Genomic DNA, 288,358 nt, shown 5'->3' on the forward strand with positions numbered 1-288,358 from the left:
ATGAAGAAGACGTTTTAAAGAATGTCCCGTCTGCTTTGATGTCGTTAATCTATAGCCTCTGGTGTATGAGAATCACCAACGAGTTTTTACAACAGTGTTGTCAAATATCTATTCCGAAGCTGTGGGGGGAGCTCTAGAGAGAAACCTGCGAGCAAAAAGCGAGAATACAGCGAAGAAATCCCGAAGCTACTGAGTGCTGCTTTAAACTGAAAATTTTACTTCTAATGAAAATGATTCAACCCTTTCATGGTGAGCATCTTCGGTACTTGGTAGAAAACCCTTTTGCTGTTATGACCTGCTGCAAATGAGATGTATAACCAGACACCAGCTTCTGCCAGCGTTTCTGAGGAATCTTAGCCCTTTCCTCAAGAGCAATGGCCTCCAGTTCAGTAATATTCTTGGGTTTGCGTGCTGCAACCGCCTTCTTCAAATCCCACCAAAGATTTTCTATGGGGTTCAAGACAAGTGACTGTAATGGCCACTGTAGAATATTCCAGGACTTCTTCTGAAACAAAGGTGGAATTTGAGGAATGCTTGGGATCATGCTTCAGCTTCCTTCTCCTAGGATTTCCTGATACTTCAATAAATCCATCTTGCCTTTCACACACTGCAGGTTCCCAGTGCCAGAGGATGCAAAGCAGCCGCAGAGCATTACCGAGCACCACAATGCGCAACTGTAGACAGTGTTCTTTTCAGAATATTCTTAATTCTTCTTCCTCCAGACATACCGCTGATCCATAAGGCTGAAAAGTTCTAGTTTTGTTTCATCACTCCACAGAACAGAATCCCAACACTTATGTGGCTTAATTATATGATTTTGAGCAAATTGGAGCCACATTTTCTTGTACTTTTGGGTCAGTAGTGGTGTAGTCTTGGAGTTCTATGCAGCTGAAACCTCAGTGCCTGTGGCCACCAAGTCTTGCTGCAGGTCTTTTGCAGTCACTAGGGTTTTTCTGAACCTGCCTTCTCAGAAATCTGGTTACAGCAATTGATAGCTGCCTTTTTCTGCCCGTCCAAGTAGTGTAACCACTGTTTCCTTTAACTCTGAACTTGCGAACTATGCTTCCAACTGTGTCTCTAGGAACATTTAGTGCCTTCGCTATATTTTTGTATCCTGTTCCTTGTTTGTGAAGGGCGATGAAATCTTCTCTTAACTTTTTGGACCATTCTTTTGACTTCTAACATGTAGTCAAACGTGACACTCAACAAACCTAGCCAGTTCAGATAGCCTATTTCATGTGTTCTAGCTCAAGCACACCTGGTGCAACTAATGAAGCCCTTGATTAGTTGCATCAGGTGTGCTTTAGACCAGTGGTTCCCAATCCTGGTCCTGGGGACCCACAGCTCTGCACAGTTTGCATGTCTCCCTCATTTAACACACCTGATTCAGATCATCATCTCGTTAGGAAAGAGCTCTGAACTGAACTGGGTGTGTCAGATAAAGGAGACATACAAACTGTGCAGAGCTGTGGGTCCCCAGGACCAGGATTGGGAACCACTGCTTTAGACAACACCTTTTTTGCAGATGTGCTGTTGTGAGGAATTATATGTAGGGGGTTGAATAATTTTGAAATGGCAGAAGTCATTAAAAGTTGCATTTTCAGTTAAATTTGGGGAAACCACTTGAAACATTTGTTGTGTTGAGCTATTTCAATTACTTTTGTTTGATTTGTTCATTGCAAACAGCTGAAAGTCTGTAAATTTTGCCAATAAACCTGATGTATTATGGATTATTTATATGGATTATTTAATTGTTCAAATTAGTTAAGTATGAAATTCAGAAATTCCACATATAATATGCAATTTCGACTTCTCACATTCTAATATCTCACTTGCAATTATGACTTTGTTTCCCAAAACTTCAACTGTATCATACAAAGTAACTTAAATACTGCCTTGAAGTGCACCTCTAAATTAGGCACTTGTTATCATGACATTTACCAGATTCAGATGGAAGCATCTTAAACAAAATTATATCCTGTAACATTTAATCTAGGATCTATGTCTGAAAATTATGACATAGATTTCTATCACTTATTTTTTTGCATATTTGCATAAAGCAAACTGTGAAAAGTGATCACTTATCATTTGTATAGAGCTACCTAATATAATTTAACTATCACATAGGAAATGAAAGTAAGTAACTTTGCAAAACATTCATTAGCCTACCATTAAACAGACATGTTTGCCACCATGTTTCACATCAACACACATTATAACATGCCTAAGACTTTTGCACAGTACTGTATATTTTCAGCCTTAAACTGTAGTGGGAAATATTGTTTTTGTGAGTTCCGAGCACATTAATTGCCAAGCGAAGTTGTATAGGCAACTTGTAAAATAGGACATTTCTGTACTGTAACACAGTACTGTATATAACTGTTGAATAAAACAGAGCCAATCCTTCCGTCATTACCCGAGCACCTTTGAGTTTCCTTGAGCTTAAGGATCATTAAAGCTGTGTTTTCAGTTTCTCTTCATGTCCTAGCTCACTTTCACCTCTCTGACAGCAGAGCCATTATCCAATCAATCCTCTAGTGCTCCAACCCCTAACATACACACACATTTAGGATCCAGACACGGGAGCAACCTAGAGAGCAGAGCTGTAGGCAAAAAAGGAGACCCCCTCCTGCTGAGTGCAATTGGGATTTGAGAAAGTTAAACACTTCCCAAGCACAAATTCCAGCCTGGGCAGCAGTGTGGAGATCCCATTCTCCTCACAGCACACTTCAGCCTATCAGAGGTCATCTCCATCACCAGCACTCCTCTCAAACACACACTAACATATACAGACCTCTCCTTCTCCTGCTGGTGTGGTGGTCCTGAGCCCTCAAACACTGCTGTCAACACTTTTACAGCCGCCCATGACTTTCACACGACTTGCAGATGCTGAAGGAGTTGAAGGACAGAGACGTCAAAAATGAAAAGGTGATATCAGACAGAACGAATGGCAGAAAAGGGATACATGGGGATCTAGTGTTATTACTTTGGGAATGACTATAACTAGAGGGTACAGGTGATTTTTATGGCAGAAGAACACATCAGAATAAGGGCTAGCCTATGTTACATCGATTGTGCATGTCAATCATCTCTTCATTTTAAAACAAAGTATAGAGAGACTGGTAGTCTGGAGAATCACAGTTTGTGAAATAAGGTAAATATATAGGATCAAAAGATGGATTAAAATCTCTGTTTCTAAAGGTCAGGCAGATGCTAGCAAGTTTTCAGTGGCTACCTTCACTGTAAAAATGTTAACCTAAAAATGTGCTTCATGTGGGAACATCTAAATCAATATTTTTGAAGTTAATTTAAGTAAAAAAAATATATCATTCCAGTTAAAACTTTTGTGGTCAGTAAGTAACAGAAAGTTACAATGATTTCTATTTAAAATTAATGCTGTCCTTTCAGACTTTCTATTCGTCAAACAATCTTAATTTATTCCTCAATTTACACAAAATTACATGTGAATGTGTATATGTGTACAGTGAAGACTGAAGTAATGCTGCAGAAAAGTAAACTTTTTCATCACAGCATTAAATTACATTTTAAAATATATTTAAATAGAAAACAGTTATTTTAAATTGTAATAATATTTCACAATATTACTGTTTTTACTGTAGGCTATTTTGATCAAATAAATGCAGCCTTGGTAAGCATAAACCTTTGAATGGAAGTGTGTTCACAGTCAGAGATTGACAATTTGACATCCATGTTTACTAAAAGGTGTGACTGGTCATTTGGGTAGGACAGTCTTAGGACAATTCAACATAGTCAAGCCCCATTTCTATTTTCTTTTCTTGCAATAGCTGTGAATAATAACTCCAGCAATAATAAAATAAATATCAAATATGGCAACTTCCATTACACTGGTATTATACACACGTATTATATCCAATCAAAGCACAAAGTTCATGCATCAAATCTTAATTAACCCGACAACACCTTAAATGCTTTTTAAAATTTTAAGCTTACAGGTCATGCACAGAGCTCAAACCTACTGGATCTAAAAGCTTTGGATATCACACAAATCTCCATCTGTGTGGGAAAACAAAAGTACAAATAGTAACACACAAGTTACAACAAAAATGACAAGTCCTTAATGTTTTCTATAATATATGTGTCAAGCAAGGCAGGGCCGAGAGCCATGAGAACAGAGCGAGAACGGTGGCGCGATTGTTAATGAGTGTCGCCTGCGCACCACAACGGTCTCGAGTCCCACAGAGGAGCTCCAGAAGGATAAAAGGAGGAGTGACGACAGTGAAGGAGTAGAGGGGACCAGGCCTGGACTTTATGTTGTTGTTTTGTTTTAGTTTATGCGGCAGTCATCTGTGAGGGACTGCCGCTTTACTTTTGTTTTGTTGTTTATTTTATTATTAAAGTTTACATTTACTGTTCACCGGTTCCATCTCCTTCTTCCTTGAACTTGAACTTTGTTACATTATATAAACTGGGCTCTCACAATCACTTATCTGTTATCTCTTCATACACACTCAACTCATCTGAAAGATAGCACTTTAATATAAGGGTCAATGACGTATAAGGATTTTCAACAGGCCAAATACCCAAAAAAAAAAATACCTGTTGCAATTGTTCAAACATTAAGGATGTTGTGTACACCTAAATTCATTTTAAAAATTAAATTTAAGTGATTTTAGTGTTTTTTCATCTAGATGAATTGTCCGTAGCCTTAAAAAATGTCATGTGGTGCGACCATGATTTATCTTAAAATTAATTAATTTCCTTAACATGCTTAACATTTTTTTTACAAGTTCTTGGTAATTAAAGTGTTTAGAAACCAAGTATTTGCATTTCTTTTGAGTTTTTGTAAATAATGATCTCATTTTTTGTTCTATAATTTCCGAGTTGCCTTCTTAAATCTAGTTAACAGACTTATTTTATTATTTAAATCTAGTTAACAGACTTATTCAGACTAAGATATTTTATTTTAAATTTAATACAGTGATTGCTTTTATTGGTCGCACCACATGATAAGTGGTCGCTCCAAATGACACGAAGACCTTATATAGTTAAAAATCTATTTAAAGAGATCAATGAACAATACATTGTATACCAAAAAATAGATTTAAACCAGATTTTATACAAATTTCACAGAATTTTCCTGAACATAAACATTTAATAAACTTTTTTTTAATAAAAATCACATCACAAACACAAGTGCACCATTTAATTTAACTTGACTTAGAATTTCTTTCTAACAAATAATAATGCTATAGATATAAATTATTTCATAAAAGTATTGTATACAGTTAACATTTGGGGTCAATAGTTTATAGTCAAATAGTTTTAAGTAATTAATACTTTTATACATTCAGGCGCAGGCTATAATGTTACGAAATATTCTATTTCAAATAAATGCTGTTCTTTTGAACTTTCTATTCATCAGATAATCCTGACATATAAAATGTATCACAGTTTCCACAAAATATGAACATTGATAATAATCAGAAATGTTTCTTGAGCAGCAAATCATTAGTGACTCTGGATCACAAATCCAGTCACAAGTCGCACAGGGTATTTGTGGCAATAGCCAACAATACATTGTATGGGTCAAAATTATCGATTTTTCTTTTATTCCAAAAATCATTAGGATATTAAATAAAGATGTTTTATATTTTGTAAATGTCCTACCATAAATTTATAAACATTTATTTTTGTGAGTGAATATAGCAATATCGCAAACATAAATGAACAACTTTAAAGGGGATTTTCTCAATGTTTCGATTTTGTAGCACCCTCAGATTCCAGATTTTCAGTTGTATCGGCCAAATATTGTTCTATCTGAACAAATCATACATCAATAGAAATCTTATTTATTCAGCTTTCATATGATGTATAAATGTCAATTTCAAAAAATTGACCCATATGACATTGACCCATTGAGTGGTTTTGTGGTCTAGGGTTACATATTGGAATGATTTCTGAAGGATCATGTGACACTGAAGACAGGAGTAATGATGCTGAAAATTCAGCTTTGATCACAGGAATAAATTACAGTTTACTATATATTCACATAGAAAACAGATATTTTAAACTGTAATAATATTTCACTCTTCTCCTATCAAGGTACTCTGCTCTTGCTGCAGGGTCAGAATTTTTTCGCTTGGCAGTGGCATCTGGTAAAATAGATTAAAATAGTTTTAAATAAATAAATAGGCAATAATAAATACACTACAAATAAATGCAGTATTACTAAACTGAAATTACATGCTCTAATTTTTTTTTTCATTTTTCTCATATTGTACAAAGAGTAAACATAAACTGTCTGAAATATATAAAAAAATATCCCAAATTGCATAAAAATCTATTCCAAATGATACTAGAGTAAAGTACTTTTTTTATATAAACCGTCAATTGAATATAAAAGCATAAAACTGCCAATCTAGGACATATATCTATCATTGAAAACAGTCTGCAGTGGTCGCACCACATGACATTTGGTCACACCACATGATATTTTCAAATTCAGTCATAATTTACATGCACAGAATTGGCCACCTAAACAAAACAAGCTAGCTTGCCAAAAAAGGTCACTATGAAATTTATAATAAAAATATATATTTGTAGAAATAACTTTAATATAAAAAAAATTTGAGGTCATACCACATGACATCCAAATTTGGCAACTACATACCAACCATTACAAAGGTTTATTTTTTTTCCAATTTGAGAGAATTACAAACCTGATTGCTGCTTCCATGGGTCCTTGGTAAATTGGTTTATAATGTAACTTCCTGTGTTTGAATAGTTTTCAACATATAAGTCCCAAAATGGTAGTTCCTTAATGGTCGCACCACATGATATTTCATAAAATGGACATCATCGGACAAAGTTTGTTTGTATATTATGATGGAAATATAAATACAAATGCTTTGAATTTTTTTAAAGGATTACAAAACATTTTGGAAATCATGCCAAATAGTGCAGAACATAAATTTGAATAAATTCAGAGTAATTTCAAAGATGTTTTCAAAACAGAAGTTATGGTCGGACGGTCGCACCACATGAAAAGTTAAAGTGAGTACATACATGGGAGAGGTACTACAAATATACAGTATCTTTTTAGGCATTTAAACCCATTTTTGCCTGAAAAAATGCAATCGGACAGAAAATGTAGGCGTCACGTCATTGACCCATAACCAATCAACAAACTGGTGATTTTTAATTATGAATGAAAAGCCCTTGAGAGGGCCACTGCTAAATTTTACAAAAGGCCCCAAATTTTATATTGAATAATCACCATATTCAAGTATCATGGTATTTTTATCAGGTAGTACAATGCTTCTAAAAATGAAAGTACCGTGGTATCACATGAAACAGAACATGTTAGTAGCATGACACTATATGTTATTAATGATATCATCAGTAGCCTCTCATTTAATGGAGGACAGAAGATTGCCTGATGCTCTACTTCGACTTCCATTGTCTGCTAGCCTTTAGGCTTTCCTCTCAGGCAATCTGATCAGGTCTTGATATAAAATATCACTGTTAGCCCATCACGCCTCCGTGTGTACAAACCTGTGCTGCTCCAGCAGAAAAATCTACACAGGAAGGGGGTGGCATTACTAAAACAAAGAGAAGCGTGTTTACAAGTACAAAAACAAGCACATTACATTCAAACAATGCCACATCAGCTCCAATCCCCCTGTCAAGCTCACTCTCCCCAGCACATGCCCCTGGGGGATCCCAGACCTTCCTTCATGTTCAAAGATTATCAGTTAATCCAAAATGTGCCTGAAACACACACAAAAAAAAAAAAGCAGGAACGGGCCAAGAATCGGAGGGGGGCTCATATGGAGGCACAGGGTGTTTGGACTTTATTTATTTGTTGGCTTTCATATTAATCCATTGGAACAACACACAATTTTTTCTTTTCTTCTTTTTTTGGGGGGGGGGGGGGGGGGGGGGGGGCATGTGTAAACGTTTCAGAGCCATTAAACGGGAGATGAAAGTTTCAATGGATAGCATGCGAGAGTATTAATTGTAAAGGCCATTATTTGGTGTCCATGAGGCTGAATCAGCTTACCCACTCCATTCCCCCATTTGCATACAAAATGCTTTATTTTGGCAATCAATGAAAGTGCTCCACTGTATGTGTGGCTTATCACATGCTTGCAGGGAATGGATTCCTTCGCCATCTCGTTAAATTCTGTTGATGCAGAACAATTTGAAACATGGCACAGGCTGCAATGACATTTAAAGATGCCTCGGCTTAATTATATTTTGCAAACATTTGGGTTGTTTGTCCTCGGGGATAAAGTGTCTCCACTACAAAGTTAACTTGTTAATAATTGCATGAAGAAGCACTCTCTCCTTCTTTCTCTCTCTCTTTTTTATCCGTTATTTCGTTCCCTCTTTTTTGTGAAGCACTAATCATTATCACCTATTAAAGCTGGTTAAGGCCATTAAAGGTTGCCTGCCGTACACAAGGTACACACCGATGATTTTCTGTTCTGTCACTTTCAAAATAAGGGCTCGGATGACTGAGATCCATCAGGTACTGAAGCAAATCAGCTCTCCTGAGACAACTGAACCACACCATACACTAGTGCTGCACGATTAATCGTTAAAAAGATCTTGATCTCGATTCAACCACCCACATGATCTTATTCCTAAATGACAATGATTCGGCTATGTCTATTAAACTTTTGACAAGTACGATCACAGCGAACATTCAAATCTGTATTGGTGCTGCCGCTGAGCAGTTTTAATGTATGAAACAGCTTCACAAACAGTATTTTCAACCACACAGTATCATTATTTCTCTATTACAACAATTCAAATTATCAGAGAAGTACTGGGATAAAAGTTTATAGTTTGGATATAAACACTGATATAGGGTAGCGAACAAAATAGAGAGAATCACCTTTTCAAAGAACTTGACACTGAAAATAAAGGTTGTATCACTACATCATTCCACCAGAAGGTGGCGACAATTTAATTAAATTGAATAAATTAGCCTCTTTTTTTCATTTTTTTCATTGTTTTTATTTTTTTCTTTAATTTATTTATTTTTGTTCAGATTTCTATTCAGATTTATGGGATAATTGTGACCTCTATTTTAAACAAAAACAAAATGTGATTCTTTTACTTTTATGGTTTTAATACATTTGCTTGTTCAGTATGTGTATCACACACTCATCTGATTCATGCAGAAATTCACTTTCTATGTACGTTGTAAACTTTTAATGCCAAAGCAATCATGTCCTGTTCTATTTATTAATTAAACATCAAACAGTATGCATGCAGGAAGCCATAAAGTGAGTATCTTATGTAAAGCCATATGTTCAAGACAGAGTGACTTACGTTCTGTATTTGATTTATATTGCACATTAAAACTGCCTTGAGTTGCTCAGTCAGAAAAGAAGGACATCCTCAGTACGGAGCTTGTGCAATAGGCTAAACACAGGCGCGGAGTTTGCGGGGGGGCAGGGGGAGCATTGCCCCCCCTGGTGAAACGGGTAATTGCATTTAAAAAAATAAAAATAAAAAAAATAAATAAAAAAAAATTGCATTGTTTTAAAAAAAAGATATATTATAAATATTTTAAATAACACAAAACAACTAAATGGTGGTAGGTAATACATCTGATTTCATATCGGCCTACTGCTTTAGTAAAAAAAAAAAAAGATTCGGGGCTCTGGGTCATGTGACTTCACATCGAAAGCGACATTACGGCCAAGCTCTCACCCCTATGCTCTCACCTGAGACCATTATCGACGCATATGCAGGACGCAAAAAACGAAAATTACTGTTGCACTAGTCTGGACAATGTCTAGGTCTGTAAGTTTTATTTCTCTGCCAAATAACTGCTTAAGCTGGAGAAACTCAACACACTGTTTTCAATATGCTGTTCAATATGTTTCAAAAGTGGAGAGTATTGTGTTCATTTTTCCCTCTCAAAATGTTTTAAATGTTTCATGAAGTACAACAAAATGCGAAATATAACTTGTTTTTTAATCACTCTCATTGCCACAATGTGTTTTGAAAAAAGGAAAGAAAAACCTTAAAAATCTTTTCGTTTTGGTTGAAGATAATATTTTAACAGTGCAAAAGTGGTCCACATTTCATTGATCCCAATTGTGTCCGAACGAAGATGCGATGCGAAGTCAAGTGGCGAAGTTCTACCTGTTTACAAATATGATTGTATTGTTGTACTGTTTTTTCTTGGGTTAAAAATAAATATGTGTTTATTTAGCATGTTTGTTTTGTCCATACAGTATGTGCTAGTGCTGAGTTCCCCAATTGATAGGCTATGCAGGTCCCTATGGAAGCTTGTTTCCGCCACAAAATAAAACATTTTAAAAGATAATTGCGACTTTTTATCTCACAATTGCGACATCTCGCAATTCTGACTTTATTTCTCAGAGATATAAAGTCAGAATTGCGTGAAATAAAGTCGCAATTGCGTGTTATAAAGTCAGAATTCTGATTTTTTTTTCTCGCAATTGCGACTTTATATCACGCAATTCTGACTTTATAACACGCAATTGCGACTTTATTTCACACAATTCTGACTTTATATCTCTGAGAAATAAAGTCAGAATTGCGAGATGTCGCAATTGTGAGATAAAAAGTCGATGAATTTTTTTTTTTTTTTTTTTTTTTACCTCAGAATAGTTTATATCTCACAATTCTGACTTTATAACACGCAATTGCGACTTTATATCACGCAGTTCTGACTTTATATCTCCCAATTGCGACTTTATATCACGCAATTCTAACTTTATATCTCCCATTTTGCAACTTTATAGGGGTCGCAATTATTATTATTTATTTATTATTCAGTGGCGGAAACAAGCTTCTATAGGTCCCAGCTGCTACAATGAATTTTTTTTTTTTTTTTTTTTTTTTTTTGCCCCCCCTGGCTCGAATGTCAAACTCCGCCTATGGCTAAACACTGTTCACTTTCCTATCATTTGTTTGGGATGTTGTGTTTACAGCAGAAATGATCTCTCACAAACATTCAGCCAAAAGTGAAATTGTCAACATACAATGACAATTCATACTGACCATCGAAGACTGAAGCCATATGATAGCTTTGTCAGAAGAGCAGACTAAAAAAGCAAATCTGTCTCAACTAATGCTGTAAAGTTAAACTATGGGAACACTGTCTGGTACTTTACAACAAAAATGAACAACTCGTTTGTATACAATTGCATATAAAGCCATTTTTATAATAATGTTATAATAATGACTTTTTAATGGTAAAAGTAAAAATAGAATGATTGTAATATTTTTTTTTTTTTTTTGCTAAATGCTCCCTACTACAGTAAATTTTTCTAAAATGCTACGGTCCTGACTGAGGTAAATAAATGTAACATTGTGACATAAGCTGTTTTATTGACGACTTTCCTCAGCTGAACATGAGCCATGATCAATTTCAGTAAGTTGTAACGTTACCGTTTCTTATAACATACCTTCAGATGTTCATTCGTGTTTATTTCGTGCTGTAACTAGAAGATGAAGATGAAGATGAAGATCCATTCATCTCGTGTGGCTTGAACTGAGGCACTAGAGATCTGTCATGGAGGCACTCAGGTCTGCTCTCTGCTGCAAAACAAAAGCGGTCCAATTGAAGCTAATCAAAACTAGCACATACAAAACTAGCCCACACAGGTCCTGGGAGGGTCGTGTCCCCCAGTGAAAGTCTCTTTCCGGTGGGTAAGGCTACACATTGCGTTCCGAGGGTACAAAAATCGCGACATTGACAACAGTGTAAAAGAAGCCCAATTCAACGGGAAAACTGGCACCAAACGGTATTGTTTGAATTTCGTAATAAAATGACCAATTTTGAAAACGGAGACTTTGTTTAATATCCAAAAGCCGCCTTTCCACCGTCGGGCTGAACGGTTCTCATTTTGTAACCGTTCCATTCCATTCTGTGCCGATCCAGGCCAGGCAGCTCTGGAATGTAATACAAAAGCGTCAGTCGTTGCCTTGGTAACGCAAGTGTTTACAGGCGAAATGAAATGAATTTCGGTATAAAAGTTAAAACTGACCAAATTTGAAAACGGAGACTTTGTTTAATATCCAAAGTAACCTGCTCTGTCTTGTCTGCCTGCACATTGTCAGTGTCCTTTTTGCTCCATGATGTGGTTTTTTGTTTAATCACCTTTTGGCGTTTTTATAGCAATTTAATTTCTGTCATTTTATTTAACATTGCTCCATTTAAGAGCAGGACGATCCAGCAAATATATTTGAAAAAAACGATCAGTAATACTTAGGCTACTGATGCTTGTGCTGTTATATTTCTATCAGAAATTATGTGATCAGGGACCAGAGCATACAGGGAAAACTATCAATAGCTTGCCTAAAATGGATATTTTATCCATTAGACCTATAATGGGAATCATGGATATGAAAAATACCATTCCATGCTAGATCATTTGGTTTGTTTAAGTTCCTGGATTCATACATGCACCTGGGGTTGGTCATTGTTACCTGTAGCCTAGATTAATATATTATGCTGATGTTATGATTGTCATTACAGTGGCAAACTAAATAAATATCCAATCTAAACTTTTTCCAAGTTTTCCAAATCTTCTGAATTCATGACCAGGCATCCACTCTGAGTGAGCCCATGTAAAAACAAACCGCTCTCTGTCACACTTGAAGGGTCCACATGTATTTGAAGCATTTACATTCCTCACAGTGAGGCATGTGTGCGCTTGTGATGCCGACTCGCCTGTGGCTGGCTTTTCTGCTAATATGCTTGTCTGTGTGTTTATGCACAAGTGTGTGTGTGTCCGGCATTTCAACCATGTGCAACTGAACCTGCAATTTCACAGAGCATCTCTCGCTGTGCTGCAGTGTCGTGCTGGTGAGGCACCTTAAATAATGTCATTTCCCCCCTGCTGTTTGAGATCAAAGCTTCTATCAGCTGAACCTCTGCACCTTCTCCACCCTCACAGTGGCCCTCTCCGCCTGCCCACACTGTCTCCACCACATACAGCGTTCACAACAAAGATGCAGCGCACTGGCAAACAACTCTAGGTGTCAAACAAAGCCAATCAATTGCTTGTTTCCTGTGTGAAAACACAATCGGTTATGGCTTACCTTTAAAACGATAGGCCGGGCACATAATTACCTTGCTGGGAGGAATTTGCACCACTGTTTTAATACACTGACATTTGTGCCATAGACTGTATGTAGTTTGTCACTAAGCAGTTTAATGAAAACTGACACTGGCTTCATAAACAGCAATTTCAATGCAAATGCAGCACTAGCTGTGGTAATTAGTATATTTCTTTTCCTCCTTGAATAATGTTTGTAGTGTATGCAGGCCTCGCAAATATCTGAATTCCACTGGGGCAATATAAGGGAGACCGTGGCTAGATCAATGCCATTTTTATTCCTATTTACACTACCTTTTTTTCTTTTTTCTTTATTTAAGAAATACATTTTTGTTCAGCATTAAATTAATCAAAAGTGACTGTAAATACATTTATAATCTTACAAATGTTTATATTTCAAAGGAATGTTGTTCTTTTGAAATTTCTATTCATGAAAGAATGTTTGGGGGGGGGGGGGATCACATTTCCACACAAATCTTAAGCAGAACATTAACATTTTGAACATTTTCATCTGTGATAATCATATAAAAATGTTTCTTGGGCACCAAATCTTGCATAAAAATGATTTTTGACGGGTCATGTGACACTAAAGACTGAGGTAATGATGCTGAGAATTCAGCTTTGCCATCACAAGAATAAATTTCATGCTAAAATCATTACCTCAGTCTTTGGTGTCACATGACCCTTCAGAAATCATTCTTATATATAATATATATTTATTAACAGTTATTTTAAATTATAATAATATTTCACAATATTGCTGTTTTTACTATATATTTTTTTATGTTTTTACTTACAACCCCAAATAAAAAACAACAACATTTAAGCACAAAACAATACAAATATTGTGATTAATGTATAAAATGACACAATTTTAAATAAAATCAATATTGTCATGAGAACACATTTCCACCTTCCATTAACATCATACCTAGTAATATAAATGAACCTGGACTGATCTCTTCTTTACTCGAGTGCTTTAAAAATATGTTATGATCATTGGAGGATACAATTCACAAAACATTATTCAAATACTGTACAAAACGCTTGCTAACAATCATTCATGCATTTTGACCTTTGACCCTTCACCCTCTGTCTGAGTCAGGGGTGCAGCAGCGAGTAATGTGACGTCTTGTGCTGGTAGGACATCAGTGCTCTCTGGCCGAAACCCAAGCTGCTTTCCCACAGGCACGACACTACAGATCAGATTACTATTTACACTGCGTTTCAGCCTTAATCAGAATCCCCATCTGCTTCCTCTACTCACCGCATAATACTGTACATCATCAGCACGTTCGCAGTACTGTCCAGTTATGTTTTACTCTTAAACACTCACACGCTTCCCCATTCCACAATAAGAAGACCGGTCGAAGGTCTGGCAAGCATTTTAACTCAGATTCTTAATCTTCTTTTGAGCATTCATCTGACAATATATCAGTTCCAGAACCGCTCCAGATTATTCAAAGCCTCATATTTGCGGCCCTGCTCTCCTCATGATAATAAATGAAGGATGACAACTGGCCAGCGTCTCAAGGCCTGGCCCACACCGCCAAGCTTCCTCAGGTCCGCATTAATCCAGCACATTCACTCACCATCACTGTCTCTCCTTCATGAATATAAAGGCCCCTGGATTTGCAACAGTATGTCCTTCATGACACTCAAAGCCAGCTTCATTCCCATCAATATTAAATAAAAAAATTAAAGCCCACTCGACATATGGGAGTGTGCATTGATTTAATATTTCACCCCAGCAGTGAAAGAAGCCCTTGCTCCCGCACTCAACTTGCAATTTGGAAATAAATTGACTGATTTAGACAAAGCCAGAAAGAGAGAGAGAGATCGAAAAGGGGTTCGATGCGAACCTGGTCCGCCACCACTGAGTAAGGTGACATTGCACAACAAATCACTTGCATGAATATAGAGAAAGAAAACGATTGCTATTTCTGAAAGCAATTTTGTTTGGTGAAGGTGTGTTGATTGCCATGTATGTGAATCTATTGCTCACACGACAGGAAGGGGCACAAGCATTTCATAAGAGTCAATGGCATATTTTCCTGTTAGCATAAACAATACGAGGACTAAGACTTTCATAGAAAAGCAGACAAAATCATTTTATTTATTTTGAAAAAATAACTATGCACAGGCCTTGTGTGAGGTGTCAGACACAGTGCAACTTATGTGGCAGTGCATCTGTGGTACTTAAATTGAGCCTAATGAAGAATAATTAGGTTGTTAAAACGTTGATAACAGAGCAGCTCAGTAAACAGATAAAAGATGAGCTGGCCTCGAGGAAGAGTTTGAGCTCTGCAGGAAATATCAGCACACACACACTCACACACAGACTCACATTACATCCCCATGCCAAACTTAAGGACCAATTCACTTTTCCAATTTCCTCTATTCCTTTGAAAACTGGAAATGCTTTTTCCACGAGCTCATTAAAGCTGCATGTGGTAAAACTCAAAACTTTAATTAGGAATTATTGAAAATGTAAATGAATTATGAATATTTATTTAGCTTAGCAACAAGGTATTTTCACATTAAGGTGTAGCATGTTATGCGCTCAAAGGTCTTAGAGAACGCCACGAACGGATTATTTTAAAAACACAGAACAGATTAACATAAAAATGGAAATGACTGTGTAGCCTTTTCATGACTGGTTCTACATAAATAGCAGGGAAAAAGAACTAGGATAGAATTAGATATTAATACATCTAATTAAATTAGATAAATATATATAAATGTATCTATCTATCTATACAGTGTATATATGAAGAGTTCAGATGCAAAAGCCTCTAAGTGCCATCTGAAATTTTCTTCTAGAATTATCATTTTTATCAAGCTTGTATATTTAAATTCAGTAATTTCACTTAAAAGGCAATGAAAATTACCTAATAATTGTCATTTAAGTGAAATTACTGAACTTAAATATACGAGCTTGATAAAAATGATCATTCTAGAAGAAAATTTCAAGTGGCACTTAGAGGCTTTTGCATCTGAACTCTTCATATACAGTGTGTATATATATATATATATATATATATATGGGGTAAGTCAGTAAAACTGTTGATATTACTGTATGCTGATATGGTCTGATTATCAGATTAGATCATGGTTATTATGATGTGGCAGAAATGCACCAGTAGATCATTGTTAGCACAATAATATGTGGTGACATTTAATGTTTTCTGTTACACTTTAGGAAATACATTTTAATTTGATACAAAATAAAATAAATTGTTTTATTATTAATTGAATTACAAACTAGAATGTATGTCATAGGGAGATAGTCCACAACCAAAAGGTTCTATGAATTCCCTCATGTGTAGGAGGCTTTTGATGAGTCCTCATGAGCGCTAAAATCATTACAGTACTGCCATCTACCGGACAAACAGGTGAATAACAACAAGAAGAACACGAACAACATTACATTTGTGAAATTCAGTTTGAAATATTTTTACGGACAGATCCCCAGTATTCATGTAAAGACAGCGAAAAAAAAATAGAAAATAAAAAGCGAAAGACTAAATCATCTAATAAAACAGGTTAATAACTGGTCACGAATGCGATTGATGATTCTGAGTGAGCTGATTTAATGAGTCGTCAGTCTAATCTCAACCGGATGTCGGATTAATGTTTTCAGTCATTTCCGCTTCAGCGAATCAACAGGAAATTTCGTAAAAGTGATGTCGTGATGTTGACGCTTGTCACCGTTTGATCTACATCATATTTTTCCTCTCGCGTATCGATATGGCTGTTTCAACATGTCAGAAGATCACCTTCGTCTCTTGCATCGTCCTCTGCATGTCTTTATTCCTACCCAAATTATTTTTGCCCAGAGTGAAGAAAGAAACAGTGCAGTCGAATGGTAAGATGATGATCATGAGACATAAATATAATCCTACACCCCTCATTGACTTTTTCAGTAATTTCAGCGCTGATTTGACCATCCCTGTGATCTCTGTGCTCAGGTCCCGTTAACCTCAACCTCCTCCCCGTGTGTGGATTCATAATGTGAGGATCACTTTCCCAATGTCATTTCCACAACAAATCTATCCTAATTTATTCCTTATGACATCTCTGACACTTTAGCACGGTAACCATAGTGACAATCATTAAATATTATAATATTTAATGTCTTTATGAGATCATTCATAAAAGCGTTAGCCAATAAGGAGCTTTCAGAATCTTTGTCAATTTGTTTAATTTCGGTTTATTTATTTATTTTTACTGAAGTTATAATAAATGTTTGTACTGGAAGGACATTGATTAATCATGGTTCCTACAATCATGTTTTTTTTGTGTGACTTTCCATGTCTGAAAAAATATATAAGTTATTATACGGCATGTAAAAATTTTAAATTATGTTTCACTGACTAGAAATTGCTCTTTTTGAGTGCAGTCTCTGTAAATGATTATATATATTTATTTTATTTTTGCTTTGAAGTTGGGCCAGGGCATTTTCCTCCCTCACGACACAGACATTCATTCCCTGAAGATCATGATCACTGGGACACTGACTCTCATTACATCGAGCATTACAATCCTGAGGCAATTGCCAGAGTCAAGGGTGTTCGCAAGCCGAATCTGCTGGGCCAGGTCATCCCTGTCTATGGCTTTGGAATTTTCCTTTATATCATCTATCTGTTCGTCAAGGTGAGTCTTATCAGAAGCTATTTGGACATCTGCTGTGTTCAGCAGCTATCCTGTAATAATAGTTCCCCTGGAATAAAGATCTAACAGGTGCTTTAATATACACAGTACACACTATCATACGTGCCACTCTGCTCTTTTGAATGGTAGTGTAATCAGAAATTTTAAATGTGTGTCAGACTGTCTGTTTTTGTTTTGGTCTGTGTGATCTCACCCATTGCCAATTTATCCAATAGTATTTTGACACCACGGGTTGCCAGTTGGTGGAAAACACAGCATTTTGCAGCCATGGAATCAGGCAAATTAACTGGGTCAGAGGTCGCAGATTGTATGACACCTAAAAAGCCTCGGCATCCATCTAAAAAGCTCTGTGACCAGAGGCATATAAAAAAACATGGATAAATCAACTCATCAACTTACAGTGTAAGGCTTGTTGCCTACCATTGTCGCATGCGCTCATTCCTGTTGCTTGTCCTCAATCTGGCAACCAGCGTGAGCATCGAGTCTGAAGAGTCGGGGGAAAAAACTCTCTCGAATACTGCACGTGTAATATATTTGAACATGTAATTTATTTCTGTGATGGCCACGCTGAATTTTCAGCAGCCATTACCCCAGTCTTCAGTGTAACATGATCCTTCAGAAATCATTCTTATCATCAGTGCTGAAAACTGTTGTGCTGATTAATATTTTTGTGGAAACCATGATACATTTTTTTGCCATTATTTTTAATGTGGTTATGAGTAGCAAAATCAATGTCATTTACCTTGATCTTTCAACAGCTGACCTCTAAGGACAAACCTCATCAACAAGAGTGCAGATTCCCTATGCTGCAGTCAGAATGCACGTTTGAAGAGATGCGTGAGTTTGCATATACATCAACTCTAGTTGGACAGCTTTATATACCTAACAAAGATGCTAGATCATCTTAATAGCAGCACTATATATTGTCAAGTTGTGACCCTTTTTAAACCACATGTCTGTTTATTCATTACATGCATTCTCAGCATATCAGTAGCTTAACGACATGCAACTCCAGATAAGGTAGATTAAGATCCTGTCTAAGCTTTGTTCTCTCCCTTTTATTCGACCCGGATTAGCAATCAGAAGTAATGTTTTATAAGCCTAGCAGCTCCTAACACCAATTAACTGCATGTCTTTTGGATCAGTAGTAAGAGGTTTAGCTCTATTCATAAAATGGATGCCAAAGGGTGGAGGGAGTAACCGATCAGCACAGCACTCACTCCCTGTACCAGCATGTGTATAAAATGATCAAACTACCGGTATTCTTACTAATTCTGTGGAGTCTAAAAAAAAAAGAAAAAGATTTTGCTTTTAAAGTTTGTGTAAAATATTTCTCATTCTCATGCATCTCAGTTTTTGGCACATGCCACAATGAGACTGCAGAAGTGTGGCGGCCACATTTGAGTGAATCTCTGTATCTAACATGATTCTAAACCTCATTCAATTGTCTCCCTGACAGCTACTTGTCAGCTGGTCCAGCTGCAGGCCAGAATGAGTGAAAAAGTCAGAGAAAAGAGAATATCTAAAGTTGTCCACCCATCTGCCAGGTATACAGAGCATATTTCTCTCCTTCCACAATCCATCATCTTTTTGATCAAAGAGCTGACAGTGCACTGACGTGATTTGCATGACACTCTGAAATGGAATCCTTTGAAAAGGAAAAGAGCAAATTCACAGCCTTATTCGTCTGATTATCCTTCAGCTACTGTTTTAGCTGTAGCTGATACCATCTTTTAAATTAAATGAAAATATTATATAATGTTTTTATACAAAAAAAAATTGTTGCTCAGTCAGTAGAGCTTGGTGCTAGCAACGCTAGCAGGAAATGCACATTATACCAGTTTAATAATTTAATAATAACTCTAATTTAACTTTAATAATACCAATTACAGCGTGAAATAAACAAGAATGAGCATCTGGAAGTGTGTTAAAAGATAGAGTACAACTTATCGAAATCCGTAACGTCACATGGAATCGCTCAATCAGTGTTTCAACCGTGGAAAGACGTCATTAAAACACCTTGTAAACAATGTCATGTAACTTCACATTTACCTCAAAAAACCATATCCAGTGACCATAAACTCATTAGTCAGCTAGAAAAATGATGAATTTTATTATGAAAATTATAAATATATGCACTATATTACATATTCATTATCATTTTTAATGTTCTTCAATATTTAATGCATGTTTGAATAAATCTGGCAAGTTTTTATGACAGCCACCATTTAAATGTTTATATTTCATATAACTTTATTATTATAAAAATAAATAAAAGTGTAATGTGTTTGTATACAAATCAGTTCATTTTTACCTTCAATATTATAGTAGAACTACAACTGACTCCCATAGTTTACAGCATTAGTTAAGAGATTTGTTTTCCTTGAGAAAATTTGCCATGTATTATACCTGATATCCAAAATAATCAATATTGAAATCGAAACGAATTGCAAGCTTCTGATTCGAAATCGAATCGAATTGTGAAATTTGTGTCAATACCCAGCCCTATTAAAAGCATCTACCAAATTGTATTTGTATATTCACAGAACATACTTCTTGCACATTTTAGATCCAATAAAGTACAATTTTGCTTCATGATTATTATTTGAAATGTGGGTATGTTTTAGTGGTGGTTGTGATTTTTATTAGTTGTTTTAATGTAGTCTCTGACTTGTTTTAATTTCAGGTCACGCCGGGGCACACGGAGGCGTGAGGAGAGAAAGCTCAAACAGTTGAAGGAGATCACTCAAATGATGAAGGAGAGACAGTTGCGAGAGGGAGCCACGCCAGAGGAGGAGGCTGAGGAGGCGCCCTATACTGCAGACTGGGAAGGTATACCTCAAGGTTTTATGTTGGGTCCGCTGCTGTTTCAATTGATCGTTCCTTGAATTTTGCATCTAATTTTAGTCACTGCTTCCCAAGGATATCCAGATGAGACCTACCCAGAGTTTAACATGACCTCCCGCAGGCGCAGATTTCCTAGTGTTATACTAGAAGAGCCAGACCAAGCCATACCCACAGCTGAGGAGCTTGCTGAAAGAATGGAGAAAGAAGAGGAGGATGAGCTTGCTGATGAGGCACGTAGTAACGAGGAGGTGAACATGGAGAGTAATGAAGGAGAAAAAGAAGAGGACGACAAAGATGATGAGGAAGATGAAGAGGAAGATGATGATGACGAGGAGGAGGAGGAGGAAGATGAGGAAGATGTTGGAGAGGACCAGCCCTGCCTTCCTAAAGGAATCGATGAGGATGATGACAGACTAGAGTGCCCAAGTGAAGGAGAAGAGAAACAGAAACCAAGCAGAAGACGACAAATCACTTTCAGTGATCACAGACACGTTTTCCATTATCCAAAGGGTGGTGCTGTTGGCTGCAAATATGAGAAAGAGGAGGAAGAAGAACATGAAAGAGAAGAAGAGGAGGGGAATGAAGAGGAAGAAACTAGTGAGGAAGACTGTGAAGAGGAAGAAAATGGTGATGAAGAGGAGGGAGATCAACATAATGAAGAAACGGAGGGTGAGACTGAAGAGAAGGAGGAGGACCCACTGATGGAAGCTGAGAGCCTGGGATTTAATGATGATGTGGAATGTGATCCCGAGGAACAGGAGGTAGACCTCCTTGACTTCCTACAATCATACCAACCTGAAGTAACCGTCATCTCCAATAGGTCAGAGTCTCCCAAAGATCAAGCTTCTGGGACTCTTAGAATGCGTCACAAGAAACAAAAGGTGAAGAAGTGACCCGCCAGTCAAAATAAAACACCTCTATATATACATACCTTACTGTGAATCTTTCTCACTTTGTTTAAGGAGGCTTAAAGGAATAGTTCATTTAAAAATGTAAATTCTGTCATTTACTCACCCTCAAGTTGTTTCAAACAACTTGACAAACAAGTTGTTTTCTTTCTTCTGCTAAACACAGGAATATATTTTAAAGAATGTCTGTAACCAGACAGTTGATGGATCCCATTGACTTCCATAGTAAGAAAAAAATATATACTATTAAAGTCAATGGGGTCCATCAACTGTTTGGTTACCGACATTCTTCAAAATATATTCTTTTGTGTTCAGCAGAAGAAAGAAATTCATAAAAGTTTGGAACAACTTGAGGGTGAGTAAATGATGACATAATTATTTTATTTTTAAGTGAACTATTACTTTGAGTTTCTCTGTAATCATTTAGGCTTGTCTAGTAAAATAACATTTAAAGTTTCTATAAAATGTTTCAAAGAACACCTAGAGAACATTTTTCAGAGTATGTTATGTTATAATAAACACTCAAGACCTTTTTTTCCCAAAGAAAATCTTTGCCAATAAAAAGTTTGAACAAAATGCTTGTATGGACATTATTTCATGAGCATTGAAGTACAGCAAATAAAATGATTTAATCTTAAATATTTGAGATGCGAAAATTCACGTTCAGATTTATTATTTTTTTCATATCTTGAGTACAAACACTGTATATTGACCAATGTACACATTTTACAAAACAGTGTGACATAACAGTTATACGTTATCACTTTAACACAAGAGTGGTGAGATTTTTTCAAACATATAAAAAATAGCAGAAAAACACATACATTTTCTGTGTTTTTAACCATTTAGACTTTAGAGCAAACCCAAAACTGTTAGAGCATTTACATAAAGTATAGAAAGTGCTGGAATGGTATCACGAGGCAGTTAAAAAACAAACTTTAATAACTTACACATATTTCTTTGCAATTTGGCCAAAGAATTGAATATACACTTTATATTCTTATCTAAAAAAGTAACAGTAAAAATACTTTTCTGGAGGGAATGATATATATTTCAAAATGTGATGTCTGAAGCCACAACATTATTTATGACCAAAGAGAATAGTAACAAAAAAGGTATGCCATTTGCAGCACATTTCTTGCCTTTATTTTGGATTGATAAGACATACAAACATTCTAAATATTAGTAGAGGATTTTTAACTTAAAATGCACTGCACTGTGAAATTAAGAAGCTTTATTCCCCCTGTTTGATAGACAACAAACTTGAAAGGGCACTCAACAGAATAAAATTATAGGATTATTTAATTTCTTGAAAACATTCATCCAACATTAATGTTATTATATTTTACTCAATGACCAACATTTTTTGATTTATCCAATTTCCAAGACCTTGTGACATTCAACTGGAATGAAAAATGGCATGATAAAAATCAACTACAAGGCATGCTAATGCGTAATGGAGCAGAGCTAGTAAATCAGTGTGGCCATCTGAAGACTTCAACAATGCTTTATAATTTGGCTTTAAGGGCAGTTGGTACAACTGGATTTTGTCAGTTAAATTGCCACACTGATAATACAACTTCACTTATTTCCCTTCTTCATTCATCATCATTGTTTAGCAAAGACACAGAAGTGTACAAGCTAATAGTACAATTAAGGATGATGATTTGAGTTGTGTTAATTCCACAGACACTTTGTTCAGCCACATATTTCACAACTACTGTATCTTCATGCAGCAGGAAATTTTATAGACGACTTGAACAAACTGTCTCTAAGCATGTTTACATGCACACTTATAATCCAGCTACAATCACGTTATCAAGGACTGTTAGTCTGACTTTGCAAAAATCCTAGTTACTAGTGTAATTTCAATTGGACTAAAGTGTTTACATGGCAAATCATCATTTTAGGCAGACAGAAATCGAACTTTTAAAGTGCATGTAAACATACTCGTCTCATTGTGTCAAATAAGTAGTTTCTCTGTTCTGGAAAATCATCTACTCCACAAGCAGGCAACTAAACCTGATCTATCTGGAAATGTACAGCCCAGTATACTGCAAATATACAGGTTGTTCTCAATAACAACGACAGAAGCTTATAAGTAGCTGCATGATAAACAACACTGTCTGAAGAAAACAGTGTATCATCTCACCAACTTCAAGCATCACAAGTGTCTTATCCAAAGGCACAATATTTACAGCTTTCCACCATTAATCTCTGAATAAAGTGCTCCATTCAGTACATTCCCCTACAGATGTAGTGGGTCAGTATGAGATGATAATGTACTTACCCTGATATTGACCCTCACATAAAAATACACATTTACTACACACTTCTGCCACTATGTGGGTCTTTCACACTCGAGCTACTGGTGAACCATTCATTTTGGTTGCTTCTAATGACATTACAGCTGTTTTAGGATCTCATGTCCACTCAAAAACTGTAGATAAACTGTTTTAAAGTGCCCCTATTATGCTTTTTCGTATATTTCCTTTCATGTAGTGTGTAATATAGCTGTTTGTAAATGTAATAGGTCTACTAAGTTCCAAATATTAAAATGCACGATAAATGGAGTTGTTGTCTCCCAAAAGAAAGAACCGATTCTGAACTGCCTGAAATGAGTCATCAGTAATTCCAATCTTACTTTCTGCACGAACCTTCATAGGTTTGAACCAAATTTGCATAATCAACATCTATCCAAGTCTAGGGTCTTCATTGGCTGCCTGCGAACACTGACGCCATCATTAGCCTACTATTCATATCACCATGTATACAAGTGCTGAAGAAGCCTCTGGAGCTGAAATTCAAATATGGTAATGAGCGTTTTGTTGGGCGAATTGAACCATTTCAGACACTGTGAGAAATGAGGTGATGCTGCAATGCATATTATGAGAAAATTAAAGTGTTTTTTTATTTATTTTTTACCCTGGATTTATGTAAACCTATTGCAGGAGACCTCCAAAACAAAATTAGGAATCTTTAAAATAGCATAATTGAGGCAGTTTAAGTGCAGAAGGACATGAACTGATAATGACAATGAACTATTTTGTGGAAGTGTCACACATTCATCAGTTGAATTGTAATGAATCCGCACCAAAAGCTCAGATGTGAAGGCGCCCTGGTCAAGTTTTGTGCTTGAAGCACAGTGAATTATGGGCATGGGGTAAGACATAAGAAGAAGATGGTATGGAAATCTATAAATACATAAATAGTGGATAAATATGTTAGTCTGTCATACTTCATACTGGCTTTGGAGTCCTTGTGAAGCATGAATCGATATATTAAATGACACAAGTGACATGTATAACTGAAGAAATGTCACATTGGAAAATCATTTGACAAAAGTTCATTAAATAAAATATCCAGAAATATGTTAGTGAACATAATAATTTTTTTTTTTTTTTTATTACGACCATGGCAAAATTATGTTTTTGATTTTAATCTTAGGGACAAAAGTACTACTGTAAAAGATCCTTATTTTAACATTAGCAAAATGTTAGTGTTACCTTGTCAGTTAAGTAAAGAAAGCGACTAGGAGATTTTTTGACTGTCGATTTAAATGAATGCACCATCTTCCGATAATCTCCACGCTCTTGAATTGTGAAGTCTTTGTGCTTTCCCCAAACTGTGATGCCCTTTTTAAAAAAAAAGAAAAAAGCAGAAACCTCGCACACACACACACACAAACCTTGCTCACACACATTCACACAAACACACAAACTCTATACGCATTCATGCCTCCAAAAGGAGGATCTTGAGAGAGGGACTCTGCTGCCTTGGAGTTCACCGCAGCCCTTGACTCAGTGATTCAGCTTGTAAAGCAGTCTGGCTGGGTTCTTTCGTGGTTGTGGCTGGCAGAGAGACACGGCTACTCACAGGCTAGCTTGCTGTCAAAGCTGGACAGAGCAATAGCAAACGCCTGCAGGGCACACATGGGGTAGTTGTAATCCATTGTGAAGACATCCTCTGCTACGCGACCAAACTGCATCACAATGTAATCCGCTGTATACAGAAAAGAGCGAGAATACGGAATAATTAACAAATAAAATCCATATCTAGAGTATGTGTATATATATCTACAGATATATAGTACAATTTATCTTTTTTTTTGCTTTGGTTTCACTCACGGTCATTGTCATGAATGATCTGAAAATTTTTGACAGATGCTTGTGTGACTCTGCCATGGAAGTTGAGCACATATGATTGAGTATCATCGTTCCACACAGGCGTCTTGTTGTGGAGCTCTATCACACTCTCAGTGCTTTTGTTCTGCCATCGAGCCAGTAGAGACTCATGGTCCTGCGACAGACAGATGTGTGGGAGGATAAGCTTTCCATTAGAGCATGTAACTTTGCTGCTAATACTAACATCTGTATGTAATATATAGGTCAACGACTCAACGTTTATTGGTTTCATCTGACTATTGTTCTGCACTGGCCCAAAACAGACATTACATAATATTTGACTGCTCATGTAACATAAATGATACATAAATACTGTAATTAAAGTAAAATGCAAATTAATAATAACGTCTTCAGTGATATTATCATGTGCACATTTAAACTGCCTCTCCTTCTTCCTCCAAAGGTTTTTGTATTTTTATAGTGCTAGTCATTTCACATTGATGACACCAGTAAAATATAATTTTTATGTTATTCATATTATAAAAAATATTTTTTTGCACTCATTAGATGTAGTACTAATGCTGAGGGAATGAATAAACAAATAAACAAACAAACAAACGCATGTCATACAAGTATTTTGCAGTATATTAAGCACCTGGCAAATTGAACAAAATATAGTGAATTTTTTTTCCATTTCTAGAATTAAGTGATTGTCACCATATTTTGAGAACTACCTTTACCCTTTTGAGATTCTGGCTCATTAAAGTCAAAATCAAAATTGACAGTTCCTATTTTTTTTATTAAATATTGCAGTATTTATTATAAATGATTTATCTGTAAACATCTTTTTTTATTATTATTCATGTGCCCTTATAATCAATTCCCGATGGACAAAATCAAGTCCTGCCCTAGATTTTTCTTGTCCGAGAAGCCGTTTCACTCAGATATCCATCACGGCAGGGACTAAAAGACTATCACAACTTCTGTTTCAAGTTTATTTTTCATATTTATACACACAAAGGCATTCTAAACAGCCCTGCACTCACATTTCGAGGCCTGATGGAGACTCTTTCATGGTCCATGTTCATTCCAGGAATAATGACACTCATCTTTCGAGGTCCCTTGAACCCTAAAACATTAGTTTCCTGTAGAACAGAAGACAAACAATCAATCACATCTAAATTAGCCACCGTGTTTACATACTTGTCATTTATCAAATTTAAATAATAATAATAAATTATTTTAACCCGTTTTCCCTTTATCGGTGGTATTGCTATGTACAAAACCAACCAGCAGAGGTCAGACTTGGCTCATCATTGCTCGTGGCTCTAAGATCTAGTGGCCACTGTGCCCTTAGGGCTGGGTGCTGGCTCTCTGCTGGCCACTGACCAACACCAAGCTCACAAACTCACATAGCAGATCGCTGCAAGCTCCTGTCGTAGATTCCCTGCTTCTAGGCTGGAGGTGGTCTTGACTGGGTTCAGACCGCTGTCATATACTGTAAACTTGGTACCCATAAGGTTTGATCTGTGGGGATGACATTGCGCTTATTAAGAAACTCTTACAATTAAGACTGCATCCTGTCAAAGAAAAAGGGTGAGTCTACCAAAGACTGCCAAGACTATGTCTATCCATATTTCACCCCCAAATCAAAAAATAAAAAAATAAATAAAAGCAATTTTTGTACTAATAAGAATTATGGCATTTTAACATATTTCATATTAAGTTTGTTTTTAAAAGTGCCGTATTGAGACTCAGACATCAACATGCATGCAGTTGCTCTCTCCTCATATGAATGAGGACACTCCACCACACCAGCAATGAACCCAATTACAGTTTTAAATAGGTTCAGCAGTGCACACATGCACATGAACTCATTAAAGCTCCCTCTCGAATGTTTAGAAAGAGACACGTTTCTCTTATCTCTACAAGAACAGCATAGATTTAGGTTACGCTACCTTATGAATCACACGACACGATGAATCATCTTTAACTTTACCTCAGTTTGCCAATAAAGCTCTCGCCACCTCGTGATAGGTCAGTTGGGTCGATGGAGATGAGGTAATTGGATGTTTTGCTCTTCTTTCTCTTCCTCCCAGCTAAAAGGAAAACCTAAAGTGTGACAGAATTTAATTGGGCACCGAACCGCAGCACAAAACTGACATCAAAAAGATCCATCAGAGAAAGAGACCTTATATAAACATTCTGAGAAAGCATTTCCATATTTTGAGGAATGGCATAAACAACTAATACACACACACACACACACACACATATATATATATATATATATATATATATATATATATATATATATATATATATACATATATATATTCTATTTGGTAAATAAGATGCATAGAACACATTGTTTTTATGTGATTTACAATTAGCCATGATATTTTTAAAGGGGTCATATAATGGTACATGCACTTTTGCAAGTTGATTGTACTGAAATGTGTGTTGGCAGTGCCTGTACACAACCATCATAAAATGATCAAAATCCATCCAGTGTTTTTTTTTTTTATCTTCTTATATGTTTTCCCCTCTCTCAAATCAAGCCGTTCGACCGTGTGACGTCACACGGTCGGACGCCCCTCCCACGATTGTTGATTGACAGCAGCGTTTCAAATCAGACCCGCCCTCGCTCGTGAGCGAGCTGTCAGTCATCATAGTCTGCACGGTCAATGTTGATATGCTGGAGCACTGTCTATGAGCAGAATGGCGTCTAAGTTATTGTGGTGTTCTGTTCTTCGGTGCAATAAGGAACACAGCAGTCATTTTTCCTAAATTCGAACCGCTGAAGACGCAGTGGCTGAGTTTTGTTTTCGAAGGGAATATTCCCCACGATCAACGTCAATGCTTTCATGTTTGCGCGAATCATTTCACACACCAGACTGCTTTACAAACGAGGGTCAGTAAAGCTGGTTTTGCTAAGAAGCTGCTCCTGAAAAAAGGATCGGTACCAACTATTCGTGTTCCTGCTGCACCTCCAGAAGAACTGAAGTGAGTGTAACGTTTTATTGACCTTTATATTAATCTTTGGAAATCGCTAGCACGCTTCATGATGAATGCGGCTATTTTTACACTCAGGGTACATTACGGCATGTTTTCTATGTACGACGTTCTCAATATAATTCATAATCCCATCAGGCCCGGCTCCACGGGGGGGCCAGGGTGGGCCTGGCCCACCCAATCAGAAGCTTGGCCCACCTTGGCCCCACACCACATAACAGCTAATCACAAACTTGTTCAATCTTCAATATTCAATCGCTTCTCTCACGCCACACACACACCATGTTCTTATGCAGTAAAACATACATCTGGAGCAGAGAGGACAACGACAACGCGCTGACAGACAGGACAGATCAGGTTACTTTTAATATGAAACAAAGTCTCAACTTTCAATTTTGGTCATTTTTTTACGCAATTTAAAAAATAAATACCGTTTTGTGGCTCTTTAATGTGTCTGACAGATCGCTGTAGAGCCTCAGTTAAAGCTGCTCGTGAACCGATCATCTCTTCCTTCTAGTTCATTTATAGCATCAAATAAACATACAGTAAATGAACATCAGAAGGAATGTTGTTTTAACCGTGGAAAGACGTCAGTACACGCCATTATTCAAGTTCAAATCCTCCAACGTTAATCTACTAATTCTCCTGACTGCTTTATCGGACGCAGATGGTGGATTATGATTGGTCAGATCACCTGTCAGTCAAACTTCCTGCAAAGTTTGAATCTTCATGATGACTTGTAATCGAGAGTTACCACACTCTGTAGCCTAATAAAACGCAACATGCACAGATTTCTTGTTCCAAAAGGAAAACCTTGTGTTTTTAGCTCATGAAAAAGCAATAACATGGGTGAGTTTGTAACAGAATTCTCTAAAATGAGTAGAAAGTTAATGATGTAAATTATAGTGATGTAAGTAGATCTTTTTCAAGACCTGCCCCATTTTCTTCAAATCTAAAGTTACTAAACTGATACACGATCTGTTGTGTGGTTAAAAAAAATAAATAAATAAAAAATAATTCTAAATATACATAAGAATGTAAAAATAAAAATGCACCAAATAACAATTGCCAAAAATCTGTAAAGTTATACTACATTAACAGACGTGAGAATAATTCTCAAGAAAAACAGCATTTCAGATAAAATTAACATTTTTAGTTTGTAACAGTTTTCTAAAATGAACATGTTGTAAATGGTATAGTGATGTAAATAGTTATTTTAAAAGACCTGTCCCTTTTGATCAAATCTAAAGTTACTTAATTGATACAGGATCTGTTAAGGGGTAAAAAAAAAAATAAAAAAAATTATATTACAAACGCAAAAAGAGAGAATGTAAAAATAAACCTGTTAAACATTTTTATCACTATATATATAGAGTTACTAAATAGTAGCAAAATATATACAAAAAACTATATACACCCGGCCCACCTGAAACATGACTTGGCCCACCTTTCATCTCATATCTGGAGCCGGGCCTGAATCCCATGTTTATAATGAACAACGCGTTATGGTTATTGTGTTATGGTTATAACAAACGGTGTACGCACAGAACAGAGGGGCGGGGTCAGCAAAGCGCATTATCATTTAAAGACACATGCACTTAAACGGCGTGCTGAAAACAGAGCTGTTTTTGACCAGGTAAAAGTAGTGTTTTCTTACAATACTAATGAGAATTTTTAATTAAAGTATATTACAAACTTTTAATTTAGAACCTAAAGAATCATATTAGCTTGTACAAAAATGGCATTATATGACCCCTTTAAGATAAACATTTGCCCAGGGAAGCAATATTATGATTAATTGTCATATATAGCTAAATATCCCTGTGGGCTAAATTTGGTTCCTTCCATCAGAATCAATCATTTCAAGCACTTCAGTAAACTGGAGGAATGGAGTATCACTGATAGGTCTTGATTGCTGGTGCATAACAATGATGAATTACAAATAAGCCAAAACTCTTTAGAAAAATTGGGAATAATCAGCGTTTCGGTGTGTCTGACCTTCTTGCCGTCCTCCCTCTCCAGATGGAGGTAGTAGGTGGGGTACATGCCCCTGTCCATGCCCTTCTTATCTCGTGTGATCCTGCATTTCACAGTCACCCCTTGGGGGGCGGGTCTGAGAATGAACTCCTCCAGGTCATCAACGTCGATGGATGGCTCATTGGCCAATGGGGTGGAAGCTGAGGTTGCCTCCTTTTGCATTGATCAAGCAGAAAGAAATCGTTCCCGGTTAATTAGAGTTGAAAGAAATGTACATTTGTTGATTATTACAAATACACAACCATATTTATTTATATACGTTTCTAAACAATAATAATAAAAAAAAATTTTTATATATATATATATATATATATATATATATATATAAAAAATAAATAAAAGTCTGAGATCTCACTGGAAATTGAGACCCCAATGAGAGACCTGCTTTATTTCTAATGAAATGTTTCAAAGTAAGTACGTGAACTCCAGATATGCTTGCTTTTAATAAATTATAAAAATGCATAACAGAGGTATTTTCATTAGTGCACTCAGATGTTTGGACCCCATTGTAAATGAATCAAATGTCCCTGTGGTCTGAAATGTAAGCAGTGCAGCTGGGATTAAAACTGAAATGTTAAAGAGCAACAAAGCAGCCCAATGACGTTAGCAAGGTCAGGCCCAGGAGACATGGATGAGCTACTACACTCAAATAAATAACAGACACATTTAGACTTGATGACTAAAGTTTACTGGAATATCTTGGAGAGCTGACAAATAACATCCTCAACATTAATACTGAAAGTTAAAATTTATATATGCTAAAGTAAAAAAATATATATATTAGTGATCACTATGTCTTTCAAGTTTACTGTTAATAATATTTGTTTTTATGCATTTCTCTTTATTTGTCACACCGCATGATTTTTTTTATAAATACTGTACATTTTTAAAAGTGCAAATAGTTTTTGTTTCTATTTTCACTATTTTGATTTTATTTTGTCTATGTTAAGTTCCTGTGTTTTTAGTTCCTGTTTCCCATGTCTCAATTGTTATGATTTGTTACCATGTTAACTAATCACCTACACCTGTCCTTCATTTAGCATCTTGTCATCATTCTAGTGTATTTAAACCCTCAGTCATCCTCTGTTCATTGTCTTGTGTTAACGTTTCGTGCTGGTGTTTCTCATAATTGTTCCTAAATGTTATTTCGAAAAGCAAGATAAAATACATAATGGCCTGGTTTCACATCCATGGCTTAGATTAAGCCAGGATTAGGCCTTATTCACAGTTCAATTAGGGCATTTAAGTAGCTTTTATAAATGTGCCTTAGAAAAAAAACAAAAACAAAAACATTACTGGTGTGCATCTTGAGATAAAACAATGGCACTGACATATTTAAGATATGTCAGTGCAAGTTGCTTTCAGTTAAAATGGCTCAAACATGCCTTTTCATCTGGGACTAAGCCTCATCTATGAAACCAGGGGGAAATTTGTTTAATTAATAAACTATATACAACTATAGCAATAATTATTATACATTTCTATAAAACACCGTACAGACTACAGAGAAATCAGCAATGAGACATTGGCAAGAAAAGGGGCTTCAAACAGGCACGGTTTCCATCAGGTTATTTTAAGAAAGTAATCATTTCACTGTTGCCATAGGAAACAACAGGACTATGACCCTCTATTTCCAGCATTGCAGGCTTTGTGCCAAGATAGACACAAGAGAATACATCCTAGTATGACAAAACACAGACTGCTTGTGTCAGCACTGTACATGTAACACAACTAAGGAGTTCACATTTGGAGCTAACGCACAGAGACTGACAGAGACAGAGCCAACCTTCAATTTAAATATCTCAGAAAAGACAGGAATGAACAAGCATTGACCTTCACCTTGTAAAAAAAAAAAAAAATTGAGAGTTGAATATTGAGCATGGCCTATCATGACTTGCTTATAGACCTTATGCGCCAGAGAAACAAACGCGCAGCCATTTTTAGAGTTTTGTCTTTAACCTTCCGTTTTCGCAGTAGCTCTGTATATTTTCGATGGCATCGCTGTCAAAGAGTAATTAGCTGTTGAAGTGGATTTACTTACTGTGGAGTTAACAGTATGGAGTACTGTGGAGTATTGAATTGGTCACATTCTGTGACCGTTGAGCAAGAAAAATAAAGATGGCGTCTGAAAGTTAAGGTTGGTGGTCAGTTTGTGTGTAAACGTTTTTCACTTTTGATGTCATTTCATGTGAGAAATTACTATTGTAGTAATTAAAAATTTGCTTCATTTTCACCAAAGCTCTCTCTATTTTGCTGTAGATCACTAAACCATTACGATGCCTCAGAAGTCTGTTCGAAATCAGTTTCGCAAGGTACCTTCATGCGCAAACGCTGCCTTCATTGCCTCATAATGCAACAAGTCAGCCGACTACGTTTTTGGACACTGCCCATGTCTTGTGCTTTCCTAGTCCAGAGATTGTCTTATTATAGGGAGATATGAGGGTCTGTGGCTCTTACCATTAGCGTAACGGCTAACTTGGATCACGTTATAGGCACCTCATCCTATCATATAATGATGTCAGTGGCCAGCGTTCAGAGTTTTATGATAGTCAGTTACAGTTTAAATTACACAGTTTCTTTGTGTATTAGCGCGTTTGTCTTGTGAATAATGTTCTATGTTTGGTATTATATCTCTAGTAAACATACAGTAGGATTGCAATGTTTGTGAAATGTGCTTTACTGCGGAAAAAAGAGAGCACAAATTGCTCTATTAGCTGCAGATTGCTGGTCACTACAGTGTGCATTAAACCACATTTAAGATTAAATTTGTATCTGTTCATTAAAAAACAGCTTTATTGGGCATACATAGCAGTGATACTAGTCACTAAACATGTAATTGTAATTTAATTGTGGAAATCTGAAAGCCATAGAAAGAATACTTTTAAAAAAAATTTAACTCTTTGCATTTTGTTACCTTCATTCATTATAAAGTGTTATGTCATTATTAGGCATACACAACAGTCATAAATCATCAAGTCTAATTCATTTGTTGAAACCTTTAAGCCATAAAGAGAACACATTATTTTATTTATTTTTTGTACAATATAATACAATATTTATAATTCAATTGTTAATTTTCTCTTTATTCATTAAAAAGTGAACAAAAAAAATTGTGCATGGCACTAATAGTCATTCAAGTCTTATAATTGAAAAAAATCTGAAAGCTAAAGAAAGAAAACATTGATATTGTTTTTGTTATTGTTTTGATATTGTCTTTAGAAAATATACAATATCACTAAACACTGTAAAAACATGTTTCAACTTAAAAATGTAAGTGTTCGTGCCGCCTTAAAATTAATAGTAATACGTTTAGTCAACTCAAATATCCGAGTTGTCACTTAGTACAACTTCACATTTCAAGTTGACTAAACGTAAAATTAAGGCAGCACGAAAACTTTTTAAGTTGAAAAGCTACTCTGCCTTCTCTTAAAAAAACAGCCTCTTGTCTCCTTCGCTGCGTGCCACCAAAGCTGCAGTGTTAACATTAGCCATTAAGCTTTTTAGGCTAAAGGTTGCAGGCTTGCCTTCCAGTGGTTTTGCCCAAGTCTCATGTGTAAATATGGAGATACGAAGTTTCTGCCTGACAGTGACGATATTTTAAATGTTTTATTTTACAAAGTAATTGTCTTACAGAGTTTTAGCATTAGAATGAAACAATAATAATAATAAAAAAAAAAAAAATGTTGTCCTCATTGTAATTGGGCCATCCTGGACGTGCGAGCATAGGCACATGCCTAGAATGCCAATGCATAAATCCACCGGCCCTGGGGTTCTTCAAATTTGCCTTCAGTGGACATAAATATTTCTCTTTATTCGCCTCAGAGCAATGAATTGGTAACTATGGCAACCATGATTTGTTTCCCTCCATGCCTCCTTGCTGTCTGCATCTATAGTTCACATTGTGTAAAACTGAAAAATCTACTTAATTTATTGAACTCATTAATGAACACTTCTAAATAAGCAGAGAAATACTACCTTGCTGGACTTTTTGCTGGTGGCAGAGCCAGGTCTTGTGTTGCTGTTGAGCTGAGATGAACTTGAGCTGACCAAATCATCTTCATCCTCCTCTTCATCGAAGTTCATGCTACTGGAGATTCCTTCGAGAACAAGAAACATTTTTTTGAGGTGCTAATCAAATAATGCGTTGATAACAGAACATGAGGAGAGAACAGCAGCAGGCATGAAGCAAACATGGAGGCATTATACACTGCAAACAACACTGTAAATAACTGCACTCTAATGCCAAAAGAGCATATGGCATGAAATTCAGTAGACGCAACAGAGAACATTTGGGTAAAAAAAACTATTCACTTTTAGTCAACAAATGTTCAACAAATTAGCAGAAAAAGAGATGCAAATGATTGTCCACGGTCCAGTTCGGCTCAAACCAGCTCTAAAAAGTCATGCAGACAGTAACGACATGATCTAATCTAAAAATGTCACAGAAGGAGGAGAGAGAGGCAGACACTGAATATAAATGCTATAGCATGTAAGTAGATCTTAAAGTGTTAGTCGCCATATGATGATATTACAAGAACATGTTTTTTTGCATGTTAGGAGATCAGTAATACTGAAGAACAATCATCGAATGTGCATGGCTTAGTCGTCATGATCATTGTGGCCTCTCCATCCGTCTCTCTCTCCACTCTCGTTTGTGTTACTCCGAGGACTATCGCTGGTGTACCTTTCTTCAGCATGGTGACCCGTAGGTCCTGTTTGCCCTGTGACTGTGTGTTGCCCACTGCCTCACCCTGGCCCTCTGCCTCGCTCTCCTGGGCAGGTGAGTGGCCCACTGTCAGGATCTGAATCTGGTTGCCCAGCTCCTGACCCTCATCCTGGAAGGCAGCGGGCCCATCAATTCCTTTGGGACCACCACAACACAGTAACACCGTTAACTCGACTATTTTGCTGTCACAAAATAATGGTGTTTATGGAAATATGGAGACAGACATTCAAATATGAATAAATTAATCAATCCCTCTGCATTTAGAATTACTTTGTGACACATACACTACCGGTCAAAAGTCAAATCTAATTAAGATTTTTTTAAACTACTTTTAAAAGAAGTCTCTAATGCTCGCCAAGGCTGCATTTATTTGGTCAAAAATACACTAATATTGTGAAATATTTGAGGCGCAATAAATATCTCGAGCTGTCGAGACATTTTTTTGCTCTTTAACGTGTCATGATAGATCGCTCTAGTGCCTCAGTTCAAGCACGAGTGAACGATCATCTCTTGCGCTTTACTAGTTATAGCACGAGACAAACATGTTTGAACATCAGTAAGTTTTTTGAAAGAAACAGTACAATTAAATGAATGTATATGTCTTATGTAATCACTCAATCAATGCTTCAACCAGAAAGACGTCAATAAAACATTTACCTCAGAAAAGCCATTCAATGCCCAAAAAACTCATTAGTCAGCTAGAAAAATTTACTTAGAGGAGCATTTTGCAAAAAATGTGCACTATATTGCATATTCATTGTATTTTTTTTTTTACTTAACCTGTTCTTCAATATTTAATATATGTTTGAATAAATCAATTTTATTACAGCCACCATTTAAATGTTTATATATAAAAAATGAATAGAAACATCATTATTATTACGTTATTATAAAACTTTCTTTTGTGTAATTTAAATGCAAGTAGCCTATAAATCAGTTAATTTGGTAACATTTTACAATAAGGTATCATTTGTTAACATTAGTTAATGTAATAACTAACATGAATTAACAATAAGAAATATATTTGTTACAGTAATTATTCATCTTTGTTAATGCTAGTTAATAAAAATAGTCGTTCATTGTTTGTTCATGTTAGTTCACCGTGCATTAACTAATGTTAACAAATACAACTTTTGATTTTAAAAATGTATTAGTAAATGTAGAAATTAACATTAACTAAGATTAATAAATGCTGTAGAAGTATTGTTCATTCTCAGTTCATGACAAGTTAAAAGTTAACTAATGAAACCTTATTGTAAAGTGGTATCGTTAATTTTAACCTTTCATATTATGATATCTGGGGTTCCCTGAATAGTTTACAGCATTAATTGAGAGAGATTTTTTCTTTGAGGAAATTTACCATGTACTGAACCTGTATCAAAAAAATAAAAAATAAAAATAAAATAAAAATGGAATCAAATTGCTTGTGAATCGAAATCAAATCTCAAATCAAATTGTAAAATATGTGTTAATATACCCAGCCCTAGTGTCAATGTTTTTTGGGGGTTTTTTTTGCTTTAAGCAAATGTTGTATTTTCCCTTTATTTTCTTGTCAGAGTGCACCAGAACGTTTTGTTTACATGTTAAAATCACAAAAATGAAAACGGATCATGTGACACTGAAGACTGAGTAATGACTGCTGAAAATTCTGCTTTGTCACCACAAGAATAAACTACACTCCAATAAAGGAATAGATTTTAAACTGTGAAAAATATTAAAAAATATTACTGTTTTTCTGTATTTTTTATCAAATACATGCAGCCTTGGTGAGCATAAGAGACTTCTTTCAAAAACATTACACAAATCTTCATTATTCCAAACTTTTGAACAATAGTGTATGCAATATAAAACCTTCTCAGTGAACATGTGCTGACGCTTTTAAGTGCCCTTGGGGTTTCAAGAATTTGCTATCATCTATTTATAGATGCTCTTATGTCAGTCTGGGTTTTAAATTTCATCCAATTAGTCACTATCAGAGGAAGAACATGTTGTCCTATGTCAAACACAGCAACATGCACCCATTCAACTATCCATCCATCCATGCATCCAACCAGGCCAAATCAAGCCATTACAGCAACAGAGACCCTTCACCCCCCTTCAGGGATTCGTCTGCTGAACAATGTCAGGGAATTATCTCTGACTAGATGGCCGAGAGGCATGAGTGCTCGTGGTTGCACAATAATAACTATTGCATTTAGACTGTGATTGTCACTGAGGTTAAAGTGTCCTGTGATGGGGCTTTTTAACAAGGTGAGTAATCATCAAAGAAAGAGACAGAGAGTATCTTAATCAATCAAGAATAGTCTTCATAGCATGAACAAGACATGTGTATCAGCTTATTCTTTCAAAGCTTTCTGGGGTCCAGAAATAGCATGTTTGATTTGAGATCATCATTTGCGAGTCACAGATCTGTTTGTGTTGGTTATGTCACGTATAAACCACCATGACCTGTGTCGAGGTTTGTTACATGAGTGCGGGGACATAATGATGGTTTAGCTGTCGCAGTCTCAGAAGACGACTAGCAGAATTGTAATAAAAGAGAAAAAGGTGAAGAAATGGCTGTGTTCAGACAAGAAGCAAAAGCACAACTTTTGTTTATAGCCTAACGTTAGCTTTTGTAGATTGTATTTGGTGTCAAAATTCATTAAAATTGTGTTCAGTTGTGAGGGTTATCTTGATGGACAAAATGTGTAAGAATACTAAACTTTGTCACAGAGCTTATTTTCTGAAGTAATCCAAAAGCCAATGGACAAATCCTATTGGCTTTTTTTGTCAAAAGAAGTGCTAACTTCTGGGTTGACCTACAAAAATAGTATTCCTGCAGCACTCTATTAAACTCGACTTTACTCATTTATCGAATTGTAGGCTTGTTTATAGCAATGACAGCTGCTCAAATAAAAGTCACACCTTCAGTGAATAAAAAGCAAAAAATACATTCGCCCCCAGAAAGAAATCCAAATGCCTTGTGTGAGTCATAATGGTGCTGACGTTGAGCTAAAAGCATCACTACTGCTGCTGCTTGATGGATCGAGCCCATGTGTCTAATATCCAGGGCATTATAGAGAGACAGCATTTGTCTGTTTCATGAATGTTTGTGTCTTGTAGTGGTGAAGGCTGCAGTAGGTCAATGCAGGCGGACAGCAGCTGCTCCTACAGTATAAACAGTATTAGAGGGGATTTTGTTATTCCTCGAGGAAGGATTGGCAGTAGAGCAGCGGTTTGGTCTATCTCCACGGGTACGTTCATTAACGTTGTGTGCCATGCTGTCATTGTCATTTGAGAAAGCAGTAAAAAAATAAATAAATCAACACCCTCACAAGGAGATGGACTTAGATGAGGAGGAATAGAAAAAATAACAGTATGGAGAACATAAAGACATGAGAAGATTGTATATAGCTGTGGTATAGTTTAAGCAAACACACCACATGAGAGATTGCAAATTACAGTATCTGCTGTTTGACTGGAATGATGTGCTTTTTAAATGTTTACTTTTTTCCAATTAGGAAGCAAATTAACACTGTTCCATCATTTCTTGGCTTTCTTTCTTCTGTGGAACAGAAGAAGAACTTATTTTGAAAGTCAATGGGGTACACTGTCAGCTATAGAAAATACAGACAAAAAGAAATTTTTCAATAAAATCTTCTTTTGTGTTTCACAGAAGGAAGAGTCATACAAGTTTGGAACAACATGAGAGTGAGAAAACGATGACCGAAAAAGCAGTACTGTTAAGGTCATTGAGGTCAAAGTCAAAGTGTAACATTTCAGCAGGAATGCTAACTGGCATTGCTGTTTTACATGTCAACAGACAAAGGGTAAGAAACACAACCTTTACGTGCATGGCAAAAGGACAATTGTTGAAATCGATGTGAAAACCACAAAAAAAGACAAATAAATGAATACAATAATACTGTTTAAGTGTTTGGGGTCAGTAAGAATTTTTCTATCTTTTTGAAAGAAATCTCTAATGCTCAACAAATCATTTATTTGATCACAAATACAGTAAAAACAGTAATATTATTACAATAATTTTCTTTTTCTCTTTTAATATATTTTAAATGTAATTTATTCTTGTGACGGCAAAGCTGAATTTTCAAGCAGTCATATCACTAGTCTTTAGTGTCACATGATTTCTTTCAGAAATCACTGTAATGTGCTGATTTGAAACTCAAGAAACATTTATGATGTCAATGTTGAAGTTGAAAAAAACTTGGCTCAAGCCAAACAGCAAGCCAAGTTAGTTTACTATTAACCTTTAAGTCCGAATGGGCAGGCGAACTAGTGAGTTGATAAAAAGTTCAAAAGAACAGCATTTATTTGAAACACATTATTTATTTATTTTTACATTATAAATGCCTTTACTGTCACTTTTGATCAATTTAATGCATCTTTGCTGAATAAAAGTATTTCAAAAAAAAAAAAAAAAAAAAATTATCTTACTGGCCTAAAACTTTTGAATGGTAGTGTACATTCATAAGGAGCAAACAATGCTGTCATGACGCATGTGATCGTCCTCAATCTTTTTTTAAAATTATTTCTGTACAGTGCAGGTAATGCTGATCATGACACAAAATGAATCACTGGATGACACAAATGTCCTTCACACACTCAGACACAAGCGCACACACAGATTTTCTCGCACATGCTGGGCCTGACGGTTAGTAGGCTGCTCAGCTGACCTTTGTGCTTGCCCTTTTTCTCCTTCTTGGCGCTGCCAGTCTGAGGAGTGGAGGTAGGCGGCTTGGTTTTTTTAGCCGAGCGAGGGGCCTGAACCTCTGCTATGGCTTTAACTTCTTCCTGTTCCGCTTCTTGTACTAAACGAGGAGGTGCAGGATGAGCCAGCAGGAGCAGAGAAGATAGTGTGAGAGAACACAAAAAAGAGAGGAAATAAAGAAAAGGGTTAAAATGAATGAGAGGAAAGAGAGTTAGCAAAGACACAAAGCAAAAACTAAGCTTACGTATTCAGGGCACACACAGGAGATGGCTGCAAGCACAAAAAAATACTACATCCCACTGCTCTCGTATATGGAGATAGGTCAGTCTCATTATTATTTCACGCAAAAAACATGAAGCACACATGCGTAGCCAGTTTCACACGCAGGAAACCATTTTTTTTTTCACAAAAAGCAATTCATGTGCGCAAAATAAAAATATACAGTGGTGTGAAAAAGTGTTTGCCCCCTTGGTAAATTTGATCAAATATGGATGTAAAAAATAAATCTGCATTTTTAATCCTTTTGATATTTAATTAAAAAAAATGGCAAAAATCTAACCTTTCATTGAAGTACAATAATTGAAAGTGGGGGGAAAATCACATTATGAAATAATTGTTTTTCTCCAAAACACGTTGGGAACAATTGTTTGCCCCCTTTTAAATACTTTTTGCAACCTCTTTTTTCCAAGATAACAGCTCTGAGTTTTCTCCTATAATGCCTGATGAGTTTGGAGAACACCTGACAAGAGATCAGAGACCATTCCTCCATACAGAATCTCTCCATCCTGTTCTCCATTATAAGATTTCTATAACAGGCTGTCAGGTTTAGATTTTTTATCTGTTGGTATTTGATCGAATCCATGATGCCGTGTATCTGAACAAGATGTCCAGGACCTCTGGCAGGAAAATTAGGCCCACAGCATTAAAGATACAGCAGAGTATTTCATTTTACACATGGGGTACTTTTTTATCCCTGTGTGCACCAAACCCATCTTAAGTGTTTGCTGCCAAAAAAGCTAATGTTTTTGTTTCATCTGACCATAGAACCCATCCCGTTTGAAGTTCCAGTAGTGTCAGTTACTTTTCAAATGTTCTATGGTCAGATGAAACAAAAACATTAGCTTTTTTGGCAGCAAACACTTAAGATGGGTTTGGTTGTTATCTTGGAAAAAAGAGGTTGCAAGTATTTAATAAAAGGGGGCAAACAATTGTTCCCAACGTGTTTTGGATAAAAAACATTTATTTCATAATGTGATTTTCCCCCCACTTTCAATTATTTTATGTGGAATGAAAGGTTTATGTGGAATGAAAGGTTTATAATAATGAAAAGTTAGATTTTTGCACATTTTAAAAATAAAATATCAAAAGGATTAAAAATGCAGATTTATTTTTTACAGCCATATTTGATCATATTTATCAAGGGGGCAAAGACTTTTTCACACCACTGTATATTCATAAAATACATTTCACAAATGCAAAACACAATTCATAGATACACAACTGTGCACAAAAAGTTTTAAATGATTAAAATGTATGAGTTCATCCTTGGATCTGAATGTGCAAATCATCATTTGCATGTGAATCGCCATGGATTTGTGTGTGTGTGTATTTTTGAGACTTTCCTGGCAGCGCTCTCCTCCCACCTGGGTCAGTCGTACTCTTTAGCCATTCAGATTTAAGCTTATCAATCGACCAATCATAATCATGTGAGGGCATGCCTACCTGGATGTTAAGTCATCAGCTTTTGACCACAGTTCAAGTCATGACAGCTCCCTCAAGTCATGAAAGCCCCTCTGACAGCTCCCTCACTTAAAATCACTCAAATGCTATAGGGTGAGCAAAACAATCATCTTGGTGGCCAATGCCCACCCTAGCTCTCTCTTAGTGCTGACCCTGGCCTAAATAGTGAATAGACCTATTTTTATGAGCACTCAATGTTTAGTGATGACGATATTTATACAAGCCATTTGTGCAACAGTATGCAGTGCTACATTATTATTGTTTCCTTGCATTTTTCAGGATTTAACACCTTTGGCGTGACATCTGGATAGCAGTCACAAACATCTTAATTCATGTTGTTTCTTTATTCTCTTTTATACTTTATCTTTATGTATTAATGTCTTAATATAGTTCAAATGAATTTACCAATGTTCTGTGCTGTATTGTCATCTCAGAATTTTTGATGTCACAGGACAATGTTGTGAAGCATTCATTTTACTTTGCCTGGTAAAAAAAGCAGTTTTTATGCTGATCAGACAAAAGCACATCATCGAGATGCAAATAAGATCATGCAACTAAAATTACTCTGTAAACTCCATTCAATGATTTTACCATCACTTAATCTCATGTTTCCTGCTCTTCCTCTGTCCGTACCTCTTATAGTAGGTGTTTACTGCTTTAAATATAATACCAAATCTGATATGTCCTGACAGAGAAAGAGAGAGGTCCATTGATGACTGGATTTAACACATTTCATCTTTCCACCTGATGTATCACTTATATTTATAATTTGGCCATAAACATGTTTCTACTTTGAAAGAAAAGAAGATGGAATAGAATGGAATTGTGGTTCCCCAGTAGAATGGCCTTTGACTGAAGAACTTGTAGCCCAGCTTCAAACTGTTAGTCAGCTGATCTCACAACTATGGAAAAGACATACTGTATATTTCTCTGTACTAAATGTTGTGCTCCTTCATATTTGAGAGTGTCAGTTCATGATCTTCGTATGTAACAGGAACAATACAATTAATCTTGGCCAAGTGATTTTTACATAGATTTTATTCACAAAGGATTCAGAAATGTTCAAATTAAAACGTATGTAACAAATGTATTTTTACAAAGGAACATTTTATAATTTAAGAGAACATTTAATAATGCAGGGCTTTATTCCTTGAGCGTGTACAGTACAGTACAGTACAGTACAGTGTGAATACAGTAACAATGCATGACTTTCAACCTCTTGTTAAAACAACTGTCAAAATGGATGGCTTGCAACATGACTATTAAATTACAGTAGGAATGGTAAGGTCACGGTACTGGTTGCCTGCAACTTATTTAGCGATACCAAACATTCTAGGTTTTGCCTTATGGTTAGCGCAATGTTGAAAATTAGCGCTTAAAAAATATTAACATAGGTCGTTGGCTACATGCTAATGGCCAAATGTAAAAATGTTGATAGTAAGTAGCAAAAAAATCCAATCAAAGTTGCTCATGGGTCATTTGTTATGCTCTCATACATATAAATGTCTATAACTCCAAAACAAAATGAGATATTTTCACCAAATTTGACACATATGGGCTCACTCCGAGGACACATACAAGAAACGGTGGAACTGCACCACTTGGTGGCGCTATAATAGAACAAAACAAGGACATTGCCATTATAATTTCATGATATTAAATGCAACACTTTACGAATGCATTGGTGTACCGTTACAAAACTCTGTTTGTGTCTTGATTACCCATTAAATCATATTTTTAGTTAATGTACATAGGCCTACTGTATGATTTTTCAGCCATTTTGTCTAAAATCATCTTTAAATGTCTTTAATTTCTCATTGTTGCAGTTGATCTGACACTCCCAGCCATGTTGGCATGTCTTATTGTCTTCTTTGCGCTTGGCCCCAGTAATTGCTGCTTGCAGCTATATAATATGATTTGTCATTCTGTTCAGCTGTGTTCACCTTATCATCATCAGTATATAAGTTCCTGTGTTTTCAGTGTTCTTTGTCCGGTCTCGTTAATGCCCGAGTTTGCCTGCCTGTATTAGAGTTGACTCTTGTGCAGAAAGTGATGCATAAGGATGTAGTGTAACGACGAATTATAATTTTTTTCCGAAGTGTTGACAACTTAGTGTTAACTAATAATTGTTGCAAACTCGTACTACCAACAAAACATTAGTGTATTCCTGAAACTGGGCGTCGTTACACTACATCCTTATGCATCGCTTTCTGCCAGGACTTTTATGTGCTTTTCCCAAATCACGGAAGTGACCTCGGTTAGCGGTAGCATGAGCCATCAGGCAAGTGTTATTTAAATAAACTCCTGATGTACTTACAAACTTTCCAATGCCTTGTTTTATGAGTACAGAACCTATTTGTACTACTGTAGAAGATTGGTACCATTCTGGACATTATTAGTGGGGTAATTTACAAGATACATCATTGGGGGGGTGTTTGGCTCGAGTTCATGGTGCAAAGGACCCTAGGTTGATTTTACTCCAAACCATCCCTTTAAGCAACGGATCAGGGAGGGTTCCTCTGAGTCTGTGCCCCCTTACAATACTCACGAAAGTGCATATCACTGTCAGTTTGAAGCTTGTCGATAGATGGAGTACATCACTAACACTGAAAGGCTTAAAAAGACAAGCCTGTCAGACAGAGTTAGATAAAAGTGATCAATGGTTTAGTTATTGGAAAGACACAACAGAGATGTTGCTATTTTTAAAAGAGGTAGTGACTCAGAAGGAAACAATGAAGCTGTTTTTTCTTACTCATGCTTTGAGAGTCAGAAGGCATCAATTCACAAGTGAGTAAAACTCTTCACTGCTCAAGCTTCACTTGACCCACCCTAGTCCCTAAATGGCTCTGATGCTGCTTTGCTTCTGTGACAACGAAACCCTCAAATGTTTTTGTTGTCATTTCAAAACATACATGTAACTGAATCATTATCAAAGCTTAATGGGTGAAATAAAATCATACAAATAAATATTAAAGCAAACACTGGTTGAGAGCAGGATTTTACACATGTAAGATTATAAAGTATCAGAAATTTGATAAATTAATACTAAAATAATGTTTTATCATTACATTATAAATTATCATATTGTGTTTGCATTTTCCATGAAATGAGTGTCATCCACACAAATTGCCAAACCTAATAATTACACAAAGGCCTGTTACTTAGCTTTTTTGGAACTGAATACAACAAAACTAAGCCTTCAATTGCGATTAAACATTTGAATGTTTCAAACTATTGCTATTGAATGATAATTAAAAACATATTTTTAGTTATCATTTTATGCAACAACATTACTTCTGCATTGATGCCCCTTTGTGCAGCAAAATTGTATCTTGTTGAGGTATGCCACAGATGCAGCATCTGTGTTGCCTTTACAGTGTAAAGATGGCATAATAAATTGAAAACATCCAAATAGGGCTGACAAACACAAATGTACAAAGAAGGAAATAATATGCACAGCATAATCGATTACAGTTTTACAATTCACTGAAGCTCAGGCTGGATGAGAGCCAAAGGTGCTCTCTCTTTGATGAGACAGCACAACACCGAGGGAAACACAGTAAATTATTCATAATACTGTAAACCGCTATCAACAGACATTCTTCTCTTTCATAACACAACACAAGCCTGTGAGGATTAGTATAGTCCCAGAGTACAGGTGATCAGTATCAACTGATTTACTGGAATGTCTTGGACTCAGTACAAGTTCAACTCTATCGACAGTATCTGTGGCATCATGTCAACTGAAAACAATCTCCCTGAGCTTGTAAAAAATAAATAAAGGGAAAACTCCTTCTGGTTCTTCATTAGACATGTCATAGGAGCAGTCACATGCAGGCATGTGTCCACAAACTTCTGACACGGTCAGAACTTCATCAGAGGCAATGGCATATCAAAACAAACATTTAAAGACTGCTTACAGAGTGCACAGAAGTGATGTTACTGTGAACTAAAATGAAAACTATTAAAAGTTTGTAGTAATAAAAAAAAATTAAAAAAAAGCTGAAATAAAATCAAATATAAACCTTAGATGAAAAAACAAAACTTAAAAACATACATGAAAATTAGAATGGAAATGTTGCCTTGGCAACTAACTGAAGAAAAAAAATTAAGTTGAAGTATTAAAAATAAAAATATAGTTTTAAAAATACAACTAAATAGAAATATTAATAAAATAGCAAAATCACATAATCAAATGATTTAAACCAAATAAATAGCTGAAAATATAAAAACAAATTGGTCACACTTTAGTTAAGGTCCAATTACTACTGTTAACTGTTAACTAGGGCTGTGACGGTATGGGATTTTTTCTTACCGCTGTAAACAAGCAACAAATCTCGCGGTTTGGCGGTTGACTATTTTTTGAATAATGTAATTCGGCTAGCGCCGTCAACTGTTATTGCCTTTACCACATAAGAGAGATCGCTACTTGCAATTAAAATCTAACTCCAACTGTTTACGTTATGCTTGTCTTTTATGCCTGTGTTTTTTTGTATTTAATTGAACATTATCTGTAAACATCACAAGTACTGAAACCTAGCAGTTAATTAATAATAATCAGACACACACAAAAAAATTAATCCCCCATATGTTTAACGGACTGTCCCTCCCTTGCGCAGGAAGCGGGTTTTTTTTTCTCCAGAAGCCCTTGAACATGGGACTCGCAGAATACAGTAAATTATAAGCAAATATGAATGTGTTTATAGTTCATATCACACACCATATGCACTCCTGTAACTTTCAGCAAAAAAAAAAAAAAGAAAAAAAAGTGCGGTGATGACCTCACACCGCGGTAGGCATCTCATTAACGCGATATTGCGGTGATGCGGTTATCGTCACACCCCTACTGTTAACTACAACTTTTGCCTCAATAAACTCCTGATTACTGCTTATTAATAGGTAGTAAGGTGGTTGTAAGATTAGGTATTGGGTAGGATTAAGGGATGTAGAATATGATCATGCAGAATAAGGCATTAATAAAAAGCCAATATCCTAGTAATATGCATGCTAATAAACAACTAGTTAATAGTGAGAATTGGACCCTAAGCTAAAGTGTTACCAACCAATTTTATTTCAAAATATTGTGAAATATATAAATAATTCTAAAATAGCACTGGGCTTTAAACAAACAAAATATATAAGATGTTGTAACATATATTGTTAAACTCTATAATGTAGATCCATAACACACATCACAGTTCTTTATTACTCGTGTTACTCTGCCATTTTCTCCAGAATAGGCTATTTCATTCTGTAGAGCTTAGCCATAATGCCAAACAGATGTTTTAATATAGATGATTGAGGTCTGCAGTGACATTGTAGGAAGGGTTTATCTAACACTGAGCAGTCTGGGACAGAGATCAATAGAGTAACTCAAGCCAGTACCGCTGGCAGTGCGAAGAATGGCAGCATTGTTTGCCGAACAATCAGCAAACAAGCATTTCCATTTTCAATCACCGGCCTTTGTGGGCCGCTCTGTTTGAGCAGCTTGGGTCGATATTGGCATGTCAGTGTAAAGACAGCTTGGAATAACGTCTCATGCCCTCGAGATTGAACCTGACCCTTGAGTCTCTGTGGCACTATGGTTATTTGATATTTTATGAAAGTGTTTTTTTGCTATGTGGCTATGTGTACCGTGGTAGATGGTGCTGCTGTTGCCGCTGAGGTAGCTCTCCACGAGGGGAGCCTGTTCCTCCGACTGTCGGGTCCTGCGCACCCGAGACCGCCCGTCCAGATTAGACTGCACCATCAGGGGCTCCTGACGTTTCTTTTTCTGCTTCTGTTCCAGTAAAGCTCGCTACAAACACACATTAACAGACACACAATACAGTACAATAGGTCAAAACAGTTTTGAGATTTTAGTTACAGTACTTGTGCTTTATGATACTCGATGCAATATATAATCAAAGAACATAATGATGTTCAAAAACTGTATGAACATTCAAAAGATGTACAGTCTGAAGAGAAAACCAATCAATGACTACATGTAATGTCTAGGGCTGCCCCCTAATAGTGAAAGTGACATGTGAAGGCCAAGTATGGTAACCCATACTCGGAATTTGTCCCCTGCATTAACACTAACAATAGTGAGTAGTGAACACACACAGCAAACCGTGAACACCTGGAGCAATGGGCAGCCATTTTTGCTGTGGCGCAAAGAGAGCAATTGGGGGTATTGGGGCATAAATATGAAGAAATATTGAAATGAAATGTGAGCACAAATAACTGGCACAAAATATATTTATTTTGGAGAGAACTGCCACTTAATTCTAATTTATCCGCCAAAAAACAAACATCCGCAAAGTTGCTTAAAATTACTGCAGTATTACAGCAAGTATTTGTATTATTAAAGGGGTTTCATAGTACATAGCACTGCTTCTGTACTTCTGCCAATTTTATTCAGCTTATTTCCATCTTCTGAAAAGTTTTTTTGTGTGTGTGTGGAAAAATAGAGCTGGAGATGAGGACCGGATCACGTTTTAACCTCAGGGATGATTTATCTGTTGTAATATTTCTACATAAATAATGCAGATCTTTCAATATCAAACGTTTTTTATAAAAATGTATAAGTTAAAAATCGTAATAATAATAATCGTAGTATTGACCGTTTGTGTAATTAATTATCATATTGTTCTGAATATAAGACGACCCTGATGATAATATGTCCCCCCCATAAGATGTACCTGTCAGGTTTGGCATAGACGAAGCAGACAGAATGGTAAGTTAAATGCTTTAATTTGCAGAATGGATCGGTACAGCGAAACAGGTGAGTAAACAGTAAGTTGCATTTCAGATGAATGCTTAACTGAAGTGTAACCAAGTCTCAGTCTCAGTCTCTCTCTCTCTCTCTCTCTCTCTCTCTCTCTCTCTCTCTGATCATTGGATTATGATGATGATGATGATGATGATGATGAAGGAGTTCCTTAGAAGACGGAATGATGACTGGCTGAGAAGATCGGGATCGAAGGTAGGTATACAGGTACGTATGGCAGAGAGTCTGTGTCATGTGTAGACGTGTATGGCATACCATAAAAATAATATGTAGGCCTAGTTCTCATTTCCAGTAGATTTCACAATGACTGATTTCTCACTTTTTTATGTACAGTGACAGATGTTGACATGTCAAAAAAATAAAAAATAATTGTTTGATCCTTCTCATCTCACTAATGCGCCAGTGGGCGGGGCCAAAGATGTAGGGGTGGTCTTTCGTCGCACTATTGCATCATAATGTGACCAAACTGAAAAAACGAATTGTTTTCAGAGCTTGGTTTCAGTAAAAGCTGTTTTTGGACTAACAAGGAACTTTTGAGTTCTGAAACTTAAGGCCCGTACACACCGGGACGAATTTCGCACGCGATATTCACCGACGTTTAACGCCTCGTGACTAAACAAAGGGCGCCAATGTGAGTGTGCACACCGACGCGAAAAACGCCACGCGTAAAAGCGTAATTTTTTTTTTAAACGCCTCGGGTTCGTTTTTTTGGTTTGACGCGCCGCATCAAAAACTATCCGACCAATGAGATTGGCGCTTTTGCTCACGTGTCTGGAGCTTCTGAAGTTACAGTAAAACACAACTTGGGGGCGCTCAAACACAAAACGGTCTTGCCGAGCACACATACGTAACAGCGAAGAAGATAGACAGACACTGCCGGGAAGAAATGACGAGGAAGATGCAAGGCAAGATGAATGTAGAGCTGCTGGTCTCGTTGGTGTCGGAATAAAGAACTATATGACAAACGCGACAGCGACTACAAAAATCTTGTTAAAAGAGAACTGTTATGGAGTGGTATTGCAGAGTATAGACTGTTATGGAGTGGTATTGCAGAGTATAGACTGTTATGGAGTGGTATTGTATTTCTGTTTTACATTAAGCACCATCTAATGTCAGGGAATGAATTTGCATGTTCACTCGGCTCATCGTCAGAGAAAAACGCTTGGGTGTGAACATAAAAAACGCGTTGAAAAACGCTGGCGAATAACGCGTGCCGATATTCGTCCCGGTGTGTACGGGCCTTTACAGGATGTTTTCATAGTACAATGACCTCTTACAAGTCAAAAGATCAAGGAAAATTTGATTTCTTAATTCATGATCCCTTTAATATTCTGCATTATAGCATCAATCTGAATCTACATAATATACAAAACTTATGAAGGAAAATATATTTATAGTAAACCTGACCAGAAATAGTATCAAGAGAAAAACAAAATTATTAAAACTTAAACTAAAATGAAAATAATATTATATACATTTAATTATAACTATATATCTAAAAAGGACCATGACTCACAGCACTGACATCACCATTCTGTTTAGTTTTTTCATGGACTTTCAGTTTGTTTTTATTTGTCACGTGTTTCCTTTTTCTGACTCCCACCACTCGTCTGTCTCCATAGTTACCGTCATTATTAGTTCATTGATTTCAGCTGTGTTCTATAAATTATCCTCGTTTGTGTTTGCTATATAAGTTGATCACTCACATTCATTCTCTGTTCATGAAATTTTTTACTTAATTTAAAAGAAAAGAAGTGCAACATAACACATCTTCAAATCTGGAAACTTTTGAGTTTTGACAACAATGGAACAGAGCCACACAAAGAATAACTTGGAGCGCAGGGAATGTGTCTCTTTAGTCCTAGAGCTAAAACCAGCCACTATAACACACCTTCTCTTCACACATGACCGCATGTTCAACTCAGCATGGGTTTCACCACACAACATTCTTCCCTTTCGCAGCAACCTGACATTATGTAAAGCTATAGTCAAGAGTTCTGGGGAGATCCCAGCGCTGGAGTCTATTAAACATTAAAGGAATCCGTTAGCAAATAGTGGGCTTGAGACCAGGTCTGTCCACTCAGGCAGAAAAGACACCCTGCACTGTGCTAGTGGGTGGTGTGCAAATGAGAAAGGAACCTATTATCACAGATTATGCAAGCAGAAAAATTCCATTAGCTGCTATATCCATAAATAAAAAAAAAAACATTTTCTAACATTTTATTAGAGCTAATGAATAAATCTTCATTTTGATGAACCAATATTGATTCTTAAATTCCCCAAAAACATTTTTAGTCTGTGCTGTTTTCTGTTGATGTGTGGGGAAAAAAAGCATTATACTTCACTAGCATTAGTTGTAGAGTGCCTACTGTCCTTTATTCACAATAAGCTTTGTGCTTTGTAGTTTTGTTCAGCTTTCTCATTCTTTCAATTTCAGCACAAAATGTGAACAATAAATGTGGTTTTGGCACTCTTTAATGTGGTGTGACAGATCACTGTTGCGCCTCAGTTCAAGCAGCAGCGTGGAGCGCGAGTGAACGATCATCTCTAGCTATTTACTAGTTATTTCATAAAATAAACATGAATGAGCATCAGAAGGTATTTTGAAAGAAACAGTACAACTAACAATGTCTCATGTCTCATGTAATCGCTCAATCAGTATATTCATTATATTTTTATTGTTGATGATGCTGTAACGTGTATGCTTTGCTTTGATTTAGTTTTGGTTCTGTTTTCCCTGTGCCTGCTTGCCTGTGTGACCCAGTTTCCTGGTGTGTGCCAGTGGTTCCTTTGATTAATGACTCAGTTTACCTGTTGTCCAATTAATTTTCTCATCAGTACCTCTGTGTATTTAAGTCCTGTGTTTATTCAGTTCTTTGTTTGGTGTCATCAGTGTTAAAGTGGTTGTGAAGTCTGTTTCCCTGAGTGTTTGTGTATTTTTGGATGAAAGACTGTTTACTTGGATTATTCCTGTGCGCTTCCTTGCTACAGCCAGTACGTGACAGATGTCTTATTTATTGTATCTATGTTTGAATAAATCTGACATGAAAATAAGTTGACACCTTTTAAATGTTGTACATTCTGGAATGTAGAAACGTAATTATATCATTAAGAAGTTAAAGGGTTAGTTCACCCAAAAATGTGAACTCTGTCATTAATTACTCCCCCTCATGTAGTTCCCAACCCATAAGACCTTTGTTCATCTTCAGAACACAAATGAAGATATTCTAGAAGAATCTGAAAGCTTTCTCGAATTTGAATTAATTGCAGTGTGTGATTTTTAGCGGCATCTAGTGGTGAGGTTACGAATTGCAACCATCAAAAGTTACGGTGGCCGACAGATGTTGTCGTCTGAGACCGCAGAGAGTAGCCAGTTAAGCAATGAGGTTTCTTTACAAAGATAAATTAAGAAATTATGTTTACTTTATTATTCAGTAAAACTATGGGCCCTATCTTGCACCCAGCGCAATTGACTTTGTACACCGACGCATGTATCATTCCTATTTTGCACCCGCGCAAAGCGGACTTATCCCTCCACAGAAGCACGTCGGTTAACTAAGAAATACACTTGCGCTCCCGGGGGCGGTTCAGCGCAAAGAGGAGGCGTGTTCCGGCGCAAACGTTCCCTCATGCTATTTTGCAGGTTTAGAAAACAATTGCGCCACTAACCAGAAAAAATTGTTAAAGTCATGTTATGCTATTTTAAGGGCGCATGCTTGGCCATAATCAATGTAGCGTGTGCACAACGCGTACTTTGATTCTCTCATCTACACAGAAGCAGCAGTTTTCATTTTTGCAAATCATACATTATTACGATATATATATATATACAGATAGACTAACTTACACATTTACCCAAATTATCATACGCCTGTTTAACCGAAGTTAATTTGGGTGGGTTTCTCCATCCCCAATGTCCCTGACGAGAACGTCGGTCTCCTCGGCTGTGAACCGCTGCCGGCGCGCGCCTGGCAAATCCGCCGTTATTAGGAATCCGCTTTAGAACAAGCGCGCCTGCTCTTAAAGGGAATGTGAGATGTCGCTCTGATTGGTTTATTTCACGTTACGCCCAAACCACACCTATGAATAATGAAGCTACTTCAGACCAACACATTTTAGATTTGCGCCGGGTGCAGAGGCATTTATCCCGCCGGGAAAATAGCAACAGCGCCGAGACCCGCCCACAAAGTTACTTGCACTTTGCGCTTGACACTTGCGTTTCAGATTGTTAAAATAGGGCCTTATATGTTATTGCGAATATTATTGTTACTTGTTTATCATTGTGTCAGTGTTTTATTTATTGACTTTAGCTAGCTTCTTTGCATGAAGAACAACATAGTGACGAAACGCGTTTGTCCGTTTAGGGCGACTGTAGAAACATGTTGGCGCAAAATGGCTATTTCAATGTAAGGGGACCCGCAGTGTATATAGATAGAAATGGCTCAATCTAAGGTAATAAAAACATAACAGTTCATTAAGAAAGGTCTTTATACACCACTGAAAACATAGTTATGTATACTACATTGCATTTCTGTCTACAGATCCTCCTAAATATTACACAATACACCTTTAAAGGGGTGGTTGATTATGATTTCACTTTTCTAACTTTAGTTAGTGTATAATGTTGCTGTTTGAGCATAAACAACATCTGCAAAGTCACGAAGCTCAAAGTTCAAAGCAAAGGGAGATATTTTCTTTTAAAGAAATTGCTTTTTAAGGACAACAACAAACGGCTATTAGGGACTACACAACATTCCTCCCGGGTTAGTGACATCACGAACCCTAACATTTACATAAACCCCACCCCCGGGAACGCCATTTGTAGATTATCATGACAGAAGCTAATCAACATCATTGATTAACATATGTTGTCACTTCTTCTTGAGTCTCTCCATCTTTGTCTGACTTCGGTTTGAATATAAAAGGCTAAAAGTTTTTTGTGTCTGTGTGAGGTAAAAGGACACGAGCTCTTGAAACTCCGCCCCTGTGCTGGGAGTAGCAGCTCATTTGCATTTAAAGGGACGGACACAAAAACGATGCGTTTTTGCTCACCCTCAAAAAGTGACAATTTTAACAAGCTATATAAAAATATCTGTGGGGTATTTTGAGCTAAAACTTCACATACACACTCTGGGGACATCACAGATTTATTTTACATCTTATGAAAAGGGCATTATACCATTCCTTCAATATTATAATAATGCACAGCATTTAATGAGAGATTGTTTTCCCAAAACAAATTTACATGCAGTTGACATGCACTGTACCTGATATATATATCCAAACAAATCGATATTGAATAGAATTAAAATCAAATCGAATCAAGAGCTTGTGAATCAGAAACAATGTTAATACCAAGCCCTACATGTCAATACCCTACTTTTCATTGTATCATATATAGCATTAAAACAAGAGATTTAGAATCATTTGATTTGACACACTCTGTGCTTTTGTTAAACTCTAAAATGTGTCATCTTCACAGAGACACAATGAATTCATGCATTTTTAATAATAATTCTTTGTGTTCCTCTAAGATTGCGTCTCCCTCAGAGGTTTACAAAGCTTGTTCTATTGGCGGTACCTTGTTGCTTGGGGAAACATGCCTTTGCACAGCGCGCACAGATCTCCATATTGATGTTCTAATAAAAAGTTGTTTATCTGCATACACATTGCCGAAACACGTTCACCGTCTGTGCTCTCCTTTGTTCTAAGAACTGATGCGGTGCCAAATAAGCATTTTCAGTATCATTGAAACAGATCGCTCGGAATATGTGCTCACACAGCACCTTAAAATTCATTGAAACGCAGTGGTCAAAGACTCCTGAGGCTATAGAGAGCACAAAGAGGCTGGCTAAGGTGATGCTCAACAATTTCAGGCTTGGCTCCTTCAAGGTTATTATGTAAAGCAGTCAGGCAATAAACATGGTAATTTGATCTCATGGTCTTGTGATGAGAGTAGGAGGTTTATTAAAGAGCAGCCGAGTGCTGTGGGCTAAACCTATTGGCTTGATTCGAAATTTGGAGCAAATTATGCTTGTCTCCCTATCCAGCTGCAGGAACCACTGATGTTTACAGCACAGTAGCAGACAAACCGATGCAAAGTACCCTTGAGGAAATAACCTCCAAACTCCCTCACTGCACGGAACATGGAGGCTTGCTTTCCTAATATTTGCGCCTCATTAAAATCCTATCTCCCATCTACAGTCCACCTCTAGATATTTTGGACAGCTGAAGAAAGCAAGGACTTAGACAGACTAAGAATTCTGAGCTGTCAGTTTTCTCTGGAAAAAAAGCCATTAAGGTTGAGGCGGATGCTCTTTCTGTCTCCTCTAACACCCTAAATCTGTCCCAGCTCTGTAGTTCTGATACTCTGGGAATGCTTCACTGAATCTTTCTATATCTGTCTGGATTTTAGAGTAAACCCACTAAATCTGTATGAATAACCCTGATTTCAATACTGCTAGTTGCAAGCATTTCACTGTAGGTCACTGTTGCGGGTGGTTGCAGGAAGGCAGATGAAGATGAAGATGTATGAGAGTTTAATGAGGGTAATACAAATAATAGAAGAGAATCAATGTGAGGGATCAACTTATATACTGTAGCAAACACAAACGAGGATAATTAATAGAACACAGCTGAAACCAAGAACACAAATGAGGAGCAGGAAAACTGAACAAAAGAACACATTATGAGAATGAAAACAAACTAAAAGTCCATGATAATGACACTAACAGAACATAATGGTAACAGTCACAAGTTTTTAAATTATGTTGAATTATGAACTAAATATCATGATAATTATGTTAAATTATGAAATTCAATTCCTATAAAAGGGGTCGCAACAGACTGTAGTAAAAATGGCCTTGAAGGATGTTCATATTAATTTTAATGTATGCTACCATTTAAAAATGTGGGGCCAGTAGCATTTAACAAGGACACATTAAATTGACCAAAAGTGAGAGTGAGACTTATATTATGACAAAACATTTTAAAATGAAATGCTGTTCTTTTGAATTTTGAACAACAACAACCATTTACAACAGTGATAATACCGGTAATAAGAAATGTTTTTATTTTATTTTTGAGCATCAAATCAGCATATTAGAATGAATATCTGAAGGATCATGTGACACTGAAGTTAAGACTTTAAAACACTTTCAACTTGAATAAAAAGTATGCCTTATGCCAAATTTTGTCTGAAAATCCTTTCTGAACAAATGTGTGGCAAATATGCTTGTGGCAAAGAATAACTAACAGTTATGATTAACTAACATGTACTGTCCAAAAACTTTGTGAAGCTTTCCAGGGAACCCACCTGTTCTCCTTAGAATCCAGAGTGTTTAATAACAAAGGATTATCAGATTATCACAATACAAACCACAAGGCTAATGAAGGAAAATGCTAACTGTAAGAATAACAATCTTGGCATAAGTTTTCAAAGTTATCTGGGGCAAGTCTACTGAAGTAACAGCACATAATGTAATATAAAGGGAGGGATGGCATATGGAATCTTATCAAAGGCATTTTCTTTAAACCGTCTTGAGAATATGTTTCTGTGATGTGATTCCTCAATGAATGGTTTCTCTCTCATTGTTCTACTTCTGCCTGTTTTTTCTTTTCATTCTTTTCAATTGATCTCATTTCCTTTGAGCAGAGCCTTCTGTCCACAGTGTTGAAAATAAACCAAAGGAAGACTCACCTGTCTGTCCAGCTTCTGTTGTCGCAGGGTCGTCCCCTCATCATCCAAGGTGCTGCAGAAGGACAAAAACAAGATTCAGTGGGGAAAGTTTACAAAAAAGATGTGCCACAGCAAGAGTAGCGCAGAGATACGATTCAAACAAGCTTTTGTGTACACAAAAATGCAGTCCACTATATACAATTCCCTACTGGTCATGTCCTTCACTAAAGTCTGCTGCATAAAACATGGCATCAGTATTCAGTATTTAACTTATCTCATAAAGCATCATTAAAAGAGCTGATGTCTAGCGACTCCAATATAATCATATAAATAAATCAGTGATTTGGTCTCCATTTACTGGCCATTAAACCTAGAATATGGGCAGAAGAACAGTATGTAAATGGTGTCTATGAACATTATTTTTTCAAAGGACACAGACAGTGCGCTGCTGTGTTGATCATGCCTCTTTGTCCTCTTTCAGGTCCTGTGAGGAGGGAGGTCTCTGGTGAGACCTTTGTGCTCTGCCTGTCCCTCCTCTCGTTCCCTTTAATCAGCTATGACACATTCACTCCAGATCCCCTTATGCATTTCTGCCGCCTGTTATTACTCAGCCAAAAGCTGTGTTAATTAAATGGCAATGGAGGGCTTCCTCTGTGGCTGTGGTGGGTCATGCGGAGAGAAGAAGTGTGACAGATCAAGGGTGGTGTGGAAAAGGATTTGTGTTCTGTAATCTGTAATGCACAACCAGGGTGTAGCTTTCAACATGTGGTAGGAACATATGTTACAGTCAGAATAGAGAGATGCACATGTACAAATACTGTTTAGAAATCAAGAATTCTGCTATCTTTTATATCTGTTTTGATTTGTCTTCCCTCTGGATGTCATCAGACAATACAAAATATTTATAAAAGATTTACAGCAGTTTGGGTTCAGAACACCACAGGAATTTTACTCATTTTCTTGCTGACATTATAAAACACACACAAACATGCTAATTAGATGACATGAAGAATATGAAAACTATAAGGTCTTTGACAGCTAGTTTATTTAATACAGATTTCCTTTTTTTTTCTTTTTTTTCTTGTATATTGGGGCAGTTGTTATTTTCACCCCAAGTAACATACAAGGTATAATAACAGTAGATAATAATAGTAGGAAATATATAGTACAAAAAACATATTATGTTGTGTTTTTGAGAGGACAACAGAATGACATTTAGAACAATAGATAGCTAGAATGACATACAGACAAACTAGACAGACAGAGTGAGCGACAGACAGGCAGACTTACAGAAAGATACAAAAATAGTTTGAACTATAGATATGATATATGATAGGTACAACAATAGACAGAAACATAGATAGAACAACAGAATGACAGAAGGAGATTGACAGGGCAGATAGATAGATAGATAGATGGATAGACAGACAGACAGACAGACAGACAGACAGACAGACAGACAGACAGACAGACAGACAGACAGATAGATAGATAGATAGATAGATAGATAGATAGATAGATAGATAGATAGATAGATAGATAGATAGATAGATAGATAGATAGAAATTTTGGAAAACAGTATGGCTACGTTGGCTACTTTCAAACCAGTAGCATAACAACCAGCATGGAAATTCATGTTGCTCTAAGCTTGTCTTTTCAAGAGGATTATCTCTTTCTCCCTCTCTCGCTCAAAAGGATCTTCCAGCGCCCAACTAAAAGTCTCTACTTTCCTATTTAAACCTGAGAAATTTCACTCTTTATAGACTGCCAACACTGACACCATTTCTATCACACATGCACATAGGCACGAAAATACATGCCCACGAGACACTCATTCAGAAATACAGACACCTATTATTCAGTGCACTCACAAACTGACACAAACCGCAGGATACAGAAATAGTAATGAGTACTTGCACACATTCATGATCCCCCTCCCAAAGCTAAAATACATGCACACATGCACAAAGCACAAAGCATAGTGCCTAATGTCAGCAGTCAAGGGTGTCAGTTCCCATCAGATTGGCAGATAATGACATAAACAGAGCGCTTCTAATGAGGGTCAACAAGGGATGAGAGATAAATTGATATGTGCTGACAGCTGCCTACAATGTGCGGGAGAATTTCTCTCCCTCACCATCAAGCTTCACTGATGACAGTGACAATTCACTTTGTGTGTCTTTGTGTGTGTATATGCATGTGGGAGTTTCACTGTATGTGTGTATTGGAATCAGAAAGTAATGTTTGCCGATTTGTATTCTTTACTTTTACCTGTTAATTCTCAAACCAAACAAAGTACAAATGCACTTCGGCAGGGTTTCCCGAAAGTGGTTCATTATAGTTGATAAAAAGCTAATTAAATTCAAATAAAAAAATGTGGCTGAACAATTAATCGAAATAAAACTAAATTAGTGATATAGCTTCGTGTGATTATCATACCAAAGGCTGCGATTTAATTAAGTATATAGTCTGTTGTGCTGCGTGTTTCAGAGTGAAGAGCAGCACTTACAAAACAGCGATGACCTGAAGGAATTAAAGTGCCCCTATAATGGTTTTTCGAATATTCCCTTCCATGCAGTGTGTAATATAGCTGTTTGTGAATGTAAACGTTCTGCAAAGTGGTAAAGTCGAAATTGCACGATAAAGTTATTGTCTCCCAAAAGAAAGAATCGACTCTGAACCGCCTATACGAGTCGTTTTTGTTTTGAATCCTACAGCATGACGGTTCTATGTCACAAGAAGATACATTTGCATAATGTCCACCTAATATGTTGTACGTTGTCCGCCCACGAACAACTTGGGATTCGCAAAACACTTGCTTGTGAAAGATGGGCCGTGCCGCAGTTTATTTGGACCAGCATGCTCCTCAGAATCACAACTTGTAAGTATGAATAATCATATATGTATATATTTTCTACCGGGTGTTCAAAATACGTCGTTTTGTGTTTTATATTGTGTAATGCTCCGGTTAACCGGATAACTCACATTATTACTGTCTTACTGAAATACTTCTGCTAAGCAGCTGTGGGCCACTATTACCTAAAATTGTGTCTATTAATGCAGATTGTCTGTTGTTTTTACAACTTTAAGTAAAGATAAAGGATGGAGCAAGATTTGTATTACAAACGTTTATGTTACATCAGTCATTCACGTTAGTGCAGGGCTAACGTATGCACCGTTATTAATACAGTTCCCGCGTGTGCACCGCAATAAATTAGAAATAATTTGTTTGCTGATGGACATACACTTGTTAATGCTGATGGTGAGGAATTACAGTTGCAACATCTCATAATGTACCTCAAACTGAGTAGTGTATCACTGAGAAACGTCCTGCTCAAGTCGTCCTTGCGATGGAGATTCGGGTTGAATAACTTGTTCTTCCAATGTTTCATCATCAGACTCGGATTGATATGGTAAAATCGACGTCATTGTTACTGTCTGTGTGTACAATCGCTGAGCTTTAGGAAGCCTCCTGACAGAGCTGAAGTTCAGTTATGGTAATGTGCGTTTAGCTTCCGAAATACGCACTGTACGCGGTAGACCAATCACAACAGACTGGGCCATCTGGCCAATCAGAGCAGAGTTAGCTTGCAGGAGGTTCATTGACCTTCTTCTAAAATATAAATATAAATTTAAGGAGTATGGATGCATTTACACAGCACTACTGCACAGTTCAAATATGAAGAAGGTCAATGAAACTTTTGAGGTAGTTTTAAAGACTTTCTTTTCTCAAGTTTTCTTTCTGCATCTTTTTCTCTCTCAGTGCTTTCCACCTGCAATGAGACTCTTATTTTGATCTTCTCTTTTCACTACTATTTGCTGTAATTTACTAAGTGCATCATAGAACATAAAGAAATGTAAAACTCTACATTGATCAATTTAAGGCTCTGGACAATTGCCTCTGACTGTTAATTTTTTCAGTCTATACAAGGACATTTTGAAAAACTTAAAACACCATCATCCATCTATGGGTATGTTTTAGCTTACCTCAAGGGCATCCAAGATGTTGGTGTCTTTTTTTCCGCAGTAGTTTCAATTTTGATATTTTTAGGTCAAACCGTTCTTGTCTGTCAGTCATATAATGCAGGTCTATGGTCACTGTCTCAAAGAGCATGCACAGAGTCCAAATTAAAACAATTCCCCATCGTCCAAATTAAACAATTCCCCATCGTAAGTGCACATTGATGGCCCAAGACACGAAACGAGCGGTTTGTGTGAGAAAACGAACAGTATTTATATCGTTTTTACCTCTTGAACACAGCTGCGTCCAAATGATCTGAGAGCGCGGGCGGGTATAGATACATACACTAGATGTCGCATTGGCTACGGTTTGCATGCTCTTTGAGACAGTGACCATCGACCTGCATTATATGACTGACAGACAAGAACGGTTTGACCTAAAAATATCAAAATTGAAACTACTGCGGAAAAAAAGACACCAACATCTTGGATGCCCTTGAGGTAAGCTAAAACATACCAACATTTAATTTCAAAGTGAACTATCCCTTTAACCTCCAGCGAGCTCTATGTATGTACAGTATGTGTGTGTGTCCATGTGTAGGGCCTGTGATCTAACAGAGCAGACTGGCCCTCAAATAAACTGGACAAGGCTGTGAAATTAGTGCGTGTGATGCAGAAGGTCCAGCTGAGGCAACCTCAGCTCTGCCAGCATGATCTTTAAGCTCCATACATTTTTCATCGCAAGCCCCATCTGCAGGGGAGGAGATGTTCTTCACACCAGGAAAAAAAATACCATGAAGGGCCCAACGGCCCTGCTGACTGAGGGAGAGATAAGAGGAGGACACATTTGCTGCCTGCGCTCACTGCTACCACAAAGACCAAGATCCAGATCTTGATGCATTACCAATCTGCCTGTAAGCAAGCCACTTAATATCAGATCGCCCTACTGCTGCTCCTCTATTGACCTACTTTCTTTTTTGGATGGAAATCATTGCCTGAAATTCACATATGATTAATTCAAATGTTACTTTGCAGCTAACCACAACTCTAATGTACAATATGGAAGACACACAGTATTTAATCTATGAGATCACCTCGTTATTCATTTGGCAAGAGGAGGACTGGACCACTGGCTGAGCTGCTTTGAAACAAAAAAAAATAAAGCACTATAATACATTTGAAATAAAGTGCTACAATAAATTAAGGTGACCTGACTTGCAAAGCTAATCTGTTCCTGATTCCTAACTGTTTAGCATAAATTCAAGTCACGAACCGCTCCGAGTATAACTTCACAGGTTTCCATTTCTTCTAAATTACAGTAGTTATGACGCGAATGCAGCATAAGCACGTTGTTTTGGTTCAGGAGGAATTGTTAAAGTTGGCTGCTGTTTCGGTTGTGGTGCTCGGTGACTGACATCTGTCTAACTCATAGCATGAAACGTGCCGATGACGTGTGATGTCTGCGTGAGCAGGGTGCGTGGCGGTAGGGAAATACATTCGCTGATAGGCAGCTAGGACATTGTATCATTGCATTCAGACTGTAATGCAATAATTGGACGAACATTTTATGGTCCTCCTACGCCTTCTACATACGACCACTTAACTTAGTGATTGTTATCAAGATGTGAAGAGACTCTCAACCAGCATAACAAAAAAAAAAAAAATCTGGAACAAATCACCTACCCTGCTTTAATGGAGTTGTCAGTTATGTTTCTATATTTAAAATAGATACAAATGAGACCAAAAAGTATATGTTGTCAATGGGGTCCAAACATCTTGTTCTGTGTTCCTTAGAAGAAAGAAAGTGTGGAGAGACATGAGAGTGAGTAAAGGACAGTATTTTCAAAAGGTTCAAATCACCCTCCTTTTAATCCCACTAATGCCTATGACAAATAAGTAAGAGCAACTGTATCATTTGAGTTTTTTTTTTCTTCTTTTTTTTCCGGGTTCAGATAAAACAAACGACTCATGTATGCATCTCTCAAAACAAGAATTTCCGTTACGGTTTCCTTGAGCTCATCCAGTGCCAAAGCTCGTTAGATTTCTCAAATCCATTCAGGTCACAATCACAGACCTCACACACAGGAAACTGGGGTGTGGGAGAGGGCAGATCTTCACAAACAAAACACACTCCCATAGAGACAGCCTAAGACCCTCCAGGGTAGGTTGAGCAGTACCTTTAGCTCCCTGCAACAAGCGGCAAGTGCTCCCTGATGTAATCTTTCAAAGAAAGAGTGGAGGAAAGTAGGCTTGTAACTTATAGCAACCAAGAGCCAATGAGAGAGCAGAGGAGGCAGTGCAGCCATGACAATGAGGCAGCAGCAAGACTGCCTCCAACAGCAAACATAAACCAAAAGCATGGCTATGTTCCTTTAAACAGTGATAATCACTGACCACCATACCAGATGGAAATAAAGACAGTCAGTAAAAATATAAAGCAAAATGTATGCAAAGCATGATATTAGCCATATTAGGGAAAATATGGAATTAAAATAATACATATTACATATTAAGATTTTTCTTTAAATATATTAATAATATTCAGCAAGTGTGCATTAAACGGATAAAAAGTAAAGAAGTTTACAGTGCTGTTAAATAAATGCTGTTCTTTTGAACTTTCTATTCATCAAACAATCCAGTTTTCACAAAAATATTAAGCAGCACAACTGTTTTCAACGTTAATGAAAATAAATATTTATTGAGCACCAAATCAGCATATTAGACTGATTTCTGAAGGATCATGTAACACTGAAGACTGAAGTGATGGATACATTTCATTTTAAAATATATTAAAATAGAGAACAGTTATATAGATTGTTACAATATTACTGTTTTAATGTATTTTTGATCAAATAAATGCAGCAGCTATATTTATTACAATTTATACATTCATAACCACTCCTTTTTGGAAAATATACCACAATATAGTACAAAACATAACTAAAACGTTACCCATTCTAACTTATACTTCAAATTCTCACAATCTCAACAGAATTTCATCTATGCTAGCCAGCTAAATAGCATTTTAGTCTCAAAATTGTTTCAAAAAGTTCTCAAAACATATACGAGATCAACATAAACAGTCATAAGATAATGTATAGTGATAACGCACCAGTGACAGTTACGTCAACTGGCTCCGGTAGCCATCGGCCCATCTTTATCGTTGATATTATATCAGACCAGCTGATATAAACAAAAACCTCAGAAGCAACTACACAAACCCAAGAGTACAAGGACGAGAGAATCACCTTTGTCACCTTTGCAGCCCTGCCAGCATTATCCATTCATCATCCTCGATCCCCTATCACATTTATCTTCTCCAACCAAACACATGCAAGCTCACCGATAAACAGATGTACCTGTAAGGGATCCAGTCCGATGAGTGTTTGGAGCTCATATCTGAGCGTGTTGAAAGGGTTTCGAGTGTAGCGGTGTAGGACAGCAGCAGTGATGCCAACAACAGAGCCCATGCAGCCCAACCATCCCCTGCACTTCTCTCTCCACTATCTACAGATCTAGTGTCTCTTCCATTCACACAACCCCTGCCTGCAGTCTGCAACGGATCCTTTTCATCATGAGCCGGACTCAGCTGCCTTGCTGTGAATCCAGTTCCCTCGTCATGCGCCGTTTTCTTTCTGCTTGTTCACAATCCCTCGTGTTTTATTCTTCCGTTCACCTTCACTGCGTGTCTCTCGTCATCATCTTTTATGCTGCTCTGTATACTGTGGCTCTCGCTCTCCTCAACTGCGCCTTGTACCGACTGCTTTATTCCCTCCCTTTTCTTTCTCTCTCTCTCTCACTCTTTCTCTCGCTCTCATTTGCGCTTTCTCTATCTCTCTTTCAGACCACTGTCATTATAACCTTACACACGGCCCTAAGAAGGGGAGAACATATAAGAGTGAATCCCTTTTGTCTAGCTGCTTTGATGTTTGTCGCGATGCTCTGCTGGTCTATCAACACACACACAGACACACACACACACACACACACACACACACACAGACTCTGGCTCTGAAAAGCGGGAGCCTCAAATGTGTTTTCTGAACCATGATTTATTCATCCCTTCATTCAGAGCTGGGCTCATTAACATGGGACAGAGCAGCGCAGTTGTAATTGTCTTTGATTTAACATGCTGAATCCAAACTCAGCACACCATTTTGTCTTTGTTTATTGGCTTTGCGCTTTGTTTTAGTCCCCTTGGTACTTCACTCAGCTAAATGAGGGTATGACTTCATATACATATTTTAATATCAGCATTATCACGCAATGGCCTTCATTAACTGCCGCCAAGAACAAAGGTAAATGAACTCATCACTATTGTGGATGCTGTATTTTAATGATAAAATGTTTAAATGATATTCAGAATTCAAGAACGCTACATGACTTCTGCTGCAATATTTATGCTGGATTTAAGCTAACATAATGCGGTGGTTCCTAAATGAAAAACTATTTTCTTCAGCTTTCTATGGTTATTTGTCCTTCCGTATTTGTCTCAAGCGCACTCCTGCGAGCCTTCGTGTTTCTCTGTAATATCCTCAAGCAGCCTGAAGCGTATTTCTGTTTTACTGTATATCAGCTTTCTCATCTTTCCTCTGGACTCCCTCATCTTCCTCAGTGTCACACTTAGTCATGTTGATTTAGCTCATGGCTCAGGCGTGCACTCTTCCTTGCTCATAAAATGCTCCTGGTGCTTTGTGTGCATGTTGTTTTTGCTGTTAATATGAATCAGAATATAAGTAAAATCAACAAGGAAACAAGTAAAACTGGAGCACATTATTTCAGGAAAGAACCACGCTTATACACAAGTCTCATGTAGCAGCACATTTGACTAAGAGGCAAAAGGTCTGGTCCATATCGTAACTTATTCTGGCCTGCTCAGACATGAAGAATGTAATGTATGACATGTAAAGCGATCAATCACAATTTGTTTAGGGTACATTTTATGCAATGCAAAGCACCTGCTGACAATGATAGACTGATGTGGACAAAAAAAATATTTAAAAAATAAAATAGCATGTCAGAAAACAGCCAAATTAAGTAGAGACATTGGAATGAAATGAAAATTCACTCTATCTATTTTTTTTTAAATGCATGCTAATGATTGTATTGTGAATATACGTTTCGTTGTCCACATTTTTGTGATGTTGTAATGTTTAATTAAAATGTCATAACTGGATTTTCAGCTGAAAAAGACAGACTTGCCTCTGATAAAATTATTGGTGATGAACATGAAGCAGAGCAACAACCCACTGCATGATGTAGCTTCTCAAATGCAGTTACAATGCCCTTAAAATTCAAGATATCAGGGCAAAAATGTCTCTTTATGAGTTTCTGTCTCATATTTATATCATGCAATATCACTCAAGTGAGGTTTTTGTCCTGAGTAGCAGTGCAAATGTGATATTGATTTATTACAATAGTTCAATAAATAAGAAGTTAATATTGTGTTATATTTTAGACACAATATTGTCTGCTTTTGCTCAGTTTTGCCAACGAAAATATTACCTCAAAAGCGAGAGCAGAACTGTTGCGTTTAATTTCTGAATGAATCCACGTTTTGAGCGAATCAATCGGGTGAACCAATGATTCAATTCAATGAAGCCCATTCACAAAGAGAGCCATTTACTTAGTTCCTGAATTGAGTATCATTCACAGTATTTTATTTACATTAGGTTTAGCCTACTTCTCAGAGGAGCTCTGACCGCTCTTAGAAACATACATTTCCCAAAGGCAGCTTGGTATTTCTTGTTATCGGAGTATGAGACCATCAACACTTATACAAATATATAAGATTTCAAACATTTACCTGAAAAAAGGTACTCAAATCAATGCAATTATTTTGATTTGGGCCACATTACACCATTTTATTATATCCCTCTGAAAGGAAGTCACTGCTATTTTGCTTTCAGACAAAATAACTGAAGCCAAAGACCAGCAGAATATCTGCCCTGTTCTCAACAGGTGCTCAAAAAAGAAACTGAGCCTATCACACCACATATTCTGTGGCCAAAGTTGTTCATAAGAGACCAGCAAACCATCCCTGCACGGGAACCGAGGTCAACACTCTTCCTAGCAGCGGTCAAAAACAGCGAACACGGTGGGATGTTGCTGGATCACAAGCACTCCGCTACGCTCCAGCAGAGGGAGAGCAGGTGGAAAAGCAGCATGGCTGGTAAATATTTGATGCTACTGCAAGCCGTTTGAAGTCACACTATACCGAGCTCATCGCTTGGGCAGATCCATTAGTGAAACCTACGGCCACCGTGCCTAAAATTATGTAGCCCCCCATCAAGCTGAGCTAACAGCACGCACCCGCCGCTAACTCGATTGGCCAAGTCCCAAAGATAGTCAATAAAGTGTGACACTGGCACAAATGCTAAGTAGTTATTGGCTTTTTTGATGCACTGTAGCGCTTCAGTGCTGAGAAGAGCTGTGACAGGGGGTCTCTGTGTAGCATGGGGCTAGCTAGCATTGCCAAGGCCGGCGTGCGGGCAGCTGCAGAGCCACAGTATGAAGAGCTTTGTTAATAATGCAGAGACTCCATTAGCCATGCAGGTCACGAGGTGCCAACGGTCGCCGATGAATGAACATAAATCTACACCGCTTTGTGTGTGGGCGAGTATGTGAATGTAAGATCTTTCTTTATTATTCTGATCAAATGACACTGTCATTGACAAGTGAGTATGTGTGTAGCAAAATGGTTTATTAATGCTTTTTTGACTGTCAAATTGCACACAAAAAATCACTTTCACATATTCTGGCCTCTCAGCATTTGCTACCAGTTAAATTTAGGATTTATATTAAGATTTTGCTCTCTTTTTCTATTCAAAATTGAAAAGAAAGTATAATGTAATAATAATAATAATAAACATTTGCAAATCATTATTATTTTGTATTATTATTATCAGTAGAATTGAATAATAAGTCATGGGGTTCTGTGGTTTTCTTGGATCTGCAGACCAAAGATTTGAAATAAGATGGTTACTGTGCAGAAGGACAGGAGATATATGGGGAGGTGAAGAGTCTTTCTCACTCTCATCTTGAGTGCTAGTGAAGTGATTTTGCAGGCAGCACATCTGACGACACATCCTGACGTTCCCTTTGATTACATTATATATTCCTGCTTTTGCACACTACTTTAAACCAATCCCAAGGATTTCCATTTTAATTGGGGGATCAATTGATGTTCCATTCGCTCCTAGGTTGTGTTTTTTTAATCAGTTTAGGGACAAAGATTCACAAAATTACATTAAAATTACAAGGAAACTAAAGTTTCCTTACAAAACAAAAATGTTGTAAAGTTAAACTAAACCTTCATGATACTCTTCAAGGCTTTCTCTCTCCTCGTTTTATGTCAATGGCTCCTAGATTTAAGCAGAAACTGGATCACTGAACCACAAGCGATTTCAAGCCCATCAGTTCTAATCTAAAACAATCTAATGACCTCTTCATTAAAAAACAGTCAGACGGCAGCGGTTCTCAATGACCTTTTGTCATTACTGCTACAATTGTGAGGATAAATATTTACTGACATCTAATTGAGATTGCATTAGCAGTGGCTGGAAATCCCAAATGGGCAGCTGGGCAGTTTGTAGAGGAGGGTCTATGCAAACAGAGGAGTCTTTATTCCAAACGGAGGAGTAAATCTTTATGTGGTGAAGAGCGGCGAGAGATGGGGAAGGGCAAAGAGGAAGTACGAGAAATGTTGGCTGATGGTCTGCAGTCTCGTCTATAGGGTGACATTTAGATCTCATTCACAGATTACTCATGAGCATGTGTAAGCATTGAAAAATACAAAACCAGAAAGTACTTCAGTATTTCCAATTCTTTCCGCAAGGTAACGGTTTGTTTAGCATGGCTGCATTAGCTTCTGCTGATAACTACATAGTCTGACAGCAAAAAGCATCTTTCTGCATTGACAAATATTCAAAAGTATCCATGTCTTCTGCTGAAATCAATCATTTTACAAGGAAATAGTTTGTTATATAGAAGATATTTTCGCCAGTACCTGATTTGTTTTAACAGGGCTCTTAAACTGTGTGGACTGTGTGCATTTTTCCCCGTCCCTGTCTCAGGATCAAAAAGTCACAAGAAAACATCTTCACATTTGAATCAAAAGAATTGTATCTGTAATACCATTTACTATTAAAATGAATAACAGCAATGCAGCTACCATTAAAAATGAATGAGAATGGCAACAAATACTTGATGATATACTAAAATCTAAGACTGAAATATTTCCCTTACAGACAGAAAAGATTCATCTTCTCTTTTAAAAGGCTTCACAGCTCTGGCATTACTTTCTTTACAACACACAATCAGATTTTTATAAGATACTTAAAAAAAAATCTATTTAATATTAAAGTCAGCCTTCATGCTTCCAGTTCAAGTTAGCAAATGCTCTGTGCGACTTATGGTTTTTTAATTTTTAGTTTTATAATTTTAAGTAACTGCCACTGTATTTAATGTGAGCATAATATGGTTATTTTGTCAACACTTTAAGATTTTCTGTCTGGATGGTGGCAATTCAACAAAGGGTCTACATTAGCTCTCTTAATGAGGCCAAGTCTTTATCCCAAATCGCATGCTCCCTCATTCATTTCATTTAGTGGAGCAGAGCTTCAGGTTAATATGCCCAGATTAGAAACATGTTTCAGCTCTGGAGAGCACTATGACATGGCTAATAAGCCAGAGATGTTCCTTAGGGAAGTGAGTATGAACAGACTATTCACTATTGCATTTTTTTTTTAATCACGTATGTTCTGTCACCATTCACTGACCGTCATGTGGTTCCAAATTCGTGTGACCAATAAACCTCCTTTCCACTGAAGCTCTCATATCTAATTCGCTTTTCTGCAAAGTACTCCGTACATTGTGATTGATCATGATTGACATGCGAAAGCAAAAGCCATTTGACATCAATTTGGGATAATTAAGATGAATGTTTTTGATAGCATAAGAGATCGAAATGGGACTCTTTGAATGGGATGCTTTGAATAGGATCAGCATTAGTGCCATTTGTTGTGAGCTAACTGATTTTCAGAGAAGGTCATGGAGTTTTCAGGTGATGTACAGGGGCTGAAGACGCAATGAAATTGAAATGAAAATGAAAACTAAAGCAGTGCTTGACACTCCCAGGCAAGTAAAATGAACGTTCACAAATACAAATACTTCAGTGCAGTAGTTCAGACAAGAGGAAGAGACACACAAGGATGTCTGGAACCTCAGGGTTAATGACTGTGCACAAGCACTCGTCCTAGTTCTGCAACAGAACTTATGTAATGTGTATGAATGAGTATTTACGCTTGAAGGCAAGTATGATGCCATGAACTCTTATGCTAACTTCGGGGTGAAGCAATCCTTCTAGTATACTGATTTAGTGCTCCAGAAACATTTCTTAATATTATTATTAATATATATTAATACTGAAATTGTGGTGTGCTGCTTAATACATCTTTTGTTTGCTTAATTACATGATCAATTTAATGCATCCTTGCCGATTAAAAGTATAATTTTTAGTATAAGTATAATTAATAATAAAGTATAATTTTTTAAGGTATATGACCTCAAACTTTTGAGGGGTATTGTATTTTCAAAGACCCATTATATATATATATATATATATATATATATATATATATATATTTAAGATAAGATTAAATATGAAATTAAATATGAAATATTTTCCAGATAATATTTTAAGTAAGAAAGTAAAGATCTGCACACCGAAGAGCTCCCATTTAGACAATCTATTAATGTGTAATGTTTCGGGCCTTTCGCAGCCCTTCCTCAGACAGTCCTTAGAATTAAATAGTAATAGTGTGAAAATTATATATATAAATACATATACATATACACACACACACACACACACACACACACACACACACATATATATATAAATATATATATATATATATATATATATAATTTTCTGCAGATTATCTAGTACCCTCTTCTCTTGCAGCCCCTTTGAAAACACCTGCTGTAGAGTTTCATAAGAATGCCACAAACCATGTTCAGCAAACCATGTTCAGCAAACCATGTTGCAATCAAAAGTCTGAGATTGAATTATAGAATACATTCTCATATTCATTCAATATAATTATTTCTCACCAGAATAGTCCAATAAAAATTATAAGTTCTGTGCTATACTCTTTCTGTATGATGTCAACAATTGTCTCATGATGAGTCTATTTTCATTTCTCCAAAGAAATTTCATGAGAAACATCTGAGACAAAGCTGATACTTACAGTAAAAGAAACATACAACCGAGATTCAATCAAGTCTCCTGAGGTATGAATGCAATAATAGTTTTCCGATTCAATTTATGTTTGTCACGCCTATCATACTATTTCTAGTAGCTCAAAAAATTAACAAGTCAACTGAAGCTGTAACAGTACTTGGCTTTCTTGTCTCATTCCAGTGTCCAGAATGCTCAGAATTTTAAATGAAAGTTAATTTCCATTTCATCAAAGGAGCAGCGTAACACACAGCAGCTGTGGCAGTCGTGTAAAGCGCAGGTGCATGAACCAGAAGGCACAAGGTGATGCAACACTACTCTCCACACTTTTAAGCAATTCAGCCTCACTGCAGTCTACAATTCCCCAGCTCCACTCCAGCACCATGCTGAAACATGCGCATACATTGAAAGTGATCTGAGGTTGAAAACGTCAGCATGGTCAAGTCACTGGTGCAGTAGACCTGGAGAGATCCCATATGTCATTCTGATAACTGTAGCAAAAGATGACTAAACAATGTGGATCCCAATGTGCTTTATATACAAGATTTTCATGAAGGATCTGCAGTGGCTAAATTACATACTGGTGGTTAAATAAAATAATAAACAGAAAACTAAAACATGTTCAGAATTACAATAATTCTGGGTTCTAGATACACAGCTAGTAAATGTGTTTGCAGGGGTGAGTGATGAGCACTGTGTCATCATGCATCATTCCTCTTTAGTGTAGAAAAACATCACAAAATGCTTTGAATCTGAATCTACCTCAGTGATATCATCTGACAACCACACAGCTCTCTGAAATGCCACAGCTAAAATCACCTTCATTTTTCACTGTCAGTGCAATCAATAAAGAGTCTTATAAGTGAACGATATAGTGACTAGTAGTGAGGTGACGACCAGTGACTTTAATAACCTATACTCAAAATGTCCAAGTCAAAATCCAAAGTAGGAAAAGGGACTACAGTTATTTGTCTCTGGTAGTGCTCAATCAATCAAACATCTTTGCTCAAAGCAATGGATGAATACCAAACTATCAAAAATATCAATATGTGATGCATGAAATGGTCTTCTTATCAATAATCCAGTATCCAATTATCATAGATAATGTGATTAATTCTGAAAATATATATGGAAACATACAAAGTTGCCCTTGCTTGTCTACCTTGTGAACCTAATCTTTTCTTTTTTTTTCTTTTTTTTTTTGACTTGGCAAGTACAAAGAGCCACTCCAAGGTGCAGCTAATTTTAGTTACCATGGTAACATCTATGTGTGCATGGTTGTCAAGGTAATGTCATTACGTCAAGCAGGTGATGAAGAACAAAAAGCACTCTAAGAAAATTCAATTTTCAATGTTCAAGATGTTACATTTTCACATTGATTCAAGATTCAATGTGACCCTGGACCACAAAATCAATTTTTTTTTATTGAGATTTATGCATAATAATCTGAAATCTGAATAAATAAGCTTTCCATGAATGTATGGTTTGTTAGGATAGGACAATATTTAGCCAAGATACAACTATTTGGAAATCTGGAATCAGAGGGTCCAAAAAAAGAAATAAATTTGAGTAAAAAAGAAAGAAAAAAAGTTGTCCATTTATGTTCACAATTATGCTGCATTCACTCACAAAAATAAATGTTTTATATATTTACAGTAGGAAATTTACAAAATATCTTCATGGAACATGATCTTTACTTAATATCCTAATGATTTTTGGCATAAAAGAAAAATATAATTTTGACCCATACAATGTTTTTGTTACAAACTGCTCTGAGACACGAAGGTTCAGGATTCAAATGCAGTATTTATTGAACAGGGTAATCCAAAGACATAATCCAAAGTACAGGCAAGGTCAAACACAGGCAGGCAGTCCATACAAACACAACAAGGCAGGGAACACAGGCAAAAGAGTAATCCACGGAACAGGCAAGAAATCCAAAAACCAGGACACATGAAACCAGGGAGAATGCTCGGAATTGCAGTGTAACACTTAACAAGACTTTGCAGATAATGAATGAGAAAACCAGGCTTATATGGGGTGAGCTAAACAAGATAATGAGACACAGGTGAATGTGATAATGGATGAAGAGTCCAGGCAGTGAGTTATGGGAAATATAGTTTGTGAGGGAATGGCAATAGTCTGATGTGGAGTGCCCTCTGGTGGCTCTCAAGGGCACTCCAGCTGGTGACAGCTATTGTTGGTTATTGCCACAAATATACCCGAGCTAATTGTGACTGGTTTTAAAAAGAATGACGATTCAGTGAAGCAGATTATTTGAGTATGAAGTATGAAGGTCATGTTAAAGATTAGTAATAATATTATTTTCTTTTTTACTATGATTACTTTATCACTATTAGTAGATACAGTTAAAGACGGTGTTTTAAAATTAAGTTAGTCATCTTCACAAACTCCTGTTTCTTATGTGAAAATATTTCTAGCACCCCATGGTGGACAGTAAAGTCTGTTACAGCCCAGCTTCACTGAAACAATACTGACATGCCACAGTTATTTTCATAGACTGTAAAAAATAGGTTATTTTAGTATTATCTTATATAATATAGTATGATTTATTATATTTTGAATATACACTCTCACATACAAGAAATAAATTATTGTATATTCAAATTTTCAGTTTTCATTTTATTAATTTTTTCAGTTTCAGTAATGTTAGCATTTCATCTCAAACTTAAAGTTAATTACCGAGGCAGCATTTTTCATTTAGTTTAAGTTTAAGTATATCATCTAATATTTCTATTTGATTGCATTTTTATTTCAGTTACCAAAAATTGTTCATAAATGAACATAAATGCCATTATAAATGAGCAGGACATGTCCACCCTCTGATTGAAGTCTTTGTTAAAGTCTGTTCGCCCGTCCCGTTTTGCGAGATAATTAATACATATGTCTAAATTAATTTTTCTCCCATAAACACGCTGCTTCTGGTGACACGTGTAATTACAGGACCAAAATACCACATCCAATCCTTATTAAATAGCACAGAATGAGGACCAAAGAATCCCAAGTATTACACCATTCCAATATTACAGGTCACTTTATGACATTTCTGTGATTACGCACGCACGAGTGTGTCTGCGTTTCACACTGTCGCGACTGCTACTAATGACATGACGTCTTTTCAACGTCGTCTGGCTGCTTCACCTAACACAAGCACTGCAACACTGTAGCCCACAACCATAGCAACAAGAGACTAATTACTGCCAAAAAAAGCCAGAACAAAATGGTACACAGTCTATGAAGTACATCATGTGCAGTGCAGCCCTCAGCTCTGCTTTTGTAGTCGTACTCGCATACGCCGATGAGCTATGAAAGGAGATGCCTTATCACTACACTGCAGAGAGGCAACACAACAACAGAGAGTAGAGCCATCCAGAGCAACATGAGTTTGTTTACTGCCCATGCTGATATAAATCTGTCTGCATTTACAATCTATGCATTATACTTCCATATAGAAAAAATACAACCAATCATAGATATAAAAACAGATACATTTTGGAAAGCATCCAGTTGGTATTCATTATTTCAACAAGCCACATGCTATGGAGTTCAATGAACAGATTTACACTGACATCTAGTGGAAACTAATATGAGATGACCTCCTGCATTATAATTTTTTGTCCTGTATTTTTCTAAATTAACATCATACCATGAAATTAAATTTCAGACATATAAATTCCAAGACACAGAAATGTATGTATAGCTAGGCTATATACATTACCGTTCAAAAGTTTGGGGTTGGTAATATTTTTTTATGTTTGCAAAATAAATTTCTTATGCTCACCAAGGCTACATTTATTGGATTAAAAGTACAGTAAAAAAACAACAAAAAAACATAATATTGTGAAATATTACTACAATTTAAAATAACAGTTTTCTATTTTAATCTATTTTAAAATGTAATTTATTCCTGTGATTGCAAAGCTGAATTTTCTGAATTATTGAATTAGAATGAGTCTTCTGTGTCACATGATCCTTCAGAAGTCATTCAATATGCTGATTTGCTGCTCATGAAACATTTCTTATTAATGTCACTGTAGATAGATAGATAGATAGATAGATAGATAGATAGATAGATAGATAGATAGATAGATAGATAGATAGATAGATAGATAATCAATATCAAATGTTTAAGTTCTATGGTGATGAACAGTAAAACAATAGAATGAATGAATGAATGAAGTATTTATATAGCGCTTTCATATGTACTACTGTACACCCAAAGCGCTTTACAATCATATCAGGGAATCTCTCCGAGTCCTCAACCACCACCAGTGTGCAGCATCCACTTGGATGATGCGACGGCAGCCACAGTACAACGGCGCCAGTGCGCTCACCACACACCAGCTATAGGTGGAGAGAGGAGAGAGAGTGATAGAGCCAATTCAATGTAAGGGGATTATTAGAATGAGAGTCTTCTTAATATACCAATTAAACTTACATTTAACCAGTAACCCATGTGTTTACGCCAAATTCCAATACCTAGCAATAGCAGTTAGCATTCCCATTCCCCTCAAAGGCTGTTGTCCATTACCCTGGACATGAGTAGGCTATAGTATGTCATTTTAATTCTGCCATTTTTGCTCATTGGATGCAGGAAAATGATTTCCTGACATTCTAACAATGCTGAATCATTGATCGCACGACAAGACTGCACACAATCCCAAGTGACAATGCTATGCTGTGAAGTGGCAGGCAGCAGATTGGCTAAGTCATTTTCGTGCTTTAAGAGCCGTCAAAAAACCGTCACTCACTAAAAAAAGGTTTACGACAATATAAAGAAATATTGGACATTTAAATGTTGCTTTAAAAAAAAAAAAAAGCTAACATGCTAACCAGCCAAACACTGGCCTATTGGTTTAAGCTACTGTATAAAGCCACAAGATGGAGCACTAGTCTTGAATAAAAGTCTCAGCAACACACTCATATAAAAACATCTGATGTATCCATCTTTTCATTCTGATGTACAGATGTATTGGCAACAACAACAGCATATATAATATTTATTTTAGTACAATCTTAGAACTCAAAGAATAAAAATAATTGAATCACCCACAATCTGAACAAAACACAATTTATATACATAATGTCAGAACAACTTGACAGATAGAAAAGGTTAGTTTTATAGTTTATAGTTCATATAAATTGTGTCCATTTATTTAATCAGCAAGCCTACTAACCCACTTACAGCCTACAGCTTTACTAAAACAACATTCATTAATCACTCTTTCATGCCTTCACACATATGCATAGCCTACACAAAGCTTTACACCATACAGCACCTGTGGTGTTCCTTCATTTATATTCATGGGGATGTGTGCCGGTCTATAAGCTGCTCTGCACTTAGTACAGAATGTACAAGTAATCTATGTGAAACTCTGTCCTCAGAGTCTCCATTTTCTGTGAACATATATGATGGGTTTCTTTGTTGCAAATCTACTCTTAAATCCTCTAAATGTGCATGTATTGTCATAATCAAAGCATATTCTCTTAACTCAGTATGGATCTCTAAATAAGAGACCACAGGGTCTGTTCAAAAACCAAGCAAATTACCTCAGCTTTCAATGGCCTTATTACATATTCAACTAACATATAGCTGAGTGCGTAAGAATAATAGAAAAAAATCTCTATGAATTATATCTTTTTTTTTTACATTTCGTTTCTTATTGGTGCACATGCGGAACATGGAATGAAAAGATAATATAACAAAACAACATCATAAAGATCGGTTTACCAGGTTTAAGCTAATGCAGTGTTTCCCGATCTTTTTTTGCCTTGTGTACCCCCAAATCCCCAGTCCCGGCCTGTGGGTTTGTGGGTCATGAAAATGGGATGGGACTTTTAACGGTAACTTTAAAAAGCACTGCTTATGTGTGTAGTTGACAAGTAACAAGAACTATTTTTCCCCATTTTCAGCATCTAACAGTATACTGAAATAGTAGTGTGACAAATTAATTCACATAGTGTCATAAAAACTGTATGATAATTACAGAATTAACAAAATCATGTTTAAAATGGTTTTAGCTTGAAATTTAAAACGTTAAAAAAAAAAACTACACAGAACTTTGAATGTTTCACGACTTCACACAAATAATCGGACAGAATAAAAGAGTATGCATATTGGGTGTGCTCTCTGAGGGGATGGCTAGAGGTCGGAATTTGGCCCGAACCCAGAGTACTCACCCATACCCCTGAGTGGGACATGGAACCAGCCGAGAGTGAGGAGTCGGGGTAAAATTGTCGAAGAACATAGGTGATATATATATGTCCCGTCTCATGCTGAGTGGGTAGATCATTTGAACGTGATCCTCACGAACTTTGTTAATAAAACATCATTCATACATGAATATATACTATAGTATTATACTATAATATATACACTATAGTATGAATCACGTAATCAGTGTAAACAAAACATGAAACAGAACTGTGCAAAGTGAATAAAAGCTTAAACATCAATGAAAATCCAGTATAGCAAAATATTATAAATGAAATTAAATCATTTTACAAATAAAAAACACATCTCAAAATAGATTTAAAATAAACAAATATTAATATAATAAGGGATGGCACATACCTACGAGACATCAGAGGAAGTTGTAGATACACTGGGTTAACTGGTGTGTGCAGGTTCATTGCTTATATTTTCACACCATGTGATTTTTTGCAGTTTGATTCTTTATTCTGATGGTGATTAAATTCACTGCGCAGATTAATTTGAGAAAACGTGATAAGATTAAACATTAGGAAGTGCTGCCATCCAACGTGCGTTAAACAGAGTAAGCGCCTTTGCTGTGACTTGTTTTCTGCGTTTCTGACGAACTTGAGAACAGAGGAAGTTGTTGAATTGTGGATAACAATACTGAGTTCCCAACAATGCACTGCAACATGAATACATTATTTTTATGTTCATAATTTCTATGTTATTGTTTTCATTTACATAGTTGTTGTATTTGCAGTCACCTTCAGTTCTTTTAGTGAATAACTGATGAAATAATTTGTTGACAACTAAGAGCGAAAGTTGTTTTCGGTTGTCACTATAGGGTTGCCACCTTCAGTGCTGCAAAATAAGGGACACCCATTCATAAAAAAAAGTACATTATCAATTTGTAATATGCCACATAAATTGCTATCTAAATTCTAACTTGGTTTGGCCCATAAAAACTAATACCAAGCACACACTGTTCGCTCCACGACTGTTTTACAACCAAAAATAAAAAGGGTATTTGTAAAAGAAAATAATTAGTTTTTCCAAAAGTACAAGTGGAACCTGCCTTGAACTCGGAACTCTCACAAAATAAATGAAACAGTGTCAGAAGCCTTACAGAAAGAATATTCGGGTAAAACAATTCTATTCAATTTAGAAACAAAGATGTTTGTAGCCAACACACTGAAGTATTCTCCACTGTAGATCTCCACATTTCTTAGGAATAGGAGGCTTATACAACAGCCTCCATCAGGGATTTACATGTACATTCAAATTAGTAAAATTAGCACAGAAAGGCAAGTCCTCCATTTAGTATCCACACTGAAAAAAATTATTCGTTGAATTTAATCATTTTTTTTATGGTAAGTGGTTGCACACAATTGATTTTAGCTACATTTAAACAAATGCATTACGTTGAACTAAAATTGATTAGGTTCAACTTCATGCATTTGTTTAAATGTAGCTAAAATCAATTGTGTGCAACCACTTACCATAATTTTTTTTATTAAATTCAACAAATATTTTTTTTTACTTCGACTGATTTAACACAAATATGATAAACCATATTTCTTCACCATACTTTGGAAATCCAAAAATTCAAACCCCTTTAACAAAAAATCTCAACAAAATGGGACAACTTTTAATGCAGGAAATGTCTTAGATATCAAGCCATTAATTAAAGAAGAATATATAAATGAAGTGAATTCAGGGGGAAACAAAGGTTCTGAACATCCATAATTTTCATCACCCACTTTTGAAATTTGAACAAACTATGATTGAAAAAAATCATGCATAAAATTTTAAAAGAGAACAATACACATTTTCAACATAAGGCTTCTCAATTAAAAATAACTCTTTGTAAAGATCTTGTTCCTCCAAGATCTTTAAAAATTTACAAACAATAATCAATCCATGGCATATAATCAAAGCAGTACATAGTTTTTGCAATATTTATAGTCTCATTGCTGCAATTTGTTTTTTCAACATGTATAAGGCCTTGACCTCGCTCTGCAAAGGGGAAGATAGAGCACCCCAGGAGGAAGCCAATGTTGGCCATTCCAAAACAACAACAACAACAACAAATGCTCTTTGAACCTTTAAAAGCACTGTAACCTTATGCCACATCATTGAAGCTGCCAGATTAATAATTACCAGGCATCGTCCTCTATATGAGAGCTGTGAGAGAATCCACTTCCACTTTTGAATTTGACCAATAACCCGGTCAACCATTCCTTCCCAGTTCTTTTCCATATACTGGTCCGTTCCAAAATAAATGCCAAGAACTTTTAAAACATCCTCGGACCATTTACACTGCTTTGGCAACTGATGAGGTCCTGTGCTATGCCAGTCTCCCATCAACAAAAAGCAATTTTTTCCCAATTTATAAATGCAGAGGTGCTTTCTGAAAAATATTAAAAACTATCAGTATCATTTGAATTCCTAATTATCAGATTTAGATCGTCTGATATGCTATAATTTTCTTGCTATAAAAGTCTTTTTCTCAGCAGACTTAAAAAAGTCTCAACAGAAATAGCATAGAGTGAACCTGAGAGAGGACACCCTTGTCTTATTCCTCTTGTCACTGAAAAGGGCATTGTTAATGTGCCATTTACTCTTAATATGTTATAAATATCACTATACATGAGCTTAATAAAGGACACAAAATGATGACCAAATCCAAAAGCCTCAAGAGTCTTAAATCAATAATGATAGTCCACTCTATCAAAGGCTTTTTCTTGGTCCAAAGAGAGAAGACCTTTTTTTTTTTTTTTACACTGTAATAATATCTCTAACCAAAAAAGGTTGTTAAATATAGTTCGGTAAGGGATATAGTAAAGACTGATTGTTATAAATTAAGTTTCTATACAGCCCTTCAATCTGTTGGTTAAGGCTTTTGAAAAGATTTTGAGATCAACAAGCAAGCAAGGAGAAGTGACGCCAGTTCTTCAAACAGCCAAGGTCTCCTTTTTGGGGGATTAGAGGAGTAGTCTCTCTTTAAATACTCTCCAACAAAGCAATTAACTTCCAAAAAGCCTTATTAAACTCAGCTGGAAGACCATCCAAACCAGGTGACGTTCCAGAATTCAACTCCTGGACAGCTCTCGAAAGTTCAGCCATTGTCAAAGGACTCTCAATATCCATCTTGTCCTTAGATAATTGTGCAATAGTCACTCAGAAGTACATCAGCTTCTGAACATCATCAGAAAGGTATAAATCTTCATAAAAAGAAATAGCAAAAGCATTAATTTCCGTTTGTGCTGTTGATTCTCTTCTATCTGGAAGTTACAGTTGATGCTCTCTTGGCTTTTTTTTTCAAGTCCAAAGAAAAAAGCAGTAGGAGAATCCATATCAAACTTTGTTTCGCCTTGTTCTTCCACTAAGCTGCATAGAATAAATATATTTCAGAAGGGTCAGTGGAAATAAATGAAACCTGTAGGCTGTAGTACTATGACTGTTTTGTCCAAAGATTTCTTGTTTAAGAGCTTTCTTTTCTTTTTTTTCTACTAGGGCACCCCTGCTATGTGCAGTAAACTGCTGACTTAAAGATGGGAAATTTAATCTCTCCTCTCTCCAAGAATTCTAAAAAAAAGTTCTAAAACCCCTCTCCACTGTTAGGTAAAGCAATGGTTTCATCTTACTGTACTTTATCAACATTTTCTGCATTATTATTATCCAGAGAAGTATTCACCTGTTCTGTTACGGAATTACACTGCTTCTCCTTTTTCAGCCTTCATATTCAAAGGACACGATTGTCTCACATGACCCTGTTTTCCGCAAGTGAAGCATTTCATTGAATCAACAGTGTTAAGGTCGTATAATCTTTCCAATTCAATATCAGTTTTACAGCAACTTCCAGGTTTTGAAATTCAGCATTTAAAATTACGAACGTGTGACGTCTGAATGACATGATATGCTTTAATTCTGGGGGGCTTAAACCAAGCAGAAGCATTTTGATCGGTCCAATTAGTTTGCCATAAAAGGATAAAGGGAAAGGATAACTTTTTTTTAGGGGTTAGACAGTGGCAAAACTGGATCAACCAAATCAAAACCATAGATGTTTCCCTCAGAAAAATAACTGCCTTGTTCATTCTCGATGGTGAATATACTGTATATATATTTCCATGACTGCCACAGCTGAACTCAATATGTTAAATTTGAATGATGCCGTTATGAAGACTTTCTTGGCTCTTGACATAATTAAAGCTCTTGACAACAGCGTTCTTGACTTTGCATATTTCCTTTACATTGTCTGCTCTTTACATGTATGCATCCTATCAAAAATGACATATCTACAAAGTATTGTAACGTCAAGCTCACATATAAAGCTGTCACTATCCATCCCTTTATACACCTGTGCTGAGAGTGGATTCTAATTACTAAGGCAGTCTTATTGCCCACAGCCGTGCTTCCTCCTGTCAACTCCTATCTCCACCATGATTGTTCACCATAGCAACAAGCCACATGGGTTCCTCATGTGGGCCAGAGCTGGTGAGACTCAAGAATGCAGTTCTCCTTTTAACTATTACAATTAGCAACCGCTCCTCAGTTCTCAAACCTCTCTGATTCATCATCAGAGCAGTGATGAAATGGCATTGCCACCTACACCACTCATTTCAGGAATCCTGTCAAGACATGAAGAGCAGTGAAGGGGGTGTTACTGCGGAGGTTTTGCATACAAAAGACATCTAATCAGTGCCAAGGGAGGCAGATCGGCCACGAAAATTGACCTTTGAAACGAGAGCTTTAGCGTTTAATTAGACCGACCCTTCATGTAATGTCAAGCTACGTGCTGGTGCAATGTGCTTAGTAAAATCCCAAATGTCAGAACCGCTTTGTACCTTGGCAAACAAATGGAGGGGAGCATGTTTTCTTTGAGTATTTTTAGAGTTCAGGTAGGGTTGCACCAGCCATTTATAAGTTCTTTCTTAAATTGGAATGTAAAGTCCACACTAGAGGCTTAGTAACTACTAGCTAGTTTGAAACTAACTCTGTACTTTGTTCCGTCGCACCATTTGTTCGTAAGGCAGAATGTTGCTAGTAGGTCGTAAGCTCTCCGTAAAGTAATGCGTGATCACATAATATGACGTTTAGCCTCGATGATCCAATAGCAGCCTTCAAATACGTGAGCAGAAGTTGTGTTGAAATGCCATGAATTTCAGTTTATCCTTCATTCTAATTTCTTTTGCCCCGCGTTACTAACGGTAAAAATAAGTTTCCATTAAATACGATAGCCTACTTGATCCTGAATAACATAAGTGTTTTTATATGTAAATAACATTCAGAAACTGTATTTGAAATGAAATTAATAAGGATCAATAAATAAATATTGATACAAAAAACATAAGTGCATCAATAAGCTCTTCTTTTACCTGACAGACTTCAATTCTTTAGACATATGATAATGCTGACATTTACACTCGCTTACATTTTAAGAGAAAGAACATTATATGAAAAGATTACTTTGTTAGCGGCTCTTTAACTCAAACCCGTCCTAAACAGTGCGCCGCTGTGTGCAACGGTCCATGTTGTGCATGTCAAATATCAGTCATAATCAATAAACGTAATTTCTTATATTTCATGCTTTTGCAGAGACAGTCGGCGGTAAAGAGAAGCATCTTACAAAATGTTTTCACATTTAAAATAAAATGTGAGATGTCAGTACGGGAAGCTCTTGTTTCAGTCTGAACAAAACAAAAACCAGAAAAAAACCTAAAACAAACAAACAACAAATTTTTTTTAATTTTTTTTTATAAAAAACAACAACAAAAAAAACCCGAAATAATAATAAAATAAATAATGTCACTTCAGGAAGTACACTCGATAGGCAGAATCCTACAGACACTGATGGTCTATGGTCATAAATTACCTGAGCTTCTATATTTGTCTAAGTGCCGTTTAGACTACATTGTGGTGAATGTCAGATGACGCAGAACATGAATAGCTCCATTGGAGATTATCGTGACAGAGCGCTTTAAGCAACTTCAAAGAGCTTGTCGCAGTGTACAAAATTATGATGTTGCATGCGGTGCATCAATGAGAAAATTAGGAAAAAGTTAATCACAGGACATTTTTAAACTAATTATGAGCATGTAATGTCTGGAAAAATCTTAATCTGTTATTTATAAGGCCAAGTTTGACACAGAAGTCATGTTTTTGTTTGAAAGTACCTCTGAATAACATGATCTAGAACAAAGTCAAGTGAAAATAGTTGGTGAAATATAAAAAAATAAAAAAAATAAAAAATTCTACATATGAGCATTTAAAGCTATTACCAAATTTCCAAACAGACTTTCTCAAGAGTAACCAATGTATATTTTCCAGTCTCATAAGATTTTCACATCAGAGAAAGCAGAGTAACACTATAACAGCAGGCTCACCACCCACCCTTCACTGACTGCTGCTGTGGCTAAAATATATGGTTAAGATGAATCACACATTTGTCATTGTGTTACAACACTTATTAGATGACTGCATGTTCAAGGCCTGTGGAAATATCATCAGAGAGACCTATCAGCACAGATGACTTTACACAGTGCTAAAATGTTTGACTTCATTTTGGATATTATTGAGGCGAGCTTGCATTTAATATTATAACAAATTAAATAGAGTAAAATACAGAAAATATTAAAGGAAATTATAGTTGAAAGTACATTCATCTCTACTTATTTGCATTCAGAAGAAAAGAAATAGGAATTAAAATAGGAATTAAATGATGCTAAAGTGGGATAAATAAAATAAAATAAAATAAAATAAAATAAAATAAAATAAAATAAAATAAAATAAAATAAAATAAAATAAAATAAAATAAAATAAAATAAAATAAAATAAAATAAGCCACAACACAATCATCAACTTTCCGTCCTTTACAACCCTTGAGACTTCTGGCAGTCGATTGCTTCTGACTGCCAGCTGGCACTGATTGAGAGGCTAAAATCAACCTTTTGAAGTAGTGAATAATACACTTGCCCCCGGTTTCACAGACAAGGCTTAAGCCTAGTCCCAGACTAAAAAGTATGTTTGAGCGGTTTTAACTGAAAGTAACTTGCACTGACATATCTTAAAATACCACAGTTCTCTTACGAGAGTACTCTCGTGTTGCGTAAGCTAGCTTACGCTACGGGAAAAACCCTTTTCTCGAGAATACTGAAGCCAAAAAATTATCCTTAATTTTGCATTAGTTTAAAACGCATTGCTGCATAAGCAGACCTAGGCAGAGCGGCTCGCGCGCCTATTGGTTGCTCAGCAGCAACTGCTGCAACCTATCCAGGACCTGCTCGTGACGCAGCACCAATGAGGGCGCGGGCGCCCGTCCACGTCACGTCCCGCCAGAATGGGCGTGGCTACAGGCTATAAAAGCAGGCCCGTGAGGTTGTTCTCTGATTTTTCAACTCTTCAGCGAAGTGGACACTCACCTCGCTGTTCTCCGGAGAAGCTGCGCCGTCGAAGAGCCTTCAGCGGGACGAGCTTCAAGCCGGCCATCTCGCCGCTTCCTCTGCCGTTCCTGCTGCGCTATCCGGCGCCGAATATCCTTTTTCATTACATTTACATTTATTCATTTAGCTGACGCTTTTTATCCAAAGCGACTTACAATTGCTATATATGTCAGAGGTCGCACGCCTCTGGAGCAACTAGGGGTTAAGTGTCTTGCTCAGGGACACATTGGTGTCTCACAGTGGATTCGAACCCGGGTCTCTCACACCAAAGGCATGTGTCTTATCCACAGCGCCACTACCACCCCATTTGCTACCACCTCATTACCGCGTGTTACGTTACACACGCTTGCATCTAAAAGAGCGAGGCGTTGTTGCAAATGCCTCCTTTCAAAAAGTGCGGCTCCTGCCGAGCCGATCTCAGCGACGGGGACCGCCACATCCTGTGCGTTTCCTGCCTGGGACAGACACACGCGGACCACGCGCTTTCCCTGGGCGGCTGCCCGGAATGTGAAGTGATGTCTATGGTGACCCTGCGGGCTCGCCTAGCATCTTTCAGCGTGAATCCCGCCCCTCCGCTTCTCTCTTCTGGGCCGCGCCGTAAAAAGCGCCGTTCACAGAGAACACCGGAGGCATCTGCCGCGAGCGCTTGCATGCCGGATCTCTCCCCGTGTGCATCGCTCTCTGCATCCCCCACCTCTATCACGGCCGGCCAGCCGCCCGCTGTGGATATCGAGTCGGGGGGAGATGACGCAGAAGGGGACAGCTGCTCTATCCTGGCTTCTGACTGCGAAGGCTGGTCGGGCTCCATTCCGGACCCCGCCCCTTCTCTTCAGGAATCGAGCGGTGTGCGGTCTACGTTCGACGCCGAGCTTCTTCGCCTGCTTACCAAGGCCGTGGAGGACCTCGGCCTCGATTGGTCGCTTCCTGACGAGCCTGCACCCAGCAGGCTGGACGGTTGCTTTCTGCCAGGCCGCCGCTCGACGCCTCACACGAGGCCTGTCCCCTTTCTTCCGGAGCTCCACGAGGAGCTCACTAAGAGCTGGAAGGCGCCATTTTCTGCCAGGCTGCGTTCTACTGTCTCTTCGACGCTCTCTCTAGTAGACGGCGCGAAAGACAAGGGCTACCTCTGCATTCCTCCGGTCGAGGAACCGGTAGCCACGCACCTCTGCCCGCCTTCCGCCGGATGGCAGTCTCATCCTTCACTGCCTTCCAAAGCCTGCAGGACTACTTCGGCTTTGATCGGTCGCGCCTACACCGCCGCCGGTCAAGCCGCGTCCGCACTTCACACGATGGCCGTGCTTCAGGTGTATCAGGCCGACCTTCTCCGTAAAATGGACGAGGCGGGCCCGAACCCTGAGAATTTTAATGACCTCAGGAGCGCGACCGACTTAGCGCTACGAGCTACTAAGTCCGCTGCTCAGGCCATCGGGAGGAATATGGCGTCTCTCACTGTCACCGAGAGACACTTGTGGTTAACGCTGTCCGACATGAAGGAGTCCGACAGAGCCACTTTCCTCGACGCGCCCATGGCGCCATCCGGTCTCTTCGGCCCGGCTGTCAAGGGGTTTTCGGAACGGTACTCCGAGGTTCAGAAAACCTCCCAGGCTATGCGGCATTTCTTGCCGAAGCGCTCCAGTTCCGCTACGGGTCGCTCTAAACAGCCGCCCAACCGGAAATCAGCGCCACAGCCTCCCCCGCCGTCAGCCTCACAGCGCCGTCAGCCGAGGGATTCCCAGCGCTCACGCTCTTCCAGCCGCCACAGACCGCCTCCCCCTCGGGGACCCCGGTCCAAGATTGTGCTGAAGGCAGAGCCCTCAAAGTCTTCATGACCGCGTTAGGAAGACGAAGATGGTCGAGTCCCGCTGCGGCCGGACCGCCATCAAAATCAGCGCGCCTCGCTCTCACAGTTCCCTCAGCAGAGGTGACTGGAGATGTGTATTTCACAGCCAACGAGCCCGTTACACAACTCGCTCGCCTGTACCCAAAGGCCGTTTTTACGGCCGCCCAAATAAATCACAGAAAGAGCATTCTGTCTGTTTATCCGGCTCACGCCGATGGTGTTATAAATGTAGGTCATGTGCCCACTCCACAGTGTTCGCGCCTACATACAAACACGGCCGACTCAGTGACTCACACTCATTCACGGCCCATATCCATAAACTCGGCTCACGCCGTGTGTGTTTTGGAAGTGGGAAAGGTGCCCGCTGTACAGCGCTCATCCCTACACTCAAACACGGGCTGCTCTGTGATAAGCACTCATTCAGAGCCCCCGTCAATAAACACAAAACGTGTCCCGTGTGTAAATCACCCTCTACCAGACACGAGCTGTGTTATGTGTGTGCGAAGCGCGCGCGCCTCCATGAGCGCGCGCTCTCTCTCAGGCGCTGTGAGATATGTGCCACACACACACAGCGACTACAGTCCGCGCGTTATTCTCCCTCTAGCTTTTCACATAAAGGCATGGAGGGAGCTGCCGGGCGTGTCAGAATGGGTACTGAACACGGTAGAACGAGGTTATTCACTACAGTTCGCTCGCAGACCCCCTCGCTTTCGAGCCAGGGTCGAAACCACGGTGAACAGCAAAGTAGCACACCTACTTCGCGCCGAGATTGCGAAACTGTTAGAGAAACGAGCCGTAGAAGCCGTCCCTCACACACTGAGCGAGGCAGGTTTTTACAGCAGATATTTCCTCGTTCCAAAGAAGGATGGCGGTCTCAGACCCATCCTAGATCTCAGACGGCTGAACAGAGCCCTTATGCAGAGATCGTTCAAAATGCTCACGACCAGTCAGATTCTCGCGCAAATTCGCCCGAGGGACTGGTTTATCTCTGTGGATCTGAAAGACGCATATTTTCAGATTCAAATAGCGCCCCATCACAGGCCTTTCTTGCGATTCGCCTTCGAGGGGCTGAGCTATCAGTACACCGTCCTGCCGTTCGGTCTGTCCTTAGCACCCCGTACATTCACGAAGTGCATGGATGCAGCGCTCGCTCCCCTGAGACAACGGGGGATGCGAATACTGAACTATCTGGACGTCTGGCTTATTCTAGCCCAGTCGGAGTCAGAGTTAATAGCGCACAGGGCTCTATTACTCGACCATTTACGGGATTTGGGTCTCCAAATCAACTGGACCAAGAGTTTACTGTCTCCCAGCCAGAGAATCTCTTTTCTGGGAACAGACTTAGACTCTGTGTCAATGACAGCGCGGCTGACGTCACAGCGTGCGCTGCAGATTCAGCGCTCAGCTGCAGCTTTCAGGACCGGCAGCATTTTTCCTCTCAAACGTTTTCAGAGGATGCTGGGTCTTATGGCTTCGGCCTCGGCAGTGCTTCAGCTGGGCTTGCTTTTCATGCGCCCGCTGCAGCACTGGCTGAAGACGCGGGTCCCGCTGCGAGCATGGTCCGCTGGCCGCGTTCGCCTCAGGGTAACTCAGAACTGTGTCACAGCACTGAATCCCTGGAAGGCGGCAGACTGGTATCAGTCAGGAGTGGATCTGGGCATGGCTTCGAGACGAAAAGTAATCTCAACAGACGCATCCAACTCAGGTTGGGGCGCCCTCTACGAGGGCAGACCAGTGTTTGGTCTGTGGGCAGCCTCAGAAAGGCGCTTACACATAAACTGTCTGGAGATGAAAGCGGTCGAAAATGCCTTGAGATACTTTCTCCCCCTCCTCAAAGACCACAACGTTTTGGTCCGCACGGACAACATGTCAGTGGTGTCATACATCAACCGCCAGGGCGGTCTCAGGTCACGGAGCCTTCACAAGCTGGCGGAACGCCTCCTCTTGTGGGCCCATCACAACCTGCGCTCACTGAGAGCATCACATGTCCCGGGCTCCCAAAATGTGGGCCCAGACATGCTGTCCAGGGACAACGTTCCCCCCGGGGAATGGTCTCTGCACCCTCAGATAGCCCAGTTACTATGGGACATCTTCGGCAGAGCGGATGTCGACCTCTTTGCGTCGACGGAGAACGCGCACTGCCCAGTATTCTTCACGAAACAGAGAGATGCGTTGGCCCACGACTGGCCCAGCCGTCCGCTCTATGCGTTTCCCCCGATCGCGATGTTACCACAGGTAATCAAGCGCATCAGGGAGAGCAAATGCTCTGTGCTCCTCGTGGCGCCGCTCTGGAGGAATCAAGTGTGGTTCTCAGAGCTGATGCAACTGACGAGCACGACCCCGTGGCCGATTCCGGTGAGGAAAGATCTCCTCTCCCAGGCCAGGGGCGCGATCTGGCACCCGCGCCCCGACTTATGGGCCCTGCATGCATGGGCCATCAACGGGTACCCGCTGACCTCCCAGCGGCAGTGTTGAACACAATTACTCAGGCTAGAGCACCCTCTACGAGAAGGCTCTACGCCTCTAAATGGTCAGTGTTTTCCGGCTGGTGCTCGGCCCGAAACTTAGACCCACAGCGCTGTAGCGTTGCAGAGGTTCTCTCCTTTCTGCAAGAGCTTTTGGACGAGGGCAGGTCCCCCTCCACTCTCAAAGTGTATGTGGCGGCCATTGCGGCGTTTACAAAACCTTTGCATGGCCGGTCACTGGGTAGAGACGACCTCATTGTTAGGTTCCTAAGAGGAGCTAGGAGGTTAAATCCTCCTCAGCCCCCTCTGGTTCCAGCCTGGGACCTCTCCTTGGTCCTGGAAGCCATGAAGGGCGAACCCTTTGAACCCCTTCAGTCCGTGGATTTGCGGTATCTTTCACTGAAGACCGCTTTTCTCATGGCTCTCGCTTCAGTTAAGCGAGTGGGTGACCTTCACGCGCTCTCTGTGAGTGCTTCGTGCTTGGAGTTTGGGCCTAATGACTCTAAAGTCATCCTTAAACCGAGGCACGGTTATGTCCCCAAAGTGCTTTCCACTCCGTTCAGATCACAGATCATTTCACTGTCAGCTCTTCCGAGATCTGAGGGTGAGGACGATGTGAATTTTCTCTGCCCCGTCAGGGCGCTGAGAATATATGTCGAACGGTCTGATGCTTTCAGGCAGTCAGAGCAGCTCTTCGTTTCGTTCGGTGGCCGCACTAAGGGCTTAGCCACATCGAAACAGAGCCTGTCCAGATGGATAGTTGACGCTATCGCTATGGCTTATAGGTCTAAGAACCTTCATTGCCCTCTGGGCGTCAGAGCGCACTCCACCAGAGGCATGGCCTCGTCGTGGGCGTGGTCTCGCTCCATGATATTTGTATGTCGGCGGGCTGGGCCTCTCCGTCTACATTTATCAGGTTTTATAACCTGGAGGTGCCTGCCCTACAGGCTAAACTGTTGTCAGTCTAACATACTAGCTCTGTTCGCTCTCGCTGCAGATCGACACAGACTGTGTGTGGTTTGTGTTATACACAGGCTCCAGATCGACAGACCAGGTCTTCCTGTCTGTGATCGTTTTTCATCTGTCCTTCGGGTTCAGGTGGCTGACAGGCAGTGTTATCTTTCTTAGTTCAGCCCACGTATGTACCTGGCTGCTCTATTGTACTAAGCACCCATTCCCACACTCTGGAATGGTTATCTCTCCCTGGGCCCAACCCTCATCGGCCCAGATATTACCACTTACGTTTGTCCCCGGGCACATGCCCTTGGGAACGTGCATGTGGACCTTCTCTAGCACGCACGGCGTTTTACATTGGGTTCCCGTAGCGTAAGCTAGCTTACGCAACATGAGAGTACTCTCGTAAGAGAACGCTCTCGGTTACTAACGTAACCTCGGTTCTCTCTAGATGAGGGAACGAGTGTTGCGTAACCCTGCCGTGCTTGTGCTACTTCTGGTTCGCTTCAGATTGAAAAACCAGAGAACAACCTCACGGGCCTGCTTTTATAGCCTGTAGCCACGCCCATTCTGGCGGGACGTGACGCGGACGGGCGCCCGCGCCCTCATTGGTGCTGCGTCACGAGCAGGTCCTGGATAGGTTGCAGCAGTTGCTGCTGAGCAACCAATAGGCGCGCGAGCCGCTCTGCCTAGGTCTGCTTATGCAGCAATGCGTTTTAAACTAATGCAAAATTAAGGATAATTTTTTGGCTTCAGTATTCTCGAGAAAAGGGTTTTTCCCGTAGCGTAAGCTAGCTTACGCAACACTCGTTCCCTCATCTAGAGAGAACCGAGGTTACGTTAGTAACCGAGAGCGTTTTTGTTTTGTCTCAAGATGCACACTAGTAATTTTTTTTCTTTTTTTTTATAAGGCACGTTTAAAAAAGCTACTTAAATGCCCTGAATGAACTAAGGCCTAATCCTGGCTTAATTCTAAGCCCTGTCTGTGAAACCGGGCATCAATTCGTCAAGCAACAAATCATTTCCGGATGCAAAAAAAAAAAAAAAAGTTACGATGTTTAGGGCAATGGCTCTTGTGCCAGAAATGGGACCTTAATTTATGCTGCAAGCTGTTTACATGGGTGGACCGCTGAGGTTTCTTTTATTTTTATGAATTCATAGACTCAATCTGATCAAGCAGATTTTTTTTTGCTTAGGAATGTACTAAACAATTGATTGTGATCTGCTTTCATCTGCTGTCAAAGAGTCCCAAAATTGTCACAGTGTCTGTCAAAAAGTTTAGGACTTTGCAAGTGATTCATTATACCTGCTGTATACAGTACCTGTCCTCAGGGAAGGACTGACAATCTGTGCGTTCTGGAAAAGTCCAGAACGGCCGTCCAACCGAGGGCCGTCGGCACAAGAAAAAGTCTAATAAAGCAATATGAACAGCCAACAGCAGGGGCACTAATACGATCACTAATATGCTATGTGTAAAAACTGAGAAAAAAAACTGAGGAAGAAGAGTCGGCCTACTAGCCCCTGACAGAAAGTTAGTTTTATAAGGCTTACCTATACTGCACTTCTAAATTTGCTTACATTATATTTGAATAGTTAAGTTATAGTATAGCAGTGGTCTCCAACGTGATGCCTGTGAGTTGCCCGCTAAACACATTCTATAAATAGCCCCAACTTGCCAATAGCGATCCACTGTAAATAGGGGCTCCAGACTTCGACTAAATGGTCTCATTTTGCAACCTTTTCAACTAAACTTTTCAATTTGCACTTTTGCCTCTACAAAATTACCCAACTCTCTTTGATTATACGCTGTCATTTGCGTTGCGTATGAGAAACATCAAATGGCAAATGCTAAAAAAGCGGAAGAAAACTCGTTTGATCTGAACAACGCAGAGCATTATCAGCTCGGCCTCGGCCCAAAAAACAGCGATCGCGGACAAAGCAGCTGTTGCGGGCTGATCTCGATCAAGCGAACATTATTACACAGAGCTGCGCGATCCACTGAGAAGCATTTAAATTCGGCGCAGAATTCTCTATCTCTATTATAAACCCACAGATGACATTGTGATTTAAGATTGTTAAAAGCCAGCTGAAACAGCGCTAATATTCTCAACATATTGACGCAAAAAAAAACAAAAAACAGGCGAGACATTGTTCCAAGAACAAACCAGTTAGAAGACATTTCACTCCACAACTTATGAATTAACAGTAGTAAAACAAACTTTTTTGGCAGAAATGTGCCTGTATATATTCATATTAAAAATGCTGTTATATTAATATAGTCATGTATTTATATGTATTAAATGTAATGCAGTAGGCTAATGTTTTTGTTAAGAAGTTATGGCAGTTTATTTATTCATTTTTGAATTTATATTTATTCTAAATGTTTGGGCTACTGTTTTTGATAACACATACAATAGGTTTATAGAAAATCAACAAAAAAATTAATAAATATTTTCATAATTTTTCAGGAATTGTTGATTTAAAAAAAAAATGCTTGTAAGTCTGAACCAGAATATCAAGATAGTTTATTATTTTGCATATGATGGTGAAAAGTAAAAAAGCACCACCATGTTATATGTATAATACATATTTGAGTATAACAAATAAAAATCCCTTCTAGATTATTTTATCCCTTGAGGTAGCCCTCGCACACAAAAAGGTTGGAGACCCCTGGTATATAACTATATGTTTAAATAATTACAAGTTTGTGTAATTTGGGTTTCTGTAGCCTGCAGTGACATTTCATTATTTGTATTTTATGGCATTGTACATTTTTTTGTCTTTATTTGAAGGCTGAGGCTTCATTAATAAACACAACCCCAATTAGCATAATTGTTTTGAGATGTTACTTGTTGTGAATACCTTGTCTGATAGGCTACAGTATTGTGGCATAGTATCAGGACATCCTGGCTAGTGTCTGTCACACACGGCTAGGGGCGAATGGGCGGATGATGGGCCTATTTGGGAGAAAGTCCAGGGCTGTTTTTTAGCCCCAGTCCGTCCCTGCCTGTCCTCACCAGCAGTCTTAATCTAATCCATAAAAATGATGTTTGTTGGTGTAAAGTCAAGTTGATCTGGTGAAATTAAATAATGTTTTTCAATTAAAATCAGTTGATTAGATTTTTTTTTTTTGCTCAAAAAAAAAAAAAGTACAATGAAAAATGTTGACATAAAATGGGCTTAATGTGGTAATGTAAATTAACTGGTTTGACTCAAGTTGACTACATTATCGTTAGCTCATTTTAAGGGTTCAGGACAGGTAACAAAATAGCTCCTTACAGTATAACACATACCACTTTTTACTGTGTAGAATACATACTGTAATTAAAAATACATTACAAGACCTGTAAACCATTAAAATGTTCTGTTTCAAGCCAATATCTGGGCTCCTTAAAACATATGGCCATGAACTACTATGGATACATAGATCATAAACCATTACTATAGTTTATTTTGGGACACTTTTGCCTCTGGTTAACTTGGAATGAGAATGCAAAAATGAGAAAGATTTGTGTACTGTATGTCGAATGTAATGGTCTAATTGTCTAAGTGGTCTCTAAGGCTCTGGTTAATTTACAAATGGTTCAATTGATCTTACTACTAAACAACGATGGTTTATTGCTGGATTGAGCTCATTTCAGAATTGATGAACTTTATTGAACGGATTTGAATAGACACTAAACAGACTTCAGCTGAACAATGAGACCATTATCTTTTCAGAGCTCTGTTGAAGCGTTGAACTGTTTGCATCACTGAATCATTATTTTACTGTTTATCACTGTAAAGCTGCTTTGAAATCTGTATTGTATAAATCACTATATAAGGTGTTACAGATTATTCCCCGCCTCCAGTTTACTCACACCACAAGCTTCACGAAGAAAAATGTAGTAAGTAATCCAGAAATTCCATGCATATCGAAAGTGCACATACTATTCACAGTATACACATTGCATACTCCAATATATAGTAGGAGTTGTATGGTAGTATGCCATTCCGAACACAGCTTCCATACTGATTTCTGTGTTCTTGAGTTGTATTTAGCAGATGCTGGCAAATATAGTAGGTCATCTGGGTATTCCATGCATACAGAAAATTAGCATACTACGCACAGTATACATACTGGATACTGCAGAAAAAGTAAGAGTAGTATGACAGTATGCTATTTCAAACACAGCCAGTGTTAGTGAGAAGCTAACTTCATGAAGATCTATCAAATACCCATTCTTCACTGTTAAGACTGTCAAAGGGACACCATGTATTTGTACATATTATAGTAAACAGTTTTCACAAAGAAAAAAAGCTTTAATGCAACTATAAGACGAAAGCCATTTATACTGTATTAGTGTCATCAATGTTACGTTTAAAATTTTTTTAGCATAAAACTTAAAAAAATTGTTTTAAAAGTATTTGCCAAATTAGCAGTCATCTCTCATGCCAACTGAAGGCATTTTATTAAAAAAAAAAATTTTTTTACATGAACATTGTTATTAAGTGTTACAATTATCCCTACTCTCCCTACTGCAAATAAAAAAAATATATATATTAAATACAAATAATCACTTCACAAATGTAATATAAATGCTGTCACCATGGGATAAATGGATACTGTGATGTATAATCCAATTTTCCTTTTTTTTTTTTTTTTCAAGAACATTTGCTATCCGCAGCTGTGCATCACCGTCACAGCAGCATGTGTCACCTTGAAAGTAATAAGCAGCAGTAGGTGCTAGGTTACTGTATCAGAGCGGTCCTAAGGTCAACTATGCTGTACTCTAATGCAGTCTAGTGTGACTTGTCACATTGATTTATAGCAGTCATGACCAATGAAAACAGCTTCTACATTATTCTCGACAGGCTTTTGTATAATTTGGTTTAAATGTGAAAAAATTACATTGTGGTGTGATTTTGTAAAGGTAGCCATGAAGTCTCACAAGGGTGACAATAAGGTCTCACAAGGGTTCTCCTGTGCCAGCAGAACACACACCGTTTAGATTAATATGAATGCTAACAAACATCTTTCTCTTAGTATTATAAACCAAAAAATCTCTTGACATGTTAAATGAGATACAGTGCAGAGCTGCATTTATTAGTTACACAGTTTTTTTTTTTATTGCCTCTTTTCGTCTATATATCTGAAAAAAATCTTATTTCATTCATACTGTTTAAGACAAAAATCAGACATCAATGTCACCAAGTAACCAGAGCAGCTTGTGTTATTTTATGTGGTTTGCTGCAAAAAAGCAGAGGAAAAGTATCTGTGTAAAAGCACTACATTTTGAAATACTCATTAAAATGAGTAAAACAAATGTTTTATATTTGAGTATAATAATGGAGTTTGCTGTTAGCAGGTTGCTAAGCCAACACAAATATAAATGTATTTAAAATGATCAGTTTTAAATATAAAAAAAATAGCTAAATCTGCTATTTCTCAGTATTTACTGAAATATATTATCACCATTTTTCTTGTCTGCGATTTTGGATTTTATTTCTTTTTTACACTTTGGCTTGCCACATTACATCATGGACTTGCCTTCTCCATTAAATAATAATTAAAACAATCATGAAACTATTATTACAGTCCAGGTCATTATTATCACATTATGAAATAAATGTTTCTCTAATACACGTTGGCCACAATTATTGGTACCCCTATAAATTCTTATGAGTAAAATATATCTGAAGTATATTCCCTTTCATATTTACAATTTGTAGCACACCAGGGTGACTAGGAACATGAAATTATCTAGCTATGACTTCCTGTTTCACGGGAGTATAAAAATGAGGAAACACAAAGGCCAAATTCCAACCCAATCTCCTGATTCTGCGTATCTGAGTTTATGCTTTCATTTGGCACACTCTTTATACGCAAAAGTCATCTACTACTACTGTACATAGGCTTCAGCAACGGTAGTCCTGACTCACACTGTGCAGCTAGGTGAGCTCCTCAAATCCGATACAAAGCTGCTCGGATCAGTATTCGTTTACAGTGAGAGAGGCAAAGGGGAACAGAAATCAGGTAAATATTACCTGACTACCACTAGAGGAGAAATAATATCACAAAACTTTCAAGACACACACAATTTAGTTCGGGTGTGGAGTGTGGTCAGTTATTAAATAATTAATTTTCTTAAACTTAAACCTTTTTCTGTATTAATTTTAAAAAAGCATTTAAATTTAACTGGGTATAGCGTATCAGATGCATGCAAAAGTGGATGTTTGCTTATAAAGAGCACGCCAAATGAAAGCATGAACTCGTGCTATAAATAACAGGGAGATCAGGTAGCAAATTCTTTTACTCATCCATCACAATAGGTAAAACCAAAGAATATAGTTCTGATGTGCAACAAAATATTGTTGAGCTTCACAAAATAGAAAGTGTATAATTAATAATTATTATTAATAATTATAATTAACAATAATTAAGAAGTTCCAATGAACAGGAAATGAATCTGTCTGGAAGAGGACGTGTCTATATTGTCTTAATGCACGGCGATGAGGATAGTTTGAGTAGCCAAATACTCTGTCCAAACATCACAGCTGGAGAATTGCAGAAAATAAAAAAGTTGTGGGGTCAGAAATCCTTATACATACATACATGCATATATACATATATATATCAAACAGCACCTACATCACTACATGTTGTCTGAAGGGTTTCAAGAAAAATCCTCTGCTCTGCCCCCCCCCCCATGTGACACACTCCAGCATATTCAGTTGTCAGACACTACTGGAACTTCAAACAGGACCGGGTTCTATGGTAAGATTAAACTAAAAAAGAGCTTTTTACCAGAAAACCCATGATGCAAAAAAGTACCCCACGTGTATGATTAAATATACTGCTGGATCTTTAATGTTGTGGGCCTATTTTTCTGCTGAACTTCTTGTTCAGATACATGGCATCATGGATTCTATTAAATACCAACAGATCAAATCAAAACCTGACGGCCTCTGCTAGAAAAGTCTTATAATGGGCCGTGGTTGGATCTTCCATCAGGACAATGATCCAAAACAAACATCAAAATCAACACAAAAAGGAGTCACTGAGCACACAATTAAGGTTCTGCCATGGCCATTCCAGTTCCCTGAACCCTAATAGAAAACTGAGGAGGAGAGTGTATCAACATGGACCTGGGAATTTGAAGGATTTGAAGAGATTCTGTATGGCGTAATGGCCTCTGTCTTTTTTTTGGGACTTTGTGGTTTTTTTGCACTGTCTATTCTGTCGTCATGGACATTAATGTGATTAGTTATTCAGTTCAGGTGTGTGTCTTTAATTATCCTCATTTACCTGTGTATTTAAGTTCCGTTGTTTCAGTTCAGTGTGGTCGGATCTTGTCAATTTTATGGTTGTGTTTGCTGTGGATACTAATAAAGACTGTCTTGGATCTTTATTGTGTGTTAGTATGTGACACTGATCTCTTACAGAACACTGTGACACTGAAACTCATCAGAAATTAGAGAAGAAAACTCTGAGCTGTTATCTTGGCAAATGGAAGTTGCAAAAAGTATTGAATTAAAGAGTGCCAATAATTGTGGCCAATGTATATTAGAGAAAAACATTTTTTCATAATGAGATTTTCCCCCCGTTTTCAATTCTTTACCTTCAATGAAAGGTTAGATTTGTTTTGCATTTTTTGAATAAAAGGTCAGAAGCATTAGCAATTCAGATTTATTTTCACAGGCTTCTTTGTTCACATTTACCAAGGGTGCTAATAATTCTGACCACGACTGTATTATTGTTACTATTATTATTATTATTATTATATAATTAAAATGGATTTTGGATCAGCCTATGGAAGCACGTTTATGATGCTATAAAATGTGTCCCCCATAGAATTTGGAACAGAGCTACTAAGAAAACATTTTCACTCAAAACCCTATCGAATTGTATTGCTTCATCAGACCAGATCAAACATATTTAAAATGCCATTGCTGTTACGAAACGGCTCCGAGACTCGAAGGTGAAGATCCAAATGCAGTTTATTTACAGAGTAGTCGTACAGGCAGGGTCATCAACAGCGAACAGATCAAAGGAGAAAACACAGAGAATATCCAAATAACAGGCAGAGGTCAGGGCAGGCAGCAATAATCAGAGTCCAATAAACAATCCGAGTCAGGCCAGGCAGAGAAACGATCAGGAAACGGTGAAACAGTCCAAGGTCAGCAAAACAAGAATCAAACACGGGTAAATAACGCTCAGAAATGTTGTAACAGTAAAACAAGACTTCGCAGTGAGGGTGAGAATGTGTGAGACATAAATAGTCCATAGAATGAGGATCAGGTGTGACTGTAATCAGGAAAAGTGCAGGTGAATAATGCCGTGCAGGTGTATGAAGTAATCAGTCCAGGTAGATGCAGGATGGGAAATGTAGTCTGTGAGTGAATATGATAGTCTTATGTGGAGTGCCCTCTGGTGGCTCTCAAGGGCACTCCAGCTGGTGAACGTTACATAGCCCCCCCTTTAAGGAGCGGATTCCAGACGCTCCTAAAACTGTCCAGGAGGGAGGTGGAGCGGAGGCTGACCCGGGGGCGGGATGGAGGGCCAGGCCCGTGCAGCGGAAGAGGACCTGAAGACTCTGGCAGGGCGGAAGGCCAGGGCGGATCAGGCTGTGCAGGCGACCAGGGCGGATCAGGCTGTGCAGGCGACCAGGGCGGATCAGGCTGTGCAGGCGACCAGGGCGGATCAGGCTGTGCAGGCGACCAGGGCGGATCAGGCTGTGCAGGCGACCAGGGCGGATCAGGCTGTGCAGGCGACCAGGGCGGATCAGGCTGTGCAGGCGACCAGGGCGGATCAGGCTGTGCAGGCGACCAGGGGGGAGACGACCCTTCAGGCGGCCAGGGGGGAGACGACCCTTCAGGCGGCCAGGACACAGGAACAGACACCGGCTCAGGAACAGGAACAGACACAGAGACAGGAACAGACACCAGCTCAGCGGCGGCCATCTTGTCCTGAGACACTGGCTCGGCGGTGGCCATCTTGTCCGAAGACACAGGCGTGGTTTCGGCCATCCTGTCCGAAGACACAGGCGTGGTTTCGGCCATCTTGTCCGAAGACACAGGCGTGGAGTTGGCCATCTTGTCCGAAGACACAGGCGTGGAGTCGGCCATCTTGTCCGAAGACACAGGCGTGGAGTCGGCCATCTTGTCCGAAGACACAGGCGTGGAGTCGGCCATCTTGTCCGAAGACACAGGCGTGGAGTCGGCCATCTTGTCCGAAGACACAGGCGTGGAGTCGGCCATCTTGTCCAAAGACACAGGCGTGGAGTCGGCCATCTTGTCCAAAGACACAGGCGTGGAGTCGGCCATCTTGTCCGAAGACACAGGCGTGGAGTCGGCCATCTTGTCCAAAGACACAGGCGCAGAAAGAGGAAGAGGAACAGATTCGGCCTCAGGAACAGATTCAGTCTCGGCCGGACGAGACTCTTGACGGGCGGACGTGACGTGAGGCTCAGTCTCTGGATCGGCTGACGTGACGTGAAGCTCAGTCTCTGGATCGGCAGACGTGACGTGAAGCTCAGTCTCTGGATCGGCAGAAGTGACGTGAAGCTCAGTCTCTGGATCGGCAGAAGTGACGTGAAGCTCTGGCTCTGGCTCTGGCTCGGCAGGACTGACGTGAAGCTCTGGCTCTGGCTCTGGCTCGGCGGGAAGATACTCAGGCAGGACAGTCTCGGCGAAACAAGATTTAGGCAGGATAGTCTCGGCGGGACGAGACTCAAGCATGATGGCCCTTATGGCAACACGTGCTGACCTCAGCGGGGAATCGGCCACACTGGATACCAGTCCTGGACGGTAATAGACAGATCCGGTGACCAGCTTGATGGTTGGCATGATGAGAAGCTTCTCAGGCTGGACGGATGGGACATGAACTGATTCGGGCTCGGGGGGTACTGTGAGCTTGCAGGGTTCTTCATCAGCCAAGCCCACAGTAAATGCCAAACTGCTCAAGGAAAGGGCCAGGTGGATATACCCTTCTAGGGTCCAGCCGGTATTGTCATCCGGCATCATCCGAGCAATCTCCTCATCCAGTCCACTCCAAAACAGGTCCATGAGCTGGGTGTCATCTAATGACGCTAAGTGACAGCAAGCCAGAAAATCCCTCACATACCTCTCGATAGGTTGACCATCCTGATACATGGAAGATAGCCATCTTATTAGAGCTCCATTACTGACAGCTGCTGGATCCATATTTTGGCGAAGTCTTCTGTTACGAAACGGCTCCGAGACTCGAAGGTGAAGATCCAAATGCAGTTTATTTACAGAGTAGTCGTACAGGCAGGGTCATCAACAGCGAACAGATCAAAGGAGAAAACACAGAGAATATCCAAATAACAGGCAGAGGTCAGGGCAGGCAGCAATAATCAGAGTCCAATAAACAATCCGAGTCAGGCCAGGCAGAGAAACGATCAGGAAACGGTGAAACAGTCCAAGGTCAGCAAAACAAGAATCAAACACGGGTAAATAACGCTCAGAAATGTTGTAACAGTAAAACAAGACTTCGCAGTGAGGGTGAGAATGTGTGAGACATAAATAGTCCATAGAATGAGGATCAGGTGTGACTGTAATCAGGAAAAGTGCAGGTGAATAATGCCGTGCAGGTGTATGAAGTAATCAGTCCAGGTAGATGCAGGATGGGAAATGTAGTCTGTGAGTGAATATGATAGTCTTATGTGGAGTGCCCTCTGGTGGCTCTCAAGGGCACTCCAGCTGGTGAACGTTACAATTGCTTTCCCTCAATATTTCATATAGAACAAAATCCCCTAATTGGTCCATCTGCACGAGCAGCTTCATGCTTCATAATCAAACATAACCAAGTACTGTGTCTTCAGAAAAAACATATTGCTCATGTATCCGTCTTCACATGCTGTCCTACATGTCTTGATATATGTGGGGCTATATTGCACCATTTTTCAACAAATACAGCTACAAGAAATGTATTTGATAAGAAATAACTCGCACATTATGCTCAACAACCAAATCATCTATGCAAGAATATTGACACAGATCCTCCAAAAACCAAAAATCCTCCAAAAACCCTCTGCACATAATTTTGAAACATTTAATATTTACCACTATAACATCTCTGCCAGTCCCCCGCCATGTTTAACAGCTGCTAAAATTGTGTGTTGAAGGCATCCTTTGTCTTTCTGCTAATATTCTGCTACAACTGTCCGAACGTACAAAATAACGTGTGACAGATGACTCATCAGACTACATTACATTTTTCCATTGCCCAGGGGTCGAGGGTTTGTTTTCCTCACACCAGGTCATGAATCTCTATAATGCAAACACTTTCTGAATAACAGATTCTAGCTTTGTGAAGCTCACGTTTTTTTTTGTTGACCAGATTATTGGCATTCATTAGCTGTTTGTTTCTAATATATATATATATATATATATGAAGAGTTCAAAAGCCTCTAAGTGCCATCTGAAATTTTCTTCTAGAAGGATCATTTTTATCAAGCTTGTATATTTAAGTTCAGTAATTTCACTTAAATGGCACTGAAAATTACCTATTAATTGTCATTTAAGTAAAATTACTGAACTTAATATACAAGCTTGATAAAAATGATCATTCTAGAAGAAAATTTCAGATGGCACTTAGAGGCTTTTGCATCTGAACTCATATATATATATACTGTATCTATCTATATATATATATATATATATATATATATATATATATATATATATGTATGTGTGTGTGTGTGTGTGTGTGTGTGCGCGCAGGGCTTGAATTTCGGTGCGGGAATGCGGGGATTGCGCATCATTTAAACCATTCCCGCAAGGTTAGCTTTTATAGTGCGAGAAATTCCACAAAAATATTTGCTTCATCTCAGAGCAAATGATTAAAAAATAAATTCACAGATGCAAGAAAAAAGATGTCAAACTGTCTTTTATTTTCGAATTTAATTCCTCAATCAGCGCTGGACCGGCATTCTCTGTCTTCCGCTGAGCCCTGGCCGTAGACAGATCATATGTTTCACGCTGTCAATGCAGTGGTCTGCGTTGCGCTGATCTTATTCACACTATCGAGTGTAGGTGCAGCATTCTAACATTGAGTCATAAATGAGCTGTTTGTGAAGAAATTATCCGCTTCCAAATTATGTCATTTTAATCAAGAAATTGAAACATTAAAAACCATTTTGCTCTTTATGGTGTGCGAGTGATAGAGCACGGTAACAACGAACCAACTGATCAGCTTACAGCGTAACAACATTGAATGCTCGGCCGAACAGCTGATCATAGCTGTACAGGGTGCCTTATTATTTTTTATCTCCATAAATATATCTAGTAGTAAAGCTAATGCAAGGGCTAGAAATCTATGAATCTTTTGCTGATACTTCCTTGTCATCATGGAGAGCGCAGTTCGTGGTTGCATAGCAACGACAGACGCCACGGAGAGCAAGCGCTTGTGGAAAGGAGACAGCGGCGCGCCCGCGCTTTCCACTTGTTTTTACACATCTAGAGCGACGTTGTTGATTGTTTGAGCATATGACTGCGCGTTTCTCCTTGTTTTCTATTGCTGTGCGCATGAAAGACTCTGAAACTGAGAGACATAAATACATATAGTTTAAACTGAGTTCTTAATATCAATTTGAAGGAGAGCATGGCGTATTTTGTATGACGTTTTAAAAAAAAGCAAAGAATTGAACTGAACTGAAACACATGAACGACACTGAAATAGAGACATTAATATATAGCCTAGGCCTAGTTTAAACAGAGGTCTTAATGTCAGTTTGAAGAAGAGCATGGTGTATTTTGTATACATTTTTGTTTGTTTGTTTTTTTATCTGTTTTGAGAACTGGAAATGCACAATTCATGCATACAAATCTGTAGATATTAATAAATGAAGATGATTAAATTAGACCGATGCATCAAAAGTTATTCTCCCCCCCCATAATCTTTAGATCCCCCCCATGTGACCCATGTAAGGGGGGAATTAACTTTTCATGCAACGCTTGCAGTGGAAAAATAATAAGATGCCGCTTCCACTACCTCCGGGGCTTGGGACAGCCCTGGATGCATTTAAATGAATTGTGAAATGGCTACTTGCAACCTAGAAGTGACAGATTAAAGAGACTGAGCTCTTAAATAATAATGTCAATAACCTCCTTCCTTGTATAACTAGGAAGATTGATGAATGTGAAGGGATCTTTAAAAGTAAACACCCACAAGGCTTATGTGATCAATTTTACTAAACTAAATGTATGGCTCTCACTCTATTTTAACAAGACTAAAAGATGCAATAATGCTTCCAATGTCTTCCATTTGCTCATTTGTTTACCTGGCTTTTTTTCCTGCAGCAAAATGACTCGGCATTTAAGCTAACTTATATGGCTAGCTAGAAAAATCTCTACCTTTTTTCAGCCAATAAAAGCTTTTGAAATGCACCTCTTGTTTTACTCAAGGTTTACCTGAAGGAATGTCTAATGGAGTCTAGAGGAAAATAAATCCTCAAATTAAATGGTGTGCTAGAAAAAAATACAAGAAAGCACTTTCACCTTGTTCTGAATAACCCTGGCGTGTTACATTTTAATTACTCAACACGATCTTTTAACAACACTGCATTCATATCTACAGCTAGTGAATGGCAAAAATAAACTAAAACAACAATTTTTTTTTTTTTAAAGCAGTAACGCCAGGTTCACACATTCTCTGTTTGCAGTACGTATGCAATTGCAGGAGCAGCACGCTATTGTGCTTTCTCATATGCCATGTTTGCAGTGACCAATTGATCCCAAGTAGGGCTCACAGCATCCTGTGGTGGACGTCCAACCCCGCTCACATCCAAGAGTGATGTCAGAAGCCGTAAACCCGATTTGTTGTATGTAGGTTATAGACTGAAAGGGTTTTTAGGCGTAAGGGTAGGTTTTGAGTAGGATTCAGGCATAAGGGTAGGTTTTAGGTGGGGTTTCAATATGTAGATTCCCAATTAAACAGGTTTTTTTTTTAGGCATAAGGGTAGGTTTTGAGTGGGTTTCGGTCCAGTCTGTTATAAAAAGAGAAATAAAATAAGTAAATGAAAAAGAAATGGTGTAGACAATCTGGACTGTGATTGACACGACCAATAAAATCGATACGGCTGCAGGGAGGAGTTTCCGGAAATAAAAAATCACGCTAATGTGCATGTGATGTATTTGGACATGGGTGTGGCTTCTGACGTCACACTTGGATGTGGGCCGGGTTGGATGTCCACCGCAGCCTGCAGCGGGACGCTTCTCGCTGATCCACAGCTGTATACCACAAACATTTATTCATTCGTTTTATTTCAAATCCAAAAGTTGTTACTAAAGTTTTGTCTGCATTGCGATTCTCTTTGTACGCAGCAGCCTACAGTTATACAATCTTTCATAGACCTATTCACGTTTAAACACACTAAATTTAAACAACATATTATTCAACGCATTACTTCTATATAGAAGTATACGGGGTTGACCCGAGGTTGACCGAAGTTGGTCACTTTCGTTCCAACAGAGGATGAAATGTGTCGTTATCTTTGAGAGTTAAATGACGTAACATCCCTTTCAAGTAGACGCGTGAAAGCGACGTGAGACTGAATGCATTGAAAAGCCCTCACGCTACTCATATGCTGAGAGAGAGATGAGACAATAGAGCTGCAAGATTCATCTTTAAAAGACTGTGATCTCGATTCAAACACCCACTCGATCTTCTTCCATTTCGTCTGTCTATTAAACCTTTGACAAATCATATTGCAACATTCAAATCTGTGTTGGCGCTACTGCTGACCCAGAGAGAGTAGGCTTGTCATGAAACAGCAGTCTTTTCAACCTCATAGTATCATTATTTATGTGATACAATAGTTCAAATCATCATAAAAGTACTGGGATAAAAGTTTAAAGTTCAAATATAAACACTGATGTCTACGATAGCGATCAAAATAGAGTAATCGCAATTCTAAAAAAAAAAAAAAAAATTATAATAATAAAAAAAATCGCAATACATATCGTATCGGCACCCAAGTATCGTGACAGTATCGAATCGGGAGATAGGTGTATAGTCCCAGCCCTACTAAACAACCAAGAGAAATATATGTCAACCTCAAATGTAACATTGATCTGTACATCAGCTGTTGTTTTTAAATGTGCTCTATAAATACATATGACAGACTGACTGACATCCGCATCGGGGGAATAACATTATAATCTCGTTCACAGTAGAGAAAGATGCATGTAGGCTACACAGGAAAAGTAACCGTGAAGACACTGAATTTAACATAAAACAGCCGTCATAATAATCATAAATACACTTACATTGCTGTAAATGAGTTTTTATGAATGAATGGCTTGCTCTAACTGTTGCTCTGGTCTTCGTCAACAACACGTGCTTTTGCACCCCCTGCTGGTGAGGTCGACTAACAGCAGATGGAAATTATGCTCGGTAATCTACTGCTTTTTCTGCAGTTCCTGGATTGTCAACGTTGAATTTACTGTCAAATTTGAACCTCTGAATTTGTGGAAGCGAATTTGCAAAGTGAAATAAAATGGACCGAAAATTGCCTGTTGAATATTATAGGTTGTATTTTTAAACAGTTTGAAAATTTTGGAAGTGAAATATGAAAGGTGAATATATGGATTATTGAATTTTTAATAATGAAAATGTGTTTGAAATGTTTTGAATTGAAATATTCACAGCTTAAATATTCAACCATGCTGAATTTCCGCCCATAAAAATGCAAGCCCTAAAAATACAATGCATTAAAGTGATAGTTCACTTTGAAATAAATTTTGGTATGTTTTAGCTTACCTCAAGGGCATCCAAGATGTAGGTGTCTTTTTTTCTGCAGTAGTTTCAATTTTTATATTTTTAGGTCAAACCGTTCTTGTCTGTCAGTCATATAATGCAGGTCGATGGTCACTGTCTCAAAACACAAGCACAGAGTCCAAATTAAAACAATTCCCCGTCGTCCAAATTAAACAATTCCCCATCGTAAGTACACATTGATGGCCTAAGACACGAAACGAGCGGTTTGTGTGAGAAAACGAACAGTATTTATATCGTTTTTACCTCTTATACGCAGCCATGTCGAAGTGATCTGATCTGACGTGTACGCAGACTGGTGCATAGAGATATACACTAGATGTCGCCTTAAAGACATTCGTTCCAATGAACTGCCGTAGACAAGGCGACATCTAGTGTGTATATATCTATGCACCAGTCTGCGCACACGTCAGATCAGATCACTTGGACGTGGCTGTGTATAAGTGGTAAAAACGATATTAATACTTTTCGTTTTCTCACACAAACCGCTCGTTTCGTGTCTTAGGCCATCAATGTGTACTTACGATGGGGAATTGTTTCATTTGGACGACGGGGAATTGTTTTAATTTGGACTCTGTGCATGCTCTTTGAGATAATGACCATAGACCTGCATTATATGACTGACAGACAAGAACGGTTTGACCTAAAAATATCAAAATTGAAACTACTGCGGGAAAAAAAGACACCTACATCTTGGATGCCCTTGAGGTAAGCTAAAACATACCAAAAATGAATTTCAAAGTGAACTATCCCTTTAAAATGTAAGCATGGTTAATGCAACGCATTTTTTTTTTTTTCAAGTAGTGCAATTCAACAGGCTTATTTGTTTCAAAAACATTTGGCATTATTTTACTTCCATATTCAACCTAATGCCTTTTTATTTTAAAAAGCTGTTTACTCCCACACAACTGACTACCTTCCAGCAGAGAACATTAATCAGGGCCCTCAGATTTAATGGGGAGAAAGGTTCTGAGGTGAACTGAAAGTGAAAACTGAAAAATAAATAAACAATTAACACTACTCAACGTGCCTTCAGCCTGGTTTGGCTTAATTAACATCTATCATAATAATTATTTATTTTCCCCCCTGTCTTACAGTTAATGTGTGGATGAGTAACTGGTCATAATTAAATCAAAACCAGAGTATTTATAATAAAGTTGCATTTCAGACACAATCAGACAATTATAACTGATTTTGAAGCAGACAGAAGTATAGGTGCTGGAGTAACATTACTCATATTTTATGTGTTACAGGGACGTTAGGGTGAGATCTTCTATCTCTCTCTCTCTGCTGCTTTAAACAATTCTGTTTTAAAATATTCCAGCCTGCGAATGCATTTCCCTTGCGAGCTCCACATCTCTGACTATTGAGACAGTAATTAGAGCAGTGCAGTAGTCTCTGTTCTGTGCCCCTTTTCAGCCCATTAGGGAGAAAGGGCTTAAGCTCACAGCTTACAGAGGAAATCAAAAGAACAGCGTATGTTTCCTTTGTGTGTTTTCCACAAGAAACACTTTTCAGTTAAATAACATATTTATTAACATAGTTATTTGATTGTGTAGATAATATTTATTGATATATATATAATCTCTTGCTAATAATAATGTAAAAACCTTAAATGTCACATTTGAAAAAGTTTATAATAAAAAAAGAAAAAAGAAAAAAAAGATTTCTAACCCCCCCATTTTTTTAATGGTAGTGTCAATTTTATTGATTTGAACATTATAGTGCAAAAAAGCTACAAATGTTAAATGATTGAACCTGGTGCAAAATAACATTTTCTTTCTAGTTTTTATAATCTTTCAAAAACACAATGATAAAATGTACACTAAATCATAAAGGCATAAAGCTGCCAGTCTATTAATAAAAACAAGCAATTGTTGAAATTTCAATAATTTGAATGGTGACCTAAAAAAAAACAAAAAAAAAAACAGGCATGACTGTAGTTATCATCATAAGACCATTAGCCAAGAAACAGAACTAGAGCATGTATTGTTAAGTTGCAGTAAATGGGAGGTTTAGATTCAGTCACTGGTCAGTGTTACCACAGAAACCGGTCTCAAATGTTTCATATATAGGCTGAGTATATGTCAGGGGTCACATCTCCAAGGGCCAGACCTGACGGACAACACTTATTACTGTTTAAAACAAAACAACAGATTTGCACCCACACATATACACAGACACGGCAATGTGCTCTCCTCGCAGTATAGATCAGAGTTGCATTGTGAGCAGATTCAACAAAAAGCCTTATAAAGCCTTATAAATCTGCTCCCCTGTGCCAGACTAAGGTCTCTAAGCTCCAAAAAGTCGATAGGAAGTGAGAACACTTTATTTACCTAGTCTTTAGGTTGACCGCCATGGACATCCTGTAATTAACCCTACGCTATCTCACGACCAATTCATACGAATTCGTACGAGTGAGTAAAATGAGACTGACTCGATTTGTCTAAACCCCAGTGACGGTTACGTTTAGGGGCGGGTCAGAGGTAGGTCATTCGTACGAATTCATACGAATTGGGCAACTCGTAAAATATGTACGATTTAGCAAAAATCGTACAAATTCGTACGAGTGAAAATCGTATGAATTCGTACGAATTAGCCACCTCATAAAATTCGTCGAATGACGAAGATCAAAAACGTAGTCAATTAAAAAAAAGGTATTTGTTCTGGGATTTCGACACAATGTCCAACCACAAGGAACATTTTCTATCATGTTGTTAGCAGACATGTGTCAAACAGCATTTATTTTGTATTTTTTTGATTGCAAAGATTTCCTAAGCAGGTACCAATAACAAATCAGAATCAATATGATTGTAGTGCCATCAGTGCAACTCATTTTTTAAGAGGGCCTTGGGCTACTAAACCTCTCACTAAACCAACCAGGGGGTCAGAAAAAGGATAGCACAAGCCAACAACTGCCACTGAGATGAATGGATAGCTCTCTCTCTCTCTCTCTAAGGTAACATAGACCTTTTCTGAGGTGAAAAAATTGAGAAAATCTTCCCCCAAGCAATCTCAACAATCTTACTGGTTCTGAGCAGAGATGCAAAATTAATCCCACAAATCAAGCATCTGCCTTATAGAGAGCGTGGCTTTACATAAGTCATGCAATGGTTCCACTTATCTGTCAGAATAGCACAGTAGATGTTCTGTGTAATTCACTGCGCGATTCAACCCCTATTGGAATTCAGTCAGTGTGCTGCAGTGAATGATATGAAATGTGTGTGCCTCCCACCGATTCTGCACCATCACAGTCCTCATATTTTTTACTATAGTAAAGTGTGAAAAAAGAATCAGACAACTGCACCTTCGCTAAGCGCTGCCTTATACAACTGTTGCCATCCGACATTTTCTTAGACGAGCTAAGTTCATGGAGGAACTGCATGTTTGTATAGTTTTAAACAAAAAATGATGGTACAATGGTATTAGGTCACTTATAATAGTGACACAAGGCAGGCACCCTGAGAGGATATAAGCAGTATTTTATTTTCCTTACTCCACATTGTTATAGTTAACTAAAACAAAAATTATATTTAGAATATTTTTGTTAATTGAAATAAAATAAAAAATAAATATTAGATTAAAAACTTAAATTAGAAATGTTAGCAATTAGACTCTCAGCTGATCCACATCTACCTATAGGAATCCAACACCTATCACAGCACAAGGTCCATTCAGTATTATCAGCAGCTTTATCGTGTTGCTCAGGAACTAATTACCCTCCTCCATCCCCAGCTCCTCTTGTCCACAGTCAGGCCTTGAAAATCACAGAGGCTGCATTTGAAATGGCATACTCTTTGAGCAGGTACTTCTTTTGAATAAATATTTACTTTGCGACCATTAAAAAAAAGTATGTTTTATAAAATATAAATTTATGTAGTGTATGTAATCCGGACATTTTGGTCATGTTGTCATTGTCATGTGACTTACAGTTTCAATGCGGTTCACAACTTTTCTTCTGTTGCCTCATGGGATAGTAAAGTGTTTCGTTTTTTCGCCTGATAAATAGACCTTAAGCGCCAGAAAAACAAGCGCACAGCCATCTTTAGAATTTTGTCTTTGAACTTACGTTTTTGCAGTAGCTCTGTGTATTTCTTTGGCATTGCTGTTGAAGAGTAATTAGATGGTGATGTGGATTGAATTATTGTAGAGTTAACGAAAGGTTTTAAAGGTCCCATTGCATGAAAATTTCACTTTATGAGGTTTTTTAACCTTAATATGAGTTTCCCTAGTCTGCCTATGGTCCCCCAGTGGCTAGACGTTTTGATGGGTGTAAACCAAGCCCTGGGTATTTTTGAGAAAATGAAAGCTCAGACGGGTGAATCTAGAATCTTTCCTTTATGTTGTCATAAGGGGAAAGGTTACCTCCCCTTTCTCTTCTTTGCCCCGCCCATGAGAAAATGAGAAAATGAGCTGCGCGAGTGCAATATTGGTTTTTCCTCGAGAGACATCATGGCTTGCAAACGAGCGAAGCATGGTTGCTCAGTGTTTGGATGTACAAATGAACACAAAAGTATTTTTTTAGTTCCATCATCCGAGCCTCTGAAGAATCAGTGGGTTATGTGAATTTCTGATGTGTAATTGTTCAAGTTCAGACAGATAATCTTTCTCTCAAAGTCGTTAAATACTGTTTATGCATCAGTAAATCAAGCCAGTGACTAAACGATCAACTTCACGTCGTTTCTCTTAGTAGGATGAAAATAATCTTACTTAAACTATGATTAATATATATACAGAAAGCGATGAAAGAACAATCCCTTTCCAATCACCCAAGCTGTCAATCACACAGCGCAAGTTTATCTGGACACTTGCCAAAACTCGTTATGAAATCAATGACGCTGTTACGCTGCACAACGAAGCTCTTACTGTACTTACCTCATGTTTGCATTGGTGAAATCATTGGTGAGAGTGCAGAAACTGCGTTGCAATGATAAGATCTTCATTCACGCGATCTACTGACTGTCATCTGCTCATTGCTCATCACTGCAACCTTTTATGTGATGGGAATAGATCTAAATACTTAAACTTCTCACGATTCGTTAATCTCGATAGCTGTAATAGTAAAAACGTATAATAGCTGTAATAGTAAAAGTTTTTGAGAGAGTTCCACATGTAATGCAAGATATTTCATATGCAAGCATGTCAGCCAATCACAGCAGTGGGCGTTTACACTGAAGTCTCACAGCAGACACGCCCCTTCAAACAGAGCGTTCAAATCAGAGGCTAAAACCAGGCTAGGAAATATGCCTTTTATTTCTAAATTATTACAAATTTTGATCTAAAAAACATACTAACATTATAAGGGCACCACAGGAAACATTCTAAAATAATAAAATAATCCATGCAAAGGGACCTTTAAAACGAGCGGTTCATTCATAAATCCGTAAGATCGTACCTTCGTGCTGTGGAAATACAAACTGGAAAACAACACAACAAGTGCAGCACTGCAAAGGGGTAGGGCTACATAAGGTCTATAGTTGGGAAGTGTTCGGATGCAGCCAGTGTTCTCAAGTTCTTTCCTATAGGATGTTCTGTAAAGCTGGTTGGAGTTAGCAACAGTAACAAAGCAGGCTGAGCTTAGCAAAGGGTCAATAACATGCATTGATTGCATACTCCTATGACTACTGTGGAAAGGGAAAAAAGCATGAATAAATTATCATTCACCAGGTCTGCCTAACAGCCATTGTGAGACATCTTATCAGCTTCCTAATGAGATCACTTGACATTTATTTGGATAATTGGAACAGACTCCCCTCTCTTTAACAGAAATATAAAAGTGCTTAACTACATCTATTGAAGTTTGCCTGTGTGCCGAAAACAATCTGCACTAAACACCTGGGTGTTACAGCTGTGTTAATGGGGACACAGGGTTGTTGATTAGACTGCCTGGGAGCAGTTCCAGACCTGACAAGGACGGCTGACAACTGTAATGCCTGCATGATCTGTGCACTGTAATCAGCGCCATACTTCCATTAAATCCCAAATCAGCTCAAGGCATCATTCTGGAGCTGATCTAATGGCAGGTAGAGGCTAAATTAAAAGGGTGAGGGGAATGTTTTACTGCATAGTTGAAAGGATTACTGTCAGTTGAACAAAACATTCTGCTGCTTTGTCGCTGCGCATCATACAGAACTATGATCTGGGATGTAGCCTACTCCAGCCTGATGTTCTGGCAGGTATTGTCTCTTTTATCCATTCATCAGAGACGGTGCTCAGTGATGGATAGTATTCCCTTTGTTTGGAGGAGAAGCACCAGCTGTTCTCTGAAGCGCTGTCTTTGCCATAGGAACACTTCCTCCATTTAGCCTACCTCTGTGTCCTATCACCCACATGCATCCGCAGACTCTGAACTATGCCAAAAGGGTCTTGGAAGAGAGAGATGGAGGGTCAGATACTGCGTCCGAAATCGTGTACTTTCAGAGTATGTATACCCCTCGATACTGATGAAGAGTGGGTTTTTGGTATGCGGGGGTGTATACATAAATACAATCCCAGACTTACATCTGCCATAGCGGCATTGTCCTTTAACCAAAGACGTACTCATAATAACAACTTAATTATAACAATTTATGTCTGCAAAGAAATACAAGACCAATTGCAATTCAGTTGGCAAAATATTACAATGTCACCATTGTTGATTAAATTGGTAAAAAAAAAAACACAAATTAAAAACCAGATATGACTTTTTGTCATCTATATGGTAATGGTCAAAATTATGAATGGCTTATCGTAATGGCCAGAATTTTATTATCCTATTTTTTTTATTGTTTTACTATTTTGCATAGAGGATCTTTCTGTAGTTCCTCTGGGGAGCAGTAAGCAGTCATAGCATACCAATCACATCCTGGGTTTTCAAATGTGTCACCAACTGCAGACATGATGATCTCAGTATCTTCCTCTAGTTCATAAGGAGAGGCACTGAGGCAGATTTCATGATGCCTGTAGAGAATTGGGATGCTGACAGTGGAGCTGAGAGGATGCTGAAGCTAGACTAATAAATACACGAGAGATGCGCTGGAAAAAAGCACGTGTTGAAATAGAACCGAGACATTCGGCCAACCAAAGCAATGTTTATACGTGGTAACCGTTTTTAAAACAAAAACGACCGTTAGGTTTCAGTCATGTGGTGATTGACTGAAGACCTGTGGTCAATTCTCCATTCAGCTGTCAAATCAGAAAAATTCTACTCGCTGTTACAAGCGCCTTTGTGAACAGGAAAACCAAAATACAGCATCAGGTTAGCAAACAATAACTCTTTTTCACTAAAAGAAGCCATTTGTTGTTTTTCCTCAGACAAATCACGAACTTTGTACACAACTTATGTCGCTAAAATCAGCGTCTTCTCTCACCGTTAAGAACGACAGGGTTGGTTTGGCTGCTCGCGTTTCTCGTCGCGTTTACTTTGATCATACGAATTATTTAACACGCACATAAACACGGATTTTTACAGTCTGTTTACATGCTGAAGGCGTGCTTACCTGTCATAACTCCATCGACTGTATGACATGCTCTTATTGTTGCTCAGTCCGTCCATGGCCATCTGCGGTCAACAACTGCTCGATTACACAGCGACGCCGAGCCGTATAATATTGTTGGTGTCTTGTGTTAAATCCTCGTCTTCGTCTTCGCTACAGTGAACGTCTTTAGATGCTTCTAGTGGAGAGCTGTTTGGTTGAGGGGTTTAAAATAGGTGGACTGAACCACTGGCTGTGAGAGGGGAAATGTCAGTTGTTAAAATGAGCGCACACGTTTAGATTTTCTTTCTTGAACGAAATATCGCAGTTATCCGATTTTTTTAGTTTTTTGTTGGCAGAGTTACTAACGTCAGGCTATTAGGAACCTCGCGTCTTTTCAATAAAAAAAAAATGTAAGCAGCCAATTGATTTTTCTCTTTTCTAGTGTTGAAAGTATTGCTTCTAGGCGGACAAACTGGGTGAATATTTCCCCCTTAAAAAAAAAGAAGAAAAAAAAGAGCCGGTGTTAAGCTGTAACATGTTTATGATGATGCATCAGACAATAGGCCTATAATATTTTGGGAAAATACATTTAATAGTTCAAGCAGAAAATTTAACATAAAAAGAAGCACAGCTTCTGGCATTAAGGCCTCAGAAATCCCAGCTGTCTTCTGATATTTTTTTATAAAATGTATATAATACTACAAAACAATTTATCATTTAACAATTTAAAAGGTAAGCTATATGTAAAATATTTATGGTAACACTTTCAAATAAGGTCTCATTTGTTAACATTAGTTAAAGGGATAGTTCTACCAAAATGAAAAATGTGTCATCATTTACTTTACCCTGGTGTTGTTCCAAACCTGTATGAGTTTCTTTCTTCTGTTGAACACAAAAGAAGATATTTTAAAGAATGTTGGTAACCAGACAGTGGATGGTACCCATTGACTTTCATAGTATTTTTTTCCTACTATGCATTAAAGGGTATGCATTAAATAACAAACTAACAATGAGCAATGTGATTTTACAACATTAATTAATCTTTGTTAATGTTAGTTAACAAAAATGTTAATGTTTGTGTTAGTTCACAGTGTATTAATGTTAACAGATACAACTTTTGATTTACAAATATAGTAGAAATGTTGAAATTAACATAAGATTATAAAATATGAGAAGAATATATTTGATTATTAAACTGTATTGTTCATTCGTAGCTCATTCAAACTAGCCAATGTTAACAAATGAAACTTTATTGTGTTACCTAAAATATTAAAGTCAAATGTTTGATGTAAAATTGTGCATTTTGACAATAACTGAAAAATGAATGACAAATAAAATAGTAAAAAGTAAACTCTTCTGCAGCAAATATGAGGGGGGTGATCTTTACCTCATCACTTCAGAATGTAAACAATATTTTTACATCACAAATAAAAATGAATGAATGTCTGTAAATAATTTTTTTTCACAGAAACACACAAAGAATATTGAATCCAGTCCAAAATTCACTTAAAGGGATTTACCCCAAAATGAAAATTCTGTCATTAATTACTCACCCTCATGTCGTTCCAAACCCGTAAGACTTCAGTTCATCTTCGGAACACAAATGAAGATCTTTTTGATGAAATCTGAGAGCTTTCTGTACTCTCCATAGACAGCTACGCAACTTATACTTTGACACTTAAAAAAAGTTCAAAAAGAGATCGCAAAACTAAACCATATGAATTGAGCAGTTTAGTCCAAAATGTTCTGAAGAGACAAGATCCCTTTATATGATGAACAGATTGAATTTAGAATTTTTATACAAAAGCCCGTAAAATTCTGTCAATGTAAGTTAATGCAAGATTTTCAAACTTTAATCTTACGTTTATTTAAAAATAAAGACCAAAAATTGGTAGCAACTGAAATTATCCTTAAAAAGTTTGAATATTTAAGTTGAAGTTGAACATTAAGACATCTGTGATAGAAATATTTTATGTAATGGGTATTTTCAACATTAAATGTACAGAGAAATGCAGACTAAGGATGCTCAGGTCAAAGGCCATGTACTTAACCAAAAAGTGCTTAACACAGTATACTAACAGTCATATGATTAGCTAAGATCATTACAAACCAATCACCAGAACAAAATCACAGTGAAGAAGACTTGAGTCACATTGATTTTTAATCAACTGTATGATTTAAATGTTCATGTATCTTTCTATTCAGAGAGACTCGCTTGGTTGTTGTGGTGGCCAGTGATGTCCTGGCCATGAATAAAACTTGGGAGTTGTGTCAGATATACTGTATGCTGCGCAGCGGAGAAATAGATTATACGCTCAAAAGACAACAACAGATTTATTTGTGATTGAGGTAGTAATAGAAGTACTAAAGATTCTACGCTCAAAAGACAACAAAAGAAACAGCTCAAGTGTGATTGAGGTAGTGATAGTAGCTTCTTGACGGGACGCCGTCACTTTACTTCAGGGAAGTATTGTATTGTATTGTAAGTATTCAGGTAATTCAGGGAATTACCTCAAGATACTGTAGTTATTATTTTTAACAACTGCAAGTTGTTTAAATTGTCCGTGGGGAAGAAGTCAGATTAAGTAGGTTGTATTCGTATTAAGAATTTCCACGACACATCTTATAGAGTTGAATTATATATACAGTATATTTTTTAATCTTTCATTTGATTTAACATGCTGGTTTGGGTGTCAGTATCTTTTACTATGACGTAGAGGTCACCGTTTCCATGTAAAGAGCAGTCATTATTTTAATGTAGCCATTCGCAGGCTTTAAAAATGTTGCTATTCACAATGGACTGGATCATTTATTCATCAAAACACATGAATCTGACTTTTGCCATCAGGAAATTATCTCTTTATGCATCAGTGAGACTAAATAACCACACGTGATAAACTAAATGAAAGGATAGTCACAGAATAAAAAAAACTGGAAGATTTATAGGAAAGGGTAAGTTATGAGACCTGATGGTTTATAGGTCCCAATTTTCCAGTGACTCTTTATACTCAGCCAGATATCACAGATTTGATGTCTAAATAAGGTCGCTATCACCAGGGTGAAACTCAAATCTCTGGTTTACCATACATGCACTACAAGGTAAGCTGAGCTTCAAACATATATTTGCAAGTCCAGTGACAATAAGCTGTCAATCCACCTGTTCATGACTCAGATGTACTCAAAGAACACAAAGCTGTCTCCCAAACAACAGTTCTAATAGGGTCTAGACAGTCCAAGGCACATTCTGAGCCCGTAAGAACATCAACACTTTTGTCGAATACTTAATCAGGGTGACAGGAAAGTGTTTTAAGCTGCCATTCCATTCCAGACCAGATAAATTGCTTATACCTGATTGGCACACCGATGCCCATTTTCATATTCCCTATAATAAGCCTTCATTGCCAAGAGGTGTTTGTGATTATTAAAGCCCACTTGTCCATGTCAATGTGTGTTGTCACCCATTGGTGATGCTAACAAGTATACACAGCACTCACCCACACACAGCAAATGCCACAACAAAAATACAACCCAGAGAATACATTTATGCAAATCCCCTTTTGAAGACTTTCACGTTTGTCATATTATGAGGTTAAACATTTGATGCATTAAGAGCATTTAAAGTCTTCCTGCACTGAAAAAAGTGTCATGATTTCATCATATACATTTGTTACATGTGAATCAAACACAAACATAATTTGTTCAAATAACTTCAAATCTTAGAATTAAGTTAATCGGACCCAATAAAGATGATTGTATATGGTTCCCTGACAGGATTCATTTATTCAATCAATTTGATAGGATTTTGTCTCATCACTGAATTATAAGATATTATACTGCAGGGCTGTTGAATGCTTGAATCTGACAGGTTGACAAACATTCTAAGGTTTGTAATTATTTTCAGGGAAACGCACGACTAAAGTATAGTTCCAGGCAGGTCTTGACCGCATTACAGTTCCATATCCCTTCGCCAAATGATTTCAGTTATTTCAAAAGGTCCATACAGCATACAACAGCAAAAGAACCAAAACCCACAACGACACTGACCAAGCAAATAAACAATAGGATAAAAACGACAAATTATTTCCATGTTTTTTTGACACAAAATTACGTTTTATTATGTACGGAAAGCATACTCTTTTTTCTCCAGCTCTCTTACCACCTCGGTGTGCATTATTTTCTAATAATTAAACGGCCCGTCGTCATTATTCCTTACACAAATATTCCTTGGAAAAAGCTTCAGTGGTAACCAGTGTAAATGAAATACTAAAATCACAACTAATTAAACATTAAACATCAAGTCTACCCCATTTCACATGAAATCATTTTTAATTGAATTAATTTTTACTGTCCCCATCAAAACATGCTGGGAACAGCAGTTTCAGAAATGTCAAAAGCAAAAAATATTTTTGCGTACTTGATTTCTTCGCATTCATTCTACATAATTGAATCCAGTAGATTGCGCATTTTAGAGAATTACATTGATCAAAAGCAGAGAAACCAAGAATTTTGTTGTGTAGATCACAAATATGATTGAGTAAATCAGACAGTCTGTGTTTTCCCATTTTGTCAGGGTGTTAATGCTCAGAATGTGTTTGTTCTCCAAGCCTCTAAAAATGAAAGTCTTTATGTCACTTGTTAAAGGGAGTATGAGAAAATGTATTTGACTGAAACAGACCAAACCAATGGATGACATTATAGTTCAGAACTGCATGACTTCAGTTCTGTAAATCCTGTACTTACTGTAATGTTAATGTAATGCTGTTCAGTAATACACTCTTAGAAGAAAAGGTTCTATATAGAACCTTAAAGGATAGGTGCTTCATATATAAACCATTTTAGAGGTTCTCATCATGGATCAGTTTATGGATGTAGTTTTAATTCAGTTATAATTTTGATTACATTTTATGAATTAAACAGCTTGTAAACAGACTTTATTTCAAAGAAATAAATCCTTATATAGAACCTTTTGGGCATAAAGGGTTACTATAAAACTGAGTCAAGAACCCTTGGAATCTATATAGAACCCCAATGAGCCTTTTTTTCCTAAGAGGGTGGCATCATCATAAGCTTCACTGGTATCAAAACCATCCTGGGCTGTGTTTCCTAAAATCATTGCAGCCTAAGTAGATCATAGAACATAGAACTATTGGCACCAATCGCCTCTACGATCTACGCTTTTGGGAACCTCAGCCCTTGCCCTTGAAGGCATGTCTAAGTGAGCGTTAATAGTGACTGTACGTTCTCATTTACAATCGATAGTAAACATCTCATAAAACTGTAACCCATATGGCTGTCACTGCATTGATTCAATTCCATTACTTTAGTTGTATAACTGTCATTACATGAGCAGAACAACAACTTTTTTTCTGAAGCCGATCCTCTTAATTCATAAAGATGATAAGAGACCCTCGTCCAGCACAATGTTACCTAACACTTAGATCTCAAGGAAGAATACACAGCAGATTCAATAACAATCAAAACAAGCTTGTGACATAAGTTGTCATACAGCTCATTACCGGAACACTGCCCAAAAAAAGCACAGAAGTTTTGTAAATCACAGGGGACATGCTTAAGGACAGCAAAATAACAATCTACTTGTCACATGGTGGCGCTTGTTATTCAATGTCGATTAAAGAATGAAAGCTATAATTTTTGTGCAACACGTACCGTCGTTCCTCAGTAAGGAAAAACAAAAATAATATAATCACAGATAAATCATATATTTTATTATAGCACCATAGGCTATACAGGGGGAGGGAAAGATGTGACAAATAAAACACAGTATGGATTAGATGTACACAGACTCTGGGAAGAGGAAGAGTCATGCACTTCGGTTCCTACTAGCTTTCGTCTTGATCTGTTTTGATGATAACTGGTATCTGGTAATGGACAAGGTTTTGGGAAGGATATGAACCTGAGTCATCACAAAAGGGTTGACCCAGTGATCACTGGTGAAACGTTTTAGGCTATGAGGTGGACGACTATTTGCGCGAGTTATCGGCTTCACTCCACCGAAAGCAGGAAAGGACCACAGTTCAACATACATTGGCCTTTTTTCAGTTAAAAACAAAAACGAGATATAATTAAATACTCCTCTTTACATATACACATTTGTGCCGCGAGAGCGTTTTCACTTACAAACATATAAAAATACTCATTAACTAGTCTGATAAGAAAATAATGTATAAAAGTATATAGTAAAAACATTTAATCATGTCCATTCAGAAGATCACTTCCATCTTTTTTTCTTATATTACATGATGATAAAACACAAAAACTAAAACAGTTTGTATCCCTCATACAGAAATGCACTCTGGAAAAAAAGGAAGACGAAAATAAAACGTGACATGATGCAATAGTGATATGAACCTTTGGAGTATGAAGGCAGGAAAAAAAATTATCACCTGTCAGATGAGAAATACTAGATTTAAGTGTGAACGTCACAGAGACGTCAAACCATATTAAATAAAAAACAGTCTTGAGGGAATGTGGATGTCTGATGTATGATATTTTAAAAAAAGGAGGATTTTCTCTGATCATATACATGAAAAGATGCTTAAAAGGTGCCTGTGATGTCAGCAGTTCAACTGTCCCCTTGAAACAGAGTCTTCACACTGTTTCAGTCACTTAAATACGTTTCCAAACTGAAAAATAAATAAATTAAATTAAATTAAAAAAAAACTGAAAAAAAAAAAAAAACAGTGTAAAAGTGAATTGAAATGCAAGGCCAGAGAAAGACACTATTTCAGAGACTACTTCTCAGTGTCATCGATCTTGGTGGGGTACCTAGTAGAGAACAGACAACCTATTGTGCTCTAAGCGATCAGACATCGTCAGCACATTGTGAAAACACTGTAAATGGAGCAACCTGAGTCTGAAGATAGTCTGTAGAAATCAGAGCTGAGAGTCAAGAAGGCTTCAACAATCTGGCTACAATATAGATAGTTCAACCAAAGATGAAAATTCCCAAGTCGTTCCAAATCTGTTTCTGGCCTAAAACAGCATTGTGTAATCGCTCAGCTAAGGACAAAAAAGAAGAGAAATAGTTTCATCCCCCATTCAACATAACATTTAAATGTATTATTGTTTCATTATAAAAATGTAATTAATAAAGAAATATATTACTATTGTATTTAATATTATTAACATTTTATAATAATAATAATAATTGTATTTTAAAGAACAACAGTAAAATTACACTTCTAATATTTATGGCTGTCTTAATTTCTTTGCTTTCTAACATTAAACCATAGGCCTACCATATTAGGCAGAAAACCGTAAAGTTTCACGCAATTCAAGTGGGTTATACTTTTCAGGTCAGAAAATATGGAAATTCTCTATTCACTGTATGGACAAAAAAAAAAACTGGTTTGTAACAGCTTTGGAACACATGGGGGTGAGTAAATGAATTTTCATTTTTAGGTGAACTATCCCTTTAAAATAATCAAATCCATACATGCCAAGAAGTCTTACAATGCAAACAAAAAAGACAGGAAAAAAGGCATCTTGATCAAACCAGAAGTTCGGAATCTGACTTCACTGCTGACAAAATTGGCATGTTAAAGGCTATGTACATATCTACGAGTACATTAATGTGTTAATTCATGTCAAAACAAGCTGTTCAACCTCACACACGGTACTCTGCAACTGATTTTTGTCATTATAAAGGTGGCCTCAACTCACACGAATCTTCAATTATGTACAATCGCTGCTTAGCATATGGAAGTAAAAACAGATATGGCACGACACACACACACACACACACACACACACACACACACACACACACACACACACACACACACACACACACACACACACACACACACACACACACACACACACACACACACACACACACACACACACACACACACACAAAGCTTCAGAACATCATCTCACTCTAGATCGGTGACTAAATGTCCTCTGCAATCCCAATGGTGTTTCGTTTAGTCTTTCCATCTCAGCAAAAGTACAAATGTCACAAGGCAAGAGAAAAAAAATCCTTCAAAATACAAAAAAAGGAATTGTGTGTGTTTTATAGCAAATTTGTGAGAAGCGATGTTTAGTGTTGGGGGCACGATTACCATATTCTAGGTCACACTGATGTCAGTACTCTAGTTGAAGGTAGAATGGTGAGTTCGATCAAGATTTTGTCAGTTTGGTTCTTCTAGTAGTGAAGTCCTAGAGGCACAAATGCCCCTGATAAGGCTATGAGAGACACTGCTGTTTTGAAGACATGCACATGTAGAAAGGCAGCGAGTTCATCCGCACAGGACGTGATGTCAGAAGGCAGGGTGTGGGGCAGGGACCGGTGACAGCAGCTGGGTGAGTGGTGGCAGTGAGAGGCCAATTAGACAATCACACAATGGCAGCCGCTCTTATCCTTCTCTTTGCGCGTCGGCTCCGGCGAGGGTGGGCATTCTTGCTCCTGGAACTTCCTGTGAGAGGATGTAACAATCATGTCTTACTCAGTGTATAAATCTTTAAGCTCAACTCAGGATATGCCTTTACACGTCATCCGAAACACTTGGCTCCTGACGGAATTTATTAAAATTTATTTAGTTATTGTTAAACAAAAAATCATTTTTGGTAATTTAATTAAAGCTGAAATAAAATCAAATGTAAGCAAGTATATAATGCTCAGTATGCGCAAGACATTTTATCCCTCAATGCAATATGCTTGATTTGGTCTTCCATTTCTACTATGACACATAAATTAAAGTACCAGCAGTGATCTCTTTATTAACTATCTGATCGGACTGTCAAAATGAAAGACATTTTTTACATATAAAATTGGATCAAAAATGAATAAAACAACTACATATATTTCTGAGGTGATAACTAAACACGCTTGCTGTATTAAATATAGAACATAATGAGGTGATGTGACAACATTGTAGCATAATACTGTCTGAAACATGTACCAATTTACATACTTTTTTCCAAAAACATTATGCAGTATGCTAGTATTCCATTCCGACAACAGTCTGCTGTTTAAGTGCTGCTACCATCTGGTGGTTCCACAGTATTGTATGAGAGACTCACCTTATGACTCGGACCAACTCGTGGAAAGCCTGGTCTACATTCATACGGATCTTAGCTGAGGCCTCCATGTATGTGACTTTGAGTTGTCGGGCAAGCTGCTGGCCCTCCTCCTGAGTAACCTGAAAAATGAACACTCTTCAATTAAAATAACAACAGTTTAAACACAATTTTTGCTTTTGGCTTGATTTTGATTAAAACAGTATCTCTTATAAGATACTGATTTAAACAGTACCTCTTATATAAGTTGCCATTCATAAAATAAAGGCAATTGATGCAGTTAATCAGAACGTTCTCCGTTCTGACACGAGGTGGCAGTGTAACACCGTCTGAGTGTCTTTCAATGGCAGAATGTACTCAGTAACCCCATATCTTTTATTACCATCTCTCTCCTAAACAGACACACATGCTCTCTGTGATATTTTTCAGCTTTTCAGTGCTCTTCATTGATTTTCAAGACTTAATTTCATCCACATTTAATTATCTCTTAACAGTGACATTATGCTCTGGGTACTCCATGTATGTGTACAGTATGTAAATGTATAATTTTTAAATATAAACAATATAGACAGAAGCTCTACAATAATATACAGTAGTCATGCTATGAGTTCAGTGCAGACAAAGAGTTTAAAAATGTTCGTATCAATACTGATCCAGTGTAGCTTTCTGAAATGACAGTACTTGAGGTGATTTATGCCACTCACTTGTCTCTGTTGCTCCAGATCAGCTTTGTTACCCACTAGAATCATGGGAAATTCATCCCTGTCCTTCACTCTCAAGATCTGTCGTTGAAACTTGTAGATCTCTTCAAAGCTGAGGAAAACAAGGTGACGCATGGCCATTAAAAAAGGCCCAAACAAACAGCTTGAAACTTGCAATGCATTTTCACACACACACAAATAAATATGCAAATATGTATATATAATCGGGGTGCACAAAGTTTTTGGTCTGGTTCTCAATGGAGCACCTGGAGATGCTGTTTGGTTCTCACACTTTACACGGCACACTTATCCCACTGTCGTCATCACTTTCCTCCTGACTGCTCTCCTCACTATCTTCTTTTCTCTCAATAAGGTAGATGATGATGATGATGATGATGTTTTTATTTTATTTTATTTTATTTTATTAACATTAATGACACAGACAACAGCAGGAATATTAGGCTGCTGTCACTTAAGACTAAATGCACAGACCGAATACTGACACACATCCGGTTTCTTTCTCAACTGTTCACTTACGACAACCGAGAGAATACTTGCCAAGACATAATTTTGTATGTGTCCGCAAGCGCAAGTAAAAGCATAAGAGGAATCAATTCGGCGTTCGATTGCTGTCTGAAACGCTTCTCTGTCTCTCTGCATGCTTCGGGTGTGAGTGTGTGTGTGTGTGTTTGTGTTTGTGTGTGAGGCTGTGCGCACAGATAACAGCGCGCAAGTCGCCTCTTCTTCCGCGTTTAAAATCGTTTGAATGTGTAAAGTGGCAAGACAAAACATATCCAAATGATAAACTTTCACTCTACTTGGCAGTTAATCTGCTAATCACATGCGTGCCGAACCGTGGGGCCTGGTCCTTACAACTGCGATCCATTGCACCCCTAATAATTAATGAAGACACTTATCATCATGATTGCTATCTTATCAGAGATGAAGAAAAATCCTACTCCAGTAAGTAAACGTGTCCGTCCCCAAATATGTTGGTACAAAGCGCTTCCCTCCACATGAGTTTCACATTCCGAATAGCACACATCTGAGGCGGCGTAGGGGACACGTTTTATTAGTCGTTATATTTGATTATTAAATAAGTAATTTAATTAAATGATCAATCACATTGACTCATTTTACAACCCTACTAGCCATTTATTTAGACTAAAACCCTTCTCATTCATTTGTTGAGGAACATGGCTTTTTGAACAGTATTTTCACATCCTGTCATGCTGTTGGCTATACACTCACCTAAAGGATTATTAGGAACACCATACTAATACTGTGTTTGACCCCCTTTCACCTTCAGAACTGCCTTAATTCTACGTGGCATTGATTCAACAAGGTGCTGAAAACATTCTTTAGAAATGTTGGCCCATATTGATAGGATAACATCTTGCAGTTGATGGAGATTTGTGGGATGCACATCCAGGGCACAAAGCTCCCGTTCCACCACATCCCAAAGATGCTCTATTGGGTTGAGATCTGGTGACTGTGGGGGCCATTTTAGTACAGTGAACTCATTGTCATGTTCAAGAAACCAATTTGAAATGATTCGAGCTTTGTGACATGGTGCATTATCCTGCTGGAAGTAGCCATCAGAGGATGGGTACATGGTGGTCATAAAGGGATGGACATGATCAGAAACAATGCTCAGGTAGGCCGTGGCATTTAAACGATGCCCATTTAGCACTAAGGGGCCTAAAGTGTGCCAAGAAAACATCCCCCACACCATTACACCACTACCACCAGCCTGCACAGTGGTAACAAGGCATGATGGATCCATGTTCTCATTCTGTTTACGCCAAATTCTGACTCTACCATCTGAATGTCTCAACAGAAATCGAGACTCATCAGACCAGGCAACATTTTTCCAGTCTTCAACTGTCCAATTTTGGTGAGCTCGTGCAAATTGTAGCCTCTTTTTCCTATTTGTAGTGGAGATGAGTGGTACCCGGTGGGGTCTTCTGCTGTTGTAGCCCATCCGCCTCAAGGTTGTGCGTGTTGTGGCTTCACAAATGCTTTGCTGCATACCTCGGTTGTAACGAGTGGTTTTTTCAGTCAAAGTTGCTCTTCTATCAGCTTGAATCAGTCGGCCCATTCTCCTCTGACCTCTAGCATCAAGGCATTTTCGCCCACAGGACTGCCGCATACTGGATGTTTTTCCCTTTTCACACCATTCTTTGTAAACCCTAGAAATGGTTGTGCGTGAAAATCCCAGTAACTGAGCAGATTGTGAAATACTCAGACCGGCCCGTCTGGCACCAACAACCATGCCACGCTCAAAATTGCTTAAATCACCTTTCTTTCCCATTCTGACATTCAGTTTGGAGTTCAGGAGATTGTCTTGACCAGGACCACACCCCTAAATGCATTGAAGCAACTGCCATGTGATTGGTTGATTAGATAATTGCATTAATGAGAAATTGAACAGGTGCTCCTAATAATCCCTTAGGTGAGTGTATGCCAGTAGAGTAGACACATATTGTAGTATTAAGGGTAACGATTATTTGATCGTTAATTTAAACGACGATCAATCATGGGAATTTGTGTAAATTGACATCCCTAGTTCATATATATATATATATATATATATATATATATATATATATATATATATATATATATATATATATATATATATATATACACACACATACACATATATACACATCATCGAGTCCGTCTGTGATTACATGAAGAAACAGAAAAAATTGAGACAGACTAAATCCAGAAGAACTGCGGGTACGTCTCCAAGATGCTTGAAGAAACCTTCCTGCAAAGCTACCTGAAAAACTATGCGCAAGTGTACATGGACAAAAGCTGTTTTAAAAGCAAAGGGTCGTTACACCATATATTGATTTGAATTAGTTAATATAAGTTAAATCATAAATAAATTTTATTTGTGATTTTATTTTTGAAAGAATTCTCATGCCTATTAACATGCCTAAGACTTTTGCACAGTACTGTATATATGAATCAATAAATATATTGTTCAAAGTAGAGACAAAAAGTCTTAGGACACTTTCTCATTTTTAAATTGGTGGAACAGTGGTTATTTTGCTGAGACACCTGGTGTCAACTTGAGGGGAACAAATAAAAAATAAATATATATATATCAGCCTTCATATTGACCGATAACCCCAATGGTACCATATCATGCATCCCTAGTAAGGGCATTTTCAGAAATAATGAAATGAAAGTACAAACACATACACCCACAAAGCGGAGCTCTTCCTCCTTACAAAACCTAAAAGTAATGCAATCCCACCCTTCCAGCTGAAAAGCAGCTATCTCTCTCTGTTTTGGGCCACAGAACTGCATTACAGTACACAGGATGACACAAGGTCATTTGGTTCTCATGCCTTTCCAATAAACTTTCCAGTAACACTGTAAGACGGCTAGAAGCCATCATATGGAGAACAGTGTGTGTGTGCTGGGGAGGAAGGACATTGATATGAGGTCTCTGTTGATTCTAACAGTTCGGCAGTTTAAATGTCATGCAGGAGGAGGAAGTGCTTGTCATGGGCTCTGGAGAGACTGCGAGATTGTGTGTTCAGAGAAGCCGGTGCCATCGGCTCTGAGCAGGGTAATGTAAACGAAGGAAGGAAAGACTGTTTACAGCATAAACACAAAGTGGGAAGGACCCTAAGAGGGCACAAACACTCCCAAAACGGCCGATCACACACCAAATTCCTCGAGCATACACACTGCAATGTGTGTGAGATCTGTTTATTTGCATGTACTGGGTTTCACTCAACAAAACCTGGGGCATAAATTAGCAAGCCTCTAATTTTACAGTAACAGAAAATGTGAATGAGTGGGCCGGGGGGGGGGCATTAATAAAAATGGAAAGACAAAAACAGAATGAAAGTGAAACTGAGACAGACAATGTAGGGGAAAGGGGAAGAAAGAGAGAAAGTTGAGAGAAAACATGAGTGGAACATTGCTCACCTTCCCCGGTCAGTGACAGAGAAGACGAGAAGGAAGCCCTCCCCTGTCCTCATGTATTGTTCTCTCATGGCTCCAAACTCTTCCTGTCCTGCTGTATCCAGGACTAACAAACACAGAACATCCATGTTAGTCACCCACAGACTCACTTTAGCCACATCACCAATATATGTTTGATTACAAGTGTTTCCATTATGTAAATGATCTTCTATTATATTAATATTTCTTTATCTATGGCTTAACATGGTTCTGTGTCATGTATATATGGCAATGTTCACGCAGTGTTTAGGATTGACAAGTGTATTTACTAACAGGTGTGACTCTTAAACAGCAGACTGAATAATTTATGTATGAATGTAACAAAAGTCTCACAACAGCCTTGAGTGATGCCAGTAATAAAAGGCTTTGTTTGTTTTCATGATCGGATCACATTAAGAGACTTGATCGCTTTATATGATGAACAGATTTAATTTATTCACATATAAACATTGATCAGTGAATATAAACAGAAGCTCAACTGAACCTGCTTGACGCACGAGAACAAATCTCTAGTGGAAGCTCAAACGTGCTGTGTGACATAAGAGAATGATCCTCATTGGTTCTTGCGGAAGCTCAAACGTGCTGCGTAACACACTGGAATTAACCTAACTGTTTTTTGCGGAAGCTCAAACGTGCTGCAAAACATGAGAATGAACCTCATTGGTTCTTGCGATAGCTCAAACATTCTGCGTAACACGAGAATGAACCTCAGTGTTTTTGGCGGAAGCTCAAACGTGCTGCAAAACATGACAGTGAACCTCATTGGTTTTTGCGGAAGCTCAAACGTGCTGCGTAACAAAAGAGAATGAACCTCATTGGTTTTTGCAGAAGCTCAAACGTGCTGCGTAACACGAGAATGAACCTCATTGGTTTTTGCGGAAGCTCAAACATGAGAATGAACCTAACTGGTTCTTTAGGAAGCTCAAACATGCTGCGTAACACATGAGAACGAACCTCATTGGTTTTTGCGGAAGCTCAAACGTGCTGCAAAACATGAGAATGAACCTCATTGGTTCTTGCGGAAGCTTAAACATGCTGCGTAACAAAAGAGAATGAACCTCATTGGTTCTTGCAGAAGCTCAAATGTGCTGCGTAACACAAGAATGAACCTCATTGGTTTTTGCAGAAGCTCAAACGTGCTGCGTAACACACAAGAATTAACCATATTGGTTCTTGCAGAAGCTCAACCATACTGCGTAACACACGAGAATTAACCTCATTGGTTCTTGCAGAAGCTCAACCATACTGCGTAACACACGAGAATTAACCTCATTGGTTCTTGAGGAAGCTTAAACATGCTGCATAACACACGAGAATGAACCTCATTGGTTCTCAAATGTCAAATGAACATGCTTGAGCTTCAGTTTACCACAACTGATGAGTAAGTTGATAAAAGTTTAAATGGAATAAAGGCCTAAATTATATCTGATCATCATATAAAGCAATTGTGTCTCTTCAAATTTATTTGGGACTAAACCACTCAATTCATATGGATTAGTTTTACGATCTCTCAATTAACTTTTCATAGTGTCAAAGTGGTAGTTGTGTAGCTGTCTATGGAGAGAACAGAAAGCTCTCAGATTTCACCAAAAAGATCTTAATTTGTGTTCACGCAGTGTTTAGGATTGACAAGTGAATTTACTAACAGGTGTAACTCTCAAATGGCAGATTGAATAATTTATGTATGAATGTAACAAAAGTCAGCCCCCTTCTTTTAACTTACAACAGCCTTGAGTGATGCCAGTAATAAAAGGCCTCGTTTGTTTTCATGATTGGATCACATTAAGAGACTTGATCGCTTTATATGATGAACAGATTGAATTTATTTACATATAAACATTGATCAGCGAACATAAACAGAAGGTCAACTGAACCTGCATGGCGCACGACGCACGAGAACAAATCTCTTGCGGAAGCTCAAATGTGCTGTGTGACACAAGAGAATGATCCTCATTGGTTCTTGTGGAAGCTCAAACGTGCTGCGTAACACACTGGAATTAACCTAACTGGTTCATGCAGAAGCTTAAACGTGCCTCTTAACACACGAGAATGAACCTCATTGGTTCTTGCAGAAGCTCAAATGTGCTGCGTAACACAAGAATGAACGTCACTGGTTCTTCCGGAAGCTCAAACGTGCTGCGTAACACGAGAATGAACCTCACTGGTTTTTGCGGAAGCTCAAACGTGCTGCGTAACACGAGAATGAACCTCATTGGTTCTTGCAGAAGCTCAAATGTCCTGTGTAACAAGAATGAACCTCATTGGTTCTTGCAGAAGCTCAAAAGTGTTGCGTAACACACAAGAATGAACCTCACTGGTTCTTGAGGAAGCTCAAACGTGCTGCGTAACACACAAGAATGAACCTCACTGGTTCTTGAGGAAGCTCAGACGTGCTGCGAAACACACTAGAATGAACCTCACTGGTTCTTGAGGAAGCTCAAACGTGCTGCGTAACACACAAGAATGAACCTCACTGGTTCTTGAGGAAGCTCAAACGTGCTGCGTAACACACAAGAATGAACCTCATTGGTTCTTGAGGAAGCTCAAATGTGCTGCGTAACAAACGAGAATGAACATCTGGTTCTTGCAGAAGCTCAAACGTGCTGCGTAACACACAAGAATGAACCTCACTGGTTCTTGCAGAAGCTCAAAAGTGTTGCGTAACACACTAGAATGAACCTCACTGGTTCTTGCAGAAGCTCAAACGTGCTGCGTAACACACTAGAATGAACCTCACTGGTTCTTGAGGAAGCTCAAACGTGCTGCGTAACACACTAGAATGAACCTCACTGGTTCTTGAGGAAGCTCAAATGTGCTGCGTAACACACGAGAATGAACCTCATTGGTTCTTGCAGAAGCTCAAACGTGCTGCGTAACACACTAGAATGAACCTCACTGGTTCTTGAGGAAGCTCAAATGTGTTGCGTAACAAGAATGAACCTCACTGGTTCTTGCAGAAGCTCAAACGTGCTGCGTAACACACGAGAATGAACCTCATTGGTTCTTGCAGAAGCTCTAATGTATTGCGTAACAAGAATTAACCTCACTGGTTCTTGCGGAAGCTCAAACGTGCTGCGTAACACACTAGAATGAACCTCACTGGTTCTTGAGGAAGCTCAAATGTGCTGCGTAACACACAAGAATGAACCTCACTGGTTCTTGAGGAAGCTCAGACGTGCTGCGAAACACACTAGAATGAACCTCACTGGTTCTTGAGGAAGCTCAAATGTGCCGCGTAACACACGAGAATGAACCTCACTGGTTCTTGAGGAAGCTCAAATGTGCTGCGTAACACACGAGAATGAACATCTGGTTCTTGCAGAAGCTCAAACGTGCTGCGTAATACACAAGAATGAACCTCACTGGTTCTTGAGGAAGCTCAAATGTGCTGCGTAACACACTAGAATGAACCTCACTGGTTCTTGCAGAAGCTCAAAAGTGTTGCGTAACACACTAGAATGAACCTCACTGGTTCTTGAGGAAGCTCAGACGTGCTGCGTAACACACAAGAATGAACCTCACTGGTTCTTGAGGAAGCTCAAACGTGCTGCGTAACACACTAGAATGAACCTCACTGGTTCTTGAGGAAGCTCAAACGTGCTGCGTAACACACGAGAATGAACCTCTGGTTCTTGCAGAAGCTCTAATGTGTTGCGTAACAAGACTGAACCTCACTGGTTCTTGCAGAAGCTCAAACGTGCTGCGTAACACACTAGAATGAACCTCACTGGTTCTTGCAGAAGCTCAAAAGTGTTGCGTAACACACTAGAATGAACCTCACTGGTTCTTGCAGAAGCTCAAACGTGCTGCGTAACACACAAGAATGAACCTCACTGGTTCTTGAGGAAGCTCAAACGTGCTGCGTAACACACTAGAATGAACCTCACTGGTTCTTGAGGAAGCTCAAACGTGCTGCGTAACACACGAGAATGAACCTCTGGTTCTTGCAGAAGCTCTAATGTGTTGCGTAACAAGACTGAACCTCACTGGTTCTTGCAGAAGCTCAAACGTGCTGCGTAACACACGAGAATGAACCTCATTGGTTCTTGCAGAAGCTCAAATGTGCTGCGTAACACACGAGAATGAACCTCTGGTTCTTGCAGAAGCTCTAATGTGTTGCGTAACAAGACTGAACCTCACTGGTTCTTGCAGAAGCTCAAACGTGCTGCGTAACACACAAGAATGAACCTCATTGGTTCTTGCAGAAGCTCAAATGTGCTGCGTAACACACGAGAATGAACCTCTTTGGTTCTTGCAGAAGCTCTAATGTGTTGCGTAACAAGAATTAACCTCATGGGTTCTTGCAGAAGCTCAAACGTGCGGTGTAACACACAAGAATTAACCTCACTGGTTCTTGCAGAAGCTCAAACGTGCTGCGTAACACACGAGAATGAACCTCATTAGCTCTTGCAGAAGCTCAAACGTGCTGCGCAACACGAGAATGAACCTCACTGGTTCTTGTGGAAGCTCAAACGGTCTGCATAACACATAAGAATGAAACTCATTGGTTCTCAAATGTCATGTGATGACTGATGAGTGAGTTGATAAATGTTTATATGGAATAAAGGCCTAAATTATATCTGATCATCATATAAAGCAATTGTGTCTCTTCAAAAAAAATTGGTCAAAACCACTCAATTCATATGGATTATTTTTACTATCTCTTTATGAACTTTTTATAGCATCAAAGTGGTAGTTGTGTAGCTGTCTATGGAGAAAACAGAAAGCGCTCAGATTTCATCAAAAAGATCTTCATTTGTGTTCCGAAGATGAACGAATGTCTTAAAGGTTTGGAACAACATGAGGGTGAGAAATTAAAATTTTTGGGTGAACTAACCCTTTAAACCCCATCCGTAAATGCTCACATTCATCTGCCTCCGTTTTTAAGTGTAACACTCACATCTAAAAATCCAATCAAAAACCAATGGATAAAACCAAGTTCCTACTCCGAGTCCTCACCCTACGTTTTATTTGACGATGCAATCGGATATTGTGATATTTTTTATGAAAATATTTTTAACATCATCTAGTCCTGGTTCAAACATAACCAGACAAATATAACTTAATTTTAAGTGTACAAGTATGCATAATGCACAGAACAATAACAAAATGCACCAGTTTCTCTGTAATATATCTGATCTCTATTATGTATTATCACATCAGAATGCTTTATCTTTGCTGCCGGTTAGCAATATGTTGTTTCCCTACATCCTGTGTGATTTGTTTGACAATCAGTCTCTCTCATTCATCTGTGGCATACTTACTGTCCAGCCTTGCAGGCCTATCGTCAATCACACACTGCTTTGTGTAGGAGTCTTCAATCGTGGGGTCATAGTCAGTGACAAAGTAGGACTAAACACAAAAGGAGAGAGAATATAAACACAAGAAAGGTCAATATCACATCAGATTCAAAAAGTGCAGTATGAGGAGCTAGGAAGGCATCAAGATATGTCCAAATTCAATGTTTGTGTCACATCCTGTCTCCCAAAATACTTTAATCTAGTGGGATTTTGAAAGCATAGATGTCCCTTCACAGCATATAATATTCCACAGTCCTATGCATGCAGTTTGGCGGATAATGAAATGAATAAATAGCAGTTGAAAGAATTTTATTTAGAAATGTCTTTTTTAACGGCTCACTTTCTACAAAGAAATAAGCTTTGTAGACATCAAAAAAGTGCTTGTTTATATCTAAAGCTCGCTTGAATTCATTTTAGATCATTAGACATGATGTTATTGTACCTTGGAAGCTTGTCTGAAACCAGTTTCCCTTTTGAGGAACTTTCATACACAAACATCATTGACTTCAGCTTTGATTCAGGGATCTACATGCATAAAAGAGTACTTGTTTTGAAAGCTATGCTAAATGAGGGCTTATACTCATAACACAACCCAACAGACAAACTGTTCTGTCTCTTCTGAAAAATAAAAAAAGACATCCGCCCTTGTGTGTACAGTGCAAACACAGACTTCATGTCAACATTATTTGTGTGGCCCTCCGTTTGGGGTTGATAATTACGGTTAATTAACCGCAAACTTTTTTTGTTTCCACGGGCTGTTTCCATGCTAATCTGAACGCGGTATCAGTTTGTAATGAAAGGGGGAGTTGTAAGGAGGCATTTTTCACATTTTTCACATATTTTCTGTGCCTCCCCTCCCAGGAGGCTGTTTAAGTGACGACAGCTGAACGTTATGTTCAGGCTTGTCTTTGTGTCAACTGAACACATGCTCATACTCACACACAACAATGCCAAAGCAGTAGTTTCCTATTTTAAGTTTGACTACTGATGTTCCTGTAACCGCTAGTCGAGTAATCTGTTTTTAGCAGCGAAACGAGAAGCACTCCAAAAATGAGAGTAGAGCTTTGTTCTCCTTTCCGTGTCAACCATTCACTGAGGATGGTTTTAACTTCTAAAAGAACATATAAATCTATACTGCAAAAGATATAAATTGCACAAGAAATTAAGACTTTTTCAAAAAACGTCCTGTATACTACTTTACTATTATTCTAAATAATTAATATTATTTAGAAAATAGTAATAAAGAATGAGTAGGTTCCTCCTGACTGATGGTATATACACACCAAAACAAAAGTGTGGGGTCAGTAAGAAAGTCTCATACTCACCAAGGCTGCATTTACGTGATCAAAAATACAGTAAAAACAGTACTATTGTGGAATATTATTATTGCAATTTAAATTTAGTTTTCTATTTTAATATATTTGAAAATGTAATTTATTTCTGTGATGGCAAAGCTATTTTTATTTTTATTAGCAATGTTGAAAACAGTTGTTCTACTTAACTTTTTCTCTTTTTTTTAAAGATACTTTGATGAATAGAAAGTTTAAAAGAACAGCATTTATTTTAAATTGATTTAATTTAAATTAGAATTATAAATTCTAATGTAACAATATACATTTCTTTATTGTCACTTTTAATCAGTTTACTTTGACTGGTGGTATACATCCTTGCTGAATAAAATAATTAATTTAAAATGAAATAAAAATTTATTTCATGTTTAATCCCGTCCGAATCTGTCATGTCTGTTTTTTTCTCACATAACCTCAGTGAAAATTCCAGGGCAAATTACCTACTGTTTTTCGGCAAACTCAACAGTCCTCTGAAAAATCTAATCCCGTCTGAATGTGAATGTCTGTGATTGCTGATGTTGTATTATCCTAACGCTTCTCCTCGTGTTTTTTTTACCTATACCTGAGCTACCGTTTGCGCACCAATCTTTGACATGCTTTCATTTAGTTTCAATATAGATGGTATCCGACAAAAAAAATTTGCGGAAACTGCGAAGACTGCCAATTTTAATATCAGTGTCAGGTAAGAGTAAGATACTTGTCTAGATGTCTCTGCTCACTTATGCAAGTTTATTATAAACAGCCACTGCTATAAACCTGTGAAGTTTACTTAAATGTTTTTTATTTATAATAAATTAAAATCAACCACTCTTAAACATATATGTGACGCACGCACAGCAGATGACCTTCTGTAACACCCACGTCTAGAAAACACACTCCCACCTCTGTAATAAACACAGAGATGTTAGTTCCATCTAAATTGGTACATGAAATCACAGACGTCGAGTGAAAAGAATTGTAACTCAAACTTTTTTTTAGAAAACTAGTTGTGTCCAAATAGGGCTTAGCCTAAGTCTTGTGTTCAGCTGGCTGAATTTTTCAACTAATTTATTAAGGACTTTGCAGGGAAAAAAGCTGCCAATTTACACATTACAATTTACACTCAATATTCAAGATACATTCTTTGAAAACAAGTCTTGTCTTATGTGATTTAGCTTTTTAGGTAAATGTATTTGCTTTGAAGCTGCAGTACAATTCGGAAATATTGTAGAATTGTAAAAAATAATGCCTTTTCCAAAAACTTTTCCTAAATACTCACTTATCTGCAACTACTCTGAAAACAGGGATTCCCACCCTAAACGGCCAAGTTTTCTGATTGGCTTGTGCAGGCTGTGGTCAGATTATTTGGCTGTCACAGAGACATGTGATATCACAATACATCTATTTCAGTGATAACTGTCAGGTATATGGACATTTTCCAGTGATCTATTCCTGTAAAAAGAATAGAATTTGCAAATTTACTTCTACAACAAAAGTGCATCCAAAGTACATTTGCAAATGTTATTGACAATGAGCAAATGCAGCATGAGCATTGACATAAAGAAGCCTGTAACCAGTCGCTCTCTTTTCTTGACATCAGTCATCCTTTCACACAGTGGCTTCTCTGTATGCACTGCGTGCAAGACTCCATCACGTCCACTTTCCACTGTTCAATAATTCATCAGCAGTGCTGCATATGCAGTCGACTTCATCGCTCACTCGTCGCAGTGGGGATACAGGCAGAATGAGGTGAGAGAGAGCAAGACAGATGGACAGACAGAGAGAATACCTGCTGCTAATTCCAACAAACTCACAACATTTTAAGCACTGCACCTAACATTTCAGTCGCACACATTAAAATATGCACATGTGAATACAAGAACAAGGCACCTGATTTCGTGACAATGCTACAAACGATTGAGAGTGAAAGTGACACCTTCGATTGAAGAGTAAGATAGAAAGTGAGCTGAAAAACATAAGTCTGCACATGATCAGATGAAACCTTTAGTCATGATGCAACATGGAAGCTCACACATTCCAGTTTTCTGTAGATCAACATCTTTCAGAACTTCAACTTACAGCATGGCACTGCCCTTCTGCCACGCAAATATCGTACACACACACACTCACACACACATGCGCGTCTGGTTCGCTATCTTTGTGGGGACTCTCCATAGAAGTAATGGTTTTTATACTGTACAACCCGTTTATTCTATCCCCTTACACTAACCCTACCCCTAAATCTACCCATCACAGAAAACTTTCTGCATTTTTACATTTTCAAAAAACTCATTCTGTTTGATTTTGTATGAGATCTGTATGATAAGCTTGTTTCCTCAATTTAGGTCCCCATGGTGACACGAGTCCTCATGAGTCCGTGTGCATTCAGGTTAAAGTCCCCACCGGGATAGAAAAACAAGCACACACACACACACTTACCTAGACCACAGTTTTAAAGTTTGATTTCTGTTCAATTTTTTGATGCCTCACTAAATGCTCACTAAAGCATTTTGTAATAAATTTTGTAATTACAAAAATACAGTAATTACAATAATATTGTTAAATATGATTTCAATTTAAATAACGTTTCTATTTTAATAAATGTTTTAATGTACTTTATTCCTGTGATGGAAAAGCTGGATTTTCAGCATCATTACTCCAATCATCAGTGTTGCATGATTCTTCAGAAAACATTCTAATATGCTGATTTGGAGCTGAAGAATTATCAATGTTGTGCTGAGATACATATCTCCCCAGGATTCTTTTCTATACTTTTGATCAATTTAATGGACCTTTGCCGAATAAAATTATTAATTTCTTTAAAACTTTTGAATAGTAGTAGTGAAGCTATTTAAATGACATGCCATAAACTTAAAAAAAATCCTAGAAAAGTCCAAAAGGAGGACTTTGTCAGATTTAGTCAACTTCTAGGGACAAGTCAAAGAGGAGCTAAGTGAACCCACACATAGTCTGCTTTGATCAGGCGTAGAGGGTCTGTGGTTGAAATACAAGCTTTGTTCAAAGTCACACAGTAGCTGCGGGTAGCTGTTCAGCAATGCCCACCAGTACACATCGCCGACCCGATGCCCACCTGTCGTACCTTTTCTCTGTGCGACAGCACGTCCCAGTTGACCTTCATCAGATGTATGAATGACCAGAACTAATAGCTAACTCAAACAGTGGGGGGTCCATCTGCTTTGGCCCTCACACAAACTCTGCCACAGAGAGTGTTTGTTCTTAGAAACAACCATCCTAAATGCAAATCACAGCTCTTCTTTTCAACAAAGCTACTATCTAGCCCACACGATTCAGCCGAGCTGTTGCTGTCATGTGTGAAAGAGTGCAGCTCTATGACTGTACCAGTGCAGACGATCCCTGCTATAAACACTTCAGTCATGTTGTTCAGCCTTTTTTAGGGGGCCCCCAAACTCCCTGAATGTTCTATAAATGCTCTCTGTGCCAAGGTATACCAATTAAAGAGTGCTATCCAAAGTTTCCAACTGTGTCATATAACTCTCGGCTGCCATAAAGGGTGATCCGGGCCACCTGACGTAAAGCATTCTGGGAGAGGAGAGGAAAAGGCCCACCCCAGTGGGTCGAAACCAACAGGGCACCTCCAACATTTGGCCTAAAGGAAGGAAACTCCACCTACAGGGCTAGCAGCCAGCAAAGTACAGTCCTCTGGGTGGTGATGATTTCACAAAAGAGATATTCCCGTTACGCCCACCCTCCCCATGCACACAAGGACACTCCTTTCCACTTCAGTCACTTCTCTTTCTTTCTGATTTTCAACACCCACCTATCCCTCCATCCATTCATGCATCCTCTATCCACCCAGTGAATTCATACCTTTAAGCGCTTGTTTGCCTTGGAAAAAAGATTGGTCCAAGTCAACTGAGGTGAACCACAGTCAATGCGATGAACAGCAGTCAGACTGGGGTGTTTGTAGTCTTGGAGCGATACAAAGAGATATGTATCTGCAACTATCTTAGACAATAAAAATACAAACATAAAAAAGTGCAACAAACTACACTTCTTCATTATTCACTTCCTAACCAGAGATGCCTCAATACATTGATTAAGCTAACACATATTTGAGATATAAATCAGATACCATACATTCAGTGTAAACTGGCAGGAATCCATACAAATTCACCTCACCATTCACCTCACCTTGGATGAAACTTTAGGTGATTATGTAAGCATATGTGCATATACACACTACTGTTTGGGGTCAGTAGGATTATTTTTAGGAAATTAATCATTTTATTCAGCAAGGATACATTAAATTGATCAAAACTGATGGTAAAGACTTGCGTTGTTTGTTACAAAATGTTTCAATCTCAAATAAATGCTGTTATCAAAGAATCCTGAAAACAATGTATCACAGATTTTTCATAAATAAAAATTTCAACATTGCTAATAATAAGAAATGTTTCTTGATAACCAAATCAGCATATTAAAATGATTTCTGAAGAATCATGTGACCATGATCATCTCACCATATATATATATATATATATATTTTCACACACTGACATGACTAAAGGGGTTTTCTAAGCTGTGTATGAATGAAGCAAATCCATCAGACTCTTACCTCTGTTTCTTACTGTGCGTGTGTATGTATATATGAGTAAGAGTAAGGGAATGTGCATTTAGATGAGAAGTGTATGGCTCAGAGTTAGATTCAAGGAGAACCTGCTCTGAGGACTGCTGCTTTAATTAAAGCCAGACTTTCGTTGTGCAGCCAAATCACGTCCACCTCGAGGGCATCATGCCAGGCCTTAAACAGAAGCACCCACTTTCTTTTTAAAGGTAGGGTAGGCAATTTTCGGAGAGGCTAGCAATAGCAAGCTAGCTTTGAAAAAGCATAAGATCCCACCCCTCCCTTCAGTGGGTCTCTAAAGCCACGCCTCCTTCAAAACACATGAACGCGTACAGCAGAGAGCAAACAAAAGCGTCACGAGAGACGGCATTAAACTACTACATGTCTGAGCACATAACATAACAATAATAATGAACAAACTACAACTGAAAGAGCACTGACCTGTACCACCTGACTGCTGCAGATTCATTTTGGTGTTGATAGTATTACTATAGAAACAAATAAATTCGAGTCAAGAACCGCACTGAATATAACGTCAAAGGTTTCCATTTCTTCCAAATTACAGTAGTTATGATGCGAATGCAGCATAAGCTCGTTGTTTTGGTTCAGGAGGAATTGTTAAAGGTGGCTGCTGTTTCGGTTGTGGTGCTCGGTGACTGAAATCTGTCTAACTCATAGAATGAAACACGCCAATGACGTGTGATGCCTGCGTGAGCAAGGTGCGCAGAGGTATGGAAATACATTCGCTAACAGGCAGCTAGGACATCGTATCATTGCATTTGGACCAAATTCAATGATTGGATGAACATTTTATGGTCCTACGTCTTCCACAGACGATATATCAGCAGCCATATCACCCTGTAGCCCAAGACTGGTTGCCCACTGAAGCTAAGCAGGTTTGAGCCTGGTGGTTAGTACCTGGATGGGAGACCTCCTGGGAAAACCAGGTTGCTGCTGGAAGAGGTGTTAGTGAGACCAGCAGGGGGTGCTCAACCTGTGGTCTGTGTGGGTCCTAACCAGGCGGGTAATCCATCGACCGGATGTTGAAGCCGGCCGCATGCCGCCATCTTGTAGCAGAACTTCACTTGCGTTAGCATTCCATTGACTCCCATTCATTTTGGCGTCACTTTGACAGCGAATAACTTCACATCTGAGGCGTTTAAAGACTCCATTTGTCCATTATTTATTTCTAAAGAAACACGACAATGTATAAAGGGCTCCATTACCTTCTATGTTATGGCCCCGTAGAAACAGTTTTTGTAAAAATAGGCTAACGATTGCGTCATAACCACTCGACTCTCTGTCGCACAGTAGAGAAATTACCGTACAGACAGGAGGAGAAGCTCGCAGGCAATCGGGGGGACGTCAAGGGAGAAGCCCATAGATATATTATACTGTCAAAATAATTAATCAGAATACTTACTCCTGCTCACTCACGCCAAAGAACTCTTTGCTCAAGCTCGCCGTCTCTGCAAGATGAACGTTGGCAGTTTGCACGCACAGCTACTAGAAGATTTACATCTGTCAGACAGGTTGCTCACGTCATCAAGCTTAGTTTGAGTCGGTTTGAGTCTGCGCGTCAAGAACGGAAGTGCAAAAAAAAAAAAAACGCTAAAAATGGCCTTCACTTGTCTCAATTGAGTTCCAATGAGATGGCTCTGTCCACTTCTTATGCTGTCTATGGTCCTAACGCCCCAGTATAGTGATGGGGACACTATACTGTCAAAGAGCACCATCCTTCGGATGAGACGTTAAACCGGGGTCCTGTCTTTCGAACGTGTAGGGGTGTAACCCCGGCATGCTGGCCAAATTTTCCCAGTGGCCTCTGTCCATCATGGCCGCCTAATCATCCCCATATATATATATACATACAGTGGGGAGAACAAGTATTTGATACACTGCCGATTTTGCAGGTTTTCCACTTACAAAGAATGTAGAAGTCTGTAATTTTTATCATAGGTACTCTTCAACTGTGAGTGACGGAATCTAAAACAAAAATCCAGAAAATCACATTGTATGATTTTTAAGTAATTAATTTGCATTTTATTGCATGACATAAGTATATATATTTTAGAGCTGCACGGTAATGGTTAAACTGATAATCACGATTATTTTGCTCAAAATTATAATCACTATAATTAATCATGATTATTCTCATTTGAGGAATTACAGAGAAAGAGAAGAGACTTATATATAAATTGCATAATTATTAAAAGTAGTAATGTGATAGGCCTAACGGCCATTTGCGTGTTCTTTACCAACCTACACTTCACCTAAAAGGCCTGTAGGTGGCAAGTCAATACAAAATGCATGATGCATAGTTTAGATTGTGATGTGTCTTCACATTAGATCTTCTAAGCGAAAATTCGGTTGCAAATGAGACAAACTACAGATCCAGATCGCTCAGCAAATTCATACTGCAAAAAAACGATAGCCTACTTGTTGATAGACACTGAAAACTCTCAGTGGCTGTCGTTTTCAACTGATTCACATCATGAAAACTGGTAAAACCTTAAACTTCAAAAGCTAGAACAGTGAAACTCCTCATTTCCAATAATTCCAAATTATTGTTCATTTAATTCTGCAAACATAATCCAAAACAATAAGGTAGAGATCCATGCTTTGATTTTTTTCAAATAAATCGCTGAAGGTTTGAATGGCAGATTTAGTCACACAAACAGCACAAGTGGCTTGTGAAGAAACAGACTGGCTGTATGACAATTTCATGTAAGCAGAATATCACTATGGAGATCGCTAAACTCCAGTGCGTGTTTGTTTTCAGATCATCAGTTCTTTACCCTCAGTGTAGAGTGAGCGTGCGCAGGGTTGCCAGATTGCACTGATTAAGTAAAACACCGGGCAGAAAAGCTCTTTTTGGGGGATTTAAGCTATTTACATCTAGCAAATACAAACATCAACGCTAGTGTTGACTTGACGCAAATGTCAAACCCCCCCAAAAAAGACATTTTCAGGATAAATAATGAGTAGGCAAATATCGTGATGATTATTTAAAATTAATCAAGAGAGGCAGATATCATTATCGCGATTAAAATACGATTAATCATGCAGCCCTAATATATACACTTATTGACTATCACTCTGTCTCCTCTCCACCAATAAGCTGGTGTGTGGTGGGCGTTCTGGCGCCCATGAGAAGAAGCTACTTCTGGGAAGGTTAAAATTGAATAAAAAAATGCCAATGCCAACTGGTTTTCATTTTTATGGGCTCCAGGACACAATGAGAGGAATGAATTCATCACAGTAGCGGACTGCTACTACAGACAGTGCCAGCTTATAGTCTGAGACCATCTGCTACAAGTGTACCCTTTTCTTGTAAAGAAGTATGATGAAAAATAGGATGGTAAAGACCGGGAGCTCAGGGACAAGTGACAAATTGTAGTTACGCTAAGTTTTTGAATGATTACCTGAAGCCATTGACCCTTAGGCCATGTTTGTAGCGCTCTCCTGTAAACCAGTTAAGCATATCAATCATGCAGAGCAACCTGTAACCAACAATCTCCTTATTCAACTTTTACCATGACGACCTCTCGACATTCATAGGTCTTCACATGGCTGACCTCCTCACAAGCTAGCGGACGAGCTTGGCCTTTGGCATCTGTCAGTAATCACGGGCAAATAACTGTGATGGTAAGGTTAAGATGAAGCAGATGGACTGCGTGGTGCTGGTGTCCACACCATGAGTTCAGGGCCTGCATTCCCCTCTTGTTCAGTACAGACTGACTAGCACACAAAAGAGCCTCCATTTCCTGGGGAAACGCCTACTTTTCCCATGAGCTCATGCATCAGCCAAGAAGTTCATTCAATGACAACAATATGAACAAGAACAAGGAGTGTATAGGGAGTAATTGTTGAAAGAACACAGGGGATCGTAATGTTTCTGGCAAATGTTCTCAATAATGATGTAGTGTATCATAAAGTGTAGGTTAAACGATCAGAGTTGCACAGAGAATCAAATCGGGCAAATCAGAGTTGTAACTTGAATTGGCCACACCCCACGGTTAGTTTAATTTAAATTTAAATTGAGATAACGCAAAGAGGAATTCACAAAATTGAAATTCAAAAAAATTAAATCAACACATTCGAACATGCCTATTTTCCTAGTATAGGGAGATGAAAGCACGCAGATGACCTACTACTTACAACATTTTGAATTGCAAATCTGCATCCTGTCAGTTACCTTGAAATTTTATTTTAATTCAGGAATTTAATTCTCACTGCTCGCATCTTCTGTAGCAAATCAATTGTACTGACACTCATCCGAAAACTGAGGAACACAGTAAACTTCCTGTTGACATCATGTGTTTCAAATGAGCAAATGCATTTCCATGCATTTTTTTTATCACACGAACTGCAGCTTAAGGCTGAAAGCTGAACCAACAGAATGAATAAGAAGACACATGATTCTTTATTTCTGTATGTAATCAAGGATTCTAGCAGGGTCATTGATCATTCCCAGCAGTGCCTGAGTAAATCATCTGAAACCCCTGGAAACTCCTCAGAGCAAGTCAGGCATAAAAACCTCCAACTGTGGGTGAGGGAATCTACAGATGCCTTGTTATAAAGTAACAACTCACATTAAAGTCACACAAAACCACATTAACAGACATTTGGCAAGTCCAAACCATCATAGCATACCATGTGTAGTGAGGACACCTGTGAACCTGTGTTTTTGAAGATGAGCTTCATAAACCTGAAGTAGTTCAATGGAGTCTGTTGATGGCCTTGCCAACATGAGGAGCCTCCCTGCAGAGTTTAAAAGAACAGCGAGACTAAGAGAGCTGACCAATAGTTTCAGGGCTTCAATCATGCTGCAAAAGAACAGCGTGGTCTAAACGCTCAGTTTGAACTCTCTGGGGGGTCCTAAAAGACACACGACCAGCAACCGCCCCTCTCAACATACTCAAAGAGCTCTTTTCACGCAACAAGCTTTTAATCGAAGGCTGACCGCTCTACGTCATGGCCTATATATTACCGCAATTTGAGGAACTTGTTTGGAGTTGTGTAACACACTTCCTTGTCACCTGGGTAGATGGCTTTGTTTTAAATCACACCAAAATGAACAGAAGCACAGCATCACTCATCAAGCAAAAACACTCTCAGCCTCCCTGTGAGCATGTTGCTAGGCTGTCACTGTGGCCTGTAATTTTGTTGTTGCGAAGAGAAAAACAGACTTTTTGTTTCGGTTGGCGTCAGTCACTGAATGCTGGGACTATGGTATTCTCTTTTTAGTGGCACAACAAGCTAAAGGGGAGTACACTTCAATTGATGTTGCTTGGCTGGTCAGGAAAAACAATCAGTCATGGACCATGGTTAAAATTAACTATTTTACCTCATTCATCACAAGTAACATGGTGACTCCACTAATGCAGTAAAAATATCCTATGCATGATGTAATACATCTATTCATTTCCATGTGATGTCTTTAGAATAGCAGAAAAGCCACAGAGGATCCCATATGTTGGTCTTCAGTTTCAAGTTACTCCTCACAAGTAAACCATACTGAGAAAGTCAATTTGTTTTTATGTGAGCGGTGCTTGACTCGCCAACAAAATGGCTACATTTACATGTGCACCAATAATGCGATTATTTCTAATAATCAGAGTAAGGGCTTAGTCGCAGTAAGATGTTTACATGACACGAGCAGAACTCGTCACTCCAGTTTACGTAATAATTTTCATTATTCTGATTATTCGCTAATAAGTATGTATACTTATACTATGGTTATCAGATAGGCAGTACAGTATGCATGTTACAGGCCATTGTTTTAATCTACTCACATCAAATTCAAAATAAATTTTTATGGACGTACTGGATATTATTTGCTACCCTGCTGCTGTCGTGTTCTTCGTGCCGTCTGGATGAAGATACGGAGCAGAGACTGCACAGCGAGTGCTGCTGACAAAGTTTAGCGATTTGGAGAAGAGAAAACCTCAGAATAATGTCATGGAGTTCATTCATGAAATTGTGTGAACAATGTCGGCACCGATGGCCTCATGGTCAGCGCGTCGACATGTAGCGCCGTTGCATTCGGGAGGCCCGAGTTCGAGTCCCGGCTCGTGGACCTTTCCCGATCCCCTCCCCCATCTCTCTCTCACCTCGCTTCCTGTCCACTCTATACTGTCATGTCACAACAAAAAGGCAAAAATCACAAAAAAAAACAAGAAAAAAAGAAATTGTGTGAACAGCACACGGCATCCGTGTAGAACCGAGCACATGTGCACTTTGGTCAGAGAGCGGTAATGCGATTAAGGGGTTTACATGCCTGTTTATTGTGATTAAAATCAGTGTACACCACATAGTTTAATGAGAATATGGTTACTACGATTATGAGCTTAATCGCATTAATTTGATCGAAGTATTGCGCTTACATGAGGTTTAATCGCAATATTGCCGAAATCCCATTATAACTGCATTATGAGCGTGCATGTAAACACACTCAATGTTAACGTGTATATCTATGTGCTAACGCTGGTCACCAAGACACCTGCCCTGTTCTCCACTGGTTCTCCTCACACCACAACTCAATATGTCTCCTCTGACTGTTATTTTGTCAAATCCTGGTCTGTCCCTGCTCTCTTGGCTCATAATTATATGGCTGAGGTCCATCATACGTGTAAACATTTACAGCTTCCAAACTGTCATTGCGATCCATTACTTTCCTATTGTTCAAATTGGCCGCCCTCCCTCCCGTTACATCACTTCTGGTTTGGCGGTTTTCGAGATGCGGAAGTAAAATTCTCTCACAAAACCGACTCCAGAAGCCTTATTAGCGTATTTATAAGTATATATTTAAAAAGAATCTAGTTCCTACATTATTTTTCTATACACTGACTCACTGGGGGCTCTTGCAATGTGCCCTTTAAGGTGTTGTGGCTGGTTGCCAGGGCATTGCTATGTGGTTGCTACTATTTTCTAAGTCTTTGGCCCTGTTTACACCTGGTATTATATGCGTTTTGGTCAACCGGATCACAAGTAGACAAGAGGGAGACACACACACACACACACGTTTACACCTGGTATTTTAATCCGTCTCTTTTGTCCATTTGCAACCACTTCTGTCATGATTTCTTCGAGGGGAGGGTCTATGGGCAGGTAATTGAATGGGTATGCGTCCGGACACAAGGGAAAAACATGCGGATAGCTTCAGCATACTTTTCTGCTCTGATAGCTGCAAGACCATGCAGAATGCTGTGAGTGCTTGTTAGAAATCAGGAAATAACATTGTGAGAACATCGTGCTTGGTATGTTTTTCGTCTTCAAACCAAACTTGGGTCTCCAGCCAACAAAGTTTAAATCTCGTCTGGCTAGCACGCTTTCCATAAGGTTTATGCATTAAGTCAGTAGGCGGTCTTTTGTGCCTGAATGAGTTTTCTTCTACCTCTGAAAGTGGTCGAAAGTGGACAAGCTCAAAACATTTTAGACCCTGTTTACACCTGTATTTAGTGTCGTCCACTTGTGATCCGATCCACCAAAATGTACCTTAATACCAGGTGTAAACAGGGCCTTTAATGTGTTTATATGTGTTTGCTAAGGTGTCTCGTTGTTTGCTATGTCCGAAATTGCCTCCTACACCCTTATATAGTGCACTATTTGAGCGAACAGCCATTTGTAGTGGTGTCCAAAACCATAGTTGACATTATCGAGTGTGCTCATTCAATCTCTTAATACACCACTTAATGCTATCGAGTATCAATGCACTGCTAGAGTCATGCCGAATTAATTCCCACGTCTTGGCAAAAGATAGTGTCTGATATTTTATAGATATTTAAACTGATAAAGCATCGGCATCGATATCGGCAGATATTCAAGATTGCAATATCGGTCATAAAAAAGTAGTATATACTTTCTTTTCTGTTATGAATGGTGCCACATTTCTGTATCTCGCATGAACGTGGGCTTGTGAATGCGCACAGGAGAGCAATGGTAGGTAGCCCTACTGCACTGTAAAATGTCTTAAACATTGCATTGTTTTTATGCATTTTATTGAATTCACTCAACCATACATAAATGTGCAAGAAGATTTGGGTAAACTATTTTTGGTCACAATTGAAATCCCAATTCACGTTCATTTACGCTTGTAGCACAAACAGTGTGAGATGATTTACATGGCAAAATGTAATCCTTTGGGTCAAGAGTTTGTTCAAATTCTCACCTCTTAAGTATGAGCAACACTAATAGTGACACTCGCCTTGGCCAGCAGCACTAATTACCGGACCGCTTCAGATTCCAGGAAGAACATGACACAGAGTTGAATGAAGTCATGTGTTAGCATACTGCAGTCATTAAATGCTTGGAATGTGGAACGAGCCAGCCGTGTCAAAAACGACTATCAGCAGCACAAGAGGGTCGAGAGCCGTAACCCTCTCGACCCCTGTCTAATCAAACAGCCTTCTTTTATGGTTGCTCGACACTAACCACCCACACAGTCAGAATTCCTCTGCCACCGCGACATTCTAAGGACAAAAGAGGACTTTTCTAATCAAAAAACCTTCACACAGCTTTCTGGCTACGTAATATTACAATATTTTAGAAGTTAAAGAGAGGCTTGTGTGTTGTTCCAGAAAGACTAACAGAATGAGATCTTTGCTTGGCAGCCTGACAGAAATACAGCGCCATTACCGTTTTAGGCCAGCGGTCTCCCAGTGCACAGAGAACAGAAATGCTATTAAAGCACCAAACTGCTGCTAATAAATAAGACCTAATGGTACTACGCACCAACTGTCCTCATGGGCCCTCAAGTTTGAGAAGGAGAGTAGAGAGCAGTACAATTCATAACCATTTTAAACCCAGGGAAGCTGATACGGATCAGCCTAAATCAAAACGCTCCTCTTTGCTAAAAAACATCACTCTATTCTGACAGAGGAATTAGATCCTAATTCCCGAAAGAATGTTTTTGTTGCTGAAGATTAGAGGTTACCGCAACCAGAGATATGAGTGCAATCTGGGGTCAAGTCCTGCAAATCAAAAATATCAAATGCTTTGGTTGGTTATGCCAAACGTTTATCAGATCCACTTGACATGTGTCCTCCGAGGCCAAGTGGTTTTAGTGAGCCACATGCTCTCTGGGTCGTGAAGCAGGCTATGAGACACACGTCCGTCACCTGTTGAGGAGCTCTCTAGCCCCCTGCTTTCTATGCGACAGCCCTGCAACAGCTGCGCTGTATAAACTGATTCAGCAGACTGGGAAGATCTCCTGCTGTACAGTGATCAGTTGGATACGGATGACATTGACATTGATGATGTGTGCTTTAATTAAGATTATTTTACACAAATACCTATTATATTAAATTATTATACAAAATATATTATGAAAGGTCCTCATTTATTGAACTACAAAGGCCCAGCTGGTCACAGGAAATGGGATTATTAGAATCACTGAGCCTGGATTTCTGAAATACTCAGTTCCTGTCAACTCTGACAATGTGAATGAATTTCAGGAATCCATGGCACTGGATTACTATCAGTGTGTCTGAATTAAAAGTAAACCGCTTACAGCTAACATGCGAGCTTGCAGTCGATTATAAAAAGGGGTAGGGTTTGCGGACAAAATGACTGGAGTCTGCCATATGTCACGAGAGAGATGTCTCATTTCAGCAGAATATAGAGTTCTTTCTGATATTTAAAATTACTAATATATTTTTGGTTACACTTTTTTTAAGGTGACGTAGTTACATTGTACTTACTCCGATAAGTACTAAGTATTATTAATTAACTACATGCATAATTATACATAATTTAATGTTATTATTATAGTAAATACATGTAGTAATGTGTAACTACGTAGGCTACCCTATAATAAAGTGTTACCTATATATATATATATATATATATATATATGAAAAATAATGAATGCATTTTTTTGTCTGATCAATAACATGCATTTAAAAAAGGTGAATTTTCATTTCATGCCAACTTTAAATGATGGTGGTGCATGCTGGGCTAGACCAGGGGACAGGGTGAGGTGAGGTATACATGAACACTGAGGGCTCATGAGGAATGCAGGGAAGGGGGGCTGATTCACTGGCCAGACTTCCGGGGGAAGGCGCCATGAGCTCAGTGACTTAAAGAGCAGCTGAACTGTAACTTCATCAAAGCCCACTATAAAGCCACTGACCCCGTGGCACGTGCCTGTGTGGAAAATCATCAGGGCAGGCAATGCCAAAAGGCTTAAACGTTGCTCCACAGCACAATGAAAGAAAGACTGAAAGAGAGTGGGGGGGTTGAGCAACTGCAATTGTCTGGGGGTGTGATATCAAGTCAGCACTTTCACAACATCCCCCCTGTGTGCGACTGTTCCAAACTTACTGCCACAATAAAGACTTGCATGTTACCCACCCAGCTTCAGAAAGCAAATCACTTTTCAACCAGCTTGCAAAAATAAAATAGAGAACAGTTCTGTTTCAATATTTTGGGGTTGGTAAGATTTTCTAAATGTTTTTGAAAGAAGTCTCTTGTGCTCACCAAGGCTGAATTTTAAAGATTAAATATACAGGGGAAACAAATGATGACATATTTCAATTTAAGATAACTGTTTTCTATTTTAATATATTTAAAAAAAAGTTACTTACTCCAGTTTTCAGTGTAACATAATCCTTCTGAAATCATTTCAATATGCTGATTTGCAATATATAATTTTTTATTACCGTTTAGGTAACACTTTACAATAAGGTATCATTTGTTAACATTAGTTAATGTATTAACTAACATGTACTAACACTGAACAATACATTTGTTACAGTATTTTTTTAAACTTTGTTAATATTAGTTAATAAAAATACAGTCGTTCATTGTTTGTTAATGTAATTCACAGTGCATTAACTAATGTTAACAATTACATTTGATTTTAATAATGTATTAGTAAACGTTTCAATTAACATTAACTAAGATTAATAAATGCTGTAGAAGTATTGTTCATTGTTAGTTCAAGTTAACTAAAGTAGTTAACTAATGAAACCTTATTGTAAAGTGTTACCATTATGAATTTTGAAATGGTTGTTCTGCGTACTATTTTTGTGTAAACTGCGATTCTTTGATGAATAGAAAGCTTAAAAGAAAATATTTTATTTGACATAGAAATCTTTTGTAACATAATAAATGTCTTTAATTTCTCTTTTGATCAATTTAATGTGTCTTTCCTGAATAAAACAAAGTATATACAGTGTATATATATATATATATATTTTTTTTTTTTTTTTTTTTTTTTTTTTTTTTTACAAATCTTACTGAACCAAAAAATTAACGGTAGTGTATATATCCCCCAATAATAAATAAAACCATCAGAGCAATTAAAGCTTGAAATACAACTTAAATGCAAAGTATATTTAAATTTATCTAGGACGTGTTCTAGCATTAGAAAACACTGGACGTCCGGTAACATAATGCAACAAAAAACAGGCGTCTCAAAACATGTTTCAAATTCAAACTTCAAACTTGATGCAGTGTCTAAAGATCCTGATGCTGAAAAAAACTGTGATACATGATGGTTGACCAAAGATGTCAGTCTGAATCACCTGTGAACATAGAATAGTGTAGACTGGAAGCAAGAACACGTCCTGTCAACATGTATGTCTACCACGGACATATTGACAAACTTCACTGCAAAATGAATTGCTGTCGACTTATGTTCAATGATACATTAATAAAACAAACGCCATATTGATTCCTAAAGTTACTTTTTGTAATGTCAGTTATTTACAATAATATAAATAGATTTTTTTTTTAGCAAATATCTGATATTGATATCCAATAATTTATTGATTATTATTAAATTTAATTTTAAAATTTCGAATCAACTGACTAGTAAAAATATCATGTTTGTGTCAAGGTTCGCAGGTTTGCCTGTTCATGTCTGTGTGTACTGTCCTGGTCTGATTGCCTATCAGCGTCACCTCGCAAGATGGATCCAGCGAATGTTACTGAACTGAGAGACATTCTGAACAATATCAAGATTCTTTTTGATTGTCAAGATGAGCAGATTACGGCGACCAGTCGAGCAGTTCGGGCCTTGGTAGCGCAGGTCTCGGAACTAACCAACTACAACATCTGAGAGCTCGCCTCTCCCGGGAGGAGAAGGAGCGGCGAAGAGCACAGGGACTCTGTCTCTATTGTGGAGCCACAGGACACTTTGCTGTAAAGTGTCCCGTAAAAGCCAAGGCCCGTCAGTAGGGAAGAGGTTACTGACGGGTGGCCCTCACATAAATGGAGAAATACATGTCTGATTCTCTAGCAGCCAAACTCATCCGCCCTTCCTCCTCTCCTGCAGGGACGGGGTTCTTCTTTGTGGGAAAGAAAGACGGTTCCCTGCATCCTTGAATTGATTATCGAGGACTGAACAGCATCACGGTAAAGAATACTTATCCTTTGCCGCTGATGTCTTCGGGTTTCAAGAGACTGCAGGGCGCTTCCTCGTTCACAAAGTTGGACCTACGTAACGGCTATCATTTGGTCCACATCAGGGAGGGGGATGAGTGGAAAACCGCTTTTAACACCTCCAGGGGCAACTTTGAATACTTGGTCATGCCTTTTGGCCTGTCCAACTCCCCTGCGGTTTTCCAGGCACTCGTCAACGACGTGTTGAGAGACATGGTTGACCAGTTCATTTATGTCTACCTGGGTGACATTTTGATATTTTCCTCGTCTCTCCAGGAACATGTTCAGCACGTCAGACGAGTGCTTCAGAGGCTGTTAGAGAATGGGCTTTATGTTAAGGCGGAGAAATGCGTTTTTCATGCACAGTCGGTTCCCTTTTTAGGATACATCATGTCATATGAGGGAGTGCGCATGGATCCCGACAAGATTAAGGCAGTGGTTGATTGGCCAACTCCAGATTCCCGCAAGGCCCTGCAGAGGTTTCTGGGTTTTATTCGCAACTACAGCCAACTAGCCGCGCCTCTGACTGCCTTGACCTCCAACAAGACGACGTTCAGGTGGTCTAGTGCAGCTGATGCTGCATTTACCAAACTCAAAGACTGCTTCGTTTCAACACCGACACCCATTCTTGTCGCCCCTGATCCCTCTCGTCAGTTTGTGGTGGAGGTCGATGCATCAGAGGTGGGGGTAGGTGCGGTTCTCTCCCAGCGCTCTTCCGCGGACAGCAAGGTGCATCCGTGCGCTTATTTTTCTCATCATTTGTTACCCGTCGAACGCAATTACGACATTGGTAATAGAGAATTGTTGGCAGACAAGTTAGCCTTGGAGGAGTGGCGTCATTGGTTGGAGTGTTCGGGGGTACCGTTCATCGTTTGGACCGATCACAAGAACCTTGAATACATCAGGTCTGCTAAACGACTTAACTCTAAGCAGGCTTTTAACCGTGGTGGACAGGTTCTCGAAGGCTACTCATTTCATCCCTCTGGCCAAATTACCTTCTCCCAGAGAGACAGCGGTTGCGGTCATAGACCACGTATTCATGGCCTCCCGACGGACGTGGTCTCTGACAGGGGTCCCCAGTTTATATCCAAATTTTGGAGAGAGTTTTGTCGGTTGCTGGGGGCGAGTGTCAGTCTTTCCTCTGGGTTCCATCCCCAGAGCAACGGTCAGACGGAGAGGGCCAACCAAGATTTGGAACGGGGGTTGTGATGTTTGGAGTCACAGAATCCGTCCTCTTTGAATCAGCATATCTCATGGGTTGAGTACGCTCATAACTCATTACCAGTGTCGTCCACGGGCCTGTCTCCGTTTGAGTGTAGTTTAGGGTACCAGCCACCAATTTTTCCTAGTCTGGAATCTGAAGTCGCGGTTCCCTCTGCTCACAAATTTGTCCAGAGGTGCAGACGCATCTGGAGAAGAGCGAGGGAGACTCAACCTCCGGGTGGGTTTGCGCACTAAGGCCCAGGCCGATCGTCACCGGTCGAAGCCTCCAGTCTACGTTGTTGGTCAAAAAGTGTGGCTTTCATCTACTGATATTCCTCTCCGCTCCATTTGTAGAAAACTTGCTCCCAAATTCATTGGCCCATTTACCGTCGCCAAGATCATTAGCCCGGTGACGGTTCGCCTCAAACTTCCTCCGGCGTACCGGAGAATTCATCCCGTCTTCCATGTTTCAAAGATCAAACCCCTTATTCATTCTGCTATTAATCCGCCTACCCCGGTTCCCCCACCGCCACGAATCGTAGATGGGGAGCCTGTTTATTCAATTAGTCATATTCTGGACTCAAGGCGGAGGGGACGCGGATTCCAGTATTTGGTGGACTGGGGAGGTTACGGTCCGGAGGAGAGGAGTTGGGTTCCTGCCCGGAACATATTGGACCACTCCCTTATCGATGATTACAATCGCCAGGTAGGAACCTCTGGTAAACGTCAGGAGACGCTCCTAGGGGGTGGGTAATGTCATGGTTTGCAGGTTTGCCTGTTCATGTCTGTTTTTACTGTCCTGGTCTGATTGCCTATCAGCGTCAGCTGTGCTGACGAGCAATCAGATCAGCCGCAGGTGCGGCTCATTTATGTGTCCTATATGTAGTCTCATGTTTGTCATGTTCATTGTCAGATCGTTGTTTGCTGTTCACGTCTCGTCTTGCTGTCTGTTCAGTGCCTCTCTATCCAGTTCCAGTTTCTCCGGATATTCTGCCTCCTGTTCCTGAGCTTTGGACTTTTAGCCCGGGTTTATTTTCGGCTCGTCCTCATTTGATGTTTTATCCGCGAGGATTTGGATTTCAGCCCACTGCAGTCCCCGCGCTGCCAAGGACCTATCACCGACCTGTATTATCTACATCAGCCAGTCTTGTCTTGATCTTTTGCTGTTTACATAAATAAACATCACCTTTCATTCGCAACTGGATCTTGTGTTTCGTGACGCAACAGTTTGTTGTGGAACAGAGACAAATTCACAAAAAATTATTCTGGAAGTGATTTGGTTTTAATTGAAATGTCAGATATATCAATAAGCAGATATTAAATCAGATGTCAAACTTATGAATATGCTCAGCCGATGTTGTGGCAGACAGTTGACATGACAGATCTCCTTATATTACCCTCATTTAAACCTAATAAACGACTAGCGTAATAAAAATACGAACATTTGAAAGTCTCTTTGGGAAAAAACAAACATACATACTAATTTGCACAATTCCAAGAAAAGCATTGTTTAACTTCAAAATCTACTCATTCAAACATACCACAGATTATGTTTGTTACGCAATGGAAATGTTGTTTTTTCTTCTAGAGTAGAAGGTGTGGTATAATTTTCAGAGCACAGCGTAAAGCAGACAAGGTGTGAGTTATGATTCAGTCAGTAGATGTTCATCCAGCAGTTAGCACAAGTAAACAGGATACCTCAGAAGAACGCGAGCCACATAAAAGCCACAGAAGTTAACGAAAGAGGCAGTATGCGAGTGAGAGATGTGTGTGGGCGCCACTCAACAAACATCAGACAAACATAGCCTACATACCCTCCCCCTCTCATGAAGAGTCGCACTCCTCTCCTTCAAACACACACATACTCAAAGCACATATAACCAAAACTTACCACTACTGCAAACAGCTACCCTAACCAGTGCAGAGCTGTGTTTCCAGAAGCAAGGCAAATCAGAAAAGAGACACTTCATTTAAATGAGGGCTGAAAAACATCCAAGAGGTGTATTATTAGATGAGCCGGGCGTGTATAACCTACAATATACGGGCAAGTAAATGAGGTACGCCATGTGCTCCATTTCTTATGATGAGGTGTAGCCTCCTGAGACACTGCGATGAATTGGCCTGTCGCTGTGCTTTATTAAAGAACTGGATAAGTCAGCACAGCGGTGGATAAGCTACAGCTGGGACGAAGCGTAACCCCTTTAAGAAGTTTATGCTTACAGCATCTGCCTATTGTGCTAGTTTGAATCAATGGATTTCTGTAAGGAAACCGATGGGAGGATCATGGTGAGGCGTCTGGGCCTCTTTCTCGATTTTAAATAAAGCAAAGGCCTCATGTAGACGATCCTGTCTCTGGTCTGATCAAGGTACTATTCCTTAAAGAGGTCATGTCATATATTTTTAGGACTTAATTTTTCCACTGAAATCTATTTAATTCAATTCAATTATTGAATTAAATAATGCTTTACATGTGAGTGCTGTGCTCCAGTTCTCAAACACTGATTTGTGGGTTTGTTATTTTGTCAAATATAATTTAAAATATAATTAAAGACAGACAGATAGACAGATGCATTCAATTGATCAAAAGTGATAGTTAAGACATTGTTTAAAAAAACTATATTTCAAATAAATGCTGTTATTTTAAACTTTACATTCTTCAAAGAACTCTGGAATGTCAAGTATATCATGGTTTTAACTAGGGATGGCCATTTTTGTCAATTTTTCATTTAGAGTACTGAATCGGTCTCAAAAACGAGTACTCGAAGGGCGGTGTGTGTGCGGGGGATGGGGCGTGTCCATCATGGCCATAATGACAATTAATATTGAAAAATTTAAATATGAAATCTATTAAAATATGAAAATATGACTAGAAAAATAACTAGATTAACAATAATGCATCAATGTTGTAGAAAAAGAGACATCTAAAAGGAATAGCTGCAGGAGGTGAAGCTCAAGAGTGAGTGAACATCAGTAAACTGAAGCCCAGTCTATAGAACACATAGGCTATCAGATATCCTAGATACACAACATAAACGAAACATTAAAACTTGTATCTGCACAAAAGGAACTTGAACTAAGTTACAGTCAGATTGTGTAACTCCCGTTGTGGATGCGCTCTTCCCGTAACAACACGCTGAAAAACGGGCAACTAAAGCACAAAGAATTTACAACATTCTATAGTGTTCTCATTATAAAGTGGCAGATTGGTGCTGCACATCTTGCACTTAACTGTACTTTCATGATCAAAGTGATTCCAGGCTTCACTGCGCACTTTCAAATCCATTGTTTACACTTTATTTCGCTGGATGAAATGCTGTCCTAACGCTAACCAATCAGACCTCAGGTACTGGCCAAAATGCTGCAATAACCAATTAGAAAAAAGTCATTGCGATCATTGTTTATGATCGATCGTCTCTGTCACTTCCGAGAACTCCAGTACTCGTGCACATCCCTATAGTTTTCAGCACTATTTTCAAAACTTTCTCATTTTGATAATAATGAGAATTGTTTCTTGGGCACCAAATCAGCATATTAAGAATGATTTCTGAAGGATCATAGGACACTGAAGACACTGAAGATTCGGAAAATTCATCTTTGCATTACAGGAATAAATTACATTTTAAAATATATTAAAATAGAAAAAATATATTTTAAATGTTATTTTTCAAATAACTATAGGGAATAGTAAAATTGTGCATTAAAAGCAAAAACACATGATATAAGCAGGAGGAAGTTAACAACACTACGGATAAAACAATGATTATATGTGTTTTAAAAAGAAGTGACTTCGCTAGAGCACCACTTATAGCCTTGTTTTAGCTTACAACACGGAACAGAACAGAATTATCATAGACTGTTAGCAATAAACAAAAAGCAGGAATAAATAATAAAGAAAGTGCTGCATTCTTTGTCTGCTTAAAGAGATTCAGAAAATTCTGTTATCATTTACTCACCCTCCCTCATGTCATTCCAATTACTTTCTTTCTTCTGTGGAAAATAAATGAAGATATTTTGAAAAATGTTGGTAACTAAACAGTTTACCATTGACTTTTTTTTATCCATTCAATGGAAGTCAATGGGAACCGAAACTGTTTGGTTACCAATATATATATTTTTAAGTTCCACAGAAGAAGGTAAGTCATAGAGGTTTGGAACGACATAAGGGTGAGAAAATTCTAAGTGAATTTTTATTTTTAGGTGAACTATCCCTTTAATCTAGAATATCCAAATTATGTACAATAATGTGTTAATGTGTTCACATGACAAACAAAAATAGGCCAATTACAAACTAACAATCACATTTTCCAAAGTGTTATGTGCTAAATGAGTAAGTACGCATACAACTAACAATATTTAGCTAGAGCACTGGTTGGCTTGAGCTAACAGCTACTCTAGAGAGTATCACATCAGAGATGAGGACATTAACTATGACTCCGCTCATAGGTGTTTGGTCAGAGTCAATTCTGTTTATCACTGTGGGAATAAATTAAATAAAATGCATGATTTATTGGTATTGAAATCGGGATGAAAAAACATGATCAGTACATCAATAAATCGTTTTTTTTGTTGTTGTTTATTTGCTTTATAATAGGCCAAACTGGCCTTAAACCAAAGATATCTGTAACCATTTGATATCAGAGGCAACCACAGCATTTTAATCATGATGCAAACAAAGATGCTACACTCACGTAGCATGAGCAGTTGCTTTTTATTTGAAAAAGATTAATTTTTCTTTAATTATTTAAAGAAATAATTTTATATGAACAAGATTGTATAATTTTATATTGTATAATATCAAGATTTAAAGAAAAAACAGAATGGTCTGACTTCAGATTTGTGAAATTATGCTACATAAAACACCTGCACAAAACAAAAACAGCAGAAGGATTAAAAAAATAATAAATTAGAATGCAAATTCACTCTCTGACAGAAGGGGGCGCTTATGGAATAGCAGCGTTTATTTGGGTACTGCTGTACAAAGCAACGCTGCGCTAATAAACACTACTTTATACTGAGGTAAGGAAAAGGAAATGCCATCAAAACTTTTCAGAAGAAAGTCAGTTCCCTTCAGAGATACATTTATATAATCCCCCACCCCTAATTAAATATTTATATTTTTCTTCCTATAGATGGGTTTCCGTTTCACGAATTACCCATTATCCTCTGCGGCGCGCCGCCATGTTGTGTGTCAAAGCTGTCAAGCTCATGTTTACCGCCTTTTCATTTACCCAAGTATTTTTGACTCTTTTGTGTTGAGATAACGATGACAAATTCCTCCAAACCTGGCGAGAAGGTGAAGGTTATTTACAGGGACACATTAGACGATGCAAGATATGATGAGAAATTGAGTTATATCGATGGAAAGGATCCTTACACAATGTCGAAAGAGGACTGGTCATGTAATCCTGCGGCGTACCCCGATATTCAGGAAATGGACATTGCCAAGTATCTCATCCACACCATTAGTGCGTACACTTTTGACGAATTAAGAGAAAGAAAGTCTCTGGAAGCATACAATTATTTTGTAAGTGGATGGGTACAAGATATAAAGCATGCTGCCATCGGAGAAAGGTGTGTTTTGACCGCCCGAGTGCGCCATTCTCAACGTACCACAGACCCTTTTCTGGTGCCCTGGTTGATAGCGGAGAAGAGTGGCAGCGTGATTTGTGGACATTGTACATGCATGGCCGGATTGGGTGAGGTGTGTTCCCATGTTTCGGCCCTTTTATTTGCCATTGAAGCAACAGTGAAGCTGAGAAACAGCAAAACAGTTACACAGGAGAAACCCTATCGGCTACTTCCATCAGCTATCAAAAAGGTACTTTTTTTTTGTATGCGTTTTAAATCCGTGTGTTATTCGTTCAATCAAATTACAATTTCTAAACAAACAAAATTAGCCAGAAGAAACGTAATTTCCAAGATGCTAGCTCACATTGTCACATTGCAGGGTTCCAGACTGCGACCATTTTTGGAGAATGCGCGAGTTAAAATTTTGTGTGGTCGCATTTGTGTGAGTGCATGGTCATGTACTACTCAGTTAAATTCACGCATGAGTTCTCCTGCATTGAACTTGTTTTAGCGCCCGCCAAAGTCTTATTTGATCGGTGAGTAATGTAGATGAACTGCTGCGCTTGTGACAGGGCACGTTTAACTGAAAGAACGAGCAGAAAGAGAGAGAGAGGCGGTCGCGCGCACGCACTCCCTCTCTCTTCGGAGCCCGGCGAAAGTGTAAACAAGACTTCACCGTCTCCAAACTAAGCGCTGTCTTGCTCTCTCTCCCTCGTGGAAAAGTTAGTCTGGAGCCCTGCATTGACGGTTCACATCGCTGTAGTCAGGCGGCTGATATCTGCACAGCCCTTATTATACGAGCCCTTAACAACACAACGCTCCGAACTAATTTAATGTAGGAGAGAGATGGAGAGCAGAGGCACGGAGCGATATTATCATGCTCCGTAACACAAACGCTTGACCCACTTGACACACAAGATGGCGCCGTAAGGAGTTGCGGGAGAAATGTGACGTCATCGCAAATCAATCTATATATCAAGAATCGCGAACAGTGAGCTTTGTTGTGCCTGGTACAGTATTTTCTCTCCTTTTTACGTCTGTCTTCAGCGTGTCCCGTCGCTAGCCTGTGTTAATGTCCTGACTTCTGTTTACAGACTTCGTAGTATTTCTACACAAATTACATTTTGGGAAATGATTGCGATGCAGTTCGTGTGTAAGTCCGGAATAAAGATCAGCCAAAATAAAACTAAAAACCGGTCAACAGGTGCATAGAAGTATTTTTAAATAAAATGTATTCCTGTGACGGCAAAGCTGAATTTTCAGCATCATTAAACCAGTCTTGGTAATATGCTGATTTGGTGTTTAAAGGGGTCATATAATGGTACATGCACTTTTACAAGTTGATTGTACTGAAATGTGTGTTGGCAGTGCCTGTACACAACCATCATAAAATGATAAAAATCCATCCAGTGTTTTTTTTTTTTTTATCTTCTTATATGTTTCTTCCCATCTCAAATCAAGCTGTTCGATTTTGTGACGTCACAATATCGACGCCCCTCCCACGATGGTTGATTGACAGGAGCGTTTCAATACAGACCCGCCCTCGCGCCCTCGTGAGCGAGCTGTCAATCATAGCCCGCGCCGACCGGCGTGTTCAGTGTTGATAGCTGGAGCACTGAGTAGAATGGCGTCTAAGTTATTGTGGTGTTCTGTTCTTCGGTGCAATAACGAACACAGCAGTCATATTGATGTTCCTAAATCCGTACAGCTGAAGACGCAGTGGCTGAGTTTGTTTTCGAAGGGAATATTACTCACGATCAACGTCAATGCTTTCATGTTTGCGCGAATCATTTCACACACCAGACTGCTTTACAAACGAGGGTCAGTAAAGCTGGTTATTTGCTAAGAAGCTGCTCCTGAAAAAAGGATCAGTACCAACTATTCGTGTTCCTGCTGCACCTCCAGAAGAACTGAAGTGAGTGTAACGTTTTATTGACCTTTATATTAATCTTTATATTAATCTTTGCAAATCGCTTGCACGCTTCACGATGAATGCGGCTATTTTTACACAAAGGGTACATTACAGCATGTTTTCTATGTATGACGTTCTCAATATAATTCATAATCCCATGTTTATAATGAACAACGCGTTATGGTTAGTGTTACAAACAGTGTACGCACAGAACGGCGGGGTCAGCAAAGCTCATTATCATTTAAAGACACATGCACTTATACGGCGTGCTGAAAACAGAGCTGTTTTTGACCAGGTAAAATTAGTGTTTTCTTACAATACTAATGAGAATTTTTAATTAAAGTATATTACAAACTTTTAATTTAGACCCTAAAGAATCATATTAGCTTGTACAAAAATGACATTATATGACCCCTTTAAGATTTCTTATTATTATCATTGTTGAAAACAGTGCTGCATCATTTTTTGAGGATTCTTTGGTGAATAGAAAGTTTAAAAGAACAGCATTTATTTGAGATAGGCCTAGAAATCTTTTGTAACATTATACAGTCTTAAATGTCTTTGTCACTTTTGATCAATTTAATCCATCCTTGAATAACAGTTATGGGAAAGCTGAGAGGTCTTCCTATTTGGATAGGTAAGGACGATCCACAGGAACAATCAGAGCTGCTTTTAAGCCACATAAGCTTAGAGAAAATAGTAGCATGTTTATCAGTGCAGTCAGCGTGTGTATGTTTTTATCAGTGCAGCAGTGTGAGAAATCACCAGGTGAGTCTGCAGGAAGAAAACAACATCTATACTCTCACTTTTTTAGCTGCTTCATTCAAAAACACAGCCTCCCACACAGTCCTTCACATTTACTGCTGTCAAACCTATTGTGAACAAATAACTCAAACCTGTTTTGTAAATTATTCCATCCGATTTAATAAGAAAAAAGATTTGACTTTAAGGGGTCATGAACTGCATTGTTTTATAATGTTTCCTGGGGTGCACTTATAATGTAAGCATGATTTTTACATAAAATGTTTTCATAATTTAGAAATAAAAGGCTTTTCCTACCCTGATTTTAGCCCTCTGATTTGAATGCTGTTTAAAGGGGCATGTCTGCTGAGAGACTTCAGAGTAAACGCCCACTGCTGTGAGTGGCTAACATCTTTGCATATGATATAAGTATTACATGTAGAACTCTTTTAGCACGTTTTTACAATTACAGCTCTCAAGATGAACTAATCGTGAAAAGTGTAGATTATAGCATTATATTTAGATCGTGGCATGAAAGGTTGCAGTAATGAGCATTGTAGCCAATCAGACATGTTGAGTGCATGAATGCAGTGATCTCATCATTGAAACTCTATTTCTAAACTCTAACGAATGCTTTCATCATAACTAACAGTGCAATGTGCAACAGTCCATGGTGCAAACAAGATGTAAATAAGAGATTTGTTGACAGCTTCAGCGAATGTAAAGGGAGCGTTCTTTGAACGCTTTCTATTTATAATTTAATCACATTTTAATGGCATTATTTTCATCCTACTAGGAGAAACAATGTGAAGTTGACCGTTTAGTCACTGGTTTGATTTACTGGCACATAGACAAAGAACATCTGACTGTACATGAATCATTACATATCAGAAATCATTGGTCACAGATCAGGCATTAGAATTAACACAGTTACTTGCATGTTGTCATATTACGGTCAAGTCCATATCATAAAAGTCTGTTTGCAAAGCCTGTGCCGAAATTGTGGCTGATTTACCAAAGAATCCACAGTGAAATGTAGTGCTGGGCGGTATACCGGTTCATACCGAATACCGGTGTTTAATCTTTCCTGATAAACAGTGTTTCTGAGCGCTGCGCTGCTTTGTGTACAGCCGTTACCGGGGAAACTGATATTTCTGCCGCTCTTAAAGCGCCTCCTGCTGGCACCTATTTGTAAACAGCCTTGCAAACCTGTATTAATACTAGTGTGGAATTTTCTACAATATTCACTCATGACTGTAAAATAGGGTATTTTAAGTCAATCTACTGCAGTATTTCCTCTCTCAATCAGTACAAAATGTGGTTAACACCCAGTCATGCTTGAAAAAAATAATAATAACGTGAAACCGGTACAATTTAGAAAAATACTGTGATATAAATGCTCAACTGAGACATTCACATTGTTGGAAATAAATAACCACATTCCTAGATCACTGCTTCTCTCGTGAACACAAAAAGGAGGGCTACGACGGTTGTAAGATTTTCAGAGAATGACAACTTAAATTTCAGTCTGTTCTTTCCAAAAGAACAGACTGTTGCTTCAGAACATATAAAATATAGTGTATGAGTCAAACAACTTCTTTGACGCTTTTATGGTGCTGTTCTATCATCTTTTGCGGGCTTTTGTAAGAAAGTCAGTCTATACTGGCGTGCAACAACATGAGGGTGAGTAAACAAAATATCTTTATGAGGCTATTCTTTTAAGCCACAGCATAAGATTCTAAATATAACAGCTTAAAGGGTTAGTTCACCCAAAAATGAAAATTCTGTCAGTAATTACTCACCCTCATGTTGTTCCAACCCCTTAAGACCTTCGTTCATCTTCGGAACACAAATTAAGATATTTTTTATTAAATCTAAGTGCTGTCTCACTCCTCCTAAGACATTATAAGTTGCTGGCCCAGAAAATGTATTAAAGACATTGTTAATATAGTCCAAGTGACTCCAGTGGCTCAATCTTAAAGCTGCCGTCGGCAAGTCTGGCAGATTGGGTCGATTAGCCAAAATTTTGAATGTTTACAACTCTCATGCCCCTCCCCACTACCAGCGAGCACCCTCCCATCGAGGTCGTGCTCGTCAGTGCGTCACTGTGCGTGTGTACCTGATTTTCTGTGAACGCGTCCGTCTCTTCAGCATCTATCAACACCATGGACTCGGAGGTAGGCTGCCCTGGCTAATCTAGCCATAGATAGCAATTAACCAAGGAATTGGAAGCTTGTTAGTAGATTTTCTCTCCGCCATCACGCTTCATGCAATCTCCAGGCGAACTTCAGGCGTGGCGTGTGCATGTGATATTAACGTGCGCGAGTGAGGGGGGATCTGTGGCGTGTGCACGACCTGTGATTGACAGTCAGATCTCACACCCCCCTGCGCTGATTGGACCTGATGAAGCGGGAGCGCTGGATTTTTGCAAAACAAATAACACGCTCCAGGTGGAGTTAGAAGCTCGGTTTTTTTTCTAAAACCACCTTATTTATGTTGTTCTGTCGGATTATAGTGTCGATTACACTGAATATGATCAAAAAAATGTTGCCGACGGCAGCTTTAAGTTTATAAAGCGACGAGAATACTTTTTGTGCGCAAAAACAAACAAAAAGAACGACTTTATTCCACTTTTCATTTCCTTCTCTCTGGGCCTCAAGTCTTTTCACGTAGTGTTTAAGCGTAGCGCGTCTGTGTTGCACGTCACCACGTAGGCTCACTATTGGCCGACGCTGGTCATGTGTGTGATACGTGGTGACGTGCACAGACGCGCTACACTTAAACACTACGTGAAAAGACTCGAGGCCCAGAGAGAAGGAAATGAAAAGTGGAATAAAGTCGTTATATTTGTTTGTTTTTGCGTTGTTGTTTTTCTCCCCCTACAGCTTCGGAATAGATATTTGACAACACTGTCGAAAAACTCGTTGGCGACTCTCAGATACCAGAGGCTAGATGATCAACGACATCAAAGCCGGCCCAAAGTTGCAAGGGTGGTTTTCCGGCTCACAGGCGCTTGGGGGGTGCGAGAAGACCACCATTCAACCCGAAAAAAGTCATAACTATTCCAATGACTCCAAAGCTGTTCGGTTAAGGTAAAAAAGTTACTTAGTTCACCTTTAAAAACAAAATACTCAGCAACTGTCACGGTTATCTGGACTCATTCATCTTTAGTTTCACTTTCATGGACTTTCAGTTTGTTTTCATCAGTCACATGTTTCTCTGTCTTCATCCTGTGACAGATCGACCAACCATATGGATTATGCAGCGCAATTTTCTGTTATTGCTCATGAGAGCTTGGACTTTTTTACCTTCACTGGACTATTCTGCCGCCTTGCCGTCACCAAACGAGACCCTGATTGTTCTGGATTAGGGCTAATTAAGTCACCCCATAGACCTCCTGGACATCTCTGGATTGAACTGGAGGGACACTATCATCCGGCTATCATCCGGAGAGTGTTTACCCCCGGTCCAGAACACAGCCGGATCCAGAGCCCATTCCACCACCATTGACCATGGAGGAATCATGTGTGCCCCCCGCAGACGGAGAGCTACCACCCGTCATGACGCATCAGCCAGTGCCTGAAGACAAGAGGTCAGCGCGGAACCCTCGCCCTGGAAGAGGAGCCCCCCAGTGAGTCTGACCAGGGGTGTGAGCCCACTACATAAGTGGGCAAGGGTATATTGGTGGAAATTGAGACTGAGGACTGGCTGACGGACTTCAGCGCGGAGGTATCATCTCCCACCCTATCCTAACCCCATTTCTGTTTTTTCATCGCTGTTTTTAGACAGCACAATGGACTCTATCTTTTTCTTTGGAAACTTCATGGCTGTTTCTAGACAGCACAGACACCTGCATGAACAAAGTATTGTTACCTTCCACCCTGTCAAATCTTCATCTGCCTCCATCACCGCCCTGCTCAACCAGTCCTCCAACCCTGCCTCTGTTGGAGGTTTGCAGCCCTTCGCAATCTCCTGTAATGCCAAGCAGTCACGTTGAGCCGAAGGTCCTTCAACCACCTGAGCAGATAGATCCAGTGGCTCTGCATCCGGCCTCAGATAGTCGCGCTCTGTCTCGGCCCGTTGACCTCTCAGCTCAACCTTGGCTCCTCCCACTTTCGGCTTCACCAGACACCCTCTGCCTTATGACTCTACCGGGTTCCCTCGTCCCACCGGCTCCCCCTTGGTCAGTCATCACTCCTCTGCCACGGACTTGCGGATATTCCGCTGCACTCCGTTCCTCCACCCCTACGACTGCAGCAGGCTCCTCTTTCCCTTCAGGTATGCCTCTGTCCTTCATTACACCGACATCGCCTCGGTCCTTGGGCAGTCTAGCTCCTCCTCAGACAATCGTTGCCACGGGATTGCCTGGGATTCCTTTGCCAGCAATGCCGCTTGTCTCCACTGGCTCTCTGTCTGCACCTTGGGATCCATCGGCTCTGCCTCCGTCGGTCATCTCCCAGTTGATGTCAGCCTCCACGCCACCTTGGCTACTCCCTGCCTTGTCTCCACTGTGGGCTGTCATCTTCTCGGCTCTGGGCCTGTGCTGTCGGATGCCCTTCATCATCACCGCCAGGGTCTCGTCGTCCGAATTTCACCATCACTCCGTCATCTCCATTCTTCCCTGTATCATCACCTCGGCCACCTCCAAAGCCCCCTCCATCACCTCTGCTACTACGGAACGGGGTCACTCCTACTGGGAGGGGGCGATCTGTCATGGTTATCTGGGCTCATTCATCTTTCGTTTCACTTTCATGTACTTTCAGTTTGTTTTCATCAGTCATGTTTTCTTTGTCTTTGTTTCCCACCACTAATCTGTTCCCATGGACACTAATCTTCCACCACAGCTGCACATCATTTAGTTCGTTACCTCTGTGCATTTAGTTCCTCTGTGTTCAGTATTCAGTTGTCGGTCAATGTTTGCGTGTTTTGTGTTTTAACCTTTGTTTCACACATGCTCTGTAACACTTTCTGTCAGTTCCTCAGTTTATTGTATAATTAAATCACTTCGTATTGGATACTGTGTTCCTTCGTCTTCCTCCTGTGACAGCAATGGTGTTGACTTATGAATTTGCACATGGTTTGTCTTAAAGCATATTAAAAACACCACATAGACATTTTCACCACAGGGGGACATTTAAGGAAATAAGTAATCAAGGCTGCATTTATTTGATCAAAATCACCAGTAATATTTTTGTACAATTTTTTTAATTTAATTTAATGTAATTTATTTCTGTGATGGTCAAGCTTAATTTTTAGCAGGCATTACTCCAGTCTTCAGTGTCATACAATCCTTTAGAGATAATTTTTTGCTCAAGAAACATATCTTTTTAGGGGTGTAACGGTACACATATTTATACCGAAAATGTTCTGTACAGGTCAGTACCTAACAAATTCAGCGTTGATTTAACCAATGAATTTGTAGAACTTCTCTGTGTGCGGAACATAATTTAAAACTCAAGAGTTCCCCCCCTAGAATGGGATTATATTGTTTATATCGATTTACTTTGATGTTAAGAACACATCTGAGAAATAACAAAGGACACATAGTGAGCTGCTGCTAAATAAGTGCATGATCCATGTTGTCTTAAACATGAGAAGTGCTTTATAGTAAGCTCTTCAAACTAAATCATAAACCTACATAGCTTGCCCCTACTCTCAGATACACGTGTTGTTCAATGCGTTTGAGATGCATTTTCCTCAGTGCACACCTTGCGGTTGTATACTTAACTGTAACTGTTAAAACTTCACACAAGTATTTCCATTTCACATAAAGTTTTATCCTGACAATAAGCGAGCCAACTTTGCAGACTTTAATGAACGAGTGCCGGCGTGTGCATGCACGTCAAATAGATGGAGCGGATTAGAATGAAAGCGCAATAATTCTAACCTACCACCTTCTAAGCACTACATTCTAACCAACCTTCTAAGCACTTCAATATAAGCACTTCAAATCTCTTCCCCCATTTACAAGTTTACAACAGCACCAGACTTTTTTTTTTACAGACATAGTTTGTTCAGTAAACCACTGTTTAATAATAAAAAAAAAGGTTGCTTGCTGTATACCGAAAACATACCGACCCATATCTTCAAAACCGAGGCATGTCATTTTTGTGTAACGTTACACCCCGATTTCTTACTATTATCAATGATGAAAACAATTGTTCTGCTTAATATTTTTGTGGAAAAGTCTTTACTGTCACTTTTGATCATTTAGATTTACTGACACTTTTGATAATTTAAATATGTCTTAGAATGATTTCTGAAGGATCATATGACACTGAAGACTGGAGAAATGGCTGATGAGAATTCAGCTTTGCGTTACAAAAATAAATGATTTTTTAAAAGTATATTCAAATGGAAAACCATTATTTTAATTTGTAATAGTACTTCACAGTATTACCATGAGCCTCTGAGCTGGACGTTGTTGTTCCTGCTTTCTCTATAGTATAGGCCTTGTTGTAAGGAATGAGAGAGCCAGTGATAAGAGCTAATATTAGCTAACATGTGATCGTGCCTTCAACAGCGCCATGCTACGCTTAGTGTACTCTGAGACCATCTGAAGCGATAAAAAGGTCAGTGAGGCCTGCAACAATTTCACTTTCACACTTTTGCTAATGAGAAACAGCCGTTACTCACAAGAAGCTCAGCTGAGCACTAAAACCATCTAGGAGGTTGATGACAATGATGTTCTTGTAGCTGTAAATCACAAAGATTACAAACTACATTTACCCAACATTTGTTAAAGTTAAGAAAATAAAAAAATAATGACAAAATTCCGTTTGACTAGTACAATAGTATTTTTATTAACTAACATTAAAAAAGATTAATAAATGCTGTAAAACACATATTGCTCATTGTTAGTTCATGTTAGCTAGCTAATACATTAACTAATGTTAACAAACGAGACCTTATAACCAAATATAATTAATTATACAATTTATTTATTAATATCTACAACACAAGGTAAAAAAAAAAAAGTTTAAAAATGAAAAATGACTAAAATCATCTTGACCTGTAGATTATATTATTAACAATCATAAAATTACAATAAAACAAGAAAAATGTACTCTGCTACTAAATAATATCTGTATGAAAGGCCATATACTACACAGCTTGGATTGCATCACAATGACGTAAACTAATCCATTTTGGTCTGAGTCACATGCCTGACTGCCGCTGATCATGGCCCATGTCATAACGCTAGCTTGAGAGCAACCAGTCTGTTTTTGTAGTGAAGTCATCATTGTGGCACCCTGGCCTGTAGCCTATACGACTTACAAATGTATAGCAGTCAAGCAATGTTAATGCATCACTGCAGTTCTGCAACCAAATTTTGACTGCAATCAATTGTTTCCCGACAGCATAACTAACGAAGAATGTCATGCATGCACCTAGCATACTGCCGCAAAGCAGTGTGAGACAGGAGGCAGCGCATAGTTTCCCATTCCCATACACATACAGGAGACCGAGCAGGAGTGGAGGGACTTCCTCTTCCGGCTTCTCCATGCCATGATCATTAACCCAACATGACTCCCTGAGTAACACACAGCTGAATGGGAAAGCCTGGAGTCAGAAAACAGCTGGGCTGTGCTTTCTCACTAGAAAAGTATTCTAGAAATACTCCAACAGGAAGGGTTTTCTTTGGACTACTCTAGTTTTCACACATTTAGCACCTCTGAAATTCAACACAATCTTCTTATATCCCACACTTAAAAACAGCTGATTTCCTTTCTGCATGCTGAAGTCTGTGTGTTTGTTGGGTTAATGTATAATTGTAGTCTGCTTTTCATTACTATCTACAGGTGTTTTATTCAGCACATTTGATAGCCAGAGATCATGATGCCAACATGATGCTTATTAAGCTCAAATGTGGCACTAAGGACCGGAATATCCAACAAAATGGACCGGCTCTGAATCGGTCACAAGCTTCTCCTCTCTTATATCGAAATCCTCTGACATTTCTCTTAAAAAAATCTTATTTTAGACAGGTTGTTTTTTTTGCTCTATCCTCTGCGCTTATTGGGTCAGAGGTCTGCCAGTGATAACCAGTGATTATAGTTTATAAAGTTATAAATATGGATTTTTTTTTATAAACGCATAGCTTCGTTTCAGAAGGACCTACCCCCTAAAGTCGCATGGATTACTTTTATGATGGATGTGCTTTTTCTGAGCTTCAAAATCTCAGATGCTACTTACTCCCATTATAAAGCTTGGAAGAGGCAGGATATTTTATAATGTAACTCCGATTGTGTTTGGCTGCAAGAAGAAAGTCATATACACCTAGAATGGCTTGAGGGTGAGTAAATTATGGGATCATTTTCATTTTTGGGTAACCTAATCCTTTAATATGCCATAATTGGCAAATAAACATACGCATAATTAAGTAAATTACATAAATACTTCTATCCAAAAACTGCATGTCTTGATAGAAGACACACACACACACACCTGTTTTCTTAAGTTTAATTATTTATACGAGTACATGAAGTACTGATTTTGTCTGAAAAGATAAAAATCAAAACAAATAGTACATTTGTGTTACAAACATTCTAGTTACCATCTCTGATTAATTTTAATGCATAAATGTTGGCAGGATACATGTTTTATCCCATGTCTGAACAATGACTACCGAACCTGTTCCTGCATTTTTTTACTACAATAATTTGGTATTGTAAAATACCCTGTCACCAACGATTAAAATTACATGATTCTGAAATCTTCTTACACTAGAAATGCCATTTTCATTAAGTAGATTTGACAGAAGAAACTACAGTAAGAAAGGTATTCTGGCAGAAACATGGTACATTTCTAAGGGACTTACCAAAAAGAAGGGGGAAAAACTTCTTTCAATATTGTTTTACATACTGTTGCATAACTTTGTTATGCAGTATTTAAATATAATTATAGTCCCTATATTGCCTTTGAAAGGTCAAACAAACGTCCTATATTCAATAATTTTGTAAAACAGCATAAAATGCAACAGTTTACGAAAGTGTTTCTCATGTCTCTACAGAGTTTTAACCCTAACTACAAGCATTAACTCTTGCATTTCCCCTGCTATGTTTATGTTTACATTTAGGCAGTAATTTTATTGAATATAAGCGAAGAGTTAAATTGACGCAGGCCTCGCTTGGATTCCTAAACCCCCCTTTCCGCTTATGGGGTCCCCATTTCTGTGAGCAAGATCCACCCATATGTGCTACACACACTCACATCTTTCTTTAAAGGGCCGAAACCCTCATAACATTCCGCCATCTCTCCGCTTACCTGGATAAACTGGATAGTTAAAGCTGATTTTCCGACGCCACCACCTCCGACGACCACCAGGCGATATTTCTCCTGCACTGAGCCGTCCTTCCAGCCAGCCATCGGGGACACGCTGCTGCTCTCGCTCCGCTGTCTAAACACACGCACACCGAGCCACTTTACTCTGTGACAGGCCTTCAGATGGAGAATTGCAGCGGGAAAATGCGATACGGCGTTCAGGCGCTGTGTGAACTCAGTGGTAATCCGTACGAGATGAGAAAAGTACGAGCACAGTCTGTGGGAAATGCATTCACTGCAGCCTCAAGTCCATACGCCCTCGTCTAAATCGCTACCAGGCACTGACTGCCTGTGCTGCAAGATGAGGCGAAGATAGGGCTAATCAGTTCAGCCAGTAGTTACACGCAGAGACGCTAGGGGGCGCACACTGCTATTCCCGCCTGTGTCTGTTGGTTTGTAACTGGTTTGATCTATCTCAATTACTATCTAAAATTGTGTTGTAAAAGTTTAAGTCTGCCATTGAGAAATCCATATTATGAATATTGTCTATGGTGGTCCTGGGCTATCTTATGGTAATTCACTGCCAAGGCTGGGAGACCAGTTAAAGGGATAGTTCACCCAAGAATGAAGATTCTGTCATAATTTAGCCTACTCACCCTCATGTTGTTCCAAACCTGTATGAGTTTCTTTCTTCTGTTGAACACGAAAGAAGATATTTTGAAGAATGTTGGTAGTCAAACAGTTGATGGACCCCATTTTTCCCTTTCTACGGAAGTCAATGGGGCCCATTAACTGTTTGGTCATTCATGTTCATCAAAACATATTTGTTTGTGTGTTCAGCAGAAAAAAAGAAATTCATGCTGGTTTGGAACAACTTGTCTTGATGGTGTGTAAATGATGACATAGCCTAATTTTTGGGTGAACTATGTCTTCAAGTACAACAAACCATTTTAGGCTGGTTTAAGTTTTGCTTTGCTTTGCAAACATCTTCTAAAATAATGGTACATTTGAAACCTCTAAATCAGTGGTTATCAGCCAGGGCTCAAATATTTTTTATTTTATCAAATATATATGAATATTTTTAGACATGAAAAAGTCATGGAAATGAATAAAATATATAAAAAAATAAATAATGGAAAGTTCTATAATGAATATTTATCAAATAAAATATTTATCAAATATTTTAAAAACATTTGATCAAAATACAATTTTACAAATATAAATTGCTATTTGTGAGTAAAAAATAAATAATTTGAAACACTTCAAAATCCTGTTATCACGGAAAATTCAGTTCTTGAAACTATTAGAATTATGGAATTAAACTAAATTAATTATTAAATTATTATTATGAAAATAGTTTTATTTGATCATTTTAATATATTAACACTCATAGTTTAATTACAAAGCTGTAGGCTTAAAACTATTCAAGCCTCCGTGGGTTGTGGGAGGTCTTAAAATATTTTTTTGGACTTGGAATCAAAAAGGCTAAAAAACCGCTGCTCTGTGTCACTTTACATGCTATATTTCTATTATCTTTGTATAATGTTGAAAATGAATTATCTCACTAAATGTTTACTCTCTTTTACTGTATGTGATATGTGTTTCCTCATCACTTTATTCTCCTAAATGAGCTGTCAAGTTCAAATTTACATTGTGGGAAACTCGTGCGAAAATTATTCAAATGATTTGATCCCTCTATGGAAATCTGAAGAGACAACCAGTAACACAGCACCTGTGTGTGTGATAAATATAACAATTAAGTCCCTTCTCCACCCACTTGTATGTGCAGGGTCTATAATGGAGCTGTTTATTTCCACAGCTGCAGACACTACTTACTCAGGATCAGTCTATCTTAAAAAAAACCACTGTGCATCAACAGAGGAAGAATTTTTACAACATGAGGAAGCATCAGCTGTGAAATGTAAATCCTGTGAACACTACATTACTGAACTCCATGAATGCCATTGTTAAAGGGGTCATGACATCAGAAGTCTAAATATCCTTGATCTTTTGACACATTAAGAGGTCTTTGCACTATTTAAACATCCTGCAAGTTTCATAGCTTAAAACTACTAAACTTCTAAATAATAAGAAGCTCAATGAACATATTAAAATAATAATAATAAACAAAAATCATTGTAATGATACTGTGGTTTGCATACTTTTTTTTTTTTCACACGCATTGGTTTGCATACTCTCTTTAGCAGTACCTCAAACACAAACTGTCGGAGAAGTTATTATTTGAGTAGCAGAATTAATCAATTCCCTTTGACTCCTCCTCTCGCCCCAGAGGAATTTCAGGAATTTCAATTAACTCGTAATCCATAACTCCAAGATTCACATGGCCCCACTGCAGTCGCAGAGAGCAAAGAAACCACAGCTCCCACAGTCCAGGGGAAAAAAAGATAACCAGTGTACACATTACATAAAACATCTGAGAATTATTATTTTTCCAGCAAGAAATGTTAATGTTATCTACAGTAGTTCTGAACACCCTTTATACAGTGTACCAGAGATCATCATTTATTCTGCTTTTATTGGGAGTATAAAATCTCTGGGTGATGTCACCTCAAGAGCTTTTGCTGCCTCACCCTTCTCATTTAAAATGACTTAATCCATATCACTACCATTCAAAAGTTTGGAGTCAGTACAGTAAGTCTCTTAAGGCTGCATTTATTTGATCAAAGTAGTTACAGTAATATTGTGAAATTGTATTATTTATGTTTTCTATTTGAATATATTTTAAAATGTGATTTATTCCCGTGCTGGCAAAGCTGAATTTTCAGCATCCATCAGTGTCACAAGAAACATTTCTTAAGTGATGCTTTTTAAAAATATATATAATTATTTGATGAATAGAAAGTTCAAAAGAGCAGCATTTACATGAAATCTTTTGTCACATTATAAATGTCTTTACTGTCACTTTTGATCAATTTAATGCATCCTTTAAAGAAAAGTACTGACCCAAACATTTGAACAGTAGTGTATGCATGTATCACACGACTAAGAGTGTTGTATGATATACGGCCATAACACTCTCTTGTGAGTGCGATATTGCTTTCATACAACAATTAATCCAGTATGCAAGAGGAAAACTAATACATACAAGTAAATCAAAGGAACAAAAACCTCATAATGCAAAAGTCAAAACTCTCACATTATGACTCACATCGTGGAACATTTTCATTCTTACTGTGCATGTATGATTAAATGTCACCTACTGTGTTTGTTTGTAATTTCAAAACAGAAACCGTAGCCTGTAGCTTTGTCATTTTGTGATTCACCACAGTTAGTCATTATAATGACAAATGTAGCTGGCCAATCAGTGCAGCATTTGCATCAAAGGGTGCTTGATGAGAAGGCGATGATACTAAAACATTACTATACTTACATTTAGGATTTGACAGAATACTGATCTATTTCAATGCAGTTTACACGGAGATATAAAAACCAGTTGAACTGTGCCCAGATTGTAAAACTCTCCTCTTGGCCTCATGATACCACAAGCAAATATGACTATTTATTCAAACAATGTTTTAACATATCAAATATAATGGAAAGCTTGGATTATATAGCCTGAATGAAACTCTTATAAGCAAGGTTTGCAATTTTGCTAAACTTATACAGTGTACAGTGTTCTCTTGTTTTACAATCAAATGATTAGACTTCTTTGTATTGATGTATTGATCATGTTCAAATGTTTGTCTCACGTGAGCAAGAGGAGCTGACAAGTTACAATATTGATCAAAGTCTCGTTCTGAAATGGCATTTTCAGGAAAAGAGCTGACGTGTAAAGATGTCATAGAGACAAAACAAGCTCCAGCTTTGTGTCACTGCTATATGGAGAGTCTTGAGTGCTTTAATTATGACTTGTGCTCAGCAGAAATGGAATAACAGTTATGCGTTCAAATGTTGTACAAAATCAAGTGTTGTGAAAAAAAATAGTGCGGATGTGAGGTACAAAGCCGAACCTCTTCATTTATAGTGCTTGCTTAGAACTTTATTACCTCATTTTCATTGGCTATGATTTTATTACATGTATAACAATATATAAATCTGGGAAACTCATAAAACTCCATTAATATAATTTTTATGTGCAATGTTCCTTCTTATAAAGAATAATGGAATTAAATGCATGACTTGCATATACTCACATCAGCGCTTTTCACACCCATCTCTCCCACTCTACATGAACCTGGAAGCTACTTAGATCTAATGTATCATTTACATCAAAAACTGCTTCCACTGCACTTTATGAGACAATGACTGGTGACCAGGTGAATGCCGTGACTACATACACTTCCGTTCAAAAGTCTGGGGTCAGAGAATACTTTCATTCTGCAAGGATGCATTAAATTGATCAAAAAAGGCATTTATGTTGTTACAATAGATTTCTGTTTCATACAAATGCTGTTCTTTTAAACTTTCTCATAGATCTGTATTTTTCGACAAAAATGTTAAGCAGCACAACTGTTTGTGGGACATGGTGAAGGGGGGGGGGGAAGAGATGTGAAAAAAAATTATTTGTCAATGCTTTTGCGTTCCCTGTTTTTGATTGCAAAATGTTTTGCGTTCTTCAACAAAACATTTTGCGAGCGAACAGTTTATCAAGGGAATGCAAAACCTTTGAGAGCAAATGCAAAAGCATTGTAATATTTTTTCCTCCCATTTCACATTTTTTCCATCACCATGTTCCATTAGAGGCTCCGTACTATGTTGATTATAAGAAATGTTTATTGAGCACCAAATCAGAACTTACATTTATTTCTGAAGGATCATGTAACTGAAGACTGGAATGATGATGCTGAAAATTCAGCTTTGCCATCACAGGAATAAATTACATTTTAAAATACATACATACAAATAGAAAAAGGTTATTTTAAAATGTAATAATATTTCACAATATTGTTGTTTTTACTGAATTTTTAAATCAAATAAATGCAAATGATGAGTATTAGATCCTTCTTTAAAAAAAAATGAAAAAAAAAATGAATGTGGCTCCTTATCTACTCAGGGCAAAGCCATGACCTTGACGCCTTCGTCCTTAATATTATAATGCATTATGTAGACATGAAAGTTATGACTGACCACAAGTCTTATGAGTCCAAGTCATCTAAGAGGCAGGAGACCATACCAAATTCTCAAGATTCCAGAAGATTTTCTTCAAGAGAACACATCCTCTGTTGTGTCAACTGTAGTTTGAGGGCAGTACTGTTCTTATACTTACATAAAAGGGTCATTGTAACACTATTCGTTTAACAAGAGAATAAAAACGCTTTTGTGGTATATGGTGTGCAATGTTTATTGAAACATGATTACAGATGAACAGGGTAAATCCCTTTTAGAGCAGTTAAGAATCATGTTTGTAGAAAATGTCAAAATAATCCCCTTTAGACATATTTTATGGGATTGAAGAGCTTAGAGCTTGGCCACAAAGCACTGCATGTGTACGGCAGTCTGGAGGGACACAAACAAGCGATAGCGGGAAAAAAAGACAAGACGTAGGATAACGTAACGCTTTTTAGTCGAAATCTCGCCCTTTGACTCGATGGCCTCAGTCGCTGAAATTTACGAGTGAGACTTCTTCTGAGAGAGGTTGATCTTGTCACCCAGACTCAAAGCCATACCCTATTGAAAAAAAAACAAAGAGGAGTTATCAATCATGCAGTAAAACATCACATAGGGAGATTCAAAAAACATACAAAGGCACATCAGGATAAAAAAAAGTTATAAAAGAAGCTACTAAATCCATTACTGAAATTATAAAACATTATCCACACCTGTAGGCACAAAAATGCTAATCCAGCACTTAGTATAAACTTACTATAAAGATCCCAATGTCTTTTAATTAAAACGTTGCAAAGAGTAAAAAACATCACCTGGCTTTTGGCTCGGATGCGAATATGTCCATTGACTGGGGCATCAGGTCCCATGTGGATTGGCTTTTCGATGCTTACGTTTGCAAGGGCATCCTCTCCAAATATAGAGCGAGCATACAGATTTGCTGCCATGAAGCCACAGATACCGGACAGGGCCTGAGTTACAAAAGGAAAACATGAGATATGAATGTAAATATGTGTTATTAAATCATAGAGGGGTTTACTCAATGCTGGGTAGCAACTGATTACATGTAATCTGAATTTTGTAATAAGATTCCAAATGTACTTGTAATAAGATTATATTACATTTTAAAATACTCGTAATAGGACTACATTACTTTATTTATAAATTACATGTTATTCTCACAATGGCAGTAAATTATTCATAATTCATTGATTGTCTCAATTACTTTTTGTTTTACATTTTCCTTTCTTAAAAAGCCTACTGCTTATATACGTTCAGAAGGTCTTCCAGGTTTGTGGAATTGCACACACACACACCAGAGTCATGAGCCGATCACTGAACACTGAGACTCGCGCAGCAGATCACTGGATTTACAGAAATCATTTGACTTTTAAGAAGTGTTTCTCAACATTGCATATCTAATCAGCTCCTGACGAACACATTTATTATTTGAATTATCAAGTGAGTCATTTCACCGTGGTCTTTGGAAGACTTTAGTATTTCAAACAAATTAAAATGTACAAATTCACTTCATTTCATACTTTTCATTAAACTCAGTTCAATTCAGCTCCATCACAAACCCCAGTCTGGGAAATTCTTTTTGTAACTTACATGGTAAAATATGATCCTATTCAAATTAATGTGATAAACAAGTTAGGTGAAAAGTAATCTCAAAGTAATCAAAGTAGTCAGATTATATGACCTTAAATGTGTAATGTAATGGATTATGTTACTAACTAAAACTGTCAGGTAATTTGGAATCAGTAACCAACTACAAATTGTAAGTAATCTGCCCAGCAGTGCGTTTACTGTTCTCATCTAGTGAGTATTGTACCTTCTCTGGGGTCAAGCACTTCATGTTAGTGGACCCAAGAATGTGTTGGAGATACTCGGTCAGATCTGTGATGTTGGTGTTGACAGTAACCTGTGTGGAAACAAAACAGAACAAATTCCAGCAAGCAGGAAGGAGATTAACGTAGCAGTTATGCACAAAGAATTCACCAGTCCCCCAGACTTGCCTTATTTTCCCACTCAAATTCAGCCCACATCTGTCTGAACTCAGCATCTGTGCAGGAGGCCGGCTGAATGTAGTCCATGATGTCAATGTGAATGTCGCTGAGAACTACGCAATTTCTGTCACTGGCTGCTCCTGATACATCATATACTGCAAAATATGTGTTTTTGATTATTGAAGTGATTCCAGGTACTACCTCAACAACAAAATAGTACAGGTTTAAATAAGGATATCTACATATAGTCCACAAACCTATGTTTCCAAATATGATGCCATTCTCTGTGGAGGCCACTTTCACATTAGCTTTGATGTTGGCAAAGTCGTGAGGAGCCAATGTGAGAGGAGATGGTTTCTCAACCAATTTAAGATCACCTGGAGTTTGAGGAATATATTCAGTAAAACATACACCAAAAACACACTAACCAATTATTTTTATGGATGAAAGGAACAACTTGTACCAAGTGTTGCCAGCTCCAAGGTACAGTTCTGTAGGGTGTCGCTAGTCTGGTTAACAACCAGGACATCCAGGACGATGTCATACTGATTGACATGAACATAAGCTTCTGCGTACACTGGATCTGAGAAACCAGTCAATTGGGTGACCTGGAAGAGAAAACGAGATGGTTCAGTCAAGGACATGTTTTTCCAACCACAGGGCCAGGGCCCAATAGGGGTTCTCAAGATAACCTAAAATGATTTAAAACGAGACAAAACAAGCTATAAAAACAAAACATCAAAAGTTCATATTTTAACTCACTAGCTCAACAGCATTTTTTCCCTACCGCCCTGGATATATGGTAGCCTAAGTTTAAAATGGCCATTTCTGGACCTGGAAAAGTCATGTAAATTCATGTTACATAGAGTTGGATCATTGAAGAACATTGAGATTTTAAAACTTCTGGAATTAGAAAAGATATTTATTTTAATTAGAATTATTTTAGTTACTTAAAAAAAAAAAAAAATCTATGGACACTCCTAGTTTCTGTAAATTTAAAATAAGCATCGAAAACAAAACTTACAGCTGATGTACTAGAGCAAAGCTATTAGCCTATATGGGGAGGGGGCCTTCAAATATTGCTGAGGTCTTGGAGTCAAAAAGGTTGAGAACCACTAATCATGGTAATCTAACTGATAAACAAATGCACAACAAATATAAAAGCTATTAATACATTGTAATGAAAAAGATCAAAACCGGCAATTCAAATGCTTTGCTGAAGCACGGAACTACTATATTGTGAGATGCTGTAAATGGACGGAACATTCTTAAGGCTCCTGCCTGATGTGACATCATAGTGTTAAAATTCCCATCAGATGAACCAACATGCCCTCTGGTGGTAAAAGATGACAAACTACAAACAATCTTTCCAATTGTGTCACCATCATAAAAATATGGCTTGTACAGATTCAAAAATATATAAATAAAATCCTTCAAATACCTTATTAAGTTTAGAAGCCAGAGGGTCTGCGGCTTCTTTCCTCTGAGTATTGCCCATCGCGGCCAGCAGACTGAGTTGGAATTGATCTTCTTTGGACGCCATCTCGCTCTTAGCGGTCAGCTGCATGAAGGAGATGGGATCATCCGCCTGAACAGTCACGTTACGCTTCTCAGACTCTTTCTGATAAAACAAGAACAACAACATAATTCAATATCATGATCACAAATGATGATCTTTTAATCTATACGACATTATCCAACATTATACCATATACCTTCTGAGACAGTTTCTCTTCCTCCAGTCTGACAGTGAGCATATGGGACAGGGATCTGCGGCACTCTTTGTTAAAGATGTCGTTCATGAGGGGCGAGCATTCGGACAGGACTTTAAGGCACAGCGAGATCCGTTCCACGTCATCATCGGTGATGGGCTTCTTGGGTAGAGACGACTTGCCCAGATGGAGCACAGTGGCCATGAACAGCATGGCCTCTGCCACAAAGGACTAAAAACAGCAAAGTAACATTTATCTACCACAATTAGACACATGAATAATTAAATTGACAGTTTAGTCACTGTTCATGGAGTTTTAAAATTCATTTACATTTTGTCTTTTTTTGTCCTCAGCAAGGGCAACATAGCGCAGGGCCACTTTGGTGAGGGTGGTGGCCAATGAGGCAGCAACGTAAAAGTCTCCATCCATCAGAAAACCCCTTAGAGGAGGCCTACAGAATAAAGGGATATTTTAGAGATGTAATGCGGAGGACTATCTCCATAATGTATCAGTAAGGGGAGAGAATCACCTGTCCTCTTCTTTCTTGGATGGCCTGCTGCTACTCAGGGCACTCTGAGTGACGTAGGTGCCCATTTCTGTCACCAGCTTAGGAGCTGGAGTTGCAGTCATCTCCTCCTCAGGTTTCACCTCTCCAGACTCCTTCTTCAATTCATTCTCCACGATTGGTATCTGAATAAGAAAAAAGAAGACATAATATAAAACAATTTAATGTTTGAAAGCACTATAAGGTGTAGAGACATTTATAGAGCAATTTTACTAATCTTTAAAGAGTCAGCCGTATCTCAGTTTTAGATGCATATTGTGCACTGTATCATTCACACTATTGTTTTCTGTAAAACTGCATATTTTGATAAATAACGATTATAACTATATTAAATAGTATAGTAACATTTATCTATACATATCTATACAATAATAGTAGTAGAATTGTTATATTCAGGGTCTCACAGTTTCTGACTAATTAATTTCCGTGACTTTTCCAGTTACTTGTAATGACTGAATAAGGATTTTATAAAATAGCAATCACACTCGCAATAATAGTTTCGATCCAAATAAATAATTTTCTAGTATTTTCTAGTATTATACCGACAGTAGAACTTTTCATAACTTATTAAGATAATAGTTTGCAAGAATTTTCCAGACCTGGAAATCACATTTTTGAAATTCCCAAATATTTCCAGAACCATGTGAACCCTGTACATAGAATATTAAATTTGTATTACACAATAACATATTTCTGTCCTTATTTCACTGCATTTTGCATTGCAACACTATTTAACCCTCGAGCTTTCCACTCAATTTCATTCGACTTGACATGGTTACTATCACTCTGAAGGAATTCATTTGACATTTCAGTTGTCCGAATTCATTTAGGGCTTGTTCCGGACAAGCATTAAAGGGTCATGAAACCCTAAAACAAATTTTTTGAGCACCGCAATGTGTTTAATAGCGCTCACAACGCGGATCATAGATCATATACGGACTAGAGTAAGCGTGTTTCAAGTTATGGACATATTTCCTCCAGTGCTCTAAACTTGAACCAGCACTGTGTATGCACACATATTTAATCACGTCTTCTTCAATTGAAATATATATGAAAATATGGACACTGATACAGCCATAACTTTGATGATAAATGTGATGACACGATTAATTATTCTGATACACAGAAGGCAATGATGTAGACCAAAAATTCAAGTAACTATGCCTTTATTCTTTCTGAGTTGAACTGATGCGTGTAGTTTGTTCAGAGACTGTAGTGCTAGTAATTATAATTTAAATATGATTAGACCTTTTAAATGTTAATCCACGTTCTTCTGATGAGTTTGAGTTGTCATATAGAGTTATATTTGCAAAAATGCATCAAGGTGCCCTCAACTCAGTTTTTGTGTGTGGGGTGGGGGGTTCCACGATCATATTTTAATATTGATGTGTCTGTATAATGAGTGTGTTGTAAGTCTGATTTAGAGGTTGTTATTTCCCCTTTTTCCCACTCTCAACTCTCCCATTTTATCCACAGCTTTATACACCCATTTCTTGAGACTTTTTCAAACTCTTAGGTGTGAACGACCAGGCTAAAACGGGGGGGGGGGGGACAAAGCGATTCAAATAGATGTAATACAGACCTCTCCCAAAGATCTACGGACTTCTGTCATGACACTCTGGATGTCCTCTTTAGAGCTGCAATATTCACCCAAAATCCACAGAGCTCCTCTGTAAATCCTACAACACAAAAGTCCTTTTTAAAAATCACATGCATCACAATCCCTTTTACAACACTAAACAGGACAAGGTACTATCAAGCGGTCTAGAATAATACACCAATTAAGTTTTCATATACAGATGATTTATGTAATTGGATTTATCGAACTTCTAAGGAAGCAGTTAAAAAGCATCTCTTACTTGACCGTCTTGATGGCGTGGAAAACCTCCAGCATCTTCTCAATGATGAGAGGTCTAAGGTTGTCAAACCTCTGAATCGCCTCACGCACAAATTCCAGCACATCGGCTGCGGCCGCCTCATTAGTGTCACTCAGGAATTCCATCAGCTGTGGCCACACAAAACACAAGAAGTGAATTTAAGAGTAAAGATGAGAAAAGGGATAGATGTTTTAACAGTAAAAGTTAGACAGTCCACCGATCTAGTGAAGTGTGTAACTTTCTTTGCTAGTAAAGAATATTTTGAAATAGTTTAACTGTAAAAAAGCATTCTGAGTGTTCAGTCAGTAGACGTACCACAGGGATGACATTGGCTGCCATGTCAGGGAAGCGCACGCTGCACGAGTGGAGAGTGCGAACAAGCAGCTGCCTGTACTTGTCTGTGTCTTCATGCTCTGTCACATTGTTGGTTTTGATGACTTCTTTCTTTAGCACTATAACCAGCTGCAGAAAAAGAACAATTCAGGCATTTCGCTTGAATAGGACAGTGCAATTAGTTAATAGTAATTATTTGTCATTGTATAAAAGACTTTAATTTTGTTCATTGTATCTTCTTGATCTTATTTCTCCATATAAATAGAGTAAATGGGGAATGGGATCCAGGATGTCAAGCGACAAACTCAGAAAAAAAGCACTAATAAAGAAAAAAAAAAAGGGCAAATTATGGAGCTTTTACACTAGACTTTGAGTATGCGAAATTGCTTTGGACAATGCAATAAACGAGATATGACGTCACAAACCTGCAGCTTTACAGTCTGTGTACATTTAATTAAGCTAAGAGGTCACGTCATGACGTATCGTTTTATTGGTCAAATCTACATGTGATGCAAACCAAACTTGTCAACTAAACTTGAACTTGAGAACGCAACAAAATGCGAAACTTCTTTGCATGAGCTTGTGTTTCCGGTCTCCTGCATTTGTCAATGGAATGAAAAGTGGTGAGACCACCCCTTAAGTCATACAGACTACTTTTATAGTGCTTTTACGGTTCTTTTTGGCCATTTACAGTCCCTGGTCACTTTCATTACATGGAAAAGAGTGGCCAATACATTCTTCAACATTTCTCCTTCCGTGTTCCACTTAAGAAAATAAGTCATACAGGATTGAAACGACATGAATAAATGACAATCCTGATGATCTATCCCTTTAAATGGCATGTTGTCACACACCTCCTCTACATTGCGGGACGACACCAAGTCCAAGGCCAGCTGTAGGGTCTTCTTGCGGACCTCAAGATCGGGAGTTGTCAAAACCCTCAGAATATCCATCACAAGGTCCTACAAGCAGAACAAATCACCGAACGTCCTGTTACTGGTCTCATTTGTGGAACGAATGGCTCCAAAAGAGGTGATGAACTCATGTGTACCTGCAGCACACGCTCATGTGTGGGGTGTTCTTTCAGCTCAATCAGCCGGTCCAGAACAATGAGTTTCACGTTGTTGTCACTCTCTTTAATGATCAGATCAATGTAGCACTGAGCAGCAGCCTGAAACAAAGAACATTCAACCAATCTCATTCCACTATTTTCCACCATGCAGAAAACGTATATATGGGAACAACCCTGGTGTTAGACACTGGTACCTTGATGGCGGTGGGAGCGCTGGACAGAGTAACCAGAGTTCCAGCTGCTTCATATTTTACAGCAGGACTGGATGACTGCAGCAGGTTGTATATACAACGGATGAAACGAGCTCTCTCTGAGGGGTTGGCATGGCAGACCTAAACAAATGTAGAGATATAAAATAGACACAGTGAGAAGACTGTTTTCTTTAATCTAGACCAGTGATTCCCAACCCCTGCGTCCTGGCATACTAGTGGTTATATTAAAAGTAGTAATCATGTATAATGTAATTACTACAATTAATATAATATTGAGTTTTAAAATGCAATTTGAAGCAATGCATGTTGTGCAATTTTGTTATTTTAGTGCTTAGTGGTGAGCCATGGGATTTTCTACTTATCAAAACTGTGCCGTGGCCAAAAAAGAAAGAAAAAGAGGTTGGGAAACACTGATCTAGACCACCTGATAATATGCAGTGTGCATAAACAGCATAATGCTGAAGAGCTCAGCATTTAATTAATTAAGCATGAGGAATAACTGTGCTGTTGATGACAGCAGTTCTGTAAAAGAGTAGTTTATCAGTTAATGTGGATTATAGCACAAACATTTTATGGACCACCTTCATTGTGATTTTGTCCCTTTAGAGCTTAACAGCCCATGGTACACATAAAAACTATTAATATTCTTTTTTTTAAATACAGCTTTAGGACGACATGAGGGTTAGTAAAAATTGAACATTGATATTCATGATGTATTCTTTCACCCTTATTCATGCGTTTAAGAAGCCAATAGTTACATAAAAAAAGCAGTGCTGAGAATTTAAGGCTGCAAAATTACCACCATATGGTAATTGAAAGTTTTGAATTCTCAACACAATTCAGTCATGAAAAGTTCACCATTTTAAATTCCAAGCAAAGCTTATATTACATTTAATATAGTAATTTTAATACCACTTAATTTAAACATATTTATAGTTATATCACTGAGACAATAATAACGAAACAACTCAGAAAACACCTGATAAAATTGGAATAATTAATTCACCGAAGAGGCTTAATTGTGTGAGAACAATAGAAAAACGTTTGACCCCTAATGCCCAGCATTTCATTTTTGCTACACCTACAAAAATGGTCTCCAAATTATTTACAATTAAAATGTCAAGGCATGTAAGCCTTTACCCATCACTAGACATTTACAAATATTAGAAAATATTACATATCAAATACTTATTTTGTAAACAGATCAATTTGTTCTAATACTTTTAAGATTAACATTTTGTGTAACTGTTGTTGTGATCAATATTAGAGTGTCAGCAACTGTTATTTGATGTTTTTACCCATATTTAAAGAAAGTTCAATATTTAATTGCTTTATATGTACAAAGCAATTCTGCTACGCTGGGTCTCTGTGGGTTAAACAAGAATTACTTTAAGATATGAATAGACACCTCACCTTATAAATTAGTTCCACAATGACGAGCTGTAGAATGTCTCCGAAAGTATGCACCTGATCAATACATGTGCTTAGGTAGTCCAGAGCTCTATCCTGCAAAAATGTATTAAAAGAACAGCTACTTAGCTTCATGAGATTCATTCTTGTAACAAAAATAATATAAAATAATCATTATTGTTATTAATCAGACTGTGTACCTGATCTGCATGAATCAGCATCATAAAAGCATTTCTCTTGCAGCTTGCATCTTTCTCATTTACAAGAAAATCATGAATCAGCTCAGGAGCATCTGGGATCAAATGCTCAAAGTTCCTAAAAATAAAAAATAAAAATATCATGAAAATGGTCTCTGATGTTTGTCTCTCACTTGTGCACACAAAGATCCATCAACACACCTGTAGATAGTGTAGATGGCCAGGACTGCATTGCGTCGTACGTAGCTGTGACGGTGTTCAAGACAGGCGCGGATCGCTGGCATAAGGGGCTCCAGCAGCTCAGATTCCTTCAGCTTGCACAGGAAGCGCAGTGTAGAGCCACGGATGAACTCATTGGGATGCTGGAGATCCTACAGATACATAACACAGATGGCATATTTCAACAAAGAAATAGACACAATATACCCTCACAATAAGCAATACACATTATAACTCCATATTTCATGCCTACCTTCCTGTAGGCATCACAGACCAAGATCATCTCCTGAAGAAGTTTGCCATCAGGAGTAGTTTTGGGAACAATCTCCCAAAAAACTAGGAGTAGTTTCTTAATTGTGTGGTCCTGCAGAGGCAGCACAAACCGGATGATGGTCATTAACAGGCCTGGCAGTTTCTCTCCATTTAGGATCATGATGATGACCTTCTTCAAAGCCTCTGTCTTGGCTTTGATTTCTCCCTTTTCTGTTTTGACAAAAATAAAAGAGGAAAACTGTTATAGTGCATTTTAACCCCCATTAACCACCTTTCAAAATGTTGGGGTCAAAACTTTTATTCAGCAAGGATGCATTTTCATTATATTGATCAAGAATGGCAGTCAATACTTTCACATTGTTCTAAATGATTTAGGTTTAAAATAAATGCTGTTCTTTTGAACTTTCTATTAATCATTCAAAGCATATTAGAACAATTTTGGAAGGACTGCGTGACACTAAAAACTAAAGAATTGGCTGCTGAAAAAATTAGCTTTGCCATCAAAGGAATAAATTACATTTTAAAATATATAAAATGGAACATTATTATTTTTAAATTGTAATAATATTTGGTAATATTACTGTTCTTAATGTATTTTTGATCAAATAAATGCAACAAGAAACTGTTCTCAAACACATATTAAAAATCTCAATCAATCCCAAACTTTTAAAGTGATGTGCATGAATGTTAATGAAAAAAGGGGTTACTATCAAATTACTACACATGTATATTACCTAAATCAGCTTTTAAGCTGACTTCCGATGGTGGTTCAGAGTCATTGGTGACATTGATGAGGGTGTAACACACATTCTCCGCGGCTGTCATGATGTCAGCTCTTCTTCCCTTCACGAGACTCCACTCAGACAGAATGCCTATGAGGTTTCCTAAAACAAAGGTTACAAAATACATTAGTAAAAGTTCAAGTGAATAGTCATTTAATACCATAAACAGAAAAAGCCTTTGAAATGTAGTCTATAATGATGTGTGTAATGTAACAACTACAAATAATGTATATTGTTTGGTACTTTTATAATTATTCATGTACATTAAGTGGCCTGAGCAATGGCTCAAACAAAGCGCTATACAAATAAAAAAAATGAATAGAAGTAAAGTTAACTCAATTGCATGTCACAGCAGGACCTGTAATGTCAACTTAGTCGTGCCCATGAAGAACTACCATCATCATGTAGAATAAAACCTATTTTCTGTAAGACTGTTGTAACTGGAGTCACCTTATGTAACCTTATGTGTAACTGTTACATCGTTTTAATTATATTTCTCTTAAGTTTTATATGTAAAACTTCTACCTCTTCTCACGTATCTTGCACTTCAAAGAACACCATGATACTAAGACGGTATATGTGCAACTAAGTTTCATAATGTCGACCGTGATTTTGGAGTCTATCTATCTATCCTGTTAACAAGAATTTTTAAACAGGATCCTGTCAGAAGTCTCACGGTCTACGACAGCACTGGGATTCACTGAATTAGCAGCTAGTTTGAAAACCCTGAGCCAGCCGTGGCAAAAGGCCGATTTGTACCATGTTGTGCATGTATTATTAACACGAAACGCATTGATATCAGCACTTCTGTCTAATAACACACATATATAACACAGTTAATGTTGTACAGTTATATTACTGATTGCGTGATCAATCGACATCACTAATGCAGTAGCAGCTAGCACGCTAACAGTCTGTGATACAAACGAACACAGACAACCGGTGGTTATTGTCTGTGGCTTAAAATAACAACAAATTAGATTTTTATTAATCTGCTTTCTTGTTGAGCTGTTCATTAATTACCTTTCAAATAGGTCTCAGGTCTGTCTCTTCTGTATGCGCATCCGTGTCTGGAGAGATTCCGATCCTTCCGAGTGACGTGGAACCTGACTGACTTGGCCACATCAATACTACAGCGAGCCAGAAGGATCATACTACACGGTTACGCAAACGCGAAAGTCAACGATTACGTTCGTGGCTGTGTGGTGTGTGTCTGTTTGAGGTTATGATCTACTGGTTTATACTGGAATCTGGTATTCTTAATTTGCCTAAATTGTGTTAGTCTAGATGTGTAAGGAAAAAACAAAACCTAATATTTGTTGCGAAAAGGTTCGATAGTAGGCTATAAGCTTTTTGTATTCGCTGATCTGAGGGTTATTATATTTGAAAAAAATGAGAAAAATACAAATTTGGTTTAATAGCTGCTGTAAATAAAATAAACGTAAACTGAAATAAAATAATCTATCAAAAAATAAACTTGTTTTATTTCACTTATGCCAAGGCAACATTTCAATTTGATTTATCTTTATGTAGCTTACTAAAATAGCTAAAACTAAAACAGAAAAACATACCCTAATAAAAACTGTATAGACAAAAACACACAATAAAAATTTATAAAAACTTTATTTAAAATTAAAATGGAATATATAAAAACAAAAAGTAATTCAAAATATTAATAAAAACTGTAAAAGCGTCTCAATGATACGTAAAACATACTGGTATGAAACAGTAATGGCTAATAAAAATACATTTATAAAATATTTTCTCTCTCTTCTGTCTCTATTCAGTCTCTTGGCCAGAAGACAGGCCTGTTGAGATTACCTAAGAAGATTTTCAGTAGCATTTTAGTTCTCTTTTATATTTACCATTCAATCTAAATATTAAAATATTCTCTCATTATTTTTGGAATATTAAATGTTAGGCCATTTATGTAACATTATTATATTTTTTATTACTTTACTTTCTGCCAGTTTACAGACATTTTGTTTAACCCTAAAACACAATAGCCTACAATGCGCAATTCAAAATAAGCCTACTTGAATAATCAATATGGAAAATTCCTTCATATCAACATAGGCTACATTGAAGCCTTTACATACTTTTTTTTAAGAGTGCATACATTTGTGTATGAATATCATGTCATAGCCTCATGCTGAACTGCTTTTTACCATAAACTGCGAAGATACATTAGATCTTCACATGAGAATCACTGGTGGTTTTATTGACCACTTACGCAGTTGGAATCATGGAAAAGCTCTTAAGATAACTGTGGGGATTGCAGCACAGAAGTGAAGTAAATGAGGTCAATTTTAATGCATTATGGAACCAACATTAGTCTCCATCTTTTGAGATCATAATTGAACCATAATGCGAGAACCACAATTTCAAATCAATTTTCCAGCCAAAATGCATGAATTGTTCTTGCTCGTCAATATGGAATAAATATATTACTTTTTCATAAACTCATATCTGGATCTTTTTACAAACGTGAGTCATTTTAAGAACATTAAACAAACCATTCCTTGTGTTCACGCTTTAAGGGAAAGACTCTTCACAATACAACTCCTTTTTACCTGAAGCATTGGTATTGTAGGGACTTTACAATGTTTTTCTTTAGGAAATAGAAAAAGAGGTTGACTGAACAAATACAAAAGGATCATGAGGCCATTTATGTCCCCCTCCCCCCTACACACACACTTTAATCGTATAATCTTAAGGTCAGTTCTGTCTTGCAAAAGTAAAAAGCTTCAGTATTAACAATGAATGTTGCTACAGTTGTTTGACCGAACTAAAAATAACACCCCGAAAGGGATAAGGTAATGTATATGTTCTAACACATTCATGAATGTATACGGGGCTCTGTGGACTGATCCATTAGCAAGAAGGAATTTCTCTAAAAATATAAAAAGTTTTTGGCCATAACGTTACAATATAATACATTTTAGCATTTATTAATATTTGTTAATGTAATTTAATAAAAATACAATCATTCAATACATCATACAATCAATCATGTTAGTTCATGTATTAACTATAATGTTAACTTTTTTTTTTTTTATGTATTAGTAAATGTTGAAATTATCAAATGATGTAGAAGTTGGCCTAATATTGTTCATTCTCATGCAGTAAACTAATGTTTAAAAATGAAACCTTATTATAAAGTGTCACCATTATTTATTATGTGGTTAATATCTTTGGTTGATATTTGGTGATATCATCTTTGGTTGATTTTGTTGCTTTTATAGTGCACATTGCAAAGAATGCAAAGGTAGCTAATTAGAGAGACTAAAATAATAATGATGTGGTTTGCAGTGTAAAACAGCATTTTAATATGGGGTTCCTGGGTTGGCTAAGATTCTGGAACCCCCATTGGTAAGAAACAAGACAACTCAGCTGTAACATAATGTCTATGTTAGTGACCTCTTGTGGTGCTTATGCATTGAAACCTAAGGGCCTGTTGGTTCATGAACGGCGGAAAACGCGAATGGCAGAATACTCAATAGGCTACTATTTACATGACTAAATACTGGCTTAGCTTAATTATATGCTAGAATCGTATAAGTATATAAAAAAAAAAACAATAAAGAAAATGAATGTGTAGCCTAGCCTATATACCGTGACACGACTCAAAAGTAGGCTATTTCTAATATAGGACACACTCACAAGCTCCCCTGTTTTAGGTCTTAAGATAGGCAACTTTCTATATAATATATGTTTATAACGTAGCTGTCTATAGTATTGTTTAAATATTGCAATAACGGTAGTAAATCTGACAAAAAAATAAAAAAATCCAGACATAAATTGAAGGTGCGCGCGGTTTGTCTGCGCTGCAGAGAGCGCGCGCGTCTGTGTCTCGCGCTCTAGTCATTGTTACAAATTGTCGCACCTAGACGGCGACATAGAGCTCGAGTCTGCTAAAAAACAACAACATTTCAGCCTCTTTTCCTCCTGGCCAAAATGCCTGAGCACGTTTGAGTGACCATGGAGCGCGTTTGCCGTCATGTAGTGAAACGTTGACACACGGAGGATTTATTTCGAAGGAATGAAAGTTTAAAGAGCACGGAAGGAGGACAACATGGCTGTGCGGGAGGACGGAGAGGTTTTGCACAGTAAAATCCGACAGCACGATAGTGTTGTTGGCAATGCAAACAGCGCGGAGAGCTTCAGGAACGGCTATGTGAAGAGCTGCGTCACTCCGTTAAAACAAGACCATCCGAGGGGCTTTTTATTCAACGTCTGCAGGTTTTGCAACGAGGATATCCTCAAGTCCAAACTATTCCGCGGCTCGGCTCTCTACGTGGGAGCGCTGGCGGTTCTGGCGCTCTCCTGTTTCATTTCGAAGAGCTTTCAGAGTGAACACGGCGTCTCGGATCTGCGGACTTATCTCTTTGATTTCTCACAGTCCATCAGTCCTTTATTCAGCATCGGCTGCGCGTATTTCTTTCTGACCCTCTACCTGAGACGGACGAAGAGGGAGAGCAGCAGATGTTGGCTTTTGTCCTTACCAGCATCATGCTACTTGGGGGATTTGATGGTCTTGCGCTTGTTGCAGTGGGGAGAGGAGCACCAGCAGATGCAAATGATGGGCAGGTTGCTGTTTGTGCTGGGCTGCGTGGGTCTGCTCACTCTCATCCCCACTCTCAAACTTAAGCACAGCGTCCTGATCCTGGTCTTCGCCAGCCTGGTGTGGCTGCTGTCCTTCACCAGCCTCGGCTGCCTGTCTCCGTCCCTCAGGCCGGTGCTGGCGTGTATAGCGGGGGTCTCCGGCTCTCTGCTGGCGCTTTGTTTTGATCACTATTACCCACCGAGGGAGACGGCCGGCAGGATTCCTAACACGGAGGAGAAAGTTCCCGTCATCAGACCCAGGAGAAGGTCCAGCTGTGTTTCTTTGGGAGAGACGTCCAGCAGTTATTATGGCAGTTGTAAGATGCCCCGCAGACCTTCCCTGCCATGTATATCGAGAGAACAGGTAGGAGCTGTTCATCAGCAGCACACACTGATCAGTTGATGTATACCTTACTATAACACACATCACACCTTTAAAACTCATCATCATGCTCATGATACACTTCATCAAACTTCTGACATTTCAAATGGTCCCATACAAGTATTGTCCTAAGCCACACAAACTCACTCCTGATACCCCATCACACTTCCCCAGAACAGGCTAATCAAACTCTTGTTCTACACAATCTCAACCCTGATATACACGACCAGAGCAACAATCCACAGTTTAAATCATGGATGTGATGGTATTAGTATTTTGGAGGCTATGCACTGTTGTTTGGCCAGGTCAGTCACCTGTTGCCATAGCTCCCAAATTTATTTAGGCTTGATTGTTTCACTGTAATGGATTGAGATTTTTTCTCTCTTTGCTTTAACATTTAAAATTGTTTGGTATTTTAGAGTGACCATGATGTACATTTTGGGATGTTTCAAATGGTTCAAAATTGTTTTAGGCCTATATGTGAAGTCTTGTTGATCCAGTAGTCCAAAACAGGCTGTTTTATTTAAAATATTAACTCTGTTAAAATATTTTGATCCTTTTTAACAAGTTACAAATGTCTGTTTGAGTCATATTTCCTTATGGTCTCTTCTCAGTACTGCAGTAAAGCGTTTACATTTGATCCAGAAGACGTTATTACAGCACTCTTATAATGCTGGTCTGAGTGTTGTGTTCGTACTGAAGTGAAAAAAAGAAGAAAAAAAAACCATACACTATTAATCATTGATTCAAACACGTGAAAAGTGGGGTATCGCTTGTCCCAGTGTCTGTGCTGTAAATAGAGTAGGCTATAGAGTTTTAAAAGTTTGCCATTGATTGACTCTTCTTTTGCATTCTAGTGTTAAAAGTTAAAAGTTTTAACAAAAGTATTTGGCTTATGTTATGTGTGTGTGTGACATAATGGAAAATGAGCAGACAGTTTATTTAATTTTTTTTTTTTTTAGACGCATGCAATTTGTTATCTGCAAGTTCTACAAATATGGAAACTTTGTTAGTTCATTAAGTAGGATATGGTGCTTGCAGCTGTTTGAGTTTTGAAACATCAAGCTCACATTGCCCAAAAAGTCAGCCCTGGCCAAGGGTAAAGGGTCATGTTTAAACACTAAATTCAAGGTCATCAGACCTGTGTGGCTAAGTAAATATACTCTAACATTGTGCTGGGTTTTCATGTAGTCATCCTGACTTGTTTCTGCAGGCAGTATTTCTGTGAATTATAAAAACATAATGCAAGTAAATTTGTAATGAGCTTTGCATGTTTTCCACACTAATTATAAAGAGTTTAGTCCTTTCTCTACTTGCTTGCACATAAAGCCATTCACTTTGTGCTTCAAGTGATTTTGAGTGTGCTTTGAATGAGTGCACTGTTCCAGTCACGCTCACGAATTGAGGTTTCAGTATGACCAGTTTCAGACTTTATTTTGACCTGTAAGCACCTGTTCTTACTGAGCAGCATAGCATCAGTTCTCTCTCATGGGGATCTGTAAGGACACATGGAAACAAAATATCAAACTAGAATGAAAGCGAATGGATTTTGCTAAGTTTACTTGTATTTCCACTTCATTTTGTCCTAGTTTGAATTGCAACAGTATTTAATTCTAACTTGTGTCTGTTGTTTGTGCTTATTCAATATTCATGGTCAATGTGCCATCATTACTAATGACAAATGTATTGAAAATTGATGGGACCTTTTCAGAATGCACAGAACAACAAATAATATTGAGTCATCATCAGGCCATTAGGCTATATTTACACTATTAATGCTTTTTTTTTTACACAAAAAAATGACATCCTTCTGTGCTTAATTTCAAGCCTTAAGCCAATCAAAAGGGAGCTGGAGAAGTGCATTTCGAAGCTGCACATTGAACACCGACATCTATGTGTGTGCTAATTTTTTTGATTGAAGTATAGTTGTTTTACAGTGAATTTTAAATAGGTGTTTTTGTGCAACTTTTCTGTCTTTTTTCAGTTTGAGTCATGATGTGACATTGAGACACCGGTGTCTCAGTCTGAATCTCTGACTGTTTTTGATAGTTCAGCTCTTTTCCCTCTGTTCACTTGCACACGATCCCATTTAGATGGACCTCGTGAACAGCTTTTTATTCTTTTTTCCCCCCAAAATACTGCTTCAGCTTGATTTTAAGAAATGCATTTTAATAGTATTGCTATACTAGTTTATTTTATTAATTATCATTATATAATTTAACATTGTTATTAATAGTAATAAATGTTCATTTTATATGTGTCACAACTACTAGTAGGTCTAGTAAATGATATAGATATTTTTTCTTTAGGCCTATATCTTTAAAAAAAAAAAAATTGTACAGACCTCAAAAGTGTGAGAGTGTAAGGTCATTATCAGTTGTGAAAAAACGTCACGGGCAATTTGAAGTGAACAGGGTTATCCTACTTCATGTTCTCCTGTTAAATTCATTGCTATGCGAGAAAAGTGTAAACTAATGGACCTTTCTTTGTATTTTTTCTCCCACGACAGTGTCGTGATGTGTGAATTTTTTTCTCGGTTGTTCTGGTCAGTGCTGTTTCTCACGTATGGCCTCATGACTTTTTCACTTGCACAGAGTGAGAAACGGCTCCAGTTCTCTCTTCAAGCCACCTGTGACTCATTGCATTTTCAGCCCAATGTTCGTCATAGCCTGAGCTGTGTTTAGAACCCATGGCAGGATTATGGCTCTTTTAAGATAGACCACTATATGCGGTAGCCAGGCTGTTTGAAATGTTTATGTGGCTTGGATCTTTAAATCAGTTGATAATCATAACAAAGCCCAGTCACTTTTAACATAGCACATGGAGCAATTATTATATTGTGGAGATGTTGGGGGCCGTGGAGGGAACTATACCTCATTCCTTTTTGTGTTGCACTTTCTGACAAAGCTAACTTTATAATTGAAGTTTTGCTGAAAGTAATACAGTTAGGTTAAATTAAAAAAAATTTGTGCGCGTGACGTGTGTGTTTGTGTGTGTGTGTGCATTTTGACAAGCTGAAATCGTCATCTGTGAAAAATGTGATGGTTTCCAAACTAAACTAGGAAGCATATCAGTTGTTTGCAGATCAGGTGAAGATGTGTTTGTTTTATAGGAGTCACTGATTAGAAAGGATTTGTTGTTGTCAGGGTCTGTTTTTGTTGTTGTTTTTTTTAAGGCCAGAATAACTCTTGAAGTGCTGGTTAATTAGAATGTAATGAATCTTTAAGAAGCTTGTCGTTGCTGTCGGATGGAAACCTTTTACATCCAAAAACGCTACTTTTCAGGAAGTGGAAATAACACTATCCCCTGGTTTCACAGACAAGGCTTAAGCCTAGTCCCAGACTAAAATACATGTTTGAGCTGTTTTAACTGAAAGCAACTTGCACTGAAAAATGTCAGTGCCATTGTTTTGTCTCAAAATGCACACCAGTAAGGCACGTTTATAAAAGCTACCTAAATGTCTAAGGCCTAATCCTGGTTTAATCTAAACCCTGTTTGTGAAACCAGGCCAAACCTTTAAAATAGTTAAACACAGCATTTTCATATTTTGATATTGTGGCTTTATATAGTCAGACACTTGCATGTGTCATTATTATTAACATTTTACCAAAATCAAGCGCAAATTGAATTTGAGGATTTCGGATATACGTGTTTTGTCCGTCATTAGAATGGCCGCATCTGAGGCATTAAAAGTGCATCGCATCACATTTTCATCAACTTACAGGCGCTCAGTTTTTTCTGTCATTTGGCCAAAATCTCATGTCACTTAGGACAAAGTGCTACGGACAGGCTAATTAAGGGAGTAATGACTTGACGACAAATGCAAAACTAAGACACGCTTCTCCGCTCCTCAGAGACATTAGCCTATATATATATATATATAAAAAAAATATATATAGTTTTTGTTTTAAATAAAGAAAATGCTGTACTTTTTCAAACAACCAGTTCGTTATTTACTCTTGCATTGTAAATAAGCAGAGACCACTTCATTCAGAGGCGGAATGGAGTTATGAGGTTTTACCGACGGTTTGAAGATCCAATGTAGTTACGAGGTTTAGTCACAAGCTCTTTTTAATACCTTTCATTTGTTAAATATTTGCAAAACCCACAGAAAGGGGAACAATCCAACCGTCTTAGACTTTGCATTTCGAGTAACTGCCTCCTTGTCATTTCTGACTTATAACAAAAAACAAAGCAATGTCTAAAAGCTGCTATGTGTACAGCAAACAAGCTAAGAAGCCCAGAAATAGGCTACATTTTTTTTTTTATCTGTCGACCCCAAAAAACGTTTGGAGAAGTTACAATACAGGACTGTGCATGAAATCTTCTGAAATTTTATCGCAATGGTCATTAATCGGCTGTCGGTGAACCAACGATCAAAGACTTCAGGGCCCGTATTCATAAAGATTCTAAGAATCCTCTCAGAAAACTCTCAATTTAGCTTAAAAACTTTTACGTAGGAGTCTTAGCTTAAAAGCGATTCGGGACCGATCTGAGAGCAACTCTGAGTAAGGAAAAGACAAAAACTTTCATCTTAGTGAGGAGGCGGGGTTGACCCCGTTGCTATGTATGACACAATCTTTTGAAGACTGTGATTGGTTGGTTGTCCAAGAAGAAAAAAAAAAAAGTGATTTTAAGTATAGGGTCTATTCTAAGCCTTCACTTTGAAATTACATGCGTAATTTTTCCTATTTGACCGTTCTCACACACACACACACATATATGTGTATATAAATCCTTTTTTTTTATTTACCATGCTGTTAATTTCCTATAAGGTATTTGCTTGGCTTAGAATGATAAAAATTGTTTCACTCTTTCCAATTACACTGATTGCTGGCATGTCTATTTAAGTGGTGGTTTGAATGTTGGTTTTAATGTATCAAACATGGAATTTTCCCAGTTGCCAAATATCGTAATGTAGTGATTACTTTCATTTCTGGCGCTATGGCATTTCTGTGCTGTGTCGGAGATGTTAGCGCGTCTCTAATAAGATCTGTCACAAACATGATCCCTGCACGATCTAATCTATAGCGTCTTATTAACTCACTGTTATTCATTGTCTGCAACACATTTCTTGTCCCTCTTCGTCTTTCTGCCATTTTCTCCTCTGCTAAAGAAACTCTTAAGCCTCTTAAAAGTCCTCGTCCGTGCTCCTAACAATTTTGACCTTAAGTGCTCTTTTAAGGGTTAAGATGCTTTCTGAATTACTTTTTTCTTTACTAGGATTTTTTCTTTAATTTTAAGAGTAAACGCCCACATTTCTAAGAATTTTCTTAGAATTTTGTCACTAGGAGCTACTCTTTGCATTAAGATTCTTTATGAATACGGGCCCAGATCTTTACACGACAACGATGTGCTTAAAACTGAGAAGTTTTTCCCTTTGAGTCTTCTGCGTACAGACGACACCATTGTCAAAACGATCCCCATTCACACGGATCCGCGAAAACGACAAAAAGCCCTGTATTCTTTGGCCAGGCCAGTAGATGGGAATGAAACACTATAGACTGAACACATAATACGCATGTGCATCGTCTTCAGAGATTCGCGTTTTTGCTGTTTACGCGGAGATCGTTTTCAAAAACCTTCACTTTGAAACCCGTTTTTAAAAGTTTGCGTTTTCAGGCACCCAAAACGCCACTGTCATGTAAAGGAACAGCTAAAACACATAAAAAGTTTTACGTTTTTAGTTGAAAACGGTGTCGTGTAAACAGCCCCTAAGATCTGAGGAATCTTTTAGGAATCACAAATGTAGTCTCAGATGGCCAAAATCATACTGTGTGAACCTGGCTTTAGTTATATGATGAAAGGCATGTTACGTGCATGTCGTCGTCAGTCATGTTGAAATACAGTTCATGAAAATGGAGCATAACAACAATTGAAACGGGACTTTATTGGTATGTGCGTACGTAGATCAGCATCACCCTAACACCATCATGAGAGGCATAACTGGTGTGGTCAGTCGGTCTTTTCTTACTTCCCGTTTACACCAAGAATGATAACTTAATTGATAAAGATATAGTTCTAAAAATCTGTTTAAATATAAAGATTAACAGAGTCCACACCACAACTATAATGATAACAGTACAGAGGAACGATATCACTGTAATTACTTTCAGAATGTTTTTTTTCCAGCTGATGAACGATAAAACAATGACAGCACAAATCAGAATCCATCCTGCTTGAAGGAGCTTGAGCTTTAAAAGCGGCACACTACAAAACTGCAGCGCATGCTCAGAATAAACAGAACAATATTGACCGCTGGTGTGGACGCTAATATTGGTATAGTTATCTTTTTAGTTATTGTTCTTTGTGTGAATGGGCCTTTAGTGCTTGAAAATTGAAAATTAAAACTGTGTAAAATTATTCAGAAATGAAATGTAGGCTAATTGTTATATGAACGCCTTTGCAAAATTGTGTGTAAATTGATGAATAGTGCTTGTCTTTTTAAAGTTGTTGAAAACGGATACTACAGATAGAGAGTATTAAATCAGAATACATCAGATCACCATTGTTATATGCAAAGTCTAAATTTATGGCAGTTATTGTCATTATTGTCTGTATCATTATAAAACATTGGTAATAAGTTAATTCCATAATATTTCATCTTAAATAAACGACTAAGGATGAGGATATTTTTTGTGTGTGTTTATTTTGTAGAAGTCACGTTTCTGTAATTTTGTTTTTGTTACTATCAGAATGATTCAGAAAGCTTGAGACTGGAATGCGGTTTGGTCATTTGCTATTAGTGGCTCATGTTGATATGGAAGCTGTGAAGTTGGCAGTTGTTATTTGTCCCTGGGGGGTTTTGCCATATGGGTTTATAGAGAGTTTGGTGTATTTCGTGATGTTCGTGACCTCAAGAAAGGGGAGAGAATGAGCACAATCACTACTTGGCTCATAGCTATTTTCAGTTTTGCCAGCATCTGTGAGTTTTAATATATTGTGTTTAGGCAGGGTTTCGGCTAATCTTTTTCAGCACAACAATAAATGAGGCCCCAGAAGGTTTAGACACACATAAGTAATGCTGAATTCACAAAAGGTTAAAATGCTGTCAAAAGGGCCTGTATCTTTCATACTCCACAAAAATCTGACCAATGTTTATTTGATGAAATACAGTTTGTTTAACAGCTTACTGCTGATTGTGACAGTGTTTCCATTATTGTGCACTCTGGTGAGAAACTGCTGTTCTTGGTCATGCTGTTGTTTCTATTGGAATGGGAAATTAAAGGGAATTTCACTGTGAATATTTTATATTCAAATTGTATTTTTAGGCAATCCATAATGCACTTCCATTTAAAAGTTCATAAAAAAATCATACTTTTAACAAACAAGAATGCATTAAATTGATTAAAGTGACCGGAAAAACATTTATAATGTTACAAAATATTTCTATTTCAAATAAATGCGGTTAACTCTCTATTCATCAAAGAATCCTAAAAAAAATTACACTGTTAGATATTTCAAGGGTTTTTTAAGTTACTGTAATTAAGATTTACAGTACCATTACCGTATTTCAGTTTTACAGTAACTACATGGTACTGTAATTGTGTAATACAGTGCATTACTGTAAAAACCAAGCTAATCAGTACACTGTAATCATTTTTAACTGTACTAAATATAAATTAGATTTCATAATTTTGATATAGAATACATTTTATTTTTATCCTACATAAGTACTACTGACATACAAATCAATTAGACCAAATTATTACAAAATACCATTTTTATTTATTTAAAACATTTCATATACATCACAAAATAAACAGTCTGCCAATGCTGGAAATGATGTGTTACATTTTTACACATTAATGGGTGAGTTTAGGGACAACGTTTTTTGTGTTCATTTTAACTCATTCATTTTGTTAATGATTTTAACAAAGTAAATATGTCAGAAAGGTTAGTACAAAGATGTGTCAACGTGTTAAATGAACACATTATGTGCCGTCCTTCACTGCACACATTGTTAAAAAACATACATAAAATCCTAAACAAACCATGGAGCGAAATACCGGAGTGAACATGGCTGTGAATGACATTTGCAGATTATGTGAAGTAAATCTACGCATCCACGGTACAATCAGCGTCTACGTCACGGCTCTCAGCCGCCCTCTGTTCGTTGATTGGCAGGCTGTTTTGAGGCCGGAGGAAAACTGAGAGATAGGTTGCTATCTCAGACTGAGTACAGAAGCGAACTGAAATTGAGCGGAAGTACGAAGTCTGAAGTAGTCAGGCTAGTAAAAAATCATCATCAAAATAATCTTTAAAAAGTCATCATCAAAATAATCTTACAACACAATGTTTTTGTCCACCTTTGTGAATAAATGAACTTCTCCAAAGATTGGTTCCTGTTCAGAACTTGACTGACAACATTAGAATGTTCCCTGGTCTGTATGCGTGTCCACAAACACAAATGTACTCAGTCCTTCAGAGAGAGAGAGAGAGAGAGAGAGAGAGAGAGAGAGAGAGAGAGAGAGATTTTTTTACATTTTTATAATTATTTTTACTATAACTTAAGAATATATATTTGTAAACAGCTTTTTGTCAATAGCATATTCAAACATTTCAGCTGAACTAAATTAAATTATGCCAGATACAATTTTAATACTTACATATCCTAAATTCTGTCCAAAAATGCTGAGATCCATAGAGAGAAATACTGAAATCGATGATTTAGCCCATTTCAGCTTGTCTGCAGTGAAGGGGTCCCTGTTTGAGGCAAATACACAGTAAGACACATGCAAGAAATCACTGTGTGATGATCGTTCTTCATCCTACAGTAGTTAACCCACCTGTGCGCTGATATTAGGGCCTTCCTGGTCAGGTGGGACTGCAATGGTAGAGTCTTCTGCCTAATAAAATATCAAAGTAATGCAAAAATATAAACTTAAGTTGTTTAGAAATTAGAATGCTATATTTGGTATGAATGAATTAGTGAGAGTTTTACTGCAATGCTTACCTGGATACATTTAATCAGGTGAGACAACATAGAAAATGCTCCATCTTCTGATTGGTTAATTTGCTGTGTAATAAATATAATGTTAGACATGATGAAAAGGTCACTTACTTGATATAAAGTTAGCCAATTTTATAGTAATTTTATTTTACAAGATATTGTATGCTACCTGCACCAGTGGCTCCAAAGCACTTATTATATTGCTAAACATTTCAGCAAACTTTAACTTATGTCAAAATATATCAAAAATATGATTTCAAGTACAGCTAAGGCTTACCTCAGGAATCTTGCTAGAAGTCACTGGTGTGAATTGGCGCATTGTTGCAGTTGCCTTTAAACACATACAAAAATTTGCAGTAAATATTAAATTCCATTTAAAAAAAACCCCATTATGTTATAGTTTGGAAACTAATGCTAAAACTAGAAAGGTGGCCGCTAACCATACAATGTGTTCGCTAACATACAATGTTATTTTCTCATCAGTTGGCCAACATTATCTACAACCAAACAGAATTTCACATTAGTTAATTTAATGTTAATGTAAACTAATGTTAAACGTTGCTCGTTGGCGTATTTTAACTATGAAATAAATGTTTCTCCAAAACATGTTGTCCACAATTATTGATACCCCTAGAACTTTTTATGAATAAAATATCTCTGAAGTATATTCCCATTAATATTTGTTTTTTAAAAGTGTAAAAAAATAGAATGGAGATATAAACCATTTTTTAGTTAACCTAGGTGTTAACAATAAGGTTTTGTGGTTTGTACAATCAATTAACACTGTTTTTGTCAATTTGTTTTTTTACAAGATGGACAAAATTTGTCACCAAGTTAGCTAGCTAACTACCAAAAGGACAATCAAACATTTTATATTTAGTAAAAGTTTTTAAAATATTACAACATTATCCATGTTTTATAGTGGTTGTACCGAATGACCTGATATTTGGGGACATGTGTTTGAGCAAGTGAAAACATGAATTTTTCTAAAAGTTAAGAGAGAGTTACTTTCTTTGCTTCACAACCATGCGGTCCTTTGCAGGTGTCTGAATGATGTCACATCCTGTCACATAATATTGACCACATGACTTGATCCAAAATGGAGCCCTTTATATTGGTTACTCTGAATGACATCAATGAAAAAAAATTTCCGGAGCTTCTTTCTCATAACAAAGCAACGACTTCTACACATAATTTTAATGCCATTTTGCACTATGTTGATATATAATGTTATAAAATCATGCCAGAATAAAAAATAAATAAATTTATTACATTTTAAGATATTTTAATCACAAATGAAATTGCTGTATTGGCCTTCGGACGGTTAAACCGAATGACCTTTTGACACTTCAAAATCTTTAAAATACCTTTATATGTAGTAAAATATAATTAAAACCTTTTGGATTCAGTAAAAGAGATCAAGTTGTACTACCTTACATACTTTGGATGTTATATATTTGTTTTTTTATTATTATTAAGGCCTTTGGACAAAAAAATTACCCGTCACGTCATTGACCCATTTACCTTTTTTTTAGCACACCAGGGTGACTAGGAACATGAAATTGTCCAGCTATGACTTCTTGTTTCACAGGAGTTTAAATATGAGGAAACACAAACGCCAAATTCCCTTAATCATCCATCACAATGAGTAAAACCAAAGAATATAGTTCTGAAGCGCAGCAAAAGATTGTTGAGCATCACAAAATAGAAAGTGGCTGTAAGAAAATAGCTAAAGAATTGAAAATCCCCATTTTGACCATCAGTGCAATAATTAAGAAAAAATGCTCCTCGCTCATCCAAAAACAAACTCCAGCATATTCAGTTGTCAGACACGTCTGGAACTTCAAACGGCACAGGGTTCTGTGGTCAGATGAAACAAAAAAAATAGGTTTTTGGCAGCAAACACGCTAGATGGGTTTGGTGCACACAAGGATAAATAGTACCCCATGTGTACAATTTAATATACCATTGGATCTTTAATGTTGTGGGCATATTTTTCTGCTGGAGGTCCTGGACTTCTTATTCAGATACATGGCATCAAATATGAACAGATAAAAAAATCTAAACCTGACGCCTTCTGCTAGAAATCTTATAATGGGCCGTGGTTGGATCTTCCATAAGGACAACGATCCAAAACAAACATCAAAATCAACACAAAAATGTGTTAGGGAGCACAAAATGAAGCTTCTGCCATGACCGTCCCAGTCTCAGACCTGATGAGTGGAGTGAACTGAAGAGAAGAAGCACCAACATGGATCTGGGAATCTGAAGGATCTGGAGAGATTCTGTATGGAGGAATGGTCTCTGATCTCTTGTCAGGTGTTCTCCAAACTCATCAGGCATTATAGAAGAAGACTCAGAGCAGTTATCTTGGCAAAAGGAGATTGCAAAAAGGTATTATCAATAATTGTGGCCAATGTGTTTTGGAGAAAAACATTTATTTCATAATGTGATTTTATATATATATATATATATATATATATATATATATATATATATACATGCATATTAAAAGTGGTTTGATTTACACTCACTCACTCACTCACTCACTCACTCACTCACTCACTCACTCACTCACACACACTCACTGGCCATTCACATGTTGTCAATTCATACAGCAAAGAAATAACAGTGCTCAATTTACAATGATCCTTGTGACAATCAAACCACTCAAACCACTTTTCATATATATTATGTTGTATTTTTATTTGTGCACTGGAAGCTTCAGTACCAAGAAAAATTCCTTGTGTGTGCTAGCACACTTGGCAATAAAGCTCTTTCTGATTCTGATTCTGATTCTGTTATTTGCTGTATTAATTGACAACATGTGAATGGCCAGTGAGTGTGTGTGTGTGTGTGTGTGTGTGTGTGTGTGTGTGTGTGTGTGTGTGTGTGTGTGTGTGTGTGTGTGTGTGTGTGTGTGTGTGTGTGTGTGTGTGTGTGTGTGTGTGTGTGTGTGTGTGTGTGTGTGTGTGTGTGTGTGTGTGTGTGTGTGTGAATGCAAATGCCAGAGAGAGGCCATGTGTGCTCACAATAATTTCCCTCAGTTGAAAATGAATAGATCACTTTTGCAAATGAGATGCCTGAATGCGGGTGATGTCCTGGGCCGGGAATCCCCTGCAATGCATTCGGCACATTTGGAAAGCGCTCCATATTATGTATTTATGAAAGAACAGCTAGACTGACAATTCATTGGATTTGATGAGAGGGATTTGCATTTTGCCGCAACTGAGGTGTTAGTGAGGTGAAAGTGCGTGCAGAGATTCACAGTAAAACATCATCACCCGAACATTGGTTTATGTAAGCTACTCAAAAATAAGAGCAATCGCGTAAGTAAATATTTTCATTCGGTATAAAGGCTTTTTTTATGCACAAATCTTATTCTACCTTTCTTTGGCAAAGTTGACGCTTTCCCCATTAGTTGTTAAGTTTAATATATTGAAATGTTCTCTTCTGCCGAACGTGATGCTAGTGTGTTTATCTTTGAATAAATACAGAGCTGGGGTTCTTCGGGCTGTGATTCAGTCTCTACATTTTATTTTGGATTAAGCAGAAGCATTTGCAGTCACTCATCAACATGAAGTGTGTGTATATATTTAAGGAATAAACCCTGTGTGGTATTACATGGCCTTCTGCCATGGTGTGTGCAACAATGATGTTGTGCCACACTCTTTGTCTCATTGAGACTTTTGAAACATCAGCTGTTGCTGTGATTTACTGTAATAATACAGAGGACTAAAAATAGTACAAGACAAAGGCTGTCACACAGTAAGCGTGGAGTTATTGTAAGTACAGTCAGCAGTATTTTTTTTTTGTGAATTATTGAATTGTAAAATTAGTTTTATTATTTTTCAGGATTTTTATTCTCATTTATTTCATTTTTCTTTTATGTTTGAAAAAGTTTGTTTCTCTTTTTTTGTAAATACACTTTTAACATCTAAGTGCAATTTACAAATGATTTAGTTTGTAATTAAAGTACAATCCTGTATTAGTTAAAATGCATTACCAGCCATATACACAGTTGTATTTGTAGTCATATAGTAGCAAGTAATGCCTTTAAGCAACCCTTAAATATAAGACCGAGAGTGAGAGAGAGAGAGAGAAAAGGTGCATGTGCCTCTGTGTGTGTGTGAGACGGTGGAACAGTGGAGTGGAGCTCCTCTCAGCTGTCACGTTCTCCTGCACTAATGCCATGTGGAATGATATAACATTGACGTCACTAAGTGGTGACTGATGAGAGTATGTCTACAGAAAAAAAGGCCAAGTTTTACTTATTGCCATGTACAATTTACTGACTGCCTCCTCAACGGCATGATCGGAGTAGAGAACACTCCGTCCATATACGAGAGCTCAGAGACATGATAAACCGGTCTCTCTGTGTGTGTGTGTGTGTGTGTGTGTGTGTGTGTGTGTGTGTGTTTTCTCATAGAGGTGTGATAGTTTCAATATTCATATTTTTTCTTTAGATGAAAATTACAGCTTGAAAAACAATGATAGCAGTACGTTTCAGAAATGCTATTCATAATGAAAAGGATGACGTGAAACAGCATAGGGTGTGAATCTCAGAGAATGCCTTTTAAAACAAGTGAAAAGAGAATGGAGAGGCTTGGCCCTATTATTTATGAGTGAGATTAAGCGCTCTGATCTATTTCTACTATTGGAGGGCAAGTGTGTTTTACTCTCATTCTCTGAATGAGGTGGTGTCTGTGTGTGTCTTGTGTGTGTGTGTTGGAAAAAGAGGGAGAATCTTGTGGAAATTTAAAACTATTCTCACATTTTGGGATTGTTATATTTTCAGGCTGCTTTTTTTCAGAGGAGTAACTCACTGTAAAAAATTTCTAACCCTCCCAAATCAAAAATTTAAAGTGACCGATAACATCTACATTTTTCAATTGGCCCAAGTGAAATTCTTGTTGCAATAGTCTGTTAACATTGGCTCAATGAGAAATAATACGTCAGACTAATTGAAAAATTTAGATGTTATCGGTCACTTGACATTTTTGACTTGGGGATGTAATTTTTTTTTTACAGTGCTGGCATCCTTTTGCATTATTGGTGGTTATGCTGTATCTGTTAACACTGGTTAACAAATCCTCTCCCCAACCCAAATTGCAAATTTTAAATTAGGAACATGTGGCTAGCCGACAATGAGGAAAGATCTTTACACTCACATCACTCTTATTTAATAACAAAAATATAATAATAATAATAATAATTTGATTAAATTAACAATAATTACAGTTTTTTATAAGAAACCCCCCATGATGTTTTTTTTGGTTATAATAATGATTCGCCTATATTGTTAAACTTACAAATTTGGTTAGTCTCAGCTAGATTTACAGTGCATTCACGATGTAATCGTGTTTGATTATCTAATAATGTGTTTGGCTGGTTTTAATGTGAAATGTGCTCTTTATTGAGGGGAGCAGTAGATAAATGTGTTCTGTAGTGCCAGGAACTGTGCCAAGCTGGAATATTTCAAAGGTTGATGCTTTCCGTTGCATTCTTTGCATGTCTCTCAGTTCTTAAGTTGTCTATTGCATTTTAAGGTAGACGCGTAAAAGAAGCGTAACATAAAACCAGCTGTTCCTCTCTGTTACTGCCTGACAACCCCTCTTTTTTTTCTCCCAGATTTCCACCTCACAAGATCCTGACAGCACCTGTAGCGCGAGTAATAATATGTGTAGCGTGTTGAGGAGGAAGGGGTTAACAGAGATCAGCACTGCTTCTGTCTGCAGACTGAAACAGGATGCAGCGAGTGCATTGTCAGCCTGCTGGTGTGAGTGCAAACAGATGAGGAAATGCTGGAGCGGCTACTCCAAAACTCTGTTACCTTGGAAACCGTTTGCGTCATGATCGCCAGCAATTAGCTTGCAGCTCTTTAGTTTTTCATGCTGGCTGAGCCGAGCTGAGCAGCGGTTGCTTAAAGCGCTGAAGTGCCGCTGTTAGGTTACTAACACACCGGTACTTTTAAAAAAATATATCTATAACTTTTATTTGATACTACCTTTTTTTTCCTCTTCTTACCTCCTTGGTTTTTTATTTGTCTTGATGTCTCATTCAGCTTCAGTTGCTGTTTTTTTCTCTCACAAGTGCAGCAGTGGTTCCTTTAATACATTACATGTGATTGACATGATTAATATTGATAAATATAATTAATTTAGCACAGGGGGAATATTTGAGGACAAGCTGTCCAAGCCAAACTCTTGTCAAATTGTACTCTGGCTGTTCCTCATTTCCCCAGCTTCTTATCTGGCCTCTCTCTCTCTCTCTCTCTCTCCACAAGTGAGTGTGTGTGTGTGTGTGTGTGTGCACGCACGCGCTCTCTCGCTGTATCCATGCATTGCTTTTTGTCTACATGTTTTGGGGACATTAATGGAAACAGTTGAGAGATAAGTGGCTTTTCCTGGATGTGTTGAAGTGACAGGTTCGCACCTTCCCTTAGTGGATGGGGTTGAAAGTGGACTAGAGACCCATGGGTCAAAACAAGGGACGTCTGGCACACCTCCCCTCTTTATATTAGCCACACAATCGGCACATCTCATTGGTTTTAAGTAGGCCCAGGGATTTTCTGCATGGCTTATCGGGAAAGGTTTATTGCACCATAAGGTTCCCAGACACTCAAACATTTAAGGTGGTCTAGTAGCTCTTAAGTCCACAAGGAGGTTGTTGATCCTTGTATGCGTGTCCTGCATTTGAAAAAGCTGTTTGTTCATTTGACCGGCTGCAGGGGTCGAACATATGGTCAGGTCTGACGGAGAGGAGGGAATTGTGGGTCGTATGTAGAGTTCATGGGTGAATTACTGAGCTCGGGAAGCCTGTGTCAAATTTGCTTAAAGATCGCGATTGCATTTGGTGTTGGATTTCCATGACACGAGAATGTCATTATTTATTATTGGAGTAGATACACTTCACAATTTAAATTTCACAAATTTATTAAAAAATATTGTAATGAATTCTGTGATTTTTTTTTTTTTTTTTTTTTTTTTTTTTTGCATGATTTATTTTAAAGTTTTAAGTACTTTTTTTTTTTTTCTCAAATATGTGTTTTATTTTAATTTCCCCAGCGTGTACATTTATTCTGTGTAGTCAAGGAAAATGTATTAGCTTATATTAATCAAATTGGCCTGATTTAAGAGTTTTTGGAAAGCTTTATTATTAAAAAATAAAGTTGCATATATGTGTGCGTTAATGGCAGCATTAAATTACTGTGGTAATGCATTATGCCATTGAAACACAAGTATCTTAAAAGCGTTGCTGCTCTCCTTTTTCCTTCTTTCTTTGGCCATCTGTCTCTCTCTCTTTCTGTTTCTGTCTTATTTGAAAACAGTGTCAGCACTGCTGCTTTTACATCAAAAGACTGTTGCTAGGTGACTGCTGACGTCAGTGGTGGCTACAGAGGAAGGTCTGTGTGTTTAGCTGCTGCGAGCGAACCCCACTGAAAGAGGGCAAAACTATGAAACGCTGTTACTCACTACCCTGCAGAAAGCTGAACTCCTGGAAGAACTGACCTAAATATTCCAAATGTTTCCTTTTCTATTAAAAGTTTTTCACGGTGAAAATGTAATGCTAATAAAATGTAGCCCTTCCAGCGAGCCCCCTCCCCCCATTCCCCTGTTTTGAGATTTAGCTATGATGATGACGTCAGTCGCATTTCACAGGAGGGGAAAAGTCAATCATTAGTGTCAAAAGAAAAGCCCTGACTTCGGCGGTGGCGTCTCGCCCCCTCTCGCATGAGCCTCGTCCTGAATTCTCTTGACTTTGTTTATGCTGGTCAGGAAGTCCTACTTTTAAACAGATGAAATGGTTAAAGGCAGATGTTTCCAGTGTTTTACCAAGACTTTTTACTACCTTTTTTATTATTATTTTTAATTTGATCCTGTATGGTTAAAATCTTAGAGTAAAAAAGTTTTTTCTATAAAAATGAAACGTATTAAACTAGGACTGCTATATTTTAGATTATATTTAAAATTATTGATGTAAGTTTACTCTTAAAATGTAATTTGATCAAAAGTTTATTAAATAAAATATATAAATAAAATATATAATATATCATTTTAATGTCTCTGATTAAAATTACTTTACCTACTTGACATTTAATATGTTTCTTTCAGGTCAATCTGCATAGTTACACATTGACAAAAAATGTCCTCTAAGTCATTGTCGGCTATAGAAAAACATCATCGCAAATGTAAGTAATGAGGCATAAAAGTACTGTCTGTTAAACTCTGTGTGTGTATCTTTTTGGGCTTTGTGTACTTGCTCATCATGTGTGTGTTATGAATGACGTGAACTGTCATGAGAGATAAGAGGGTCACTCAAGCATGTGGCTTAATGAAGAGTGTGATAGGCGTCTGTGGGAATCACGTGGCCATTAGCACAGAAGACTCGTTACTTTAGTGAGCTCTCGCACAGACACACACTCTGGTGGTGGTGGTGGTGGCACTACGCTAGATTAAATCAGAATCGTGGCCCACCCAAACTGCCACGTATGACGCACACACAGTTCCCCACCAGGTTAATGAATAGAGGCCTCTAAGAAACAGGCAAGTGAGCTTTGATTGTTGATTGTACTTTTTCCTCAAAAGACGTCAGAGAGAAATATAACAGTGCTTGAAGAGAGAGCAAAAAATGCATATTCAAATTGCATACCAATATATATATATATATATATATATATATATATACACCACATATTTACATTATTATAAATGCACTACTGTTCAAAAGGTGTCGGTGAGATTTATTTTTAAAGAAATTAATCTGTTTATTCAGCAAGGATACATTACATTGACTACAGTAAAGACATGTATAATGCAAGTTGCATTATGCAACAGATTATTTCTAATGCAAAAATTGCTGATAATAATAAAAAAATTGTTTCTTGAGCACCATATCAGCAAGCATATTAGAATGATTACTGAAAGATCATGTGACACTGAAGACTGGAGTAATGGCTTTTAAAATACATTCAAATAGAAAACTGTTATTTTAAAATGTAATAATATTTAACAGTATTTCTGTATTAATGATCAGATAAATGCTGCCTTGGTGAGCTTAAGAGACTTGTATTATTATATTTGAAAAAAATAAACACAGAAAAGGGTCAGAGTACATTCACTAGGATGATATAGTTTTTTTTGCAGGCCATTTTCTTGAGGCGTCTTTTTAAACTTTTTATCCCATTCTTTGAAGTGCTTTTAAAAGGGAATGGCCTCTTGGGAAATGGAGCGTGATGCTCATCTTCGCTCGTGCCTGGAGAATGACTGCAGCAGCTGCAGGGCTCCCACAGTGCCGTGCAACAGGGATGATACAGGAGCACGGCAAAGCCTTTCAGCTGCACACCGACAGATGCTCGCTTCATCGGCCGCGGAGGCAGAGCTAAAGCTCCCTGGCACGGCCTGGTGCCTGACAGAAAGATCTGATCCCTAACCCCCCAGAAACCTGATGACAGCATGCACGGCCCTGCGTATACATAGGAAGGGATGTATGACCAGAAGCCCTATCACGATCTCTGCTGCAGCCTCTGTATCATGTTCGCTCTCAGCATCATGGCACACAGGACAAAAGGAGCTCAGTGCTCTGATGGGCACCTGTATCCTCGATGACAGGCCGCTGAGGTAAAACCTGCTCAGGGGCGCCACGGATGCTAGCTTGATGTTACTCAGTTACACCCTTGCCGGCCGTAGGCTGAGGAACCTTTATGAATCATTAAGACAGTGTAATTAAGACACTCTTATGTGAACATATGCCCGTTTCATATGATGTTTGAATTTCATAAAGGCATTTTAAAAATGACTTCAAGGGAACGCAAATCCACAACTGGATAGACTGTTCTGTAGGGCTGGGATAAACAATTATTTTTTAAACGATTAATCTAGCGATATTTTTTCGATGCATCGATTAATCGAACGATTCATTTTTCCAGTCCGATTCGATTTCGATTCGATTACCGATTATCTCCCCAATCCCCATTAATTGACTAATAGCAATTTATACATGTTAATTTACATATCTGAATGAAAAAAAAACATGAATTCCTTAACATTGCAATATATGTTTATTGCTCTTAAAATTCCTAAATAAAAGACTATACAAGTGCATAGTAATGCATTCTTAGTCAGAGATAGCATTCAATAAAACCTTAAAGCCTTGAAAACACATCGCTTACCGAAACAAGCTTACTGAACACATAGGGCCTAGCTTACTGAAAAAAAGTTATTCTTTCAGATGAAAATAACAACAACTTGATGTCTAGCATTCAATAAAAAAAATAAAAAGGTCACCCAAAATACTTGTTTAGAGCAATTGAAAGAATACAGTAACCAATGTAAACTTGGGGGCTTTAAGCTACAGAGAGTGCTTTTCCAACAAAAAATAAATAGAAATTAACAGTGGGAGCCAGCAGCCTGTCATGGCGTCCTTCCTGAACCAACAGAATTGAACATTTATGTTGAAAACACATAGTCCTAGCTTACTGAAAAAAGTGTATCTTTTAATTCTTCATTCACATAAAAATAACAACAACGTATAGCAATACACTCAATACACACAATACACAATTTAAAAAAAAAAAAAAAAAAAAAACGAATAAAAAAAAGTACTTAATAATAATAATTCAACAAATGATAATAATAATTAGAATTTAATAAATGGAACATTATTGTAAAGTGTTACCGATTTGTTATACACAGATTCAGACTTCTCGTGAGTTCAGTGTTGGGACAGATCAGTTGTTTTAACCATTCATTAAAGTGAATCGGTTCAAATGAGTCATTAGTTCGCGAATCGGACGTGTCATTAGTGCAGTGGTTCCCAACCTTTTTTTTGTCTGAGACCCCCCTTTTTCCCAAGAAAATATTTTAGGGCCCCCCTTCACATTTAATGATATTTTCGCTCTTGTAAGCTTGCAGCAAGGATTACAAAATATGTTGTTTTCAAATAAACGGTATGTTTACTATAATCAGATATGTTTATGCACAAATAATAGCCTATAATATTGAAAATACAATAACAAAAACATTAGTAGGCCCTTTGTAATTTAAAAATGTAAGCCTAGGAGTAGCCTATAAATTTGCCCTATTTTAAATGCAATAAAAATATCAGTATTCACACTTGTGTGTAGGTAAAAAAAGAATGAATATAGGCTATTACTAAATGACTTCTGTCTGGGACCTCAATACTTGTATGTTATTTGTGAGGCTTTATCAATGTGAGGCTTTACTTTTGAGGATTTTGGCGCTATAGCGAGCGATAACAAACATGCGTTTATCGTTGTTGCCGGAACTACTTTTCTCTCTGTGTGCGTCTATGACGAGTCACGCAGGTACTAGGCTACTCCGCAGCTGCAGCGATCCGAACCAGGGTAAAATAGTCCCAATGTAATCACTTATTATAGGTGTACCATAGTGATTCAGGAGAAGACAAAAACACGGTTTGGAAAATGGATTCATGATGAACTCGCTCATTATATAAATTTTGAACAGAAAAAAGTTAAGGACTTTTATTTAATGCAAATTGCTCAAAGCTTTTCAAAATGTGACGCGACCCCCCACAGAGCTCGCTGAGGCCCCCTTGTGGGCCGCGACCCCCCTGTTGACAATTCACACTCCGCGGTAATTCAAGAGAAAAAAAATCTCCGCATGCTCCACGTGAAACTTTGGTCTTCCGCCCTTTTTTTATCGTGTCTAATGATTTTGATGAATATGCACGAGGGAGAGAGAGAGAGCAAGACAGCGCTTGTGTTGTTTGAAGACGGTGAGTGCGCGCGCGCTGATACTGATATATGTGCCCTGTCAAGCGCAGTCAGTCATTCTATTCTACATCACTCACCGATCAAATAAGGCTTTGGCAGCCACCAAAAAAAAAATCAATGCAGGAAAACCCCTGGATTGGTTATTATATAACGTTGGATAGAATGATGGCCCGGCCATCGCGTATCAGCGCACATAAGGTACACACTGTGAAGTAATTTGCAAACGTTTTTTAGAGAAATGAAAACAGGTCGACGAATCGACGCACATATTTTGCGTCGACGTATTTTTTTTGCGTCGACGTCATCGATGACCTCGACGCGTTGTCCCAGCCCTACTGTTCTGAACCTTACAGGGTTCTGTCAGAACCTTCCCATCATGGGATCATCTTATGGATTTAGTTATAACGAATTATTTTTGTTTTAATTTATTTTTAATCTTATAACATTTATATATTTTTAATTAAACAGCTCATAAACATACTTTATCAGTAGAAAAAAATTATAATATAATGTAGTATGCGTAATTTAAGAGATTTCTCCTTTAAATTAAGTCAAGAACCCTAAGGTTTTACATTGAACCCCATTGAAGATCTCACATTGTTTATGCTTAAAGTGGTGATTGTGATGAGATTGCATGCTAACCTGATCTAGAGTAGGATTGAAGGATCAAAAGATCGTTAAGTGGTTGTTTCGGAATGTTAGAGACCTGAATGTGGCAGATTTTTTTATTGATGCTCGATCAGACTTTAGGACAAGGACTGAGGTTTAACACGATTTAGTCACTGTTTCAGCAGGAGCTGCTACAGTCCCATTTATTATTTTTGGGGATGTTCTCGCTGCATTAGTTGCTTGTGTGCAGTTTTTCTTTTCCTACAAAGTGATTGGAGTGTCTGTATACTGATAACAGTTTTAAAGCCCATTGGGATCAAGTGGAAAGTATTCTTTTTGCATTCCTCACATGCCTTGCTCTTTTCGAGATGCTGTTTGGTTAGTGTAAATTGACACCACATGTCGAAGTAGCTACACTGAGGCATGATAATGGTTAATATTTGTTTTTCTATGGGTAAATAAAAAATATTATTTACTGTCTTTTAATATTGTGACAGCATCAACAAATGTTTGCTTAGGGAAAACTCAATTCCATTGGGTTTTTGGCATATAAAAACATTCCATGTTTTATGTGAGCAAAAACAGCCCTTGCAATACGGTATATAGCAGTAATAAAATATATATTTTTTCTTGTAAATCATAACAATTAGAAATACATTGTAAAATCGAACTGTCAAATTTAGGTTAAAGTTGTAACTGCACTTACTAATAGACACAGTGATAGTCTCTTGTCGTATTAGCACATCTCTTGTCATACTAGCTGGCTAACTAGCAGTAATCTAGGTATCAATAAGAGAGTTAATGTTTTTAAATGTTGCAGACATACAGTCAACTTGCTCTTTTCTCGAGTGTTCACAGATCGGTGCTTTGACCAATCCAATATTGCGGACTGCTTCTGTATAGCGACCCATAGAAACAGCCACTAATGAGGGAACTTGCACTGACATATCCTAAAATATGTCAGTGCCATTGTTTTGTCTCAAGATGCACACCAGTAATGTTTTTTTTTAATAAGGCATGTTTATAAAAGCTACGTAAATGTCCTAATTGAACTAAGGCCTAATCCTGGCTTAAACTAAGCCCAGTTTAGCCTCTTTCACACAGCGCTTTGAACCCGGGAAATTGCCGGCAAATTGCCAGAGCGCCTTCTGTGTGAACGCAAACTCGACCCGGGATTTATGCCGGGATCGATGCCGGGTCGGGACCTAGTAACATTGCCGTGTTCAGTCCCGGAACGTAGTGATGACGCTGAAGCCGGGATCGTTCGCCAGCTGTGAAACGGTACGTAATGCGCAAGTTTATGATCGAATCAGAGAAAAAATGCACAAGCGTGGTTTCTCGAGAGAGAGATCGCAGCTCATAAGCAAACTTAAGACACTGCTGAGATTACAAGTCACATCGATGTCACGTGTCTTTACGGCATTTTTACGGGTTGTGTGTGAACGCACTCTCTGATTCCGGAAAATCACTGGCAGTGTGAATGAACCAAAATCAAACGAACCCGGGTCAAATCCCGGGTCACTATATCCGTGTATTTTCCGGAATCTCTGTGTGAAAGGGGCTTTTGTGAAACCAGGCCTATGAGTGCTATAGCCCGTTAAGAAGCTAGCTAACTATCTATATGAGCAGGTATCTATATGAGAGTAGAGTTAATGATTTTAAATTAAATGGTTTTAATCAATACAGTTAAGTTTCAGCAACATAAAATAATTGAGTGGAGTTTTATTGACCCTTCGCTAAGCCACGCCCAAAAACCGCCACAGGCCAATCGTGGCTTCGCAACCGTAACTAGGCGCGGGAGGTCTGGCAAGCTTTCGAACGAGGGAAACATGCCGAAGCGTTGTGTGCGTATGGATTGTGCAAATGAAATCTGATACCCGGTATCCTAAAAGTTTGGATGGGGGGTGGGATTTTTTCCCTTCCCGAAACCTAAAACCTAAGGGGAGAAATGCCAGGCGTGGATCAAGCAGTGTGGGAGGCCCCATTCACAACTAAATGTCGATAGGATTGACAAAACCACCCACGTTTGCTCCACGACGTGTGAGCATAGCCTGGCGTGCTTAAAAATATAAGTGGGAGAATGTTATCATTTGCAAAGTGGTCATGTCTTGTGTTTATTCCACAAGATTTATGGATAAGCTGTTTGATTTATAATTATTAGATTATTTTCAAATTTCACTTACCCTGCTGTGCATGAACATAGCTGTTCCTCAATTTGCGTGTTTCCCATATGAATGTTCAGCGTATGAGGCGGCTGCTTGCGCTGGGACCTATAGGCTTTAGCTTCAATTTTGATAAAATTATTCTCTAATCGGTTATATATTATGTCGTGGATATATCCCTCGAATGCATACTGCAGTCCCTTTTGTCTTGCTCTCTCAGATATTTCACCTGTTCGCCCAAAAATTACTAATTATCTCCTTGGGAATGTCTGACACCGGTGCATACATACTGTAATAGATGTGCCAGGCGCGAAAGCTTGTCAGGCGTAGCAACAGTAACTAAGGAGGGCGGGGCTTAGCGAAGGGTCAGTTGTATTTTAGGAAATATTCTTTTAGTGAACTCCATTGAAATAAGTTTACAGTACTCTTAAACATTGGTTTCACAACTTAAATGAATTAAGGCAATCGGTTTCCTCAATTGAAATGAGTTATTATACCTTGATAGGTTTTACAGTGTAGTTATAACAGTTAATAGGTCAAATGTATAAAATTGTATCTTGATTTTTTTTCCAAGTATCACTAATTACTTTCAATCAGAATCCATGTTTTTTTTTTCTCTGTCAAATATTTGCTTTTGATTAGTTTCTGGAAACATTTAGAAGCTGAAACGCTGCTATTCTTGCCTGGAGAGTCAACCTAGTCAATTAGTAATCCTGAGGAGATTTCTCTTAAGAAATGTCCTCTGGCAACCATATTCCAAAGATGTGACTGGCCAACCAAAGTATTTTTCCCTTCATCAACTCATTCAGCTTGTTTAACGGCCATTACAGCTTTGGGAAACTAATTCATGAAGATACTTGATGCAATTGTTTCCCTCAAATTTTTTTTGTTGTTGCATTTTTATTTTAAAACATTTAACATTTTTAAGGTTTTCTCCCTTTTGTTGTTCCTCCTTTAATTGTTTCATTGCTTTTTTTTAAAATCCTTTTTTAAATAACTGAACAAACTAGCGTCAGGCCTTTAGGCTTTGTGATTTCTCTGAAGAGACACTGTGTTCTACCAAGCTCTGATGATGGTGGTTTGCACGTGACGTGAGAGTGCTCTCGTTTGGGTTCATGGGGTTTATATCTGATATTTGAACACTGAGTCACCACAGTGACATGAAAAATAATGCTCACACTAGATGACATGAGACACACATCTCTAGATTTTGGAGTGTTTGGGATTTTGTCTACTACTTTCTTAAGAATTTGGGATCTTTAAGTTAGCTTTGCTGTTTGGTAATCATAACTGCTAAAAACGTGCATAAATAGAAATGTATTGATATTTATTATATAATTGTATGTTGTTGTTTTTTCTATACATGAGCCAATTAAGATCCAGGAGGAACCTGGCAGTGTTTTTTTAAAGTAATTGTTAAATTGTTTGAGGTTCTTCTGAATCATTGAGGAGTGAGAGAGCAACCCAAGCTGAAGGCAGTAGAGCTGCAAGATTAATCGTTAAAAGATCACAATCTCGATTCAAACACCCACATGATCTTATTCCTAAATGACAGCGGATTTCTATTAAACCTTTGAGAAGTGCGATCACAGTGAACATTCAAATCTGTGTTGACGCTGCCGCTGACCCAGAGAGATCAATTTTCATGTAGGTATGAAACCGCTTCACAAACAGTCATTTCAACCACAGTATCACTTTCTGTGTTACAATAATTCAGAAGTACTGGAATAAAAGTTTTTAAAGTACTGGTATAAACATTAATATAAACACTAATATATGGTAGCAATCAAAATAGAGTAAATCACCATTTGAAATAACTTCAAAACACTAGTCTTTTTAAATGAGTCATTGAATCATTCATTCAAAAGATTTGTTCAAAACACTAGTCTTTTTGAGTGAGTCATTGAATCATTCATTCAAAAGATTTGTTCAAAACACTATTCTTTTTGAGTGAGTCATTGAATCATTCATTCAAAAGATTTGTTCAAAACACTAGTCTTTTTGAGTGAGTCATTGAATCATTCATTCAAAAGATTTGTTCAAAACACTAGTCTTTTTGAGTGAGTCATTGAATCATTCATTCAAAAGATTTGTTCAAAACACTAGTCTTTTTGAGTGAGTCATTGAATCATTCATTCAAAAGATTTGTTCAAAACACTAGTTTTTTGAGGGAGTCATTGAATCATTCATTCAAACAGATTTCTAAAAACTAAATAGACTGCAGCAATTAACATTTTACTCAGAACCTAGTTGTTTGTTCAGATTTGTGGGAGAATCGTGATATCTATAATGTGATTTCTAAATTTATACAGAATCGTGCAGCTCTAGAAGGCGGGGAAATAACACTAGTCTGTATTTGTATTTTGTAAAATTGTTTCTGGTGACAACATTGTGGCGTTAAAACTGTGATGATCAGGCTGTGCATTGTGGGTCAATGACAAATAAGAATGTCTGAGATAATGATAGGAAAAATCAAGTTAGTAATCCGATAGTTATCTTTATATTTTATACTATTTTACAGTTTTTAATAATAAGTGGTGAAAATATTCAAATATATTGTCTAATATACACTACTGTTTATTTATTTTAATGATTTGAAAAGTGTCTTATGCTCACAAAGGCTGTATTTGTTTGATCAAAAAATATAGTAAAAACAGTGTATATCATATAATAGTAAAAACAGTATATCATATAATAATATATAATAATATAAAGATAATTTATTCCTGTGATGGCAAGGCTGAATTTTCAGCATCAGTACTCCAGTCTTTAGTGTCACATGATCCTTCAGAAATCATGCTAATATTTTGATTCGGTGCTCAAGATACATTTCTTCTTCTTCTTCTTCTTCTTATTATTAGTCTTGAAAACAGTTTTCAAAACAGTGCTCAGTCTTTTTTTGTTGTTGTTGTGGAAACCATGATAATAGAACAGCATTTATTTAAAATATCTTTATCTGTGGTCATTTGTGATACATTTTATTACACCCTAGCTGACTAAATGTATTCATTTCTGAGGCCAAACTTTTGTGAAATTTTGTCATGATAACAGAAATGGCTTTTGCATGTTGGTTATACCATTCTGACTTTGATTTACCTTTTTATTACTTAGCAAACAATACCATTATAAGACAAACCTTTTGACATCTTTCAAAGAGCTCTGTGTCTTTTGGCCTTTGAGTAAAGCTGATCAACTGATGTTGGACATCAAAGGGTGGAAGAGGTCTTCCTTAGATGGCAGTAATTCAGATTTTTCCAGGCCTTGTTTCTCACATACTTGCACAGTGTTCTTACACATACGTAGTTACGTACACTCTCCTGTCGTGATTTGGACTCTTGATCCAGAATACACTCCTATCACAAAGGACCATTTTATGTTTCTCATAAAACAAATCATTACACTCACATTGGCGACAAGAAGGCATTTTTCAGGCATTTCGCAAAGCATGCCCTGAAAAAAAACCCAGTGTCTGATATTTTATTATCCTAAAGTGTTTTGGCCAGAATACTCGGGTTTGTGTCGATTGACAGCAGACAGAGTAAACAGCTTGTCAGGTGTGAGCTCATAACACTGCTGTGCCAGTGAGTTTGAGGAAGGGTAGCATGTTAATTTGGCTTATATACTTGTCTCGTTGTACTTTCTTGGTCAGATTGTGTGTAAGACAGAGAACATGTGAGCGTGAAGTCCTGTATGCACATGTGAGATCCCACAGTGAAACAACGGCAGGCATCACATACTACGGCGGCACACTAGATGGCTGACCTTTCCTGCCCCTGATCCCCTCTCCACTCTCAGAGCTTTTTTCCTTGCTGCCCGCTGCTTTTTTTTTATAACAAGCCCCCGTGTGTTCAATGCTTAACACCACCTGTCTTGCCTGTGTGCCTCGCTGCTGTGTGGCTTGCGTTTTTTGATCTGTAGCTTTTTTTCCAATCTCTATTTACTATCATTTCTTGTTGTTTATATTGCTAAATATAACTTAATCATCACCATATATCTGATATGATCTAATATTGCCTATCACATTAATCTGACATCGCTAGCTTTATTCCTTAAATATGCACTCATTTGCATACATTTGCAGAACAGACATCTGAACATTTGGATGAAGCCTGGTTCATATTGTTTTATTTTTCAGAGGGGATTTTGGGTATCTCTTTATCATTAAATAAGAAAATACTGTCAATAGCCAGAAACATTTAAAAAAAAAATGTTTTTAAGAATAAAATGATACCTAACTGTAAAGTTTCGTTTATGTAGGCTAAGTGCTACTGAAGTTTTCTGGCTCAGTGCATGAGAACAATACTTATTCTGAAAAAATGGCCATTATTGAAATATATTGTAATTTAAATCTACAGACACAAATTGAATAAATGCAATAAAATGAACACTTTTGAACTATTTACCTGCCAGCGTTAAAAAAAAAAACCCACCAACAGCATTTTTTATCATTTTCACAAAATTTTCATGGCCCCCAAAATATTTAGTTGTATGAATATTTGAACATGCAATATATCAATAGAAAGAACAGAGCCTCTGCTTTTAAACAAAACCCGTTTTATTCTAGCTTAATGCATTATTATTTTTTATCAAAATTTGAATGTTGGTAAGTTATATATAAAAAAATTTAAACAAAAAGCTGAGAAGTCTTGTTTTTGTCAAAGAATACATCCAGATGAGATTCCAGATGGGAAAAAAACTAGATGGAGTAGATCGAGTCCATCAACAGCCCTAATGCTTGCACAGTCCTGTAGCTCATCCTGGGTCGACATTTCATCCAGTTGCATTTTTATTATTATTTTATATGGTGTTTAATATTGATGATTGCGTTATTTTACATATGCATCTGCTTATATGCTATTGCTTGTTTCTGCTGCTTCTTCTTGATCTGGAGATTCAGTTCTCTTTCAGAAGATGTGTCATAGCGCCACCTATAACAGTGAAAACACAGAAAGCTGAAAATTTCCTTCAATGGTAGGGGATGCATTGTCTCATAAATGACTGAAATTTCCTTCTGGCCTGGAAAGAGTTAAAAGTGTATTGTAGATGTTTCCTTTCCACTAGTCTGAAACAACATGTTATGAAAAGCCAAATAGTTCAAAATCTCAAAGTTAACCAGTGGTGGAAAAAGCAATGTTTTTGCCTGTAGTATCTTGCCTTTACATAGCTGTGTGTTTAATGGTGAACAGTGACTTGGGTTTAGTATCTTAAAGTAATTTTTATGGATGCTGTTGTTTCCTATAGAAAATCATTTCAATTTATATGTTGGTAAAAAATTATATTAATTCACAAATGCAAGTCTAACTGGGATACATGCTGTTTTCAAAGAAACCTCAGATTACCTCAGTTCTCCTAAAGGTTGGTTAAACAGTAGCCTGAACTACAGTAGGCTATATATTTCTACATGGCTTAGTACATGCCTTAAACACAAATATAAACTGTACCCTAGGACAACAAACTTACCTGCTTGCTCCCATACATCAAAAAAGTTTGACGACGCCCATCTGTCATGACATGACAACCAGATCTCTCCCAACATAATCAACAGTGCCGTCTACACTGGAAGGCCTGTTTCTATATTTGATACACTGCACAGCTCGTCCAACTACTTTATTTTGCTTCCCAAATGAAAAAATACTTGTACTTGTCAGGTATTAATTGATTGCCATGCATTTTTATATATTTGTTCTCACATTTACATCAAAACCAGATCAATGTTTCTGATCTCCTAATTGAACTGCTAGTTTGATCTAGAAAGTAAAAACTTATTTAAAAAATATTTTTTTAATTATTTGATATTTATTTATTTAATATGCCTAATGTAATATACTTTATGTATTTATCAAATATATTTATAATTTGTTAATTCCAATTTTTACAACAATTATTGTATTTTCACATACAACCCCCCCCCAACATAGTTGTCATTTTGTTTACACTGAATTTGTTGTAACTTTTCAACTTGCTGTTAGTGATCCACCAGGTCATGAGTTTGAGATCCCTGATTTCCAGTTCATTCGTTAGATATGATGATATGTAAGAAAGAGTTCAGCAGGAAGAACTCGTGTTATACGATCGCTTTGATAAGCAGTTAAGAAGCCTGTGGCCCTGAGCGTCCACTTTTTTGTAAATGATTCACTTGTCAACAGGTGATTTCTCTGGGTTCTCTAATAGATGGCAGCTCGGCGCCGTTCACAGGCTTGTTAGTGACTAGAGATCTGCAGCGCTCCAGAGCGCCTGTGTTTATGTGAGAGGTCTGTCCGCACTGATTCCAAGATAAAGCCAGATGTTCCCTTACAAGGCCTCCAGCCTGGGCCTATCTGGCAGCCATGGCCATATCAGGTAGAGTCTTCCTGTTGTGCTCCGACTCTCTTTCCCCTCCGCATGAGAGGACGCCTCTCTGCCAGCGTTGTTTGTGTGTTTGGCCTTACTTGACACAAATCAGTCTGGCATGAGCCGTGCTCCACGTAGCGCAAAATTCCTGGGCCTGACGTGTTGTATCCAGTATGTTGATGTTTTGGAGACGTTATGGGGTGTAATGTTAACACTGGAGTTCTGGAGAAACTCTGAGGGATCAATTCTGCGCGAGGCTGTCGTAGACACACCGTTGTGTGTGTGTCTTCTGTTCCATCAAGCTATAAGGAACAGTGGCCTGTGTTCGTTCAGCCTTCATTTACAAGGCAATTGCTGCATAAACGTCTGTCTGTCAGGAAACACTATTTATTGCCCTCTCCTTTCAAAGTCACTTGCATAAAATATATGACTAGCTCTTGTTGGTGACAACAGGGAAGTCAAAGGCTACTTTAGAGTCAATCTTAGATTATGCTTTGTAATATTTCTGTACACCGTTTTATTGTTCCCAGTATTGCACATTGGCTTCACGTGAAAATACGCTGAAACCTTTCAACAACTAGGTGACATCAGACTAATAAAGTTTATTCAAGATGGCAGAAAAAAAGTGCTAAAGAATATTTTCAGTTTTTTGCATATCATCATATTTACGTACGTACTTATTTTTTTATTGATTGCTGTCTGTCAAATAAATAATAGCTAATAATAGCTTTCATCATAGTATTGAAGTCGAGACAATTCAGCTGTAGTATAGCAGATCAACATCCAGGCAAAAACAAGAAAGTTTTGTTGAACAATGTTTCAAAACTTGGTGCATTACCACAAAACAATTTGTTTTTTGATACCATTTTTAATCCTTATTGTTTGGCCTATTATTAAAAAATTGTATGTATCCATTCATTTGTTTATTTTGCCCATTAGTTAGTTATTTACTTACTTATTTGTTTGATTCTTTTTTATTTTTTTATTTTTTTATTTCAGGTTCACATGAAAATTTGCTGAAGCTTTCATTGACATCTAGGTGACATCAGAATAACAAAGTTTAGTCAAGACCCCATAAACATTTCAATACTTTGTGTATCTTTATTCATTGATTTATTTAAGTCCAAAATACAGAGATAATTCAGCAGTAGTGTCAATTAACATCCAGACAACATCAGACTAGCAAAGTTTAGTCAAAAATGCCAGAAATAATTTGTGAAAGAATATTTGGTTACACTTTTATTTTAATGTGACCTTTTTTAGTGTAATTATATATTTTAGTACTGAGTTATATTAATAAACAACATGCACTTTCTAGGATTAGGGTTTGGTTTAGGGTTAGTTAGTTGCATTTAAATGATTCATAATTTACTGTTATTACAATAGTAAGTAGTAAGTACATGTAACAAGGGCACTGAACATGTAATTGTTACCGAATATTTCAAAACTTTGTGCATCACCACATAGCAGTTTATTTTTTGATACCGTCTGCTAGAAGTAGATAAACGGTAAACTGGTTGACTGACAAATGAAGGCTGAGCTCAAGAGGCTTATCATTGAGAGGGAGTGTTGAGGGTGTTAGTGATGCGGAGGGCACATAGCCAGTGTTTTCCACAGTCATTTAGACCTATTTGTGCTGGGTTGAACAGCTGAGGTCCAGGGCATTCGAGGATGCTGGACACAGATGAAGCTGAACCCACATGAAATGCCACCTGCCTGAAACTATTAATGGGTGTGTGATTTATTGAGTGCTGCGCTTTAACGTTGGATCAAACTACCCTCTCAGAATCTAATCTCAAAAGTACACTGATGGCTTGCATTAATGTTGCCATACGGACGCAATATGCTAGCCCTAAGCTGCTAAATATATTGGGTGCAATAAACTGAAATTAAGAGATTTTATGATAAACCCCAAAATGCTTTGGCTTGGAAATATTGTATAGCCTACCTCTTGATCCTGGCAGCTTGTATTTTAACCTCTGTTTTGAAATGAAAGGCTTCAGAAGACAATAATAAATAGAAATCCAGGGGAGGAGTTTGAATTGGTCGAAAGAGCCTGCGATCACCTTTCATGCTTTTGAGTTTTCACACTGTCCTATTAGCTGGAGTTTGAGAGAGTCAGTCAATATGTCACACACTCCTGCTAGAACTCTATGTGCTCGCTCTGGAACAAGACTAGATTGGATAAGCTTTCAAAATTGCTTCAACTTTTTGTGATGGTTATTTGTTTATTCAGGGATCAATAAGGATGGCCTGATGGCCCAGTGACTTATTGACCAGTTGATGGAATTGGGTTGTCATGTAGGCCTACTTTTTTTTTTTTTTTTTTTTTAAACATTTTTGTGGTTTTGAATATGGTTGTTGAATCCTGCTGATTTAAATATCACCAATCTAATGTTTTCACTTGTGATTGTGTTTGAGCCTGTTATAACTGGCTGAAAATTATAAACAAATCAGTATTTCTAGTCAAAGTGTGCTTTATATGGATTCTGAATGCATTTGTATCCTTTATTTATGTATCTTTCAATACATTTTAAGCACAAACTGTGTACACTACCCTTCAAAAGTTTGGGGTCAGTAAGTTCTCTCTTTTTTTCAATAAAGAAATTAATACTTCAGCAAGGATGCATTAATTTGATCAAAGTGACAGTAAAGTAACTATTCGTTTGTGTTAGCTAATCAATGCTGTTATTTTGAATTTTCTTTTCATCAAATAATCCTGAAAAAAAAATATATCACAGTTTCCACAGAAATGTTTAGGAGTGTAAAGAAATGTTTCTTGAGCACCAAATCAGCATTTTAGAATGATTTCTGAAGGATCAAGTGACACTGAAGACTGGAGTAACGATGCTGAAAATTCAGCTTTGCCATCTCAGGAATAAATTACATTTGACATTACTACTGGTTTACTGTGTTTTTGATCAAATAAATGCAGCCTTAGTGAGCTTAGTGAAAGAGACTTCTTTCAAAAACATTAAAATGTATAACCGACCCCAAACATTTGAACTAAACAGTGTACATATCATGGTAATGATGTCAAACATACTGAGATAATTCTGCATTTGTGTCAGTTTCTTCAGCTAATTATAAACATAGATCATAACTTGTCTGTGCGGTTTGTTTTGAGCTCATGTCCTCATTCTTTCTAAACACGTCAATATGTGGTTCTTTGTTTCTTTTTGACTTGTATAATGTCTACTTCTTTTTTTAAACTTTTTTCTTTTTATGAGTATAAAGTTGAACAAAGCCAAATAGCAATGGGCCATTAAGTCCTGAAGCATACCATTGTGGGAAAAAGTTCATAATTGACGTAACATTGTTGACCTTCTTCAGCTTGTGGCATTTTTGTTGTTCCTGCAAAAACGTGTTTGTTATTATGCAAGCTCCTCTCGGTCTGGCATGCGGCCAAGAGCCAAAACCTGAAGAATGAGTGAAGAGACAGAGACATTAGCAGAGATTAATCTCACGTGTGTTCGTAGTTTTTCAGCTCTTTAGATTTTAACTGCCATATTTTACTTTTTTTCTTTGTTTTAGTCTTCATGGTGCAATTGAAGTTAGAAACACTGCTTTCACTCTTTTAAATGTAATAATGTTCATTAATACACTTCTGACAGTCTTTCAGAAAGGATTTTTGCTTTGGTGTAAACTTAATTTCACAATTTAATTTAATTTGTCAGTTTTCTTCAGGCTAATTATTAAAATTTGATCAGTTTAGTCAGTTATTTGCTGCAACATGTCTTATTAGAAGCACAGGTCAAATTGAAAACAAGAAGTCACAATATTGATGAGCTCTGAAATATCCAATCTAGGAGCCAGATTTGATGGAGGGAGTGTGACTTGAAAGAGAGGAAAATGCAAGATCACACCATCAGCAGGTTCAGAGCCCGGTCTTCCCAATGACATGCAACTTTCGGCACAGATTTTCTGGCCAACCAGCTTGGGTTTCATTGTCCTGGTGCCACACTTACATGAGCTTGATTACACAAGTCAAGGCCAACCTTTGGGAAACACTTGTTCCCTCCTCCAGGGTTCAGCCCTGGAGTCCCCTCCTTTGTTTTTATGGTAGTTTTCTTGGGATGGAGTTGCTGTGACACCGAAGAGCGCGGTGAACCAAACCGGCTGGGGTTCAGCAGACTTGCGTCATCAGCATCTGTTTGTGTTGGAGGCAGGTGACACCAGAGAGATGAGCTGTAATTCAGAGAAGCACAGCAGCCAGGACGGCCCGTTTGCATGGCCCTGCATGCTTCATTTGTTTGAATATTTGATCAGATCGACACATAAACAGTCATGAATTATTGCTTTCTTTCCCTCGTGTGCCTTCACTCGAGTGCCAGAGATCCTTCGCACACCCAGATACTGTATTCGCTGCTTTTTGAATCAAGCTTCAGACAGCAGGATTTTCATTTCAGCCCTGACAAAAAGAGCAGTCACTCTGGAGCTCTTTGCTCTTCGCTGTGCCAGCCAGCTGTGTGCTGAGGCAGGGCGAAAGAGGGGGCAGCCAAGCCCTAGGGCTGCCCTGATGACCCCGCAAAGCAACCCCACCTGTTCACAGCACCTGCTCTGGTGTGACTAGAATCTGGTTGGTTGGCTAGGGGGGAATGACAGCAACTTCTGTGGCTGCTGGCCTGCGATTAGCATTTGGCTGTTATGTAGGAGCTTTGCTTGTATGATCTCGCCCCAACTCTGCTGATATCATACAAAAATGCATATGTGTGTATGTATTTAATACTCAGCAAGGACACATTAATTTGATCAAAAGTGACAGTAAAGACTTTTACATTGTTGCAAGACTTTTACATTGTTGCTGTTATTTTAAACTTTTCTATTAAACTGTCACAGAGGGTCGTGGTGTCATCAGTATTGGGACTCCTAGCAAACTTGACCTATGCTTCTAATTAGACATGTTACAGCAAATAAAAGTAAGTGATGCATAATATTAAGCAGCACAACTGTTTTCAACATTGATAATAATAAGAAATGTTTCTTGAACACCAAATCAGCATATTAGAATGATTTCTGAAGGATCATGTGACACTGAAGACTGGAGTAATGATGCTGAAAATTCAGCTTTACCATCACAGGAATAAATTACATTTTAAAATATATTTGAAAACAGATATTTTAAATTGTAGTATTACTGTTTTATACTGTTATTTTGATCAAATACATTCAGCTTTGGTAAGCATAAGAGGCTTTCAAATACAAAAAAATTATAATTCAACAATTCTATTTTAAAATTTTCTGGGAATATTTTGTGCTTCTCACCTTTTAGTATTGTGTTTTTAAGATGCTATGTCAAAATGGCAAGATATTCCTTTTTGAAAAACAGTCCTTTCCTTTCAAACTTAGCTTTACTGATTTTGAAAATATGTAGTTTTGCACATCCCTAGACAGGACAGGATTCCCTTCCTCCTAGTCTAGCGAATGAGATACCCTGGCTGACCACCGAATAACCCCACCTCCAAGGCCCCCCCTACGGTAATTCCAAAACAAATGGTGATGGCTAAACCAGATGCTAGCGAGCTTAGACTGAGACTAAGACAACACACACAATGAACTGGAACTTGTCTTAGAGCTTAACTGCGTTCCAGACCTTAATCAGATTAGTTCTTGTGAGGTTTAGATTTTTGCAAAATATGACAATGAACCGAGTGAAGACCATTGTCTTTACTGTGGAGAGAAAAGCCATCAAAATAATCATCCCATGACGACATTGTTGGGAAATGCTTTCAACCCTCCATTTGGAACGACACTCCATTATCACACCATAACCACTTTTAATAATTTATAAAACTGCAACTGATGCATCAACCCATTTACAGCATCTTTGTATTAGAGCGTCTTATAATGACTTGCATCATTTCCTGGAAGACTGTAATCAAGCATGTAACCGGTTTGGTCTGTATCTGTAACTACTCTCAGTAGTTTGGAGAGAAGTGATGCTCCTATGTGAAAAGCACAGGACGGCGGGTATCTCTTCATTCCCCTCCGCAAAGGGAATGTTCCACAGGCCTGCCAGCTCCTCCTGACAACATAACCCTCTTCCCCAGTCTCTCTCCTGTCCGTCAGAGTCCTGACACCAGCGACTGAGAGCCAGACATAATCACTGCTCAGCATGAAGTCACTGACTGCTTTCCAGAAGACGCATAACTCTGTAATGACCAGGACTGTGAGCCATTAAGGATGGGTTGTACCCAAGTTCAAGGACCAAAGCATTGATTTGGGAGATACTGGGATAAATATCTGTCAGATAATTGTTTGGCACAAATTTTTTCTCAGGTTGCCATATATTTCATTGATTAACATAGTTTGAAATACTTTTTTACTACTACATTTTTTTTTTTTTTTTATGGAGAAGTGCTCTTGCTTTTGTGGTGTTTCCTAAATAAAAAAATGATTAAAATCGATTCTGCAATATGTGATTTCATGTAGAAAAATTGCACCGTTTTCCCAGAGAACATGAATGTGCAATTCAGATCAATGCAGCCGAAAAGTCGTAATGTTCAGTGTGAAATGTGATCGTCTCTAGGGGTCAGATGAGACTTGAGAAAGGGCCATTGACCTTGTCTTTGTGAGACTGGCTGGAGTTGACTGCAGAGTAGCCAAGACTTTCCCACACTCACAGCTGCTGCTGATGAGCTGAGCCGTGAGGGGCGTTAGCCTGCACTGACGTCAGCTCCCTGACACCCACTGGGACACATTCATCTCTGCTACACACACACTCTTGCTACCATCCATGATTGGGCTCTCCTAAAGCACCACATTTATCTCATCATTGTATACATAAGGATCTCATCATTGTGTACATGGTGTTTTTGCTGGCATAAGTTTTAAATATTAGTCTTGGTATTTTTATTGCTCCTTGTCGAAGGGTTTTGCGAACCCTTAATTGTTTACTTAGTACCCCCTGGGATTTTAAGATCAAGATCATGTATTTTTTATAGGCTGTATTTAATTAATAAAACAAATACACAGTAAATTCAGTTATATTGCGAAATATTATTACATTTAATTTCTATTTGAATATATTTCAAATGGAATTTATTCCTGTGGTGGCAAAGCTGAATTTTCAGCATCATTGCTCCAGTCTCCAGTGTCACATGATCCTTAATGCTTAATGGTTTTGTGAAAATGACGCTACATTTATTTTTAGTTTTTTTTTATTAATAGAATGTTCAAAAGAACAACATTTATTTGAAATGTGTACTGTCTTTCCTGACTTTACTGTCACTTTTGATCAATTTAATGCATCCTTGCTGAATCTAAGTATAAACACTATTATTATTATTATTATTATTATTATTATAATATGCTATTGTTTCTTGTTAATTCATGTTTGGTCATAATACATCAACTACACCTCGATACAACTTAATTTATTATCAGTGTATTTGTGTGTAAACATTACCTTTAAGATGAATAAATACTGTAGAAATATAGTCTATAACTGCTCTATTGCATTACATATTATTAACGTATAGAAGCTTATTGTAATGTGTTACCGAAAAGAGCTTTCTAAACCAGCTTACAGTAACTTGTCATTTCTTGTGTTGTATATCAGGCCATTGCTTCATTGTCCTTGATCGCAGATCATACAGTATTTGCCTATGAAAAAACTTCAGTTTGCTGCATTTTAATAAATTAAAACGGGTTTCTCATTTTCATAAAATCATGACGTACTGACTGGTGTTTTCCCGCTCTGTCTCTCTATACCCGTGTCTCTGCATGTAAGGTGATACATGTTCATCAGTGGTTGGTTTGTTGTTCTGCTTCACTGGCTGGTCTGTTGTGTGTTGACAAAGCTCTTGACTGGCTCTGTTGCTTTTATGATGCTGTTTGTGTTTGGCCAGCCCTGGTTGGCCTCTTGCTTTCAGATGGTGTGTGCAGTTATTTAGCCACTCAACTGAGATTCTCTCAATCACAAACATACAATGCTCTTATACTCTCTGTCTCACACCTCACCACTTTGATGCTCTCATAATGACAGTGTAATGTAGTAGTGCAAATCCTTTTTCTTTTTTCTTCATTTTTGTTGACGGCTCTTTTTTTATTGATTCTCGTTGTCAGCACAGATCCCACATCATTTGTGTTAGCTTTGGGTTTACGTAAAAAGTATGATCACTTTGACCTTATGTAGGTGAATGTCTGCAGACTAGAGTCTATTTCGAGTGAACTACTTCAGTGTTGTAATGCAAATACTATATGACACATATTTCCCACAATGCACCTGCGGGTTATCTGTTAAAAAAAATACAGCAGTCTCTCTTTTTGCCTGCAGGGTCTGATTAATCGAGTGTATTTGTACACGTACATGCTGTCAGTGATGTGGTGATGATTTTTTTGTGTGTCTAAATCAGTTCAGTTATAAATGTGTTAAATGCAATTCATGCTGACAGTGACTTAAATAGACCTTTGATATGATAAACATGTTTTCATTAAATTCAATTTTGCTTGTTAAACTATATTGGGTGTAACCATCGTAAGATTCTAAAGAAGAACAAAAGTTTCATTAAAAGAAAAAAATGTACACTACCGTTCAAAAGTTGGGGGGCAGTAAGATTTAATTTTTTTTAAAGAAATGAATTAGTTTTATTCTGCAATGCTGCATTAAATTGATCAAACGTGACAGCAAAGACTATTTAATTTTTTTACTATTTAATTTAATTTATCACGGGTTGCTCAAAAACAACAGTGTCGTTTTCAACAGTGGTAATTATTATAAATGTTTCTTGAGCACCAAATCAGCATACAGTATTAGAATGATTTCTAAAGGATCATGTGACACTGAAGACTGGTGTAATAATGTTGAAAATTCAATTTTGGCATCACAGGAATAAACTGCCTTGTAAAATATATTAAAATAAAATGTTAATTTATATAGTAATAATATTTCACAATATTACTAGTTTTACTGTATTTTATCTAATAAATGAAAACTTTGTGAGCATAAGAGACTTCTTTGAAAAACATTGAATATAAATTTTACTTTAGATCTTTATTAAGGCTATAGGTCAAGTTGTCAAATGGTGTAACCCTCAACAATATTCATAAATTATATTTGTAAAACAAAAAAACATACTTTTTACCTTTCAAAATATTTTGGAAAACTTTTTTTTTCTTTTAAATGGTGGTTGAGATTGTACACTAACATGTAGTGAAGGTAAGACAGTATTCTTTTACTTTTTACAGGTGTTTACACCAGTTGCATTTCAAGTGTGCCTCATGTAACCACTTGTGATCAGATTTCAAGGGGATTTCATGACTACATACATCACTGACTACGTCAGTGTAGAAGGAAAATCTGCATGGTGTTCGTCTCAAATGTACATGTATTTTAATAAAAAAAAAAAGTTTTAAGTGGAATACAGGAGTATCTGTATTAACTGAACCTTAGCTGTGCTTCATTTGATGTCACGTCAACAACCGTCTTTAGTCTCGTGAAGTTGTGTGTGTGTGCGTGTGTGTGTGCGTGTGTGTGTGCGTGTGTGTGTGTGTGTGTGTGTGTGTGTGTGTGTGTGTGTGTGTGTGTGCGTGCGTGTGTGTGCCCGTGTGTGTGTGTGTGTGTGTGTGTGTGTGTGTGTGTCTGCGTGTGTGTGTGTGTGCGTGTCTGCGTGTGTGTGTGTGTGTCTGCGTGTGTGTGTGTGTGTCTGCGTGCGTGTGTGTGTGTGTGTGTGTGTGTGCACTTTTCAAAATGTTCTTTTCTTTTAAAGCTGCATGCACCTGGTAAAAAAAAACCTTGTTTTGCTGTCTTTGATTGACAGGTATGTAGGCAGTCCCATAACACTATTCAAAGGTTTGGGTTCTGTAAGATTTTGGAATGTTTTTGAAGAAGTCTCTTATGTTCACCACGGCTGCATTTATTTGATCACAAATACCGTTGAAAGAAAACTGTGAAATATTATTACAATTTAAAGCAACTGTTTTCTTTTTTAATTTGAATATATTTTATGTAATTTATTCCTGTGATTGCAAAGCTGAATTTTAGCATCATTACTCCAGTCTTCAGTGTCACATGATCCTTCAGAAATCATTCTGATATGCTGATTTGGTGCTCAAGAAACATTTATTATTATTATTATTTATCATGAATATTGAAAATGGTTATGCTGCTTAATATTTTTGTGGAAAACATAATACTGATGTCTTTAAAAAGAAAGTAGAAAAGTAGGTTATAAAAATAATTTATTAGATTTTTTTTTTTTGTAACAATGTAAAAGTCTTTACTATCACTTTTGATCAATTTAATGCATCCTTGCAGAATAAAAGTAATGAATTCCTTTTTCAAGATATCTTAATGACCTCAAACTTTTGAATAGCATTTTCATCTGAGTTTAGTGCTGTTCACTTCACGAAAACAGATCTTAATAGTTAATACCAGGCGCACCGGGATCCAAATTTTGTAACAAATTCAAGGAAACAGGGTTATGAAACCAACCCCACCTTTATTGTTCTGGTAATCTCTGTTACGTCTGTGAAGTTTACTAGCTCAACAGACCGTAAAGAACAAAAGTAGAGAGATTTGATAAGTAACTCTGTGACATTGTGGGGCGCTCAGAGGATTTGAGCCTATGTTTGTGTAGATAACAAGCTCTGTGCCACATGGTTGATTTGATGGAAACGTATCTGACCAGTGGCCATTTTTGACCCTCAAAACTCTATGTGAGAGAGTGTTGACTCCTTAGCTTTTTCTGACACATCTCTCCTCCATCTATCTCCCGCCATCATGGTTGCCATGACGTTTGTGCTATTGTTTGCTGGCCTCTGTCAGGTTGCCATGGCAGTGCTTATTTGCCATACTAAATATCTGATGGTGTTAAGCCGATGCTGACAGCTAACAGTGATCATCTCTGCATGATCAGTGAAACATCTGAGTTGAGAGCAAAAGGCCATGCACTGTGTTGACATCATAAGCAAATCCAGATCCAGGGATGGATTGAGTAATTTAAACTCAAATGAGTCTTCATCTGTGTCTTGATGTGTATTCATATGTTGTGTTTTTATTTTTGAATGTATTGATTCCGTTTGCAGTCTCACAGGTGAGGGTTTCCATCAGTTCCATCTGTTGCTCTCTGAGCCTCGTGCGTGTCGGATAAGTAAGAGTCTGTGGTCATGTCTTTTGGGCAGCTTTGAGTGCTGGTTTTAAAGATCAGAGCTGCTGGTAGTGACACATGACACGGCCAGCGCAGGTGCAGGCACTTCTGCTTCTCTGAGCCTCTTCTCTCACATGTCACCAGTACTCCCCCATGTGGTCAAACGCTGCTTTGCCATTCAGTTACAGTGACTTTCCGAGTTTTACATGGCGACCGCTCACACATAAGCCGTTGTTGGCCGAGAACTCTCTCGAACTCTGCTTGACTGATTATTTTAAGACTGTTTTGATAATGAGGCTGAACTCTTGTTCATTTGTGCTTGCTTGGTTGTTAAAATATTTTTTTGCCAACATACCCTGAAAAGTTTTCCATATCCCCGAAAGAAAGGACTTTATCTCTCTTTATTGTTGTAAACGGAAGTAAACCAGACTCCTTGGTGCAGAAAATGTAAAAATAAATGGGTTATAAATCCCTTAATCTTAAACAACATTTTTCTAATTCTTGTAAAAGTATTATACATGAAGTCTTTCAATTAAAATGAGGCCATACAACTGCATGGAATATGTCCTTTTGAAAATTAATTTGTCACTCTGCAGCACTGCAAAAAAAAAGCTATACGGTGATTTTCAAAAACGTATTTAAAACATGTTAGTGATAGTACCTAAAATATAGGCTACATTCTCTTATACATTCATAGAATGTACATTTTAACCAAAATATTGATATTGGAAAAATAAATTAACTCTTTATTTTTTGTAACCTAGCCTAAAATGTCTCATATTTCATAAATTTGCTAAATGAAAAAAGTTATATTTAGCTGAATGAAATGCATAATGAAATCACATTTTATCAAATGTCTATTTAGTGTGTGATGTGTGTGTTTTGTTTTGCCTTGTGTTGTTGCTTGTTGTGCAAGTTTGCTTTGAAGTTTGGGCCTCTATATTTGGTGTGTAATGGATTAGTTCAATTTTCAAAGAATGAGTTTTAATCTTTTTCTTTTTTACAGTGTAACTGTAAAAGTGGCTTTGCTACTTCATGATAGCAGAAAACAGGCCGAGTCTGTGACCTATCTCAGTGATAGTGTTGTGGGACTTGGCTTCTGTTGGGTGACTTTCCTCTGAGCCTGTGAGACAGATAACGTGGAAATGCAGTCAAATGACGTAGTTTGGCTAGATAAGATCTGTGAGCGCTATTGTTGACGTCTCATTGTGGTTAAAGTGGTTTTCTTTTCTTTTTTTTCTTTGCAAGCGCCAGAAAGGTTTTCGTTTAGCAGCTTTCTGCTCACAAAAAAACGTTGCTCAGGTGTTGACAATTTTCACACCCACATCAAACTGTTGTACAAACCAATACTTAGAAAAGTGTTTATTTTTTAAATGCTTATAGGAACGTCAGCAACATAAAAATAACTCATTTAACTGCTTCTTTGTCTTAACTTTCCATAGGTTTTGTGCAGGGTGGCAGTTGTGAAAGAAATGTGCTTTAAAGAGCCTTTGTTTTTTGTCCTTTTAGATGATCCTGTGGGACTGGGACCTGAAACAATGGTACAAGCCGCAATATCAGGTCAGTACTGCTCATGTTTAGCTTTTAACTAATCTGTGTATTTCAACACACACACACACACACACACACACACACACACACACACACACACACACACATATACATATAGTATTTTATTTGTATATTACATTATTCAATTTATATTTATTTGTGTGCAAGATTTATTTTATGCTTTTTTTTATTCAGCAGGATAATTATTATAATTGAAACTAAACCCATAAAATTACTTATAAAATATAAAAAAACAATATTTTATTTCAGCCAGTTGATTTTCATTCAGATTAACTTGATGAACTGAAAAAAAGAATACTAAAATAAAAACTATATAGACACACTTAAAAAACCTAAAACTTAAAATGTAAAAATGACAAACACACAACAAAAATACTAAAACTAATTAAAATTACAGTGAAAACAGAAAATAAAAACAGAAAATCTAATTCAAAATATTAATTAAAACTAATATAGTATCTCATCAATGATACTACAATAGCACTGATGTAAAGTCAGGAATAAGAGTGTAATCTGTGTTGTCAGTCACATACAGACCAGCGTCTCCTCTCACTCTCTTTCTGTCTGAAAGACCCTTATATCATCCATCTGAGGACCGTTTTTAGCCTGTTAGCATGCTGAGGCCTGTAGCCCCTCCATCTGCCCGCTGCTCATTACTGCGGCTGACCTGCGAGTGGATAACCCTCATACTGGCATACATAAAGCTTGCCAAATGACGTCAAAGCCTGGAGGAAGTGCTCGCTGTGCACTTTTACCACACACATGTGTGAGCACGCACACACGCGCAGGTCGCAGCAGTGCTTCCACTCTACTTTATTACTTTCATCTGAACCACCCCCTTCAAAAAAATTATGTAGGTTTGAATTAAATACAATCAATAAAATGAGCTCAGCATGTACGCACAAGGCCGAAGATGGATTAAAACTAGCTGAGTTTATAGATACGCCCAGGGTTCTTCCTGCAATATCATTATGAACGTTCCTTTTTTCCGCTGAGTGGATATCATCAAAAACTGTCTCTGCTACTTGGCTAGATTTATCAAATGGATGGCTCCGGGAATGAGTCATTCTTTGCTACAGTTACTACTCGCACAAGTCTGGAGCAGTGGGATGGCCTTCCTGTTGTTTAAACAGTAAAGCATGGTGCTAGCAATGGATTTGATTCCCAGGGAATCCATGAATTGATCAAATGTGCAGCCTGAATGCAATGTATGGAAAAAAACGTTAACACTTTGGTTTAGGGTCCAATTCTCACTATTAACTAGTTGCTTATTTGCATGCATATTTGTAGGATACTGGCTGTGTATTAGTACTTATAAAGCACACATTATTCTCCTCTTAATCCTACCCAATACCTAAACTTAACAAATACCTTACTAACTATTAATAAGCATTAATTAGGAGTTTATTGAGGGAAAAGTCATAGTTAATAGTAAATAGTGAGAATTGGACTGTAATCTAAAGTGTGACCGAAAAAACGTTGCCAAATGTCAATGTTTGAAATCTCACTACTTCTAAATTACCACAAGGAGGCAGTATAAGTCCCATAAACAGATAAGTGTGAGGTAAATTGCTGCTTAATTTTTGCATTCTATGGATGTTGTAATATGTGCTCTGTGTGTGTGCTTAGGGTGCAGTGAGTGGGAATGGCGTGGATCTATCTGTGATAAACGAGGCCAGGAACCTGGTCTCAGACCTGCTGATGGACCATTCTCTCTCACCCCACGTCCTCTCCTCACTGCGCAGCGTCAGCAGCCTCATGGGAACTTTCTCTGGGTCCTGCCGACCACGGGTCAACCCCTTCACACCCTTCCCCGGCTTCTACCCCTGTGCTGAGATAGAAGACCCCTCAGAGAGATTAGAGAGAAAGACACTGAAGGTAGGTGAGCAGCAGTGTTGGGGAAGAGACTCTGAAACTACAAGTTACTCATAATTTGAAGTAGTTCAGGTCAAGCTAAACTTTTGGAAAAGTAGACATTAGCAGAATGTAGCTTTTATATTGAAGCTACTCAAGGGCCAGTAGTTACATATATAGATATAAACGTATGTAATGATTATAATTAATAAATAAGAACACTAACTATAACAATAGGTGCCTGTGCATCTTTGGTACTTGGCCCCTAATTATAATGATTTTATAACTGAATGTATTTTTCTATGCACTGGTATTATGGCCAATACTAGTAAGCTGATAATTATATACATGTTATGGACGATAACTGACAAAAAGACTACAAATATATAATTTTTTTTTTTTATACTATTTTGTCAAAATAAATTACATTTGAAATACTAAAAAGTAAAATCAGTTGTTTTAAATGCTTTTAGGCATCACATTATAAAATGTACTATATGATAAATGGATGTTCATTATGAGATTTGCACTTATTAGTGTAATGCATTTAAAATAGTCCTTTTTAGTCTGAGAAAATATGGGAAATTAGAATGCACAATTAAATTTAGAATATCGGCCATTATATATCCAGTATGGACTGATACCATTAAATTAAAAAAATGTTATGTCAGCTGAAAACTCATATGGTACAAATATACACTACCATTCAGTTTTGGGTCAGTATGAATAAAAGAAATAAAAAAATAATACTTTTTATTCAGAAAGGTCAAAAAAAAAAAAATCTATTTCAATTTCAAATAAATGCTGCTCTTTTAGTGGTCTTTTCTTCAAAGAATCCTGAAGATTAAAAAAAATTCACTGGTTCTACAAACATTTTTCTGAAGGATAATGTGACACTGAAGACTGGAGTAATGTCTGAAAAATAAGCTTTTCCATCACAGGAATGAGTTACATTTAAAAATAAATTAAAATAGAAAACTGTTATTTTGAATTGTAGTAATGTTTCACAGTAATAATTTAGGAGAGTGTTTTGAAATATTGCCTCAACTTAGGGCTAAGTGCGCAATACCATGGGACATTAGGATGGTTGCTGGTTCGATCCCTGCAAGTAGTAATCCATGAGCCATCACTGTTGTGCCCTTGAGCACAGTTGTTTCCTATGTAGCTCCAAAGGGATTTTCTCTGTAACAGGTGTACTGTAAGTCACGTCTGCTTATTGAGTACTTACTAAACGACTGTGTACTTTCAGGGTCTGAGCAGCAGGAACAGTCTCCCTACCCCTCAGTTGAGGCGCAGTTCAGCCTCTTCTTCTCTGCCCCCAATGGAGTCTGCCGCCTCACGCTGGGAACGAACCAATGGAAAGAGATCTCTCTCTGAGCTCAGCAGGTCAGGCCTCACGACTACACTCTTTACAGACCTTAGTGTACTCTCTGTACTCCTCTAGGGGGGACAAGGACAGGAACACAAGTAGTCGTCACCAAATGTGATTTGGTATAATATCATAAAATGTTTTTATGCAATAGTTTTAAGATTTTATTTTGACAATGTGCTTTCTGGAATTGTACTGCTTGTCCTCAAGGTGGCAGTGTTAAAAAGAAATTTGTCAGCAGCTGGTTTTAGAATCCCTAAAAGAAACTTCATCTGAAGTAAATTGACATCAGTTGTCCCTTGCATAATTATTCAATATTTCAATTTATTAAATCACTTAATTGTGCTTTCAGCTCTCAATCAAAGTGTAGTAATCTCAGCTTTGTTTTAGTTAACACATTTTGCAATGTTAAAATGAATTGGACAGATTTTTCTCCCATACTTAGCAGTGGGCCTAAACATAGGTGACTTGACTTCTATACTTTTTTTTTTTTTTTCTTACAGCCAGAGTTGTGTTTCTAATGGGCCCAACAGCAACTTGCTGACTATACCTAAACAGAGATCATCCTCCGTCACCCTCTCCTACGGCCACACTGTACCCAGAAGACCAGGTCAGCACCAACTAAGAGTGAAATAACCTTCCCTTCATATAATTTTTTGTACAAAAAATTATATATGAGATTAGTCAGGCTGATTTAGATGGCTTTATTGCAACAGCTATATCCTCTTGTTGGCAAATGACAAACAAGGATGTCTTAGTAGATCTTTTTTTAAAAAACTTACTATTCAACACCTGAGCCAAGTTCTTCAAAATCTAATCTTGTTTTTTTTCTTCTTGTTTTTAAGTCTATATTATAATGTATAGTCTACATTTATGTATTCTACATATAGGTCAATCTAAAGAGTTTTAATAGTATGTGGTGTAACCCTTAAGTAAAAAAAAAAAAAAAAAAAAAACAATCCTATTTTTCAAGGTTTATAATTGTATAATGACACATAATGACCCAAACACACATACATGAGGGTCCTTTCTACTTGTTTTGTTGCAGGTCAACAAAATGGCTACCTGTACCGTATGTTGATTACACATCATTTATTTAATTGGACAGACAAGCAATGATAATAGATTATTGCCAACATTTCTTTTTCAAGAATTTCAGTATGTTTCAGTATGTTAATGAGACCTTTACAGACCTTTAGCAGTCTCTGTAAGACAAATATGTTTATCATAGCAGTGCATCTGATTATTTCTGTATATATTACTTCTTTTTTGTGTGTGGATAACTTAGTAGATTTTTTTCCTCATATATATATATTTAGGTGCTTCTCCCAGCCTGAGCCCCGTCAGTTCCCCGAGTCACAGTCTCTCTGCTGCTTCCGGCTCGTCTCTGGTCACACGCTCTCCGGTGGAGTTCCCAGACACTGCTGATTTCCTCACCAAGCCTAGTGTCAACCTGCACAAACCGCTGGGCTACACGCTGAGCTCACCTGATTTCCAGCAACCGTATCGAGGTCATGTCTCGGCCCCCTTGTGCACCAGGTACTGTAACTTCTAGAACCCTTTCCCTATTCTCTCTGATGAGTAGACCAATGAAGCTGCACCTTATAAGATAAATAATTAATTTTATTTTTTTAGTTGTGGCCGACAGATGCTGAAAGGTGTGGCCAATGTGGAAATGGGTGAGGGCCATCATCCAACAGCCAATGAGATGCAAAGAACACGCTCAGGTAAAGTTATTAAGCTATTTCAGGAATATATAGGAATATAGTCATTCCTGAGTCCATCCTTTGGTTTAACGCTCAAAATTATGCTTTTGCTTGCTTGTTTAGCTGAAGTAGCAGAGTATGGTGGGGAAAACCTGATCCGAGAGGAGAGCGTGGAGGCTGAGTCTCAGGAGGAAAGGACTCCAGACACAGTGGAGGAGAAGTTAAATAGCCAGACCGAGGAAGAGGAACAGACCTCCAGTATAGAGCAGACCTCATTGGACTCTGAGGTAAAGCGCACACACGGTGAACTGCACTTTATCCCCACATGGTTTCATTATATTAATGTCTAAAACATTGCCTCAGGAACTGAAATCAAGATCCAGTGTTGCTTGTGGACAAGTAATTTTAATTTATTAAGTGCTGTTTCGCCTTAGAAAGCCCCACAAGAGAAGAGATTTTCTTTCACGTAACCTCAAATGCCCTCATCTCGATTCCACCGCTCTCCCGCTCCTTTTATTGGCCAATCTGGCAGTTGTTAAAGTGGCCAGCTGTTGAACAAGCCGAGCTGAGTTTAGAAGAAGAGTGCTTATTTGCATTCCCATACTTTTACGTTGTTATGTGGTTGCTGGATTTATGGCTGTGGCTCTTGAGTGGATCTCTCCTCAAACCCTCGGTTTATTGTTCTGCTCAAAGGGGTCTACAGTAAGAGCGTGTGAGGACAACATCAATTTAGCTGACTTAGTCAAATATTTTCGTTGTTATCTCTGGAAAAGTGGCCAGGCATGACTTTTTCTGTAAAACTAAGCTGAGATTACTGCAAAACCTTCTACCTTCTGTCTGCTGACTGTGATTGATCTCTGGCAGGGAAATGAGGAGTTCAGGTTGGACTCTATGTTGGTGGAGCATGAAGCACTCATGGAAAAGATCAACACCTGGAACTTCCAGATCTTTGAGCTGATGGACATTACGGGAGGGAAGACTGGCAGGATTCTCAGCTATGTTAGTGCTTTGTAATTCCAAATATTAAGCCCAGCATTAAAAAATCCTATTGACATGATGAAGCTAATGAAATGCCTGAGTTCTGGAAATCAGCATTAGTCAAATTGAGAGTTTTTTTTCATCACTTTGGTGGAAAACATGGTTCTCTTTTAGATAATTAAAACCATTCCCGTTTCGTTAAATCCAACCAATTACACACTTTTATTGTCTGATCTGATGTGAATGGCATTTCATAGATTTAGCTGGATGTAATGCTAGTGGTCTCTCTCAGCACTGCGAGCCAATAAACATGAATCTGCAGGGACTCAATGGCTCACTGCTTGTCTTGTCTTAATGAAGTTCTGTTTGTTACATTCTCTCAGGTGGCGTACACTTTGTTCCAGGACACGGGTCTGTTCGAAATCTTCAAAATCCCTGTGCGGGAATTCATGACGTACTTTTGCGCTCTGGAGAACGGCTATCGTGATATCCCCTGTGAGAAAAAAAAAATCTTGTTAAAGTTAAACTTGAAAACTGGGTTAGAATTGTTCCAGTATTTCTCAAATTGGACCACAGTGCAGATTTGTGTCATATGAAACTGAGAACGGTTGGAAATTATTCCAGTGAAGCGTTAATGTGTTATTTTATCTGCTCTCCACTCAGATCACAACCGGGTCCATGCCACCGACGTCCTTCATGCAGTGTGGTATCTTACCACCCAGCCAATCCCAGGATTTCAGCAGATTCATAATGAGCACGTCACAGGAAGTGATACAGGTACAACTGTGCTCTCATACTCCATTACAGTTTTGCCATCAAGAAACTTTGAGGTATGTGAGTGTTACTGAGGCGGGGTGGTATAGTGGACTGGTATCTGAAAGGTTGTAGGTTCAAATCCCACAATGACCGATTCATGGTCTACCATCATTTTGCCCTTGGATAAGGTACTGGATGAAACTTTAATATAGGGTACATGATGGACAGATTCAGGTTAGAGCATCTGTTTCCTCAGTTAGGTCTCTAATTATATTTAGCATAGCTCCTGATCCATTAGAAATAAATTAGAGGCCGTTGCTCGGTCTTCGTTATTCCAGCCAGCGGCGCAAATGCTGTCCGATTAGAAATCGTCTGTTGCGATTGAGATCTGAGGTGGCTGCTGGCTCAGCATGTCCGGGGCTTATTTTAAGTCTGCTGATGGCCCTTGTAATTTCTCAAATGGAGTTCACTCTGACTCACTCTGCTGCTGTTCCACGCAGGAGCCATCTCTGGCAAGCAGAGGTGTTGAATCACACCGAGACCAGTGACTTCACTAGCTGGCTCAAGTACAGAGTTACAAAATATTCCAAAATCTTTGGGAAAGAGATGGTGGAGTATGATTTCAGAGTATTTGGTTTGCTGTAAAAACAGTCAGCTGAATTGCAGCCTCTTGGCGTGTTTGATTCTCTTATTTCATTAGTGATGTTTAAGGCCTATGCACTCCAATTTTGAATTAGCAACACAGAAAACATGCTTGAAAATAACAAATAATAAACTGACCTGTTTCTTTTTTGGCAAGTTTTTTCATTTGCTGAACATATTTCATATAGTTTATATATAGTATTATATTCATATAGTCATTTAGTTATGTAGTTTTTTTTTTCTTCAGGTATTTATATATTGGATATTTTTGGCCAATATTGCACATGCCCATTTCCCCTGGTATTTCCATAGATTACTTTTGCTGTCATCTAAAACTCACTTAAAGATAATCTTTAAAAACACTAATAATTTAAACTGTTAAATGCGATCTTATACAGCAAAGGAAATTCATTTTGAAATCTGCTTATTATAATGTTGTGATGTCTAAATTCACTTACAGCATTAAAGAAATTGAGTTTAGTTTTCAGTATTATTATTGGCTAGTCACGTAATCATTTTCACCATTCAAAATGTGACTTATCGGCTAATTCCCATTTTGAATACAAAGCAAGCTACGTGTGTCAACTAGGTGGTGTAAGATACTGTATTGATTTAGGAATGGACTGTCACCTGGAATGGATGTGTAATAGTGTTTCATCACTGGTTTTACATGGTAATTTTTTTTTTTTTTATTAGATTCGGACAGTGGAATTTCCCCAGGTAGGGTGGCATATGCCACGTCCAAAAGCTCCTCGTTTTCGGATGACAGTTACGGCTGTCTGGCCTGGAATGTCCCTGCGCTGGAACTCATGGCACTATATGTAGCAGCTGCTATGCATGACTATGATCACCCTGGTCGCACAAATGCCTTTCTCGTAGCCACTAACGCTCCTCAGGTTAGTAAAAGAACAATCTTTTTATCTTTTTTTTTCTTTTTTGCAGTTTAGAAGAACTATGGATTTTGTATAGTTAAATTCGTTCTGAATAGCTTATGAACACAGTTTTGGTTATCGAGTTTTCACACTGTTGTGTCAAGAAGTGAAGCCAGCCCATCTTTCATCAGAAGCATATGATTTTATGAGCATGGAACTTCTCGACTCATGCACACTGTTACTCTCTTCTTCTCTCTTTCTTTCCCTGTTTCCATCTCACCACACACACACACACACACTCTCACACAGGCGGTGTTGTATAATGACCGTTCGGTTTTGGAGAACCACCATGCAGCCTCTGCCTGGAGCCTGTTTCTTTCCCAGCCTGAGTTCAACTTCTTGTGCAGCTTGGACCATGTTGAGTTTAAGCGCTTTCGGTTCCTAGTGATCGAGGCCATCCTCGCTACAGACCTGAAGAAGCACTTTGACTTCCTAGCAGAGTTTAATTCTAAGGTAGGTAGCAGGGGTGCACTGATATGGTATCAATAACCAATATCAATAATCAGTAACGAGCACAACAGCTTGTTGTGGCCCAATACCAATAAATACAATTTACGTTTTGGTAAAATCATCATATAGATCAGTCATTGGAAAGGCCTCAGCTAGTCGAATGAAACAAGCATACTCAACATGATCAGAACAAAAATCAACATGAACAGACTTGTGCTCATTTATTATCAATTATTATGGGAGCTCAATTAATTAATAGCAGTTGTTATTATTATCAATGTGGAAAACAGTTTTTGCTTCTTAATATTTTGTGGAAACCATGATGCTTTTTTCCTGGATTCTTTGAATAGAAAGTTCAAAAGAACAGCATTTTTTTTTAATAGAAACATTTTGTAACATTTTAAATGTCTTTACTCACTTAAAGTAAAGGTCACTTTTGATCAATTTAATGCATCCTTGTTGAATAAAAGATAGTTTTTTTTAATCCAAGCTTTTGAACGGTAGTGTAACACGGTTTAACACATAAATATTAAGCAAAAACTTTTCAAAATTGATTATAAGAAAAAAAAATTCTTTAGCACTAAATCAACATAAGAGATTTCAGAAGGATCATGTGACACTGAAAACTGGATCAATGGCTGCTGACAATTCAGCTCTGTCATCACAGGAATAAAGTAAAATAAAATATATTCAAATAATTTTAAATAATTTTAAATTGTAATAATATTTAACAATATTACTGTTTTACTGTATTTTTGATTACATAAATACAGCTTTGGTGAGCTTTAGACTTTTTTCAAAAACATGAAATCGTCATTACCTGTGTACTGCAGAAAATGGTGCTTTCTCATGGTTAATCCTCTGATTGATATTTTTCTTTTTTCAGGTTAATGATGTGAATAGTCCAGGCGTCGACTGGACTAATGAAAATGACAGGTTGTTAGTGTGCCAAGTGTGCATTAAGCTGGCAGATATCAATGGGCCAGCCAAAGACCGCAGCCTTCACCTCAAATGGACAGAGGGTATCGTCAATGAGTTTTATGAGCAGGTATGTCCTATTCACTTTATTACACAACTTCAACTGTGGTAACATGAGTTCAACATTGGTGCGTTTTTGCATTTCTGTCTTTATAGGGTGACGAGGAAGCCAATCTAGGATTACCCATCAGTCCTTTCATGGACCGCTCGGCACCACAGTTAGCAAAGCTGCAGGAGTCTTTTATCACGCACATCGTTGGGCCTCTTTGTAACTCCTATGATGCTGCAGGCCTGCTGCCAGGATACTGGATTGATGAGGAAGGCTCTGACGATGAAGAGGACACAGAAGACATTGAAACGGAAGATGAAGAGCTGGATGAGGATCTTGAACCAAGTATGGCTATACACTTGTGCTCATAAGCAGTGTTGGGGGTAATGCATTACCAGTTACACAAGTTACGTAATCAGATTACTTTTCAAGTAACTAGTAAAGTAATGCATTACTTACAGATTTACAACATAATATGTGAGTTACTTTATTATTAACAATTAACAAGCCAGAATGTGAACATGAATACATGTGACAAATTCAATATCCCAACTCAACCTCCCTCTCCCTTAAACATGTGGTCTCTTTACAATGGGATACATACTAGGTAGATAATATAAAAGAAAAAAAAGAAAAATTACAGGAATACAAAAAAAACGGATAAGGTGGTAGGGTATTTACTCTTGAGTCCTGGTCATTGTTATTTGCAATATACTTGGAAATCTTCTCAGCAGCTATAGTCCTGATCTTTAATGTAGAGGATGTTGAGGAATTTTGTGCAAAATTCACCCGAGCCGTGGATATTTCTAACATTATAATGTCCCGGAATTGTGTCAACCACTTGTTAATATCCAGGGTGTGTGGTGGGAGCCAGTATTCACCAAAATATAATTGTCTTTCAGTCGGGGTTCAGCAGTATAGAAAAGTCAATCGTTTTTGATAAGGCTCAGTCCAAAATGTATAAAGTAAAATAAAGTAGAAGTCAAAACGATGTCTTTTAAGTGGCGTCCAATATTTTTTGTGACAGAAGTTGCAATGAATCAGTTGGTGAATAAATAGGATTCCTAGATGAGGTGAAAATATTGCCACATACTCTTCCCCAATCCATGATTACCTCCTCTATTTCAAGGTCTCTTTCCCATGTACGCAATATGGACAAGCATTTTTCTTAGACTTTCCCGTACAACCAAGAGATCAAGTGTCTGGAAGGGGACATTTCAAACCAAGCAATGATCGGATGTGTGGTGAGCAGTTTTCCCCAAGGCACCCCGTAGGCCTTCATAGCCGACCTGAGGTGCAGATACAAAAAGAGGGAAGAGGGTTCTGTTCCATTCTGCTCACACAGTTCTTGAAAGGTTAACATGCATTCAGGACCAGAAATATATTTCAGCATATAAATGTCCTACTGTGTCCAGCCTCTGGAGAAAAATGGTGCACTTCCCGAACGAATATTATTATTATTATACCAGATAGGTGTATGGGTGTGCCAAATATAAGAGTTATGAATGCATTGTTCCTTCGGTTTAATGTTAACTATTGTGTTGGCCTTTTGGACCAAAGGCTTGCATACATTTTTTGCTGTTCAACCCAGAGAACAGAATGTCTGGTTTGCCTGCTAAGCTCTCCTCTATCTCTCTCCAAGGAACCCTGGAAAGTGGGTTGAGTCAAACCTTAATGCATTTTATTTGAAAGGCCCTATGGTACAATTCAAAATTCGGTAGCACTTATGTTTTGCATGCAGCAATTTCTTAAATTTAAGTCAAATTTAAATCGGGATTCAGGAGTAAGTGTAGAGGCATTGTGTGCGCTGTGTAAACAATGACGGTTATTGTAGTTCTAGACTAAACGTGAGCATGCATTTACTCATCTCACTTGCACAAAAACAGATTGAGTATTCCTTAAAATGAATAAGAATTGTGAAATACAAACTCAGAATATTATGCAAACCTGTAGTAATGAAATATTTTACATAATACAAAATACTTAATACTGTATTTAATCTTAATTTATTAGTCTTTGCTGCTGACATTTTGATGATCCAATTCAACCCCAATAAGCAAAAATGACTTTACTTTAAACATCACATTTGCATTTAATTTATTTATTTTGCTGAAGTAAGAGCATTGAACTTTATTCTGCATCATATTCTTCTGCAATCCAGAATGACAGCACAGCTGAAAGGTTTTTTTGAGGTGCGTCCTCTACTGGACAGGAGAGAACATGCGTTTCCTTCAGCCCGAGGCTTATTCATTTCACTTTTGGTGTGAAAGGGCCTTTTCACGAAAAATAGAACTTTTGTTACTTTTTCTTTCCAGCCCAGGTGAGAACAAGTAATGCAAATGTAACATAATGCAATAATTTCCATAAAACGTAACTAAGTAAAGCAATTAGTTACTTTTAGCAATTAACGCAATATCGTAAGGCATTACTTTCAAAAGTAACTTTTTCACCAACACTGCTAGTTTACATAGCTCTTGTAGAATATGTAATAATGAGAGAATGCTTTTCCCCCCAAATACCTCAGCTTAGATTTCGCACGCACTAATTGTGTTTTCCTTACAGAGAGGAGGAAGGGTCGACGTCGGTTGTTCTGCAACATCATGCAGCACTTAACAGAGAACCACAAGGTGTGGAAGAAGACCATCGAAGAAGAGGAGAAGGCCAAAGAGCTGGAGACACAGCAGCAACAATCTGAGAGCCCCAGCCTTCCTCCATCCACCTCTTCCTCCGATGACATTCAGGTCATCCAAGAGGAGACAGAGGAGGAGGAAAGGCAGTAGCAAGAGGAGAAGGTCAAGAAATGAAGCTCATTGAGGGGCTTAAACGGAGGGGGTGACCCCTCCCTCTCCTTCACCTACACAAACACACACATTGACACCCAGAGGAAGACCCTAGCGGATCTCCCCATGCTGAAATTCGTCACTGTGCCGACACTCTGAAGCTAATGCAGTTCACATTGTGTTGAAAAAAAGGCCTTACTACTGTGAGAGGACCCTTTGGTGGGAACCCCACTCCTATGCACTTTCACCCCATGGAGAATCAGCGGAGAACGAACAGAGCTTTGAAGACGCAGAATCGTGTTATGAGATTAAAACAAGACAGAGAAGAAAACAGGCAGGGGAGAATCGTGCCATCCATGGTTACCTGGCTGTGATGCTGCCTTCAACGTAGAGCTCTTATCTCTCCCGTAGGTACTTAAGTCAAATAGGACACGAAAAAAGACTCTGGGAAAAAACAAGAGACAATGACATAATTGACACCCGTTACCAAAGCGAACAGTTCAAAAACATAAAGACTACAACTGATGCCTTTTCAGGCTCAGTGTCAGGAAGCATAACTCAAAATGTGCCTGTCTGAACTTAAAATATATATATATATATATATATATATATATATATATATATATATATATATATATATATATATATATATAGTTTGTTTTTATTTTTCTTGTGGTCCAGAAAATGGGCTATGTATCCTGCACTGTATGTGCAGTCCCCAATTCATGCTGGCGACATAAAACACTGTATTACTGAACAGAGTCACTAGGACAAGTGGAAATGCTGACATTTTTGACTGAAAAATGACCTGACTTCTGCATCGTTTTGGATGCTTTTTATTCATGTTGATCACTTTCCTGCATTTTTTTTTTGTTTGCCTTTGTTGTTTGTAAGGTAGTTTTCATTCTTTCATTTAATTTGTTGTGTGTTACTCCCCACCTTGTCCTCTTCGGGAACGCTGAGTTGCCAATCGTTGAATCTTATCTGTAAAGTCCGTCTGTGTTTAAAAGCATAGCAAATGGGACAGGAATGCTGTTCAAAGAAGGGACGTTTCTCCTTTTTTACGTTTAAATATATATATTTTTTCACGGTTACTCAGGATTCATGTGAAGGATCGATCCTTGTTTTTTGCGAAAATTTTATTCTGCAATTTCAACTTGCACGTCGAGCATTCTTTTCAGAGGCGGGACAGAAAAAATTTCTATTTTTTGTATGAATAACTTGAAAGTCATTAACAAAAAGAGATGCTCCCTCAAAGTGTAGTTAACCCCCGTCCTTATCACCTGCTCCAGACCGATTTATCCATGTTAATTATTTCCAAAGACCCACTGATAAGAATTGGAACCCAGGATTGTTTCTGAAAACAAAATGTTTGACTAAGCACGCAAGTCTTAGACTAAACAATGCTTTGGGGTTACTTCACGTTTGGCATTATTTGAACATACGGACACATGCTTGTACTTACTCTAATTATTGCCAAATGCATAATCTGGCCAGTTTGCCCATTTTCAAGTAATCCAGGGTTTCACCTTGAAAGCTGTACTTTTTTCTTTCTTTCGTATTTTCTTATTCTTCACCATTAGGCAGGTTTAATACTAAAAGTTCTATATTTTTTGTCTGAAGCAAGAACTCTAGGCATTCCACTAGAATAATGAGGGGAGGACGGGGAGGTGGAGACTAACCGGCTCCGGGTCTCTTTCTCTCTCGGTCTGCCTCATCTCGACAAAACTCATTTTGTCTCTGTAGAGGAAAGTTCTCAAGTAGGCAGTGTAAATCAAGCTAGTATATTTAAGAGTAAAAAAAAGATATAAATGTGCACATTTTACTACCAAACAAGTGTTTAACCTCTGCACAGAAAGAATACTTGCATATATAAATATATATATTATATTATATTATATATTTTTTAATTAATCAACAATGCGTCTGTTTTCTACATACAGCTGACATATATTGTACATTGAGACCATGTAATTATCATCTTGTTTCAGGAGTTTTTAAAAAATCTAATGCTATTTACAGATGTGGATGTGTTTGGGTGTTGTGTTTTTCAGTTTGTTAGTTGTTTATTTTGGGTGCACTGTCTTTTGTTCCTGCCCATAACCACTCTTTGCCGAACGCCCCTGATTTCCAAAGCTCGCCGAGCTTGTATCAGCGATGCCGGATGCCTAAATGTCTCTGTCTCCATTTGTGGGTTTGTTCAATAGTCACTTTTTTTGGCCTGTGCTCAGGGTGTGTTCTGTGTTGGGGGCTTGTGCGCACCCAAAGCAGCTTGTGGTTTTTTCTCTCTCTCTGTCTCTGTGTCTCTCTCTCTCTCGCTCTCTCAACTGTGTGTTCATCATTTCTTTGATCTGGGACTTAAAAATGGCTCAGTTTGTACCACCCAACAACCCCCCCGGCAGATCAGAGCGTCACAGCACCACCATCCCCTCGTGTTGACCACTTGCTCGACCGTCAAAGCGGACTGTGGTATCTCACTGTGGGGCATTCGTCGCAACACCGTAACCTCCGACGTTCCTGTCATCAGTATCTTTATGATGGCATTTACTTTTTTATGTAGCATTTAGATAGCAATGTCCGATTTAACCATTCAGCCTTTTCAGGGTTGTGGGGGAGAATTGACTTTTTTGTTATTATTTATAGCTGTCATAAAAGCACCATCCCTGAACAATAGTTCTACTCTCAATTGATTTCTGTCTGTGTGTGTCATTTTTATTTTTTTGTTCTGTTTATGCATGGGAGCGGATGTGTACTTGATTGCTTTAAGTCAGGCGTTTTCAAAGTGGGGTCCAGGGACCACAAGAGGGGGAGTGCTTAAAGGCTCACAAAATGTATTTTAGGGCTACCAAAGTTAATATGTGCACTGAAGATATTAATGAAATTTATTGACAGCACTAATTTTTAAGTGTCATTTTTAAGGCTTGTGCTCACCAAGGCTGCATTGATTTGATCAAATATACAGTAAAACCCGTAATAATGGGAAACATTACAATATATAATGTTTTTCAGCAACGATTACTCTAGTCTCCAGTGTCACATGATCCTTCAAAAATCATTTTAATATGCTGATTTGGTGCTCAAGAAATATTTCTCACCACTTACTATGAATAGAAAGTTCAATAAAGATCAGCATTTATTTGAAATAGAAATATTTTGTGACATTATAAATGTCTTTACTGTCACTTTTGATCAATTTAATGTAGGATTGCTGAAGGATTCATTTCTTTCACACACACACAAAAAAAAACCCCCGAAACTTTTGAATATTATATGTATGTCTCTGTAAATGTAATTTTTATGGGGGGTTTTTTCCACAAAACTACCAAAAAAAAAGTAGTGCTGTTAATAAAAAAAAAATCTACTTGTTTTTATGACGTCACATGATATTTTCCTCAGTGTTTTTTGTATACATGGAAAATATAAAACAACCTTAATATTTCAGGAAGGGGGCTCCAAGATGATCAAAATATTTGGGGGCCCTTGTCATCACAATGTTTGAAAACCCCTGGTCTCATTAATAGTGAAATCATAAAACGTTTGCAAACCACATTATCCAGGTACAAATAAAGTGTTTTAATCACACCACCACAGTGAATGACCAAGCATTGAACATGACCTTTCACCTATTAAGAGGAATCCAGACACAAGCAAAGTGTCTTCGCCCTTCACTATTATCTCAATGACGCAACATGTTTTGACATTATCTGTGTGTGCTACTGAGCATCGTCTAGCTGCAGGTTGCTGCTTATTTCTTTAGTGCTCAGATGAAAGCCCAAGTGTTCTCATGGGAGGAACTGCCTGTAAGATGACAGTCAGCGGATGATGAGTCCCCAAGTGTAGGTCGTATGAAAGGCCAGCCTTATCTCTTCAGATGACAGAATCACTGTGACAGCTTACCCATAGCAGCGCTGCCCCTACCCGTCACTCTCAGTTTTTAATTGAATTTCTGGTCCTGTGCAGTTTGTGTAAGTAATAACACAGACTGGAAAGATTATTTGGCCTGTAAATGTTTTTACTGTGACAACATGGGGATTCGAAAGGCACTGCATGAGAAGGAATATATATATATATATATATATATATATATATATATATATATATAAGCTACATGTATTGCATACTGTAGGTTCACAATTAACAAACACTACTGTCAAAGTGAAGACAGTTAGGAACTGCCATTGAAAAACATTCATTTTTGAAGTGTGCTAGATTGATAAATTCACAGAACTACATGAGTCATTTCAGCTTGTTTTATATGGTGTATAACTTGGCTTCGGAAAATTCCAGCACAGTTGAAAGAAAGGCCGCAGGCAGAAAAAAAAAAACTTAGGATCAGCATTAAAACACAACTCGCGTAACAAAGGTTAATTTTGTGTTTATTTATACAAGTTTGTAAGGGTTTTGTTTCATTTCATTCATCAAAAATCTTGCACTATAAAATGTATACTGGAGTCAGCTTTTCACAATAGCACCATTTTTTCCTCTTATATTGCAGCTCAAGTTTCTTGATAATCTCTTTCCACTGAGATAAACTAGGGACAGGGCCGTTATTATTGCAGAACTGTTATTTGGCATTAAACCATCAGGAGTCATGAAACATTTCCAAAACTTTCTGGGAAAGGCAGCTGTTCTCCTCTCACTTACCCAAATCCAGAAATAGTTCAAGGAATGCTGAAAAAGACAGACCTCTAAACCATTATAGAGGTAAACCCTGTCAATCATTGACACAGCTCTTCTCATATTAACAAGCACAATGTTCGGTTGGTTACACAGTACACTTTTTCGAAGCTATCAAAGATACAAGCTACACTATATCTTGATACCCTCATATACGTACTCATTTGGTAACACACGTGCTCATTCTTTGCTCTCCACGCCATATGTTCTGTAACAGTACTCTTATCACTCTCAGGCTGGGTTCTGTGAAACTTTAAAGGACACGTTCAGAGAATTTAACAAGTCAATATCAGAGGTCAATATTCCCCATTGAAAAACCTGATGGAATTTAAGATGGGGAACTGCTCTAACATTTGCGTTTCTTGGAAGTATCCCCTGAGGTGAGTGCATGTGTTCTAGAGCTCACGGGGGAAGTCTTACTGCTGTCTCCTGATGGCACATATGGCGTATGGCCGAGGCTGAAGGGTCATGCCCAGTTTCGGAGAGAGATTTGGAATAAAGCCTTCGGGGAACTGAAGGTTGAACCTCTGGAGCAATGTGGTGAAGAATAAGAACATCTCCAGCCTGGCCAACTGCTCTCCCAGACAGTGCCGCTTACCTAAAGACCATCAAAATGGATACGTAAGAATGATGAATAACGTGACAAGCTTTTAGATTTACTGATTTCCTAAATGTTTGCAGTTTACCTATTGAGAAAGGGAGAAATGCTTCACGCCGGACAAATTTGCCATTACAGTCAAGGAAGCGCTCTGGGCAGAAGATGGATGGGTCGCTCCAGTACTTCTCATCAAAGTGCACCGAGTACAAGTTAGTGATGACCATGGTGCCCTTGGGGATAGTGTAGCCACGCACCACTGCATCTTGAGACGTAGCGCGGAAGATGCCCAGTGGGACGACATTGCAAAGGCGCAAGACTTCATGCAGCACTGCCTCCACATATGGCATCCTCTGCTTGTCTTCAAGAACAGGTGGTCTGCCGTTCAGGATGCAATCGATCTCCATTTGGACCTTTTCTGCACAGAAAAAAACATAACATCATTAGTGCAATGACATTAAAATGTTGTAAACGAGAACTGCTTCGTGGGCACCGGGCAACCAACCTTGTATCCTGGGATATAGAGCCATGTAGAGCATAGCCCAGCGCAGGCAATTTGTGGTGGTCTCTGTGCCTGCGATGATGAGTTCTCCAACAGAGAAAATGAGATTATCTTGAGAAAAAGATGTCGCTTTATCGGTGGTGCTCTGTTCCATTTCGTCCAAGTAGGCATCAATGTAATGTTGCGGTGACTGCGGAATCCTGCCCTGTGAGAAGCGATTGATGATTTGCAGAAGGAAGTTGTACACCTTGTTGGCATTGCGAAACAGCTTTTGATGCTTCCCGAATGGCACGTACTCCATCCAGGGGAAGGCGTTGTACAAGAAAGCCCAGCCACTGGCAGCCAGCTCCACATTCTCACTGAAGATCTCAATCATGTGCTGAAAATCACCATCGTCGTAGGTGAAACGCTGGCCGAAGATAATGAGGTTGGTGATGTTGGAAACGGCATTGGTGACGAGATGCTTAGTGTTAAAGGGTTTCCCCTGGTGCTTGTCAATGGCATCCAGAAAAAACACACACTCCTCAGAAATCCTCTCAAACATTCGCTGACCACTGCCAAAGTAGCGGAAGCAGTTCACAGCCAGTTTGTGGTGTTCAATCCAGCCTCGACCATATTTGCAGTTCAGAAGTCCTAGACGGAAAATAAACAATGCGGTTGGCTTAAAAATGGAAACAAAGAAAGTTCATCTGATAAACTTTCTGTATGTTTAACCAGAGATTATAAGTCAAACAGCAGTCTTGTGGGTTAAACACAGTTTACAAGAATTGCAATACTGATTATTTGATAACCTCATGTGTGACTGTCCGCTTCTCTAGTTATTGCCCCAACTCTGACATACATAACCGTGCCAGAGCCTTTTCTCTGAATCACCCAAATATTTGAAAGAGTACTTCACTAAAAATGAAAAATCGTTCATTAACTTCCCTTATATTTTCTGTATAAAACAATTGGAGATTTTTTTTCTTTCCCAGACATTTCATAGTGACCATGACTGTTATGGACAAAGAAAAAAAACACACAATTAAACTAGTCCATAATATATGCTTTATTCTGAAGTCCCATGACAGCTGCACAGATAAAAATGTATGAACTCTATTGCAGCTTGTTATCATATAAAGTGTCAGTGATTAATGACTTATTTCGGTCGGTTTCTCACACAAAGCAATCCTGTGGCTTCAGAAGACTTGGAGTACAGTGCATGAATATACTGTAAAAGTTTATAGTTAATGATGATTTTTTTTTTTTTTTTGCTCCTTTTGTTTCTTCCATAAAAAAAGAAAAAAAAAGAACTGCTTACAAGTTTAGAAGGACATAAGGGGGAATACATAATGTCGTCTTTCGTCCTAATTTTCACTTTGGGAATTTTTATTAGTCTTTAACTATCTAGATTTTTCAGCAGTGATCTATTCTAGGAAAACATTCAAAAATAAATTATTCTATAAGAAACCACTTACCTCCCATTTTTGTCATCTTTTGAAATAAAGGGAGAGATGGGCGGTCTGCAAAAACCTCACTTTGATGATACAGGCATTCTTTAATGGCATCATAACCATTTAGAATAACAGTCGAGATTCCTCCCAGGTCTAGACTGAAAATCTGGATAATAAAGGGCAATATTCATTAATCCACTCCAATGCCAAACATATTTCTACTAATGAACGGAGTATAATTAGAGGACTACATTCACCCTCGTGGATACGGTGACGAAAACGAATTAGGGATGCTGACTCAGCATGTCTTGGCCATTATACAAAACTGAGTGCTTTAGCGCTCTGCCAAAAATGCAACGCTAAATGCAACACTCTTTTGTTCCTTTCAAATACACTTCTCGCGACGCGGCGCGTCAAGACTAGAACGCTCCAATTCACTAACACGGACCAATCATCTGTGAGCTCAACGAGGGACATCAGCAACAGTAAAATGAGTGTATAACTGTCGAAATAATAATATAATAATTATAATGATAATAATAAAAATGCCTGCATGCAACTGCATCTGTAATTAATCTCTGCAATAACAGAAACAATATTTTGTCACAATAAGTAGCCAACATTGCACAAAACATTTATTTTTTACAATAGTAGTTAGACACCTAATATAAAGTGGGACCATTATTATTTATTATTAATATATAAATAATAATACATAATAATAATAATAATAAATTAATAATGTATTATTAATAACATAATAATAATATATATATATATATATATATATATATATGTGTGTGTGTGTGTGTGTGTGTGTGTGTGGCTAGAGGAGTAGCTCTGCAGCGCGCGTCAAAAAAAGAAACTCAAGGCGCATGGCGACGCGCCGCAAGGGACGCTTCCATTGTAGACAGTTACATTGATTACAAGACAGTAAGATGCATTACAATATTATGCATAATTATTATTATTTAGTGGCTTAACATAACTTTTTAAAAAGAAAATCCATACAAGTGACAACTTGAAAAATATTAGCAAAAACGTTAAAAGTTCAAATCAGCCAATTTGACAAGTCTACTGTATAGTGCATGTTAATTGATCATGTGCAAGTAAATAAGAAAAAATTGAGGACTGAGAGTAAGTGTCATCCATACCTGTCCGTGGATATCACTCTGCCTCTTCATGTAGACGTGAGGCTCGGTAGCTAGGGACAGAATATTCCCTATCAGGGGTAAAGGTGTCGGTCCAGGGGGAAACCCTCGGGGTCTCCGCTGCTTTACGAGCTGGCAAATCACCAGCAAAATGAAGATTGTAATGAACAAACTGCCCAAACAAATGAGCGTTTGCTCCCAAGACACAGAGAGCAGAGATGTCAACCGTTTAATCGATACCATTTTAGATACTTAAACACTTTGGGATAATCTGTGCTTTCTGAAAAGTTTCTGGAGCTCCGTTCTCTGTCAGACAGTGTATTAGGAGATCATCGTGCACATGTTGCTCTATATCCCCCGCCTCTTAAAGGCTAAGATTGGCTGGCGGAAAGAGCGCTTTGGATTAACTTGCATTGTGTTTGATTAAACGATGGTCAGAACTATTGATTGGCGAGAATTCAGACACATTTCTTTTCATTAGGGCAGATGTTCACAAGTACGTTTCCCAGCGGGGTTTTCTTTGTATTGGAGAAACTTGCAACATAAATGGCCACGCCCACCCATGTAAACCAAAAAAAGGACTTTGCAGTGGAAACCCCTTCTCTTCTTTGAACTAGTGACTAATTCATCGAATCTTTTGAATCTGTTCATTAAAAAAAGACTCGTTCATTTCTTCATTCAGTGCCCCTTTTTGCGGTTACACCATAGCGCCCGTAGATTGTGACAGGCGAGAGTATGTTTGTATGTAGGCTATTATAAGTTAACCATTTCCTTAATCGATTCATTCAACAGCAGACGACGGATAGTTTTTGCCTACAAGTCTACTTAAAAATGAAGAAAAGGTGTTTAGCATCAAGAGATGTTCCCACAAACTACAACACATGTCTATCTTTTTCCTACTTTGCGGACTACTAAAACTACCCGTGGCAACAGTGTAAAAAGAACATCGACTCATTCAATGGAGGGGGCTGTCCGTTTAGTAGTTCCTTCCTACCAATGAAATGCTCCTTCACAGCTCGCACTCGAATGCTATTTGCTCGTACGGTGCTACTACAGTCAGTCAGTCAGTCAGTCTGCTAATGCTTTGACAAAGTCACCGGTCGAGTTGTTTGTCGTTATAAACTTTGAAGACAAGAAACCAGTCACTTAATATTTCAAAAGGCAGAGTCAGAGATTTGAAGTGAGCGCAAAATATGAGTCAGTTAGAAGGTAAAGTGAATTATTTATTCAAAAACACTAATTCGTTCACGAACGAAATATCACTAGGCCTTAGGCCTACTTTGAATTCTTTGAGTCACTTGCCATAAAGTTTGGCTGAAGTTCCGAAGAATTCGACATAGAGTTAAAGGTTTACGATCGTTTTAAAATAAATTAAAAAGGTCAGCCTGGCCCAGAATACTTTTTGCTTCTTTTTTTTTTCATGACAAGTGAGAGAAACAGACAGTGTGCTTTGCTACCAAGTAAAAACAGTTTTCGGGTCAGACACGTTTGCACTGTAGGGTTTGTACAAACTTTGACCTTATGGTTTGAAACTAACGTTACCCTCCACTCATGTCAGCATTTTTTACTGCTATTTTAAGTAAGACCTGCAAGTTCGCAGCACGTTTATCAAGTTACCATAGGCGTATACAAAAGCACCCAGTTTAATTAATCTGAACACATATGAATTGTGATAGTTTTTATTACCCGTATGGTGATGTTAGTGTATTATTTAAACAAAAGCATTATGCTTCTGCACCACTGCACACATTCAAAAAGCATGTAAAGGGTTAGCCTAAATAATATTATCAGGGGCTATGCACTGCAGAATCTTTAATATTTAAAACTCAGTTTGTCATAACTGTTGTAATGTAGGCTATTAGTCATACTCATATTTAATTAGGAAATTGCTTTCATATTAATTGCTTTTTTTTTTTTTTAGAACCAACAGTTGAATTCAAGACAGTACAAAACATTTCCATTTCAAATTGTGCACAACAATCACCAGATAAATTAACAAAAAATAAAATGAACAAATAAATTAATAAATAGTCTCTTATGTATATGTTATCAATAAGCTAATAGTGCCTGCAGAATGGCATAACCCTTTTATCTTAATTGCAGCCTATAAAAATTGCATGAGCTTGTATTTATAAACTGCATGTGTATAGTGGGAAATGCTGTCTTGAGAAAATAATAGGTTTGAAAAGAAAACAAAGCATATGTCTTTCCACAACACAGGAATCATACCAACCTCTGCATGTTTTTATACTTTTGAAGGATAAGTGAATGAAGTATCAGCATGTTAACTATAGCAATCATAGGCTACTAATTTGATCATAAATCCTCCATGGTTTTCTCAGTAGAAATGTGATTTTCCACATTGTTAATGCTCTATTACATGGTGTCTTCGGGCCTTATTATCTATGAAGTTTGAGCCCTTCCATCGGTATTGATAGATACATCCAGCAGGTCTCAGGGGATTCTGTTCAAAGACTGCAGTGTTTGTGATATATAATGAGGACATCTAGAACATTCAATATATCCTCCCATAAGAAACACTTCTAATTATGGATTTGGTATAGCTGAGGGAAAAGTCAGTCAACATAAATGAATCAATAAAAGGAATTTGAGGCCTCAGAGGAGCAACGGCATATTATGAAAGGAAATCCTTTGCTGTGATTTTAGCAAAAGACAAGGCTAAAATGTAATTAGTTTCAGATTTCACAAATAGCTGTTTCCTGTATATTGCATTTTTTTGTAGTGTTGCACATACAGTAAGCAGTTTTGTATGGGCGCCGCTAATACCCATCAGAGGTGTCTCAGTCATTATTTTTGTTAGTCCTTGGTGACTTGGTACCGTGCCAATCCCAGTCAGATGATGCCATTGGTTATTAATGTAGCCTAAATAAAAGGATGGTGTGTGATTAGTAAAGCACACAGACGAGATTATGATGAACTCTAACTCGCTAAGGAGGGTTGATTGATAAGCAACACTCAGTGATTAAATCTCATTTCCTTAATGTCTAAGGATGAACTGTGCTGGCTCCTCACTGACCATTTAGTGCTACTCATTGTCTCAGAGAGGGTTATGGATTGTGTTTAGTTTTCCTCTCAGAGTCATTACAAATCACACTTAATCCCTGCTCCGTTCCGTCTGCAGGTGTTTAAACAGCCACGCAGATTAAACAAGCTGTGTCGGACGTCTCCTGCACCATGATAACAGCTACCGTACGAAACTGATGCCGTTCCTCAAATGAACTCTGAAGGATGTCTCACATACGTAGGTGCATAGGCAGATGCAGCCCATGAGCAAACATAATCTAAAAGGACATTGTCTGCTTCAAAACAAAATGATTATCTGTCTTCTGAAATAAGTGAGTGGAGTGAGTGATGAAAGCATGACCAAATTTCAAAAGGTTACAGTATTGACTCCAAAGTTTCATGCAGGAAAGGAAAACTCTCGACTTTGTTTGCTTACTCACTGAACTATGGACGTGGTACGTCTCAGCAAAGTGTTCCTCTAGCGGAAATGACCCTTCATTAGGCTGGAGTTCATCACGCGTGCAAGTGTAGTTTGCGTCCATAGCATGGGTCCGTGGTCCTGTCACATTGCCCAGATTTACTGATTCCGTCATTGGCGCAGCTTTGGGTTCGATAACACTAAAAGGCTCATCCAGACTAATGGGGTTCCTATGTGACGCAAACACTGTCTCTTAGTGGAAATGGTTTATTAGGCCTTAACCAATAAAGAAGAGGAGTCAGATGATGCCTCAAGACAAAGACTTCTGTAATTGGGACTGAGATAGAAGGCTTGTTATGGACGTAACCTCTTTGATTCTGACAAAGGGTCACATCATCACGGAAACCCAAATAAGGACAAAAGCAATGTTGCAATTGATCATACGCATTATTACAGGATACACAGTTAAAGGGTATTCGAGTTTGTTTTCTGCCATCAACATTAGTCTGGCACGTAATTTGAAATGGATTTACGAAAATGTCACACATAATCCATTTGTTTTTGTTTTTTTCCTCTCTTAAAATAGTTTTGTGTATGTGCTTTACACAAGGTTTTCTAAACAATTATCAAAAGTATAATTTTAGAAAATTATAATTGAAGAATAAAGCAGCATTATGACAGAAGTATCATACCAACTTCATATGTGTGATAGAGCCATATCACATATGCACACAATGGTGTGATAGACAGATAGACAGACAGATAGATATACAGATAGACAGACAGATAGATAGATAGATAGATAGATAGATAGATAGATAGATAGATAGATAGATAGATAGATAGATAGATAGACAGACAGACAGACAGACAGATAGATATATAGATAGATAGACAGACAGACAGACAGACAGATAGATAGATAGATAGACAGACAGATAGATATATAGATAAATAGACAGACAGACAGATAGATAGATAGATAGACAGACAGACAGACAGACAGATAGATATATAGATAGATAGACAGACAGACAGACAGATAGATAGATAGATAGATAGATAGATAGATAGACAGACAGACAGACAGACAGATAGACAGACAGATAGATAGACGGATGGATGGATAGATAGATAGATAGATAGATAGATAGATAGATAGATAGATAGATAGATAGATAGATAGATACGAGAGTTGAAGAGATACGATAGATTAGGTTGGTACTAAAAATTATCACAACAGAAAAACAGATCATAGACTTTCTTTAAATAGTTCCCTTACTTTTTTTAAAAAACGATATTGAATTTTGCTGATCACTGGTGAATTTTTGTGAATGGAGCAGTTTGTGATTGAAGAATGACGTCATTAGTGTGACACACTCTTTATCATTTTCCAGAAGCCCGAGGACACTCTGATTGGTTGGATGAGGGAGCAGTGAGCTCTGGTTGGCTGTCGGAGAATCATTAAACACCCACACTGTCAATAGTGAGACCCACATGGTGGGTATATAGGCAGGTGTATTGTAGCTTAATGCAACAGACTCAAAATTTCATCAAGTTGAAATATTCCCTCTATTTTGGGACGACTCTTTTCTATACTCTATCTGTTGCACGAAGCTGAACATCTCAAGGTAAGTAACAACTATTCATGGCTTGACACATAATAAATGTGCCATGCTTTTTATAAATCTCAATATACTGTACCATAGATGTGTGTAAATAATAAAATAAAATGTTAGGGAGAGCTTAATGATATATGCATTACTCTTTGGCTCTGTAGTTGCACAGAGAGGCATGCTCGATGGATTTTTTTTTTCAAGGAGAATTGGATGGCTACTTAGACCTGGCTGTGGGTGCAGAGACAGCAGTTCATTACACTAATGCACAGGGTCCTGCTGGAAGGGAAATCACGAGGCTAATATCTTTAATGCTGCAGTTATAGCATAGCGCCTGACAGTAGGAGACGTCTGCACCAACCACACAAGCTCTGATTCTTCTGCAGCAAACAGGAGAATGTGTGGATAACTTTCCAAATAATATTATTTTAGTTTTTTAAGCTCAGTTAAATTTGCCAATGATACTTTAAAGAGGGTGCTTATTTTCATCTTTTTCACCAGTGATGGCTTGACCATGACATTTTTTCCCCTCATCATTTTCGGTCTGTTCTTAAACTATTTAATGATGAAATGTTTCACTGCAGGGGACCATGGTTATGTTGAAGATCTCCGCTTTCCTTGTTGCCTATGCACTGATTATTTGTCAGATGTACAGCTCTAATGCGGCTCCTGCCAGGTAAGGTTCTATTAGAAACATATTGACATGTTGATAAATGCTTAAAGGGCAGTGTTTTTCCTTTGATAATTCCTCAAATTGGCTAAATATATTTACAAGTGAAATGGGTGCTTTGGTAAAGTCATTCGGACGAAGGCAAGGGAGCATATGTTTTCATTAGAGGTTGCGGCATCATGGACTATCAGTCTTTTGATTACATCAGATGAATCCCGGCCAAACCCACTCTGCTTACGACAGTATTGATCGGGCGATAAATCTTAACTTGGCAACTGGACAGCTTTTAAGTGCCATACTCTTAGCAGATTGTTTTGATTATGTTTAGGATTTGATGTACCAAGCAAAAAGTGCTTTTATCATAAAAAAAAAAAAGAGGAGACCTCACACAAACCATTTGTATAGTCCTGTAAGACATGATCATCACGAAGACATTGCGTTGCAGGCCTGCACTGGAATCATCACCAGATCGAACTACGCTTACTGACTACGAAGCGAGAAGATTGCTTCACGCAATTGTCAAAGAATTCATGCAGATGACCGCAGAGGACATGGAACAACAAGCTACTGAGGAAAACAGGTACAAATCCCATTGTGTCTATTTCTCGAATCATTCCAAACGCAATCTGTTGAATAATTTAGCGAGTGTGCACTGATTTGTTTCTCTCATATTCAAGAAAGTAAGCCCGAAATGCCTCCAACATGAGAGCAATACCTCCTTAATGTCAAGTGTACTTGTACTTGTTGTAAATGACAGGTATGTGATGAATTTCTGTTAAGAAGTGGGGAAGTCTTTAGAGTTCTCTGCCAGTTTATTCTTTGCATGAAACTTTATTTACCTGTCAGATTTATGAGAGATTGACCATGTGTAAATGCCTGTTTGCTCTTAATGCATGAAAACGAGGATATCAAACGGCATGGACGGAAGCATGATCTGAAAACATGTGAGGAAATGCCTGCATGATATGCTCAAGTAAAGACATGAAAAGTGCAGCAGAAATGAATTACTGAAGCATGATTTATTTTACGAGACCATAATGACAGCCGTGCGAGGAAGCATGTCAACATGCATCCTGTCATCATGTCTATCCTGTATGTGAATGTATCCTGCATGTCTAAGTGTCTATGAGTTTCTCTGCATGTGGTCTTTTTCCTCACAGCCTGGGTAGAGCCGTGTCCAAGCGCTGCTCCAGCCTCAGCACTTGCGTGCTGGGGAAACTGTCCCAGGAGCTGCACAAACTGCAGACGTATCCACACACCAATGTTGGAGCGGGTACACCGGGCAAGAAGCGCAGCCTGGAAGAGAGTGATGTGTTGGCTGGATACGGAGAGGCGCTCAACCGTGTCTAATCGGCAGCGGCTGTAAACCCGTGCTTGGCCCTGATATGCAAGTGCATGTGGAAGTTTGCTTGCCTGATTGACTTGAAAGAACATTTTTTTCTACTTTCTTTGGCAGAGTAACAAATCTCAGACAGACTCTGTTCCACTAATTTCATATAGTCACTGGATCTATTTGGGTTATATAACTGATTCATAAAATCGGGGCGCTCTCATTGGTAGACAGGGCGTAACGACAAGCTTTTTTTAACCCACAGCCAAATTCCTGTCTTGTGTGATTTGACTTTGTTCTTGATCTAATAAAGATATTTTTAGAAGGAGATCTTCTTTGCCTGTTGTTTGTTTAAAGTTCAGAAATGAACGAGCATTCTCATGTGATTAATTCCATATAATCAGGCTTAAGTACACATTTTAGGTAAGATATATTTGCTGCTGACATTTTTATGTTTTTTGTTAAATATATTACATATATATAGTACATTTCTAATCAATTAATAAAGTCTTTTAATATGTTGATTTATTTCTTCTAAATGAATAGTTCAATTCCCATTCTTTTTTTACCCCTCCAGTATTACGACACAGAAGAGAGCCTGTAACACGGCCACATGTGTGACCCATCGCCTGGCAGATTTCCTGAGCCGCTCGGGGGGAATCGGAAGCAGCAAATTTGTCCCCACTAATGTAGGCTCCCAGGCGTTCGGCAGACGAAGGAGGCTCAGTCAGGAGTAGTCAACTAAATGGGTCTCCATGAAATGGTACGTGAATAGTGTTCTGAATCCTCTCGTGTCTTATTAAGTGTCAAAGTCATCTGCTTCATTTTATGTGTACCGCCATGACATTATAGGCATGTCGTGTTTTATGTTAGAATGATGTTGATGTCACAGAATATGATTATATTTAATGTTCGTGTGACAATATTTTATGATTATGTGATCATACTGAAACAGCATCACCAATAATAGATATAGTCCACCTTGAAAATCTGGGATTCATAATCTAATTTAAACCTAAATAAACAAAAGTTTGAATTGAATTTTATGATGTAAAATTAATTTTTAAATGTAATATATATATATATATATATATATATATATATATATATATATGCTATTATAAAAAAGAAGCATTTTCAGAAGTATACTCCTCTTTTTGCACCTTATTCTACTTAAAATAGCTTAATTTTTCATATTACTGTGCTGATATTATAGTTATAGTATGAATTTATGTTGCAGGTGTCATATACAATGATGATAACATCCTACATAAATCTTTCAACAGGTCACCAATCTACACGTCCACAGTTCTTCTTTGATCGCTGTCAATAAAAGAGAAACCATCATGTCCTCATTATGAACCCTGGGAATGGAAACTCCTCACTTTCATCTGAATGGACTCCAGTTGATGGCACTGATCGTTTCCATTCAGCCAGACATTATAACGGCTTATTTTTTTGGCTCTTCAACAAAGCAACATAAGTTTAAAAAAAGAAAAAGAAACGAGAAAGCGGTGATGATCAATAACCATAATTTTTCTACTCATTTGGATCCAAGGAAGAGCATTGCTTCATTCTTTCCTCTCAGCAGAGAGCACATTCAGTATGTACAGTCTGGTTTGGCCCTTGTTCCTTTAATGTGTCTCAGCACATTATGGTATTTTGGGGATCATATTAAAGCAGCGCCTCATAAAAAGGCTTCCCTGATTATGGATGTGTCTTGTGCCTTGATGTAACACACTTTACATGCCGCTGTTGTACAGTATGTTTGAATTAAAGGAGGGAGGTAATACCACTGAATTACAAATTGTAACAATTGTGAATTTGAGCAAGATTAAAATGTATTTTAGATACATAAGGTTTGGGGTACTTGATTTATTGACTGACTGGTTGTTTTAGTAATTGGTCTGCATAGTCTTACACATGCCCCCCTCATGTCACGCTCGATTTTGCATCTCTGAAACAATAATCAGAATTAAATGACAACCACATCAAGGTTCAGCATTGATTTGTCCAGTTGTTCTGAATGCCAATTTAAAAGGTCATAATCCAAATGAGCACTGAAATAGGTCTTACTGAAAGTGTCTATTTAAGAAATACAACTTGTAAACCAGCGTTAACCTAGCATAATCAATTCATTTTAATTCATGAAAACCTAATATCTAACAGGAGACAAAAAGTATAAATCTTATTTCTATATCTGAATAATAGTAGTACGGCTTGTTCGAGTAAAAACAAAGACTGCATCATTGCGTTGTGTTTTGTAGCCCCAGAGACATGCTTTATTTGTTTTTATTGGGTCCTCTGTGCAAATTACAGTGACAGCAGCCATTCTGTATAAACCCTTCTGGGAACCGTTCGTCATGATTCTGTTTTGTTTTTTTGTGTGTGTTTAATTGTCATGCTGGTCTCCCAACAGTGACCACCCATGGGAACTTGTTTACAGTCAAATCAATTCCCTAAAATAGAGGTAGCACTTTATTTTACAGTCCTGTTCCCTATGTACTTATTATAGTAATTGCAATAACTGCTTAATAACAAGGCACTAACCCTGAACCTATCCATAAACCTAACCGTAATTAGTTAACCTAACCCATTTAGTTACCTTATTATCCAGTACTCTCTTAGGAAAGTGCACATACTGTAAAATAAAGTGCAACCAAAATAGAAGTAAAATGGCCTTTTTTGGTGTCATTTAGAGGGAGTGCAGAGACCCGTTTTGCAGAATGAATTGATCCTCCTTATATTTACTGACACCATTGAGGTCCTATGAAACATGTCTCTCTCATCTTGTAAGCAGGAGTGACGTTTAAATAATGTATATAGCGTCTTTTCCTGCATCTATTTGAGCGATTGAAACCTTTAATCTATTTCATAATTTAAGCAATAACATTTTATGTGCTTCTAAATGAGAATAAAAGAGCACAATGTGAATGATTCATTTTCATTCATATAATCTCATAAATGGGGCTCATTCTAATCACCAAAACCACTCTTCCAAGTTTCCCATCACAGCCTTCTCAACAATCGTGACGGCAAGTGCTTTCTTGTGTCCTCACACAGTTCAAATGGATCCCATCCAGTTAGATGCTTTGTTAATTAACCTCTATGCCATCATAGTAGTAGTGAGTCATTTCATATTGCAGTGCCTCTGCTGCTCAGCCCATTCCTCTCTGCTAATAAGGAGAGATTGTAAGTTCTCGTGCCTCGTGAGGCAGGGTCTCTTTGAGAGCCAGCCAGTCAATTAATCTTTATCTGCAAACTTTTACATTACATTACTCCTATCACTGTACAAATTTCATTGCAATTACATCTGACATATTTCCCAATGCAAACAGAAGAGAAAACGCAACAATTGCAAAACTTAGGAATTGTTTACCAAAAGCTCCTAGCATTAAATTAGATGTATTGCTTTAAGAAATGCTTTTTTAAAACAGCAATAAAAAACAGATGGATAGTTATTTTTGGTACGTCTAAGTAAAAGAAAAAGAGCTCTGCAGTTATTTGCTAATTGAGCTGCATAATTGAGTACGGAAGTGCGATGATTTCGCCACAGTAAGACGTCATTAAGTAAATGGATTACAAGTCTCCGGCGCTGTACATCCAACTTAAAAAAAAAATGGACTGATCTAAATGAAATCCATCAACACATGGGGCTAAATAAAGCAGCTAGTGCTTTAGCGTCTGTGTGGCAGTCAGCCAGTCACTTCACCTATGACAAATACTGCTTAAACATGCTGGCTAAAATGCTAAGCAGTCTAAAATTGAAGGACTACATTTCTAGAATGAAACGGAAAAGAATCCTACACTATCAACTGGTCATTTAATTACTATTTAATAGTATATGTCAAAACAATTCAACATATTACTGGACCTCCTCAAATAACACGGTAAACATCAACATATAATATATAATAGCATGAAGTTTCTATCTTTTCTTTATAATTAATGGGATTTTTTTTTTATTAGGTTTGAAATTCATTGATTTGTGATCTCAATTAAATAATTTTCATTAGGGAGCGCTGTGTGTGGCGGTTCTGTTTGTTGTCACTACTGGATGCGCTTTACTGTAAAAAGCAATTGCTTTGATTGAGGGCAAAGTGACGCACATCCGCTAATGAGATCAATGGCAGAATATAGAAAACATGATATTTACCAAGCCTCTCACCCTGAGTGGAACAAGAAAAGCCCAAAGAGAGAGAGAGAGAAAAAAAATCAATTCTTTCCACATCACTCTCTTGTGGACTCTGTTTATGGAAGATGAAATGGGCATTTTGGCCCCAAACCAGATAAAAGATTGCAGTCTGCATTCTCATAGGAGATGCTATTCTACCTCGATCAAACAATACAAATTAATAGCCTGTTTCAAAATTAATAATCTGTTTCTGTGTCGACTATGCTGACCTGACATCTTCACACCTGTGCTGTGACGATAAATGTTTGTTGCATGAAGAGAAAACACTATTTACTTAACACAAATTACTACAAATAATGTTTTTCATTAATTATTTAATTTATTATTGTTGTTTTTTAAAATTATTATTATTTTTGATAAAGATATTTATGATAATGAGTTGGACCAAATATTGAATGCTTTTTTTGTTGCTCTTTGCTAATTTAAATGTGGGAAATAGAAATTAAACGAGTAGGTTTTACACAGATCCTGAGCACAAACCGAAGGCAGCTGAATTTATTAATAAGACATAAAATCCTCGGTTACATGAGCCAATCTGCACAATGTTTCTGGTTTCATTGCTTTCCCCTAAAGTTCTGCATGGTTGACACTGTCATGAAATCGGTGAACTGACGCCCACTTTCCTCCTCTTCAAAAACAGTTTGCATTCAATTATCAATAATCCGTGAAATTGAGGTTACATGGAGATGAATGAGGAAAATGTAAACCAAGATCATAATTTATTCGTGAGGGAGGAAAGCGTCTAATCAAAATCTGAATCTCTTATCAAAATTCCTAAATTAATGATCTGTTCTTGCAGTAAAACTACTCAGGCCAGAGTGATACTGATAAATCCTCTCAAAAACTGTGAGAAAATGCTCAGGAGAATTAGTAATTGTTAAATCTGTGTGTCTGTGTGTGTGTGTGTGTGTGTGTAATGTCGTCTCTAAATTAGCACTAGGTGTGATGTTTGAGGTCAGGACTCAAGGTTTGTTTTCATCTGTTGAAGAAGCCATTGTGCTGTTGAACTAGTTGCAGTTTTAATGGGCTCAAATTTGATGTCAAGTTGTGCTGTGGAACATTTAAGTGCCTGTTTAAGAACTTTAAATGTGCAGAAATGAATTTTTATGCAAGTTCACAAGGTTTTCTGAAATTTCTTGATTGTTTTTATGCAGCTCTGACCAACTATCTTCAATCTTGTCGCATTGATTGGCCTGCTTTGTCAAGGTGTCACAGTCACCTCAGTTTGGACTTTGTTTTCATTTGCACCGTTTCTTCTTGTCTTGTTTGTTGTCATGGTCACAGATTTGATTTTGTCATTCAGTTCAGGTGTGTGTGTCTAATCATACTTGTTTGCACTTTGCACGTGTATTTAAGTTCCTTTGAACACTTGTGTGTTCTACCAACAAAATTTGTGACAGAAAACCCGATGTGATTACGCCATGCTACACTGAGTGTTTCTCATGTTTTTTGTGTGTGCGTTTTCCCCGTTTTTTTGGGGGGGGGATTTACTTTTCTTTTCCACCAGGGACAATCTTGCTTTTTTTTAAATCAGCCTTGAGCAGGGAACTCGCTCCCTCGAAGAATATGTAGAGGATTTCCTGTTCCTAGCCCATCTCACCAACTACCCGGACAACTGCTTATTATCGTTCCTACACGCCAGCCTGAACACCGCCACAAGAGAGCAGTTGTACGAGGAGGGCCCTCAGGGGAGTTTCGTTGATTACGTGGAGTTGGTGCTGGTATCCTGTGGATCCTGTGTGCTAACTGTCTGACCTATGGACCAATCCACCGCAATGTTTGAGCCCGCGCCTAGAGGAGCGATCGAGCAGGACATCACCCCGGAGCCTGAGCTGGCCAGGTCTTATCAGATGTGTGAGCCGGCCGTACCATCCATCGCCGTGGGAGCCCTCGTGGAGTAGGAGGGGATGGAAGCGAGCCCCTCCCGCCACCGAGTGAGTCCCGGCTGGACTTAATGAACTGTTTTGTGTTTGCAGAGTTGGATCTCCGGTCTCCTTTAATCCGATTGAACTTGAATCATCTTCATCTGACCCGCTGACCCTTCTCTATCTCCCTCTCCCACCACCTCTCCAAACCACTACTAGTGACTTTATTTGTTTTCTCAGAAAAGAAATTGGTTTTCTTCATTTGCCACTCCTGCCACCCAGTCATCGCTGCCTTCATCAGCCCCTCAGCAACAACTCTCCCTCCTCTTAGTGGCGTGGCAACACCTCGGGCCAGCTAGGAGCCATCTCTGCCTGGATGTGGGAAGCCCGTGGCTCCACCTCCTGCCTCTGCCTGCTTCACTCCTCCTCGGCCCGTCGCCATGGCTCCTGCGGTCCTTCCTCCCTCGTCTCCAGCAAGGGCCATTGGGCATTCGGCCTCGCCAGGCTCCCCTTGGACCGTCAGCTCCACCTGGGTCAGACATCCCACCACCTTCGCCACGGACCTGCGGGCCGTCCGCTGCTCTCCGGCCCTCCACCCCTACAGCTCTGGCTAGCTCCACCCTCCCTCAGGCTCTGCCTCTGCCCTCGGTCACTCCAGTTCCACCTCTGCCCTCCGGATCCCCGCTTCCATCTCAGGGGGTCGTTGATGCGGCTCTGTCATGGCCGCCACAGTCTTCGGCTCGCACTACATCGGCTCTTCGGCTGAATAACACCATCTGCACCACCCTGGACTTTATTTCGATTCCTCTCCCGGACTCACGTCCTACACCTGAGCCGCCTCCTCCATTCATCTACTGGCGCCTTTTCGGGAGGGGGCGTCATGTCACAGTCACCTCAGTTTGGACTTTCATTTTCACCATTTCTCCTTGTCTTGTTTGTTGTCATGGTCACAGATTTGATTTTGTCATTCATTCGTGTGTCTAATCATTCTTGTTTGCACAATATTTTAAATTCCCTTGTTTCTGTTCATTGTTGTCGGGTCTCGTTTATGTATAATAATAATAATTCATTTTATTTATGGGCACCTTTCAAGACACTCAAAGACCCCTTACAAACAGTAAAATACATTAACAATTAATATAAACATGAACAAAAATGTAAATAAAATACACATGGGCTATGTCAATAAGAATAAGCTAATCTAAAAAAAATGAGTTTTAAGACATGATTTAAAAATTGAAAGACTAGAACTATTTTGTATGTCTTGAGGTAAGATATTTCAAAGACTCGGAGCAGTACAACTAAAATCTCTACATCCCATGGTGGTCAGATGTACAGATGGTAAAACTAGAGTCATAGTAGAAGAAGACCTAAGAGATCAAGTAGGTGAATACACATGAAGTAGTTCACACAAATATGAAGGTGCTATGGAGAGCCTTATAAGTGAAAAGTTACATTTTAAATTGAATGCGATATCTAACTGGAAGCTAATGGAGTTGCCTTGAGTAATGTGCTCAATGAACGGTGTTCGTGTAATGATCTGGGCTGCTGAATTCTGTACCATTTGATGTTTGTGAATAAGTTTCTGTGAAACACCACTGAGAAGAGAATTGCAATAGTCAATACTAGATGTAACAAATACATGTACGAGGACAGCAGTACTATTTGCGGAAAGAGATGGTCGAAGACGATTAATATTTCTCAGATGATAATAAGCTGACCGTGTAATGTTATTTACATGTGCCTTAAAAGATAAGGTGCTGTTAAGGATGACACCCAATCTCTTAACCTGAAGGGAAGGAAAAATGACAGAATTATCAATAGTTAATGTAAAACTTTCACAATTTGTATGTGTGAAAATGTACGTGAGTTACACTACTTTCAACCTGTGGATTTATTGAAGATACAATATCCTAGTGATTAACATGCTTTTTCCATTCTGCACTGTCAATGTTTACATGGTGTGTCCAATAAAGACATTGAAACAAATCATTGATTAACATTTATTGTTATGTGTGCATTTAAGCAGATTGTGTCTGTTGCTTGTTAACTTGGTTGGAGACCAGATCAAATTTGATGACATTATGCAGAACCCCTATTTTTACCCCCACCCAAGTAAATCCAAAGGGTTCACATACTTTTTCCAACGACTGTAAATAATACTAATCCATAGCTTTCTCACACTTATGTACAGAAACTGCAGTCACTCTGTGGGTACCTGTGCACTTTAACTGATATGAGCCTGAAGACTCACAAGCCATTATCTCACCAGTGTTTCCACTATATATTTGATAAGCGTCTTCCCGGGTCGCCATTTACGCCATACATCCATCCCAAGATCAATAGTGTGCACTTGCATTAGAGACACATGTAGGACCAAGTGGACTGACCATATGGAAGCAGGCACAAAGAGAAGTCTGCATTGTCAGATCAATAATGATAATCTTTTAAAGCATTATGCTTCTCTGAACATGATTCACACTGCATTTAAGAGGAGAGAAAATGTCAATGACTTTGAAAAGTTTCACAAAAAAATGGATCCATTAGATGACAGATAATTTTTTACCCATTTCTTCCAGAAGATAACCTCTGTTCTGTCAGATTGTCATGATAGCATAGGGTACAACAACGCAACATAAACAGCTGTTAGGTTGACGATGGAGGAAAAGACACAATACAATACCTGTAGTGTAATGCATTGATGGGAGAGAATGTAAATGTAGATTCAGTTGTGAATGTACCTGTAGTGACATTGTATCATTGTACATTGTACACTGTTATTAACTAAATGCAAAATAATACAGAAGTCCCAATAAAATAAGACTGAGAGGTTACAGAATGCCGAATGCTATTATTTAAACAGAATGTTACACCATTTAGTAAAATTAAGTAACTTTACTGTTACCTTAAAATATTTCAGATATGCCAAAGTTTGCATACGGTGATTCTATTTCACATCACACCTGCGATATATCTATAGTGCCCGAAAACTCACACTTCTGAAAGAAAATCAATAAAAAAATGTAATTTTGTAATCTTTGACCTGCCCAGTCGGATGTAACACAATTAAACTGCTAACTAGAAAATGTTTTGAACGCTGTAATAATTACGTTACACTGGTATGTTTTAAATCAACGAGATTTCTGTTTTGTTTAGCATTTCCCTGAAAGAGTAGAGAGACCGAAAACACGTCGTGATAAAGTCGAATCATTCTGCAGATGATTTTATTTCGCTACATCTTTCATGACATTCCTTTGTACAAGTTTTGCGAAACATTGCCACCGTGCGGCTAAAGCAGGATCTACCATTTATTGCAACCAACAAACTGTAGGCTACTGCAAACCACCATCGCCGCAGCTGCACTGGGACAGAAGCAGCTTATAGAAGCAGATGGTTTCTACTCTAAACATATCTAGACCTATTCATATTCGAACATTTCTAAAGATCAATTTACTATAGCTGTTGCATGAACAAGTGAACAATAAACTACGCACATTTAGGCAAGATTTGCTGTAAATAGATTTCAATCGAAATGATTTTCATGTTAGGTCAGAAATGACTATCGGAGCAAGTTGCTGCAGGTGTTTCATTATGGAGGCATTTTGTTTTGATATTTTTCTTAATTCAGCATTTTTAAACATTTATTTAATTAGCCTATAATTTCAACTGGCCAATTGGGAGTAATTAGCATAATAATATAATAAATAATATAAGGCCTATAAATAATTTTATAATTTGTTTTCTCGTTTTTGTCTTACAAACAAAAATGGATAAATAGCTTTAGGCTAATATTCGATCACTACATGGGCGGGAATAAAACGCACTAAACTATGCCGTCATCAGATGTTCCTCAGTTCCGCGCAACAGAAAACTTTTTTGGGGGTATTTTTACCTAGGAATTTTTTCTAATCTTATTAAATATGTTAGGACTGGCGGTATGGTTCTGTTCTGGGCAAGAACTCCCTGCGCATCCATGCAGCCTAGCATGGATAAGAGCAGGGAGAGCAGCAGTAACCCCTCTTAAGGTAAACAGAACAGAACCAACATGAATGTATTGCAGATATCATTAATTAATTTTAATGTACAACATAATTAGAGAATTTTAGTCTGATTCAGGGGTAATCAGAATGCCAAATCCTGACAGATGAGAGGAGGAGCTGGGGATGGAGGAGGGTAATAGGCTCCTGAGAAACATGATAGCTGCTGATAAAACTGAAGGAGCTTATATAGCTATGTATACAGTGATAGGCGTTGTATTTCTATAGGTAGACATGTATCAGCTGAGAGTCAGCTGATGCGAGCTTGACTTTAATGTGACCTGCCAGAACTGATGCTAAGCTTGATATTCGTTTCACCAGACCTCATCACACCAAGCAATTCATCTGAATGGATTAGCCAATTAGCGCCAAGCACCGCCCACTGTCTGCTGATTGGCATTTGTGAAATGTCCTCTATTATTATGGAAAATCTTTAGGAAAATCATGCTTTGGAAATACATGATTCATCAAATAGGCATCATTATTAAATTCAGGATATTATTATGAAAAACAGCTTTTTGAAAAAAGAACATTTTATTATGAAAAAAGGAGATTTATTTAAACAGTAGTGTATGAAAATGGATATTGTGAAATATTTTAAACAATACATTTTGTGTTTTCATGGAATTTTACAAAATAAACGGATACACTTAATTATTATATAAAAAAAAAATCAGAATAAACTGGAACATTTAATTGTTGTTTTATTGAATTCATTATTCATTTAATTATTTCATTTTGGTCCTCGATAGTCGCAGGCATATTTATTATTATAATAATTTTTTAATGATAAAAAGATGTTATAAAAAACGTTTCCATTCCAATATAGTTCAGCTTGTCTAACTTAATTTTTTTTAAACTTATTTATATTCTGAAACTGAAGAATAAAGCTCCAATGTACTCTTTCAAAAGATACCTCAACTATGCACATACTACAAAGGGTTTAGGAAAGGCAACCATTTGAGTTCAAGCATGTCATTTTCCTGGTTTGGGCTCAAAAGGGGGTGAATTTCAAGGGATTAAAAGAGCTGTTTTAGTCGATTTTTACCACTTTTTAAAATATACTGAATTATATCATAATATTTCTGAATGAGTTGTTCATAATTGGCTTCATATTTAAATTTCAGTCCCAGCAAACCCATGTGGTAAGAAATGGAATGCTCTGATGTAGCCTACATGGTTAATTTCTATGAAGTTTTATTTGATTTTGCCTAAAGAATACTATCTTTATGTGATAAAAGAACCATACCAACAGTTGCTAATATCTACTATCCTAACGGTGATGCAAAATATTTCCTCTAGATGGCAGTGAAGATCCATTTTTATGCTAGAAAAAAGACTTTTAGTAATACTACATTTGTTCTCCACTCTGCTGGAAGCTTTTCCTTGATCATTTGCACTCTCAAATAAAGATACTTTTAATTATTATTTTTTTTTTATGTATTTAATTTTTTTTACATACACTGTAAAAAATTTCTAACCCTCCCAAATCAAAAATTTCAAGTGACCGATAACATCTAAATTTTTCAATTGGCCCAAGTGAAATTCTTGTTGCAATAGTCTGTTAACATTGGCTCAATGAGAAATAATACGTCAGACTAATTGAAAAATGTAGATGTTATCAATCACTTGAAATTTTTGACTTGGGGATGTAATTTTTTTTTACAGTGTATTACACTTCAATTGTCAGAATAATATATGTACAATCCCTTACAATCAAAAACAATTATGAAACATCATGAAGACAATTGGATCTAACTGTTCTTGTTTAGCCAGCCATTTGATTAGAACAGCTATTTGGTCTTTCTATTAAACAGGTGCTTTTTCCAGGATATTTTTTGATAAAGTCATATTTTAAATATATGTTGGATATAATTATGGAGGGGAAAAAGGAGTAAGGGTTTTACAGTGTAATAAGTCCTTGAAGCTATATAACATGCATTAGAAATAGAATATAATGATGGTATTTCTACAAACATCCACTGTTCATTTATCAGTTGATTTATCCATGATTTATTGATTTGTCCTTCAAGACTTATTTTTTTTATTTTTTATAATTCTGTAAATTGTGTGAACTGATTTTATTTCCATATATTTTGTTGATAATTTCTTCATGCAAAAAAAAATAAAAATTAACATTGTCTATTTTAACAGTATGTTCTTATTACATGATAAAAGTGCTACATACTCAGTAGAGTATCATGGCTTATGTACGCACATGTTCAATATGTTTCCATCACTCTGTGACTGACGTAATTGCAGCGAACAGTGAGGACCTGCAGCATAAGAAAGTCTTCTTATGTTCTTAAATTTGTAATAATCCTGTCTCAGTCTCATTAGATCCATGCATTATTGATGTCTGCATTCATAATGAGTTGATTGTGCTGCTTTGACCAGTGGCCTGTGGGAGAAAGCGTCTTGTAATCAGATATAATCATTATATATATTAAGGCTGAGTTGAGATTTCAAGGCACAAAGGCTAATGTTGACATAGCTCACTAATCATACAAGTGGACAAGCTCTCAAAGATAAGGCTGAAATTGATCAGAGAAAAATCCTGTTTCTTGGGCTCAAGGAAAAGTTTCAGTAGCCTACCAACATTTTACAGCAGCTTTTGTGGAAGATCATTAGTGGGGAGGCGTGCCTGACTCACCTTCCCTCAGCCTACGATAGACCAAAGAGTCGAAAAGATCACATGTACTCAGTATTGTCTTCCAGCCACACTTTTAACATCAAACCCCCACTGTCTCTGGAGAGACAGGGGCAGGACTGCATGAAGAGCACTGAGAGCCGCTCTCTGACACGCATAACTAGCACCAGGGGCTGCCGTCCAGAGCCACCTCAACTCCTCTCCAGTCACTAAAGACACAGGTACGCTTGTATACCCTCTCACAAAGCTTTATTTGTTCTAAGAACTGTAGCTCCAATCAACGTTTAAGGAAAAGGTGGCCGTGGGCACCGGTTTGAACAATATTGGCCTATGTGATCAGCAGGCGTGGAGTTTAAACAGACTGGTTTTGCCAGGAGTCAGGACTCTAGTGCATGAATACAAACAACAGAGAACGGTCATAAGCACATGAAGTTCAACTATTACTTGGTTTTACATATAATATTAGTTTAATATTTTTAATACATTAAAGGGGAGGGGCGGGGGGGCGGGGGTTGGGGGGTGAAATGCTATTTCATGCATACGGAGTTTTTTACACTGGATTCCCATGCTAAACATGGACAAAGTTTAAAAAATTAAGTTGTACGTTTGATGGAGTATTTCTGTGCCAAAAATACTCCTTCCGGTTTGTCACAAGTTTCGGATTTTTTTTTTTTGAGTATGGGCGTGTGTGACGTCAGATGCGGCGGAATTTCCTTATACGGGTCCCAGAGACAGATAACGGGTCCTAAGGGCACTTCTCCCGGAAGGGCGCGCGCGCACCCGTAGACCAGAGTGAGAGAGCGAAAGCAGTACGCCCATCAAAGCGCTGTGCTCGGTTTTAGGGAAGTCATTGGCGGCGCTGCAGTTAAAGGAATAAAAGAAATAGACAATGTCACCAAAGAAGTGTGTTTTTGGTTGCCAGGGCAAGACAACCCTGCACAGATTCCCAAAGAACCCAGCGTTAAGGGACCAGTGGATGGAGTTTGTTTTTCCAGAGCATCAACGGAGTTGTGCAAGTGTTCTTGTTTGTTCCCTGCATTTCGACGATGATTGTTTTATAAACAAGGCCCAGTTCGACGCCGGATTTGCAGATCGTCTAATGCTTAAGGATGGAGCAGTCCCAACGATAAAGGTTTACGGTCGTGCGTTGGAACCGCAGGCGGTGAGTAAAAAAACTGCTTCAAATGTCTGTGTTGTTAGCTATCGGCGCGTAATCACGGCTCGTGATTCTTTAGCTCCGCCCACACGGCACGCCCCCAGCCGCTTGGTTTTTTCCGGAAAGACTCGGTACAGCCTATCTTTCTTTTATAAATATAATAAAACTAAAGACTTTTTGTAGATATGAAGGATGCAATACTACTCTATAGGTACTCAAGATTAACATGAGATTGACTGAAACTGAGTGTTTCATATGGAAGTAAAATAATGTCAAATGTTTTTGAAATAAAAAGCCTGTTGAATTGCACTACTTGAAAAAAATAGGCATTGCATTAACCATGCTTGCATTTTAATGCATTGTATTTTTAGGGCTTGCATTTTTATGGGCTGAAATTCAACATGGTTGAATATTTAAGCTGTGAATATTTCAATTAAAAACATTTCAAACACCTTTTCATTATTAAAAATTAAATAATCCATATTCACCTTTCATATTTCACTTCCAAAATATTCAAACTTTTTAAAAATACAACCAATAATATTCAATAGGCAATTTTCGGTCCATTTTATTTCGCTTTGCAAATTCGCTTCCACAAATTCAGTGGTTCAAATTCGACAGTAAATTCAACATTGACGTCCAGGAACTGCAGGAAAAGCAGTAGATTGCCGAGCATACTCTCCATCTGCTGTTAGTCGACCTCACCAGCAGGGGGTGCAAAAGCGCGTGTTGTTGACGAAGACCAGCAAAATTAGAGCAAGTCATTCATTCATAAAACTCATTTACAGCAATGTAAGTGTATTTGTGATTATTATGACGGCTGTTTTATGTTAAATTCTGTGCCTTCACGGTTACTTTTCCTGTGTAGCCTACATGCATCTTTCTCTACCGTGAACGAGATTATAATGTTATTCCCCGATGCGGATATACAGATCCAATGTTACATTTTTGAGGTTGACATATATTTCTCTTGGTTGTTTAGTTGCCTTAACTTTATATTGTGGCGATGTGATGTACTACAGTGATGTAAAAGACTAAACTCGCAGGCAAGCAGATGGACTCAGAATAACGCGCAAAGCTTAATGCTGAGCGTGCATACAGATGGCTTGATGTTGGACATTCGCACATTTAGGGACCGTCTCTAAAGTGTATACGACTTTGATATACACGTTTCTAACTCCGATAGCATTTGAATAGAACGACTTACAGTCATAAAACCAACTGTAAAGTGTTCATGTAGTGTCAGGCATAATGCGCACCCTTTGGATTTTTCAATAGCCTATATGTTTGCTATTGAAGTTAGAAACATGTATATGCCAATGTTGTATGCAACTTTAGAGACGGTCCCTAAATGTGTGAATGTCCAACGTCAAGCCAAATTTACATTTAGTAATTTAGCAGACGCTTTTATCCAAAGCGATTTACAGTTAAACTAACAATAGGACAACAATATGCAAGTGGAAGTGCTATGACAGTTAAAGCTAATGCAATACACGTAGGCATACTATATATGGGGTTAAATATATATATATATATATATATATATATAGAGAGAGAGAGAGAGAGAGAGAGAGAATAGAATAGAATAGAAAGTGTTAGTATTAATTGATCAAGTGTTGATTTTATGCCAGTAGCCTATATCACGAAACGTTCAGCATGAAACTTTGCGCGTTAAGTTCATATTCTGAGTCCATCTTCTTGCCTGTAGCCTATATAGTAGCCTACAGCCTACTTCCCTAATAAGGTGCAAGATTGGTCTTTCATATCACTGTATTAGTCCATTAAGCTACGTTAAGCGTTTTGTCCCTACGGAAGGGGAATCCTTGAGTATGAGGTTTTGAGGGAAACCGATTATAATCCTGTTCATGGTAGAGAAAGCTGATGACATGTAGGCTACACAGGGAAAGTAACAATTAAGTTATTGAATGAAACATAAACACAGCTTTTGTGTGTTTATCATCTTTTCCGCATATACTGTCACAGATAATCATTTTCATTTTATGAATGAATGACTTGCTCTAATTTTGCTGGTCTTCTTCAACAACAAGCGCTTTTGCACCATCTGATGGTGAGGTCGACTAACAGCAGATGGAGAGTATGCTCGGCAATCTACTGCTTTTCCTGCAGTTCCTGGACGTCAATGTTGAATTTACTGTCGAATTTGAACCACTGAATTTGTGGAAGCGAATTTGCAAAGCGAAATAAAATGGAACGAAAATTGCCTGTTGAATATTATTGGTTGTATTTTTAAACAGTTTGAATATTTTGGAAGTGAAATATGAAAGGTGAATATGGATTATTGAATTTTTAATAATGAAAAGGTGTTTGAAATGTTTTTAATTGAAATATTCACAGCTTAAATATTCAACCATGCTGAATTTCAGCCCATAAAAATGCAAGCCCTAAAAATACAATGCATTAAAATGCAAGCATGGTTAATGCAATGCCTATTTTTTTTTCAAGTAGTGCAATTCAACAGGCTTTTTATTTCAAAAACATTTGACATTATTTTACTTCCATAGTTTCACCCCCCCTTTAAGTTTAAAGGTGCAGTGTGTGATTTTTAGCAACATCTAGTGGTGAGGTTGCGAATTGCAACCAACAGAAGTTACAGTGGCCGACACTGTATACATAGAAATGGCTCTTTTTAAGGTAATAAAAACATAACGGTTCATTATGTAAGGTCTTTATACACCACTGAAAACATAATTATGTATATGATATTGCATTTCCGTCAACAGATCTTCCTTAATATTACACAAAGCATAGTTTATAATATATAATTATTAATATTATACAATTAATTATAATAAATTAGGCTATTTAATAATTCTTTATAATTATATAATAATATACAATTATATAAATGTTAAACTTTACTTTATAAATATTTATAGCATTTAATAAACATTTTCACAATTTTTTAATCACCTGACATGCGTATGTATCATTTTAAATTAAGATTTTATATGTATCATTTTAACTACTTTTATTTATTTATATTTGCATTTAATCATTTTGCAGATGCTTTTATCTTAAGCGACTTACACAAGGAGAACAAATCGAAGCAATCGAACCTACAATGGGACAACAATATAAGTGCTGTGACTAGACCCACTTAGTCCAGCACAGTACACGTAGCAATTCATTTTTTTAATAAATAGAAATATATAATTGTAAGTGTTCAAATTAACGAGTCAAGTGTTGACGAAAAAGATGCGTCTTCAGCTGTTTCTTGAAAATGGCTGTTGAGATAGGCAGATCATTTCACCAGCTTGAAACAGTCAAGGTAAAGGCCTGTGAAAGTAATTTTGTGCCTCTTTGGGATGGCACCACAAGAACTTGAAGAACGCAAGCTTCTGGAGGGCACATATCTGAATTAGTGAATTTAGGTATAGGGGTGCAGAGCCAGTGGTTGTTCTGTAGGCAAAATACACGTGCGTATATATATATATATATATGTATATATATTTACCGGCCACTTTATTAGGTTCAACCGTTTTTAACATATAACGTTATTAATTTTGTATTGTATTTTTCATAATAATTTTTTTTGAGTTAATCATTTTAACAGTTTATTATTAAAATGTCAACTAAATAGCTGAATAGTTTTAATTTGAACATTATATCATTTGTTCATGAATAGGAACAAGAACATTCCTTAGGACTTGATGATCTACTATTAATGGGTTTTATTCTGACATGTATTTTGATGAATCAACATTCCTTTGACAGATCCCAGAGATGTCAAACTAGACCAATGACTAACTTTTCTGTGGACAAATATCTTGATTTTCAAGATAATTGATGTTTTTATGTTTTCTAATCTCATGCCGTCAAACTAACACTCAAGGGAATATATTATCCTGAATGTATATGAAGAGCAGAGAGAGACTGCAGAAAATACATCTCATCATTTACAAAAACAACACATCACTCACTCTTTGAGAGCAACAACCGCTCAACCGCTGGGCTCTCTCAGAGCCATTTACAGAAAAGAAGAAAATATGCATCTGTCAGGAAGCTCTGAAATGTAATTTCACATCCCACCAGATGAAATGCCGCTTTGTGCTCCTGTTCTTCTGGCTGTCAGCATGGTTTCTCCACTTTCTACAGGTGCTGCTTGGCTCAAAGGGAACAATGCTGCTGTTTTTTGCTTTAGTATGAACAAAGCCTTTGTCTGGGGGTCTCAGAGGGAGGTCCAAAGGTCCATTGCGGGCTTTGAACTTTCAGGTCAAAGACTTCACAGAACTGCAGAGCCTGTATCGCTCCCGTGCCACAGCCAGTCACATTTGTCCTTTTGATTGTCATCTGTGTCTTTAAAGGCCCCGCAACTATAGGTCATTTGGGGTCTTTTATGTAGAGATACCAGATCAGACTCCACTCTTTCGTCTTTTGCCCTTCAGGCTGGCTAGAGATGTCCACAGTACAGTTCCTCATCACTGCTTAAACAATTGGGATTCTAGAAACACAGGGTTAATTTTTTTTCTTTTTTAAATACCTTTTTTATTTCAGGAAGAGTTGTACAGAGACTTGTGCTCATACATCATCTGAGAGAACAGCATGCCTGTAAAGCCTTTGTTCATAAAATATGGAAAGGCACCACACAGAATAGGAGAAAAAACAGGTTTCTTTTGATGTGAGCTCCTTTAGTGCTTGTCTTCATTGGAGTAGCCTGTGGATGTTTTAACCTTCTGTAAAACTCACCCCAGTGCCACTTACTTTCTCTCTTTCTGTCTTCTCTGTACTTCAGCGCCATGCTACGGTGAGATTGAGAAAATGATCTTTATTTCATGAGGCCCTTTTCTCTCATCTGTTTGACACTCTGGTCCAGGGCAGATTTCTCTGTCCTGCAGCGTGGATGGAGTCTCTGTTCTTGTGTTCCTCTGTAGCTCTTTGTACCGGGCCGGCCACTGAGACCTGCGCTCTAAATACTATCTGAAAAATCATGGAAAACCCAGTAGGCCTAATGTTTTTTCTTTCCAGTAATGACCTTTTTCTCTCATGGAACACAAAGGGAGACAATTGAGCATATTTCCATGCTCTTTTTCATACAACTACAAGAAAAGTGGGCTGAAGCTTTGAGGTTTTATAAAAGTGATCCATTCAAATACTGTCTTTTAAAGTTAAAACAATCGCTTTGTCTCGATATCCACCCTAGCTTTTCTTCGTAAGTTCATGAGGCAATTCGTAATATCTGATTTGTGAACGAATCAAGTTGGATCTTTTCAGAGAATTAATTTATCTGTTTCTCAAGCTCAATGACTCTCTGATCTGGTCACAGTGGTGAACAGCTAAGTGAAGGGGAAGCTTATCAGTGAATAATAATGTGAATTTAAGTGTGTTCCTCACACAAATCTATCATATGGCTTCAGAAGACTTGAAATATAGAGCACAAGTTGTATATGGATCATGTTTATGGTGCCTTTGAAGTTCAAAAACTTCAGTCGGTTCACTCCTTTCATAGTAATTTTATGGAAAAGAGCATGAGAAACTTTTTGTGTTCACTGCACACAGGTTTGAAACAATGTAAGTGTGAATAAAAATTTTTTCGGGCAAACTATGTGATTTGCTAGATTTGTACGTTTACAACCAATGACAATTACTGTATATGAATGTTTCTACACTTTCTGATTTCATATGTGACCACGATTTAACTAAATTTATAAATGAGGGAATGAAATAGTACAAAGTGGCCATGATTTCACTAAAATCAGGGAACAAATTATGAAACAAGGCCACATTGTAACTAACTCAGAGAACAATAAAACGTGGCCACAAATTAACAAGCCGTGGGAATTAATTCTTAATTCGTGGCAACAATATCTAGTTTTTCTTTCACATGTCATGTGTGGGGCTCAGTATTCTATAGTCTAATTCTAAAGTAAAAAATCTGACATTTTTTCCAGTTGATGTTATTGCCATCAATCTGGACTTGTTTCATCCTTTATGAAAATGATTTCTGTTAGGAGTAAAACCAACAAACATGGTCAAATTAGTGCAGTAAAATCAAACACCTAGTGGTCAACTTAATGCTAATGTGACACATTACTAAACATCACAGCAAAATATGAACAGGCAGAAAGCGGTGCTGAGTCTGATTAAAACCAGAACCGTTATTAGTATTCATGTAACAGAGCCTTTGATGTAGCCAGTGTTCTCTTCAGCCACAAGCTGCGCCTACGTTTAATGAGACCTGACATCCACCTTTTTAAAGGCTGTGAATATTCTAGACAACCATAAATTGCATTTGTTTGTCTGGCTGGACAGAATCGTCCCACTGTACTGAGTGATACTTGACTGATGTGTTTATATATGCCAGGCCAGTGTACATAAAGGTGGTAGTTCATTATACAAGACCTTCTTAATCCCACTTAATCAAATAGCTGGATGTAGTGGGGAATACTACCTGGAGCTAAACACACTTGCATAATTTATCACTCCAGGTTGGTCCTTGTAACTATTATCTCAAAAAATATACACAACTCCCCAGTTCACCCTGCATTTGTCTGACGTCTCTATCGGTTATGTTACCTGTCTAGCTTACGTGCAATCTGTGCTCAAAACAAAACAAAACAGAAAATGCATCCACATTCAAAAAGTACTAGTCTTATACACCTGTTCGCTTCTCTATCCTACAGTGTTTGAGTAGTACATTTGACATTCCTCTGGATCCGGCCGTCGACACACGGACACAGCGCAGGTGTTTAGGGCTGTGATGATGTAATTGGCCACAAGGGGGGAAAGACAAGAGCTCAGCAGCCACTGATCTGATCCCCTGGTTATTGATTTCTCCGTCTAGCTCTAACGAAAATAATTGCCACATGTAATGTATTATTCAATTACAAGACAGAGCTCTCAAGTTCAGGGGTTTGATGGTCCTTCTAGAATCACAGAGGCCCCATAGATAATTCAACACCAAGACCCCATTAAGAAGCGCTGATATTAAATGCCCTGTGTTAAAGCGCAGATTTATTAGAATCGTCCTCAGCTCAAACTTTCCAATACGTGGGCCTTTGTATAATTGAGCGGAGTGGAATTAACTCTGATAGAACTTTTTGCCATCTTTTATTCATTCAGCATAAGGATCTGTTTCTGATTGAATGAGCTATAGCTACTGCAGGAATTTTGTATTAAAGAGGTAGTTTCCATGGAGTGAAAGAAATATATATTTTTTCCCAGGTTATATTTCCAGATCTGCATTTATGTGGAACCACAGGAAAATGACATGTTCACATTATAATTCTGTTCCGATAAAACAGCAACATCTGGTCTAGTGCATAGAACACATCTCAGCATGATCTAATTATTTCTAAAAGCAGCATCCATAGAGAACTTTTATAAAAAGACTTTTGGTTACTCGTTTACAGGCAACAAATGTTGTTGTTTTTTATCCACTTACTGTATATGGATAACCAACACTATCTCACGACCAATTCGTACAAATTTGTACGAGTGACAAAAAGGTGGCTAATTCGTATGACCTCAATCGTACGAATTTGTACGATTTGTCTAAACCCACGTGATGGGTAGGTTTAGCGGCGGGGTCAGGGGTAGGTCATTCGTATGAATTCATACGAATTGGGCAATTCGTAAAATATGTATGATTTAGCAAAAATCGGACTAATTCATACGAGTGAGATCGTACGAATTAACCACCTCGTAGAATTTGTACGAATTGCCGTGAGATCAGGCTGGGATAACTATTACTTGAATAAAATTATACTTAAATTACATAAACTGTACTGTATATGTGAACTGTTTTGCCATCTTATTGCAATTAAGACCATTCAAAACCCCTAAAATTGACCCGTACGTTTCTTCTTTTTCGTGTGTTTTTTCTCATTCTGACTTGTGGCATATTTTCCATGCGCACACTATTCCACCCACTATACTAAAACTATAGTATAGTCTACACACAGTAGGTCTTCCATGCTCTTTACCATAAATTGACTTTCATGTAAGCTATTAAGAAAATAAATAATGAATGAACAAATTGTTTAATATTATTTCGTTATGCAAATTTTATGATGGCATCTGATCATGTGTCGAATTATGACGTGTATAAAATACCAGGATAACTAAACCAAAATGCATTATTGTTACTACTATAAAACTGTTGTAACTTGTCATTAGTCACATCTTACAGTATAAAATCAAAAAAGACATTATGATTCTAATATCTTTGGGATTTTTTTTCAGTCATTCTTTCTGCAGGTTACATGATTAATGCTAATAGGGGGCAGAAATTGGCTCCTGTTATTTGTTCAAAAACACTGAGGCTGCGTCCGAAATCGCATACTCTCTTGAGTAGGTACTTATTTTGGATAAGTACTTCCTATGTGAGAGCTAAAAAGTATGTTCTTTATAGTATGCGTGTGTGTAGTATGAATGTAATCTGGACGTACACATTCGCCACGTTGTGTACGTCCATTGTATGCACACTTTAGAATCTCGCTGCAAGTAGTGGTAGTGCCTACTCTTTCAGAAGTACTGCGAATTTGGACATACTTCTTTCGTCACAAACTGTTTTTCCCCTACTATATAGCAGGGAAGAATGTGATTTCGGACGCAGCCGGATTCATCCAGGAACAAAACAACAATAATGTCTCTCCACAGTGAAACCAATTTGGGTTGATTCTGATTTTAATTCATTTGAAACCATTTTCGTTGGCGGAACTTCATATTTATTTAACTGCTGTATAAAATCACACTTAGTCATTGCACTTGACGTCACATTGATTTGCTTATGTGGAATTGCTTAATTGTGGTCAAAATAACAAATGAAATATTGACAGAACAGGATATTATCTATGGCAAATGTAAACCAATATTATAGCTGATGAGACAGCTATATGGTTGTATGTTTTTTTTCTTCTTTTTTTAGCTGCAATCGATCATACTCGTTGGATCATTAAGTCCTTATGTAGACAGAATCATCTTCTCTGCAGAGCGATGCTTTAAACTAAAATTCAGAAAAAACCTCTGGGGCCTAGTGGACCTTTTTATCTGAGTGATGTGCAGATGAATATTAGTTGTGTCTGTGGCTCTCCCTTGCTGAAAGATCTGACTTTACCCCTAGCCTGGGACAGTGGAATCACCATGCACATCTGACTGATCATGAAACAGTTTGAGGAGTTTTCTGGCAGCTGTAAAAGACTCCAGCGCTATTAAGCTCCAACTGTCTCAGGACCAGTGTTTTGTAGACAGCTGAGATGTTCTCCTCTGGGAATGGTTGATTTGTTCATGCTCCGGATCTTCTGTTTCTTCATCAAACGCAGCTCCATGTTCAAGGATGTTCTTAAAACACTTAGAGGACTCCCATGGGTGGGCTTACCCTGCATTTACACACAGAGACAGAGCTTTAAATGGCTGCCTCTAAAACACTTCCCTTGTTTTTAGATCCAAGCCAAAAGCACAAAAGCTGACAAGGTCCAAAAGTGTGGGACTGTTGTGTTGTGCTAAAAAGAAGACATTGCAGCAAGATCAATAAAACAAGCACTATCGTGTCGCGTTCCGACATGCATTCTGCCAAGGACTTCAGGAACGTTGAAGTGCAAACGAAATATCAAAGTTGTGAAAACTTCACATCCATCAAGTGCACACAAAATGTTAATTCTGTCATTCTGATCTCAAAAGAGCAAACGTGTTTCTCTAATCATTCCAATCCTCAAGTGCGAAGATGCATTTAGTATACATATTAATACAACATTAATTAATACAAGAAGAGCTTGATGGATCAAACATATCTGACGAGAAAAAAAACTGAAAAAAAAAAAACAGACACCCACCGTCATCACTCTGCTCAGCACGCAGACGGCGGTAATGACAATCTCCTGCAAAACAGTTGTTTACAGCCTCGCTCGGGCTGCGTGTTTGCCGAACACCCACAAGTGCTAATTTTTATCATCACTCTTAATTGGCACGATGTAGCTACACGGGTTCAGACAGCCAGCGTGGAAAGACCGGTGTTGTTTCAAAGTCTTTATTATTATGACATGGCAGTCATGTTCATTAAAGTTTCACATTCCATTTTCATTAGGATGAATCTCATTCTGCAGAAGAATCAAACCCCTGTGAGCGATCACAAGGGAGCCCCAAAGTCTGTATTAATTATCAGGAATGCAGTCTCGATCGAAGATGTTAATTGCACTGATGGTCGGCTATGTAGGGAATTGCCCCTGCATTTCATGCAGGGATAATAAAAATGAATTTTTAAACAAAGGGATCTTAAAATAATATCTAATCTACAGAGAATACCCCACTTCAAAGGCAGAGCCTGATGCTTTGAAATTTAGCTTTGTGGTCCGAAATGTTAAAGAGAAGCCTTGTGAATCTTTCAGTTGGTTAAACTTTGTCGAGGGGTGTGTGAGAAAGAAAACAAGGGTTAATTAACAGTTATTACGGGCCCTTTCAACATTAATTTGACTTTCAAATATTAGCATTTATATATTAACTATGCTCTTGGCATCTTCAGATGAGCTCTATATTGTAACTCATTTAATTGGGCTCCATTGTGTATCTGTGTCACTGCTGAAAAATAAAGCACAACTATTCGATCTATTGCCAAACTACTCGGCGAAATCACGCCTCACTGATGCTCTAATGGTTGTAAAATATCAAACTTCTGTTGTGTTTTAAATCAGGACAACATATAGATCAAATGTATACTTACAGAGGGTAAACAGCGCAGTGGTAATGACCATCACAATTAAAGAGAATATTTTAATGACTTTCATAAGGACTTGCCTCATTCAGTATTCTGAGTATAACAAAAATCACTTTACAATGTTAATACGAGGAAATGTTCAAAAGAAGATGGAAAAAATAAGTCTTTTTTTGGGTACATCTAAAACTTCAATATTTGTCCGAAACCACATTTTTACTGTCATGTCATGCCATTTATATACACTTCTGTATTTTTAAAAGAAATTAATACATTAAATTGATCAAAAGTGACAGTAAAAGACATTTATAAGCAGCAAAACTGTTTTCAACATTGATAATAATAAGAAATGTTTCTTGAGCACCAATGTTTTCTGAAGGATCATGTGACACTAAAGACTGGAGTAATGGCTGCTGAACATTTTGATAACTTTGCCATCAGGAATAAACTTGAAAAAATCTTACCGTCTCCAAAGTTCTGAAAATATAACAAACTTGTGTTTGTATATAAAAAGTTATATTATTATTATTATTATTATTATGTATATAAATGACATGACTTTTATTTATCAAAACTTTTATATACAAACACCCAAACAGGATAGAAAACAAAGTCATGTCATTTAATCCAAACATTGTCAAAAGCTATTTTTTTTTCTTGCTGGTGTTAAATGAAAAGTGTGTACCTCTCCGCTTCTTCCTGTAACCTCTCCACCCCTCCCCCATCACTCCACCCCTGTCAGCACTCATTTCGCCTGATGGAACTGATCAAACGCACCTGCCAAGCATCGCAGACATTCCACCGTATTTGCTAATTATCTTCAAAGGTTCACAGACATTGCTCCTAATGGAGAAGTTTAGATTTTACTTAAAAGAAAGGGCTGGAATGCTTAAACATTACAATGGAATTTATTTACTAAATTGTGGGAGGGCGGACCCCATCAGGAAGAGCATATCATCATTTATCAAGGGCAAACTGAATACTTCCTAAATTACTCACGTTATTTCAGTGTCTGGTGGTTTCTCCATACATTGCCACAGAATACAAAGCTCATATTTATAGAGTAAGCTATGCAGAGAATAAAAAAAATAATTGTGGGTTGTGTTATACTAATGTAGCAGCTTTTGAGTTTAAAGCTCATTTATATTCCAGTTAATGTGCTTTATTTTATCTTGGGATTTTAGTAATAGTAGCACAGAACAAAGGAGAAGCAACAAAGGAGACCCCCCCACCCACCCCACATGCATTTTATGCAGTTATAATTAGAGAAAAGATCATTATTGTGTGCTTATGGGAACAGTTGGATATCAAAACATTAACAAATGGCCAATTACATTTGATTTATTTTTATTTCAGACTTTAATAACTACAGTGGGGAGAACAAGTATTTGATACACTGCCGATTTTGCAGGTAGAAGTCTGTAATTTTTATCATAAGTACTCTTCAACTGTGAGTGACGGAATCTAAAACAAAAATCCAGAAAATCACATTGTATTATTTTTAAGTAATTAATTAGCATTTTATTGCATGACGTAAGTATTTGATACATCAGAAAAGCAGAACTTAATATGTGGTACAGAAACCTTTGTTTGCAATTACAGAGATCATACGTTTCCTGTAGTTCTTGACCAGGTTTGCACACCCTGCAGCAGGGATTTTGGCCCACTCCTCCATACAGACCTTCTCCAGATCCTACAGGTTTCAGGGCTGTCGCTGGGCAATACGGACTTTAATCTCCCTCCAAAGATTTTCTATTGGGTTCAGGTCTGGAGACTGGCTAGGCCACTCCAGGACCTTGAGATGCTTCTTACGGAGCCACTCCTTAGTTGCCCTGGCTGTGTGTTTCGGGTCGTTGTCATGCTGGAAGACCCAGCCACGACCCATCTTCAATGCTCTTACTGAGGGAAGGAGGTTGTTGGCCAAGATCTCGCGATACATGGCCCCATCCATCCTCCCCTCAATACTGTGCAGTCGTCCTGTCCCCTTTGCAGAAAAGCATCTCCAAAGAATGATGTTTCCACCTCCATGCTTCACGGTTGGGATGGTGTTCTTGGGGTTGTACTCATCCTTCTTCTTCCTCCAAACACGGTGAGTGGAGTTTAGACCAAAAAGCTCTATTTTTGTCACATCAGACCACATGACCTTCTCCCATTCCTCCTCTGGATCATCCAGATGGTCATTGGCAAACTTCAGACGGGCCTGGACATGCGCTGGCTTGAGCAGGGGGACCTTGCATGCGCTGCAGGATTTTAATCCATGACGGCGTAGTGTGTTACTAATGGTTTTCTTTGAGACTGTGGTCCCAGCTCTCTTCAGATCATTGACCAGGTCCTGCCGTGTAGTTCTGGGCTGATCCCTCACCTTCCTCATGATCATTGATGCCCCAAGAGGTGAGATCTTGCATGGTGCCCCAGACCGATGGAGATTGACCGTCATCTTGAACTTCTTCCATTTTCGAATAATTGCGCCAACAGTTGTTGCCTTCTCACCAAGCTGCTTGCCTATTGTCCTGTAGCCCATTGCAGCCTTGTGCAGGTCTACAAATTTATCCCTGATGTCCTTACACAGCTCTCTGGTCTTGGCCATTGTGGAGAGGTTGGAGTCTGTTTGATTGAGTGTGTGGACAGGTGTCTTTTATACAGGTAACGAGTTCAAACAGGTGCAGTTAATACAGGTAATGAGTGGAGAACAGGAGGGCTTCTTAAAGAAAAACTAACAGGTCTATGAGTGCCGGAATTCTTACTGGTTGGTAGGTGATCAAATACTTATGTCATGCAATAAAATGCAAATTAATTATTTAAAAATCACTCACAGTTGAAGAGTACCTATGATAAAAATGACAGACCTCTACATGCTTTGTAAGTAGGAAAACCTGCAAAATCGGCAGTGTATCAAATACTTGTTCTCCCCACTGTGTATATATATATATATATATATATATATATATAGAGAGAGAGAGAGAGAGAGAGAGAGAGAGAGAGAATCAATGTGTGTGTAAAGAATCATGTAACCATTCAGTTCCATTTTTTTAGTCTATTTAAATTTTTAATATATAAAATATTTCATCCGTTTTTGGGGAGTTTTTTTCTAAAGAAGCAACACTCTTTCTCTGCTGCACTGCTGTGGTTCTCTCTCTTCCCACCTAAAGGGAGGATGTGACGGGTGGGGTTGTGTGAATATTAAAGGCCTAGCAGCAGGAGGTGACAGGCTCTTTCCTCCCACTTCACACTCACAGTGTCGTACGGCTATGATTATTTCATCCGACTGTGTCTCCGCCGCCCTCAGATACTCTTGTTTTTTTTCTCACTCTCACTCTAAACATCCACACGGAAGCGTTACGAGACATGATGCTGACCGATCTGAGATTCTCAGTGTCACTATCCTCTTATAGTTGTGACACTGCGCTAGTGAATTGCCAACTTTAATTGTTTTAAATAACAAAACAACAAATTGCTGCTATAAACAATGCATGTATTAAAAGTACAACCATCTGGCAATATGTCTTCAGGGAAAAATTCATTTCTGCTGTAGAATTCATGCAGGTGCTATGAAATAGTGATACTCAGAGGTCTAAAGTACAGGTCAAGTCAAGTGTTTTATAAATGCAATGGTTTATTCATAAAGACCAACGGACCTGTTCTTTGAGCTCAGATTGGAAGAGAATATCATGTAAATGGTACACATTGATAAATATGCAAGACTTTTTAAAAACATTGTCACTTTAAACAAGGGACGTGTGTTTATTCAAACAATCTAACAATACGTTTAAAATGTTCTTTTAAAGCATCTGTATGTTTTTAAGTATATAAGTCAGGTCTAATAATCTAAGACAACTACTAAAAATGCTTATTTAATTTAAAATGTTCTTTACAAATTACATAAACAGCATAACTAGTTGAGTAAAAAACTAACAAAAAAATATATATACATGAATTTCAGAATGTATTTGGTTTTTCTGCTTT

The 288,358-nt window shown here is 37.9% G+C and overlaps 7 protein-coding genes and 1 long non-coding RNA gene across 14 annotated transcripts; 3 read left to right on the forward strand and 5 right to left on the reverse strand.

The window, feature by feature from the left end:
• Positions 1-16,787: 16,787 nt before the first annotated feature.
• Positions 16,788-23,970, forward strand: ric3a (RIC3 acetylcholine receptor chaperone a). The gene is made up of 6 exons (XM_082150525.1): positions 16,788-16,962; positions 17,542-17,750; positions 18,527-18,605; positions 19,228-19,315; positions 20,455-20,600; positions 20,691-23,970. The coding sequence occupies exons 1-6, from the start codon at positions 16,845-16,847 to the stop codon at positions 21,506-21,508; spliced, it is 1,458 nt and encodes a 485-aa protein (XP_082006651.1). The 5' UTR covers positions 16,788-16,844; the 3' UTR covers positions 21,509-23,970.
• Positions 23,971-24,103: 133 nt separating this feature from the next.
• tub (TUB bipartite transcription factor) lies at positions 24,104-112,985 on the reverse strand. 5 transcript variants are annotated; one of them, XM_082150201.1, is made up of 12 exons: positions 112,707-112,985; positions 56,348-56,399; positions 47,511-47,673; positions 40,102-40,236; positions 35,384-35,560; positions 34,675-34,796; positions 30,661-30,852; positions 27,647-27,759; positions 27,060-27,174; positions 26,694-26,792; positions 25,651-25,822; positions 24,104-25,525 (listed from the first exon to the last, which is right to left on the reverse strand). In XM_082150201.1, exons 1-12 carry the CDS (start codon positions 112,766-112,768, stop codon positions 25,392-25,394), a joined length of 1,536 nt encoding a protein of 511 aa, XP_082006327.1. In that variant the 5' UTR covers positions 112,769-112,985; the 3' UTR covers positions 24,104-25,391. The 5 variants fall into 5 exon arrangements, with proteins under 5 accessions (XP_082006327.1, XP_082006329.1, XP_082006328.1 ...); XM_082150203.1 differs by lacking the exon at positions 112,707-112,985 and adding an exon at positions 63,630-64,275; XM_082150202.1 differs by lacking the exon at positions 112,707-112,985 and adding an exon at positions 63,646-64,272.
• A 5,404-nt stretch (positions 112,986-118,389) lies between these two features.
• rras2 (RAS related 2) lies at positions 118,390-169,144 on the reverse strand. The gene is made up of 6 exons (XM_082150462.1): positions 168,737-169,144; positions 131,686-131,773; positions 126,386-126,488; positions 122,435-122,543; positions 121,734-121,852; positions 118,390-121,126 (listed from the first exon to the last, which is right to left on the reverse strand). Exons 1-6 carry the CDS (start codon positions 168,836-168,838, stop codon positions 121,039-121,041), a joined length of 609 nt encoding a protein of 202 aa, XP_082006588.1. The 5' UTR covers positions 168,839-169,144; the 3' UTR covers positions 118,390-121,038.
• LOC309484254 lies at positions 126,497-129,035 on the reverse strand. Of its 3 annotated transcripts, none has more exons than XR_014200786.1 (3): positions 128,997-129,035; positions 127,129-128,578; positions 126,497-126,973 (listed from the first exon to the last, which is right to left on the reverse strand). It is a non-coding gene; the product is annotated as an uncharacterized lncRNA (long non-coding RNA). The 3 variants fall into 3 exon arrangements; XR_014200787.1 differs by having other exon boundaries at positions 127,129-128,629; XR_014200788.1 differs by lacking the exon at positions 128,997-129,035 and having other exon boundaries at positions 127,129-127,179; positions 127,233-128,889.
• A 4,875-nt stretch (positions 169,145-174,019) lies between the features above and the next one.
• On the reverse strand, positions 174,020-185,631 carry copb1 (COPI coat complex subunit beta 1). The gene is made up of 22 exons (XM_082149965.1): positions 185,482-185,631; positions 184,411-184,560; positions 183,657-183,886; positions 183,386-183,555; positions 183,188-183,302; positions 182,991-183,083; positions 181,560-181,697; positions 181,345-181,464; positions 181,148-181,255; positions 180,276-180,422; positions 179,943-180,088; positions 179,666-179,762; positions 178,048-178,208; positions 177,849-177,969; positions 177,522-177,749; positions 177,248-177,427; positions 176,270-176,414; positions 176,064-176,183; positions 175,816-175,961; positions 175,632-175,721; positions 174,613-174,768; positions 174,020-174,361 (listed from the first exon to the last, which is right to left on the reverse strand). Exons 1-22 carry the CDS (start codon positions 185,609-185,611, stop codon positions 174,302-174,304), a joined length of 3,051 nt encoding a protein of 1,016 aa, XP_082006091.1. The 5' UTR covers positions 185,612-185,631; the 3' UTR covers positions 174,020-174,301.
• Positions 185,632-188,264: 2,633 nt separating this feature from the next.
• Positions 188,265-248,484, forward strand: pde3b (phosphodiesterase 3B). Its single transcript, XM_082149951.1, has 16 exons — positions 188,265-189,427; positions 231,854-231,904; positions 233,546-233,794; positions 235,020-235,156; positions 235,643-235,749; positions 236,459-236,678; positions 236,775-236,866; positions 236,969-237,132; positions 237,710-237,844; positions 238,207-238,318; positions 238,487-238,600; positions 239,918-240,117; positions 240,403-240,606; positions 241,490-241,651; positions 241,738-241,975; positions 244,193-248,484. Exons 1-16 carry the CDS (start codon positions 188,534-188,536, stop codon positions 244,408-244,410), a joined length of 3,297 nt encoding a protein of 1,098 aa, XP_082006077.1. The 5' UTR covers positions 188,265-188,533; the 3' UTR covers positions 244,411-248,484.
• A 285-nt stretch (positions 248,485-248,769) lies between these two features.
• cyp2r1 (cytochrome P450, family 2, subfamily R, polypeptide 1) lies at positions 248,770-253,680 on the reverse strand. Its single transcript, XM_082150255.1, has 5 exons — positions 252,772-253,680; positions 251,642-251,783; positions 250,188-250,817; positions 249,774-250,100; positions 248,770-249,685 (listed from the first exon to the last, which is right to left on the reverse strand). The coding sequence occupies exons 1-5, from the start codon at positions 253,009-253,011 to the stop codon at positions 249,504-249,506; spliced, it is 1,521 nt and encodes a 506-aa protein (XP_082006381.1). The 5' UTR covers positions 253,012-253,680; the 3' UTR covers positions 248,770-249,503.
• A 160-nt stretch (positions 253,681-253,840) lies between these two features.
• On the forward strand, positions 253,841-260,156 carry calca (calcitonin/calcitonin-related polypeptide, alpha). Its single transcript, XM_082150517.1, has 5 exons — positions 253,841-253,977; positions 257,608-257,841; positions 258,411-258,502; positions 258,942-259,076; positions 259,657-260,156. The coding sequence occupies exons 3-5, from the start codon at positions 258,417-258,419 to the stop codon at positions 259,844-259,846; spliced, it is 411 nt and encodes a 136-aa protein (XP_082006643.1). The 5' UTR covers positions 253,841-253,977; positions 257,608-257,841; positions 258,411-258,416; the 3' UTR covers positions 259,847-260,156.
• Positions 260,157-288,358: the final 28,202 nt, after the last annotated feature.

Source organism: Leuciscus leuciscus, assembly GCF_965113295.1.
Source record: "Leuciscus leuciscus genome assembly, chromosome: 2".
Classification (NCBI taxonomy): domain Eukaryota; kingdom Metazoa; phylum Chordata; class Actinopteri; order Cypriniformes; family Leuciscidae; genus Leuciscus; species Leuciscus leuciscus.

What these genes read in the sequence shown, in the direction of transcription:
- pde3b (XM_082149951.1), top strand. Translation starts at nt 188,534, where the DNA reads ATGGCTGTGCGGGAGGACGGAGAGGTTTTGCACAGTAAAATCCGACAG. An exon ending in CTGGCAGGATTCTCAGCTAT is followed by an intron (nt 237,845 to 238,206) that starts GTTAGTGCTTTG and finishes ACATTCTCTCAG; the next exon opens with GTGGCGTACACTTTGTTCCA. An exon ending in GGATGAGGATCTTGAACCAA is followed by an intron (nt 241,976 to 244,192) that starts GTATGGCTATAC and finishes TTTTCCTTACAG; the next exon opens with AGAGGAGGAAGGGTCGACGT.
- tub (XM_082150201.1), bottom strand. Translation starts at nt 112,768, where the DNA reads ATGGCCATGGACGGACTGAGCAACAATAAGAGCATGTCATACAGTCGA. An exon ending in TCTCCATCAGGCCTCGAAAT is followed by an intron (nt 25,823 to 26,693) that starts GTGAGTGCAGGG and finishes TGTCTGTCGCAG; the next exon opens with GACCATGAGTCTCTACTGGC. An exon ending in GATCATTCATGACAATGACC is followed by an intron (nt 25,526 to 25,650) that starts GTGAGTGAAACC and finishes TTCTGTATACAG; the next exon opens with CGGATTACATTGTGATGCAG.
- ric3a (XM_082150525.1), top strand. Translation starts at nt 16,845, where the DNA reads ATGGCTGTTTCAACATGTCAGAAGATCACCTTCGTCTCTTGCATCGTC. An exon ending in TCATCTATCTGTTCGTCAAG is followed by an intron (nt 17,751 to 18,526) that starts GTGAGTCTTATC and finishes ATCTTTCAACAG; the next exon opens with CTGACCTCTAAGGACAAACC. An exon ending in CTATACTGCAGACTGGGAAG is followed by an intron (nt 20,601 to 20,690) that starts GTATACCTCAAG and finishes CTGCTTCCCAAG; the next exon opens with GATATCCAGATGAGACCTAC.
- rras2 (XM_082150462.1), bottom strand. Translation starts at nt 168,838, where the DNA reads ATGGCTGGCTGGAAGGACGGCTCAGTGCAGGAGAAATATCGCCTGGTG. An exon ending in TAGGCCTGCAAGGCTGGACA is followed by an intron (nt 126,489 to 131,685) that starts GTAAGTATGCCA and finishes TGTGTTTGTTAG; the next exon opens with TCCTGGATACAGCAGGACAG. An exon ending in ATCTGGAGCAACAGAGACAA is followed by an intron (nt 121,853 to 122,434) that starts GTGAGTGGCATA and finishes TTCATTTTTCAG; the next exon opens with GTTACTCAGGAGGAGGGCCA.
- calca (XM_082150517.1), top strand. Translation starts at nt 258,417, where the DNA reads ATGGTTATGTTGAAGATCTCCGCTTTCCTTGTTGCCTATGCACTGATT. An exon ending in TCTAATGCGGCTCCTGCCAG is followed by an intron (nt 258,503 to 258,941) that starts GTAAGGTTCTAT and finishes ATTGCGTTGCAG; the next exon opens with GCCTGCACTGGAATCATCAC. An exon ending in CAAGCTACTGAGGAAAACAG is followed by an intron (nt 259,077 to 259,656) that starts GTACAAATCCCA and finishes TTTTCCTCACAG; the next exon opens with CCTGGGTAGAGCCGTGTCCA.
- cyp2r1 (XM_082150255.1), bottom strand. Translation starts at nt 253,011, where the DNA reads ATGGTATCGATTAAACGGTTGACATCTCTGCTCTCTGTGTCTTGGGAG. An exon ending in AGAGTGATATCCACGGACAG is followed by an intron (nt 251,784 to 252,771) that starts GTATGGATGACA and finishes TTTATTATCCAG; the next exon opens with ATTTTCAGTCTAGACCTGGG. An exon ending in AAAGATGACAAAAATGGGAG is followed by an intron (nt 250,818 to 251,641) that starts GTAAGTGGTTTC and finishes TTTTCCGTCTAG; the next exon opens with GACTTCTGAACTGCAAATAT.
- copb1 (XM_082149965.1), bottom strand. Translation starts at nt 185,611, where the DNA reads ATGATCCTTCTGGCTCGCTGTAGTATTGATGTGGCCAAGTCAGTCAGG. An exon ending in GCGCTCCCACCGCCATCAAG is followed by an intron (nt 181,465 to 181,559) that starts GTACCAGTGTCT and finishes TCTTTGTTTCAG; the next exon opens with GCTGCTGCTCAGTGCTACAT. An exon ending in AGTGCTTGACCCCAGAGAAG is followed by an intron (nt 174,769 to 175,631) that starts GTACAATACTCA and finishes TTTGTAACTCAG; the next exon opens with GCCCTGTCCGGTATCTGTGG.